This window comes from Ambystoma mexicanum, chromosome 8 (assembly GCF_040938575.1).
Source record: "Ambystoma mexicanum isolate Mex_15411 chromosome 8, UKY_AmexF1_1, whole genome shotgun sequence".
In the NCBI taxonomy this organism is placed as follows: domain Eukaryota; kingdom Metazoa; phylum Chordata; class Amphibia; order Caudata; family Ambystomatidae; genus Ambystoma; species Ambystoma mexicanum.
In genome coordinates this window covers 335,883,292-336,118,681 of record NC_090929.1, presented here as the reverse complement: position 1 = coordinate 336,118,681, position 235,390 = coordinate 335,883,292, and the positions used below count along the sequence as shown (strand labels likewise).

At 46.7% G+C, this 235,390-nt stretch overlaps 2 long non-coding RNA genes across 4 annotated transcripts; one reads left to right on the top strand and one right to left on the bottom strand.

Annotated features, from left to right (window-relative positions):
- Positions 1–38,681: 38,681 nt before the first annotated feature.
- On the bottom strand, positions 38,682–46,291 carry LOC138471907 (uncharacterized). The gene is made up of 4 exons (XR_011268529.1): positions 46,033–46,291; positions 45,758–45,859; positions 42,823–42,849; positions 38,682–38,920 (listed from the first exon to the last, which is right to left on the bottom strand). It is a non-coding gene; the product is annotated as an uncharacterized lncRNA (long non-coding RNA).
- Positions 45,808–170,625, top strand: LOC138471906 (uncharacterized). 3 transcript variants are annotated; one of them, XR_011268527.1, is made up of 6 exons: positions 45,826–45,904; positions 47,977–48,124; positions 70,054–70,120; positions 123,846–123,928; positions 150,202–150,300; positions 165,076–170,625. It is a non-coding gene; the product is annotated as an uncharacterized lncRNA (long non-coding RNA). The 3 variants fall into 3 exon arrangements; XR_011268528.1 differs by lacking the exon at positions 150,202–150,300; XR_011268526.1 differs by lacking the exons at positions 70,054–70,120; positions 123,846–123,928; positions 150,202–150,300 and having other exon boundaries at positions 45,808–45,904.
- Positions 170,626–235,390: the final 64,765 nt, after the last annotated feature.

Sequence of the window (235,390 nt, the reverse complement as noted above, 5' to 3'; positions counted from 1 at the left end):
GACTCACTGCCCCCCCACTGCAAACCCTTTTAACCGCTATTTTTTACCACTACCCGTGGCCCATCAAGGCAAAGACCCTGTGAAACCAGCTTTACCATGACAAATCCACGCAGACCATGAAGAATCCTAAGCCACGACTAGAGGGTATCACTACATATTATCCCCACCAAAAATATCACCGTATATATATATATGGTTGTTTGGAATGGCCATAGGCGATATTTTTGGGGGGGATCATTTTGGGGTTTTTTGGGAGCAGGGGTTGCAGCCGTGTCCCCCGCTCCTTTATAAATAATGCAGGGGTTGCGGGGGTGTCCAACACAGGTTACTTGCCTTGATATCGGCAGAAAAATATGGCGATATTTTTGCGGGGTTATTAACACATGGAACGACTAGAGAAGATGGAGTAATGAGGCTCAAGCCTCATCACTGCAGATGGATAAGGTCTGTCAGCAAGAAGAAGAAAGGAGACCGAAACGTAATTCTACCGCACACTGAGCTGGAGGGGCATGGGCACCTTTGTGCCGAGCACCTTGAGCCGGCACTGCTTTGTGAGTTTATGAAACTGTGTTTAGCCCTCTGGCACGGGCAAATCGCTGATACCCGGGCAAATGTTGTGTAAACAGTAACTCCTGCCAGCCAACTGGTACTCAAGGATAGGTTACGCTCAAGTACACAGAACATACTGGTTGGTTTTCTGGGATTTGACCAGTGGTGTGGCCAGGATTTCTTGCCAGGGTGGGCCTGCACATTATGCACGAGGAACTAATGCAAGGTAAGGGTCCTTGCAACAAATGGCAATGACTATATACATTTTTTCAGGGTATGCCCCCCCCAGAATCAGTCATAGTTTCAAATGTTAGAGGCTATGTTATACTTGTAACTAATTAATCAACACAATTCAGTCACTTTCCAGTTCCATTGTACTAGAACACAATGTGATGTGACCCCAACAAACATCTTCTGAGTTTTACTATTGTACTTTCAGGAGACGCAACAGCAGAAACGGATTGATAAAGGTCCTACCTGTCTGTAGTCATTATTTCAAACAGCCACCATTTTGTAGGTCAAAGAGGCAGGCATGGAAATAAGCTAAATTGTTTTAAAAGAAAGGGGTTATAATTTGTTATTTTGTTTGTTCTTTTGGAAAATTAGATTTCTAGTTGGAGTGTGTTGGGGTTTTGAAACCAGAAGCACCCCTTGCATTGCTAATCACTCAACCATTCACACTTAATGTGAATGTGTGTCATAGTGAATGGAATACATTAAAGACAAAAGTGTGAATATCAGTAGTTACACAACATTTAAGGTTACAAGGTGATTCCATCTGGCATATCATGACACAGTGCATGCTTTAATTTCCACTAATAGTATTCTGGAACTTATTTATTTATTTGCATTTATTTCTGTGCACAAAGCCCTGGGGCATCTAGGCGCTAGTTACAGAAAGTGCATAGTACAAAGGTGAAGTGCAAGAATACACATATGGTTACAGATATAATTGTATCCACAATCTGGCAAAGCCTAAGCTCAAGGTGCAAGGGGCAACATCAAGCAGCATTTGGGACAAATTGGTATGATTAGACAGGCTGGAAAGCCTCAGCTCACGGTACAGGGGTCAACATCGGGCAGCATATGGGACACGTTGGTATGATTTCCCAGACTGGAGAACCTCACCTCATGGTAATAGGGGCAACATCAGGCAACATATGGGACACATTGGAATTATTACACAGACTGGAGAGCCTCACCTCATGGTATGGCGGGCAACATCAGGCAGCATATGGGACAAATTGGTATGTGTAAGCAAACTGGGATGGCAAAAAGAAGTGTGACATAGTCATAGCGGGTAAGGTATAGGTACAGGGCTGCAGGTCAAATCCAGTATAATTTAGGCAGGTAGGTTTCCAGCGTGATTCCCAGCATGATGCTGCAGGTCAAGTCAGGTAAGATATGGGCAAGATAAGAATACATGAATAGGGGGGACGTGGCTTGGTGCTGATGGAGTTGGCGGCTTAGCACGAAGCTCTGGCCCACCATCACACATACCATCCTGCAACACTGTTTTCTGCCTTCCAGCACTACCCCTTTTCCTCACCTTCAAGCAGCTACGGCTGCAGGCTACCTGTTGTTCCATTCTGGCATGCTCCGGTGCTTTGGGAAACTTTCTCTTCGTCCTGCAAGGCCCAGCGGCGGTGAACACAGTCTCCTGCCGTCATCTGTGAGGAGATCCCGGGCTGTGGTGGTGACGTAACTTCCCAAACTGGGCCTATCAAGTTCCTCTCAGTGCCAGCTCATGGAGAAAATGTATTAGTTAACCCTGGAACTTCGAATTTCACAAAATAATTGCAAACAAGATTATAAGGTGAAATAAATTCTTCTACACCCCATAACCTCCATGGTTTATTTTTATTTATTTATTATAATTTTTTGTTTCTACCCTAATTCTCTTCAATTGGAGTCTTTTATTTAATTTAATTTTTTTCTTCTTATTTTTATCTGTGCCGGTGGGATTCCTCTGGGCTCGATATTTCAACATTCTGGGGCTTAATTAGTTAATATGGCCTCCAGCAAAAACAACCAGAAAGTGACAAATGCTTCTAAGGATGCGCAAATCTCCCCTGTAACGCTTAAAAGGCCTTAAAATGATTTGCTGCCACCACCAATTGCACAGGACCCTGCCATTGAGGCCATTCTACAGGAAATAAGATTGCTTAAACCATTTATTGAAACCACCAACCAAAAATTGCAGCAGCTCAATGAAAGGTGGAACGTGTTTGAAAATAGAATGAGTGAGATGGAAAGTAGAATAGGTCTGATGGAAGACATTTCACCCAGGATGTCTCACCTTGAAAAAGCTGTGAAAGACCTTCAAAAGCACAATGAAGAATTGGAAAATAGAAGCAGGTGCAATAACTTGCACGTAACGGGCCTTCCCCGAGATGCAATACTGTTTCTCCAAAATCTATTACCTGCCGTACTTAACATCCCAAAAGAAATATCTCTCAACAGCCAACGCACTCATCGTATTGGCACATCAAGAAACACACAATCTGCACACCGCCCACCACGCACTTTGATCTTTTATCTACTTGAATAAACCCAATTGCAGCTCATTCTTTCAAAGGCCAAAGAGTCAAACACCCTCATCTAGCATGGGAAAAGTATCTTTATTTCTCAAGATGTGGCTAAAAAAACTGCCTAGTGCAGGAAGGAATTCCTCTCCTATTGTCCGGCGTTTAAACAACTCAACGTCTGTTGTAGCCTTTACCATCCCTGCTCCTTTAAAGTTACGTATGATGGTCGCCCTTCCATATTTGACGAACCTTCTGACTTCAAGACATTCATCCATTCCCTCAAGACCGACAACATGGATACGTCGCTCCCTATTAACCCATCTTCTTCTGGGACTTGACTTTTTAAAAATTTACATTTCTGCAGTGTTGCAGCCTCTAACCTGCCCCAATAATGGTGGGCCGGACTCTGTTTGGTATCCCGCTTCTTCGAGGTTTTTTGTTTCTGCCCCTGCTAGCGTCACCTACTCCTTTCTTCTTTTCTCCCTTTTTATTCTCCTGGATGTACTTGATCCTGTCTTCTCTCTCTATACTCCTTATGTCTCAATCTGTCATCTCATTCATAGTTATGCTTTTCTGTTTTATCTCACCTCTCCTGATCAAGTATCCCCTTCCTTCCCCTCCTTCCTTTCGTTTGTTCCTTCTATGTCCACCCTCACTATTTTGGATACACCGCTCACTCAGGTATTTATTTACAGTTGCTATTCTTACTACTGTAGTGTGTACTGCATTCAATGAAACCTTCATCATTTTTGTATTACGGTTCTAACCACGCTGCTTCTGTTAGATGGTTTTTAGATGTGTTTCTTGGAACATTAAGAGATGTAGTAATCCATCAAGAGGCACATAATTATCTCTCATCTCAAAAAACAAAATCCATTGGTTGGGTGTATACAGGAAACACACTTCTCCCTCATAGAAGCCATGAAACTCAAAACCCTTTTGGTCAATGATGTTACCACTAGTTCAGCGGTGGGGAAGAAACATTGTATGGCCATATTAATTAATAAGAAGCTATCATATAAGATTCTTGGTCAAGACGTGGATGCCAAGGGGAGGTGGGTGTGGGTTAAACTATTGGTTGGATCTGATGTCATTACTGTTATGTGTATGTATGGTCCCACCCTGCCTGATCCTGACTTTTGGAATTCTATCAAACAAACCACACTTAGCTCAAATTTCTCCAATCTAATGTTACATGGTGATATGAACCAAGTTCTTGACCCTTTCCTAGATAGAAACTCCAAATGCTCCTTCAAGATTTCTATGTCCCACAAAGCCTTTAAACTTTGCTTGACTGAAACCGGCCTTATTGACACTTGGAGACTGGCCCATCAGCTGACCTAGAGTACACATTTCATTCACATCCACATGATACCCTTTCACGCCTTGATTACATTTTCACTACTAAATCCCATACAAACACTATCACTGACTCCCTTATCTCTAATATTATTATATGTATTCATGCCCCAGTCATAACCACCTTTGATTTCTCTGACATCAGGAAACCATCCTCCAGATGGAAATGTAATAACTGTCTTCTCCAAGACCAACATTTTATTCAGTCTTTCATGGCCTTCCAACAGAACTTTTTTGCAGAAACTCTAGAAGAAGACACCTCCATCTCCACTTTGCGATGCCTTTAAAGCTGCCCTAAGAGGTCACATAATCAATCGCCTTCTCCAGCATGAAAAAGAAGCAATACAAAAAAGACCTTTATTCGCTATACCTTCTGTTCACTATTGCTGAGAAGCAATATTATCGCTCATCCTCAAACACAAACCTTCGCACCATCCAAGCCCTTTGCTTTCAAATTAACAAAATACTCACTGAACAAGCTGCTGGCGCGAATCTTAAAATATAAATCCAAAATCTACCAAACCTCCAATAAAGCTGGCAAAGCTCTTGCCTCCTATCTCAAAGCTAGGATAGAGAAAACTCTAATCTCCCACATTAAAAATCCCTCTGGTGCCATTGTTACTAATCCCTCAGAGATTATTAAAGTCTTCAAAGAATTCTACACTGATTTATGCACTCCGGAATCCTCGGTCCAAGACAACACTCTCAAATCCTTCTTTGATAATATAAACAGACAATCTTATCCATCAACTGATCTGGGTGACCTGGAAGGCGACCTCACCACGCAGGAAGTCATACAGGCCATCAAGGGGTAGGGAAAAGGCAAGGCTCCTGGACCTGACGGTCTTTCCAGTGAATTTTTTAAATTGATTCTCTAGCTTCCTTGTCCCCCAGACTCAAAACCCTTTACTCTTCTTTTATTTCTAAGGGCTCATCGTCTGGAACCTTTTCTGAAGCCCTCCTTATCCTTTTTCCAAAAACCGATAAAGACCTAGATCTTCCAAAAAATTATAAACCCATATCCCTCATTAATGTAGAAAGTAAAATATTTGCCAAAATTATCGCCAATAGAATTGAAACCTACCTTTCCAATCTCATAAAATCCGATCAGGTAGGATGCGTCAAAGGCAGAAACATTTTGGCCAATGCCCGACTCCTAATTAATTCCCTGCATATTATTTCACAGGACAAAAAAGACAAATCGGGTTATGCCACCATTGCCCTAGATGCCGAAAAGGCCTTCGATCAGGTCAACCCAAGTTCTACGATTGCATGGATGTAGTGAGGACTTCATTTCCCTTGTCAAACTTCTGTACTCTGACCCCAAATGTTCGATATGTATAAATGGTCAGTCCTCATCCTTTTTTCTCTTTACGAAGAGGAACTAGACAGGGCTGCCCTCTTTCACCCATTTCATATGTCCTATCCCTGGAACCCCTTTTAGAACTCATCCGATCTGGTGATAATATTCCTGGGATTGCGTCCAGCGCCCATGTAACCAAGATTGCTACATATGTGGATGATATTCTCATTCTTATGAAAAATCCCGCACAACACCTCCACTACTTGCTGGCCAGACTTCAAGATTTCTCATCTGTTTCAGAGTATAAGCTCAATAGAGTCAAATCAGAACATTTACCTTTAAATTCGTACTGCCTCAAACATGAATTAGATGGATTTGGCTTCAAATGGCACAATAACTCCTTCAAATATTTAGGCCTCCGATTTGCTTCGTTGGTTAGCAGCACTATCAAAATAAATTCAGACACGGTACTCAATAGGATTAAAGATTTATCCTCCACTTGGTCCCCTCTTTTAACTATCCTGGGGGGGTAGTTTGGACACTATTGGATTAGATATGATATGATATGATATGGCATTTATAACGCGCCTATACACAAGTGTTTCAAGGCGCAACGAGGCAAGGGAGGGGGAACAGAGGGAAGACAGACAGTGATCCTACTAGGCCAAGTGTCATTCAGATCGTGCAAGTGCATGGGAAGGGGGAAGTGGGAAAGTGCAGGGGGAGGGGACAGTGCAGTACATGGGATAATAGTATAAATAAACAATAAGTAAAAGTACGGCCAGAAGGTGGCAAGTGCAAGGGTAAGTGCAGACATCAGGTGTGAAGTGCTGGTAGTGTGAATGTAGGGATACAAAAACAGTCCCCAAGTGCAGGGGTTGCCAGGAAGGCAGTCCAGGTGTGCGGCTGGTGGGGGAAGGGACTTGGGCCTGAGACCAGAGGGTGGACAGGTAACCAGTGCAGTTTCCGTTTCAGCCAGGAAGTCAGCAGGGGAGAGGAGGAGAAAAGAAGAAGCAAAGAGAAAGGTTTTGAGGTGCTTCCTGAACCGGAGATGATTCTCCTCATGCTTCAGGGAGGCAGGGAGGCTGTTCCAGAGGGAGACCACAGCCAAAAAAGAGATCTACCACCAACTCGTTTCTTGAAGAAGCGACTGACCCTGAGGGAGTTGGAGGCGGATGAGCGAGGAACTTGAGAAGAAAGATATTGAGGCCCCAGAAGATCTTGTGGACAATGCAGAGGGTTTTGAACTTAATCCTCGCAGCCACTGGGAGCCAATTGAGAGCTTTCAGTCCTGGAAAGATACGATCCCTGGGCTTGAGGCCAAGGACAAGTCTCGCAGTCCTGTTCTGGATGAGTTAAGGTGATGTTTTCCCCCATTGTGCTATACTTGTGCTATGCTATCTACAAATGCTCCCAATTCCTCTCCCTGCTACATTTTTCAAATCCATCAACTCAATATTGCTCACTTGCTTATGTGGAAAAGGCAAAAGCAAAGGAATTGCACTCAACAAATTCAAAGCCCCTTATGAAAGTGGTGGCTTCAGATTTCCGGACTTCCAACTTTATCACTACGCTTCCATTCTTAAACCTGCTGCTGGTATCCCCTTCTGATTTTAAAGACCCACCCTCCTGGTTCATAATTGAAAAGCAGTTAGTTTCCCCTCACAATCTTGTCGACATATTTTACCTCACTAATTGCTCTTCCAATACACTCTCCAACCCGATCAAAGATCCAAATCTGCCCTAAGAGCATTCCTCTTCTCCTCCTTCAAAACCACGTCTCAAGAACTTTCCCCTTATTTGTGGCATAACAAGTCTGTCATGATTATTAACAGAACGCTTTATAGAAAATCTTGGCTCTCCAAGGGCATCACGTTTATTTATCAGATTGAACAAGATTACACCATAACGGCATTCCAAGACCTCAAGAATTCATTCAATCTACATAGCTCAGACTTTACCTTTTACAACAAGCTGGCCAATGCCTGTCTGGACGGTCATCTAGCTCACAACAACAAAGGACTTTCACCAGACACCACAAAAATACTTCTCATTACCGCGGTCCCTGACATTCGTGCTGCCAAACTTTACAAACTGTTGACTACGGCTGACACTCCCACAATCAAATGGCTCGTACAATCCCAATCACAGACTGACTGTGGGTTGGTGGTCTTTAATGATCATACTTGATCTCAGCTTTAGTCCAAGATTAGATATATTTCCACCTCTGCCAAAATCACTCAAAACCTCTTTTTCTTCACGCGCAGAGCCTTCATCACCCTTTAAAACTGACTAAAGCTAAAACTCAAACAGATGGCATCTGTTGGTCATGTGGGAATGCACCGGGCTCTTACAAGCAAATGTTTTATGAATGCCCGTTTGTGCTCAGGCTATGGTAAGATATCTGGAAACTCCCAACAGCAATTATTAACATACATGTTCCTCTATCCCTTACACGTGTTCCTGGGTAGCTTCGCTGTCAATGGAGAGGAATCTCTCTCCTCCCCATTCTATATTGGCTCTTTATTGCTATTGCAATCAAACCCATTACCGCTAACTGGAAAAACTTTCAAAACATCTCTGCAAAGGGCTGGTGGAATATTATCTGTCATACACATAGAATTGAACACTGCATGGCTTCCTATCTTGATGATGTCCCCAAACCCAACTTGAAATGGGCTCCCTTTGTTAATTACTTGGTTCATCATAATATGTCTGCACATGGTTCATGAATTCTCTTTTATATCTTTAACACATGAATTTTCTTACCATTGATTATTTCTAGTGCAAGATGCTTAACTGTATGTGAGCAAACATGTAAACTGTATCCTCTCCTCCCCATCCCCTCTTTTCCTTATATATGGTGTTTGTCTCTTGTTCGTCCCCCAGTCTGTCCAAAACTTAATTATCCACTAAAGTTTATGTTAATCACTTGACAGTAATGGATTATTTTATTATTTTCATGCTTGACCCTGTTTATCCAATTCATCTCTTTTTATCCATTCACTACTCTCTGCTTATTAAGATTTTGATATATTGTCTACATTTTTTGTATCAACGTATAACAAACGGGTCCCCTGATCTTTTTCAAGCTTACCAGTGTTTGGTGATTCACTCTTGTATGTTCAATAAAAATGTATTAAACAAAAAAAAAGAATACATGAATGACGCAAAGGCCACAGGACAAATCTGGATGTTACAGGTTAGGTTATATAATCCAGCGCAGAGCTGCAGGTAAATCGGGTGAGTAGTAGGCAGACTCGAGTACAAATACTGCACAGGGCTACGAGACAAGTGAGGTTCACAACAAGTTTCAAGTGCGAAAACACCAAAAGGTACAGAATGGGCGCAGGCGCCGGGTCCAAAGGACAAGTTCGTAGTGTTAGCAAGAAAGTTATTCTGGGTACAGAAAAGAGCAAAAAGGTAACCTACTGGTCAGGCTTATAGTCTTGAGTTGCTTACATTTGATAGAATGGACTTGAGTAAAAGTACAGGAAAAGTAATATGGTGGTCCCAATGACCTGGACCCCTCTGATAACACTATATTTTAAATAATACTTGTAAATATCATTCAACTAAATGGTATTCATTTTATCGACTGCGTAAAGATGCAAAAAAGTCAGGCCGGCCAGAGTTAGTGCTTGTGCATGTTTTCTCCCCGGCCGTACAAGAGTGAAAAGTATGCAAAGTAACTGCTGAATATGAACATGCTAAAGACTTTCTCACATGACATCACTCCTTCATGCACACTGCGGTCTCTTAAAAATATGCAGAATCAGAGCTCTCACATCATATTCTATGAGTCAGCCAATCAGGTGGCTGGGAATACAGGCCGAATCCCACAGTAATTGTCTGTGCTCTCTTGGCCACCCAGGTGCCTTCTCAGGTGTCCCCCATTTGTATCGCTAACCTCACCCCCCATCCCCGCTGCCCCCTGCATGCCACCTCTTCCTGTCCCCATCATCACCTTTCACGGCCCCACAGAATTCTGCAAAACTTCTCTTGCCCCATCCCCACATACCTGTTCTCCCCCCGTTCTGTGTCATCCTAACTGCCATGGAAATATGAAAGGGACGTGCTCCATTTGCTATTTTCCGCAGTGGTTACCATCTTTGTTTATTACTGATGGGTGATTCGGCATGCGTAATATGCGCAGAGCCCATCTCCTATTGAAAAACATCTTTAAAATGATAAGCACGCCAGAGGTAACCCTGGATCGTAATGGCGATAAACCCCACTATGGAAGACTGACAGGGCCAACAACTGTCCTGAGTCCTAGCAAGGCTCTCACTGTGCTTGGGCCTAGCTGGCTCCGGCTTGAGGCCTGTTGGCTTTTTCCACCCCGCATACCAGGTTTTATTTCTATATTCCTGCACATAATATGAATGCGCGCCTCAGCAAGTGGCCTCTCAAGTGGCCTGTTTCGCCTCTGGACCCTGCGTCTGTCCCCAGCGTCTTACAGCTCGGCAATCTCAATTCACTTTGTGCTGTGGATAAGCACCGCTCTGCATTGCAAGGATCACATGACACAGAGACTTGGTCACGCCCACTGAGGGGGAGTATCCATAAAAATACGAGGCCGCGCGCCATCAGCCCACGCGCCTTAGCAAGTGGCCTCTCAAGTGGCCTGTTTCGCCTGTGGACCCTGCGTCTGTCCCCAGCGTCTTACAGCTCGGCAATCTCAATTCACTTTGTGCTGTGGATAAGCAACGCTCTGCATTGCAAGGATCACGTGACACAGAGACTTGGTGACTATATATATATATATATATATATATATATATATGCAGAGGATATTGGATGTATATACACTTGATATAGATGTAATAGTAACATAATATTATCTTGTTACTATAGGTCACACCCACTGAGGGGGAGTATCCATAAAAATATGAGGCCATCAGCACGCGCCCCTCAGCAAGTGGCCTCTCAAGTGGCCTGTTTCGCCTGTTTAGCCTGTTTAGCCTGGGAGTCTGTGGGTCTTGTGGGCTAGGAAAAAAGTTTGCACTTTGTGCGTTTGATTCCCTGCTGTTTGTAAGCACCGTCATAGGTGTTTGCGAAGTTACATAGTCACTGTTTTCTTGAAGTTAAGAAGTACCTAGAAGTTAAAAAAAATGAGTGTAAAGAAATCTGTTATAAGTAAGCAGCAATTGGCTACAGTCCCGCTTACTATACAAATGGTCACTAGGATGAACGTAGCTCGTGCTGCTGCAGCGTGTCATCTAGGCTCATCATATTTGACTGAGGACCTTATTGAATGTGCTAATCAATGCTCATTGGAACAGAGAATGGAAGAGATAGCCCAAGAGGCCGGGTCCAATGTGGAACTGATTGAAAGCTCACAATCATTGTTTGCAGAAGACGGGGAGCTAATTGGGTTAAACCAGATTGTTGACCTAGAAAATAACATGGAAAAAGCGGATAGTGTAAGCAGCGAGCATGCAGACACTCCCGAAGTTTTTCACACTACGGATAGTGCCATGTTGGCAATGACACAGCACTCGGATGAGGATATGTTGGACGAATTGGAGAGTGAGCATTTTGTTGATACCGTACATACATCACAGAACTCAAGTAATGAGCTACAATATTAATACTATCCAAACTGAAATCTCACTTGAATCTATTAAAAGCAATGGTGATGGCATTTATAGCATTACCAGAATGTATTAATGATCTGATGAACAGGTCACGGAACGAGACAATAGAAAATACGCAAGGTTCCGTGACTGCTCATAAAGGAGCACATACCAGGATTAATGTTATCGATAGAGAGTCGAAATACAACAATGAATTGAATAACGAGGTTGTAAAAAAGAATGTGTTGCCTGAAATGTACATTAATGCAATATGCCAGAGACACAAACTAATCGAATTCTGGTAGAAACTGTGGTAAATGCAGAAGCGGATAGTAACAAAAACTGTGACTGTAATAAGTGATGATGATAATTCTATGTTTGTTGAAAAAATCGCTAAAAGGAAAGAGAAAAAACAAAGGAAAAAAGAAGCTAAGATTGCAAAAGCGAGCAAAGTATCCTCAAGAAAATATTTGAGAAATGTAGACATACTTAAGGCATGGCCTGACTGCCAGGTAGCTGACAAAGGCAAGAAAGACCAAGAGCAAAACAAAGCTAGTGATAATACAAACAATGGGATAATCAACGAAATAGAGATTGACAGTAATGTTAGTAATGGTGGCATAGACGGACCTGGTTATAGTGAAGGCTCTTCCATGCTTTCAGAGGTTCTGAAAAATAAAGCAACCTCTGAAAGGGTTGGTAGCAATCTCCGAGCCTTAGGAAGAGGTGTCCACGACATCTTCGACATTTTTAAAAATCCAGATGCTCCATCTAGGCCAAATGCACCCGTATCCATGGCAAACTCTGAGCCTTTAGCCAGTAAGTCACTGCCAAGTCCTACTATTACTACTGTAAAGAGTACACTGCAAGGAACTAATGCGGAAATAGCACCAATAGGTTACCCCATGGAGTCACAGGAATGCAAACAATCAAAAGAACCCATAGATGAGTCCGATAGGGACGTACTGAAAAACACACAATTGAGTAGCGAAGCAATAAGTCTGCTAATTGAAAACCTACTGAAACAAAAGTATAAAGATCCAAATAGCTCGCTGCATGTCTTAAATAAATTGACAAAGGGAAATGTTCAAAGTATTAATAGTGGAAGTATTCCACAATCTGAAGGTAGAGTTATAGATAAGCATTACATAATTGCCCGAGAACAATTGAGAACGATAGAAACACAGGAAAAAACAAATATTGATCTAGAGGCGGCCAACTATGAAGCAAACAAGGCCCCTCAGATAAACAGAGCAGACTTAAGCACGCTCATAGAAGAATTAATATATCAAAAATTCAATTAAACCAAACGCCAATTACCAAAAGCTGAAGGTGTAACGCAAGGCAATGATTTGCAGATGATTCAGACAACCCATCAGTACTTAGATCATAAAAAGGATGGGTGCTTATCCGGTGCTTCGTATGAATCGAATCAATGGAATAAAGAGGCTAAGAGATCAGTTATGCAAAACATAAGAAGTCCAGCATATCCAAATGAACCAAGCCTCATAATTTATTACATGTTTGATGAGGGTGGTCCGCGTTCTCTCAACAGACATTACCTTCTATCCTTATTTTGGGAAATACCCGAATTAAGCTTAATAACAACAACAGATATTCAACTTGCGGATTTCATACACAATGAGAGGTATGACTATGTTAGATTAATCATAACATCTCCACTGGTAAGGGCTCTAATATTAAAGGAGGCGGGTGCCCTACAGCAGAAGAGAGGCTTTGATGTACAAAAATTTCAAGAACTTGCGCAAAGGGACGATGGCTTAAAAAACCAAGAACATAACACTCAAGAATTAATGGGACATAGCACCGATAGATTTGGATCCCAGGTAGCAGCTATTAAGACGCAAGGTCTTAATACATGACGATAGGTCAGTAATAGATGATGCTAGGTCCCATCTGATTGATATGCAGGAATGGAGGTCACTTGCTATGTCATTGCGAGACTCCATAGAGAACCTGAAATCTACGAAAATATCGCTTTGGCAAAGTTATCCCATTTAGTCTAGTTTCCTAGAACACAAGGGGTTACTCACATATTGTTTTGAACAAAAGAATAGTGAGTCTACTTGAAGAATATGACTTTGTGTTACTACAGGAAACATGGGCAACTAGCAACCTGATGTGGGATGGTTATGGAATCATAAACTTGAAAGCGATCAAAGGACCATTGGTCGACCTAGTGGAGGGATGCTTATGGCGTACAGATCGGATGTAAATATGACCATGTTATCTAATCAGCAATTATTGGAATGTGTGATATTTGGTACGTTTAAAATACGAAAAACACTAATAGAAATAGACATCATGATAATAAATATATACTGGAATGCATCCCATGACTCTAACGATCAGCTGGTTGATATACTGGAGTTGTTCAATAACAGAATTACGGCCTGGTTAGAGTAGTACCCTATGGGCGCACTCTTATTAGCGGGAGACTTGAATGCAGACTGCGATATAGGGCACTCAGATATTTCATGGACATTAACATCCTAATTCTACAGCAGCATTTAGTAAACGATATAGAGGTAGTCTATGGATGGAATTTGCATTGAGTTGGGGTTTGCAACCTATGTACAACACAAGTCCTACACGGAAAGCCAGAAGATTAAGTTCAATCTTAGATTACATAATAGTCAGTAACCATTTTTTCTTAGATAGCTGCAATATGAAAGTGCAAAGCTGTAAGGAAAGCGATCATGCAATGATATCAATACAGTTTCCTTGGAATAAACAAAAAGTGATGGAAGAGATATGTGATATACGTGTAGAAATAAATGTAGTAGGTAACAGAGTGAAATGGACACCATATAACCTTGAAAAGGTGCATTCTATGTTAGTACAGGACTACATTTTATAGTATAGAAGAAAACAGTTCAAATTCGCATTTTAATTGGAAGGAAAGGTGTAACACACAAAAGCTATATCATTAAGAAAAATATTTTATTATAAAAAAAAGACATAATTCTCATTAAAACTGTGTTAAATAATACACAGATTAAGGAACAACCCTAAAACCAGGTTATCAAAAAACAGGACGATTACATACACAACATCAATGTAAAAATAAAAAAACACCATACCACATTAACTAAAAAAACAACATTTACCATACAAATATCAGTGAAAAATTAATTTGTTGCAATCTATATATAACCCAACATGTTTCTTTCTGTTGACTCTTAGATGTCTGACATTCATCAGGGGTAGCTCTTCTTAAAATTCTACAGTGATCGTCCCCTCCAGTCCTGGTGGACATGGATCTGAACTTGATTGTTAATGCAATCTATAAAAACATACAACCATATTAAAACATTGTGTGTGCACCAACATTTCCCAAGATTTACCTACTTTTAATGTCATATGTCAACATTACACAAACACGGAAGCCTAAATTAATAAAGCCACCCGTACCTAGTCCCCATTCGGGAACCCTTAGCACCAAAAATCTGCTATAAACATATATACCTTGGGATCTCTGTATTCCAAGAATCCAATGTCGCCAATAATACAGTCACATCCAGCCGGATATCAGCCGCTTATATTAGTAATCCTTTTCAATGAATTTGAGTAAGAACACACTAGAGAAGAAATCATAACGACACACTGTGTCACACTATAATCATACCGGAGTATAAAAAGTCAAAACACCCCCTAAGGAACATGCTTGCACATACCTTGCAAAATGCGGTAGCCAAATGTGTTCCCAAAAGAGAATAAACCTTTGAGGAGAATGATCAGTCATTAACGTGAAACGGCTACTGTGTCAAGTTCTAACTCTTCAAACACAATCTGTGGAGATTAAACACAATAAGAAGTAATCAACTGCTGTGTTCACTAGTGTTCACTAGGGTATTATTTAAACAAACAATGTTCCTGCAGTTCCAAGGCCACGAAAAAAGGCACATAAATGATCTACAAAGTGCGTCCCCAAATAAAGGCATATACGCCAATAGTGAGCCTCAATATACACATCCTAAGCCCGAGCTCAATATGTTATTTAGCCCAACAAAAACGCATCTCCATTTAGCCTAGCATAATAAAATGTTACACACTGCTGAGCCTCCATATAGTGTTTATCCCAAAAAAAGGGTTTACATGCCGCCTGTCAAATGTTGTTAAACTTTGTGCCGCCTCCAAAGTGCAATATCACTCTGTTTGAAAACAACACATGCACGTTATGCTCCACACTCGTGAGCCTCTGAAAACTGTTTAACTCAAAGACTCATCTCCATACTGCATCGCAAGAATTCTTAAAATCAGTGCTGCATCCACTGTCCAGTTTCTACTCAGTTTCAAAAAAGAGCCTGCATGCATGTAACCACGTTACCTAAGAACTACTGCATGCATCCCCAAAACAAACCACAAGTTACAACACCTCATAACGGTAAACGTACCCGTAATGGACCAACAAAAGCCCAAAGTTCTTTTTCAACTGCCGATTGCCGTGGTTCAGGTGCCACCATACAATCCTCTTAACGCCATTGTTGTAAACACACAAAAAACGCCAGGAAAGACTGTCTACAAGTAGCTTTTACCCATAATGCAAATGGCAAGGTAAAACAACACTAAAAAGGGACTCATCGCCAGGAAGAGCTGTCTACAAGTAGCTTTTACCCATAATGCAAATGGCAATGTAAAACAACACTAAAAAGGGACTCATGAAGTAGAAAACGAACTGTGAAAAAGGCACTTAGCACTTCTACATTTTGAAAATTCATGCCAGCCTACAAACTGACTAAAAAAGAAAATAACTTGGGCAAGGAAGAAAACAACCACTAATGGAAAATCCTCTGTCAAGCCAATCACCCACAACAAAGGGCATGGAGAAATACCACACTTAGTCTAAAGAAACGGAGGGGGGGGGTGGGAGTAATCAAAAAATGTTTTTTTGTCCGAGTAATTCAGAAAGACAACTCCTTGGCCTCGCTACACCAATGAGAACAGTAAGACTAGAGCCCCAAACAGGCATGGAACAGGGAACAACATAATTAATCATCTTAACCCAGGTTAGTATAAGGCAAAGAACTGTATATAAATATGCAGTCATCGACATGAGAAACAACAGAGCATGACAGATGTGTACAATGGATACAGCCAATAATGTCCATTATAACTCGCATGATAAGAAGAGCACGGCAAGCTGCACAGGGAGGACTAGGGCACCCAGAAGCATGGGCCCTCATCATTACATAGCCCTAACATTATGCCACTCGACATCTTCATTTAATCCAACCAAATGGCTGTGGCTTTTAAAGATGAGTTTTTGTTCTAATCTATAGAACAATTTCTGATCTATAACTTCTTTGCTGGGTCCATTGACCCGTTTAAGGATCACCCACCTCAAATCTTCGTGTGAATGGCCATTAGCAATGGAATGTTTGACCATGGGTGCCTGTAAAGTCTTGGCCCCGATATAGCTCCTGTGCTCTATCATGCGAGTTTTACATTTACGGTTTGTCTTCCCAATGTAATGCAAACCGCATGGACAAGTTATCATGTAAACCACATTTGTGCTGTTGCAATTACAAAATTCAGTAATGTTCCATCTATTTGCCAGCCCTATGTCTACCTCCTTTGTGGAAAACGTAAGGTTACACATTACACAGTTACCACATGGGTAATTACCAACTACTGGAGGAAAACCCCACAAAGTTGTTTGTTTGACTATTGGTTGTTTTTTGGCCGAAATGTCATTCCTGATGAGAATGTTTCTCAAATTTTGACTTCTTTTGAAAGCCACAAGGGGGGGCACCATTCTCCTTACTATACACTTTCTTCCAGTTCTTGTAGAACATACCTTTGATCTTGTATGACAGGTCAGAAAAGTGTTGACAAACACCAAATTATTTTCTCTCTTGTTTTCCTTTGGAGTCTGTTCTAGCAAGACTTCACGGTTATTATCGTACGCCCGCTTGGCTGATTGTTTAACAAGACTCTCCGGGTACCCTTGTGCAACCAATTTATTGTGGAGAATGTTGGTACTTTCCACGTAATGTTGCTTCAAACTGCTATTATGGTTCAGTCTCAAGAACTGACCAAAAGATAAATTGCGTCTGATGTGTTGTGCATGATGGCTAGAAAAATGTAAAAGTGCATTGCGGTCTGTCGCTTTGCTATAAGGTTTGACTCGCAACACACCTGCTTGATGGAAAATGGTGATATCAAGAAAATTGATTTCAAAATCTTTGATCTCTTGCGCAAATTTCAAAAACCTATTTTGCTGGTTTAGCCAAATCACAAATTCTTCTGCTGTAGCTCTATGCCCTTCCCAAATGATGAAAATATCATCAATATACTGCGACCATTGTCGCAGGTTGTTCTTAAAGGGGTTAGTGTCGGCATAGATGGTCACATTCTCGAACATCTCCACATATAGGTTAGCCAAATTAGGAGCCATGGCCGCCCCCATGGCCGTTCCCTCTACTTGCTGGTAAAAAGTTCCCTCGAACTGGAAAAAATTCATAGTAAGGGCATATTTTGTGCACCATAAAATGAAGCTGTTACTCACAGGCTGATTGTCTTTGCGGCCCAGAAGAGTTTCCTCAATCACCTCAAGGGTGGCATTTTGAGGAATGACTGTGTACAAGGACTGAATATCCAAACAGATTAACAAGTTAGTACCCGGGATGAACCTGGCCCCTTCAATTTTGTTGATGGCATTGGTTGTATCCTTAAAATAGCTTTTCATTTGACGAACAAACGGTCTCAGATAAAAGTCGACAAATTTTGATAATGGCTCCAAAATGTAGTATACTCCCGACACTAACGGACGCCCTGGTGGTCTAGTTAGATGTTTATGAATTTTTTGGCAGAATATAGAAGACCGGTACTCTACCGTTCTTTCTTCTTAAATATTCTGCTTCCTGTTTCCCTATCATGTCATTTTCTAGTGCTGCAGAAACTTTCTCGTCAATGATTCTAACCATTTCCTCTGTAGGATCTCTTTGAAGAACCCGATAACTGTTCCTATCTAGAAGGAGATTGTTACATTCTCTTATGTAATCGGCCCTATTTAGAACCACAATCGCTCCACCTTTATCTGCCTGGCGTATGATGATATTATGGTTATTAGCCAAATTTTGCATGAGAGTTTTTTTGTTCTTTACTGAAATTGGAATTGACTCCTCTATCCATACTTTCCAACTTAGACATTTCTTCGAGGGTCTTTTTTTCAAAAACAATGGACTCATGAGTAAAAGTATGTCCCGGGGCACAAAAAGTGGAGGGATTGCGAAGACTACTGGCATTGCAGCTTTCTGAATATTCTTGATCATCAAAAAATTCTTTGAGGTGCAACTTACACATAAATTGTTGGAATTCCCTTCTAAATTCAAAGGGATCATGATGTTTGGTAATCACATAATTCAAACCTTTGTTTAGAGTTCGCTCTTCCGAAGCAGTTAGCAGGCGAAGCAGGCGAAGGCCAAAGCGAAAGGTAATCACGCACTTTATATAGCTTCAATGGACCTCTCCATGGCTTTTGATAAAGTTGATAGAGGTACTTTATGGAGAACCCTAAACCTTTATGGAGAACCTGGGAATGGATAAATGGCTATTAGAACTTACAATAATGCTATACTCAGACACTGTAATGAGAGTACGTTAAGTAACAGGGGCTCACTTTCAGAACAAATCAAAGCAAATAATGATTTGAGGCAGGGATGCAGGCTAGCAGCCCCTCTTTTTAATCTATACGTATCTCAGATAGGAAATACTGTGGCCTGGTTTCACCAAAGATAGGTAAGACTATTATAAAGTGGATAGCATATGCAGACGACTTTTTTCTGTTTGACAGGATGAAAGTAGGTCTGCAGAGAATGATTAACTCATTTGTAAATTTTATAAATGAGAGAAAACTGGTAGTAAATCCAAATAAAACTGATTTTTCACACCGGTGTGAAACCATTAAAACAAGATTCGTTGATAATGTTTTGTGGTGATGTAAAAATAAAAAATCATTCTGTACTCAAATATTTAGGATATATCTATACCAATGCACACACACTTAGCTACATGATAAAGGAACTTAAAAGAAAGGTCTTGTGTATCGCTAATCAAATGATGATAATTTTAAAAAATGGCAAGTTTACACTAAGCGCATGTATCCTCTTTTATCGCACTAAAGCCATACCAAGATTGACCTATGGCCTCGAACTCTGTCCAAACGATCTGCTACCGTACTTGAAAAAGATTGAAGCTTGCATATGGCGTAAAGTACTAAGACATCTACCAAAATGTTTGCCTATAGAAACAATAAGATATGAGTTAGGCTTAACATCGCTGGAAAGTATTGTATACTGGAAAAATCTTCTATTAATGCGTACATGTCTCATTGATAAAAACAAACACAATGTACCAATGTTTAGGAAATGATTTGGAGGGAATTTTCATGAAAGAACTAAAAAAAATATGTGATAAGAAACTACTTGACTTAGGTCTTACAAACGAGACATTGCTAACAAATCCTCGGAAGGTAAAAGAATTAATAAAAGCCTATGATTGGCTCGAGAACAACGTGGTGATATTAAATTCTGCCCTGTACTATCAAGTGATTTCCTTCTGGAAATGGTACGCAGTGCCGGAGAAATATATAATGAAATATCCCTCTAGATCTTTCCGTAACTCAACAATGAGATTTCGATTTAATGTTCTGAACACCCATGAAATACAGAGTATTAGAGCGAAAAATGATGTGACTCAGAAAACATGTAGACACTGTAACATATTAGGAACAAAAGAAACATTAATACATTTGTTGTTGATCTGTCTTAGATTATTGAAACAACGAATAGAATACTTCTCGAAGTTTGTTAATGATACCTCAAATGTTAACAGGGAATATTTATGGTACGAGATGATGCATGGAAATTCTACGATATTGAAAATATGCATTAATGAATTCTTGAGGATCATATGTGATGTATCCTGAGGTTTGAATTTGCTACAGTTTATTATAATAATGACATAAATTGCTGATTATCGCTGTATATCATTGTAAATGTTGTTTATTTTAATATGTTTTCAAATTATAAGAAAGAAATTATGAATTGTATAAACAATTAGAGTTTTAATCTTGGAATAGATTTTCAGATGTTTTAGGATTCGAATGTACATATAACGATTGCTCCGTATTGACTTAAAAATGGTGTTTTAGAAGTTTGTAAATGATTGATTCTTATGAAACAATTTGTAAAGGTTTGTAAAAAACCCCAAAACAATAAAGATAATAATAATAATAATAATATGAATGCAATACAATGCAATAAACTGCTCCTGCCTTTTAGGTTCACATGTCGGTTGACATAGAACAACTTGAAATCTCTGCAAACTTCCATTTGGCTGTACAATTTTCAGACTTGCACACAACCCAAGAAGTGCATGTGTGATAGTCACCTACATGTAGGCCTTGTTTGACACATGCACGTATCTTGTACTATGCACAATGTGCATAACATCTGTAAATCAGCAAATAAAAGGGTGAAAAGTGCTTTCAAGAGATGCCTAGGCAAAGCCTTCTACTTTGGTCTGAGCTGGGATTATTCATGGGCCTTGTGTTTGTTTTAGAAGAAGGGGCTCCCAGTGATTTCGTTTTAAAGTGAAAGGCGCCACATGGGAAAGACTTTAATACACATTTACAGCTCATGTGCGAACACTATGGATCGAACATCCACCACCTAGAAATCGAACATAGAAATACTGCTCTGCAGGGGGCATGGCTTGCATTCGAGGCCATTAGCATAGCGCTCTAGAGGCTCCCGGGCGAACCTAGTCACCGGCAGCGATTTAATCAGAGTTGCAGTATGCAGTAGCCCAGTAAATGGAGCCCCGGAGCTAGGAAGGGATGGGGAGCAGATGAAAGCGTAAAGGCGGCATATTACCCTTTCAGCCTCGCCGAAGCCCTTGTGTGAGGAGTCCACGAGAGAACCAAGATGGCGGCGGCTGCATCCGGGAGCTCCAGAGAGGGAGAACGCAAGTATCAAGCAGCGGTTTCTGTGGATCCTGAGGAGTAAACTGCACTCTCCGTAGAATGAAGGCACAGCAGCAGGTTACCCTGCGCATCTAGTCACGCTGCAGTCCCCCCGAATAGCGACCTTGGTGTCCAGCATGTCGGATCTGTCTCCCTGAGGGGAAAGAGCGCCCACTTCGGAGTGCAGTGCACCTCATGTTGGTAGAGGCGATCGGGGCTCGGAACATAGTGCCTGAAGAGAGGGGAAGTGGCTCCCTGCCGGGAACCTGTGGCTTTCGGCAGTGGACTATGCTGCAAGCCGTTGTTTAAAATCCCTAGCTGAAGAACGGGGTGCACGGCAGCGCAAAAGGTCATGCAGGCTGAAGGGTACGGCCCGGGGGCACCTAATGTATGGTTTGAGAGCCTGCAGGTCGGAGGCGAACAGCGACGTGCACTGTAGCTGGCTTCACAGTGAAAGTAAAAGCACCGGCACGGGAGCCGTCCCATTCCAGGTGAGCGTTTGGGAGCCCGAAGCGGGTCTTGGTGACATCAGTGTCTACCCCCTATCTGAAGAATTACAAGAAGGGTTCAGGGGCATATTACCGAAAGGAGCTCACTCCCTCGCATCCCCGCTCAACTCTGCTGATTCTCCGGCTGAAAGCAAAAGACTACAGTAATTGGGGGTGAAGCAGCAGCCCAGCCAACAGGGAACTCCACCGCTTTGCCGCATCTCGTCTCACGGGAACTGAGGGGTCCGGCTCGTGATAAACTGGGGTCCCATTCCCGGGTGAGGCCCCGGAGAGCTGGTACTGCGGATTCGGAGGGGTTTGGAGGCAGATAACCGCCCAGAGGCAGCACAGTGAGTCCACACCACAAAGCTGCGTTCTCAAACTAGAGGAGAGAGACTGCACCTCGGCGACCCCCTGGGCACACTGTTTCTTGCTGGGGTGCACTCCAACACACACCGGGGAAACCTGTAGTGGGGTCTCAACCATATGGGGCACGAAACCCATCTGACACTTCTGGGCTCTGAAGCCAAAGGGCCCTTGGAACCACATCCATTCCGGGGACAACCTAATATTCCAGGGTCATCTTGTCCAGGACCAGCCCATCTCTCCTGCAATGCTACACAAAAGGGGGTCCCACTGGTAAAGTGGGTGCAAGATGGCGAAAGGGGGGCAGTCCACTAAGCAATCTGCTATCTCGGCATTACTGTCTCAACCGTCCTCTGAGAAGGGAAAGAAGGGGAACTCACAAGAACTGCAACTGGTGGAACCACAGGGGGCTCTGGAGGGCACTTCACTTGTCCAGCCTGTCACCAAATCGGACCTGCACAAACTACTAGCAGCCATGACTAGAAAGTTTCATAAAGGAACCGAGGAAGTCCTGAACAAAATCTCGACGTTGGACAAGCGTGTGGCGTCAATGGAAAACAGAACAACGGACATGGAAAACACCCTCTGCGAGCAATCATTTGAGGCGGGGGAAACCAGGGACAGAACTGCAGCCCTTGAAGCTAAATGTGAGGCACTAGAAGTGAAGCAAGAGGATGCGGAAAATCGCTCTAGGCGAAATAATATACGCCTGAGGGGGATCCCGGCCTAGGTTTCAGATGCTGACCTGATAGGCTATGTCAGCGACCTGTTCAGGTTCATCATTACGCTACCTGATGAGTCTCCCCTTGAAACAGACAGAGTCCATCGCACAAGAACCTAACAGTCCTTTCCTACTCCCCCAAATGTTCTTGCAAGAAATCACTTTTTCAAAATGAAGGAGGACATCATGAGGGAAGCCAGAAACATCAGACCCATTCAATTTAGGGGATCAACCATTCTGCTGCTCCACGATCTGGCCAATGCCACTCTTCTTAAGCAGAAAGTGCTGAAACATCTAGCGGAATGACTGCGAGATAAGGTCTCATATCATTGGGGCTTCCCAACCGCCATAAACTTCACTTGGGAAGGTAAACAACTTCAGATCCACTTCCCGAAACAGGCAGAGAAATTCCTGGGTGTGGGAGTGGGCAGCGAAGGATCGGATCGGATCGGATAACGAATTGGCTAAGGCCCAGCAATAAAACCAGCTGCAAACACTTGGAGGAGGGTCAACAGGAGGCGCCACATTCGCGGTCCCCCCGGAAAAGTGATAGGAACCCGAACTGAGAGAAGCAACACCCTCACTGTCGGGGGGGTACATGAGATTTCCTCAGTTGGAACTTGGAGGGTCCTCTGGCACACTCTGATATCATTTGGGACCATGCAGGGGTTTAACACCTCATACGCAGGATAAGAGGGACCCAAGATGAATAATGAGACCAGTGCCCGGGAGGGTGATAATAGCTGCATTTGCACTATGACAGGTTCATCTAGTTATACTTTCAAGTTCTGCTGTCCAGTTGGCCATTAATTCTCAGAGGCGGGTTGGAACCGGACACCCCGTTGGTGGAGACGTGTTCCCGTCCATCATTTATGAGAGGGGGGAGGGAAGAAGGGGAGAGGGGGGCTAAAGGGGGCAGCATTGCCCAGAGTAGTTTTTAAGATTTCAGGCATCTTGGGATCACCATGCATGTCTCAACAAATCACTCATAAGAAGGGCATACAAGGTCTGGTCGCAGGGTACAGAAATGGTGGGATCTTTCAATATAGCACTCACTCCACAAGGGAAAATGGGACCTAGCAACGAACAACAAATAAGAATGTTGTTGTGGAATGTTCAGGGTCTTAACTCTCTGGGGAAGAGGAGATCCATAGAGCGCAAGCTGGCATAGCTTAATAGTGACATTGTATGTCTGCAAGAGACCCACCTACTCCAACCCGATAAATATCGGGTTAGATTCCAGAGATTTAAGAAATCGTACTTTGCCACATTGGGGGATGGGGCGGCAGAGGGGGAGTGGCCATTCTTCTCAGTTACAACGTGCCTTTAATGCGCGTTACCATAAAAAGGGACCCCGCAGGTAGATACCTATTGCTTAAGGGCCTGTTCGTTGAGCAGCCACTTACTACAGTATCTTTATACTCGTCGAACAATGAACAGGAAACATTTCTGAGTGACTTCATCCCGATAATCCTAATGTTGTGGAGGGCTTTTTGCTGATTGGGGGGGATTTTAACACAGCCCCTGACCTGAAGGTTGATAAAACTCTTCCTTTCACAAGGGCAGACTTTTCCCAGGCAATCGGCTTGGCCAAATTCCTCAGGGAGATAGAGACCACTGGACATTTGGTGGCTAGCCAAAAAGGGGGACAGGGATTTCACGTTCTACTTTCATGCTCATAGAGGGTTCTCCAGGATTGATCTGCTCCTTATGCCGGGTGCGCTCTTCTCCTGCTTGGAGACAGTGGATATCCAAATGAGGTTTTTATCAGACCATGCCCCTGTCATGGAGGATCTGTGGATACAGGGCTGTCCTCCGCATCCCCAAAGGTTCTGGAAATTGCAGGGTGCCATCCTCCTGGACGCCGTCATTAAAAGGGAGGTAGGGGAGATACTGGTCCACTACTTTAATGAAAATACAACAAAGAAGTGTCCTATAGCCATGATATGGTATGCCATTAAACAGTGGTGCGAGGGGCCTTGATCAGTGCCGGGTCAGAACAGAGGAGAATCTCCCAACTACAAGGCTCTAAACTCGAGGCAGAAGTGGTAAACCTAGAAAGAAAATACAAGAAAAGACAAACCAGGAAAGGAGAGAGACCTTAACAAAGCTAGGATAGCCCTTGAAATGCACTGGGTAGATAAATCAGCAAAGGCCCTGGCATACACAAAGCAGTTTTATTATATTAATTGGAACAAGGCAAACCAGGTCCTGGAACACAAATAATTTTTTTTAAAAAGTCCATAATAGGAATAACATCCTGAAGCTTAAGGGGGAGGACGGCAGTAGGTGCTTTGGGGGATCAGAGAAAAGAGATTTGATCGTTGGGCATCACAGGCAGATCATGGTGGGGGGTCCCTATCAGACAGTGTGGTCAAATAGAATACCTACGGCAGTGAAGTGCGTTCTATCTCCCTCGCCTGGTCTGTTAGCCCCCCTGGAATCTCCGATCTCAACGAAAGAAACTGTTGAAGCAATCAAATCATTGAAGAGTTCGGCCCCGTGCCCCGATAGGCTTACGGCTAAATTCTATAAGACGTATTTGCATATCCTGGTCCCTTAACTGACAGCTTTATTCAACTCGGTCCTTGCCACTGGAGCTGTCACTCCCTTTATGGCCGAGTCTCTAACCATCCTCATCCCCAAACCAGGCAAAGATCCCGAACTCTGCTCATCCTATAGACCCATTACCTTAATGAATAATGATGGGAAACTTTTTTCCAAAATTCTAGCCTCACGATTCAGCAAGATCCTCCGAAAGCTAATAGATCCAGATCAAACGGGCTTTATTCCGGGCAGAAGCGCACATGATAATATTAGGCGCACAATTAACCTGATTGAGTCGGCGACCAGGACCGGGGAAGCCCTGGTGGTGATGTCCTTAGATGCCCATAAGGCGTTTGACTTACTGGACTGGGGCTTTATCAAAGCAACGCTCTCTCACTTTGGGTTTGGTCCCAATTTCGTAACATGGGTAATGGTCAACTACCAAAATCCCTACACCCAGCTGAGAATAAACGGGGCCCGATCGGACAGGATTCATATAAATAGAGGCACCTGGCAAGGGTGTCCTCTGTCCCCTCACATTTTCGCTCTCTCAATGGAGGCGTTTGCCTGTAGGTTACGGAAAAATATGGAGATAAGGGGTCTTACAGTAGGTCAGAGGGAGTACAAAAGGGCTATGTATGCTGACTTCGTGCTCTTGACAATCACGCAGATAGAGAAATCAGCCGAAGCCCGGAGGGAGGAAATTGAGGCCTTCGGGAAGATATCAGGGTTTAGAGTGAACTATGAGAAATCATCTCCTTTAGCGATTAACATTCCACCTAAGCAAAAGGCAGGACTGGCCCCAATAATGCCAATTCCCTTGGCCACCACTAGCATTGGGTATCTAGGAGTGCAGATCCCCTAAAATCTAAACATATTTATCAATGCAATTTCCCTCCATTGTTTAGGGAGTTAGAAAATTACTTAGAGCAATGGGGTAAATAGGAGATTTCCTGCCTGGGGAGAATTGCAGCGATTAAAATGAATATTGTCCCAAGATTGCTGTACCACTGCTCGGCCCTACCAGTAAATATTCCAGAACCAGACCGGAGAAAGTTACAGCGAAAGGTAATGGAAATGTATCTGGGTAGGGAAGAAGCTGCGCATAGGCAAGCAAATGATGATGCGCCCTAGGGTGTTGGGGGACCTGGGGGTCCCAGATCTGGCCAGATATAGTCGTGCGGCACAGCTCTCGCATGCGTTTGCATGGGGACTCCTGTCAAATCAGCCCCACTGGAAGCAGATTGAAGAGACGTGGTACTCTGGCCATCTTGCTTCTCTCCCCCACCTGAGGACTAGCCAGTCGCAGACAGAACTTGGCCCCCTCACATTGACGAAAAATACAGTGGCACATTGGAGGCAGCCAGTGCGCAAATGGGGCCACACGGGCACAACAGGGCCTTTCACGCCGGTTTGAGGGAATCCTGATTTCACGCCTGGCATCCTCCCGGGTAGTTTTGCAAACTGGTGGAGGGGAGGCCTGAATACGCTTGGGGATTTCCTGGTGAAACGAACCCCCCTCATTCATAGAATGCAAGTCCAAGTTCAATGTCTCAGAGTCTGAGCGGTTCAGCTATTCACAAATCAGACACTGGACCTCTAAAAGGGAGAACACTGAGAGAAAGGAGGGAGGGAGGTAAATGCGTTGGAAAAGACCCTCACATCAGCACCTCCGTGGTCGGGTAAAATCTCTTCCATATACCAATTGCTAGACAAGTCTGACCCCGCCAGAAAAGAAAGGTATATGCTTAATTGGGAAAAGAACCTGCAGCGCACAATAGAAGTGGAAGACAGGGGTAAGATTTGGGAAAGACTACACAGTAGCACCCAATGTAGTACAAATAGGCAAGGGGGTTATGAGGTATGCTATAGGTATTACGTCACCCCGGCATTACTAAACAAGAGTAACCCTTCCATTCCTGCGGGCTGCTGGAGGGGATGTACGGACAAAGGAACCCTGTTTCATTTACTATGAACGTGCCCAAAAGTCGTAACGTTTTGAAGGGTAGTATTGGAACATATCAAATTGATCCGAGGGCTTGAGGTCCCTTCGGATCCAGGAGTGTTGCTATTCGGGGACACCAGAGATGGGGCACTTCCAATATCAAGTTCAACAGCTAAACTGACCACACTCCTTCTCACAGCAGCAACAATGTCCATAACCTGCCAATGGAAAAATCCTGAGGGTCCATGCATGTCAATATGGTGGTCAAAATGCTGGGACATGGTGGTATCTGAAAAAATCATGGCCATCCGATTGGGGGAGATCACAACATTTCTGAACATTTGATCGCCCTTCATGAAATATGTAGAGGTTCCCAGCTTTGACCCGTCGTCCTCCTGTGACTCGTTGGTTTGTATAGACTCACCAGAGGTACAAACGGTCTACCTGGTAGTAAGAAGGCTCATCAGCGGCTTCCAGGCCGTCTGGTGTGAGGACAATTACTGTGTTAGAGCCTCTGACTAAGACCCTGCAATATCAAATGCCCGTAATATATTGTTTGTATGTGATTTGTGCATTTTTACAATGCCTTATTGATTTATGCCATGTTTTGCCATTGTATGCAGTGAATATAGTATATCTTTAGGAATTTAAGACAATTTAAGGGATGGTGCATTGCTTAATATTCACTCTTAATAGCTGTTTAAGTTCTGGAAGGTTTGACATCCTAGAACGTTGTGACCAGGGGGGGTTATGGTGCCCCTAAGTATGCAGATTGTTTAGCCATTTGTATGCGCCTGTGGCAAGTCTGATCAACGATTTCAATTAGAATGAAGACCTAAAAAAGGGACCACCTGCATCCAACCATGACTCAACCCCACCTAAAGATTCACGGATAACCGCTATCCTGCAGAGAAGTAGGGATATTAACCTTTAGGCTACTTCCTTACTGGCCTCTAGAGCAGTGTTTCGTCTATTGACAAAAAAGTGATGTGGTTGCAGAACATTGTGACTAGACATGACCAGCCTTCGGTTTCTTTAGAGGCTGGGACTGTTGAATTCCAAGGCGATGCCAGGCTGGCAGGGAAACAGATGAGTCAGGTTGAGCTGCTGCTACGATTCATGGAGAATAATCTCTGTATTTTTGGTTTGCTTTATGACACAGTGGGTCCATCTTCGGATTGCGGCCCCAAAGTCCCATAAACTACCCTCGATACATTACCAAAACTAGGCTTTGGTGTTAAAATTGGTCAGGACATACAGAGAGCACATATCGTGCACAGGATTCGTTCTAAAAAAACGAGAAATCTTGTCCTATCAGAGTCAACTTCTTAATGTATCTGGTCTATGAGAGACGATTCACTGCCTCGATGGAGAACAAGTGTCTATGCAAAGCTATAGAAGTCTCATATGCTTCCTGATGCGATCCTACAGACTACAAGATAATGCAAAGAGCTTAAAGGGAGTGTAGAGAGAGTCCCTGGAATTGCCCTCATGTCCCCTATGCGAATGTCAACCCGCCGAATAAAGAATGAAAGGTGTAACTCGTTGTTCAGTCAGCCGCCAGGTGCTCCGGTATATCAGAGATATGAGAGAGATATTCTCTTAGACAACCCTTCAAACCATATCCAATTGACGGCTTCGAGGAGACAGGTGCCTCATCGATGAATCAAGTTGATTAGTGACAAGGTCCAGCCGTGATGAAGTCACTAGTGACAACATGACATAGCAGCATTAGTCACGAAGAAAATGTGCATTCCTGCACCAATATACGCAGACACACACACGCAGACATGAAGAACATGCTTACACCTTATGTAGCTAGGGGACGACACATGTAGATACTGTCAAAAGCTTTTCTTTTTCTTTAGCCAAATGCAGAAATAAAAGAAAGCCAAACATACATCGACCGGGCTTGCAACCACTTCATCACAACTAATCGTAAGGAGCTATGGGAACATATAAAGAACCTATAGGGCTCTATCTCGACTAACCTCTAAAAAGATATTAGAACACATAGGGAAAGCATATAATGACTGTAGTGCATACACGTGAAACCACAGGCCTCAAATACATGGAGGGAGAGACGCAGTCCGTGCATCACGAACCACAGAGACAGTGATTGCAGTCAAAGACAAGGGTGGGTAGAACATTCTGGATCCCCGACGTAGTGAGCCCCCTGCTAAAATTTAGAATAAAATTCTTATATTTACCGGCAGGAAGGCTCCATTTGTGTTCTCCGCTCATATGACAGAGCAGAGCCGAACAATGGCCATTTACTCATGGTGAGAAAAAGAAGCAGTTCCCAGCAAAACAGACAAGATTGATACATGTGTTGTCCACCAGAACTGCAACCTGCAGGCACTCTCTCAGACTACGTCAATGGGCCAGTGGCAACAATGGGGACACATAGCCTTTCCCTTTTGCCTTGAAAAGGTAGGCCGAGCTCTGTGAACAGAACAGGGTCCCAGGCCTGGAGGGACCCGCCGTAGCCAATCCAGACGTTCAAATCATGGGGTGGTGTAGATTGTTGCACAGGCCAATGATCCTTGTGCAACCCCACAACAATGTAATTGATCGTTTTTGCAGAAGTCTCAGGCGAAGCCACCTGATATGGCAGACCAATGAGGACCAACGTGTATATGGGTTCTATAGGTAGTAGGTCTGAGCTAACCAATTGGGGTTTCCCATAGGTTTTTGGGGATGGTGTTGATGCTTGTGGCATCACCAAGGTACAGAACTGGGTGACACAGGCTCAGAAGCTGTGATGGCCAGGGATTTGTGATTTCCTGTATGATCCCTGTCCATTGGAGAACAATATACAGAAAACTTTGCCCCATGGTTGAGTCTTCCATTATTGCCTGGGGAGGCTCTGACCAGCCCTAGCTACTCTGCTGGTTTGTGATATTATTGATCGGAGCCCCCCAGTCCTCTGGCCTGCTATACAGGAGAAATTAGTATCTTCCAACCTTGGTGTTTTTTCTGTTTTGTTATTTTACTAAGTTTCTCTCTTTCCTATTTTCCCTTTCAGGATCTCATCACCTGCATGTTATTTTTGCATAAAGTTGAAATGCATCTGGCAAATGAAATAAGGTGTATTTTTTTACATAAGCAGATAATATATGTCTTTACAGAACACTTGTGGTACGGAGACAGAACGTTGAGTTTCCTGGGCTGATGGAGTAACTTGTATCTTCACAGACATATTCGGCTGGAGGGTATCTTTGTTAGTTATGAACAATCAGATCAGGTTGGTAAGAAGGAAATTAGATGCTAAATGTTGCTGGCTAATAGCATATCTCAATTACTTTGGACAGCAATTCACATTTGTTGGGCTGTATGTTCTTATTGAGGAGGTCACCTCAATCTTGCAGAAGGTTAGTATGGAGTTGTTGGATGGATTAGGCCTATGTGCATCCGTGGGGACTTCAACATACTACACGATATAAGTAAAGACAAAACCTCAGTTAAGAGGAGGGCAGCAAGTCCCAGACCCGAATAGCATGTACGGGTATGCGCTGGTGGGTATCTGGCATAGTTCACACCCTACAACATTGGGATACTCTTTTTCAAATTCTCACAATTTGTGTTGGTGCGTGTTTGAGCAGGAGGAAGATATCAACATGGGAGATACAACTCAATTTCTGCCAAAATTGAATCTATCCAGATTATTGCAGGAGATCTGACACCTGCTTGGCCCAATAATATAGGACAAGATTAGAACTGCTGTTCAGGAGCAGCAGGTGGGAAAAGCTGCGGGGGAGATGGTCGGTCTCCTTTTGGAGATTTATCAGGGGTTTGTGGGGAGCTATGCAGCAGTATTTTCAAATTGGTTTTAGGAAGTGAAGGCAAATAAACAGGTTCCACCATCTTGGAGGTGGAATAATATAGTGGTATTCTTCAAGAAGCGCACAGATCACTGTCTGGTAAAGTCCCGACACCCAATTTCACTGATGAAGTGTGATAATGAAATATTCACAAAGATTTTGCCCAGTGGGTTGAGAATGGTTGCTGAAGAGGTGGTTGGGTCAGACCAGAATTCATTTGTTTCTGCATTAATGTGGTCGGCAGTCAAGCATACTAATCTAGCCTGTGCAATGCCTGAAATTTCTCCTCATTGGAGTCTGCGACTTGCGTGCATCTTTGTGGATTCTCAAAAAGTATATTCTTGGGTAGGTTGGGGGTTCCTATAGGTATCATTGTCAAGAAAAGGGGTTTTTGTTCACCTGACCTGACTCACCCATGGCTCCTATGACAATCTCCAGCCCACTGTGATGATTGAAGGGCAAGCATTATTGGAATTCAATGTTATGCACAGACCCTGGCAGGGGTACCCCATACCACCCATGTTTATTGCCATTTATATTGACTCCCTGGCACAAATGATGAGGGAGGATGTTGGGATGATTGTTCCTTTTAAAACAAATCCAGGAATGACCATCAGTCCTGCAATGTACCCTGATGATACTGCGGTGTATTCAGCAACATCCTTGGCACTTACCTCAAAACTACTTGTGCTCGATCACTCAGGATTTAGTCGGGTTATCTCCTCAATGAGGAGAAGACTAATCGTCTAATCTTGAACGCTCCAGATGTTGTGGTAGGTGTGACTGAGAAGGCTACCTATCTCAGTGCAGGACTGTGCCCAGATCCCACAAACATTAGTGAGATCTGTTTAAGTCGCATGCCCCAGGTGACCAACAATCGGCTAAAGCGGTGCTTGACTTTGCCAGTAACTATGCTTGGATCAAGATAACCATACTGCCTAAATTCCTACATATTTTCAGGGAACTTTCTGTGACAAGAAGAGTTAAGCAAGTGGATGCTATGGACTTTGCCTTTTTGGAACTGGATACCAACACTGGGGTATTATACAACTTTTAAAGGAATGGAATGAAAGCAGCGTGGAGCTCCACGGCTTTAGTTTAAACAACTGGACTGTGCTTTCGACAATATCTTAGGAAAAGACAAATTCGGACACCGAAGAGATGGAGCGGCAACCGAACAGTCAGATCGCAAGCGATCCAATGTAATGCACAGATCAGTTATGTACATCTTATATGTGTGACAAGTACGTTTGTACATGGAAAGTTACCACCTTGTGATTTTGTCTTAAGTAAAAAAAAACATTTTTAAGTGGTCGCTGCAGAAGGAGAGGAATAAGAGCTTAACTGATTGAGCCATCTTGATGTAGGTGTATACTGAAGAATTAAGTGTAATGGGTAATATTAGGTTTGCTGAACTATTTTATTTTAATAAAGTTAGAGTGAAGGTACTGCGTGTACACATGTGTACTTTGATTGAGATTCAATGTAAAATGCAAATATCAACAATTCCTGCAATTTCCCATATATTGCATAACATATTTCTTCAGATGGTGCAATTTAAGTATGGGAAGGTTTTGGCATTGAGTGTATAGGGTAGAGTTGAGAATCAGCAACATTCTTTGGAATAACCCAAAGTTCAGTATCAGCTTCCAAGCTGAGTTTTTTAAAATAATATGTACAGATGTGAGTCTATTTATCCACCCAATTGGTGCAGAATGTGTGGTCTGGCATAATGCATGATGATTTTAGTGAAACATATGGAAGAGTGTGGAGCAGTTTCTTTTGATCATGGGCAGTTCAATTCATTGGTTGGGGTGAAATGTGACTCTGCGCTTATAAATGGGTACACGGGTTCCCTGGGCTTTGTATGCAGGCACCCATGGTGGAAAGACTCACAGCATCTAAGAGTGCCATGAAAACTACTTAACATGTTATCCACGTTATTTTAATGTTATTTTACACCTGAAAGGTCGAGCCTTGGGTGTCCACCCAGGAAAGGTGTTTAAGTCAGGCCCGGCTCCAGCAGTGGGGCCAGGGGGGCCAGGCCCCCCCAAGGCCACTCCCTGCCCTCCCCTAGAAAGGAGGCCTTCAATGTGGGACCCAAGGGAGTGTGGAATTTGGGGTGTGGGGGGCATTTAGAGTGGTGGAAATGGCAAGAAATTGGTGGGGGATCCCACAAGGGCCGGGTGGGGGCAGTGGTTTGGGGGGACGGTGCCCGAGGAGGCAGGGTTTAGGGGAGCGTAGTTAGCAGTTGACCTCCGATCAAAGGAAATGTCAAAAATAATAGCTTTAAAGAGCGCTATTACTTTCATGCTGCTTCTTTTCTAAACTATATATCAATTCCACTTTAAACCACTTCCATGGCACTGGTGATGAGTTACTTCACTATGCGGAAAAATAGTTTTGACCAGTGTTGCTGAGTAAATATTCTTTAAAATGCACAGTTTGCACCCCATTTTTTTTTAAACTTCCCCTTCTGTACTATTCAAACAGGGTGATTTCTGTTGCTATAAGCAAGGTTTTCTTTTACTTGAACCACACCCGGCACAGCTCCTGCAGCTCCCCTCTGAAAGCAGTTGGGTGGCTGCATCATGTGTGATAGTTTCAATGTTAATAGGGGTATTTATTTATTCATGCAATGTTTGTCGGATACCTGCATATTTATTTATTTATGCAATGTTTGTCGGATACAGGTATTTTACAAACATTACAGAAATAAATAAATAATCTGGGTCCATGTATCCGACAAACATTGCATAAATAAATAAATGAACCGGGTTGTGGCTGAGGACTGTAACTCCCTCTTGTGACCCCTTGCACAGGGTCACCAGAGGAAGTTGTAGTTTGCTCACGGGCGCTTCCTTTTTTTTCCCCCCAGCGCTGGCTCTGGCCGGATCCCAAGATCCAGCTACACATCTGGTGCCGGATCTCGGTTCTGGCGGGAGCCAGCTCAATTGCCAGCAGTGGGCATTTCACTCGAAGGGCCTGATTCACATAAGTGTTTTAAAATGGTGCAATCCCATAGGAAAGCGTTCTGTGAATCAGGCCCTAAATGTACAGCAGGAACCTCTGAGAGATTATCATTCTGAGAGGCTGCACTGCAGGAGGCCCAGCCAGGATTTGTTTGCTTGCCCTGGACAATGATCTATGCCTCACAGACATGAAAGCACAAACAACCAGGGAGATGAAGGGCCATTAAACACCACTGAAGAAGCACACTTACTCAAGCATACTCAATCACACTTACTTAAGCAGGCCTACAACTATTTTCTCAAACCTAAAATCACAAAGTTGGTGTCTGTCATTTAAAGCATGTCTATTTTGTTGTGGGAATATAGCATTTTTTCACATCATGCTTTATTAAATGTTTAACCATATCAAACAATAAATGACACATGGGGGGTCATTATGAGTTGGGCGGTAAGGGATTACCGGCACCGGTAAGGAGACCGGTGCCGGTAATCCCCTACTGCCCAATTCCGAGGTCCCTTAGCGGGAACCGTAAGGGAAGTGTGGTCGGACCACACGTCCTTTACGGGTCCCGCTAAGGGACCAGGGCGCTAATAACAGGCTTGCTAGTCGCGAGCCCATTATTAGCACCCTCACCATTCCTATTGAGCCCTATGGGGGCTCAAATGGAAATGGGGAATGGTTTGTTCAATGGGGGTTTACCGGTCCCTCCGGGGCGGAATGGACTGGACAATGGACTTGAACAAGACCGGACTTGGTCATGGTATGGGAGGCAGCCATGGTGCTAATAGGCTACCACCTATCTCGTAATGACCCCCATGATGTTGCTTTCACACAGATGTCTACAGAAGGTGCATCAATCAACTGGTGTCCTTTACAAATTACATTGAAAATATATATTCTGCTGCAATAACAACTTAAGTATAAGTGAAAAAATAAGGTTGGTAGTAACAAAAAAGTAATACTGGAGCGGAGAGGAGTAAAATCAAAAAGTGAAAAAAACAATGGGGGCCCTGGGAGTCCCTCTGTCGGACATTAGTCCCAGTTACGAGAGACTTACCCGGAGTCTTTAGCTCACTATCTTTCACAGATGAGAAATATCTAAAACATATCAGTCTTTGTCCTGCCCTAGGGCAGTCCAGCACTGAAATACTAAGCAATTCTCCTCTGAACAAGAGTACCAACAGCAATCCCAGACACGTGTTTTGGTCTAGTTGGACCTCATCAGTAGGGTGGAGCTGTGTCTCTCTAAGAATAGTGAGCAAGGGGTCCACGTCTGGATTCCCCTAGTAACTTAGGATGAGACCCAAAGTTACTTAATATGCAAAAAACAAGGGGGGACCTGGGAGTACCTCTGCCGGACATTAGTCCCGGTTATGATAGATTTACCGAGAGTCTTTAGCTCACTATCTTTCACAAAGGAGAAATATCTAAAACATATCAGTCTTTGTCCTGCCCTAGGGCAATCCATCACCGAAATGCTAAGCAATTCTCCTCTGAACAAGAGTACCAGCAGCAGCCCCATGCGTGGACCCTTTTCTCACTATTCTTAGAGAGGCACAGCTCCACCATACTGATGAGGTCCATCCAGACCGAGACACTTGTCTGGGGTTGATGTTGGTACTCTTACCAGATTTCTTTTACATTCTCATTAACTTTTATGCTGGAGTTTGTAGGCTATCATTCAGGATGGGGAAAATAAAGCTACAATCATTGTGGATCATTTTCCAAGTCAAGCGAAGTGGAAAAAGTTGCGCTAAAAGCATTTATCACAACTTTTTGTTCACTGCAGGAATTTGGATGGTGTGGTAGGCGAAGTTGGAGAGCAGATCGAATTTAACAAGTTTGCCTGCTCTTAAAGGTCCCTTTGCCGAATCCGATTGGTTTTCCACCAGAATGTATTTATATGTTGCTGCAAAACCAATGGATTCCTATGGAATCCGCCTAACTTTTTTACACTGGTAAAAGCAGGCAGATTCCAAAAGAAAACATTGTGGATGGCTCCCACAATTAACAATTGTGGGAGGTATTTACACTTTTCCAGACACATAGAGGAAAAGGGAAGATCAAAGGCGATATTTACCAGTGTTTTATGCTTTACTTTACCAGTACTTGGTGGAAACAATTACAATTGCATGGAGGTGTACTTTTGCCAAAAACTAAAAACAGGAGTGGTGCAATTTAGGATTGCAAACAAAATTACTCCCTTACTCTTTTTCATCAACACGTTTCTACAATGATAACCTTGTCAGGTTGGTTTATCATGTGACTTTTTAAAGCACTTGTATAAAATTGAGTATTATTTTAGATATTCAAAACCAAATTTCAACACGTATTTGTACCAACTTGAGCTTGGAGGATGCGTAGTCAACTATCTAAATTTCAATCAAGTTTCAAATTCTGACTTTCCCGCTTAACCAAAGTGTGTGATCCTGGGCAATAATGTAATCATTCAGTTCACAGTATAAGCTATTTCAAAAAAGCCTCACTCGCAGTTTAATAGATGAGCAGCGCATGTGTGAGGACCTGCCAAGAACACACACGCACCATTCTTTGAAAATATCAGGCCACATATATTGAACAAAATTGTGAAATTGAATAGCAAATCAAAGTAAACACATCAAACAAAACGGCATCATGGACAATTGCATATTTTCTAACCAGCATGTAAACAGTATGTACTAGACATTGATGTACAGGGGGGTGGCAGGGAGGAAGCACCTCGCCTCCCTGCCAAGCACAACCGGGAGCGATACCAGGCAGCTGGAAACCCCTTAACCTGCACTGTCTGCCTATTGATCCCAATGCCCCCAACCATAAAAACTCTCTCCTACATGCTACCATTCCCTCGTGCACTCAACTCAATTAAAGTGTTCTTCAAAAATGTAACATAAAAATAAAATGTTTTTCTTCGAAATGTCATTTTGTAAGAAACAAGATGTCCTATTCCTTGCTTCAGTATTCTGGAGAGGGGGGACTGTCTTTTACAACTAGATGGCGGGACAAAAAGCACCTCCTTCTGGGCCTGCTGGGAGTAGCCACAGTGTTTAGGATCGCATTGTTGGGCACGCACCAACTGAAATGGAACAAAAACTGGGGGCCTCGCTGCCCAGTCCTTGCAGAGGAAGAGGCAGCATCACCCTTGATTCTTCGCAGCCAGGCCAAGAAAGACATGGGGGGCTCATTAAGAGTCTGGCGATAACCGTGCTGGTACTACCGGCAGGTTGCTGCCAGACCCTTAATGATAGACCAATGCCAGACTTGCCGGAAAGACTGGGGTATTACAACCCGGGCATTCCGGAAAGTCAGGCGCCGGTAAATTGTAAATCCCCATTCCCATGGAGTCCTGTAAGACTCCATGGGAATGGGGACCAGGGAAGCACTGGCACCGTTGTTAACAGTGCTGGTGCTTCCGTGACGGTCTGCCTACCGTGGCCGATGTGTCCGGCAGGGTCTGCCCTGTCAGACACAGCGGCTCTGGCAGGCAGACTCGTAGTTTGCCAGTCCGGAAACAACAGTGCTGGTAAGCTTACCGGCACCATTATTTCCAGACAGGCAAACTTGTAATGATGACCATGGTGTGGGTTTTTGGGGTAGGTGGGATTGGAGGTAAATGGGAATGGTGGTCAGGGGGACCTGACCTGATGGAAGGTGATTGGGTGTGCAAGGTGAAGGAGAAGTGGATATAATAGAAACGGGAGGAGCAGATGACAAGTGAAGATAGGTAGATTGATGTTGCAACACTATTTTCCTAGTTTCTCTTTTTCTCTGTGCTGTTTTTATAGAGTGGTGCACATTTATTTTTGTCCGGATCTGGGAAGACATTTTCTTCTGGATCACGGATCTGGGAAATCTGGATTAATACCAGCCCTTTCTTTAGAGTACTCAAACGCCCACACAGAATAGAAATTGGGCCCCCCTAATCACAAACCTGGCCCACCCTGATGAACATTCCTAGAGCCGGGCCTGGTTTAAGTGCCTCCAGTTTGGGCAAGTCTCAGAAGATGTAGTTCACATTGAGTATGTCCCTTGCTGAAGACACTGTGGGCGTCGGCTCCTTGATAGAATGTGTGGTTGCCTAGACCAGATAATGCCATTTAATTGTGACAGCCTAATATGTCTGGGTTGCCATTTGTCTGTTCATTTCTTGTTATAAACCTGCATGTGTTGCCTTTGTACTAATTGCACATGCCTGGAAGCATAGACACCTGCATCAGAGAATTGACGGGATTATGGAAATGACGGATGCTTGTTTCTACCATAAATGTATACGTGTTGCTTGCTCAAGGACACAGAAAGCATGTTTCCAAATATGGGGCAGTTCTTGGAATCTAATGGGGGATGCACTTTGATTTGTGTGTATTAAGCTCACTTGAGTAATTCTTGACTATTGAAGTAAAGCACATTTCTGATTCTATGCATTGCACATAGATATGAATTAAGAAGTAAATGAACACACGAGAACATTAAGAACACACAGGAGAAAGCAGATTTGATGCTAGAGTATTTATTGTGAGTATAGTGAAGGCTGATCATCTTTTCAAAGCAGCGAGGGGCTCAGCTCTCTGGCATCCCCGGAGAGCGAGCAGCAGAAGGGGGGGCAGCCTGGGAGAGAATGGCATCTACCGGGGTTGATAGGAGGGAGGTGGGCATGGAGAGTGAACGCGTGAGGAGGTCCTCGAGAGATGGCCCTGGGCAGCCGGATCATCCTTCCAGGTAAATGCAGGTCTTCCTCGCTCTCTTGCGTCCCCTGCAAGAGAAACACACTGAGGTCAAATGTGATGTGGACCAATGTTCTCTCTAATTACTTTTCTCTAAGTGCACGCATGTTTTGCTTAATTACACACGTTAGTTTCCATGTGCACAATTGACTAGCAAGGGAAGCCACTCTGTAAGCGTGCACAGTTAGTGAGCTGTTATCTCTGAAAGTAGTGTGGAAGGAAATGTCCCCATTGCAACCACTACAGTTCTTAAAAATACCAGTATTAAAGGTGCATTTTACACCTCTTTATACAAATATAATGTCTAAAAAAGCTACTTTTCCATAGGGGGTTCCAAGCGAGCTCACAAAGCGGCCCAAGAGTTCAAGACCTGCGGAGCAAAATGGAGCAAAAGTACTCCTGTGCAGAGAAAAATACATGTATGTACTAAAGGAAAGCAACATATGATCAGGATAAATATTGGGTTCATTTGTGGTTATTCATTTGTCAAATGGCAATGATAGACCTGAGTAAAAAGGCAATCAGGTTCTGCTAAGCATTGCAGAAGTGAAACACTCATTGAGATATTTGATAACCACAATAGTTTGTGTGAAAACAAATATTTAAACCTCACCATGTTATTATGGGACAGTTTAAGCACAGTACACACACAACATTATTTTGCAAGGAAAATAGGATTGTCTGAACATCCCTCCTAATATTAAAGGGTAGATTATAAAGAGGCCCAGTAAAATGGCCCAATAACCGGAGATAATGGAACGTAGGAAGATTTCCTATAATGCATTGTAGATACCGGAGTATCTACTGCCCGAATGCTGGCTATGAGTAATGCAGGGAACATGTCCATACCCATAATCCTTTCTATGCCAAGCAAATGATATTGCAACCTCGGTTACCCTTTATAGGGTACAGTTGGGAGCACAAATGTAGCAGAGGTTGAGAATGAAATGTTCCTGACCAAATCATTAGCAGTCTAATTAAATAGGTTTGCACATGACCCTCAAATAATTGAGGTAATGTAAAAAGGGGGAAAAACAGAATAGCAAGAAGAGTTACTATAACATATCTTCTTTAAAAAGAAGATTCTGACGCGGATGCTCTTCTGGGCGACACCCAGAGGGCGGCTGGGCAAGCACCCATGAAGAGAGCTTAGAGGGAGCATAAGTGTGGGGACCAGACCTCTTCATCACTATGCAACTTTAGAGGGATGGCTCACTGAAACCTCGGCACCTCTGCTTCCAGGCACTGCAGAAACCTGCAGCTCATCCCTAAATACTCCACCAAGGACACAGGCGGCCAAGGCGGAGACAGGGCTTATTCGCAGGCAGCCCTACAGAAATGTGTTGCAAATCCAGTGTAGGATCCCTGTCCCCAAAACGCGGCCGCCCTCAGAATCTCTGGGGCTTTTATACAGTTTAAGAAAAGGAACCTGACACGGGAAAGTCAGTATGATACGTTCACTCTGTAACATTAACAATGGTCTTCCTAATGCTGCACCCTGGGTGGCAGAGCTTTACAGGGCCAGCGGAGCTCCATCGGGTGCCCCACAGCCCACCCACGTGACACAGACTACCTCCTTCCCGGGAGATTTCCACTACTCCTAATGATGATAGGGAAACTGCAGACTCAGTAGTCACGTGACCTTTAGTCTAGTACACAGGCAGCTACACCCGGCTTCATGATCCAATGCTGGGCGTGCAGGTGCCTGCGCATCGGGCAAAGGCTTATCTCCATCCTCGCACAGCCTTCTGGGTAGACGGGCGCTTGCCAACTGATCTGCGCCACCACCCATTGACATGGCTCTGCCTCTTAGGGCATTGCCACAGTGATGGTTGCTTTTCTGCACCGTCTGAGTCTCATGTGCCTCCCAGGGCCTAAAGTATAATGCCACCAGCTTGCACAGCACCCATGGGGCCCCACGTGACACCATGCCAGGAGCTGTGGGTATGGGTGAGGTGCTCTTGCAGAAGCCTATGGCATACCAGGCGTGGAAAGCCAGTTGATGAGATCACAGATCAGAAATTAATCTATGTAGCCTACGGATTTCACAAATGGTTCAATCGGGTCAGGGGTGTAGTGCAATGGGGTGCAGGGTGTTGGTGCTGCCAAGAGGCAATGCTGTGTCCTGCCCGTGTTGAAATCGCAGATGTTTCTTGTGGGATTGTGGTGCACTGAAGGAGTTGCTTTGGAGTCCAAGAGCCGGTGGATTCAGCGAGGGGTGTGTTAAGGTCTGCGTGGATTTCAATACTGGGACTACTGGAAGACTTCATGCCAAGCCGGAGATTTCCTGGTTAATTTGTGGGTGGTGTCCCTGCGATGACAGGGGGTGCTGTAGGCCATGCCTGCGGTGCATTGAATTATCTGTGGGTGGTAGAACAGCAACTGCAGGTGGTACTATGGGGCCAAATCTATGCAGTATAGTACTGATAAAGCAGTGTGTGTGGCAGGTCAGGATGATGCTGGACTGCGCAGTGGCGCTAGAAGCGGATAGCAGGGAGCGTGTACAGTCAGGATGCGGGAGAGATGGATGCCAGTCCTGGACTATCAGGGCAGAGTAGATCCGGATCCTGTGCCCTTTGACTGGCACAGCACACGCTGCAGCAGATCAGACGATGTTACATAGACAGCAGCATGTGTTGGAATGGTGGGATGGCAACAGTGAACAGACACGATGTAGGGGCTATGAGCTATGGGTCCGGACCGAGCTGTAGAAGGTAGGGCTGGAATTGCAGCAGGCTGCAGGCCAAGCCTCTGCAGCATGGGGGGGGGTCGCGAGAGGACACGACAGCCCAGGACTGGCAGAGGGGGTGAACTCTGGGTGCTGGCACTCTAGTAGCATTGAGTGCTGCATGTCAGGGTGGAGGTGTGTTGGCTGGAGCTGTGCCTGCTTCCAGATCTGGGATAACAGGTGACTATAGGTCAGGCTTGGACCGGGCCTGAGCTCTGGGGGCTAGTAATGAAATAGCAGAGGGGGCCTCACATCAGCATTGAAGTGCATGCATTGGCACTGGGTGCGACAATGTGTTTTAGGTCAAGATTGCGATGCATTTCTTGATCTGTGATTTGAGGCAACACATCTCTCGGCTTGTATTATTTCCCTCCTGTGTGGGTCCTTTGCACCCGCTGCACTCGCCCCGTGTTGCTGTATTGCAGTGAGTCCCCGGCTCTTGGCATAGGCATATTTACCCACCTTTTATTCTTACCCCTGTCCCTGCCAATTGTTGCATAGTCTCACCCATGCTAATCTTGCCTACCCAAATCAGTTCTGCCTACCAATACCATGCCTGCCTTACGCTGCCAGTTCAGCCACGCCACTTATTTACCCGTGTTAGTTCTCTTTATCCATGTCACTTCCAGTGCAGCCTACTCAGGTAGCGACCTACGAGACCTGTTGGTTCTGTGTGCAGGTCTGGCACCTGCAATGCCGGTTTTGCACCTGCAATGCTGGTTTGGCACCTGCAATGCTGGTTTGGCTCATGCAATGCTGGTTTGGCACCTGCAATACCGGTTCTTCACATACAGTGAACTTCATTCATTACAAGCTTGGCCGAATTGCTTGTGCCAATTCCTCCAACCGTGTTTATCATTACCATCATGCAGTAAATCCACTACCTCACGAGTGGGCGTGCGGCTGTGTTAATACAGTCCCCTTGGGGCTTGGAGGATTTACCGCAAGCGGTAATTTTAAGATGGTAAATCATCTGTTTTTCTGAAGATAATACCCCCAGCCAAGTGCATGAGATATTTCCTCCGAATTTCCCCCAAACTCCAGTAAATACCTCAATTTTTACAGCTACCACCAGACTCGTAATAAGGCCCAATGCCTTTTGCCATCTTGTAGTTATGTTATTGAGCTTTCCAAAATCCGCACTTCACGCGGGGGCTGCTCAGTGAATGCAGAAAAAGCAAAGATTATCAAACATGTACTCACCTAAGCGTTTTCAGGGTATACAGTCCTCTGAAAGTACAAAGAGAGAGAAACAGGGTTATGAAATAGTACATCACTCCCTCCACTGGCACGCTGATTAAATGCTTACACAATGTGGGCAGTGCCTGGGCACCTCCTGCAAGAGCTCTGCCCCTGGGAAGGGCTATATGCTGAGTATAGGCAGAGCCTGTATGTTCAGAATAGTACACAGAGCAGGGCTTCCTGCAGGAGCTATGGGATTTTGCCGGAAGAACAAGGTTGGCCACACTTTTAAGAGGGTGGTTCAGGCGGTCTGGAAGCGGCTCCCATGACGGGGTTGCGTGCTGCCGCCATTTTTTGCGTAGTGCGCAGTGGTCTTTTCACTGTCCTCCTAGAGTCCCTTTTATTGGGTCAGGCCACATGGCAAGGGCGCCTCTGTCACCCATGCCGTGTTTACCTCTGGCATAAATGGGTCGCTCTAATAAGGAAGCAGCCGCATTAGAACAGCGCATTCCCCTAGAATGCTTCGAGGGGGCGTGGCTAGTAAGGCAGGGCCAAGCTATTTCCTCTGACGTCCTGTGTGCACAGCGTGGCGAGATCAGCGGTCCTGTGAGGTTGGCTCGAACTGGGCCATTGGGCAATCTGGCAATCCCGAAATTCAGGCCCAACATGAGAGTGTGGGCCCGTTTTTTTGGTCAAGGTGGACCGTTTTTTTTTTTTTTTGCAAAAGTGGGCCAGATTGATGAGTTACTTCACTGTGCAGCTAGTAGTCTTGACAAATGTAACCAAACACATATTATTTCAATTGCACAATATGCAATTCGTTTCATCAAAAAACGTCACCTTGTGTACTACTTACTATATGTGACCCCCGCCCCCCAGGTACATTACACAAAGAGTATAGAAACGGGCTATGGATAATGTTCATAGGCAGCATACACCAAAACCATGGCTTGTGGGTGTGGCTATGATTAGAAGTCATTCGCAGTGCAGAGCCAATGGCATTTGAGCAGTGACCAGAGAGAACTACTGTTAAGGGTCACGTGCTCAGTCCATAGCCAGCACACCTGTTGCATGCCAAGTAAACAGCCCTCAAAGGGCAAGGCTACGGGACGTGCCATATTGGTAGCATGGGCACGGGTATTCTGCGAGGGTGAAACTTACAGTGTAAGCTTATTCCCTAGTATTCATGACCGTAATGATATCTTTCAAGATGGCAGTAGTGATGTCATCAATGATGGCTGTCCCCCTGACATTAAGGACCTCTTGCCTGATCAGAACTGCTCTTGTACCAGGAAGCGTTTAAACACCAATGCCTGGTTCAACCAGCCAATGAGCCCTTTTGGTATTTTGAGGCTGGAGCATGCTTCCTTCATATGGTGTCGTGAGTCCATGGAACGCGCTTTGTTGTTTTGCTCCTGAGCGTGTGACGACTTATCGTTAAAATAAGAGTCTTCAGTGCCTGAAATGGAAACACAGAAGTGCAGGTACTCACTATCCCAGAGTTTCTCTTTACTGTTGAGAAGTGCAGGTACTCTACAAGTAAAAGTATTAGCCTCTTGCTCAGAAGTGCCAGTACTCGCTATCCCAGAGTACCTCTTTACTTTACTGTTGAGAAGTGGTGGCACTCCACCCTTAACAGTATTGGCCTACTGCCGATAAATGCCGGTACTTACTGTTCAGAAGTGGCGGCACTCCGCCATTAACAGTATTGGCTTCCCACTGAGAAGTGCCAGCACTATGGGCCTCATTCCGAGTACGACGCTAACCAATGGCGCTATTAATGCCTTGGTTGACGCCGTACCCGGAACGGCAGCGCCTTGGTGGATGGCGGAATCACCGCCCCATTCCAAGGTTGGCGGGGCGGTAATTCCCCATTCACCAAGGCTCTTCCCCATTCCCAAATGAGCCCCCATAGGGCTCAATGGGAATGGGGAAGATGCAAATAACGGTGACCGTTCATTACGGTCACCGTTATTGGCTTGGAGGCCCCTTTGCGCCCTCGACTTTAACACCTGCTCAAAGCAGGCGTTAAGGGCGAGGGCGCAGAGGGAACTCGGAGTATGGCGGTAAGGGATTACCGCCACCGGTCTCGTTACCGGTGGCCGCTATCCTTACCGCCATACTCGGAATGAGGCCCTATGTCTCTCAATTAAAAGAAGTGCAGGCACCCAGGACATTTAAAGGTGATTTAATTTTAACAACCATTTGGGAAAGGCCTTTTCGGTACTTAAAACCTATTCTGAAGGTGGCGCATTCTTCCGAAGTCCGTAGGAATGTGCGACTTTCAGAATACATGTGGTGGTTGCTAGGATGGGTTGGAAACCAGCCTAGCAACCACCACATTCGTTGCCTGCCACTGTAGACAGGTATTCTTGTGGCACTCCTCCACTTTTAAATGTGCGTTCAAGTGGCACACATTTAAGGTACCATTTTGGTGCCGTATTGTGGAGGATTTCCACAAGAAGCTGCAGTGCAGGGTGTATATTAACACTTTCATATACATCAAAGTAAGCAGCTTCAACGTTGTATACTTCAATGATGAATCTGCTTACTTTGGTGTACATGAAAGTGTTCATACACACCCGTATGAACGAGTTCATATACACCGCATGGGTGTATATGAACACTTTCATATACATCAAAGTAAGCAGCTTCAACGTTGTATACTGCAACGTTGAAGCTGCTTACTTTGGTGTATGGAAAGTGTTCATATACACCCGTGTTCTCAGCAGTATTTTTGTAAAATAACGAATATGTCGTTATTTTACAAAAACGCTGCCGTGATTTCAGGATTGCGCCCGTTATGCACGTTCACTGCACCAAATTAAGAATAGGGCTCTGAGAAGATTTGGCGGCCTTGCAAAAGGCAGCAATCATCGTATCATGACTGATTGTCCTCAAACCATCAGCAAAATGGCCGCTGGATTGTGTATCAAGGAAACGTGCAGCGTATTACCGTCCTTGGGCATGAGCGCCGCGTGGGCCGGTGTGAGCCCGATGGCCCCGAGCATCATCTGGAAGTGGGCGGCAACATTCATGTATGGTTCCGGGGCTCTGGCTGCAGTCCGGATCGGGAGGAAGGAAGAGGAAGAAGAAAACACTGGTGAGAAGGGCTGCAGTGACAGAGTTTTAGAGAGTCTGATACAGAGGCGAGTGCTATATGTGGCAGAGAATCAAAGGCATAAAGCGACAGAATGATGCATAACATGACCGAGTCACACAGGGCTGTACCGTGAGGAAGCGTGACACAGGGATTGTGAGGGGACAGCGACAATGAGGTATGTGATGCATCAGAGACAAATAGGCGTGTCATGGTGCAGAGACACAGTGATGTATGATGGCACAGAGACAAAGGGGTCTGTGATGGGACAGAGACACAGAAGGTGCATGATGGGAAAGAGTCAAATAGGGCTGTCCGATGAGAAAGCAAGGCACGAGGATGTGTTATGGGACAGAGATAAAGAGGTGTGCGATGGTACAGAGACATAGGGAATATGAAGGAATAGCGACAAAGGTGTTTGATGGGTCAGAGACAAAGAGGCGCGTGATGGTGCAGAGACAGAGTGATGTATGATGGGACAGTGACAAAGGGGTGTGTGATGCGTCAGAGACAAATAGGCGTGTCATGTGCAGGGACACAGTGATGTATGATGGGACAGCGGCAAAGGGGTCTGTGATTGGACAGAGACACAGAAGGTACATGATGGCACAGAGTCACACAGGGCTGTCTGATGAGGAAGCAAGGCACAAGGATGTATGATGGGACAGAGATAAAGAGACGTGTGATGGGACAGAGATAAAGAGGTGGGTGATGGTGCAGAGACAGAGTGGTGTATGATGGGACAGTGACAAAGGGGTGTGTGATGGTGCATAGACACACTGATGTATGGTGGCACAGGGGAAAATAGGTCAGTGATGGGACAGAGATACAGAATGGTGCATGATAGGACAGAGTCACACAGGGCTGTCCGATGAGGAAGCAAGGTATGAGGATGTATGATGGGACAGAGATAAAGAAGCGTGTGATGTGACAGAGATAAAGAGGTGGGTGATGGTGCAGAGACACAGTGATGTATGATGGGACAGCGACAAAGGGGTCTGTGATGGGACAGAGACACGGAATGGTGCATGATGGGACAGAGTGACACAGGGCTGTCTGATGAGGAAGCAAGGCACAAAGATGAATGATGGGACAGAGATAAAGAGGCGTGTGATGGTACAGAGACAAAGAGGCGTGCGGTGGTGCAGAGACACAGTGATGTATGATGGGACGCGACAAAGGGGTCTGTGATGGGACAGAAAGAGAGATGTATGATGTAACAGCAACAAGGGGGTTTGTGGTGTGACAGGGTAATTATGATATATAACACAGGACTGAAAGACAATGGTTGCTTGTGATGAGGAAAAAATGGTGTATGTTTGGATGAATATACAGATGTGTCACGTGACATAGAGACAAGAAGAGCTGCGCATTGGCATGACTGATACATTGGCGTGTGATGAGGATTAGAAACAGTGGTGCAACTTCTTTGATGGGACACATAGCCAGTGGGGTGAGAGGGACAATGGCATAATGGGGCAGAGCCAAAATGGAGGTGTATAACGGAAAGATACCTTCGGGTCACCAGAAAACGGGAAGAAAACACAATGTAGCAGCCATCTTGAACGGCCACCTCGCGTGGTCTGAGGGACTTGACATGTGTGTGATAATTGCAGGGACTCCTCTTTTTCATGGCAGGTCTTCATTACGTGAAACTCTAGAGCTGCCTGATGCATTCTGGGAAGGCCCTAGGGTGCCTACCTTGCCCGGCTCACTGGCATACATACCATACATGGTCTGCATGACGCACGGCTCCCCGTTTGCTTGCTCACTTTTGGAGTACTCGATCATGTATTTTGTGGGGTCTCCTTCCACGAAAATAATTTCCCTCTTTTCAGGAGCTAGAAATAGGAGGACAGCTGCTGAGACAAACTTTCACAAAATCATATCAGTGAAAATATAAAAAAATGTGTACACGTGGATAATCATTTGTGACAGGTCACGCTTGGCAGGCATGGCTGATTGATTCATCAGAATACGGGGCGTGGGGGGTGCAGTGAGTAAATGCGCAGATGAGAGATGGCAGCGCTAGGGTAGTGCCCACGTCTTAGGACTTACAATATCCCGCATTACAGGAAAGTGGACATCAAAAGCGTCCAGACCCTGAACAGCAGAGCATAGAAGCAAATACCAGATGCCGGTTCGGTTGTTGATTCTTATGAAGCAGAAAGATGAGATGCTGCCGTCAAGTTAGTGACCAGGACCATTCATCATAACATGAAGGTGAGCATGAAAATCACAGAGTGAACTTGAAAAGCAGAACACAGGCGCACATCAGAAGATGGTTTGGTCCCTCATTCATCAGCAATTAACGGTGAAGAGCTGAACATTCTTAGGTTTGCTGAACTGCGGTTGGCCTAGGAGCCAAGTGTTCCTTTCCCTAAAACTTTGCCTTGGGTCTGTGCCACAAAAAAGCCCTTTATTTAACTTGTCCTCAGTACTGCCATGAAACTTTGGAAATGTGTCTACCACAGCCATGTCATGCTGTTTCAGCACAGGGCATTGTTCCACCCAGTCAGTAGGGTGCTGTCATTAGAGCCCCAGTTGATTACAGCGCACTCTCTTTCCCGCATTTATCCTCACGTTCGGTCTAGAGAAGAGGTCTGCGACCTCTAGCCGTCCAGATGTTTTGGCTTACGGCTCCTATGATGCCTCTCTATTGACTAAGTAGGCTAGGGCTGATGAGAGTTGTAGTCCAACACATCTGGAGAAACAAAGAATGCAGACCACTGGTCTATAGTTTGGACAAAATATCATGTCGGGTGAAATTCATCCAGGCAGCAAATAGTTGGAGTGCATTTCTCCCAGTACCACCATAGCAGTATTTATTATTTATTTCTTAATTACATATTTTGTTTTGCAGAGGAAAACCTAATATTATACAACATTTTGAACATTTTTTAAAACAAACAGTGTCAATTATTATATTTCCCTCCTCTTTTCCTCATAGTGATTATCTTCTTTGATTGGCTCTCATTAATCCTGGAGAATATTTCTTTCAGAAGCCTGATCAGGGCGAGTGTCACGGAGATCCTTTCTCCCTGAATTAGCGCCATCCACCAATCGTCGGCTGCCATCGATTTACTCTCTTCGATGAATCTGCCTAGGATGTTAGTACTTTTATCTCATATGGCTGGGCAGCATAAAACCAAATGTCTCAAAGATTCCCTTGAGTCTTTATTTAGGCACAGTCTACATGATGTGTCGAAGTCTCTGAGGCCCTATCTGAGTCTCAGAATTTCTTTTGTTAGAAACAGGTTTAAATGTAAGCACATACACTGTGCTCTGAAATGGCGATTAGGAAACTTCTGCAGGTATTTAGGTAGTGTATTAAGTTTCCTATCCTCTTGCAGAGGTGTTCTACAGAGTTGATATGCTTGCCTCTCTTGCTGCGTGTTAATCCAGTCCATTTTATGCAGCTTCCGTTTGGTTCCATATGGATTGCTCATCAAGCCACTCTCTTTTTCTTCCAGATCTACCAAAATTGCCAGGCAGATATTCCTCCATTCATCGAGAGTTCTCCCAAAATTCCTGTGTAGCGCTTTGCTTAACACTGAAAAACCGCACAGAGGATTGGGCAGAATACACTTGTGGTATAGAGAGAGAGAGATTTCCACACCACAGTCGCATATAGCGATGTCAGTCCCAGTGCCATCCTGATTGCGTGTATGGGAGTGCTTGTTGGCAAGCACAGGACCCTCTTACAAAACAGCCCTTCGATCCTTGGCCAGGTCTCAGTTGGCAGTGCGAAAGAAGCTTCAGCTCCGTACGTGAGGATTGGGACTACTTTCATTCGATAGAATGAAATCAAGGGTGTCACTTAGAAGCCACAGAATATGTTAAGGAGGATCTTTCCCTGTGCAGCAATATTTTTGGCTTTATTTCTTAAAATTGTTTCTCTCGGAGCATCTCTGCTGCTGGTCTTCAAACATACGCCCAGATAAGTACTGGAATTTACTTCAGTCACCTTTTCTACACTGATATACCACCAAGTTTTTTCTTTCGCTGCCTGCTGCCATTTTGCTCACTGAATGTCAGGATCCTGGATTTCTTGGGATTAATCCATTTTGTCCCACATAAGCTTGTAGAGCGTTCAACTGACATTATAGACCTTTGGGCATTTGGTCCATTAGTACCACATCGTCCATATAGAGCAGTCTGCCAATGGCTTTATTTGCAAGTTTGGGGGGGCAGCATCTAAGACTGACAATGGCTTCCTTTATTTCTAAAATAAACAGATTAAATAGTTGAGCTGCGAGGGGACACCCTTGCTTGAGGCCCTACCATTTGCAATCGGATCAGATAAGAGTCATCTTCTATCGATGACCCTTAAAGTTGTTCCCCCATAGAGATAATTTAGGGCATCTCTGATATCAGAGGGACAGCCCCATTCCTCCAGTTTCTTCCATAGCTTGGGCCGGCTTATTGAGTCAAAAGCTTGTGCCAAATTGATGAATGCCATATAGGTTTTCGCCCCCTTTTCTCTCTCTGCAAGATCCTTAAGGATATTAATCAGGAACACGTTAAGAGAAGTACTGACAGCCTTAATTAAGCCTGCTTGCCATATGTCCCGATGCCCAGACAAAGCACCCCAACATAACAAGGACTTTAAGATCAGGGATGCAAATGTTTTACCTGCCACATACAGCAGGGCGATAGGCCGGTAGTTCTTAGGCTCTGACCCATCCCCCGTCCTATAGATGGGAACCATCACTGAAGACTTCCAGGATAGCGGGACTCATCTAGAGTTTTTAAAATGGGCAAAGAGGTCATGTAGAAATGTCGCCCTTAGCTCTGGATCTTTTTTAAGCATGGCGTTTGACATCCCATCAGGACCCGCTGCCCTCAAGTTACTGGCTTTCTTTATAAGTTCCAGAATGGCTGTGTAATCCATGGGGAAGCTCCACAGAGTATTGTGCGGTGGTGTATCTCGGTTCAAATCCTCTTTGGAACACTAAAAGAGCAAGGAAAAATGGTCTATCAATTTACTGGCTGCAACCGCATTTATGATTAGTGCATCTTGGGGGTCATGCATTGAGTTGATTATCTGACAAATTTCCCCACTCTTTTTTGATGCAATCTTGATTAACATCACTTCAGAGTCCTGCTGGGACATCATCTTCTTGTGTGAGTGCACCCACTTTCAGTATTGATGCCTACGTTTTTTGATGGTCAAAAGATCTTCCACTGTGCCTTTCTTTTTAAGGCTGCGTACTTTGCAGTTAAGGGTCTTCTTCTTATTGACCAACACTTGATCATAATTATGGCAATGGCGGATGGTATTCTTATTAGCAAAGTTCTTGTGCTCCACAAAATCCTTCAACGTCAAGGTGTAATTAATCGGTTGTTTCACTAAAGACCCACTCTCATGCTCTAGTTGAGATCTTAAATTGCTAGTGAAACAGCAGATTTTTTCTGGGTTAAAGATCAGTCTATTTCTTCGGGGCGCCACTCGCGGCTCTTCTGAGTGGAACTCTCTTTGGCGCATGCTCAGAGGTAAACAGGTGAGTTTTAACAGCTTGTGATCATGATCACTCATAGGGCCTCATTACACGGCAGGCGGTAAGGGTTTACCGGTACCGGTATTTTACCAGTACCGGTAAACCCTTACCGCCTTACTACGAGGTCCCTTTGCGGGTTGGTACATTAACGCCTGCTTTTAGCAGGCATTAAAAAATGAACCCGCAAAGGGACCGGGGTGCTAATTACGGTACTGCAATTTGCGGTACCGTAATTAGCTCCTTCCCCATTCCCATTATGCCCTATGGGGCAGAAATGGGAATGGGGAAGGGCAATGGAGGAAGGAGGAATTACCACCTTCCCAACCTTGGAATAGGGCGGTAATTCCCCTTTCCTCAAAGGCGGTACCGGTAAATTACCGGCATGAACCATCGCGCTAATAGCGCCATGGTTTACCGCCTACCGTGTAATGAGGCCCCTAGCCATGATCTCCCCTTCCAGCCGACTTACTATGGCTTTCATATTCCGAGATATGAATGTGTAATCTAGGATTTGCCCATTCCTTCTTCCTTTTCTGGTGATTTGAGCGGGAATGTCTCCTTCTGTGTACCCATTCATAATGTCAATGTTTCTCGTGGCAAGGATGTGGCGCCACGCTAAACCTCTTTTTATCGCAGGGCCTGCCACTAAGTCTGCACTCTGGATCAGGTCGCAGGTTTGGTCAAAACAATGAATGTTCAAGTCACCGCTGGCGATGAACCAAGGCTCATTCCACCGCTCCAATTGCTGATCCAGTATATCTGTTATAATGGCTGGTAAATTCAGATTTTCAGGCGCTTCAGGGTTCCAATATAGATTGAAGTTTATCAAGGGTCTTTGCCTTGTGGCCTCCCCTTGCCCCACATCTACAGTTATAACCTGAATATAGGGATTGGGATTTTCTGTTGACAATAGTGTGAGGTTGCTTCCATTCTTTATGGCAGTTAAAAGACCTGAGCTTGGCCCGCCTTTTGGTCCTTTTACTGCCAGATTTAAATAGGTGGTGAATCCGTCTAACACAGAAATATGCTGGAGACACGTTTCCTGAAGGCAGATTATATCAAATATCTCGAAATGTAATTCCTCTGAGATAAACATGTGGTCAAAGCCTTGTGTATTCCAGCAGCCAAACAGAAACTCATTGGTGGCAATGTGTACATGGCGATATGATTTACACATTTTGTCCGCCAGGATCCCTGCTAACCATTTCCAATTTTCCTCCTCTCCCCTTTGAGTTTCTGCAGTTGAGCCTGCAATGTGGTCCTTCTCTCTCTCCTATGGCCCTCCACTGTTATTGTCATAGTTGGCATATTGTCTTTATTGAGATCTGGTGGTCTGGTATCCTCTGTCCGTGATTTTTCACTTTTTTCCCAGGTCACACTGTTTTCATTTGAAACTTCCTGAGACAGTACTGATAAATTCTCAATTGTCGTCAGGTCAAAGCCCATCGGTAACAGACATGGGGCTTCATCCAGCAGCAGTTGTTTCACTAACGACGAGGCAAGGTAGGCGGTCACCTTGTCTAATCTATCTTCTTCTGGAAACTCAATTATGTCTAGGTCATAAATTGTCAGTGACCTTAAGCTTGGAACATGGTGGAATAATCATACGATGCTCTCTTGATTTAGTATCAAGCCGTCTTCTAGGTGTAGTATTCTCTTCAATTAGAGGCAATTGCCTGTTTTGGCGAGAACTGAGCAGGGGGCCTGTCTTTGATCTTTGGTCGATCTCTAGTCTTTAGTCACGTTGGTATTTACCTGTGCCATAGTTATACATCTTGTGAGCACCTATTTTCTCCTTTGTTCCATTGTTTTAAAGGGCGGGGATTGGGCTTCACTGGCTATACTTGCATTGGCACTACCCTTGTTCATAGAAGCCTTGTGCCCCATTTTTGAAGGTATATTCAGGACTTGCTCTTCAGGGAGAGCACCCTCTGTAGCCGCCGACTGAGCTTGATTGACTTTCTCATGAAGCTTGATAGATCTATCATCTGTATATCATGGTTTAGTTATCACTTGTAACTCTAATGTGCTGGGATTGGTGTAGCTGGGTCCCTGGACTGAAGTCTTAGTAGAATATATAGGTGTGAATCTCTGGTTCACCCCGACCTCCCCATTACTTGATACCTCTGAGGGGCAAGATGGATATGCTGTCACCACTCTCAAATTCGATATCTGGATTTCTGTAGTCCTGTCTCCAGATTCCTGAGGGGGAGCTTTAAGTACCTCTTTACTTTTAATGCAACCAGACTCGTCCTCCATAGCTTCTCTCTCGTCATTGGAACTGGAGTCCAGATCAATCTGTGATTGGTTGTCCTCCATGTTTAGTGAGTTGTCTTTCACCTCTCCTTCCATCACCGTATACGTAGATAGCTCCAGCAAGTCCTCCATGGCAGTGTCTTCTGATCTTGGGCTTGCCCTCTTCACTAATTGCTGTAAGCCATTAGAAGCCTCGGACATGCCAAATGGGAGCAGTCTAAAAGATTTGTCAACTGTAATGGTGCCTCACGTTTTGAGAGGGTGAGATTTCTAATAAAGGACCGACTTCCATTAGATATTGACTTGGGTGGGGCATTTATATTTTTTTGTTTTTTCTGAGGAATCTCTTTGATCTGAGCTTTCTTTTGATCTGTGGATGTGGTTTTTCTTAGATTCTGTGCTGATTTAGAAGGTGTCCCTCGTTTAGCACAGCTTCCGTCTTGGGTCCTCTTGAAAATATTTAATTTTTTGTTTTCTTTTCGTTATCCTGATTCAGGATTGGGTCTTTCTGTTACTCCCTCATCGGGGAACCAGGGCCAACAGCTACATTCTGGGGGCTATCGCTGTAATCATCTTGTAAAAGGGAAATTGTCGGTCCATCAGCAGCATTCTGTTGCCCTTGAGAGTGACTTGATTCATCCAAGTTACTGGCCATTGCTGAGTTTGATTCTATTGATTGGATCAGCCCGCACTGGGTGGTCCATGACGAGCTTGAAGTAGTTAGGTCTTCCTTATTGGTACTGCCCAGTGGCGCTCTGTCTGGCTTTGAGGGGTTGCTATTTTCAGCTGAATCTGTCGGTTTGGTCGTTGAGGTATTCAATCGACTCTGATTCGTGATTGACGTTTTTTTATTGTTTTTGTCCTTAATGATAGGGACTAGTATGTTGTGCAGTAAATTGGATACTCAGGCCGAACTGTTATTCAGGTGATCCTGGATGCCTGTAATAAAGCCTTCAACGAACAGCATTTTGGAATGCGTCATAGCGATAATTGTAGTTTGGTCTTTCAATTGATTGCCTATGTTTTCGTATAGCTTCATAAAAGGCGCCGTGGTAGTAGATAGGGCCTCAATTGTGTTTGTGTCAAGGCCTTGGTGAACCCGGAAGCTGTCAGGTGTATGAGCCCGAGCTGGATCGATTGCCAGCATTGGCTCAGTAAGGGTGGCACAGTCAATTGTCCTTGGTGGAAAGTTGATCAATTCATCCCGGCTCGAATTGGTCCTTGATCTTTTATTAGACCCATTGGGCTTCGTGTTGTTGCTCAGACTATCTTGGTATTTTGATGCCATGTAATGTTACCGGGATGCGGTTACCTGTGACTGCCTGATGCCGGGCAACTTTGAGCAGGTGAGGCTAAGTCAGCTGCCCATGCCTCTAGGAATTCTTTTATCCCATTGACAATTCTTTGCTAACCTTTCTGCGAGGCACCCATCACACCTGAAGGATTCAAACTCATGATGGTGTCAGCAAATTGGTTTGCCTCTGATGACCCTAAATGGGGAAGGGCCCTTGTGTCACCTTTTATGGTGTTTGTACCCTGGGGTGAGACAGTTCCTTGGTCAATGGACAAAGTACTTTCCAACAGAGCCCTGTCCAAGACCTCACCCCGAATGTCATGTACTTCGCTGTCGCAAATTGACTGAGCCAAAGATCTTTGGTAGCAATTTGCTACTGGTTTCTTCTAGAAGAAGTGTTGGCTTGATAGTAAAGTTGTGGATGTCAAGCCTGACGGCTTCCAGGTTTTTTTTTCTGGCCGATTGATGGAATTTTTCACAGAGTGGTTAATTCGGTTTTTCATAATAGTGCCCTATGTCGGGCCCGTTAGTTGCTTTAGCTTGCCCGAAGATTGGCCCGGCTTGTATTGATATTTCGAAAGTTTCAAGACTGCCAGTCTTTTCTTTTTGAAGGGTCCATAGACTCCGACTGAATGGAGGCAGCCCAAACAGGTTCTCTGCTGTTAGTTCCTTTCTTAGATTAATTAAAGTGCTAGACAGTAGAGAGAGGTGGAGCCGGAGTTATGTTATCAAACTGACTGGTAAAATCGCCTCCTCCATCCAAAGGCCCTCTTACACCACTATCCCTTGGGTCTTGGGTCGAGTCATGTCTGGGCATAGCCTCAAAGTTTGACAAAAGAATCTACACTAGTAGTTGGCGCTTGATATTCACCAAGATGAGAAGCGGTCGTAGATTCCATCATAGCCCCTGGTGGCAGCGGTGGATCCTCTCTGTCAGGTGACATCGTTTTGTGGGCCACAATGTTCCATGAGGCCAATTCAGCAGTAAAGTCGTCTTGATGTACGATATCACTGCTAACAGCGGCGTATTCCTCAACAATGTTGGAAGTGTTTACATTTTAAAGGTAACGTCCAGTGCTGGCCTTAATTTTCACCTGAATATCAAACGGGCAGACCACCTCGCCCAAGGCCGTGAGCCCACCACCAAGCGTCTGACCGCCCACAGTGAGCCCACTGTTCGTAAATGGACATGCATATGCACTCACCTTAGGACTAGAGGATAGTCTACTTCTCCTGCTTCTTGTTGATACCAGACTAGTCAATGATTTCTCTTGCAGAGTCCTTGTTGGTGTAGTGGAATCAGGAGCATGTCCCGCAAATGTCTCAGGTTGACTCAGGGCCTCCAGGACCCTGACTCCCTGTCTAGTCCCGCTCCTACTGCCATCGGTCACCGCCTGGCACTGACTGCACTGACTGCACAGACTGCAACTCTCTGCAAATCTCTGCAACTCTCTGCCACTCTCTCTCACTCTCTGCCATTCTCTGTCACTCTCAGCCAACTCCACGGCCGCTCGGCAGCGGGAGAGGGTTTTTCAAAGCGGGCTATTCCTCAATAGCATAAAGAGTAGAGAGACCAGACTGCTGCATGGACAGCAACTCTCTCCCACTCTCAGCCAACTCTGAGCCAGCTCGGTGGCAGGAGAGGGTTTTTCAAAGCAGGCTCCCCCACAATAGCGAACAGAGTAGACATTCTGGACTGCTGCACGGACTGTAACTCTCTGCCACTCTCATCCATAGCGGTATAAAAGTCCAAGGTAATAGGGAGGAGTGCCCAACTACCCTACGCAGCATTCTAGATACCCAATGACTAAGGAAAGGGAAATTGAGGAGCGAATGAAGCCAGCAAGTAGTACGCATCAGTGCAAGATTGGTTTGCGTTTCACCAGGAGGACAGATGTTCAAATCGAAGTACAGCTGACTCAGCATTTTAGTCTTAAAACTTGGTAAAAACTGATAGCCAATGAACTGTCTTGATGCCAAGAGACCTTTGAGTTTGTAGCATGGAATACATAAATGGTTGATGCTATCAGAACAGATACAGGTCGATCCCTGGGTAGCCTTATGGATCCAGGTTAGTTCTAAAGATTGTGATACAAAGGCCATGAGCTTTAGTTGGTCACTAAGGACAGAAAACAGTGACTGCCCCAAAACTATTTCACTGTATTTCCTTAATTTGGAGGCAGGTTATGGAAAAAAAGGGAGAAAAACGTGAACCAATGGCTACACAAAGATCATTTCACGATTGCTAATACATCTATTCAAGTTCTAGGGCATTATTGAATAAATCAACAATTATCGCATTAAAATGTTACTAAAACATTGTGCCTGATTCAGGGGGAAAGAAATGTGGTCTCAAGATGCTTTAGAAGCATAATGGGGCTGCAACCACCCATGTGTTGTGGTCACATTGAGAATCATGCGCGCTGCAATTTAGGCTGCAGATGGCAGTGAATCACACATCACGCAAAAAATACATCTCGAAAACATATTAGAAACACTCTGGCTAAAAAGGGAAAACTATACAACTTTTTTTCCTTGAATGTGGTGTCAAACTTTGAGGAAAATGAAGAACGTTCAGGAAAAAATGTTAGAAAAGCAAAACCGCTCCAGCAGATTAGCCTGCGCTCTAAACATTACTTGAGGAGAGAGACTTAAGATTGGGCACACCAGTGTGGCCCGCATGGGATTGAACACAAGAGGAAGTTGGTAGATAGACGTAAACAAAATGAAGCTTTATGAAATAAGTCCTGAGAAAACACTAATTGAGAAACTTAAGAGGAACACTCTGTGTGTGTAAATCAACTTGAGTGTTGAGATCTAATAAAAAGAAAACTATAATTGAACATCTCTAAAGAAGAGACAATGCACCTGTTTGGGAGAGGAATGAAGAGCAAGGGAACTGTAGAGAGATAAATTCATAGAATTGTAGATCTTTTTAAATATTCTGAAAAGGATGGTCCTGAAGAAAGGACACCAATGTGCCGAGCCTAAAATGGTCTTACTGAAACACGTGTCAACCAGTTAGGAGAAAAGTCAATTGTAGATATAAAATGGTTATTTTGAATCATGATATACTTAAAAAAAGTTTTAGGGAGATTCCAAGATGGCCACAATCCTCTAAACATTGCGGCCACCAAGCTCCCGACCCCTGAGGCTCTGCAGCCTGCGTATATGTGCTAAGAAGCCCTCCTCAGGTGACAAAAGAGAATGCACCAGCATCCGGAGCATAGCAGGGGCATTGGGGGACCCGTAGCTGCCCTCCGCCGACCCTGATGCTACCTCTCAGAGGAAGACCTGCGGACCTGCGGGCAACGCCGACCCGGGCACAATATACCCAGTCCCGGACTCAGAAGGCCTGCCCTGACCCCACTGGAAGCACCGAGCAGCCCTACTCCAGGGGGGCCTGTCTGGCAGCATTGGGCGACCCAGCCGCCATGGGAGACAAGCAGAGCCGCCTCTCTTCCTGATGACGCCCGCAACATATCTGGGGACCTGCGGGGACCTCGTAGCTGACCCGGGGAGGCGCTGGAGAGCGTTCAACCCGGCGATCCACGCCCATCCCTAAGTGAGGACTCCAGCCATGTGGAAACGCAGGCACGCATCAGGATCGGAGTGGATCCGGAGTTGCCCTTTGTAGCAGACAGAAATCGACACGGGGTGGACCCGGGCACTACCAGCGCCCCCTTATCCTGCGACACCACCAACTTGGGCAAGCAGAGCCATACCGAGGAGCACTCCGCTGGAGGGGACACCAGCGCCGGAGCGCTCACCCAAACGCCACACATCGGAGTGCCTCTGTGGCGAATGACCGCAGCACAAATTCCCACATACTCAAGGTACTCGCAGTGCCCCCTCTTTCATACTGCCCCCATTTTCCCTCTGAAGAGATATCCAGCAGGACACGGCGCCGCTGGGCCCACGAAAGCGGCAGGGTCACCCCCACTCCTCGTTGATGGGACGTCCCACCACCTCCAACGCTCACCAGGGGACATAGCCCGCAGCCCCGCACTTAGGGACCCAGAACCCAAGGCCACAATGAGGGTACACCGAGCAGCTTGGTGAGGATACGATGTGCCCAGCCCCAGTGATCACCGCCAGATCAGGACACCCTACTCCAGCCGTACCCTCCTTCTACCCACCATTCGGGCCCACCAGGATCAGCCAAACCTTTCTGCGCTCCTCTCCCAGCACTCAAGATCCACAAGACTAGCACAGGGGCGCTACGCCCAGGCCCTCTGCTTCAAGGACAAGCGCTGACCCCCTCCTCCCCCGGACATCAGAGCACAGGCCTAGGCACGGAGGGGACGACTCTAACCCGCACCAGCAAGCCAGCAGGGGATTAGAGGGGAACCCGGGTGGCCACCTACACACCCAGGCTGCCACGAGGAGATAACCCTTTCCTCCCCCCTCTCACCCACCCTGCTTGGGAGGTACAGACACCCAAATCCAGGAGGCACTCCTTCCACAAGAAGGACTGACAGTATCAAAAAGCAGCCTCAGAAGAATAGCCTCTCTGAAGTGGACCCCAGTGGCTGACCACCAGACCAAAGCAGACCAAGATACCCGAGGTATGTCTAAAAACAAGGGCAAGCACTCCCACCCACCCCAAGATCTCCCAGGATCAGGAGGAGGCCCAGGGGAGTCGCCCCAACGAGTGGCCTACTGAGGAACCCCCAGCGGACCGAGAAGACTGCGATCAACCAGTCACACAATCTGCCTTGAAACACCTCCTGGCCAACATTGTCGACAAGATCACCACAGCCGGCTAGAAGCAAATGGACATGCTCAGAGAGGACCTAGCGGAAGGTCTCCAGGAAATCAAGAGGGATATCAATAAGATTGAGGAAAGAGCCAACACAAACGAGAGAGCAATCCAGGATTTAGCTGAGGATGCAAGGAAGACGGACTCTCTACTGGACACACTTGCGACAGATACATACAACATAGAGTTCCAGGTGGAGAACTTGCAGAACAGGTCCAAGTGCTCGAACATTCAAATCAAGGGCCTTCCGGAGGACCCTCAAGACCAAGAACTGCACCAAGTGGTAAAGGGAATTTATGCCAATCTCCTGGACTTGGCAGCTCAGGCAGACATAGTGTTCGATAGAATCCACAGAGTGGGCCCCAGAAGATCAGACCCTGGCACCAGACCAAGAGACGTCTTGGCACCCTAAAAGAACAAATACTGTTGAAAGCATGGAAGGCCGGGCGGATGGCGTACAATGCAGCAGAGATAGCACTATATCAGGACTTAGCTCAAGCAACCCTAATCAAAAGAAGAAGGATGGGACCAGTCCTGGCTCACTTAAGAGCCCAGGACATACGATACAGATGGACACATCCATTCGGCCTGACATTTGACTGGAAGGGGAAGTCTCATAAAATCATGTCATGTGAGCATGGAATTGCCTTCTTGGGCCTTGAAGAAGAAGGGCCACCCCTGACCACCCCTGAGCACCACATCCTCTACCCAACGGGCTGAGTGCAAACCATGGGAGTGGTCCACAGTGTGGCCCAAGAAATTGAGGTGGAGTGACGCCCAACCATACCTGCGAGGTCCGCCACCAAGGAAGGAACAGGAGACCCAGGAGTGACTAGAGCTGCCACGATCAACAACTCACAGGGGTGATTCCATGGGATTAGCATGAGAATGCCTGGGGAGGGCATAAGTGAAAGTAAACACGCCTGAAGCCATACGCTGCACCACACAGAGGGGCCTTGGGGCGGGAGGGATGCTCATAACTTGGAATGGGATTAGGCTATCCCGCATTGGACATACTAGGAGGCATTCTACGGAACGACTCTCAATCTGTAGAATCGAGGGGGGCCACCGGCCAGTTGTTCCGGCTCACCGGGGGGAGGTAAGGAGGAGGAAGGGAAGGGAGGGGAGGGGGAAGGTTCACAGAAGATGGCAAGCGTATCAAGGGGCCTAGGGGAGAGGGGGAGCACTCGGGCAGAATACCTGAAGCCACAATCCGAGAGGTCTGCAAAAAAAGAGAGACTCCCTAACCCAACATGCCAACCAGAGGTAAATTGAAGATCCTTTCCCATAGCGTTAATGGCCTCAATTCCCCAGTCAAACCGAAAAAAAAATAGAATTCTATATTAGGCGTGAGCATTCAGATATTGTCACACTGCAAGAGACCCACATTCACACCCTAGACAGAGCAAGGGTTAAAATATGGGGTTACTCTAGATCACTTCAAGCTACACAATCCAACAAAAAGGCGGGGTCCTATTAGCCTTGAAAGATGGATTAGATTTGTATATCACAGGGTAGAACTCAAATGACCAGGGAAGGTATCTGGCGGTATCTGGCGGTATTTTTTAAGGGGAGTGGGGTCGCAACCCTGTATGCTCCAAATACAGCTCAAGTTCCCTTTATTCAAACTACCCTAGACAAACTCGAGAGGTTTGCCAAATTCCTTATTACACTACCCGGCGATTTCAATATCGCTTGCGATCCGACCAAAGACAGGAGCGCCGGGGCAGCGGCCCCACAGGGAAGACCAACACATGAGCTGAGGGATAGAATTAGCAATCTGGCTCTAGTGGATGCTTGGAGGGGAATAGAAGGGGAGAATGAGTGTTACACCTTTTACTCGCATGCCCACCGCTCCCACTCAAGAATCATTACATATGGCTATCGTCAATCCTACTCGGAGAGGCGCTTGACATTACCATCGGCACTACATTACTATCTGATCATGCCCCAATAACCCTAACCATGAAAGCGAATAGAAGACCCTCGGGTCTGTGGAAATGGTGCTACCCGACACCCCTCTTCAATGACCAGCTCCTTATCCGGGAGGTAGGAGGAAGAAATAGAATGCTTTTTCACGAATAACGATGTTGGGGACACGACTCTCCAAATTAGGTGGGATGCCTTTAAAGCTACCTTGAGAGGGACAATAATTGCAATCAAGGCGAGAAGGGACTGGGAAATAAGATTAGACGTGACTCGACTGGAAGAGGAACTCAAAGTGATAGTGGCCAAAATGGGGATCAATCAGACCCTGGCCACCAAAAGAGCGTACAGGGCTGTCTGAGGACAACTAGACATAATCCAGACCCGAGCGGCGGAATGCAACCTGTTACATCTCAGGCAAAAATACTACATCAAAGCCAATAAGGCGGACCGCTTGCTGGCGAGAATGCTTAGAAAGGAACAGAATGTCAAAACAACATTGAAAATTAAGGTGGGGGAAGGGAGTATTAGCGCCAACAATGAAGATATTAAACGGGAGTTAACCAGATTCTACTCCTCTTTGTATGCATCGGATAACCCATTGCATACAAGCCAGCTAGAATACTTTCATAGAGTCAATTTAGCCCACATAATCGAAGAAGAGAACGAAACTCTAGAACGGGACATTACGGAGGACGAAGTCAGGGCCTCAAATAAATCCCTACCTACCCTTAAATCGCCAGGCCTGAATGGGTATGTAGCAGAATTTTATAAAACCCACAAGGAATTGTTAATACCAATCCTAACTGCCCTCTTTAACCAAATAGGTAGGGACAGTGCCATTACGAGATGAATGGAGGAGGCGAAAGTCGTCCTTATCTACCACAAGGGAAAAGATCCCACCGAATGGAGCTCCTACGACCCATAGCCTTGATAAACGTTGTTTCCTAGATACACGCTAAGAGATCTTAGCAACAAGACTCAAACACATAATCCCCAAACTGGTCCACCCGGGCCAATCAGGCTTTGTGAGGGGCCGGCAGACTGGCGACAATGTCAGATGATTGGTGCATCTAATAGAGAAGGCCAATAAAAGAGGAATCCCCACCATCCACATGGCGGTCGACACCGAGAATACTTTTGATCGGGTGGAGTGGGGATTCCTCTTTGCAACTATGCAAAGAATGGGCTTTTGCCCCAAATTCTTGGACAGGGTTAGGGCTAACTACCGCTACCCAATTCTCCGGTTAGCGGTAAACAGACAATTGACGGAACCAGTGACCGTGGAGAGGTGGACTAAACAGGGATGCCTGCTGTCCCCAATCCTTTATGCGCTCCACCTGGAGCCTTTTCTTGAAGCAGTGAGATCCAATCAGAATGTAACGGGAGTCCCTTTCGCTGGGGATATTCATAAAATCACATGGATGACATGATATTGTCCCTGACCCACCCAGATACAGCCCTACCAGCGGGAGAAAGGGAGATAATGCAATTTGGGACCGCAGCGGCCTTAAAATGAATGCCTCCAAGACAGAATTCCTTAATCTTACCATCCCAAGGGAGGCCGCTAAGGCCCTAAAGGGAACCTCCCGCTACAGATGGGTTGGGCACTCTATCACCTACCTGGGTATAAAACTGGCCAAAGCAACTGAACAACTGCACCAGGCTAACTACCCACCTCTATTGGAGGAACTTAAGACCAAGATGATTGACTGGGGTCCCCTAGCTATCTCATGGTTGGGACGCATCAATATTTTAAAAATGGTCGTGCTCCCACAAATGCTGTACTGTTTTGCTGCCCTTCCGGTATATATCCGGCCAGCCTTTTTCAGGGCCCTGAACAGAATGACCAATAGATTTGTGTAGCCAACAAACCCCTGAGAATGGCGGCTAGGCTGATGAGAGCCCCTACAGACTGGGGAGGCATGGGGTACCCTGATTTTAGGGCATACTACAGGCCGCCCAATTAAAGGTTATTTGTGACTGGCAAAAAGATGACCGGGGGAAGATATGGAGGCCTATGAGTAGGGCTGTGCTGGGGGAAGATCTAGAGCAAGTCCTATGGAAGCCCAAGCAGGACAGGCCAAATTAGATGTACAGTAGTGCAATCCTAGAGCTGGTGGGCCGAATATGGGATGGGGCGGTGTGGGCGGCCCATTTTACGACTTACCCCTCGCCCTACACCCCCCCTGTTCAGAAACCCCCAGTTCACCCCGGGGTATAATACAACTGCTTTTGACGCATGGCAACAAGGGGGATGCAGGCTGCTACGGGATGTGTTCAGTGATGGCCAGATGAATAATTTGAACAATGTAAAGCAGATGTCACGCTAGGAGAAAGGGAAAGGTTCAGATACTTCCAATTGAGGCACTGGCTTCACCTTCCCATCATGCTACATGCGGCAAACCGCCAACTAACCCCATTCGAAAGGTATCTCAGCAGGGATCCGGAGGACAGGCACCTGATCACAGCAATATACAAGCACTTGAAGGCAGGAGAGAAACCCCCAGCGAGACCATACATGAGGAGATGGGAGGCAGCCATGGGGTGGCAGTGGAGGAGAAAGATTGGGCCTGGAAATGGACACAGATCCCCAAGTTAATGAGGTCCCTCAAATAAGAGAGATCTGGTTGAAACTGGTAAACCAGTGGCACATGACCCCCTCAAAGCTTCATAGAATTTACCTGGGGGTCTGGTACGTCTGCTGGAGGGAATGCGGAGCGGAGGGCACATGGGAACATGTATGGTGGGAATGCCCAAGAATTGAAAAATACTGGGTGGGAGTCCTAGAAGCAGCCAATCAAGGCCTTGTGCTGATAGGTCTGGTGGGATCATTCGAATCAATCAAAACCAAGGCAGGCCGGAAGCTATATGTGATAATGATGATGGCGGCGGTGTTGGTCTTGGCCCACAAATTGTAGGCAAGGGGCCCCCCTCAGGACCACGAATGGGTAGCAAAAATGTGGAACTTGCTAGCACTGGAGTGCCTCTCGTGGTCTATTCAGGAGGACCACATTATATTTTCCTCAGACTGGTCTTCCCTCTTTGTGTACCTGAAGGACGGGGCAAGGGTGGCATGGTGTCCTCGGGCCATGCGGCTCCTGGGTATAGTAGAACGCCCTGGAGAAGGCGACCTATGAGGGGTCTATAGACTCTCGGCACTCACATCTACCTAACCATCGAACACATTGTTCTCCGCAGAATCTGAACTGCCACCTTGTGGGACTACTCTCGAACCAAGGGGATGGGAAGAGGGAGGAGGGAGGAGAGGGTTCCATTAATGTTCGGAAGTGGTAATGTTTATATAAATGCCAATAAAAAGTTAATTTAAAAAAAAAAGTTTTAGCTTTATAAGAGTGGTGCGGAAGTGGATATTGAAGTAGACTGCAGTGGAGATACAAAGAGAGTAGTAGTTTTTTGATCTTGGCTGGAGGAGGGCCCAGTAGCTGGAGACATGCAGAACCTTCTTTAAAAGACCATAGTACGTGGGGAGTGTGGTACGGAAGTGGAGATTGAAGTGGTCTGGAGTGGTGAGACACGGAGAGCAGTATTTTTTCTACCTCACCTGGAGACAAGCCCAGTAGCTGGAGATGTGCAGCAGCATCTGTAAAACACCATAGTACGGGTGGGGCATGGCACAGAAGGGAATGCTGGAGTGGTCCATCTGGTGGATGTGGTTTTTTGTGGCCTAAAATCCATATGGTGTTTGTTATAAGCTTGGAGGATGCAGTGCTGGTTTAACGTCTGCACATTTTTGGAAGTCCTCAATTGGTGCTGGATTCAGCCTCTTCCTGCTTTTTCTTGAATCGGCAGAGCACTCGTGAAAGGAAGGTGCATTTGGATATTATAATTGATTATTTGACGGGGTCTCACTTGTGTGCAGTAGCACCGCTCAAAGCAAACTGTATGATCTGAGGAAAAAGGATTTACCAGGACCTTCTAGACCGGACATAACTTTAGCTCCCTTGGTATTTTCCAATAAGAGAGATCGCCTGTCTCGGGTGGTTGTTCTGCCTCCCCCCCTCTCCCGTTATTGAACCCTTGTTGGTTGTAGAAGAGAAAGGGCATAGCAGGGTGACAAACGGAGGGAAAAATGATTGGCCACTTTCCCATTGTGGAGAAGAATAAGGGGGGGATTGACTCCACCCCCCTTGAAGGAGGACTTTACTAATTTCCCCAGTCTATTGAAAATCAAATTGTGGGGAAAGGAGACATTTGTGGACATACCGCAGCAAAATTAAACTTAAGTGTCTGGCGTCTAAATGCTCCACCAATACTTGACGAGGAGGACAATTCTTTAATGGATGTTTCAGAACAATCTCAAAGCAAGGGTATATGTGAGGGTGTTGTCTCTATAATCCATGAACAGATCACTCGCCATTGGCCCTCTTGGGCAGATTTTTATAAGGTGATGAATGAATGATATTTTATTTATATCGCGCTCGTACAAAAGTGATGACTTCAATTGAAAATCTGTGTGAAAGTATACGTGGGGAACTGAGAGATCAATCAGGTTTTATTGAGTAATATTTCTCTTCGTATGATTAGCCTGGAGAAAGCTGCTGATAAATTAATGAGTATAGAACAAGAGGGTGTAATTGGTAAGAATAAGATAAGGATTGATGGGGTTTCTGCAACTGCTGATTTAATGGTGACTTATATGTCTGAGAAGGATACTCCTGAAAAGGTTGTGGGTATGGGATCTAAATTGGTGAATTTAAAAGATACACAGAATTTCCAGCAGGAGAAGGGTCAGCGGAAGGGTAAAGCAAAGACAATTATTAATATGAAAGCAGAAATAAGTTGGCTAAAACATCTATAAAGTATCTCTGAATCTCTGATCAGTTGCATTGCATGTGCTAAAAAGTCAATGTGAAAAAAGTAAGGGGAGGGGTCAAGTAAGAGGTTCTGATGGAAATAATAATTACAGTTTTGTTTGTAGTTCTCCTAGGAACAATACACCATCTTTGGAAACTGAGGCATCAGTCATTTCAGTGGATAGTGAGGTGACTAAAGTTATGGGGGGTAATCATCCCTTGAACTCTTTGAGTTTGGGTTTGACAGCAGCCATAAAACATAAAGGAAAGGTACGGGTTATGGAAAAAAAAGTGTAAATAGTGAAGCATAGAAAGGTTCCTTGCTATTTGATATATTTTAATGCCCTATGGAAGGTCTTGCTCACTCTAAGAAGGATAAGGTTACGAGGTGCAAAGAATCTCAACCTACTTTACCAACCAAAGGGGGATTTTTAATTGGAAATGGGGGGAGGTTCATGAATTGCCAGGATAAAGAGGATGGATTAGGGTGGAAGCGTGATGTGCAAGTGCAAACACACACAGAACAAGTTGTAACAATTGAACCCAAGGGGCAGTGTTCCCCATTGAAGGTATTAGGATCTAAGTTGGATGTACAAGTTCAAATGCAATCCCCAAAGGGAATATCTGGAGAGTTCAAGTGTAAAATTGCTTGTATGGAGGAAATCGAGAATATAACTATGGTGAATTTGGAATCAATTGGTGATAAGGGAAGAAAAAGCTTGTTCGAGGGTTTTATGCCGGGGACAGGATGTGTGAGATATAAAAGGAATTACCAGGCTGAGGCTGTCCATGCAATGGTGTCAACATTTGAGCAGCGGGAAGTGAGCAGACAAAAAGTAAGATAGAATGGCCCTTGTAGTCTTTTGTTGGAATATATGTTCGATACAGGGGGAGGAGTACGATGAATAGATCTGTTGTCCTTGCCCCTTTTAATGAAATTCCAGCTCTACTACTAATTACAACAAGGGATATTGAATTTGTGAGATTTGTGAATCAGGCTAAATTAGACTCTGTGAAGTTCAAAATTCCCTCAAGGTTAGTCCTAGACAGTTTGATGAGAGAAGTTCTGAATCTGGAAAAATTGGGGTATCGTGTCTCTTTTTTTTACAGAGGAAAAACTGAGAAGTGATTCAGGAAGTAAGGATAGAAATATAGAAATAGATAAGTCACAAGTGGAGAAAGGAAATGGTTCTGAGGAAGGGGGTATTGGGGATTGGAGATGGTTGGCGCTAACCTCGAGGGAGTCCATTACACAGCTAAAAGAGCTCAAGAAACATCTTTAGTCCCGATCAAAATCTAAAGTTTGTTTCATGGAACTCGAGGGGTCATTTAGCTCTTACGTCGGATTACTCATTGGGACTATTTTTGAGATCTCATTCAATCATGTGTCTTCAAGAGGTTTGGCTAAAATCTGTGACAGTGATAGATGTGGTTTTGTAATTACCTTTCAACCAGCAACTCACGGGAAGATAGGTAGACTGTTAGGGGACTTCATTGTGGCAGTTTGCGGTGATATGGGTTTTAAAGTTTTCAAACAAGTAAATTTGACAGAGGGTTTGCAGATTGTGTGGTTTAAAGAAGATTGAACATGGAGAAACTATTTTCCTCTTGATAGATAACATCTACTGGATGCCATGAAAGAAACACTTTAAGAAAATGTTGCATTTAATACGTGATATTTTTGAGGGATGGTTTTTATCCTGCCCAGGAGGTTTATTAATAGTAGCAGGTAATTTGAACGCAGATTGTGGGGATGGGTTGGGGGTGAACTGAGTGAAGAATGGAAGGCAGGTAGGGAAAGAAGGTAGGAGAAAAACTGTGCAAGGAACACAGTGGCGAATATAAATGGAAGACTGTGGTTTAAGAATGCTAAATAAATCATTGGGTAGTAATTAGTGGGATTTCTCAACTTGCCACCGGTGGTCACATTCTTCAGTGATCGATTATATTTTTGTGAGTGATCCATTAAGTGAAAGTTTTAAAGACTTTAAGATCATTAATAGCAATATGAGTAACCATAGTATGCTGGTAGCAGATATTGAGGAGAATTTAGGGATTTACCCTAAGACTAAAACCGACCTCATTACTAATTAATGAGGGGAAGAAAACATTGAAGTGGCATGATAGGAATATAAATAAATGTAATAGATTAGTTACAGAAGAATTTTAGAAATCTCCTTATGAGTTTAAAATGAAGGTATTCTCTGTGGGAATGATAAAGTGTTCAGTTCAAAAGGCTATCGATTCATTATATAAGGGTCGTTCGAGGGGGTCCTTAAGAGTTAAGCATTTACATAAGTTTGATCCCCATATTCAGTTTGCGAAAAAGGAACCAAGGTAAGCCATTCGTGGGATAAAGAAGTGTAATTTGGTGTTCGAGGAAAAATTTATAAGGATAACGAAAGTAAAGCAAAAACAAAAAAATGTGATTATAGCAAATAGACATTATCACTATCAAAGAGATGGAGAAGTAATGTTGGCGGCTATGAGTGGTAGAAATGTGTCTAATTTTTGGTCCATGATAGATGTCATAGAGTTCAATCAGGAGGGGCTACAATCAAACCCTATAACAGAAGAAGTGTGGGTGCAACACAGTCAGATTTATAGGAAAGGGGGGTCGAAAGGTTCTAACATTTTTATTTGTGAGAAATTGATTTTGGACTTCTCTATGAAAGATATAGAAAGAACGATAAGTAAAGTAAGTGGCTCCAGAGCTGGCTGGAGGTCCAAATCAATTATCAAAAACAGAATCTTCAAGCAAGCCCGTCAGATATGGGCGAATATCCTATTATATTATTTAAATATAGTATGGTAACAAAGATGACCCCGACTTCATGGAAGACAGCTTTTGTGATACCTATTAATAAAAAAGGAGATAAACCATGTCCAAAAGATTATTGTCCAGAGACGTTAATAGGTGCAGATTGTAAAATATTTTCTGCGTTGATACTTGAAAAAATTGAAACATGGTCACTGGAAATTAATATTTTAAGTACATTTCAAATAGGTTTCACGTGACAAATGAATACTGATGGTGATGGTTTTTGATGTCCTGAATGAAGAATTTGGCGTGGGAAACCCAAGACTCACCGATATATATAATCTCAACTGACTTATCTACGGCCTTTGACCTGGTAGATCGAGATCGTTTATGGTTTCATTTGAGTAGATGGGGCCTAACGGATGATCTGCTAAACATTCTGATTCATCAGCATAAAGATACATCAATTCAAGTTACATTGAATAATGAGGATGAAGTGTCAAAACTAATTCCCACACAAAATGGCTTGAGACAAGGGTGCATACTAGCCACTTGTCTTTTTAATCTATATATGGCAGAAACTGGTTTGTACTTTTACTGTTTTTTTATTGTTTTTAGATGAATTTGTTCTTAAACTGTACTGTTTGCATTGTTTGTTCTAAATGTGATATCTTGTATGAAAGTTTATTTTGTTTTTTTAAACTGTAACACACAATACATAAATGAAATGTATACTTGCAAAAGGCTTCATTTGTACCGACGAAAATTGGAGATTTAAGAGTAGCATGGTTAGCATATGCTGATGATTCTATTTTGTTTGATATGCCTCCAATAGGACTACAAAGATTGATTAATGAAGAAAATGGGCTGAAGATCAATCCTAGTAAAACGTGGTGATGAAGGTTTGTAGGAAAAATAAGAGCAACAAGTGTGTTTGGACTATAAAAGAGGAGGTTTTAAGCTACATGGAAATATGGTGTATTTAGGATATCCAATCATGGCACATCCATCAAAGATAATCATTAGGAATTACTTAAAGCATAAAGTTTGATGCTGGCAGGACACATGGCAAAGATTGATGTAAAATGGTAAGTTTTCCCTGTACCCGGCGTTACAGTTTTATTAAGGGAAGGTAGTTCTGAAATTCATTCATGGCTTAGAGTTTTTTCCAATTTGGATTTTAGATTAATTGGACCGCTATGAAGCTATAATGTGCAGAAGACTCCTGTTCTTTATGCCACATTGTGTCTTCATGGAAATTATATGATATGAAATAGGATTACAATCAGTATGTAGTAGAGTGTGGTAGAGACAACTAAATTTATATTTTTAATTCCTAACTTTCCTACAGCACTTACTATATGCAGATTTTGGGAAATTAGGCCTCAATCAGAATATACATTTAGGAGGTTATGTAGAGCATTGTACTAAGCTGTTACGGGACCTTGAAATGACAGAGAGTCTTTTTTTATAACAGGTCCCTGGAAAGTGAAAGAAATTATTAGAAGGAGAGATTGGATTGCTACTAGAGAAAAGGTAGTTTAAGCTTTAGTCATAAAATGTCGGGTACTATGGAAAGTTACCTGGAGCAATTTCCTGATCGTGATTTTGGGAACAAATGTATGCATTATAGATGCAATGTATTGTTAACAAGGGAAATATTATGTATGAGAAAGCAACTTCCAGTGGAACTGGCATTTTGCAGATTTTGTGAAAATGTTTACGAAAAGGAAAATGTATTCCTCTTGCCTGTATCATGTCCTATGTTACTACCTTGGAGAGTGATGTGTTTTAAGAATTTTGTTTTTAAGTAATGTTATGTGGATTTAGATATTTTGTGGCAGAATATGTCTGCCGGGAATTCAATATCTTTGAAAGTGGTGGTAGTGTGATTTTTATTATGAATAATTAAGGTGAAGCTATTTCAATGGTTTTCTTTTTTTTCTCTTCTTTTTCTCACCTACATGAACTTACTAATGTTGGATTTTAATATATAATGTAGAAAATGTATTTTGATGTTTTAACAGCTTTTGTAAAGGTTTATTTTAAACCATATACAATTAAATAAATAAATATAGCATAATAAGTGAAAGATGACACCCCCTCTGCAACCCTTTACTATTATTTTGATATAACCGTATTACCTGATAGTCCTCCACGATAGGGGATACCTCAAATTTTTGTGTGAATTAGTTTGCACCATTCTCACCCATCCATGCACACCTATTTTACATATGCAAAGCGGGTGTCTGAATGCACACCTGCCTTCTGACTATTTTGTCAAGGCTCCTTTTTTCTCTATCTGGCAGCAAATGGCTTCGGGAATTGGGCGCCTGGTATTTAGACATTACAATGAATTAATATACTATCAATAAAACCAATCAGGTTGATTTAAGATTAAAATCATGCAAAACACATCAATTCCATCATCAATTAGCAGCATAAACCTCAATTCATGCACAGAGTAAAACAAAAGGACAACAAAGTGCAGCCAGTGCTTCGTAGCGGCACCACTATTTTGTCTTACCACCGCCAATGCCTGGGCTTCCCTTTTCCAACGTGTAGACAATGCTTTGTAGCTGCCCTATTAACAATGTCCCAACACCGTCGGAGCATAGTTATTCCTGTGCTGTTTTCGGAAAGTAGGTTTCACGCTACTGTTCAAGCCCTAGTTTTATTGAAATATTGTGCAGACAGCCCCTAGACCATGCTTAAAGGCATGCGTTTAGGATTCCGGAGTTCTATATACAGGTACCAAACCAAAAGAAAGTGCACAGGAACATTGAAAGAGACTATATCACGAGTACATGCACTCAACAGGAAATTGATTAAATCTTTCCTTTGCTTCGAGTCTCCCAGACTCTCGATCATTATTAGCCTTTAAATAAGGTTTCATATCATATCATATCATAGAATGCCTGGATTTGATTTCAGGCGGGATGAGCATGTACTACTGGCCAACCCCGGCTTGGTAGTTATTGATTTAGATGCCATGAGTAGGGTCTTCAGAAACCTGTGAACAGTTTTTTTCTAATACTAGTGGTGTTAAAAGCTCCCAAATCACATTACAATAAAGCCTTATACCCACTGATTGCTCTTTGTAAATGTCAGGACCAGGTTTGGGGGTTGACCAAGTAGCTCTTGCAATTTAGCAAATTTGGAATGGTTGAGGTTTCACCCTAAATTAGAAGTGTAATCCAGACGTGGACCCCTTAATCTCTGTGCCCTGGCGAGACACAGCTTCACCTCACTGATGAGGCTCAACAAGAATGAAACATGAGCTTGGGGTATGCTGATGCTGCTCCTGTTCCAGAGCTGAATTGACTAGCATTTTGTTGCTGGACTGCCCTTGTGGGTGGGACCAGAGTGATATGAAAATGGATATTTCTCCTCTGTGAAAGGTACAGTGAGCTAAAATGTGACCATTCTGATTGGGTACCATCCCAGAGAGTAGGTTACTTGGCTGAGATGATTGAAATAATTCACTCCTGTCAGCTTTTAGCCCTTCCCCTACTGAGACCCTCAGGTTGTGATGGCGCATAAGGAGACATTCTAATAATAGCACAGTTTCAAACAAGTTAACTGGGGAACTTGCATCTTTGGACCCATCCTATGAAGCGAAGTACACGAGATGCCAACAGCAATATGAATCTAGACGTTTCCCTCCATCAGTTGCGCACATGCAACCCGCATCGATCGCCCATCACACTTTGACTGTTCACGCAGATGAGCCTCGATGAGAGTGACTGCATCGATTTGAAATAATGGAGGCCCCCTTCAGTTCTTTTGAATTCGCCAGCTATTGCCATTCCTCTAATAAGTATTAGGTTCGAATTATGAAAACTGCCTCTGGAATAGTTGCAACACAAGTCTAAGAAATCTGATGAGAAAACGTCTCAAGTGTGAGCCTGACTCTTCCACGTACATTCACATAATAGAGTAAAAGCTTCGTTATCGGGCACTCTGCAAACTGGCACGCTCGAATGCCAGTAATAGCAACGTTCTGGTTAAGAAAATGCCAGATAACAATGTTTTCAAGCCCGATGCCTGAGATTCCAGGTAATAATACACTACAGGTAAATAAAGCAAAAGGCAATGGAAGCTCCGGCGTGTTTGCTCTGATTTTCATCTCTTCAGGGTACCTGACGTCAGGTTATCATCCATGTTTGATTATCAGGCGCCATTGGCTTCTTGTTGGTGCCGGATCATCAAATGTGAACTTTAATGAGCATTGTGAGCTTCAGCACATCAGCACACGGATTCTACTTTGTCAAACAGAGGCTTCATTTCTCCCCCTGCCACGTTGCCAAGTGAGGGCATTCTTTTTGCAGGCATCTTTTAAGGGCTGTATCGCCTGCCACTCTATAGAGATACGGGCACGATCTTTGTGAGGAGTAGCTCACACTTTGCAGTTCTATATCTTATCCGGAATAAATGTGCACCCCGCAATTTTCACAGCCATCTTGCCTGGGAATGAGTCTAAGAAAGAAGACTCATTTGGGAGTATGAATGCTTGGTTACAAATGTTAGTTGGCGAGTGACCACCATGTGAACGGGAGTCCAGGAGATGCTATTGCGTTTTGGAAAAAGATGATTGGATGTTGGTGTTTGCATCTGTTTCCTAGTTTGGTTTTCTGAAGCCAGTTTGGGCACTTCCAATTGCTGGGTCGAAATGGTATCAATACATTGTGCTTTACTGTAAAAAATGCCACAATTAACATTTGACAATATATTATTGGCAAATGTGTTACTGATTGTTGACTCTATTCCCGAGACATGGAAGGTGTTCAAGGGGGGAGAGGGGAAACCTCTGGGAGGACCCCCAAGTGAGATGGTGGTGGGCACGTGTCCAGGTAAATATTTTCATAAAAGGAGGCTAGAGCTCATTTCTAATCAGGGGGATCATTGGCTTCAGGTAGTGAATGTCCCGGGAGAACCCTGCGGTCCAGTCCATGGGGCAAAGCTGTGAAAGTTGTCACTCATCAAAAGTTGTGACAAGCAAAAATCTGTTTGTTGTCCGCATCTGCTTCAAAGGACGGATCATCTGGTGTCCACGAGGTGATCAGTTTATAAAAGGGTTTGATTGGTCAAACCCATGCCTATCCATTTCGTTCGATGTCAGTAGGGTTCTTCTTCGGGTCAGTTCACCACCTTTGCTCGCAGGGTCAAAGGTGGAAGTGTGTAAGGCAGCAAGAAAGAAGGCATGCTTATGACTGCTGGGCACAGCTTATTATTTGAACAAAGAGTTGGCTATACAGTACCAGAGAGGCCTTCTTTTGGGAGGAGTGGGTTGGAAATCTATAGCTTAGAGCAGGTGTTCACCCCGCTCACTTTAACAAGTGATAAAGGATTCATCATTTCCTTTCAATATCCCTAATATTCCAGCACAGAGTTGTAGGAAAGAAGAACATGCTGTGGACCAGTGCCATGGATGGCTCCACACAGGTCTTGGGGGCATTGATGCTAGACCCACCCATGACAGCCCCCAGCGCCTGCTAACATGTCCAGTAGATGGTTTAAAATGTATACTTACTGCTAATGGTGTAATGGCCAGGGGTGATCATATGGTAGTGCATCTCCCTCGTCATGCATCCATCAGGACTGGAAATGAAGGAAATATTCCCATTAGTTAGCAACAATATTCAGTGGAAGAAGACATTTCCCCTGCTTTCCCTTGCGGGTGAGTGGGCATCACATGCTTTCGTGGCCACCAGGTCCAGCTGATAAGTGTCTACCTGGCCAATACACGTGTGCCTGTGCACTGGTACCTGCTGGCATGCATTACTCACTTGAACGTGTCAATGAATATACATGTCCATGTTCACTATCCTGAGTGGATATGTGTGATGCTCACCAGTGTCAATGGATAATATCTCTTCAATAATCCCAGTGGTATTCTTGCAACTAATCTCAACAGATGCACGTGTCATGTTTAACTGGTCACAAGGGATATGTGTACCGTTGCTCAGTAGACTCAACTGGGACATGTGCACCTACTCAGCAGACGCAGTGGAGAGGACTTTGCCTACTCTCTAGTAGCTGTGAACGAATGTGTACCTTCTCACTAGTCCCAGTAGGTCAGTGAATACCCACTCACCTAGCACAGAGTATAATTGTGCACATGCGCAAAAATTGCAGTGGATCCGTGCACACCTGATCACAGTCTCTGTGGATAAGTGCACATAGTCCCTATTCCCTTTGGGTAGGGTGTGCATGCTTACCAGTCCAAGTCAATACGTGTGTACTTGCTCACCATTACATGTCGATAAGCAACGCCATGCTCACTATTCACAGAGGAAATAGGTGTAGATGGTCCCTGTGGATAAGTCACCAGTCTCTTGATCAGAGTGTTTCAGTAATTTCTGTGGACCTACTCGACCATCCAGTTGGATAAGTGTTTACATGCTCACACACACCAATTATATACATGTATTACCCATGAACCATGAAGTGCATTTAGATACCCGTGCAGGCTCATAAGCACACATTACACATATTGGCCCTCATTACGACCCAGGCGGTAAGTAGTCAACATTACCGGCATGGCGTAATTAACGTTTACGCCCTGGTCCGATGCCGTAAAGTCCGGCACATTCCGACCCATCGCGCACGAGCATTACGCCATGCCGGTAATGTAAGCTACGCCATGCCATAAAAGACCCCAAAACGGCCCCTACTGGCATCGTACGCCGCGCAAGGTGCACTACCGCCATCCATCACAGCGGCGACCGTAATTAGCGGTCATCGCAATTAGCGGTGACCGTAAATAAGCGGAACCGGAAGTAGCGTCATCACGGAGGAACGGGAAAGAGCACGGCGGCCATCTTTAAAAACACAATCCATTGGCATCCTCCCCAACCAGTCTACATCCGACCCTGAGACCTGTCAAAACCCATTACCGATCCATTTTCCCACTACAAAATGCCAAAAGTTGTCAAAAAAGCCTGCGATCGGCAGCGGCAGGACCGCTTCACTCGGGAGGAACTCACTATGCTGGCGGAGACCCTCCAGGAGAATGCGGCGGTGGTCTTCTCCACACAAATGACCAGGCCGGCAATTGCCAAGAAGAAGGCCATATGGGCCCTGGTGGCACAGCGGGTCAGTGCGGTGGGAACCGTACCCCGCAACGCACAGCAGTGTCGAAAGCGGTGGGACGACCTGAGGCTCCGCGTCAGGAGCATCCTCTCCGCAAGCCGCAACCTGGGCCTGGCAACCGGGGGAGGATCGGATTCCCTAATTAAACTCCAGCCATGGGAGGAAATCTGTGCCTCCACAATCGGCATGGAGAGCATAGAAGGGGTAGGAGGGATGGAGAGAGGAGCACCGACATCAGGCGATGCAGGTAGGTGCCTCAAATCAAGCCATGCAATAGTCACTTAAATCCATTCATGTGTAGCACAATGTTGCCCTAGAGTGTAAATGCAACACATCAGCAGGAGACTGCCCACAGCCACATCCGACCTGCACCCTGTACACATGTAGTATGCACACCCTAACTGCAGGCACCCACATACCTCCATGCTAAAGCCACACAAAAAGGAGAGAACCTGCATGCCCCTGCCTCAAATGTCCTGCATCTAGTAACCAAAATGATGTGAGTCATCGCGATTCCAATGTCCGCAGACCCATCAATAACACTCTCCCTCCTTTGCTCCACCACAGGCTCCAATTCCAACCCCGAGGATGAGGACACCCCTGCCACAACACCAGCCAAGAGGGCCAAGACCACTGTGCCAACACCCTCCACCTCAGCTGTAGTGACCAAGACACCACAGCAGCCGAAATCCGTTGCCAGTACACAGGACGGGCCACTGACAGGCACCCCAGCAGGCAGCATGGCAGCAGCAGCAGCACCACCACACATCCCCACAATGTTCGCCACAGAAGACACAGGTTCTGCAGGAAGCAGTACCATAGGCGAAACTGCTGCCATTACAGCATGCTCTGAAAGTGACACAGAGGAGCCCGATGTCGGACCCCCCACTGACCACCAACATTCCCCCTGTCTGTCCCAGAGCGGCGCGTGCTCTCAGAGCTAGCCAACTCCATTCGGGACATGTGTGCACATGAGCAGGCAGGGACCTCCTCCGCTGCCAGTTCCACCCAAAGCAGCCCCATCCGCCGATCGGGAAGGAACCTGCGCAGCACAGGCAGGGGTGCCCCGGGGGCCGGGAGAGGGGGCTTGCAATAGCGGCTGCCCACCGTTATCATGCAACATTAGCCACTTAGTCACAGGGTGTGTTTTGGGGAGTCCAGGGGGGAGGGGGAGGGGGGAGTGGGTGTGTTGGGGTGTTCAGGGGGGAGGGGGGAGTGGGTGTGTTGGGGTGTTCAGGGGGAGGGGGGAGGGGGCAGTGGGTGTGTTGGGGTGTTCAGGGGGGAGGGGGGATGGGGGAGTGGGTGTGTCACAACAATTCACATTTAAAATACACATTTTCCTTTTGCACAAATCAAATGTGTGGACATTGTTCATTGCGTATGTGTGCTTTATTGGTGTACAGTCCACAGTGTGCATGTCCCCGACACACAAAGTGCCCCAAGTGCCGTCTCCATGTCATACACACCAGCCGTGTGTGCTAGAAGCATTGGTTGATGATATTTTGACGCATTTCACGCCCCTCCTGTGCATCACCTCCTCCATGAGGTGCAGCCCCATCTGCACCCTCCTCATCCTCATCGTCAGGTGGTTGCAGTTCTGCGTCAGGGGGCAGGGGCACATTTCGTCTGACGCACATATTGTGTAGCATGACACATGCCATGACGATCTTTGCCCCCTTCTCATGGCGGTACAGGAGTGCCCCACCAGACCTGCTGAGGCAGCGAAACCGTGCCTTCAATAGGCCGAATGCCTGCTCAATGACCACACGGGTATGTGTATGTGCACGGTTGAAGTCCTCCTCGTGCTGGTTCTGTGGGTTCCGGACTGGTGTAAGGAGCCACGTCTTCAGCGGATAGCCTGCATCACCTGTATGTGGGTGAGAATGTATGTGTCAGTCATGACGTCTAATTCGAAACATGATGTGCATCCAACTGTTACTTTGGACCACTTCTAAATGCACTAATTGATTCACACTATGCGACCGGTATATGCTCATGGCTCTCATGGCCTGTTTTGCATGCCATCAACCAATGTATGCGGGGGGGTCAAGTGCCTTGTGAGTGCCCATCCACTGTGTTTGTTCATGCCGTTTGTTTTGGTGGCCTGGCACGTGTCCTGTGATGTCAATGCTCACATCATTGCAACATTGCTGTCGGCCTCATCATGACCCCAGTGAGCAATACTGATGTTTATAGGGACATTTTGGGGGCCCTGCTGTCTGTGTGATGGTGAGTTGATGTTTCTTTCCGTCATGTGCCTCCTTCGTGCGCAGTTATGGGTGACAGGCCTTTCAGTTGATGGTGTTTGGTGACGTGCATGTAGGTGCATTTCGTTGTAGTCAATGTGGTCTGAATTGGTACAATGCACTTGCAGATGGTTGTGTCATGGTTGGGACACAACCTCATTCACATGGTAGGGCTGCATACATCAGGCATTGGGTTTACTGGTGTTGGGTGAAGTTTGTGTTGCTTTAGGGTATGATCTGGCTCCGTTGTCTCTGCTACTCACAGCCAGGTGGAGTATGCATCATTCCCCCCCCTTTCAGCAAGGTGGAGTATGCATCATTCCACCCCCCTTTCAGCCAGGTGGAGTATGCATCATTCCCCCCCTTTCAGCCAGGTGGAGTATGCATCATTCCCCCCCCCCTTTCAGCCAGGTGGAGTATGCATCACCCCCCCTCCTTTCAGCCAGGTGGAGTATGCATCATTCCACCCCCCTTTTAGCCAGGTGGAGTATGCATCATTCCCCCCCCCCTTTCAGCCAGGTGGAGTATGCATTGGTACATCGTTCACCTACCCACTTTACATTTCCATGGTCATGACATTAGACTCACCGAGTAGCCAGGATCTTGGGCCTGCATGTCGCTCCATGTAGCGTGGTATTGTAGAGTTCCTCAGGACTATTGAATCATGGGTTGCTCCGGGGAATTGGGCACAACAATGTGTGATGATCCTGTTGGAGTCACAGACCATTTGCACGTTGATTGAGTGAAATAGTTTACGGTTGCGGTACGGTACCTCCATGGCATGTGAAACCACCAATTCCACATGGGTGCAGTCGATGGCACCAATGCAACCAGGTATGCTGGCTAGTGCATGGAAACCCACTTTGGTGTTTGCAATCTCCTGGGCAGTCCGTGGTAATGAGATGTGGTCGTCTGTGTGCTTGAGGAGGGCATCGAGCACTTGGATCAGTGTACATGAAAATAATGGTTGTGAAAAGCCATGCAAGTGCCCCACTGTGTGCTGGTAGGTGCCTGTGGCCAGGAAGTGGAGTACAGACACTACCTTCAGTACGGGTGGGATGGCGGTTGGTGTTTCTATCATACTGACGATGTTGTTGTGTGTCATGTCTACGATGGCGGTGATGGTGTCCCGGTCCAAACGGTACAGGGTGTGGATCTGCTCAGCAGTGAGGTTGAATGGACTGGCTCTGATGCGTGGGATTGGGGGCTGCCTGCGTGGTGGCACTGGCTGTGCTGGTGGGGCTTGCTGGCCCTGCCTTGCCCTACTTCTCCTCCTGCGTCTCCTCTGTGCTGCCTGTTGTTGTTGTTGTTGTAGCACTTGCATTGCTATCAGGTCCTCCAGCCCCAACATTGCTAGTCCTATTGGTATCATTGTGGAGTGTGACTGGGTGTGGGAAGGGGTGGGGTGTGCTCTTTTTGTACTTCCTGAGTCTGTATTGCCTCCACCTGTGCTGATTCTGTGCACCTGTGGCAGCTGGGTTCACTTTACATGGCCATTTACGGTTGGTTCGCGATGGCGTAATTAGCACCATGGCGGTAAGGTACTTAATGGGCTTTGTGATGGCGTTAGGTGCATGTCCGCTTGGGTCGTGATCCGCTTAGCTTTGCGCCATGCCGGTATTTACGGCGTGGCAGGTCGCGTGTGCGCGACCTTGGTGCAGTTAGCGGGAGCGTTAACTACGATGCCACTAATGGCATCGTAGTTAACGGTCACGGGTCATGATCGGACCTAGCGGAAAACGATGCCGGTAATCATTTACCGGCATCGTTTTTCGCTTACCGCTAGGGTCGTAATTAGGCCCATTCTATTAGGCACAAACCTTGATTAGCACTCCGATACCCGCGCCTGCTGAGAAACATGCATTACACAAACTCCATTACGCACAAACCTTGATCCGCATTCATATACCCGCACCTGCTTACAAACGCGCATTACACATATTCTATTACGCACAAACCTTCATCAGCATTCTGTTACCTGCCCCTGCTCACGAATGCGCATTACACACATTATATTACGCACAAACCTTGATCTGCACTGGGATATCTGTGAATGCTCACACAAAGTCCCTGATTTGGAAGAGGACAAATAAAGGGACAAAGAAAAGTTGAATTTGATGTTCAAAATCAAATATGTCCATTCTAAATGTGTGCACTTTTGAGATATGTGTGAGGGGGGCCATGGCATGACAAAATGCATCTTTGTTTTGTGTGACGAGAACTTTTATTTTCTGCTTGGCGTTTTTTGTGATGCTGGAACATTGTTCTTGTGGTGTTTACTGAATAATCACATTAACCAGCAAATAAGTCACTTCCACGTTTTATTTCTAGTCACTTCCCGCTCTTCATTTCTAGTCACTGCCTGCTCTTTACTTCTAGTCACTTTTCATTCTTTCCTTCTAGTCACTTCCAACTCTTTATTTCTAGTCACTTCCTGCTCCTTACTTCTAGTCACTTCTCACTCTGGATCTAGTCACTTGCCACTCTATACTGCTAGTCAATTCCCACTCTTTACTTCTAGTCACTTCCCACTCTGATTCTAGTCACTTTCCATTCGTTACTTCTAGTCACTTCCCACTCTTTATTTCTAGTCACTTCCCGCTCTTTACTTTTAGCCACTTTCCACTCTAATTATAGTCGCTTGCCACTCTTTACTTCTAGTCACTCCCCACTCTGATTCTAGTGACTTTCCACTCGTTATTTCTAGTCACTTCCCGCTCTTTACTTCTAGGCACTTCCCACTCTTATTCTAGTCACTTGCCACTCTTTACTTCTAGTCGCTTCCCACTCTACTTCTAGCCACTTCCCGCTCTATTTCTAGTCACTTGCCACTCTTTACTTCTAGTCACCTCCCGCTTTTTACTTTTAGCCACTTCCCACTCTTTACTTCAAGCCACTTCCCACTGTTTACCTCCAGTCACATCCCTCTCTTTATTTCTAGTCTCTTCCTGCTCTTTAGTTCTAGCCACTTCCCACTCTAATTCTAGTCACTTGCCACTCTTTACTTCTAGTCGCTTCCCACTCTACTGCTAGCCACTTCCCGCTCTTTACTTCGAGCCACTTCCCGTTCTTTACCTCTAGAAACATCCCTCTCTATCGTTCTAGTCACTTCCCGCTCTATATTTCTATTTCTGTGCTGGTTTAGAATACAATTAAAACATACATCGATCTTGTTTAGGGATAATGCAAATTCTAGTAAATGTGCAGAACCCAAGTTTGTAAACATACTTTTCTCAGCTTATTTGTATATTTTTGTATTTGTTTTATTTATAACGAGCTTAGAGGAAGGCATCTGTACAAGCGTTTGGAGAATTGTAACATTTTAGTAAAAGTATGCAAAATATACTACAAATTCATTAACTCACAGCTTGTTCTAAACTTGCACAGTACGTGTTGCCAACGTCTAACAATTTCTTGAAGAAAGGGACCCACCAGGCCTAACCCCTCAGCCTGACATTTTGAACTATTCCTAGGAAGGACTATTTCTGCATAAACAAGCCAGAGCTGGTTATTTTCTTTCTTATATTTGCAATAGTGGTCGGTTTGCAGGGATTCACCACCCTGACCCCCTATTTGCAGTTGTCACATTCAAGTATTATTAGCACGAAATAAAAAAAAAACAGTGTTACGAAGGAACATGCTGGGGCCCCTTTAAGGGCAACGAGACTGCGACAGGAAAGAGGAGCCAGGGGAGGAGGGGAAGCAGAGGGGACAGGGGATGGATGAGTTAGTTAAAACGAGAGAAATAAAGCAGTTGGAAGCACGCCACTGTTGTCCGTGTCATTCCTGAAAGAATGTTTATTTGGGCCATAACAACTGGTGACGAGGTAAGGCACACGCCCCACCGTCTCAAAGAGGAGGAGACGCGGATAAGGGGGAGGACCGCTGCCCACCTGCAAGCAGCAAAGATAGTGCTGTTGCTGGAGGAGAAGGCCCTCACCAGAGGAACGGAGACCAGCGCGACCAGTGTAGGTGGTCGACATCCGCAACAGAGTCGGCGGTGATGAGGACTGCTGGAGGACCGAACAAAGCTGAAGAAGGCAGCCGATGCGACGGAGCGGAAGATCGACGACGTGAGGACAAAGGGGAGACAGATCGGGCGGCTGTCGACAGCAGAGCAGTGCATCCTGACACCACATGCGCCGCCGGCAGGGAAGACCACCGCTCATGAGTGGAGCGCAATGCTGCTACATACACCCATGGTACGGAGCACCGCAATTGAGTGGAAAGGAGAGCAGGAGGATACATTATCCAATACGGAGGAGGGTGGCTATGGAGGAGGGAAAGATATGCCAGGTCACGTATCACAAATACCATGCGGCCTTGACCCATGAATCCACTAGAACGCGAGGACATCAAACAAGTATCCACCCATATTGGATCGAGACCGCTTGGACAGCCAGCACCCTGTAACAAAAGAACCAGAGGACTCCAATACAAAGCTCCCAGACTCACTGCAACCCGCAGGCACACATGGCAACACGCGCACCAGCCCTCAAGAAAGGACAATGGGCACAAAAGGCTGTGTACCATACACACCACGCAGCCTCAGAGACAAGTGCACATGAGACAGCGCGCCATGCGCACAACGTGGCTTTGCCATACACAAACCAAAGGAAGGAAACAAGCCAACGATTAAAGGCACCCTCACGACGCGCGATCCGGCACATCACGCTACTGAGAAGTACAAGTGCACCGATACCAAGACCATCAACCCACAGGCACCACCTGTGACCCAGCCCAGGGAGAAGAAAGAAGAAAGTACACAAGGGTAGGGAAACCCGCCACAATAAGGAGAGGCAAATTCCACAACATCACATCATCTGAAGAACTGAGCGCGGCCATCCACGCCAGGAAAGAGGATCATGTCACTAGGAGGGGCAGCAGACGCGGCGGCCCAAGTCGCAGCAGGAGGAGCCCCCACAAACCCAGTGACATTTCTACGATGCCCCAACCCCTTCACGCTAGAACCACACGAAGACCAAGGCCAGAGATGGCAAGAATGGATGGAAGAGTTCGAAGAGTTCCTGAGGGCAGTAGGGAACCAAGATGCACCCAACAAAATTGATATCTTTAGAAATCTTGTGGGAAAGGAAATGAAAGGGATCATAAAAACGATCCTGGCCCAGGAGAAGGCGACATACCACCTTCTCACAACAGCAATCAATGGGAAGCTAGTGGTCCTCCCAAATAGAGACTACGAAAGGTATACTATCGACTAGTGCACGCAAGTGTCCCACGAGACGATTGGCCAATTCATACTTCAAATTCAGAGAAAAATAATATATTATGATTTTGCAAACTTTAATGACGATGAAGCCATCAGGCTGAGAGTAATAGAGGGATGCGCATATCCTCACAATTCAGAAAGCACCTGCTCAAGAAGCCACTTCCCCTACAGGAGATAGCGGAACTCGCAAGAGTGTATGAAACAGTGGATGTGCAAGCAGCCAACATAGAGAATCCCAAAAAATCTAACACATTAGCCACTGTCACTACCGCCCCGCAAGGGCAAAACAGATTCCCCATCACAGCACCTCGTCAACAAATGTGGAACACCAACCGTCGGACCCCACCAGAAAGACAATGCCACAGGTGTGGCTTAGAATTTCCCCACAAGAGCCAATGTCCAGCGATTGGACAACTGTGTATGAGGTGTGGCCAGGAGAATCACATCCTAATAATCTGACGGGAGAAAACACCTCTGCTATCCGCATACAGGCCATCTCTACAACCAACTCCCAACAGGAGATATGAACCACTGAGAACGCCCAACCTGCGCCCATACCCAGAGAGGGACATCGGGAGCACGGATCAAGCCAGAAACATGACCGCACACCCTATGAATCCAGGGTTCATAAGGGCCATAGAAAACCTAACATGTCGACCCGCCTCGTAGGGCCCATGAGACACCCGAGTACTTCCTCCATGCGCAAACCAATCAATCAGAGGACCGAAGATGTACACAAGAACATTTCACAGGTGACCCGTACGAAAACCCCCCACTAGAGGAATATCTGTCAACAATTGAGCCATACGAAAGATACAGCAGAGAATATGTCAGACTGATATATAACACCTTAGATGACAGCGCTGCACCCAAAGCGACAGTTCAGATGGGGGAAAAACACACACCATTCATCATTGATACAGGGGCCAATGTGAACGTCATGAACGAAAGAACATACCACACCATGGCAGACGTCTATCCCCTAAAGCCGTCTTGAGCTTGCATCTTCCAGGGGGGAGTGACAGCCCCTCTACTATCGAAAGGACAATTCTGCTGTGATTTAGTACACAGAGGACGTTGTGCACCCGCAACGGTCCATGTCATACACAGCCCCATGACAGGGAGATATCTTCTCAGCTACAAGACGGCAACTGTCCTGGCCCTCATCAACATACAATATGACCAGTCCGAGCTGGTACAAGCCCTCCCGCCAGAGACCCAGGCCCTGTATACGATCGTGCAGTGAGAGTTGGACATTGACAAACATTCATGGGTGTGGGAATGCAAACTCCACATTGACCCTGCTGTGAGACCAGTGTGACAACACCCTCAGAGAATTGGATTCCACTTACAAGCACAGGTGACCCACGAACTATAGCTCCTTCTCGAAAACAACATCATCGAGAGAGTTGACGGACCCACTCCATGGGTATCCCCCCTAGTAGTGGTACCCAAATCCGACAGACGCCTACGCCTTTGCATGGCCATGCAGATCCCCAACACCACAATCCAGAGGGAAAGACACCCAGGACCAAACATTGAGGATATGCTGGTAAGGCTGAACCAGGCTACCCGGTTCTCCAAGCTCAATCTGAAATAAGGGTATCACCAGCGATCGATCCAGCCTCCAGACCCATAACCACCTTCACGACCCACGAAGGGCTGTTCGGTTACAAATGGCTCAATTTTGGGATATCATCGTCGGGCGAGATATTTCAAGAAACAATACGCAGGTTGATCGCCCACGTTACAAATGCCTTCAACTACAGCAATGGCATTTTGTTGTTCAGCGTCACCCAAGAACAGCACAATGGCGCTTTGCGGTAGGTGTGCAACATCTTACACGAGGCTGGTCTCGCCCTCAACAGACCAAAATGCACCGTCAACAATCCAAGCCTATGCATATTCTCTGACCAAGGAATCAGGGCCGACCCCCGACAAGATCAGTGCCATTGGGAACCTGACAGCCGTGAGCAACGTGGCAGAAATACGTTCCTTCCTGGGAATGGCAGGATACAGCGCCCCTTACCTGACACACTATGCAATGCTCACCAACCCGCTCTGACAACTCCTAAAAAAAGACTTCCCCTTTGAATGGGATGAACACTGCCAGAAGGCCTTCGACACTATCAAGCATGAGCTGGCTAGCAACCACCAATTGGCCTACTTCAACCCAACTGGGATACAGAGATCACCGTTGACGCCAGCCCCATGGGGCTAGGGGCCATACGTGCCCAGACAGATCCTACCAATAAAACGGACACAAAGGTAGTTGCCTATGCCAGCAGAGCACTTTTCACGATCGAACAAGCGTACTCCCAGGCGGAACGTGAAGGCTTAGCAGCAGTCTGGGCATGTGAAGAGTTCCACTATTTCATCATTGGACAAACATTCGTCCTCATCACAGACCATCAGGCACTCCTCTCCCTGTTCGGGAACCCCAAGACCAAAATGCCCCCGCACATAGAGCAATGGGGCACCAGGTTTCAAGAGTACGATTATACCATCGTCCATAAACCCGGCGGTGAGGCCAACCCAGCAGACTACCTATCACGACACCCTGGAGGATCAGCGGAGAATGTCATGGAACATGAAGCGGAGGCTTACATTGCTTATTTGTCCCTCAAATCCCTACCTCCCGCCATCACGAACACCCTCTTCGCCTACAGAAGCAAAACAGATCCCACCATCCAAGCGGCGATCCAGCTGACAAAGGCCAACAGGTGGCGTCACCTGACCACGGAACACTTTGCGACAGGGGAGGTGGACAGGGGGGACGTACAGAGGATGGCAAAGATCCACAAAGAACTCGCCATGATTGATCAAGGGACGCTCCTGCAAGGAAATCGCCTAGTGGCCCCCAAGAGCCTAAGGAAAGCCCTCGTAGGGCTTCGGCAACACACACGAAGGCCACAAGGGGATCGCCAACACAAAAAAGATAATACGTAACCAAGTGTGGTTCCCATGTATGGGTACGATAGTTGAGGATACGCTAAGGCACTGAACGCCGTGCCAAGCAACGACAGCAAACGGTCCCCCTAGCCCACTACAAACAGTACCTCTACCGGAAGGACCCTGGCAAAGGGTAGCGCTGGATTTCTATCGACCTCTAAAATAGGGGGGGCATTTACTAGTGGCTATTGACAAATATTCACGCTTCCCTTGGTAAAGCATGTCCAGTCCATGGCATTCCACCAGGTGGTGGGAGTAATAGATGAACTATTTAGTGAATGGGGGGTCCCCAACACAGTCAAAACAGACAACAGCCCACCATTCCAGGGCCAAGACTTTCGGAGGTTCGCTGCACACCTGGGGATTTATGGCACCAAAAAAAGGACATGCCAGAAAGCAGCCGCAGACATAATGCTGATGCCCCAAGCTATATCCCAAATGCTGAGTAGCTACCGGAACACGCCGCATGAAACAACTGTTCGGACACCTACCAAACTCATGATCAAATACAAGCCAAGGACTCGGCTACCACAGTTGGAAGACTACACCCAAGCAGAAGATGCTGAGTACCGGACACGAAAAGCCGAGAAAAGGATGAAAGCCAAAGAGTGGGCAGATCGGAAGAGGAAGGCGGCTGAACCGCAACTCCTGGTCGGCGAAGTCATACTCATCCAGCAGAAGCAACAAAAGAAAACGGATGCGAGATACGGGCTCGAGCCGCTGCTGGTCACAGACATCAAAGGGCCAATGGTCACAGCCTTGGGAGAGCATGGATAATTCACTCGGAATGCCTCCTTCTTCTGCAAGCTGTTCCAAGAGGACTCTGAAGAGGACACCCACATGACGGAAGAAGAAGAGACAGAAATTCAAAGAGAAGACACCGGGACCCTCCCACCCAGAGTGTTAGAAGGAGAGACCCGTGAATCACCAGGCCGCCCCCAGTGAATCATACGGAGACAACCCCGCCTCATCGAACAGATGTAGGCCGCAAACTTCCCTGATAAGTAAGTGGGGGGTGTTATGAAGGAACATGCTGCAGCCCCTTTAAGACTGCGACAGGAAAGAGGAGCCAGGGCAGGAGGGGAAGGTGAAGGGACAGGGGAGGGACGAGTTAGTTAGGATGAGAGAAGTAAAGGAGTTGGAAGAACGCCACCGTTGTCGGTGTCACTCCTGAATGATTGTATATTTAGGCCGTAACACACACCAGCGTGCGTTGCTTTTCAGAATATTTGAACCTGTTAATCATGGCATTGGAGCCTCTATCAACCCCATACTCCCAATTGGACCCCAAGATCGGACCCCACCCCACCATCCAATGTCATTTACACCATAGTGGTGTCAAAAGCAGGGGATGGAAGTGTATATATTTTACACCTTTTATGAGCAGATGGCACAGCCTTGCTGGCCCTGCACACACGCGCATCTTTGCCTACAGTTGCCATAACCTCGCTGGCATTTGCAACCTTTGGGTCTTTGCCCACAGAAGGCCCAACCCCGTTGACCCTCCATGAGTCTGAGTCTCTGCCTGCAGCGGGCACAGCCTCAGTGACCCAGAACGTGTGTTGGCGTTTGCCTGCTACTCTCACCTCTACCTGAACACACACTAACATTTACTTTCAGGGTCAAACTTCTACGATAGACACCGGCCCACTTCTCCCCCGTTGGCATGCTCCCAGAAACCACAAATGCAGCTATTGCCGAGAATGTGCTTACAATTGGCCGCCCATTAGCGCCTGAAAGCAGACCAGAGCCGGTTTATGGGAAAACCAAGCAACGGATTACGGTATAAAATCCCCCGGCCTCTACCCGTTCCACAAGTATCGATTAATGCCCGGCCAAGGCCCGCCCTGCCGATTGCTTTGCCTTGCACTTACCCGAGGGCTCCCATCGTAATGATCAGATCGCCGTTCTCCTGTGGGGTGACCATGAAGGAGGGCATCTTCATCATAGATTTCATCTGCTGAAATTCCTCACAGTCTGATGCAATAGCAGCTCCGAACCACTTATCTGCAAACTGGACGAGAGGACAGGGTCAGTGGATGGGACCATGCAGCACGTGGCGAAAAGAACGCTTCTGGGACTAGCATCTCTGCAGTGGAGCCCACCACCCACAAGGAAGGCGGGAAAACTGACGTATGTTGAGATCATGTGTAACTTCTTATGCCTGGGTAACTGTGCAGTAGTAATTCAGCACTATCCTTGGATGCAGTGGCGTAACACAAAATTTGGGGGGCCCCTGCAAGCCATGCTAAGGGGGCCCCCACCCCAACTCGGCAACAAATCACGGGTCGCGCCACACTTTGGGCCCGGCTAGATAACCACGGTTGCGCAATACGGGTGAACGTGCTGCTGCAGGGTTATGCCGCACACTGCACTATATAAGATATAAAGATATAAATATGTGTTTTAATGAATTATACAGCACACTTTCTGAGAACAATTGGCTAAAAGGCAGAGCATTTGCAATTGTTTTGTAGGGTAACTCCAATCTAAAAATCCAATACATGCAAGTCACCAACAGTGCACAGGAACATTCATGCTTTACTATAATGCTTTGCACCCTTTCAACATACACTTGACACACACCCCCAGCCACACATGCATTTAATTGTACACCCTTTCACCATACACTCACCATACACTCTCACAGGCAGCCACCTATACATTTAAGGCAGCCACCTTTACATTTTAGTGTGCACCCTTTCACCATACACTCACCCAGGCAGCCACCCATACATGTAAGTGTGCACCCTTCCAACCACACAGGCAGTCATCTATACATTGAAGTGTGCACCCTTTCACCATACAGTCGACACGCACACCCAGCCACACATACATTTAATTGTGCACCCTTTCACCATACACTCACACAGGCAGCCACCTATATATTTAAGGGTGCACCCTTTCACCATACACTCACGCAGACAGCCACCTTTACATTTAAGTGTGCACCCTTTCACCATACACTCACCCACGCACATGTCATGGGATTGAGGGGAGCCCTGTTAACTTCAAAAAGAAATGGTTTCCGTTAAGGACCGAACCATAATGGAAATAATTTCTTTACGAAGGCAGAGTGACTTCAAAAATAAACTATTTGTTTTTGAAGTCATAGGGCCTCATTACGACCCAGGCGGAGGACCATGGTGCAATTAGCACTATGGTCCATGCCGGTGTCCGCCATGGCAGAATGGAATTACCACCCCATTCCGAGGTTGGCGGGGCGGTAATTCCCCATGCCGCCATGGCCCTTCCCCATTCCCATTTTTGCCCCATAGGGCTCAATGGGAATGGGGAAGGCGCTAAGTACGGTGCCGCAAATTGCGGCACCGTACTTAGCACCAAGGTCCCTTTGCGGGTCCCTACTTTAACGGCTGGTAAAACCAGGCGTTAAGGTCGGGTCCCACAAAGGGACCTCGTAATTAGGTGCTAATAGGTTAACGGCGCCAAAGCCTTTTACGGCGCCGTTAACCCATTAGCGCCTGGGTCGTAATGAGGCCCTGAGTTCCCCCGCCCCATGACATGGAAGCATCGAGGCTTTGTTTGCAGTAAATGTCAAATAAAAGTTTCACTGTGCATGGCTGGTCTCTAGTTTGGCACACTGCTGCCACCCAAAGCGGGTTGTAGGGATATGCACCATTTTACAGAAAGTGCCATTTCACAGAAAGTGCATTTAAATTTGCTCTCATCAGTTGCCATGGGTCGAGTGCATTTCTCTTAGGTCAAATGGGTGAATCAAGTTACTTGACCTGCAGGTCCAGTGGAATATATATCGTTCAAGGCTACCCTCTCTTTCATGTTGGGGTGTTTTGGAAAAGAAAATGAGTTTAAAGCCAAGTGTGCATTATGTACTTAGGATATTCAAAAATATAACTCTTACCACAGACAATTTGTCAAATTTAAAGATCCGTGGCCGTTCGTATGTTTCTGAAATGCCCTTTGATTGCATGCAATGCAGGAAGCATTCCTCATTGGTTCCACTTGTCCACTTCCCCATGGGGGTCTTTCGAAAAAGAAAATACGTGGACATCACTTCTATTCTTTTTCTAGATTTTGATAATGGGCTTGCTTCATTAAGGCAACTGTAAGGTTTTTGATATGACAATATGTAATGGAAATGATCTCATACAGCAGGAGAGGGAAAGAGGCACATGGAGGGGGCGAAAACTAGATATTCAGAGAAAGAGAGAGACAGAGGGAGAGAGAGGAATAGGGGTTAGAAAGAGAAAGATGGAGAAGGATACAGAAAGAAGAAACAGGCCATACTGTAGAGGGTGCATTGACAATTGGAGACAGAGAGAACAGAGCCTGCAGGATTCCACTAGTAATGGAAGAGCAGGAGAGAGAGAGCGAGAGGCAGAGAGAGCTAGATCAGCCTATGCTAGACCACATCACATTGACACAGAGAAGGAGAGAGTAACAGACTACAGTAACAGTGAGGGTGTTACGCCACACTGACACAGAGAGCATAGAGCGCACCTGGCAATGTGCCTCTTGCTCACATAGAGTATGAGAGAGAGAGAGAGAGAGAGAGAGAGAGAGAGAGAGAGACAGAGACCGTATGAGACTTGATCGCTGTATATTACCCTGGGTACAACTCTTTATCATTAAGTGGTTATTAATCAGAGGTAACAAATGCTAGCCTGTCTCTTCCTACTACGTTGGCCTTTGGTTGGCCTATGCAGTTTTGCTTTGATTTCATGAATTGAGGAGGTGCATTGGAGGGTGGGAAGGTGTTTGTGTTAGTTCCTTGTGGTGGAATATCGAGGGTGGTGTATGCTAGGTTTGAGGTGCAATGCAGTGCATGCCTATTATCAGCAGATATCATAGTGTGGTGCAGGTCGGGTTCTAATTGCCCTGGGAGGGAAGTCACTGGGTTTCACTTTAAGGGCAACGCATGCCAGGATTGCGGTGCAGTGGGGAATGTGTTACATCCTTTTAGTGGAATATCGAAAGTGGCGCGGACTAGTCTTGAAGCACATTTTGAGTGATGCGTAAGGTCATGGGATATCATTGGGTGGTGCTTTGGAAGAGGTGCATACCTTTTGGGATATCATGTGGTGATGCCAGTCAGATGTGATGTGCACTAGAAGTGAACATTGTTGTTCTGTGTGGTGCAGGTTGGTATTGAGGTGCCTTAGAAGTGATGGGTTAGACCCTTTTCTAAGTATGCTGTCTTCATCTGCCCTTTGCTCACATGCCCTGGAAGTGTGGAAGGTTTAAACTGCGGCAGTGGGCGGAGCCTACAACGATTCCTTATCGGAATTCAGGATGAGCATAAACGCCCCAAGCGCTTATTAATGCATGTGTAGCAGATTAACAGGGCAAGGGTGGTCTTACCTGGTCACTTTGGAAGTTGGCCATCACTGGGATCTCCATCGCCTGAGTGTCAAGAAGGCTGGACAGGGCCAGGACAAGGCTCACCCACAGCAGTGACATAGTGGTTTTCTCGTGCTCAGTCTTCTGGGACTCTGGTGACTGCTAGGTTCTCTGACTCGAGCTTGCTGTGTATCTTGAAGCGCAGATGACCAATGGGCAGCTCGCGGGTCATTTATACCCCTCACACCGGGATGTGAAGCCGGAAGGCCATAGGCTGCCAGACCCGTCTTGCATAACACATTGCACCACTGGAGGAACAAGAGACGGGCAGACGGCCTGAGGACCTTTCATGCTGTCAGAAACCCGATGCTGGCTGATAACACTGGCTTAGCTCCTGGCACAATGCACCAATTATTCACAAAAGAATCTCAATTAATGGTGGAGGGTTTCATATGTGGCTTTGCAGACGTTGTGCCGCCAGACTCCTTAGTCCGGAGATCGCCAGATATTGAAACTGCGCCATCATGCAAGTTCTGGGCCTATTTCACGTCCATGAGCTGTCTCCTAATATCCTCGTATCCAAGTGAGAAGTCATGCACGTAGGGCGCGAAAACTGAGGGAAGCACCTACTGCTGTGCGCTGAGGGTTATAGTTCACAACACTGCAGAATGCGCACAAACTGGAGAAAGACGCTGGTGGACCAACGAGTACATCACTGGTGCATCCCCTGAATTCTCATGACGGATGAGGCCCCCCAGGGTCTCCACTCTCGTGCATCCCCATAGATTCTATGTAGTCTCCAGCACTGTCTCTGGCCTCACAATACGATTATGTCCCTGTCTTTGACTGAAGCCTTTTTGAATTCTGTTACTAATTCGTCTCCCAACCATTGAAACCATGACATTCCATGCATCTGCCACCGTTTCTGAGTACAGTGTGCCCAGTTCTGGAGGCAGATTAAGGCATTAGTATTTCTGTAGGAAGTCAGAGGGGGGCTCTGGGCATGGTACACAGTTCACAATATATTTATTGTCAGGCAGCTATAGCCATCCTACAGTTAACAGGAAACATATCATCATAGGAAAAGGGAAGTTTCTATCATATATATATATATATATATATATATATATATATATATACATATATATATATATATATATATATTCACTAACAAAAACATTGTTAAAGGGACGTTATGGTTAAGTTGCACTAGCAGAAACCTATGAAATTCAATGGAAAAAACGTTGTTACAGGGACGTTATGGTTACAGGTAAAAGCAAAAAAAACTGAAATTCGACAGTTATGGTAAGCTAAGCACCCATAACTCGTACCCCCAGTGTGCACTGCAAAGACTAACACCCATGACATCAAAGTTGCCATCACAAATCTCATTCATGACATCACTGATGACATCACATGTGCAATTAGTTTTAATAGGAAGCCTCCACAAGGGATTGTTATTGTAATGGTGGAAGAAAACTATCAAAGATTATTGGAAGAACTATCATGAGAGAAGTAGGTCATGGTGGAATGCATTGCTATACACACCATTGTATTACACACTTCTTCACTGTACATGAAGGAACTCATCTGCGCACATAGCCATTGTCTGCACCATGCCTCAAGGAAGTGTAACCTTCAAAATCTTTCCATGTTACATAGCGAAATCATGAATGCATTCCTTTTGAAGTGTCAGGTACTGTGAAACATGTAAGAAGTAGCTACCATTGCCTTTATAACTACATATTTGCACTACTGCACAGAAACCATAAAGGCACCACAATGCATACAAACATGACCATATACACGGGAATTAAAGTAAGCTAAAACGTAGCAGTATGACCAGAAACTGTTCATAACATAACTGATTATCTTCATGCACAGAAACCAGTGCTGTGTTTAATGTTTTCCTCTTCCCCTATGTGTATATGTATCATATGATGTGAGTGAACCGTAAGGAAAGTAGTGTAAGAACATATGAGAAGGGTGCCGTACACAAATATAGCACCTTTTGAATTGTTTGTCCCTGACTGTTAGTAAGAAAAGCACCTGCCCTACTTATGGTAGTGAACAAAACAGACGGAGCCACACATGTGATGTCATCAGTGATGTCATGAATGAGATTTGTGATGGCATCTTTGTCATGGGTGTTAGTCCTTGCAGTGCACACTGGTGGCACAAGTTATGGTTGCTTAGCTTACCATAACTGTCGATTTTCGTAATTTCTTTGGTTTTACCTGTAACCACAACATCCCTGTGACAACGTTTTTTCCATTGAATTTCATAGGTTTTTGCTAGTGCAACTTAACCATAACGTCCCTTTAACATTCTTTTTGTTAGTGAAATTCATTGGTTTTTAGTAGGGCACTGTAAGCAGAACTTTGCTTTAGCATAGCATTTTCGGCAAAGATAGGTATTTGGTACGGCAACATAACCATAACGTCTCGTTAACAGCAGTTTGTTACTGATTCCTTGGCTGCCCTCATGATAAACATGTAGAAAGGGCAAATTGTCTGGTGTATGTATCCATTTGCGCTACACCTTACTTTTCTGAATAGTGTTGGTGTATCGTACCACTTACAGATGTACATAGTAAATGTTGTTTAGTGTGTCAATAGGCTCTCTTTTTGTGTTAACAGTGCATGATAAATCTGTGCCGCACAATACTGGCTGAGATGACTACAAAGTAGCAATATTGACGTTTCCTAGGAACCCTGTACCTGGCTGGCGTATGTGCAATCACACTGCAATTATCCGTAGGACTCCATTAGTGGCCCCATGTCCGTATCGTCCAATGCACTTTTAAGTAGTTGTGGAAGCGCACGTGTTTCCGTTCCATACCTAGACCCATGCATAGGTCATCCACTGTATGCTGTTAACACTGCCCCTGTCTCCAGCCCTACAGATTCATGCAGTAGGCTACCGCATTGAAAGTGCTACTGCCGACTTCGTTGGTGGCTCCGCACACCTACCAATGTTTGGCTTAAGTACTCCTAACTGTATAACGGCCACTGGTAAACAAGGAACAGCAACCTGCAGTGTCACGTGGGCGTGTTAACTGTTGCATTACTTTGATTTATCTGCTGCTTGTGTTTCCATGACCAGTGAAACAGATACATTGGGCCTCATTAGGAGCTAGGCGGCCGCGGAATGAACAGTGCTGGTAAGGGGCCACCACCGTTCATTCCAGGCCGCCACATTACGAGGTCTACAGTGGGTGGCACTCTGGATGCCTGGCCAGACCAGACGTGCAGAGCGGGACCCGCTAGCAGACCAGGATGCTAACATCGGGCCCGTCATTAACAGGCCCATTGTTAGCATCCTTCCCATTCCCATTGAGCCCTATGGGGACTCAAATGGGAATGGGGATGTACCGGTTCCGGGTCCCGAGAATGGGAATTACCAGGTCTGCTAAAGTTGGCATGGCCTGGTAATTCCCTATTTCTGGAACCCGGACCCGCTACCCGGTTTGGGGGTAACCATGCTGCTAAAAACAGCATGGCTACCTCCAGACTCCTAATGAGGCCCATTGTGTCTGCACTCAGCAGTGTGACGGAAAGTATCAAGAGGTCTCCTGCCAGTCGTACAGTTGAAGAAAACATGTAACTGCACGTGGGACAGTTTGTAGTAAGTCTGCAAAATGGCAAAGCTGGTGCACCTCCCTCACGCACATACTACTGCCTGTAGAGGCAAGTAAGGAAACAGCAGAATATGCAGAGCGCAAACAACCTTAGTGGTGGTTAGAAAAGCGCTGTAGCTGCATAGGTTGCAAAGAATAAATGGCTTCCTGCTGCACATTATGAAGCTGTTTTTGACAGTGTTGTAAACATTCTTCTATTTCACAATGTATGTATATCTGTGAATGCTACCCCTAACACTAATGGCGTAGCATAAAGTGTTTGTACTGCATGTGACGACAACTGAAATGAAAGCACAAGGGACCAGTGGGCAGGCTACCACCCTTCCAACTATTATGTAGGGTACTTTAATGTACATTTGACACATCTACTCCGGGCAACAAGAGGGGCACTCCTGTAGGGCAGAAGAGCTGTAAAACAACATTTGCAAACCATATGCCGCGCTACAGACCCTTAGCAAAGAGCATTGTTTTGTGCATGTACTGCAAAGGGCTACTGTACAGAGGGAGGTACTTGGAAGTGCGTGGGAACGGTCCTTAGAAGAGCATTGCAATGACTAGCACCTATGTAGGTGAGGACCACCCAATAATTCCATCTCCCGGCACGTCCCCTATAGTGTCCAGGCAGGTGCTGCCCCTTCTGTACCGGCCCTTTCCTGCCGTTCCTTCTGGGGCATGTATGAGAACACCATAATAAATTTAAACGAACTGGGAAAGGAAAAAAGCTAAATAAAGAAAGCACCTTTCACAGATCAACAACGGAATTGCCAATGCACGCATGCAGGGCGGGAGGCGTGGCAGTGTGGTAAACGCTGTAGTTCAATCGGTTAGAAAGGGGGTTGCTGTACAAAGAGGCTTCTTTACATGTTGCAGAGCCTTTTCAAGAGAGTCAGTGTGCAACACTTACTACAAAAAAAATCACTACTTTCAAGAAGGGCACCAAGCCAATTTAGATGGGGTGTGCAGAAATCGGGATGGCTGGCATGGTAAAATGAACATTATAGCTGGGGAAAAGTATTCGTGCTGTGAAACGTCATATTCCCATGGGCGAAGTATGCCATTGGAACATGTCGAACAAAGGCACAAATACACGTCTTTGCAATGTACCGCACTGTCTGCATTCACGGACCAAATAGAAAATGATGCTGCCACATCGGTGGCTGCATGATGCGATACAAACTTATGCAAGAGATCGGAAACAAACGCATGAACTAGGCAAGTGCCTCCTTCATCTCAAATGGCACGGAAACTCGTGTAACATGATGAGCAATTTTCCCTTCACAATTAACAACAATAATATCGGCATGATTTTGTGTCACACAGAGAAACCAAAATCAGGCACTTCATTGTAGCTACTCCATAGCACTACACATGCACATGATAGATTGCAAAATGAGTAGCCACTGCACAGTGGTTTCCTTTCACTTTCAGTCAATGTATGTCGGAATCCCCTAAAACCTGCACGCTGCGCCTCGTGAAGCACACAGCCATAGCTGCACCCCCTGCATTTCTGTCAACAAATACACCTTGTAGCACAGTCTGTCCGTACACACCACACCCACAAACTTTATTGCCTAATCCTGTATCTTCTGTAGGCCCATTTCTGTGGCCATCATCTGCAAAAGGGGCGTATGTAACCCGTGCCACCCACTATCGCGATATTCACTGACTTTTCGTGCTGGGCGCGCGCAGGAGTGGGGGAATAACTTTCAACCAGGGGAGCAGATGTCGTTAGTTGTGGTGGTTCTTGCGGTTTTCATAAGTAAATATGTGTTTTCAACGTCAGCTCACATTCTTTCAATAGGATCTTCAGTGCAGTTTGTAGATTGTGAATCAATATTTAATTTCCACTGGTCGACAAAGTCATGCCATTTGTCTTGAAAAGGTGTATGTATCGCGAACCAATGTTCTCATTCTCACAGGAGGGCATCCCAGCAGCATTCAAGAAGTCACACATGCTTCTGTTGATGAGACCCCTTCCGACCTCCGGCTGGTGACAGGAATCAATTGAATACTTCCACACTATTCTCTGGGCTATACATGAGAAAAGCACCTTGGCAGTAGTAAAAATGTGCTGCATTGCTTTCACCATAATCTTCAGTTGACGGAACATACAGGAATAAGGCATGTAACCCAAAAAGAAGGCTCCAAAGTGCACAATCTCAACATGTACAGTTGCTGAAGAGGCCACGTGTCGACATTCTACAAGCAGTTAGCCAAAACAGCACGCTTCGACACTACACCACAAAGCGTCCACTCCCTCCAAACCGAAATTGCCAGGCAAGTCTTCTTGGAGGGCATACACGCACAGATCTTCCACAAAGCCATCACCCACGATGAAAACTGTGCGTCTTGCCATGTGTGCTAAGCCACAGTACACAAAGTAATTGAAAAAGTGAATGCTGCACTTTCCTGTGATGCACACCCAGAGCACCTGATTGACAAAAGGCCATAGTCCCATTCCCATTGGCCACCACGGTGAGAAGTGCAAAACGTGCCCCATGCCTTTCCCCAATGACCGTGAGGGCCACGCCCCAGTAAAGCAGGAGGAGTCCTTCTTCCTATTGGCGGGTTTTCCTGTGACGCACACCCTGAGCACCACCTGATAGGACAATCACTACAGTACCATTTCCATAAGACAGCATGCTGAGAAGCACCAAATGTGACACATGTGGGTCCCCAAGTATGTCGAGGGCCCGGCCTGAGTGAAGCAGGAGTCCCTGTTCCTATTGCTGCACACCCTAAGAATCTGATTGGACAATCCCCACAGTTCCATTTTCGTGGCCACCATCTTCAAAATCCCCGGATGTGGCTTTCGTGCTGCATGCGGGCATAAGAGAATAACTTGCAACAAGGGTAGGGTGATTTCGTGGTAAGGGGCGACTCTTAAAAGAGACTGTTGTTTTTTTTGTTCAGATGCTTCTACAGAAACACCTTTATTTTGTTTTTTATTAGCTTTTGTGTTTTCTTGTGCTCACATTAGTACAGTAAACTCTTCACCGCATCCTGTAGATGAGCAAACAAAACAGCATTGCCAATGGGTGACAACAAAATGCCATTTTCTTGGAAAAACTCTGCATTTCCACAACTAATGAGGTCATTGTAGCAGAAGAAAATTTCACGAGCGGACAAAAAAGTATACATGTTTCTGTTGATGAGACACCTTCCAGCGTCTGGCTCGGAACAACATCCATGAGCAGTGGGCCATACTCTTCGTGGTATTATGGATGAGAAAAGCACCTTGGCGGTGGAAAAAGCGTCCTCACGACATCCAGCCATCTCCTCTGTCTACGGAACAAATATAAGCAAGCCAGGTAACCCATATGCATGCCGCCGTAATGGATGACGGTAACATCTACTACTGGAAAAGTGGCGAGGTCTTTGCAAAGTGCATGCATATCGGCGGAATTGCACTCATACATAGCGTTCCACAATGGGTTCACTCCTTCCAAACCAAAACTGCGGTCAAAGTTTCTTTGCATGGCATAGTTGTGCAGGTCTATGACAAAGGGATCACCTACAGTCAACACAATGCATTTCACCATGTCAGCCACCCTCAGTACGCAGAGTATAATGTACAACAGTTTCACCTCCCCTTCCTGTTAGCCACACCCACACTACCTGATTGTCTAATCCCCACACTGCCATGGAAATTGGGCAAGGTGGTGTAAAGGGCAGATTTTGGCTCATGCGCCTCCCAAAGTAGCGTCAGGGCCGCACCCCTGTAAAGCTGGAGCAGTCCATCTTCCCTTTGCACTATCTTCTCTGCAGCTCTACTTCATTGGGTTACGCATAAATAGGCACACACGCATCCACCAATCGCATCGAAGCCACCATCATCCAACACTGTCACTCCTGTACAACACTTGAAATGTACCGTTACACATTTACAGTAAAAATGTCGTGCCATTCCAAAGCACAATGAAAGTATGCACGATTTCTCCATCCGCATACATCCACATAGCCACCAAGGATGTGGCACGTGTAATCCTGAAAGTACAGCGTAATCGACTACCTTTTCATGATAGTGAGGGGCGGGGGTAAACACTATCAAACTGGGTAGGGGATTCAGTCTTCCATCGTAGATGTATAAAGTTTTTAGTTTCTTTGACATCCATGCAAGCAACTTTTTTTTTTTTGACGTCCGTGCGAGCAACTTTTTTGTATTTTCTCTTTATATGCGTTTCTGTTTGCTTCTCCTCACATTTTTACCACATTCTGGTAAATGCTTCTTGCACAGTGTAAAAGAAAATGGCATTGCCAATGGCGCTCAAATAAATGCCATTTCTACGGAACAACTGCATATTTTGCAACCTCATGATCTCATAGTGGGTGGGAACATGCCAGCAGTCTGCATAAACTCACGCATAATTCTGTTTATAGCACACCTTCCGACCTCTGGCTGGGGACAAATTACACTGTCATGGATCCATACTCCTCTTGGTGTAATGCATGAGAAAACGACCTTGGCAGTAGGAAAAATATGCATCACTGCGGTCAGCAAACTATTCAGGTGACGGATTAATCGTTCACAACATGTAACCCAAATCTTGACTTCCATAGTGCACCACGACAAAGTCAACGTTCGTGATAGACTCCACATATCTGCAAAGGCGAACCATCCCGCAAAAACTGACAGGCCCAGAAAGCGTCCACTCCTTCCGACCTGAAATTACCAGCAACGCCTCTTTGCACACAACACCTGTGCAGATGACACACAAAGGTATCACTGACGATAAACACTGTGCGTCGCTCCATCTCAACCACCCTCACGACACAGTATTGGGACGAAATGGTACTGCCCCTTCCTGAAAACCATGCCCTTGCTAGGACATAAAGACCCTGCATATGGAATCTAAGGCACAATAACCATATACTAGTGACACGATAGACACGAGGTTCGATTTGCCAAGAAATCTGGTTTATTTCAAAGTATGCTCAGTCGGCCGACTGGGGTCTAATGTCTCGCAACGTGTGTACCCAGACCTCGTGAGACACAAGAGAACGCGCAACGCTCAACCAACAATATATATACATAACATGCAATCTTTAGAAGGCAATTCAAACTGCCCATAATGCATCTACAGGGGCCCCCCGAACACCTTTCGATCCCGGCTAATCACCGAACCCTAGCCCATGACACATTATAACAAGTTTCTATTCAGTCTAAATATACTTATTCTAGCAACAGTTGCAGAGACATTTTTTTTGTTATGGAGAACATAAAGCTCTTGTTCAGCAAGGATATCATGTTCGTAAGAGAGACACATTCCTTAGCGGGTTATCTATCTGTTTCTATTTATGAACCAAGGGTCAGACAGTTCTGAGGCAGAAAATACCAGTCTCTGTGGAGGAGTACCGCTAAAAGAATATAAATCATGTTTTAACTGCCTATTGCTACAGCGTTTGTAAGACAGGCCGGCACCTGGGCCGCTGATTAAATGCAGTTTCTGCTCGCCTCCAAGGACTTTGTGAGGGATGAAAACAATGTATTTCTGTATCGTTTGGCATTCCTGTCTGGGTTGATCTTTCAACATGCAGGCTGTGGCCTCGCACCATGTATGAGCTGGAATCATAGAATACATTTGCAAAGCGTTTTGACAGAAAGGAAAAAAGCAAATGGCAGATATTTTCACAAAATGAACGCCCTCTGGTTACATTGACGATTCTGTGTTTGCAATGTTTGTCACATGATGCAATTGGTTTCCGGCCAACATAATATACATACTATACATACTATAGGGTCGTTTCTGGACTAACACCCTAAACTCTTAATTGCTTATTTCCCACAATTCCATTTCTCTTTCCACCCTGCTCATAATGGCATGATGTGCACATGCGCTTTCCCATCTACAAGGAGGGCCATGGCCCAGTAGAGCTCAGATAATATTTCTTCCATTTGCATGGTCACTTTTTGCAACACTCCCCCAATGGGTGCTGTCACATTTTCAAACATGCATGCAGCAATCCCATACAAAACCTCTGCATATTGCACACTGTCATTTCTATACACCACTCCATATTTACCGTTAAACACTCTCAGTACACGTTCCGTGTGATTGCAAACATCTGCTAAAGAATGCACGATTGCAGCATCCACAAAGATCCTAAAATGCACCCAGCACACCTTTGGCCAGGCACACATCATTGCAGCCCTTTCCACACCCACCACAACACTATACATCCAAGCAAGTGGGCACCTTACATTATGCACAAATGTAAAATATGTAGCAGCACTTCTACCCAACTCCCCCACACCATAAAACACCCATTCATGAAAACATGTCACACTTAGCAGAATCCACAAACATAACACAGCCTGCACTACCCCTACGCACTGCCATTCACAAAGTATTGTGTCCCTGGCAACCTATGCACAACAGATTCACAGCATTGGGCCTACTTCAATAAATCTGCACACAGCAGAGTAACCAACCACTTATAAACTGCACTTCAACCATACCCACCTCCATACGCACATTACGTACACACTGCACCCTGTGGCCACACTACACAACCTCTCCTGCACCATTTCCTGCCACACACCAAATACTGTAGCATGTTGCAACTATCACCACAACCATGGAATGCACAACACACGCTTTGCAACTCACTTGTGGTGCTGAAGCACATCGACAATGTGTTCCACACCCATTCTTCAAATATCACCACCCTGTGCCTCATGCACTGTCAAACCTGCATTGCTCCAGTGGGTGTGCTCCTTGCACACATCCCCTGCACCGTAATGCAACCATGCATGTCAGCATGTCACCAACTACCACTATGCACATACGCACCACTGGCACCAGCACTCCTAACCAACCTCCACACTGCAATGAACATGCACAGTGTTACATGCAACAGTTACCATAATGTATAAACATTACACTGTCTCTGGCACCCCTTTCATTCACATACTATTGTCTTACCCACTTCCACTCAGAAAGTATTGTGTCACTGCCAACTTAACCCCAAAATGTTAACAACATTGCCCATACTGCAAGCATTGGGAACACAGCACACTATCCAAGCACATATAAGCTGCCCTTCAACCATACCCTCTACCATACTGACAGTATGCAAACACTGCACCCAGTGCCCACACTGTGTGACTTTTCACTGCAGCATCTCCAACCACAGCGCACCACCATGGAGCTATGCAGCAACAAATTGCAACAGTTACCATAATGTACAAACAAAACACTCTCTCATGCATCCCTGTGCACTTTCAATCACATACCATGGGTGTACCCACTTTCCATTCACAAAGTATTGTGCCACTGCCAACCTACCCACATTCTGTTTGCAACACTGGCGTATAACGGCTGAAATGTGCTCCACAATCATTCCTTACACGTCATCACCCACTGATGCACATTCAAAAATGTATTACTTCCGTGGGTGTCCTCAAGGCCTAGGCTCTTGAGTGCATGGCCTACAGCCTTTGGCCATGCACCCAATAGTCTAGGACTTGAACACACCCACAGCAAAGTAATGCCACCATGCATGTCACCATGTCAGCAACTACGACAATCCACATACACACGTCTGCCACCAGCACTCCTACCAAACCTGTACACCGCTATGGCCCTATGCAGCAACAAATTGCAACAGTTAACATAACGCCCATGTGGGCAGCTAACATTGTAAATAAACGTAACATACATAGATAGCGGCACCTCACCCCAACACCCCCACACCATAAAACACCCATTCATGAAAACAGGTCGCAATTACCAAAATCCACAAACATACCATAGCCTCCACTACCCCACTCACAGCCATTTACAAAGTATTGTGTTACTAACCACAACATTTTCACAACATTGGGCCTACTTCAACAAATCTGCACACAGTATAGGCCTTGAACACACCCACAGCAACGTAATGCCACCATGCATGTCACCATGTCACCAACTACGACCATCCACATACACACCACTGCCACCAGCACTCCTACCCAACCTGCGCACCGCCATGCAGCTATGCAGCAACAAATTGCAACAGTTAACATAATGCACAAACGAAACACTCTCTCCTGCACCCCGGTTCACTTTCATTCACATGCTATGGCGTACCCACTTCCATTCACAAAGTACTGCGTCACTGCCAACGTACCCACATTCTGTTCGCAACACTGGCCCTACTGCAACCAATCTGCACACACCACACTTTGCAAGCACCACCCTCTACCGAATGCAGAGTCAAACATGCATTCCTGCAGTGGGTATGTTGCAGCCCTACCCTCTTGAGTGCATGCCCTACACCCTATGGCCTACGGCATTCGGCCATGCACCCAATAGTCTAATCCTTCCACAGACCCACTGCACCTTCATTCACCCATGCATGCCACCATGTGCCCAATTACTGCAGTCGATCTGCAGCGCACAGCCACCCGTGCTCCCACCCAACCTATGTCATGTGCAATTCACTCCTGTTCTGCAATTGCCCTGCCACCACTCACCACGAAAAGAGGTTGCAGCTAAAACAGGACGCGGCAGAAGCTATGGGGCCATTACGACAGTTGCCTCCAATCACCACACAATATGTCACATGAACCACTTTTCTCTCCCCCACCCGTTCCCTCCCTTATTGATCCACCCTTATTGAGCCAACACATTGCATACGGTACATTCTCCAGACCCTTCCGCTGCTGCACTGTCCTCCGATACACCATGGCGCTTTCCCCAAAAATGTTGATGCACACCACGCTTCCTTCCAGCCAACCTGCATCCAAACTTCACTGACAGCACGCTGTACCGCGAGCCAATGACACTTCTGTCCATGGAGCGAACAGGGAAATGGGTCCGTGAAGCGGTCCCAGATATCACACATTTTTTGGGACGTGCATTTCAGTTCTTTGCAACAAAAGCACTGGTCAGATTTCGACCAAACACACAAAAGCATGCTTTCTGACCCAAGCCCCCGCTCCTGTCGCAAATTTGGTCAAAATCGGTGCAGCCGTTCAGCCTGTAGCCGTGCGCAAAGTTTTTCCCCATTCAGTCTATGGAAAAAATATTTTTTGGGACCCCCCATAACTTTGCCCCTCGCCGCACGAAACCTCACTCAACTTGGCAAAAATATTCAGAGCCGACCATATACTTTTCTTGCAAAGTTTGGTGAGGATTCGTCCAGGGGGAGCAAAGTTTTAAACTGCCGAAAAAGTGCTCTTCCAGTGAGTTTAGCAACTTAACCATAACTACATGCCCGCTGCCGCGGGCCGTGTAATTCACTGGCAAAAAAAGTTGTTAAAGGGATGTTATGGTTAAGTTGCACTAGTAAAAACCTATGTAATTCACTCACAAAAAACATTGCTAAAGGGACGTTGTGGGTAAATTGCACTACTAAAAAGCTGTGACATTCACTGACAAGAAAGTGTTGTTAAAGGGACGATATGTTTCAGTTGCCCTAAGAGAAACCTATCAAATTCAGTGTGACAAGTACTTGAAAGGAACATTACACTTACTTTGCACTAATAACAACCTATTCATATTATGGTTACAAGTAAAGCAAAACAAAAAATGGAAATTCGCCAGTTATGGTAACCTTAGCAACCATAACTCGCACCACCAAAGTGCACTGCTAAGACTAACACCCATGACATCAAACATGACATCACAAACGTCATTGATGACATCACTGATAACATCACACGTCTGGCTCCCTCTTTGTTTGTTCACTGACATATCTAGGCCAAGTGTTTTTCTTCAATGACAGTCAGGAACTAAAAAATAAAAAGGTACTATATTTGTAGACCTATCCCTTTTCATATGTTCTTACACTACTTTCCGTAGGGTTCAGTCACATCATATGATACATATACGTAGCTGGAAGAAAATGTCCCTCATGACGGAATGACTTACGATACTAACCCCATTGGTACTCACAGTAGTGTGAAACGTAAATTATGTAATATATATTGCTTCATGTACACCTAACACATTTTAGTTTAGTTTAGTTTAGTTTATTATTTGTATAGCGCCGCCTGGCACTGGGGCATCCAGGTGCTTGTCATAGTTACAAAGTTGCAAAAACAGTACAAAATAGGCGTTACAGATAGTAAAGACAATGTTCAACAATATATACAGGTGGTTGCATAGAATTGAGTATATGCATTTGTGTGGCTAGATCGTTAGTATTGAGTTTGCATTTTGGGCTTCTTTGGCAAGTAGCCATGTTTTAGCTCTGTGTCTGAAGCGGTGAAAGGAAGGTTCGGATCTGAGATCGGCTGGAAGTGAGTTCCAGAGTTTTGCGGCGAGCACCGTAAAGCTTGTGCCGCCTGCTTTTTGGAGCTTAAATCTGGGGATATTTAAGCATTGTGTTTGGGCTGATCTGGTTGGGCGAGATGGGATGTGAAGCGTGAGGTTTTCAGAGAGATATCTGGGTGCTTGGTTAGATAAGCATTTGTGTGTGAGGGAGAGTGTTTTGTATTGGATTCTCTGGGGGATGGATAGTCAATGAGTGGAACGTCTAACATCAGAGATGTGCTCATGTTTGGGTATGTTCAGTGCTGATCGTAGTGCGTTATTTTGATAACCTGGAGCTTGTTGATGTTCTTTTGGCTGGTACCCAAGTAGAGAGCATTACAAAAGTCTATTTTTGAGAGTACTAGTGCTCTAGCTAGTGTAGTACAGTTGGAGGTCGAGAGGTAGGGTCTGCTGGCATTGATGAGCTTACATGTGTATGCGGTGGCGGAAGAGATGGCGTTGATTTGTCTAGTCAAGGAAAGGGAGGAGTCAAGGTAGATCTCCAGAGTTTTGACACTGTTGGAGACAGAGATGTTTTTGCCATCAATGGTGAATGTCTGGTAAAGTTTGTCGAGGTTGTTGAGTCTGGATTGGGAGCCTAGTAGAAGAAGCTCGGTCTCGTTGTCATTGAGGCAAAGTCTGTGTTTGGCCATCCATTCTTGGATAAATGGAATAAATGTTGTTGAGTACAGTGTTGTCGGTGGCATAGTCTCCTGTTAGTGGGATGAGTATTTGAGTGTCATCTGCGTAATTCGTGTAGATGACACCCAAATGGTTCAGTATGTCGAAAAGGGATTTTCGTGAACACATTGTATAATGTGGGGGAAACACAGGAACCCTGGGGGACGCCGCAAGTGACAGGGTGGTTCAGTGGCGGCCGTGGGAGCAAAGACCCTCATGGATCTATTATTCAGGAAGGAGTGAATCCAGGCATTGGCCTTTTCAGAGAACTTGGCTGCTGAGGTTAGATGTTTGCAGAGAATATCATTGTTTACCAAGTAAAAAGCGGCCGAAAGGTCGAGGAGGATAAGAAGGGCTAATTTGCAATTGTCTTTAAGGTTGTCCATTTGAGATCGATCAAGGCTGTCTCTGTGCCATGTTTGGGTTGGAAACCCGATTGTCTTAGTGCTAGCAAGTTATTTTTCTCTAGTTGGTTCTGAATCAGCAAGTAGGCGGCTCTGTCGAGAATTGTTAGCAGGAAGGGCACAGTAGTAATGGGTCTGTAGTTGGTGGGGACGCTAGGGTCTAGAGTGAGTTTCTTGAGTACAGCTGGAACCCAGGAGTCCTTGAAGTTATTGGGTACCGTACTGGATGTTAAGGATGCATTTATAAGAGAGGTGATGAAAGGGGAAAGATGTATGGCCGTGTCTTTGATGACTGGAGCTGGGCAGATGTCACCTTGACATTTGGAAGGTTTAAGAGAGTTTATTATATCTTCAACCTCCTTGGTAGAGATGGTGGAGAATTCAAATAGGTTGTTATTGTCCGTTCGTGTGGTGTGGGTGGGTGAGGTGGGATTGTTAGTCAAGGTGAGGCTTTCTTTCTTGGACTCAATTTTGGATTGTAGCATAGCAATTTTGCCAAGGAGTGTTTCTTGTATGTTGGTGCACCAAGAGATGTCTTTGGTGCATGTGTCTGGTATGGGGGAAGGGGACTCGAGGTCTCTCAGGATGTTGAAAAGTTCTTTGGTGTTGGATTTGGCTATACTAATTCTCTCTCTCGTTATACATGTTATTTTTTGTTTGGGTGATTGCTGCCTTGTAGATGTTGGAGGCTAAGGAATAGAGTGTTTTATTATTAGCGGAAGGAGACTGTTTCCAGGCAAATTCGGATTGTCGTTTATTTTTACGGAGAGTTTTTAGTTTGGGTGTGAACCAAGAGTTGAGGTGCGCGCGTGGTTTGGATTTCCATAATTTGAGTGGTGCTACAGTGTTAATGGCCTTAAGAATGTTTGTGTTATAAAGGTCTACTAATTATGTGGGGTTGGTGAGGGTAGGTGTGAAGTCGATGATAGGTTGGAGCAAAGGGATGAGTTTCTCGACTGTGATGTTTTTGCTGTTTCTTGTGAATGTGGGTGGAGCGTTAGGAAGGCGTGTAGGTGTTTATTTATCTTTGCTGATGGTGAAGGTGATAAGGTGGTGGTCAGTCCAGGCGCAGGGTGTGTTGGATAGAATGGAGGTGTTGCAGTTGAGGTCTGCTATCCAGTCGAGGGTGCGGCCTTTGTTGTGCGTGGGTTGAGAGATGTGGTGGCTGAGTCCTAATTCTGAGATAGTGTTTGCGACTGTGCTTGCTTTGTCATCTTTCTTGTCATTGTAGCCCAGGTTGAAGTCGCCTAGAATGAGTATCTGTGAATTGGGTTTGGTGTTGTTGGAGAGCAGGACAGCTATGTCATCGTTAAATGAGGATAAGGGGCCTGGCGGTCTGTAGATAAGGTGGATGGTGATAGTGCTTGTGTAGGGTAGGTGTGAAGTCGATGATGGGTTGGAGCAAAGGGATGAGTTTCTCGACGGTGATGTTTTTGCTGTTTCTTGTGAATGTGGGTGGAGCGTTAGGAAGGCGTGTAGGTGTTTATTTATCTTTGCTGATGGTGAAGGCGATAAGGTGGTGGTCAGTCCAGGCGCAGGGTGTGTTGGATAGAATGGAGGTGTTGCAGTTGAGGTCTGCTATCCAGTCGAGGGTGCGGCCTTTGTTGTGCGTGGGTTGAGAGATGTGGTGGGTGAGTCCTAATTCTGAGATAGTGTTTGCGACTGTGCTTGCTTTGTCATCTTTCTTGTCATTGTAGCCCAGGTTGAAGTCACCTAGAATGAGTATCTGTGAATTGGGTTTGGTGTTGTTGGAAAGCAGGAGAGCTATGTCATCGTTAAATGAGGATAAGGGGCCCGGCGATCTGTAGATAAGGTGGATGTTGATAGTGCTTGTGTTAGTTGTGTATAGTTTGATGGCAAGTAATTCAGCAGATGGGAGAGTTTGGTTAGATATGTGTCTTATGTTAAGGGAGCTTCTTGCTATAAAGGCTACTCCTCTGCCTTTGGCTGTTTGTCTATCCATGCGGTAGATGGTATAGTCATTTGGGATGGCTAGCGCTAGTGTGGGACCTGATGCTGTGTGAAGCCAGGTCTCAGTAATAGCTATGAAGTCTAAATCATTTAGCGAGATGATGTCGGCTATGTCTAAGGCATGGGCGACTAATGATCTTGCGTTGATTAGTGCACCTTTGATTGTTTTGGTGGTAGGTTGATGTGGTTTTCTGTTGAGTGTGCGTGGGGAGGAGGCACTAGAATGCAGAGTAGGCTGAGCAGGCGATGCTGTTGTGTATGTGGTGGGAGTGGCTAGTTTGAGTTTGCTTTTACTATTGCTTGGGCCTGTGTTAGGAAGAGGCGAGGTGGTGTGTGTCCTGGATCTGAGGCGGTCGCGTCTCAATATGCCTAAGCTAGGATAGGAGTTCCTAGTGGGATTGTTGTTCAGGATAGGAGTGCAAGGGATAGAGGCACGCATTGCTTTTTGGATAGTACAGGTATCTGCAATGGGGTTGGTTTGATTCTGGAAGGGCTGGAATGGGTTTAGGTTAGGTAAGAATGGGGTGGGGCATGGGATAGGATGGTGTCTAGGACATGCTGGCCTGCTGAGACCATTGGGGTGGGAGAGGAAGTGCGATCCTGTGCATGGTAGGTCGAGAGGTACTAGATAAAAGGGAAACATGATGAAAATAGTCCAGGCTGGCATAGCTATTTGGGTTAGGATTGGCAGTCTGATCGCAGCACCTTTGCCGGTGCTAGCGTTCTAGGTTGGGGCCTGGTGTTTTCTTGCAGCAAAGGTCAGCCTAGTTTTCTTTATTGCTGTGGTAGTTACTTTGAGGAGGTTCCTGAGTAGCCTAAATGACTCGAGGTAGGAGTCCAGCATTCACAATAAGACAATTAAGTAGCTGGGTATGCAGTAGAATTCAAATGCAGGCAGTTTAGACAACTTGGTATGCAGTGGCAATCAGTACAGTAGCAGTCAGCAGCAGGGCAATTGGGTAGCTAGATATGCAATTAGTATAGATGCGAGGCGCCAGGCAGGACACAGTAGGTTACCAGGCTCAGACATGCAGCAAAGCAGCGTGACGTAAGGGGAGCATACTTGTGAGGCAATTCGCTGGGGCGTGACAAGATCATAGAGGATGCTGGCAAGGGGCTGTGCTGCAGCTGGTATGGCATCAAATCCCTCTTGGGCAGAGAGTGTGGATGACGTAAACAAAGCTTGTGGGACGAGTAAGCAGGTATTTCACAGGGCGTTGCAGGTGAGTGTCACAGCGCGTGTATGGGTTGAGCAAGGCCTCATAGCACGTGAGAAGCAGTAAGGCAGGGATGTTGGGCAGTTAGGGTGCAGTCGGGGCAGTTACTGCAGCTAGTTGGCCCTGAGATGGTGAAACAGTTAGTGTAGATTGATGCATATGCGTATAGACAGGGGGATTAATGCATCTACAGAGGTACATGCAAGGCACACAGTGAGCAAGGAACTATTCGATCAATGAGTTTACAACAGAGCAGGTCGGCGCTCAGTGATACAATGTGATTTACAGGCGGGGCAGACAATGGTGAACACCAAAGAGCTTACCAGGCAGAGTTAGAACTGGCTGCAGTGGTCAGAATGTCACGGAATGAAAGCACATAGTTTCGGGCCCTGACCTCTGTACGTCTCTGGAAAGGCTCAGGACAGGAAGCGTTGGTAGCCTGGCCTTTGGAGGCGGCCCGCCTTCTCGCCTGCCGGCTAATCGGCTTGCAGTTTTAAGGATGGCTCCAACCAATCCTTAGGCAACTTCACTGGGGCTTGGCCTCTACAGATGAGGTAGGGCAGCTCCGAAATTACGGGCGGCCATTTTGGAGTGAGGAATACCTCGTGGTTTTCGTGCACACTTGGGCAAGGAAAGCGAGTTCAGCAGCTGTTACGAGCTGTGATGTGGTAGGCAGTTGGATGGCAATGATGTTGGGCAAAAACAGCTTCAAGTTGCGTGGGGAAGTTATGCTACATGCAGCTTCAGCTAATTAAATCTAATTAACGGTAGAGCGGCCACAGGCTTACCGTGTGGAGGGTAGCCCTTCCAAGGGGTCGTCCACTGCTCCTGCAGTGGAATCAGAGCTCCTGCTCGTTCGGCTTTTCTGTAAGAGAACATATTGGAAAGCCAAGCAAGGCAGCACAAGTGGCACCCCTTCCGCAACAGCATACAGGCATAGGAAAGGAAAGACACTCTGTGAATATCAAAATGGACAGCCTGGAAGCCATAATGGAAGAATTGGTGAACAATTGTGCTGCCTTAAAAGATTGCGTTCAAGGGTATATTATGGACAAAATAAAACAGCACTGCCAGACCTGCACGTGTACCCATTCCCCATGTCACAGCCCACCATCCCCTCAAAATCCGTGTGATGGGAGACGTGACAATGATACCTCAATCCCTTCCTCCCCTCATGACCAACTTGTGCAAATCCCCAATTAAAATGCTGTTAGCCCTCCTAGGAATGACTGCAATTAAGCAAAAAGTAGGTGTCCTACGGACACCGCACCTGCAAGGCCTATCTGCAATGACAATGGAGGCATCGTGTGACACCAGCACGACACGCATTTCCGCATGTTGTGCACCACCTATAATTACGTGTGGGAGCGGAACGTTTGTTCATTGTGCAAGTACACGCATGTGTTTCTATTCATCTGTGTCCTAGAAACATCGCAACTGTGCAGCATATGCGAACAAACTTTAATTAGTTTGAGCCGCCCACCCACGTCCTACAGGTGGCTATGCAGATTGAAGAGCTCTCCATGTAACAGTATCAGTTCTGTACAACAGTCCTCTGCATACCCACCACACCCAGAACTGTTATTGCGCAATACCTCAGCCTCCACAGTCCCATTTCCACCCTCCGAATGTGGATTTCGTGCTGAGTGAGGGCGTGGGGGAATATATTGCAACCAGGGAAGGGGAGTTCACTTGTAGTCGCGGCTCTGAAAAGAGCCTTTGTTTTTGTTTTTTGTTTTTAAGGTGCTTCTAGAGAAACACCTTTTTTCAGTTTTTATTTGTTTTTGTGTGTTCTTGTCCTCACATTGTTAGACTAAACTCTTCAAAGCATCCTGTAGATGGGCAAACAAAACAGCATTAACAATGGTTGTCAACGAAATGCCATTTGCATGGAAAAACTCCACATTTCCACAACTAATGAGGTCATTGTTAAAGAAGAACATCCCGCGAGTGGACAAAAAAATCACACATGCTTCTGTTGATGAGACACCTTCCGACATCTGGCTCGATACAACATAGATTGGCATTATTCCATACTCTTCTTGGTCTTATGGATGAGAAAAGCACCTGAGCAGTGGGGAAAAATCCTCTTTACTAGATTCGGCAACGTCTTCAGTCGACGGAACAAACCTAAACAAGTCACGTAACCGAAATGCATGCCCTGTAGTGCACAGCAACAACATCAACACAAGCCGAAGTGGCCAGGCTTCTGCAAAGTGCATGCATATCAACAAAACTGCGTCATAGACAGCGCTCCACAATGCGTCCACTCCTTCCAAACTGAAATTGCCATCAAAGTGTCTTTCCAGGGCATACTTGTGCAGATCTATCTCAAAGGCATCACCCAAAGTCAACACAATGCGTTTCTCCATGTCAGCCAGCCTCACAACGCAGAGTAATGTAAAACAGTATGACCACCCCTTCCTGTGAACCACACCCTCAGTACCGGATTGGATAATCCCCACAGTCCCATTTCCATTGGCCAGCATGGTAGGAAGCGCAGAATGTGGCACGTGTGCTTCCTAAAGTACCGCGAGGGCCATGCCCCAGTAATGCAGGAGCAGTCCTTCTTCCCTTTCCACTATTGTTTGTCCACCACTACATCATTGTGTACGGGTAAATAGTCACACAGTCATCCACCAATGCCATCCAAGTCGTTAGCATCTAACACTGTCAGTTCTGCACAACACGTCATATGTACCGTTACAAATTCAGCCTGCAAGTGTCCTGCCATTGGAAAGCAAGTCCAGTAGAAAGTTCAGTAAAAGACTGCAAGATTTGTGCATCCACATTCATCCACATGAGCACCCATCAACACAAAATGGAGGTATGAATACTTTATCTGCAGTATGTTTACAACTCTGTTATTAGTGCCTCTGCGCACGGTATCTGCCACTGAGCGCCCATTACGTTCTTAAAAAGCATACTGTTTTTTCTCCCATCCCCTACCATCAAGTGGCACTTTGTTTTGCCCACTAATCCATCTCCTACATAAATCGTAAAAATATGGCACCTAAACCAGCAATGAATGTATCTTACCAGCCTAAAGCAAGTTCCCAAAAGGTCACTGTCTGCTCAGCTGTGGTTCTCCTTAAGCTGGACTATTGCAACAGCCTCTTTTTAAATCTGCTTGCTTCTACTCTCTGCCTTCTGCAATTCATCCAGAAGAAGACTGCGCAACTTGTCCTTGGCCTCAAGCCCAGAGATCGTATCTCTCCTGGACTGAAATGTCTGAAATAGCTCCCAGTGACTGCAAGGAATAAGATGAAAACCCTCAGCATTATGCACAAGGCCTTCTGGGCCCTGGGACCTCAATACCTTCAACTCTCCCTTCCTATAAATCTCCCTGCTGGAGCTCTTCCCTCATCCGCTTCCAACTCCCTCAGGGTCAGTCCCTTCTGCAAGCAACCAGTTGGAGGTAGATCTCTTTCTTCGGCTGGGGCCTCCCTCTGCAATAGCCTCCCTACCTCCCTGACACTTGAGGAGAACCATCGCCGGTTCCAGAAACACCTCAAAGCATTTCCCTTTGCATCTGTTTTTTCTCCTCCTCTCCCCGGCTGACTTCCTGGCTGAAACTGTTTCTGCACTGGTTACCTGGCCACTCTCTGATGTTTGGCCCAGGCCACCTCCCCCTACCAGTCACACCCCTGCACTGCCTTTCTGGCAAACCCCGCACTTGGGTACTGTTTCTGTATCCCTAACAGTTCACCACCACCTGATGTCTGCACTTATCCTTGCACTTGGCACAATCTGGGTGTATTTTTACTTATTGTCATTTGTTCTTCTTGCCATGTACTGCACTTTCCCCTCCACCTACCCATGCGGTTGGGTGATCTGAGTGCCACGTGGCCCAGTAGGTTCATTGTCTCTGTCTCCCTCTGTTCCCCCTCCCTTGTCTCGTCGCACCTTGCAAAACTGGTGTATAGGCGCATTATAAATGCCATATCATACAATTTCACATCATATAATATCATACACACATCGCATTTATAACAACAGGATGCCTGCCACTTACCTTATACACGTCACAGGTTTTATTTTTCCCGCACTACCCCACTTACTGCAAACCTTTAAAAAATGATTGCACAAAAGCAGCACTGAATGCATGTTACCAACTTCAAACAAGTACATACAACGCATGCATACAAACAGGATGCCTGCCCCTTACCTTACACTCTTCCACCATAGGATTCTGCACTTCTTTGTATTCTTTGTACAAAGAGACCTTCTGCCACAGTTTTTGCATACACACCACAACCACAAACCTTATTGAGCAATGCCTTAGCCTCCACACTCCCATTTCCATGGCTCCCATCCTGAAATGGCTGGATGTGGCATGTGTAATCCTGAAACTACTGCAGAATCTGCTGAGTTTTCGTGCTAGGAGGCGGGAGTGTGAAACAGTGTAGGGTATTGGGTCTTTAGTGGTCCCTCTGAAAAGTTTTTTTTGTTTGTTCTTTTTGTTTTTTTATATTTTTTTACAAGCTTGCAAAGAACCTTTTTTGTTTTTTCTAATTTGTAGTCCTGAGTCCATGAGTTTCTGTTTGCTTCTCCTCCTTCACTTTTTACCGAATCATGGTCAACACTTCTTGCAGAGTAAAAGAAAATGGTAACGCCAATGGCGTTCAAACAAATGCCATTTGCATGGATGCAGTGTATGTTTTGCAACTTCATGCTCTCATAGTGGGCAGACAACATCCTATTAGTGCACATAAATGCTGACATGCAAACGTCCACACGACATGTAACCGAAATGTAGACCTCCATAATGCACCACAACAACTTGAACAATAATGGTAGAAGCCACATATCTGCAAAGGCGAACCATCCCGCCGAAACTGCACGCATAGAGACTGGCCCACAAAGCGTCCACTCCTTTCAACCCGAAATTAATAGCTACGCCTCTTTGCACAGCATACCTGTGCAGATCTTGTACAAATGTATCACCCACGATCAGCACTGTGCGTCTCTCCATCTCTACCAACCTCATTACACAGAGAGTATTGAGAAAAAGTAGTACCGCCCCTTCCTGTGAACCACACCCTTGACACCTGATTCCACAATCCCCACAGTTCCATTTGCATGCCCACCATGCTCAGAATGGCAGGATGTGTCACGTGCGCTTTCCCAGCTACGAGGGCTACACCCCAGTAAAGCAGGGACAGTCCTTCTCCCCTCTCCGCTGTTCTTCTTCCAGTACTCCCTCATTGAGTACTGAGCCAATCACAGGCCGCGTCCAATGTTCGCCCGCATCACGGCGTACTGCAAGCCAATGAGACTTTTGTCCACGGAGCGAACAGGGAAATGGGTCCACTAAGCGGAGCCAGATATCACACATTTTGTTAGACGTACATTTCAGTTCTTTGCAACAAAAGTACTGATTGGATTTCCACCAAACACACAAAAGCACACTTTCTGAACCAAGTCCCCGCTCCTGCCGCAAATTTGGTTAAAATCCATCCATCGGTTCGGCCTGTAGTCATGTGCAAAGTTTTTCCCCATTCAGACTATGGAAAGAAAATGTGGGACACCCCTATAACTTAGCCCCTCCCCTCCACGAAACCTCGCCCAACTTTCCAAAACAATTCAGCGGGCCCCATATACTTTTGTCAAATTTTGGTGAAGATTTGTCCATGGGGAGGTGCATAGGGGGTATGTTTTCAAAGGTTTGTGTATTGGTTGCCAGTAGTGTAATAGTATTTATAGGACAGTGCAGGTGTTCGATTGCATGGGTGTGTTATGTTGTGGTGGTTGTGACTCCAATCACTGTATACTTACTGTTTGCTTTGTTGAGGCTGTATGCAGTGTTTTGTCCACGCCATGCACCCAAGACTGTAGCCACTGGTCACAACCATTGCAGCATAAAACACCCATGCAAGCAAACTTTTTGGGTTGTGTTGAGTGGTCAGGTGTTTTCTTTCATGGGTGTGTTATGTTGTGGTGTTTGTGACTCCAATCATTGTATACTTACTGTTTGCTTTGTTGAGGTTGTATGCAGTTTTTTCACGGTATGGGAAATTGTAGCAGACATTGTTTTTTCATTCTCTGTGATAAAAGAAAAGATCACGTTAGTTAAGTTAGTTTGTAATGAGTTATTACATTGCATAGCAGACATTTCTGTACTTTGCCGACCCTCATAGTTTGTGTTTTAGAAGCACTATGCTTCAAACCAGTGTACTGTGCAATGTGCCCAGTTCCTGTGTTTGTTCGTAAATTCATTGGGTCTGTGGGAAACAAAAATATGCAGGATAAAAAAAAAACGTTCTACGTTATGGTACAATATTTTTTGGTGGTTGATTTCAGTAGGAGGAATTGAATAGGTGTATGGTTTTTGGTTTGGAAGTGGTGGTACTATTGTTGTAATTAGATACCAGTTGGCGAATTCTAATTGTTTATTTCTTGTTGTATTTTAGCAGTATTCATTTCTCTGTTTGTTTGTTGCAGAATTTTGGGGCAGTTAGATACCTGTTGGTGTATTCAAACTGTTTATTTCTTGTTGCATTTCAGCAGTATTCATTTATTTGTTTGGTTGTTGCAGAATTTTGAGGCAGTTAGATAGCTGTTGGAGTATTCTAACTGTTGATAGTTTTGAAGTTGGTGAGAGTATTTTTATATGTAATAAGTGTTGTAGGGTTTCCTTAGAAAAATTTATATTGCAGTTGTCTGGTTGTAGTAAGATACCGGTTGGTGTATCCTAACTGTTTATAGTTTTTCACTGTTAGATAGCTGTTGTCTTGTTCTATTAGTTTATGGATTTAATGGTTGTTGAGGACATTTTTTAGATGTTTATATACTCAGATTAGTGAATACATTTTGGTCTTAAGAATATTAAGTAAGCATTTACAAGATTTGCTGGTAATCTTTGTTTTAGAGTAATGGAAGTATCATTAAATTCGAACCATCCACATTTCTTTTTTATGTATGCAGTGTAGTGACCTGCATTGGTTGTGGCTCCTGCGTGGTAGATGATGCCTAATGTTGTGAAGGTTTTCTTACCAAGTGATACTTGTCCATGTGTGAATCCAGTCAGCTTGCAATTGTTTTTGGTACCATCTGCATTGTAAATCCAAATTGAAAAGCATTACTATTATGCATTCACTATGTGACTGTATTTTTAAATTGAAACAATTATCGGAATTGCAAGTAGTACATAATCTGCCATGGTTTGCATTTTGTACAAGTTGCTGAAATGGAATGGATTCACAGTTAGGTATGGATACATACACGAAGCGTTCATTAGGGATTTGTTCCTGTGTCACATGGTTGCAGAGAGTCCACGTGTGTTTCAATATGTATGAAATCTGGATGTATGTTTTTGTTTTCCAGTACTTGTAGTATTTGTACTAAGTACATTAGAAATTCTTGTGGATCTTCTTGTGTGTTTATAGTGAATCTGACCATTCCAGCACAGTAGTCCAATTCCTGCCTTATTCCTGAAACACTGTAAGTGTTGTCAGGATTGTTGGTTGTATTTCTGTAAAGGACTAACATTTGCAAACATAATTGATCTGTCCCGATTAAGTAAATGTTTTCAATAATTGGTGGCCATTGGAATAGAATATTGATTGCTACATTTGCATAGCAATTTACACCAGTTGTATTTGAAAATTTCAATGGACCAGACAGTTCGGTGTCTAAGACATTTGTTGGAAGAGTGCGTTGTTTCTTTGAAGAGGTAGTTGGTTTTGTTTGTGCAGTAGGTCCTTCTTTGGTTGTGGTAATTGATGTAGTATTAGCTTCTTTTAATTTATTTGGAGGTATTGTTGTTAGATCCTATCTAATTTGAGTCTGAACTGTTTTTCTTTACAAACTTTTGCTTTTTGAGGAACAGGATAGGTTTTGAAATGGTGTGTGTAGAGTGCACATGGTCTATCGTATTGGAGAATGCAAGGAATATCAGTGTTTACTTTACTTGCATCAAAGTTGACTAGAAATAGTCCTTCAAGTGAATGTAGGCGTGATAGTGCTACATAGCTCATGCCTTCTTTAAACACTGTGCTGCAAATATCTATCAATGCTTGATCTAGGGTAAGACCTTGTGATTTATGAATGGTGACTGCATATGCTAGAGATAGAGAAAATTGTTCTCTACGTACATACATGTATTTGAAAAGAAGGAATCAAGCAGTTGAGCATCCTATCCTTTTAACTTCTGATAGTTTGTCAAAGTGAATATTGACTAACTGAAATTTGTTGTCACGTGGGTATGTTTGAAAGCCAACAACTGTACCAAGTGCTTGATTAACTAGTCCTTGCTCCACGTCAAGGTTATGTTTGAGCATTACTCTACAGTTTAAAGATAATTTTAATATTTTTTCTAAACCAGCTGTGTTTTCTAAGGTATTCAGTTGTGCTGTGGCTTGTTCACACATGGGTAGTGTGATACCGTGCACATCCAGTTTGTCTGTGCAGCAAATATGAACTATTGGTTGCATTTATTTTTTCAACATTGCGTCATTGAATTGTGCACAGCTTGCAAGAGTTGGCATCAAGGACATACAGTTTACATTTTTGTGTGCTAATTGTTCCATGACATCAGTAGCACATGAGTTATGGCCGTATAGGTAATGGATGCATCTGATATTCAAGATTCTCTGTGCTTCTTTAGATAGAACACCAATCTGAATACATTTCAAAATGGTGGCATAGGTGAGGTCTGCAGACTGATGCATGTTTTCAGTTAATTCTATATATTGGAAATGTTGCCAACGATTGACATTTCCTATGCTGCCAAGAGTTTTACGGCATAGTTTGCGCCCTAAGTTTTTAAAAATAGGTTCACCTTTAACTGGTCTGGTGTTAATTGAAGAAGATCTCTGAAAACAATAATGAGTTTTCCTCCAAAGAGCTCTTTGTAGTCTGTTTTGAGGACCTCTTGTAATCTGAGGTGAATCAAAGCCAACATTAGGTTGGAGACCATGCTCACCTCATCTATTAAAAGCATTTTAATTTCTTTCAAAACTCTGCGTAGTTCCATTGCAGCTTCTGGAGAAAGTTTGTAGTACTCTCATTTGTTTTGGTGTTCTACTGGAAGGAGTAGTAATCGGTGTAAAGTGATACCGCCTATGTTGTAGGAAGCTAAACCTGTAGGGGCAGTTACTGCAGCTGACAGTTTGTTGTTTGTCAATTATTGGAGGAACTTGCTGATGATTTTTATTAAGAATGTTTTCCCTGAACAGCTTGACCACTCACATATAGCAGTATAGGTTTCTAGTCTTGGCAGGTACAAGTTTTAGTTTTGTGCTGCATTCCATGTTCAATTTGTTTTGTTATTTCTAGGAAAATGCTACGCTGTTCATTGTTTAATTGTGATTTGAGTATATCAAAGTCTTCTGTAGACTCTTCATACTGGTACATGGTGTTTTCTAGTTCAGTCATTGCTTATTTATCCTCATTTGCTATGAGTGTTTGTCCAAGTGGTTTTTGGCTTCCTGCTAGAGAAGGTTGACTGCTGTCAGGAGTGCCTATATTTAGTTGTGCTTGGAGTTCTTCATCTTGTTGCTGTTCATTGTCTATCATTGTTTTGTACGGTGAAAATATTATGTCTGTTATAGTGTTTGATTTGCTTTGAAAGCATCTTCATAGGAGACATGGGTATCTAATAAATCTTCTTTTCTCCATGGTTTAAAAGGTTGTAATAGAGACATATAATACAGTTCTTTATGTGGAGGAGTTTTTAATGACAATTTCATATGATTAATTAAGCTTTGTTTGGTAAGTTTCACTCGGCTGCATTCACAATTTTTGACTTTGTATCTACCTTTCTTCTCATCTGGTTTAATATTATTTTTGTATGTGAAGTTTTGGGCTACATGGTATAGACACATGGTTTCCAAAGTGGTACTCCTGTTTGGGTAGTATGTGACTAGTAAATAGTTTTTTAAAATGTCTTGGCTGTTGGGATCATTTTTGGCTATTGTTTCTATGTTTTCATATGACTTGAGAACTCTTTTTCTGGATTTAGCAGGACCAAGACTTAGCCATACTATGTTTTCAGATTTTCCATACCAAGCAGTACCGGTTAAACCAGGGGTCTCCAACCTTTACGTTAGCTAGAGCTACTTGTAGTGGAGGCCAACAGTGGAGAGCTACTAGCGGGCGATATTGGGGTGGGGATATTTATAAACCTTTTTTTTTGGCTCCATTATTTCCCCTCTATGAACAGATGGAATAACATATGCCTTCACGAATATATTAAGAACTTCAAAAACCTCTTTGTTGCATTATTTATTTATTAGTAACTGTCTCAAAAAGACAGATATTTGTTGGACTACCTCACAAATATCCTGTAATTTTTGTGCCCCTTCCTTTGCGTTTTATGCAGGCTTTCTACATGCTCGGCACAATATTGTTTTCCAAATGTGCATTTCACACTTACATAAAAAAAAAGTCATTTCCAAATTGAAAAATGTTGCTTGCGTTCACAAGTTTTCTTTGAAATGTTTTTTTTTTGCCAGACACCACACATGCTCTGTTATTTGCCAGTAAGATAGCTCAGCGGGTTGAGAGCTCGCTGCTGCGATCTGAGCGTGATCTGCAGGTCGCAGGTTAAAATCCAGCAAGGCCAACTCAGCCTTTCATCCTTCTGAGGTCGATACATGAGTGCCAATTTCAGTTGGGTGATATTGCATGTAAATATGTGCTCTGTAAAGCGCTTTGGATTAAGGCGCTATATAAATAACACATCATTATCATTATTTGTTTGCCCCTCTGGGCCTCATTCCGAGTACGGCGCTAACCAATGGCGCTATTAACGCCTTGGTTGACGCCGTACCCGGACCGGCAGCGCCTTGGTGGATGGCGGAATCACCGCCCCATTCCAAGGTTGGCGGGGCGGTAATTCCCCATTCACCAAGGCTCTTCCCCATTCCCAAATGAGCCCCCATAGGGCTCAATGGGAATGGGGAAGATGCAAATAACGGTGACCGTTCATTACGGTCACCGTTATTGGCTTGGAGGCCCCTTTGCGCCCTCGACTTTAACACCTGCTCAAAGCAGGCGTTAAGGGCGAGGGCGCAAAGGGAACTCGGAGTATGGCGGTAAGGGATTACCACCACCGGTCTCGTTACCGGTGGCCGCTATCCCTTACCGCCATACTCGGAATGAGGCCCTCTGTGTTTTAGCACAAGTTATATTTATAAAGATGTTATATGCTTGTCAAACTGGTTAATCACAAATAAATGCTTCTGTTATGCTGACAGCAGTTTTTAGGAAATTAAACTGTGGGTTCATGGGTGCCAACTTTTGATTTTCACAGGGGCAGAAATATACCCACCTCAGCCCTGAATATAAGCAAGCAACCACCCCAAACCATACCCTGGCCAAACACATTGCATAGCACTTTTTTTATAATGCATTGCAAAAAGTCATGCGATTAACAACCTTTAGTTTTGAATATATAACATCTCAGCATCGGTCTTTCAACCTGCTGAATTACGCTGGTAGGCTTCTACTGTACAGCGTGTCTATGGATTGCTTAATGTACTAAAAGTGGGTGTACTTGTGTCATGGAAGTGATTTAAAGTGGAAATGTACGGTGTGGAATTTTGAAAGAAACCACCTGAAAGAAATTGCACCATTTTTTAAATATTATTTTGAACATTTCCAGGCGAGCGGCAGTGCTACTGTGATATTTTCATTGCGTGGTCACAATGATCCTGATCCTGCCCCAGCCCCTCCAACATCTCTGGCAAACAAGAGCAGCTTGCTTAAGAAAGACTGTCGTGGTGGCGCACAAGGCCAACTGTGGTACTACAGGCGGCCTGCAAAAGCATAATGTGATACTGACATTTGTCAGTGGATTTACAAGCAGTTCCAAGTGGCACAGTACCCAAGCTCTCTGCCTGCAATTGGGCTGACTAGGGTTCGGATCCTGAACACGGAACATGGGGGCAAAAAGCACCATTAAATAATATAACTTAGGATAAATGTTTATTTTTCGGTATCTTCAGCGCGGGCGACTGAAAAGGCTCAGGCGAGCTACTAGTCGCCCGCGATCGACTGTTTGGCGACCTCTGGGTTAAACGGTATGCAGCTTTGTAGCAGCCACATTCTCTATGGGAGAGCATTTTTATGCCTAAACTCTGCAATTTCTGTGACAGTGTTTTTTCAGATGATATGTCGTCCCAGAGGTCTTTGACCTCTGTTTTTTCTGCATTGGTTAAGTAGGCTGTGACATATCGTGCAACTGCAGTAGAATTGTCTGCAATGTATTGCACATATATATTTGCATTCCATAGGTGGGCAATGATTGCATTGTAATCATTGATGTACTTTGATCCTTCTGTCCTTTTTATGCAGTATGTGTTCTTAGGTGATTTACCTTTGACACTATGGGCCTCACTACGAGTCAGGCGTTAAGGGTTTTATGGCGCCGTAAAACCCTTAACGCCGACCCTAACGCCTGATTACAAGGTCCCTTTGCGGGATGGTGATTTTAACACCTGTTTTTTGCAGGCGTTAAAAACCATGCCGCAAAGGGACCTTGGTGCTAAGTACGGTGCCGCAATTTGCGGCACCGTACTTAGCGCCTTCCCCATTCCCATTATGACCTATGGGGCAAAAATGGGAATGGGGAAGGGCCATGGCGGAAGGGGGAATTACCACTCCGCCAACCTCGGAATGGGGTGGTAATTCCCCATTCCGCCATGGCGGAGTCGGAGAGTTACCGGCATGGACCATGGTGCTATTAGCACCATGGTCCATCCGCCAGGGTCGTAATGAGGCCCTATGTCTAACTGAAGACATGAAGTTGTTCACTTGACCTGTTGTTGAAACTGGTCTAGGGAAACCAAAGCAGCATTTGGTGTAGTATTTCCCTTTGTTTTTATATTTGCGCCAACAATACTTCCCACACTGTGTCTTTGAAATTGTACAATTTGTGCATGTAGGTCAATATTTGTGAAGGGATTTCACACGTGACATATTTCTGAATGAACTGAAAAACAGTGGCATCACTGTCCTGACCAAATTTAGGCGCCTCTTTAATCCTCAAGTGGATGTGTGGTGCTCCTCTGGCTTGGTATTCTTTTCTCCAAAAGAAGTGTTGCACTGCTCTGAGGCAAGGCACTGTTTTATTACAAATGAAGTGTAGTATGGGAATAAAGCAATGATGGAAATATCTTGATACATTTACAGGATCTAGAGAGCAGAGTTCTCCTGATGTTTTTATATCCATATTTGTTTTGTTTTTGTTTGCTATGCTTAGGAAATCATGCAAATCTTCCCATGCATATTCTGCACAATTTAATGTCAATTTAATGTCACAAACCCTGTGGGTGGGCCAAGGTTTCTTATCATACACTGTACTTCTGCGTATCGTCAGAACCAGTATTCTTTTGTACCACGCATGTTTACTAAAAGGTTTGTAATGCTCGACTGTAAAACTTCATCTTTTACTTGCACTTTTTGTAGTAATTGCGTAGCAGACATATTTTGAAAATTGGTTCCTGATTTTAATGTATGTGCAACTCCGTAGCATGGAGTTGCTAGTTCACTTTCAAAGAGAAGATGAAATATGTATTCGACGTTTTGTCTGAATCTTCAGTCTTTAGAACACATTCGTAAAGAGCGGTATTCTGATGCTGTTATTTGTGTGGGTCTTTCATCGTACCTTTCTCCTTTTCCAGTCGGAAAGAGTAGAGGAAAGGCTTGTGCTTCTACACTTTTCTTCCCATATGCTGATTGGAGATCCTTTGGCTTGCCGCATTTGGTAAGTTTCCAGTGCATCATCTATGGTGTCTTTAGAGTATAATCGGTGAATTGTATAATGGTCTAAAATATTGGATTCTGTCATAGGATCTAGAAGTTGAAATTGGCCAGTTTCTGATGAGTCTTGAATTATTTTGGTGTTTCCCTCAGGTTTTCTTCAATGTCTATTTCTTTATAGTATTCAATGCTGTCTTTTAGACAATGCAGGGCTTCTCTAACTTTGTGTAAGTCCACTAGTTGCTGCCAAATTATTTTGTCTTTTGTAGGTACGCCATTTACTAGGATAATCAAAGATTGATCTATTGGCCGTTGCACTCCCAGAGTGTATACTCTGGAAAATAAATTACTTTGCCACAAATGCCTTTTAGTAATTCCGAGGGAGGTAGTTTTGCTGTTTTTGGTTGAAGGCGTATTATTGCTTGAAATTGGTGCACTGCTTGAATTATAATGCTCTCATACAAGTTACTTTGTTGTGGTGGTTTTGGTAGTGGGAATAATTCCAAGTTATTAGTGATAGCACGTGAAGGTGTTTGGTTGTTGTCAAGTTTTGCAGTGCAGTATCTGCAAAGTATTGAGGGGTTAGTAATTTCATATTTGTTTTCTGCTATAAGACAGAGACCAATTGGAACCACTTGGAATCTTCATTGTCTTCTATTTTGTACATTATGTCTACAGTTTTTGTGCTATTTTTTTTATTTAAAAAAAGGCCTGCTGCAACACAAACACACACATGGTTTGGTACTTCAGCAGATGTGCTTTGAAACTTTAGAATTTCTTTTTTGTATGTGTGCAGTAGAAGGTTGCCATCTGTAAAGTTGTTGCTAGTCTGTTCTAAAGATATTGGATTTTGTAAGTGGCTATCACTTCCAAAATATTTTCTCTGGATGTGCCCTATTTCTTCGAGTAGTTCTTTGGCTTTACCATGTAGAAGAATGTAATTTAAATTGGCCAGTGCTAAAGCAAGACTTTTGGCATAGTACAGTTTATGAATGAGATTTCTTACAGTTGAATGGTGTGTTCCTATCATTTTGTTATGGTTGAAGGTGCTTTCGAAAATAAGTCCAGAAATGCAGGCTAATGAATGTCCTTGTAGTCCTGTGTATTTGCGCACTAGGCAGGAGTCCATAGTTTGTAATAGTTGTATTTTCAATTTGTCTTTGCCTTTCACATACTGATTGAGGAACTGGCGTAAAGATGTGAAAGACTTTATGCCTATGTTACACATTGATGTGCACAGGCATTTGTAGACTGGACATATTGGTTCAGTGGAATGGAGAGTTGATGCTAAGTTTGCTGGAGATATTTGTGTGAGCAGCATTTCTTGTTCAATGATGGTATTATTAACCTTTACATACCCTGTCCACTGCTAATGTAAGGCAATTGGGTTTGTTTGCTTTTGTTTGTATGCTTCTTCATTGAAATATGGTTCTGTGCTGGTGGTGACTCCACTCACCTGCACAGATATTTGCGAAGCTATCTTTGTTGATTTTACATTTGTTGAGAAGTCCTTGCTGTAGTTTAGTAGTTAGTTTTCTTAGTGGTTTTATTCTGTTTAAAACTAATATAAATAATGTCCTTTTGAGGAGGACTGCAGTGTCTATGAGAGCTTCCAGGATTAGTTTTCTGCTGTAGGTTTTAAGGGTTGAGCATGATTTCTCTCCTGTTTTTATAAGGTTTCATTAGGACTCTGTGATGGAACACTTTTTTGTAAAATCATTTATTTGGCATGCTTACGTGTGGCTACATCAGGATTTATAGGTGCAGTGTTAGCACTAGTGGTAGCTGCAGTCTTTTCAACAACTGTCTGTTTAGTTTTACATTTTGAAAGAGCAGGCAACATTTCTTTACTGCAAGCTGCTTTAGTTTCGCTTAGTGACTAATAGCTGTTTTGTTTGACATTTTTGTATTAATTCTGCTAGAGGCGGATGCCTATTTTGTACACTTTTATTTTGATTTGCTCTATTTTTGCGTTGCTTTCTATGGAGTTACTTTTTGGAAGCATTCTTTGGTGTCTGTTGGAGAAAAAAAGAAAGTCTGGGTTGTGACGTTGTGCAATGTATGTGTGCATTGTGCATGAGTGTCTGAGTATGATGGTAGGCATGTATGTAGAGGTTTTTGATTGTTGAATGGGCTGTTACTTCAGGTTGGGAAGGCTATTCTCGTATTTGTGTGTTACCATACTGGTGTTGAGATAACACTACAAAGTGTGCACCTGTTGAGGTGCAATTAGTAATACTGAATTTAATGTTGTAGGGTTAATACAATTGTTTGTTCTACAATACTAGAATTTTACAGTGTTTGAGTAACAGTTAGAACATTATGACAGTATTGCACTTACTCTGTTGGATGCAAAGAATAGGTTCCTCTGGGGTTCTGTCTTGTACTTCAGACACTGCTGGTTTTCAGGAGTGTGGTCTTCACTGCAATTGTGAAAGAAGGAAGTTGGATCATATGTGTGTTAATGTCACAGTAATTTCACTTGAAGAATAGATTAGTTACATTTGCAAAAAGAATTCTTTCTAGGAAGAGGTACTGTATGTGTTAAATTGCATAGCTTTGTATATGAATGGGTATTTTTGCAGCATCAGCTTCATTGCTAAGGGGCTTAGTGTAGTATTTATTGGTGTGTCCTATGAGGTGCACTTTTGAAAGTATGTGTTGCTGCTGCACTGTTTAGTGTGGTAGTAGGTTGTTGGAAGTTGTAGTAGGGTGAGAAAAAAGCTTGGAAAAATATACAGATTGAAAGGGAGAATGTTTTGTGTGTGTAATTCCATTATTTTTCTTTCTGTATAGATGTTTCCTACATGAGTGCTGGAAACCCTTCAGTTCTTTGACTTTGTTATCCACATTCCTATCAGCACTGTTCTGAATGTACACTTGTATTTTTTTGCTTTTGCAAGTATGGCGTGAGGCATTCTGTTTGAATAAATGCATTTTTTGTACTTGCAATGCTTTTGTAAAATAAAAGCTGGTCTTCTGTGTTGTGTGCATTGTAGGAATTTATAATAGTGTGTTAAGGGGTAAGTGGTGTGAAATAAGAGAATTATAGGTTGGACATTGCAATGAGTAATATGGGTAAATGAAAATTTGGAATGTAGACAGATTTGTAAGTGAACTTGATTATAGGAGATGGGAGAAATTAGAGTATGCTTTTTTTTTTTACAGATTATGCATGGTGAATGGCATATACCCTGTTCATATGCATTTATAAAAGAGTTGCAAGTTTGCTGTAAACAAAATATTCATATCTGTAGTTTGTATTGATGTATGTAGATGTAGATGAATCTGGAAGGAGAAATCTTGAAGAGATTTACAGTAGCTTTGGCTGTAGGTGCTTTGCAATCACAGGGCACTTGTAGTCACGGTGATGAACAGTTCATCTAAAGTGCTGAATTGTGATGACAGAGTTAGATGTAGAGTTCTTGGATGTAATTGGTGGATGTTTGTGTGACTCCTTATGTGTATCCAATGAGAGAGTGGTGCAGACAGTGATGTGGAAAGGGAAAAAGGGCTACCCTGTGTTGCGGGTTCTGCGGACAGGGTATGCCAAATCCGGGGTTTCTCAGCAAAACCAGCATGGAAAGGGGACTGTGGGGATTAGCCAATCAGGTGTTGAAGTTGTTCTTTACAGGAAGAGAGGCTGTGTGTGTAGTAAAAATGGCAGAGGTGAAGAAAGTGAGGGTGTTGGTAGTTGGAGATCTGTTTGTAAATGGTTTGAAGAGGTATGCTATGTATAAACATAAGGCTGCCAGTTTTGGTTTCGAAGGAGTGTAGGTTTTCTGGTCAACTGTGCCTGGTTCCAATATGCAGGCAGTGGTTGGTGCTTGTAAGAGTTTCTCCATGTGGAACAGTCCAGATGTAGTGGTACTGCATTGGGGTGCTGTCAATTCGGGATACATCAGTGTTCCTAGTTTGTTGAGTGCTCTTGAAAACTTGGTTCAGGCAGTGATGGTGGTTGTTCCAAATGCCAAAGTGATTTTTTCTGAAATGTTGCCTAGGGTAGTATGGGAGAATTGTAATGTTTTTTGTCCACAGCAAAACGGTGCAAGGTGTTTGGTCAACAGAGGGATGTTTTCTTTCTTGTTTAGAAGCGGGATGTTGTCTTGTAACAATGACAACATTGATTTTGTTAATGGTGACTATTTCAAAGCAGATGGCATTTCTTTATCCATATTGGGAAATGCTATGTTATTTCAAAATATAAGGAATGTTTTACAGAGGATAATGTGAAGACATCAGGAAGAAAACAAGTGAAAAAAATAACAAAAGGAAAGTTGCTTTTTATAAGCACTTTAAAAAAAGGCTCTTTTCAGAGCCTCCCTCAAAGGGGAAGTGGGGTACACTATTTAAATTTCCATTCCCCACTCTCAGATTTCTCGATCTGTCCTTGGACACCTCGGCTGTCCGCGGATCGTGGGTGTTACAGGGATTTTGAGGCTGAGAGGCATGCACATGAGACTGTGCAGTTCAAGGGATTGGTCAGTAAGGTTTACTGGGTGTAATGTGTAAGGAGAGACTTTGTCAGAAAATCTGTTTCCTCAGAGGAGAGCAGATAGCTATGGCTGTGTCCTTCAGAAGGCAGATTGTCTGGATTTTGGGGGACTCATGGATACATTGGTTGGAGCTGTATGCAGATCGCTGTGGAGTGGCTGCAGACTTGGATTCCCTCATGTGATTGTGCACTGGAATAGAGTGCGCAGAATAAAGTGGCTAGATTTGGTTCCTCTTTGTGCCACTTTGATGACACACTTTCATCCAGACATTATTATTATTCATTGTGGAGGGAACAGTTTAGGACATGTCTCTGGAATCTCGTTGCAATTTGCAATGACAGAAGGACTTGGAAAGTCATGGACATGTTTCCAAACTCCCAGGTAAGTTTTTCTTGTATTGCGTAGAGACAAATGTGGCTGTGTTCTTCATCATCTGTTCCACAAATGGAGGAAGGGAGGCGCAATGTAAACAGGGCTGTTTGCGCTTTTTTGAGAGATGTTGGTATGTCTTCTTTTCACAATGAAAATATTATGTTTAGCACACACATTTTTCGCAGAGATGAAGTACATCTTACTCAAGCATGGAATCAGATTTTTCTGCGAAATATAGAAAATGCATTGCGACCCATATTATTATAGCAATCCTTTTTCCAGTAGGTGTTGACCACTTGAAGTTTTCAAAACACAAAAAACACCACAAAAGGGCTCTTTTCAGAACTACCACTTCATCCCGGAGAACAGTGCAATGGTTTTGATAGCGCAGTACCCCAAAAATGTGAATGTCCACGGACTGTCCGCTGACTTTTAAAAATGTACAGGGACCTGCAGCATTTCATTGGCACTTCTATTTTTAAACTGTGAAAGGCGGCTCTGAAAAGAGCCTTCTTTTTTGGTTTTTTGTTGTTTAGTATTTTTCTTTTGGTTTTTTTAACAAGACACACAAGGAAAGGAAGGAAGGGGAGGGTAAGGAAGGGGCACCAACCACTGCGATAAGAAAGGGCAGGTGGAGAGAGGAAGATGTTGGGTGAGACTCACAGGGGCACTTTTTCTCATGCTCCCGGACCGAAGCCTTGAAAGCACTCCGAAATTGTTCCCCCATGCAGAGTACAGTGTTGCAGTACATACACAATACAGTGATCGTCGAAAGGTAAGGGTCTTCTGCAGCACGTATGGGCTGCAAGGCTGGTTCAGAGATGCGCTGCCCCACAGGAGTGTTTCTTGTGGTGACATGAGCAGAAATGGAGCTTGCTGTAGAGGAACTCAACCTACTACTTTTATCGTAGGGGACGACCTTCCAAATTGCCCCAGTGTGGAACGATGTAAGCTGTTGCCACATGGAGGTAGTCCTGTAACTGTACAAACCCGGTTTACCATGACTGAGCTCCATCTGCCACTCAGTGCAGTGCACCTTGTGTGCACAAGCTTTGGGTACCCCTTCAAAAGTGGTAAACAGCCTCCACACCTAAGATCCACGGCGGCTGCGAGTACTAGGGACTTCTACTACTTCAACCTCATCATCTTCTTCATCACTTGCTGCATCTTCATGCCTGTTCCCCTCTCTAGGCCCTTGGGAAGGTGGTAGCAGTGGAGGGGGTGGGGGTGGTGCTGAAGCAGAGGCAGTAGCAGCAGGAGCCGCCTGGGATGCCAGCAGGAAGGTTATCAAGAACCAGGAAACAGAAACAGCAGGAACACAACAGCAACCTGCACCAATTGTCCTGTTGAGCTATTAGGAATAGCTGTGAATACAGGAATGACAGCCAATGCCAGTGAATGCCAAAGAAAAGCAGTGATCTGTCTTGGAAATTCAAAAAGCATAATGAGAAGCAACTCTGGTGTGTGGCTTTTTATTGGGGTGCTAGCTAGCATTCCGCGGACAGCCGCGCCGCCGACTGTGGACAATTCGAACATGAAAAAGGGCTCAGAAAGTTCAAAAAAGTATCCAGATCAGTAGGGGCATTGTCTGGGACCTCTACAAGGGTGCGGTTTCATTGAAAAACATCTTGGATTGCTCAAAGAAGTGTTTTTTTAGTGTCCAGGGGCCCGAACAGTGTCCGCAGACAAGGACGCTGCGCTCAGCGTGGGTGCGGTCGCATGATGACGTCACAGAAACGTTCGCGAATGGGGCGGCTGTCCGTAGGACACCAAATGCGCGGGGTCGGTTGTACGCATGTCCACGGGTGTTCTATGGACAGGGTTTGGGTCCCCGAACTAATTAAAAGTGTGACACACATGACGGACAGTTACAGACAGTCGTGATGTTTGTAGGACCCGAGGGTGGGATGCGCATGCGCACAAGTGTCGGCCGGACAGGGTTTGGGTCCCTGAACTAATTAAAGGTGCGTCACACCTTTGCAGGTGGGTTATGTGTTCTAAGGGCACCTCCACTTTGATTGCGAACAATACGAACGGGGGGTGTTCTTAGGAAACCCCATTTTGATGAATTACAGACCAGGTGGACAGATTATGTGTCCTTAGGACACTCCCCTTTTTGTTCATTGCGGGCATCCCGGACAGCCGCGCCGTCCGTGGACACCCTAATGGCCTTTTTTGTACATGTTGGATGGTAGGGGAGGAAGGGTTTGAGGTCTCATCATAACGTTTTTGGTGATGGGGATTTTTTGGGGATGGTTGACTGGGACGTGGAGAAGGGGTACAGGTGCATGTGGGACAGTGATATTTTCTTTTCTCCATGATATGGTTTTCTACAAACTTCTTCAAAATAATGAAATTGGTCATTAATTGATCCATTCTTTGTTCTAATCGCTGTAGATGAATTTCCATAGCGTCTGTTTGTTGTTCCATTAGTACATAACGTACTGTTTCAGTATTATTCTTATTTTCTGTATGTTCTGTTAAAGAAAAAAATGTGTTAGGTACATATAAAATAATGTGTATTAATTGGCTTACTTTGAAAACTGCAGTGTCTATCATTAGTATCAATGTTTTCACTTATTTCATCCCAGGGAACATTTTCTTCAAGCCACTCCAGAGTGCTAGCCATTTCTGTGTAAAAAAAAAGAGACATTATTTTTTAGTGTATCCTACTAAAGAATGTTTATAACTATGGGAATTGATGTGGTGTACTTACCAGTTTGTTTTTCAGTTTTCCGTTATTGCTTTGTATGTGTGGTGTTGATATTTGTTGTACAGTGTCTGTATAAAGTATCAGTGAGGTAATTCTGCTGAAGGCATATGTTATTTTCTTTTGGTATGTTCCATTATGTTTCATATGCTATGTAATTGGACTGTTGGTGTCTTACATATACAGTTTGTACTTCTTATTTATTTTTTAATGTAATTTATTTATATGCTGCTCTTTGAACATGTTCAGTGTGTTTGCTGTATGATACAACAATTTAAGATACTCCCTGAGCTTCTTGACAGTGTTGCTGTTGACCGAGTCCGTCGGCGGGCATTTTCCTGGTCCACGGACATTTCAGCCAATAGCATGGGACAGGGGGTTCAGTATGTTGTATGGTATATTTATATAAACTAAGGGTTATCTAGTAAAAACCTATGAAATTCATCATATCTAAATTCAGTGAACAAAATGTGTTTAAGTGATGTTATGGTTAAGTTAAGCTACTAAAAACTTATGAAATTCAGTGAAAAAACATTGTTAAAGGGACGTTATGGTTACAAGTAAAATCGAAAAACCCCTGAAATTCACCAGTTATGGTAGGCTAAGCAACCAAAACTCGCGCCACCACCGTGCACTGCTAAGACTAACACCCAGGACATCAAAGATGATATCACAAATGTCATTGATGACATCACTGATCCAGGCCGTGGAGGGGAGGATTTGGGAGTGAGTGTAGTAAGAGGGTAGTGAGAGGAAAAGGGATCCTAAAGAGCAGTGTCAAAGTTAGGGAAGGCTTCTTCAGTGGATGCAAAAGGTGACTTCAACATAGGAGGAGAGAAAGTGGCGTAGGTCGGATAGGTAGTCAGGGAGTTTGGAAGAGGAAAACTGGCGCTTAATAATAGTTGTAATATGAGGAGAGAGTGAGAAAGAATCAGAAGTGGAGATTGAGGTAAAGACGATAGAGTGATCGGAGGGAGAAGGCTTGGTGGGGATATGCACAGAGTTGAGAGGAAATGAGAATAAGGTTGAGGGAGTTTCCATTTGAATGGGTGGGCATAGAGTGGACAGAAGAGAGTGAGTTATTAAGTACAATAACAATGAGGTGGCGATCGGGAGGGAGAGTGTCAATTAGATGTGGTCGAAGAATTGACCTCCGTTCGAGAGAGATGATATGTATGCCATAGGGGGCAGCAATTGTGCAGATAGTGGATTCAAATTAGGGTGAATTAGCAGGAGAAAGAGGAGTAGGAGAGATCCGAAGTTTGGAGGACGAAAACAGTTCTATGTAACCCCTGCTGCTAGTGGAGCGGGGAGAGTGAGTGAAGATGTAGGCAGGGTCATGAAGGGCAGCAAGGGTTGCAGACTCAGAGGGAGAGATCCAGGTTTCAGTAAGGGTAATGAGGTCAGAGGAAGGAGAAGGAGAAAGGAAGAAGTCGGAGGTAAAGGAGGTTTAATTGCAGACCGACTCTGCATTCCAAAGAGCAGTAGAAAGAGATTGGGATGAAGAAGCGTCGCAACATTGAGTCTGAGAAATAGAGAGGTGCTGAGGGTGGATGCGGGAAGAGTATGTACATTGAAAGTTAGGGTTGGAGTAGGTTTTGTGAATAGAAGGAGTAGTGGAGTGAGGTGGGCAGTCATAATTTCGACAGTAAAAATGTCGACAGTCAAAATTTCGAAAAATAAATGTCGAAAAAAATAATGTCGACAAACAATAATGTCGACATTTTTTCAATATTTTTTCGAAATTTTCTATTGTATAAAAAAATAAATAATTATATATATATATAACTAAAATGTGTTGAGTATGAGGGGTGAGAGGGTGGTGGGGGTGTGGGGGGTGGCAGGGGGTGTTGGGTGAGGGGGGTTGGGGGGGACACCCCCATAGTAAATGATACTCTTTTTATTTATTTAATTATTGAATAAATAAATAAATAAATAAATAAATAAATAATTACTATGTGTTGAGAATGAGGGGTGAGAGTGTGGTGGGGGGAGGGTGTCAGGGGGGTGTTGGGTGGTGTTGGGTGAGGTGTTGATAGTGCTAATTGACATTTTTTTGTCGACATTTGTTTTTCTAAAAAATGACTTTTTACATTATATGTATAGGATGTCGACATTATTGTTTTCGACATTTTTTTTCGACATTTTTGTTTGTCGACATTTTTTTTCAACATTATGACTATAAACCGTGGAGTGACAAGAGAGGTGGCGTCGAGGAGAAGAGATGATTTAGATGGGTAGAGTGTTGAGTTGGTTCTGAGCAAAGTAGAGTTAACAGAGAGTGTCCAGGAGGGGAGGAAATCACTGATGGGCCCATAGGTCAGCACTCACCCTCTAGAACTTGTAAGACAAGATAGCCGCACCATGTGAGGACAGGGGGTGCAGGATTCACTTACTCCGACACGACTCAATAACGAGGACTCAGTAGTTTGGGAAAGGGAAGTCCGTTTAATGATACATACATCAAACAGGGAAACAGCTGGGAATCAGCTGTAGTGCGATCACCGGTCTCGCTCCGACTTCCCCAAACTTTGGTAGAACAGCAATTCTTATAGGCGGATATCGTCATCACTGACGTCTAATTTCTATAAAAAATCATCATGCAATATAATTGGTGAGGAAAGGTAACTTAAGTATAGGTGCTATATCTGTATATAGAAATAAAGCATGTGGATTGGATAACTCTTATCGGGTAGGCATCTACGCCCATCCCGCTACATCACACGTGATTGACATCACTACAAGTACGTCTCATTGGTTACAGAGTCTATAGGACCCTGGATTACATGGATTGGGTAAATTACACCCCTAAACATAAATCTCCACTTTAATTAGCAGCATGCAGAATAGACACCCAGGTGCCTAGTGCCCCAAGATTCACCCTTCCTCTTTTCCATCAATCAGTGTTTTAGGGCTATGTGTCAATTAGTTGGCTGGGTATGGCCTCGGAACTGTAGCCTCTTATCAGGAAAAGTTATGGCATCATCGGGTTCTGGATGACATCAGGCGGTGGTACCTCTTCGCGCTGGCTGGTCACATGTTGGTTAACCGTGAATCTGCTTCAGTTTCTAGCCTTTTGTGCATTTAATTTTGTGTCAGCCTAGCCACCTGCATGGGCCTCTCTTATCTTGACCTTCACGGACAGGCTGGTATGCTCTGTCGTTGGAGTCTTGTGAGCTCATGCTCTCCTCCCCTTCTCTGGTTGACCTCGATTTCCTAAGCATGAGTCGCTCTTTTCTGAGTTTCGATTCCGCTCATTCTCCTGCTTTTGACTGGGTTTCGAAACTTGGCATGTCAGGCCTCTGGCCACCTGGATACCTTTCTGCTTTTACAAAATGGAGTCGTACTTGTATAATGTGCCTTATTGAGGTAGATATATGATTGGCGCTTGCCGCTCTATCTTCTACTGAGCATTGCAAGCACTATCGATTTCTTAGCATCTTGCGTTTAATGCCTATTTACACACTTTTAACAGGACGGTTGCTTCCATCTTGTCTTGAAGCACCATTTCCTTACGTTTTAACATTGTCTTTTTCTGCGTACATTATATTTATTTTCGTAGCTACTTGCACTGGCGTGCTTGTCTTCAATGGCCACTTTTGCTCTTCCATGAATCTGTTCAGGCCCTTGTGTCATTTCCACTGGCCTTCCATTACGGCTTTTGGGGTCTCTTCGTGGACCGTGTGTAGGTATTCCTCATTTCGTATCAGCGGCTGGTATGGCTGTCTGATAGGGTATTGTGCTGCCCAGGGTTGTCGAGTTATGGTTGCTTCAACCGGTACGGATCTTCTTATGTACACAGGGCAGAGTCCCAGTGCGGCTCTCTGTCGGTTCATTTGCTCCTCATACGTCACATACCTTGGTGAGTACCCTCTTGGTAGTTCGAAATGAGGGGCAGGGGTGCAGGTCATGTCTGGGGCCTCCTTTACACTCCCACCTCTGGTCGGTTTATTGACCACTTCTGCTTCATTCTTCTCCTCTATTTCTTTTGATTCTTCAGTGTTTTGTTCATCATCTTCAGGATTGGTACATGAAGGCGTGAACAAGTGCGTCTTTGGAGTCCATATTTTTATCACGCCTTTCAAACTTTCTGCTGTTTTGACATGTTCATATTGTTCCAGGTCATAAGCTGGCACTGTCCTTTTGAACTGCAGTAGATCCACTTTCCTTCATACCTTCTTCGCTTTTTAGGATATGTGAACTTCGTTCCTTCTGGTACAAATTCGCTGGCCTTCACAAAGTCCATGATTTCTTCATCTGTCAGGTCTCTTGGCTTCCAGCCTGGCTCGACATCGACCATAATTTTCATCCCAATGGCTTTCTTTGCAGTTTTCTGGCATTGTGTGATGATTATCTGGATAACGCAGAATCCTAGCAGTACCATGGCTAGTAGGGCTCCCAGGAACTTGAATATATCAGCCATCCATTGCGGGACCCATGAGAATAGGTTCCCAAACCAGCTGCCATCGTCCACCTCATCAGTTTCATCGATCATCTGGTTTTTTAGAGTTGTCAACATGCCTATGGCCTCTGTTAGGGTTCCGTTTTCTTCATCATGTGATGGTACAAATGTGCAACATGATTCTCCGATTTTTGCACAAACACCTCCATCCATTGCAGTGATCATGTCAAGCACATATCTGTTTTGGAGGGTCATCAGTCTGATTCCTCTCAACTCTTCTTTGATTGTGTTGAATCCTTTTATAGTGGTATTGATGGTCTGCAATAACTCCCATCTGGTTATCTGCAACCATTTAGCATTCACTCCCACTTGGATGTGGGGCAGGAGTAGTGTTGTGAATACTGTTGAGGTGAGGCTTAATAGCCTATGTTTGTACGGGATTGCATGGAATGCCTCTTCTGATTTGGGAGAAAAGTCATTTTCCCTCTTCATCCTGGATACCAGTTCCACAGATCTTCTTCTTCTTAGATGAGCATCTGCTTTCGGGAAACTGCCCAACTTTAGGTCATTCTTAGGGATCACTAGTGCGGGAACGTGGATGTTCACTAGGGTGCATATGCTTCCCCAGTTTTTCGGCAGCCTTATGTATGCATTGGAGCCACACACCCATTAATGGTCCATAATAACTGCGGTTCTTTGGGTCATTCCCAGAGCTTCAAAGATTCGTCAGCAGTTTTGATTCTCTCCCATCTTCCTTGTGCAATTGTTTCTGAAGCATAGTTTTGGGCTCTCCAGTGGCACTATCTGCAGGGGTCCCCCTCTATCTTCGACCCATGTTAGTAACTTTACTAGCTTTGGCCACAGAGGTTTGCATAACCTCTGTGAATTCTCTTTTGCTTCCTTGCAGGCTCCAAGGACCATCCATGCTTGGCAGATTACTACTCCGTCTTCCCATCTGTCTGGGGAGACCACTGACCCCCAGATCTGCATTTGGCCTCTGTTCTTCCAGATTTGAGCCTCTTCTGCAGTCTTCCCTCGAACGTTCAGTCTCGGGTTGACTTCCCATCTTATCCCTGAACCTTTGACGCCAGGGTTCCCGTACCTGATCACATGATTTCTGGTGTGCGCTCGGTTTCTTGTTTTAATGTCCTGGACGTAGCCTTCTTCATCCGGGTAATCCTTTTCGTTGGCCCATATCAACGAGGCGTCTCTTCCCATAAATTGGCCTCTGGTGTTACACATTGCTACGTGTGACATACAGTGTGCTGTAGAGACATCAATTTCTACAGCCACGAAGATCTTGGATTTTCCCATGCTGTATGGTAGTAGAGTACAGACGAAGCATTCACCTTTCGACTGCCTTCACCCTACTTCTTTCATGTGCTGGTACCATATGTTGTTTCCGAGATGGGCTGTGCTGTCCAGGTAGTCATTAAGTTCATTGTTATCTTCATGAGGGCTTCCCTGATTCTCAGCGTTCTTCTGTAGTTTGCTATGACCACGTCTCTGAATGCATCTGTGCTGCTTTTCCACTTCGGGTCTCTCGATGGAGCAGGCTGCCTCGACTGCATCGCTGTGGTAGGAGGAGGATTTGTGCTTCCTTTCCTTCCCTTTTGCAGTCTGCCATACACTTCCCGTAACCACCATTGGTTCACCAACCTCCCAACTTGTGGCTGTGTTGTAGGCCTGCGGCTTGTTCCTTGCGTTGGAGCAGGTGTGCTTGCTGTTATAGTTTCGATAGTTCTATTTTTCAGCTCCTCGTGTAGTTTCTTTGCTTGGACTATGAATGGGAATAAATAATCTATTATCATGTGTGTCTTCTCTGTGAGTTCTTTCGTGGCCACTTCTGTTCTTTTGAGGGATTTTGCTATTTCCTCCATCTTTGGTAATTCACCTGGCTTTTCTTGGTTATCTCCACTATTCCCTGGAATTGAATTTTCGACAGGCAGTCTCTCCTTCTCTGCTGCCTTCGTTGGAGGCCTTGCAGCCATTGACACTTGCCCTTGTCTGTGTGCATCCTGTGTGTGGGTGCGTGCAGTGGACAGTGCAACGTTTTCATTCATTCCGTGCTGACCCTGTGTCCAGCTTTTTCCCCCATTCATTACCTCAAGTGTATACGTATCACTGCTAATTACATTCAATTTTAAATCATTTGCTTCATCATTAGCTTTTCTTGGGACTGGAATCACTATATAGGGTCTGTCTGCTTTTGTGGGGTTCTAACGTTCATTATCCTGTGGGCGTGCTGATAGTGGGACACTACGTGCACCAATAAAGAAAGCAGTTCTGATTTTTAATGACAGCAAGACAATGATGATCACCAAACATATACACATGATAGATTTGTAAGACATCTGGCAGCATTTTCTCCTAGGAAAGCGGGGGCACCTTTCTGTTGGGGGTAAAACCAAGTTACTGTTCTGGGCCCCCATTTTTAATGAGTTCGTAGTCAGTTATTTATTCCTTCTTTTGCTCTGGTCTCGTATTTCGAGAGTTTGTTACTATTAGAGGGACGAGTGCTTCTCCAAATGTCCCCCCTCACGTGAGTGACGACGGTAGTCTCTGGGTCCTCAGTACAATTCCTGTGCTAAACTACGGAAAAGGGTTAGGCTAGCAGTTCTGATACATCACATTTATTCACGCGTATCTAAAATAGGTGAGGTCCCAGTGGATGCCTCGAATTTGCCTTGGTCCTGAGGACATGCTGGTGACAGTTCAATGCGAAAGAAGAAACTGAAGAGACTGCTACAAATTACGCAAAAAATAGGATGCTTGAAAAAATAAAAATAAATAAATAAATAAAAGTGAACGTGTGGCAAAAATCGCACAAATAAGATGTTGCACCAACAGGGACAAAAATAAAAACAGAAGTAACTATATGAAAAAATAGGAAAAATGGGAAGGATGCAGAAAAGGAAAAATAAGATGTCGAAGTTCTTGTGTCTGCTCCTTTCATTTGGTCTCTCGGCGACAAGTTGAAGAACAGTGTCTCTTTTCTCTATCTGCTCCACAGTGAAATGATGATGACAAAATTCTATTTTGGATTTCCCCCTTCTAAGGCTCTCCTCAGCAGTGGATGTCCATAGTTGCTGCTTAGTTGTGCTGCAATAGCCCTCAGGAGCCTGTTTAGTTGCGCGTTTTTTGCTGGATCACTGAGAAAAGTGGGCACATCGATGTTGTTGGCTCTGTCCACTAGTTCTGGAAAGTTTTCAATGAGGTGAAAGAAAACACAATATGCGTATTGGCTGTCTTCTGATGTTAATGACATTTGCTCTGATTCTCTAGCCTCTAGATCACAGGCCTTTCTTGCAGCGTGAGCAGTCTTGCACTTTCCTCGATCTGTCTCTCGGTGAACAGTCTCACTGGAAACTCCTTAGGAATTCTCGCTGGAAATTGGACAGCTCCACTTGGAGCATGATACCATGGAGAAGGGTCCTCATGTGTAGGAAATTGACTGGATCTCTTAGGAAGGTGACAACGTCAACATCAGCAGGCCTTCCCACCATTTCTGGATAGTCCATGACTAGTCTGAGCATAACATTGTGTGCAAGCTGCGTATCCGCAGGAGACAGAGACATCTGCCTTGTGTTGCTGGGGCCCGATCACAAGCCCTTCTTTTGACGTGAACAAGCTTTACACTTTCCTGCTGCGTGGGTTGCAACCAAGTAATTTAATTTGTACCATAGTTGGTTGAGAAATTCATTGTTTCTTGGATCTGTGATAAAGGTTAGTGTATCTGTGGTTCTCCCGAGCACTCCTCTATGATTCGGAAAAATATGGTATAGGTCAGTTCATCGATGATCACTTGAGGTGGGATCATTTGCCCTTTTCACTGTATTGAGGCAGCTCAGTGAAAGCTTCTGTGATGACAGTCAGCATTTGCCAGATTACCTTCTTGTTATCTGGATCTTGAACGAATTCTGTGACACTTGTTTCTCTTCCTATGAGTGACGGATATGATAGCACCACCAATTGAAAGTATGTGAGTACATCCCACTTGAGGCTTCTGCTGGGGGGTAACTTTAGGTATGTAAAGAAAGTCTTGATACTGGTTGCTTCAGGATACTGGGTTATGCTCTCAGAGAATATTTTATTGGCGGTCTATCAGAGTCTTGATTCCTTGTACTACTTGGGCGTGACGTGATTTTAAAATGTTCATTTTGCCACTGTTGTTGTGGCTTTTGGATGTGCTTCTCTTTACCCTACAACAAGGATGCACAGATTGGCTGTTTTTTGTCCTTTATCTCTTTCTCTGGTTTTGAGGAAATGTCTTGTTTTAAAAGCCACAATTCACCCAGCGTTCTTTTGCCTTTATTTTGCTGATCATGCGTCCTCCTTCCTCGTCATGGATCTTGTCTGCACGTGCTGAGGTTCTTCTCCTTTGTCTGTAGATTCTTCAGAGTTAGGTGCAGCAGGAGGGCTCTCTCCTACAAAGGGGTTAATGTCATTTTGGAAGATCCAGGCTTCCCTGCCCTTGAGCTTGACAGCGGACGGGGTGCAGTCCTCTACGATAAAAGGGCCATTAAACCTTGGCTCATCCCACCTTTTTCTGGTAAAGTTTCTTACGAGGGCGCTGTCTCCAGGGAAGACGAGGGGCGCACAATGGCTGTGAGCTGTGCCTGCATCAGCACTATCTGTTGTGGCTTGTGCTGTGCTGTCCCCTTTCCACCGTCGCTGCAGCTGGCCTGAAATGACAAAGGTGCTGGATGTCAAACAGTTCAGATAGGCTTTCATCTCTTCTCCTAGTACCTCCCTAGTTGGCTGGGCATCACATCTTGCTCTGTCTCGGGGCGAAAGAGGGGTCCTCATCCTTCTACCAGTAACTATTTCGTGCGGCGTGAGATGATGGTCAGAGCCTGGCTGGTTCCGAAGAGCATACAATGCCAGTGGTTAACGGTGCAACCATCCCTTCCTTAATGTGAGCTTCAACTTGGCTATCCTTTCCTTAAGCAAGCCGTTGATTTGTTCACATATCCCATTCCCCTCAGGATGATACGCCGACGAGAACTTGTGCTTTATACCAAGCAACAAGCTGATCTGTTTGAAAACTGAATTTACAAAATGGGCCCCATTATCTGATCTCATTACCTCGCACACCCCCCATCTAGGGAACACTTCCCTCACCAGGAACTTTGCGGCAGAGGTTGCATCGGGGTGTGTACAGGAACCTGCTTCTACCCATCTTGAAAAGGGACACACCACCACAATTAAATACCTGTATCCATTACACACCTGGATCATATCGACATAATCGATATGCAGGTGCTGGAAAGGTCCATTTGGTCTGGGGATGATTCCTCTCACTACTTTTAATGTGTGCCCAGACGTGAATTGCTGGCAGAGATTAGCTGTGTCTGCCCCATATTGCTATAGGCCTCTGGAGTGGCTCGTGCTACCATCATTCTTTCATGGGTACGTGCCACCTCCACGGCCATGATTGTTTCATTCTTGGATGCCATGCGTTTGGCTTCCGTGTCCGCTTCATAGTTTCCACGTGACACGACATCTGTCCCCTTGGTATGAGCGGTGAATTTCACGACCACTATGCCCACTGGGAGCTGTAGTGCTTTTATCAGCCTGTCCAATAAGGCTGCGTGTTGCACTGGCGTGCCGTCTGCTCGGAGGTAGCCCCTCCTTTTCCAGCGTGCTAGTCCTGCGTGAACTGTAGACGTCACATAGTCGGAGTCACTTTGCACCGTTACTTCCTGGTCTGCATAATTCTCAATGGCGAGTATCAATGCCAATAGTTCTGCAGCTTGTGCTGACTAGTGAGATGGTATTCGTGCACTAACGGGTACTTGAAACTCTCCATTCGCTATGTGTTTTACCACGGCCACGCCTGTATACCTTTGTCCATCTTCTTGGTCAATTCTCGAAGACCCGTCAATAAAGGCGATCTCTCCACTTGCCAGGGCATTTTCCTTTACCCTGGGGATCCCATCATAGAATTCCTCATAGTTCGCACAGTCGTGCACAGGTTCTCCCTCAGTGACTGGCTCAGCTATGAACGTAGCAGGGTTCACAGTTTTACATCGCACTATTTTGATCGATGGGTTGGAGATAATCACCTCATTGGCGGATGTTCTCTGTGACGTCAAAGTGCCCTTTGGCTTCTCTAGTATAGCGAATAGTGAGTGCTCAACATACAATGTCATGGAGCACCCCATCTCAATGGATGACGCCTTCTCTATGGCGAACGCGGCAGCGGATAGATTTTGTTTGCATGTGAAGTGGCCCTTCATTACCGTGTCCAGATTCCCGCTGTAATATGCTTGGGGCTTGTACCCAAGCGAGGTTCGTTGTGCGAGCAATGCCGTCATAAAATGACCATCAGTATGAGAGAACAGATAGAATTCCTCTGCATAATTAGCAATCCCAAGAACTGGGGCCTTACAAATTGCCCCCTTGAGTTCTGTAAACCCCTTCTCCATTGCTTCATTCCATTCAATTTCTTCTCTTGTTGCCTGGGCCTTTTTAAGGGCCTGTAGCAAGGGCTTGGTATACGAGCTGTAGTCAAAGAACCATGCTCGGACATAATTGCACAGGCCTAAGAAGCTTTGCATTTGTTTCATTTTGCGCGGTTTGGCCGTGTTCATGATGGCTTCAGTCCTTTCTGGGGTTACCTTCTTTCCCTCATGTGAGATCAGTTGCCCTATGTACAACACCTCCTGTTGGCAGTACTGCAACTTTTCCTTGTCAACCTTGTATCCCTTCTCGGCCAGTATAGTCAATAGTTGGACAGAATCGCGCCTGCATTGCTCTTCGGTGGTGCTGCAGATCAGGATAACATCTACATATTGCAAAACAACACTGTCCACCGCAATATTGCCTAGGTCCATTTGCAGGACTCTATTAAAAGTAGACGGGGACTCACAGTACCCCTGTGGCAACCTCATACTTTTCAGGCGCATTTGTCTGAAAGTAAATGATGTCAAGTCTTGTGAGTCATGGTGCAACGGGATTGAGAAGAACGCATTTTTCAAATCGGTCACCGTGAAATATTTTGCCTCGGTGGGTATGTTGCACAGAATTGTGGAGGGGTTCAGGACTAGAGGGAACTCGGCTTCAACAATATTGTTTAATGCTCGTAAATCTTGGATTAAACGCCAAGACCCTCCCTTTGATTTTTTGACAGGGTAAATAACTGTGTTGCAAGGTGATTCTGACGTGATGCCGTGCTCCATCATGGCGGAGATTGTCTTCACGATTCCTTCATCTGCCTCTGTGGACATAGGATATTGCCGTGCTCGTGGTAAAATTGCTCCTGGTTTTAATTTGATTTTCACTTCACCCGCCACTTTCAGGAGACCTACATCATAGGGCCCTGTAGTCCATACTATGGCAGGCACTTGGGCCATGTCATTATCAAAGTATTCTGGACGTATTAGTGCCAACATCATTCTCTGTGGTACGTCCCTCCTGATCATTTTGACCCAGAATATGAGACTCACTTCCACTCTTGTCTCTTCTAAGTCAGGGTGTTCTTCGAACAGATCGTCATCGGTGACGTCAGTCACTTGATACCCTTCTTCAATGGCAATAATCGCACCCCATTGTCTGCCTTCATCGTCATATCCTTCAACCAATACCACTTTTCCTTGTACTGCGGCAGATTTTATCGTTAAGGGAAATATTTGTCCCTCCTCTTCGTGCATCGGTATTCTTGGTCTGAAGATAGGCTGCTCCCACACTGTCTCTCTAGCATGCGCAGTCCACCATAATCCACCATGTTTGCGGGCCGACAGATGTGTGATGCAAGTGACCAGGCCTGCTGCTGCATGGCCCCTGTCACTGGCTGCAGGTCTGCAACCCTGTGTTGGACATCAGCCTCAGAATCTGACACCAACTCATGGGAGGCAGATCTTGCAGCCACAACTACCGCAGATGTGGGGCTCGTGAAGCCTGCTGTACTGCTGTAGATGCAATGGCCCCCTTTCAATCTGGCCATTGCGGCACTCACCTTCTCCTTCAGTGAGTCATCGACATCTGGTTCTGCATGCAAATCTGCAGAGTCAGAAGATTCAGAAGAAGCAGGAAGATGACTGATGATCGCCTGCAGCACCAGTGGGTTTTTAAGGTGAAGGAAACCACAGCCTCCACTGGTGGACAGATCTACCACCACCTCTTCTTCCTCCTCCTCCTTATCTACATCTGCTGCATCATCACCTGAATATAGACAGACAACAACATTTTGAGTCATGTGTATCCTGACAAAAATGCACAAGTGCTTACAGAGTTAATATGGCATACATGTCACAATGTGAGCCGTATGCAGCCAATAGCGGCATAGCTACCGCCAAAGCCGGAATGAGGCCCTATGTGTCAGTCAACCAGTGCTTGGCAAAATTAGCTAATGCGGACTTTGTGAGTGACAGATAAGTCATCCAATCAGAGGAAAGGAGGGCTTATATTAAAGCATTATATCATTGGAAAAAAGCCTATAAAAGCAAGCTGATTGTAGCAGCTATGTGTGCCTTCCAGAATGTCTTTATAAACCTGTATTAAAAATGGCTGTGAAATTGCATCTGTGCATCTGTTCCTACTTTGTCCAGACTCCAGTGCCAGGGTCTACAGATGTCAAAACTGATGAAGTGCAGAGGGTCACCCTTTACATATGGCGACCACACAATGGGACCCTAAAGATCTTTCAGGGACAAGAACCCAGACGTATACTGACAGAGATGGGGAGATGCCTAAGGTGACAGGGTAAGTCTGCAGTGTGCCTCCATTTTGTCAGGGAAAATCTCCCCATGGCTGGCAGCATGATATGATGGCGCACTTTGACATCTGTGGATTATGGTATGTATTAAAAGGGGACAAAGTCAAAGAAGGAAAAACAAACATGTTATTTATATATTAATGGGATTGTGGTAACATAGAAAAGTAACGGGGGTTGTTTAAAATATAGCGAAGAGCGTTTAAAAGAAAACAATTAGCTTTTTGTGAGCCCGGCTTCCTACCTCAAGGCAGGTTTAGAAGGAGTCATTTCAATCCCCAATCAGGGTATAAATAGGCAGCCCATAAACAGGTTTACGATAGGGAATGACTCAAACCCCTATCAGGGTATATTTAGGGGCAGAGATAAAGCAAAGAGCGCTGAGGATTAATGTGACTAGTTTGTCTGTCTGTCTATTATTGTGTCTGTTTTTAAATTAAGGTGTTGAAGAACGACAATGAGTTATACAAAGTGAGATGAAGTCAAGAAATTATATTATTTATTTAGGGGAGGTGATTTTCACCAACCAAGAAACAGACAGAAAGGAGGGAAAAAGGCAGAGTTTTGAGCAAACCATTGATGGGCGCGCTCATATGCGATGTCTGAAATGTTATGGAGAAAAAATCAGAGGAAATAATAAAAATGAAAGTCAAAATTGGAACCATTTTTGAACTCCTTGAGGCGAGTGAGTGGAGGCAGCTAGAGGGTTAAATTATATATAATTGTACAGATAGCATCCTACAGAAGCCAAAAAGTCTTGCACGGTAGAAATCTGCCAAGTATATAATAGAAACGAAGGAAAGATAAGAAATGACATGTAAGAGAAATTAGTCTTGCTTCAGAAAAGGAAATACTCAGTTACAAAGAAGGGATAAATAGGGGTTTTAAATTAAATTGACACTAAAACTGACACCAGATTCCTTTCCTTCTTGGAAAAGTGAAGCTAATGAGATATATGACATGTTTTAAAAGTGAAATTGCACAGAGATATGACCACTTTTGTATGCGATGCGTAGTTGGCAGAAAGCCAGCGCTGACATACACGAGTGAAACATGTTCAAATCCGCACTGTCGGGAGCAGACAAAATGTCTTTTCAAAGCTAGAGATAGCAGTGAAGCAGCCAAAAGGATTGAATAATGGTTGCTGGAAATAAACAGAGCTGTTTTACAGTTAGAAGCAGGGATAGTCCTGTGAGTTAATGCAGCTGAATTAGTTTGCACAGAGTAGCAACAATATGCTGTTGACAAATATTTTTAGCAAAGCCATGGGCAAATTAGGAAAACATATGTATGAGCATTCACATTGTAAACAAGAAAATATATAAAGAGGCATGAAGAGGTGATTGAAGCAAGTAACAATCAGCAAGGATGGAGCTAATATGTGTATAAATGTGTAAGGAACATAGTTAGTGATTTGGATGCGTAAATTGACAAATTAGTAGGCTTTGAGAAATAGCAATTTTTCCTAACATTAGTGCATAAATGTTGAAACCAGGTGCTGAGGGAAGCACTGGTTTGGATTAATATATTGTGGGGTAATTAACCCCCTGCTAGTTTAGTCAAGCAAGGATGTATATTTTGAAGAAATTGTTGATTTTTAACAGGAAAATTGTATGCAGTTGAAATGTATTTTTGAATATACTGTTTAGAATTGGAGGCTGCTCCACAGTTATTGTATATGTTAGAGCTGGGGAGACGCCATTGAGTCACTGTTTAGGGTCACACAAGTCATTTCTCATTTTTAGGGGGTTGGTTGGTCATTTGTTGGGGTTGGTGTTGAATGCCGTCTTTGTTGGGCACACACTAGAGCGCCCCTGATTTGTTGATTTTATGTTGGGCAAGATAGCCATTTTTTCTTGGAGATTGATGGGACATTTTTGAAAGAGTATAGTTCATAAGGCATGCATGGGCCAATTGCACTGCCGAGGAAAAGAGGGAAAATATTATATTAAGCTGTTTTTAGTGCGCTAAGAAAGGAAAGACATATTGCAAATGAAAGCATAGGAGAGTGCTGTGGGTGACCAGAATTATGAGAATATTGGTAAATTGGGGACATAGAGAAGGCATGGGAGATGCACCATAATAATGCAGAGTCATGGAAATGTTATGCTTGTATATTTAAGCATAAGCACCAGGGCTAGAGCAGATTAGACAGGCGTCAAGAGCGAGACAGTGTTTCCCGCACTTTATAATATAAACTACATTATATAGGGGCATTTAGAAAAGAAAAGAAAAGCATATGTCCAAGATCACACACATTCTCAAGCATGGCGCTGAGAGTAAAAATGCAATTATGAGTTCACATTACTGTTAAAAATTATATTAATGCAGTAATGAATGATATTAAGCTAAGCACAGTGAATACATAGGGGACAAGTAAGAATAAATGAAACAAAACCACCTTTTTGGCCTAAAATATTGGGAAGGCATGTAATAATGAAAAATGCGTATTTAGAATGAGGAGGCAGTGGGTAATGAGGGGAAACACTTGCAAAACGCACTAGAACTGAGGTCACCCAATGTGGTCAAGGGGCATGATATATTTAAACAATTGTATTGAGAAAAGATAAGGTCAAAAAAGTATTTTTTATAGAAGCACACACCCTGAGTGGCCTGACATCTAGGAATAAGGAGTCCACTATTTAGTGGTTTTGCAGTGTTTGTTAAATGAAGATGTATTTATGGATAAGTACAAGCAGGCTGAGCACTGATAAAAAAAAGAATGAGGGAGGCTTGCCACAATTATTGAAGCATGATATGGATTATTATTATAGGTGATGAATTGATTTATTGGGGAAAGAAAAAGAGATGATTAAGGTTAGAATCTCTGTCATGATATGCTTACAAGAAGAGGGGGAGTGACACAAGTACACACACATGCAGGCCCACACACGCATGCACACATGCACATGCATACACATATGCATACACACATGCATACATGCATGCACATATACACACACATGCATGCACACATGCATGCACATACACATGCACATGCATACACACTTGCATACACACATGCACACACACATGCATACACACATGCATGCACACACACACACACGTGTACACACACATACATGCACATGCATAAACACATGCACACACATGCACACACGAACATGATAAAGGCACACATACATGCATACACACATGATCTTGGGGAAGTACAGGCAATCAATGAATTGCAGGCTCAATGCACACCATACACACACAGGTAGTCAGAAGAAATAATTCAATACTGTAATAAGAACACACGCACATACATACAGAATGATTTGTTCGCTTTATATTAGGGACACCAGTTAGGGATATTATGTTTTGCTAAAAATATGATGTAAAAGAAGTTAGATTTCCCTTTTAAGGAGGATGAGAATATGCTTGCTTATATTCAGGAGCACTGAACTCTTGAAGCGTGCGAGCCAAGGTGAAAAACAGTGGCAGTATTTTATCATATTTTTTGTCATGGATTGTCTGGGCAGGTACATAGGTGCTTAAGAAGAAAGTAGGAATGGAAGTGAAATTGTGACTTAAGATACAGTTGACTATAGTGCATCACTGTCGGCTGTTGCAGGAGAAAAACAGGAGAAAAATTTAGAAAACTAGAGGAAGTCAAGTTAGTTCTGAAGAAATTGTCAAAATCTGCCATGAAAGCGGCGGTAGTGACAAATCGAAGAAGTGCTGGGAATACAGCAAGCAGTGGGTACCTCACAGCGAATAATCAGCGCCAAATGGATCAAGGAGTGAATGGGTTTGTGCCATAAGGCAAAGGAAGGGGAAATAGAGGATGAGGAGGTTTGCAGAATAACCAAGGCGGTTTTCAGAATATGCAGAATGATAATCAGAATGCGCAAGGACATTTAACCAAGGGGGACTAGTCAGAAGGGCTCCTCCTGTGTACTGGACATATGCGATGACAGGGCATATTGTACCCACATGCGGGAGTCAAGGATATGGACAGTTGTCAAGAGGGGGGACAGCTATCCTCCAGCACATAGCTCACAAGCTAGGGAAGGGTTCGCCCAGGATCAGACATTGTATCAGATGTAAGCACTGAGAGTGTAACAGGTACAGCAGCTAGAGAAAGTGCAATGAGCCCCCATGCACATTCAGCGATATGAAAACACAGGATAGATATTGACACCCAGAATAGGAGGTGTCACTGTGGTAGGAGTAAATCCTTTCACAGTAACAGGGGTATGTATGCACCCACAATAGGACAGCTCACAGGATGACTTGATGTGCTCAAAATTATCAGTGACACTAGGCCCCAAGAGGAGCCAAGGGTTAATGTGATGGTAGGAGGCGAAACCTTTGCTCTATTGGTAGACACTGGGACTGCACGTTCATGTACACAGGAGGAAAAAATATCCAATGGTGAGAATTGCCATAAATGATTAAGGGTTCTTTCGAGCTACAAATTGAGTTCCTTTTTATTGATGAATTACCAGTCTCTATATGAGAGTTTGACATGACTGATCCTTGTTATATTCGCAACACACACTAATTAAATATTTTGGGGAAGGATTGGATGTCGAACCTTAACATGATGATTTTATTTAATGACCAAGGGATAGTGCGTTCCACTCCTGGAATACACTATTCAAACACAGATGAATTTATAGTGGCATTAACAGGGCAAATGGCTCTGCGAGTTGTTTCAGTGGAGCCAGAGGTTTTTCTGATCATGGGGTGAGCATTCTATTACATGACTACCTGGCCTAGTGAAGAGAATGGCGACAATACCTGAAGAATTCTTGTTTAGAACACAGATACCTATGGACAAAGAGGGGGACAGACTATCCTTATAGAATTAAAAGCAGCCATAGTACGAGGGGAAATGGCGATGCTATAAGGAATGGATGATGAAAGTAGACCATGGAGGACAGTAATAGCTCTTGAAGAAGGGTCTATGTTGACTGACGTTGAAGACTAAACAAATGATGAAGTGGTGGTTTTTTAGGAGCATCACACACTGAAAGAGAAAAGGGAAGTCTCACAGCGTATAGCAAACGGTGCAGTAGCGCTCATGTATATTTTCAGGAAGACTTGGAGAGAGTGCCAAATGTCCTGTGGACCACATGCCCTTATGGCATGGGTCTATTGAAACAAATAGGGGAACAAAATAAAAATGTATACACATGAAAGGGATTATAATATGAAACATGAGGGTTTGCTTTGTAATTGGACTAATTAATGTAAGATAATCATAAACAGATAAGGATAAAAGCACAGCAGTAAAAAGTTCAAAATTAAGAGATTGATGACAATTCAGTAGTGAAATAAATAAATAAAAAATGAATGAATGAATATTAAAGCAGCGAAAAGCACAAGTGGATAAGATATCCAGATTTGTTAACAATGAGCACAATGGATGACGCTGGCTACAATTGAATAGTTGAGTGTATTTTAATAAAAAGAAAATATGATTAATGAAAGGCCAAAGGAGTGTGGATGGCCAAGATTGATCTAACAAAAATGGAAAAATCTTTAGTGGAACTGCACGAAAGAACATATGAGAGTAAGTAACTCAAACATTGTTTGTATGTACATGATGATGTCAATTTATGTTTTGTAGATGAAATATATTGTCATTTTTGGAGAACGGGAAGAATATCTACATGGCCTTAGTGGAGAATAGCAATATAATGGAAAGAAACATTATATTATGACAGAGGTAAGTGTTAGTGGACAAATACAGATAGAAGAGGTAAGTATCAGTTGACACAGCAAGTGTGTATTTGTATTTTATGTATATAGCGCGCCAAGCCCTTAGGCATCTGGGTGCATTACTTACAGTTATATAGAATAGATATTTTAAAATTGCACACAAAAAGTATTTACAATTGACATCGGCCAGGTGTTAACATAGAGAGAATACAATTAAGAGGCATACAGTGAAATTCACAAGAAATTACAGGTTGATTTGCAAGTAAAGTAAGACAAAGTGTACAGAAAATACAATACAATTTGCAGGTAAAGGAACATGTACAGGATAATAGCAGTGTGATTCATTTAGTGTGAGCCAGGTTTTTACATTATTTCTGAATATGTGGAAGGAAGGTTCAGCTCTGATGGTTGCAGGTAAGGAGTTCCACATTTTGGCTGCTAATATCGGGAAACTACTGCCTCCTGCCTTTTGGAGCTTGAACCTAGGAATGAAAAGGCAGTTGGATTGTGAGAATCTAAGAGGTTGATCTGAGGATTTTCGTATGAATTTGTCACACAAGTATTTGGGTGCTAGATTGTTAAGACATTTGAAGGTGAGTGATAGAGTATTGAGACTGATTCTTTGGTTAACTGAAAGCCAATGAACGGTATGTCTCATCTCTGAGATATGATGTGATCAAGGGTGGTTAGTCGCTGATCTCAGTGCGTTATTCTGGAAAATGTGTAACTTTTTTAAGTTGTATTGGTTAGTACCTAGAAAGAGGGCATTACAATAGTCTAACTTTGATAGGATTAAAGCCCTGGCTAAGGTCAGGCAGTTGCCTGTAGTCAGAAATGGTCTGCAGACGTTAATTAGCTTGCACATGTATGCAGTGGTGTAGGCAGTCACCTTAATTTGTCCTGTCAGTGAGATGGAAGAATCGATGTAGATGCCTAAGGTTTTTACGTCTCTGGAAACCATGGTATTATTGCCTTCAATATTGAAAGCATTGAATTGTTTGTCCATTCTGTTGAGTCTAGCTTGGGTGCCTACGAGAAGCCGCTCAATCTTGTCATCATTAAGGCATAGTCCATGTTTGGCCATCCAAGATTGGATGATAACGTAAATGTCGTTAAGGCATTTGGAGTCTATTTTGTAGTTGCCAGAAATCGGGATAAGGATTTGGCTGTCATCCGCGCAATTTGTGTAGGAGACACCCAAATGGTCTAAGTCGTCAAACAGGGGCTTGGTGAAAATGTTGTAGAGTTTGGGGGAGACGCATTAACCCTGGGGGACTCGGCAAGAGACAGGGACTGGTATGGCAGAGGTGGTAGAAGCAAATACTCTGGTGGTCCTATTGTTTAAGAAGGACTGAATACAGGTGATGGCTTCATCTGAGAAATGGTCTGCGGATGAGAGGTGATTGCATAGGACTTTGTGGTCCACCAAGTCAAAGGCCGCTGATAGATCTAGTACCAAGAGGAGTGCTAAGTTACCTTTGTCTTTTATGATCTCCATTTGTGTTACTAGGTCGAACAGGGCTGTCTCCGTGCCATATCTGGGTCAGAAACCTGATTGACAGAGCCCTAGTAAGTTTTTGCTTTCCAGGTGATGCTGATTCTGTTGGTAAGCAGCCCCGTCCAGAATTTTAAGGAGGAAGGGCACAGTGGTGATAGGTCTATAATTTGTTGGGTTGTTGGGGTCAAGAGAAGGCTTCTTGAGGAGTGGCAGGACCCAAGCGTCCTTCAGGTTAGTTGGTCTTGTGCTGGTTGCAAAGGATGCATTGATTAATGCTGTGATAAAAGTCGCAAGATCCTTTGCTCTCGCTTTAATAATTGTTGCTGGGAAGGCATCGCCTAAGCATCTAGATGCTTTTAGACTCATGATTATGTCCTCGACATCCTCGGTTGCAAGGGGGGAGAACTTGAACAGGTTATCTTTATCAGGTGAAGGTACTTGAGTTACGAGGGGCGGGGGTGTTGGTGGCCAGATTTGTTTTTTTTGTCTCTATTTTAGCTTGTAGGAGCTCAATTTTGTTGGAGAGAGCTTTCTGAATATTGGTGTACCATGTGATATCTTCTGCAACATCTGGTGCAGGTTACAGGTGGGGTGGTGGGGGATGGTGGGGTGGTGGGGGATTCAAGCTTTCCAAGGATGCTGAATAGTTCTTTTGTATTAGATTTAGCTTTAGAGGATGTTAATGTCACAGTTGATGTCGGTGATTCAATCTAAAAGTCTGCCTTATTGTAAGTAGCAAAGAAAAACTCCAAACACTATTTGACAGGCGCTCCACAATACTTGTTTTATTGTATCTTATTGTTACAGAAAATCTGTAGTAAATGAAAAAGTTTTTGTCCTCTACACGTGTTTCACCACTTTAAATATAGTGGCTCTTCAGGAGGTATATATATATATATATATATATATATATATATATATATATATATATATATATATATATAGTGATCAATGATCTTTCTCAAATGTTCTTGTGGTTTAAAGTTGTTTGTTGAAAGATAGGTTTCCTGTTAGGTTTAGGTAAGTAAGTCTTGTCTAGCTGAAGTATTTATTCCTTAGCTTATTTGAGAAAGATCATTGAGCGCCTGTCAAGTAGTGTTTTGGAGTTTTTCTTTGGTACTTTGTTTCAAGCTCTCTTCAGTCTTGGGAGCTACCAAACACAGACATAGGCAGCACCAACTTAAATATAGAACCCAACTAACCTTACAAACTTCCAATTACTCGCCTGGTCCACTCCATATCAAGGCTGATTTTATTGTAGGTAGGTTTGGAGATGGGTTGAGTAAAGCCTAACTTAGAGATACTGTTGGCGGTGGTTGATGCGTTGGTGTCCTTAGGGTCTTGTAGACCTAGGTTGAGGTCTCCCATAAATATCACTTGAGATTCTGACTTTGAGGTGGCTGTGAGGAGAAGGTTCTATCTTCCTCAAAGGAGGATATGGGACCTGGTTGCCTATACATAAGGTGAATGGTAATGGTTCGTGTAGGTGACATAGGTACCTTGATCAAAAGGAGTTCTCCAGAGGGGAATGTTTGGTTGGGGATAGGTCTCAGTCCTAATGCTGTTTTTGCATTAAAGGCAACATTCCACCGTTAGTGTATGTCTTGCCTAATAATGGGGTAATTGTCCGGGATGGCAAGTGAGAGCAGAGGGCTAGAAGTGCTCTGGAGCCAAGTCTCTGTAATGGCAAAGAAATCTAGGTTGTTTGATGTTATGAGGTTGCAGATGTCAAGAGCATGGCCTGTTAGGGATCTGGCATTAATGAGTCCCCCATTAAGGGAGGTTATGCCCTTAGGAACTGATTTACATGTCAGGATATTGTTGCATGGTGAAGCCGTCTTGTTGGAGATGTTTGCTTGCTTTGGGCATGTAAGTGTAGCTTTAGAAATCATTTTGTTGGTACTCTTAGATGGTGAGTGGTTGACTCTAGGGAGTCTATAATCAAGTCTGGAGTTTCTAGTTTTAGTAGGGCAGGGTTGGTATGGGCGTGGGTCTGGAGGCATATAGTTTGATCCACTGGGTGAGCGTTGGTAGCAGGGCATAGGTTGGAGTGCGTGGGGTAGAGTTGTAGAGTTTAGTGGCTACTCGGTCAGGTTGAGGTAAGAAAGTAGTGGGCATGACGCAGTCCGATAAAGGCACTCTTGCGGCCATGGATTAATTAAGAGTATGTCTACATGGTGAAGTTTGGGCGTTAAGTTGTAGGTGTTTGCTGTAGTCAGATACAGTGGTGCCAGCAATAGGAGCAGACATTGTGCATGGAGTAGGTGCGGTAAGGCAGAGAAGTAAACTTGTGAGACTTAACGTGAACTGGTGCATGGCTAGGTTCTGGTTTATAATGCAGGTTAGGGTGTGATGCTTAAGGGGACAGTTGGCAGGCGCAGTCAATGCAATAGTCAATTAGGCACAGGCTAGATGCGAGCGTCACATGGCAGTAATCAAGTGGTCGCAGGTTAGATACAGTCATCATATGGACAGCACAGACTGGAAGCAGTAATCAAGTGGTCGCAAGTTAGATACAACAATCACATGGGCAGCACAGGCTAGTTTCAATAATTAATTGGGCACGGGCCAGATGTGAGAGTCACAAGGCAGTAATCAAGTGGTCGCAGGTTAGATGCAGTAATCACAAGGGCAGCACAGGCTGGTATCAATAATCAATTGGGCACGGGCCAGATGTGAGAGTCACAAGGCAGTAATTAAGTGGTTGCAGGTTAGATACAATAATCCCATGGGCAGCACAGGCTAGAAGCGATAATCAAGTGGTCACAGGTTAGATAAAACAATCACATGGGCAGCACAGGTAGGTAGCAATAATCGGTTGGGCGCAGGCTTGATGCTGTAGTCAGTCACAGGGCAGTAATCAAGTGGTTGCAGGTTAGATACAATGATCATATGGACAGCTCAGACTAATACCAATAATCAATTGGTTGCAAGTTAGATACAACAATCGCCTAGGCAGCACAGGCAGGTAGTAATAGCCAATTGGGCGCAGGTTAGATGTGAGAGTCACGGGGTAGTAATCAGGTAGACACAAGCTAGGTACAGTAATCACAAGGCACCGTCAGGTTGAAGGAATCAAGTACAGGCTGATGCAAGAGTCTCAAGGCGCAGGCTAGTAGTAGTAATCACCTAGCACAGTTGTGCTGCCAGTATTAGAATGGAGGCATAGTCTCGTGCTGGTATCAGCCAGGCGTGCTGGCACTGCACACGTTGTGTTATTTGGGTAGTTACTGAGTTGAAATTGGGAGGCATGCGATAGAGCATGTGTAGTTAGGTGAGGGTATGCAGGAAATGGGCATAGCATGTGTCAGGGGGAACATAGTACAGTATGAGCAGCCGGGATGGTTGCAGGCAGGGGATATCAACAAGAAACAGCAGGGTGTGCAGGTGCAGCAATGCTGGGTACAATTAGCAAATGCGGCTACATGCGCATGATGGAGGCACAGATGAGGTGTTGCAGCAGATATCAACAAGAAACAGCAGCAAGCGCAGGCACAACAATTCACAGGGTAGTAATCAGGTAGACACAAGCTAGGTACAGTAATCACAAGGCACCGTCAGGTTGAAGGAATCAAGTACAGGCCGATGCGAGAGTCTCATGGCGCAGGCTAGTAGTAGTAATTGCCTAAGCACAGTTGTGCTGCCAGTATTAGAATGGAGGCATAGTCTAATGCTGGTATCAGCCAGGCGTGCTTGCAGTGCACACGTTGTGTTATTTGGGTAGTTACTGAGTTGAGATTGGGAGGCATGCGATAGGGCATGTGTAGTTAGGTGAGGGTATGCAGGAAATGGGCATAGCATGTGTCAGGAGGAACATTGTACTGTCTGAGCAGCCGGGATGGTTTGCAGGCAGGGGATATCAACAAGAAACTACAGGGCGTGCAGGCGCAGCAATGCTGGGTACAATTAGCAAATGCTGCTACGTGCGCCTGATGGGGGCACAGATGAGGTGTTGCAGAAGATATCAACAAGAAACAGCAGCTAGTGCAGGCACAACAATCCTAGGTACAATTAGCAAATGCGGCTACTTGTGCATGATGCAGGGGCGTAGGAGACACATCAAATCTGGGGTGGGGGGACAGGGGACACCTTAGGGACTTTGCTACAGACACAAATCACAGAGTAAAATGATCTGTCAATTTATTTGTAGTGAGTGATGATCACGCACATTTGTTCAAAAAAACACGCTCTGTACGCATGATTAATTCTGTTGCTATTGTTGACATGATATGGCATTTATAACGTGCCAATACACAAGTGTTTCAAGGCACAACGAGGCAAGGGAGGGGGAACAGAGGTAAGACAGACAATAATCACACTAGGCCAGGGGTCATTCAGATTGCGCAAGTGCATGGGAAGGGGGAAATGAGAGAGTGCAGGGGGGAAGGGGGAGTGGACAGTGCAGTACATGGGATAATAGAATAAATAAGCAATAAAATAAAAATACGGCCAGCAGGTGGCAAGTGCAAGGGAAAGTGCAGACATCAGGTGGCAAGTGCTGGTAGTGGGACTGTAGGGATACAGAAACAGTCCCCAAGTGCGGGGGTAGCCAGGAAGGCAGTGCAGGTGTGCGACTAGCGGGGGGGAGGGGACCTGGGCCGGAGATCAGAAGGTCGCCAGATAACCAATGCAGTTTCAGCCATGAAGTCAGCAGGGGAGAGGAGGAGAAAAGGCAGAAGCAAAGAGAAAGGTTTTGAGGTGCTTCCGGAACCGGGGATGATTCTCCTCAAGTTTGTATGTCAACCAGATCCATTATGTATATTGCACACACAAACATTTTTGAGTCTAATGTGTAATGTGAATATTGGCGAGGTGGTTCAAAACAGACACCCAGCTCATCTGTGCAATTTCGGATGCTAGCAATACAAAAGACAGACAAATTAGAGTTTTAATATGATAATGCCCACGCAGAAACACAGGTGTTTTGAGTGCCAAAGGTTAATCACGTTTGCAAGAGCAGTGTGTTTTTAATCAGAGAACATGCAAATTGCACATGGGATAAAGTAAATTGCAGTCACCGACCAAGGAGAGCCTTGACCACATACAGGAACGAAGCTGAAGCTTGAATCAAGGTCAAGAAACATACACTATACTATACTTTTGTGTGTCATTGCAGAGTAACGACTGCTTAAAATGCATGGTCACCCCACTATCTGCTTTAATATTTACAAGCGAATTCGAATGATGGCAGAGAATCTGGCAGAGAGAAACAGAGCACATTGGGGGCGGGGGACAGATCTGTCCTGCCTTGTTTAGTCCAGTCTGCATGAAAACCCAAAACTGTGAGCGGTAATATAGGAAGACAAAGGGAGAGTCTCAACAGGAATGCAGGGTAATCCACAGAGAGTGAATGTTACACAGCATGACAAACTACCTATGTAGCACCCAGAGGCGACTTCCCCACATCAAGGCACTCAGGTGAAAACTGTGCTTGTGAAAGAGGCTACATTGAGAGCACCCAAAGCTGCTTCATGTCATTACAGGAAATAGAAGCGTGTAATTAATGAACTATTGCTTTCAAGCATGCACATATTCCTTCAACAGAGGTGACAAACCCAGCACATGCTGAACCCCAGCAGCAGAGGAATGCCAGCGTTCTAAGGACTGGCTCAGTCTGGGCTGGATGTGGGTAGCATTGCGAGGGCACTCCTAGAATCTTCCATTCAAGCAGGTAATGGTTTAGTGCCACTGTCAGGGATTATTCCACGGAGAAATTCCTTAATACTGTCGAGAAAGTGTGGCATAGCCTGGGAAAGCTTACATGCCACACTGAAACATTGTCTTGTGTAGCGCTGTAAGCTTTGGATTAAGGGTGGCAGTTCTGCCAGGTTGCAGAACACATGTGCCTCTGTTTACTTTCCCCATGTAAGACACTTAAAAAGAGTTTCTAGTCCTAAAATGTATTCTTTTCAACATCCCTCCAGCTAGAAGTTCCCTTCCACCAATGTGCCTTGATTACAAAGGTAGATAACCTCCAATTCTCTCCCAAATTTCCACCATTGGCGATTCCCCTTGATTGGACCCTTGACTAAGTGTCACTACACAGATTTGAGTAAGTTGAGGTTGGGCTGGTTCTATACTACTTGTCCTGTAACACATTCATTCCAGCAGTTAATTAATGTTTTCCTCTTTTCTTCAGATAGGATTTCTTTCTTCAAGAATTGCTCCATTTCCCCGTTTGAGCGGGTCCCATTTACTGGCGAAAAACTCACCTATTACGTACCCAGAAGCATCCGAAATTAACAATATAAATCTCAAGGTTAGACCTAGGGGATTACTCCATTTGCTTTAATTCTTCCTCTAGAGACTTGGTTCTGTCTTGATCTATTTAACTATAAGGGCACCTGTTGGATACCCTCCTATGACACTCGTCTATTTAAATGACTATTGAACAGTTTTTAACCACGTCACACTTCAGATTGTTTTCTGCACTTTAGTGTGCACAAGTAACCCACGCTACCTATGGGAGATTTGTAAAATAATTGACTCTATCTGTGATTGATAAATTGTGAAAGAGTTCTTTTCTGAGGTTATCCCTTATCTAATTATGTGTGGATATGAATAACTATGTCCTATGACTTTTTCTTTGTAAATATTGTATATACATTTTTTGCAGAATTTGAAATTGCCCCTGATGAAGAGTTTTATGACACTCGAAACGCGTTGGGCCCTGTACAGCTTCACCATCATGAATAAAGTGAAGACTTGTTCTTGTGACAGAATTGATTGAATGTTCTTTTTTTCAAAACGATATATATATATATATATATATATATATATATATATATATATATATATATATATATATATCATTAAGACTCACCAAAAACATTGATATTTTAAGTTATGAATTGTTGGTCTGGTATTCCAGACATATGAAAGTGTGCAGGGGACGTGAGTTCCCAAATTGGGAACTTGTTTGTTTTTCTGTATTTCGCACAACCTAGGTGTCAAGGTTGCATCTCTCTCCTCTGCACCTCAAATTGATTTCTGAACTACTTAACTATTCCACATACTTCTATGACTTTACTCAAAAACCCTTTTTTTAAAAAGGGTGCGCTTCCAGTGTCCACATCTCTCTTTGTCCGATTCCCATTGTTGACCATTAATGATTAAAACAAGAGACATGGGCGGTTCTGAGCCTTCGAAGCCTGGACATTTTCTAGGCCCCCTTTATGCATGCACATCAGTTAGGGGCTGGTGGCAGCCTTTTGACAGGTGGTGCATGTGCACACCAAAGAATGTAAGGGGTGCAAACCAGTGGGCTGCTGTGAGATTACCGGCTGACCTCTTTGCTTTGGCAGTTTCACAGGTGTTGAAAAGACACACAGAGTACCTCTTAAGCCAGTGGCCACTGCTAAGCTTTTCGGTAACCATCCGAATACCAGACCTCCTCTAATTCCCGCACTGTGCTGCAGTTTCCCTATTGCGTTTCAGGGTAGCTGCAGGGTGACCGGGTCACCGTGACCTGGTCACCCTGATGGGGCTTGGGGCCAGGGTGGGTTACGGTACGAGTACGACTGTTCTTGTTTCAGGCAGCCGACCCGACCTGTCACCCCACCCATAAGCAGAGGGGCATGAGAACAAGAGGCAGGATAGAAGAAAACTGGGACAGAGAATACGGGAGACACATAGGCAAATGTGGAAGAAATAAAAAGCAGTGTGTATATTTTTAAAGGTGGATCCAAATTAAACACTTGTCCACCTATCCAATGAACAACCACTGACCTCTGCCCACACCCGAATCCTTGTTACAGGCATACCCCTGCCCACACCAGAACCCATGCTACAGGGGTACCTCTGTCCACACCAGAATCCCCGCTGCAGGGCTACCTCTAGCCACAGCAGACAGCCCAGCAAGCAGCAAGTGAGACTGCAACTACTTGAATTTTGTTGGTCGCTGCTGCAAATGCAAATAGAATGTGACCGTCCCTGCCCAGTCTGAGACTCAGCACGCAGCATTGCTGCCTCAGTAAGCCTGCTTGCTCATGCTCCGTGCTCGCTTCGATGACAGTAGTCAGCAGCACTGTGACTGTACTCCGGAGGCTGCGCAGCAGTGTATTGCGGTGGGGCACCTGCAGTTTGTTTCTCGTCCGGGCAGTGCTTAGAGTCATATGCGCAGGCATGTGGCTCGCGTAGTGGCGCGCCACGAGCAGAACTTTCGTCTTTGCATGCAAGTGAAGTTGCAAGCAAAAGGTGTGGTGAGGCCCTGGGCAAAAAAGTGGGTCAGACCCCCTTACCATTTTCTGCACTGGGCCAGCGTGGCAATGCCGCAAACAGGAGACGCGAGAAATCTCCCCTTGCGTTTATGTGGAGGAACCCAAATACAGCAAAGTTAGATTTCTGTACTGAAGAAAGGTTTATGCCAGACTAACTTTTGCATCATATGCATAAAGATATATGGGATGGTATGACGGTGTGTGTTGCGTCATACCAGCATTAAGGAGCATCCTGCCCCTGTGTGCACATTAAAACACACATCATAAACAGGGACAGATAGATGATGTTAAGTGGCAGCTGGAGAATTTCTGAACTGAAGAGGCTTAAATGTTTGCATCAATAATGCGGGATCGACAAAGCACAGTGAGGGAGACCAAACCAAAGAAGGGAAGTTTGAAGGGTGTCTCTCTACCCAGAAAATGTTTGAATCATTGGGTTAAAATGATGCATTTTACAGTACTTTCTTTGCAAAATTGGGTAGATATCCAAACTGTTTGCAATTGGTTTTGTACGGAAGCACATAGGGATTAGCATGGCCATGGGAGGTTTTCTGCACTGTGGAGCCCAGTGTGGGGGCAAGCTGGCTCCCCCACCGCTGGACACATTAGGGCATTTCTTAAAGGGTCTGTGCCTCTGAGAGGTCTGCAGGGTTGGGATAGACTCTGTCAGTCTCACATCAGGCTCTGATTAACCACTCACAGACTCTGCAACAGCCCTATAAGTCTTTCAGAGGTATTGGGCTGTCAATATATGTATTCTTAGGCCAGTGCATGTTCGATTGTTCTCAGAGTGGATAGCAGGGTGAGATGCCTGGGAGGTTTGAAGTAGGCACATTTTACATTTTCAGATTTGCTGCAAAGGTGGAAGGCTACAGCTAATTTCAATATCCGTGTTCTCAATGCAATATGTGGATTCTTCCCTCTGTTTCACAGTGGTAGGAGACACCCCTTATTAGTTTTGATTATTAGGTGGTGCCGAAGCGCCATCTATGAGCCTAATCTATTACACTGGATTACATATAGGAGAGATATAGGATATCAGGAGCAGCACACGGCTTGTGGGTGTTGTTTGGTTATTGACTCACCCATTGACTACCCCATGCTAATAATCCCTATTGCCATACCCACCCACTACCCGCATCTTCCCAACCAAAACATATCCTCATGAGAACTATTTGAGCAATCTCTATCAAACAGTAACACCCAACTTTGTGCAGTAGAGGGCCTTACAGTGTTATTTCTAAGCAGTCTTCTGAGAGTTATTGGCTCAACTCCCCACCTATGCTGATATTAGGGATCTGCTCCCTCTTTTTTCCTCCCCTGTTTGCTTGCATATCTATTGCTGCCAAACTGCCTAACCTCCCCCACCCCAATTCTTTGCTCCCCGATCCGTTGAATCTCTGCTTTCCTCAATGTGTACTTTCTCCTAAGACTTGTAAAGCACTTTGTTGCTTGCCGAAGCACGGTCTGTGCTCAATAAATACCCTAATAATAATAATAGAAATACAAATAATAATTGCAGCTGTAATTGTGCTACTGGTGTAATAGAACATGTCTTAACCAAGTGTGCCTTCAGCCACTTGATTTATAATTCGTGTTTTTGTCCTTGCATCTCTTCCTTGCACTGAAGTCATATGAAAAACAAGCACTCTCAAAGACAACAGTTTTGGATTATGTATAGGTATCGTAGGTGTTTGCCAAGCACTGGTATCATTTGCCCAGGTGTTCACACCATTTTGCAGCCGTTGTCATATCATGGTCAAGTGTCACCATTCAGGCAGTGCATGCCAAATGCCTATGCCATGGCTACACAAAAGCCAAATCTGTTGGCTTTATCAATGCTCGTTTGTAGTGGTTTCATGCAGTACATAACACTCTTACGTGTTATTGTGGGGTCATGCAGAACATATAATTTTTCCATGTTATAGTGCATTCGAAGATGGTAAGTTTATATTTTACCCATTTCAAGTGTGCTTTATAAGAGGAGAAATGCGCCTTAAACCTGAGTGTGGTTTGGAAGGTTGGCAAGAGTGCATCCCACCCTGTTAGAGTTTTGCAAGGTCGGCAACACTGATTCTGACCATGGTGTGGAAGGCAGGCAGCAGGTACGTTTTTTTCAGGTTCTTTAGCTTAATAGGAGTCACTGCTCCTTCTGAAAATGATGTTCCATAATCGATTAGTAAAATCTTTGCCATCCGGATGGTTTATCTTCCCCAGCATGCGCGTGTGTATGTGTGTGTGTGTTTTTGTGTGTGTTATGTGTCACCTCAGTCACAGTATACAAGCTCTCTGAGTCTTTGACTTGCTACCGCCCTAGTTATCAGTGATATGAAGCTGTCAAGCCAAAAGATGGGCCACGGTCCAATAGCGGCTAAGCTCGCTCAGCATTGCCAGAGCTCCATTAGACAGCGTTCCCTGGGCCTCTATAGGCATGGAATGACGGTCAGTCGTTGAATGTGCTGCGAGGACCCCCCAAGTGCGAGTATGGGGTAGTTTGCCCCTCCTGCCCCCCCGCGTGACGGCTCTGTGCCTGGCACTGGCAGCCATTCCTGGCTGAGCCAGGAATTATGTGCAGCAGCAGCAGACAGTGGTTGTGCACTGTCTTTACACAACACGAGATTCTGGGGGGGGGCATATGCCATTATATCCCTCCCACTTAAAATTGTGGGGGGTGTTTGTCCCTCCTGTACCCCCATGTCCTACGCCCATGGCTTGATGAGATGTAATATCAAGATAGAGAAATAGGCATGTCTGAGCATGAGACATGTATGTTAATCCAAATGGGAAAAAAATGAAAGATGTTGGAGAAGGCACAGTTGAAAAGGTACAGCAGGCAAAATAAGTAGTGACAACATGAAGGGAGCACAGCGATAACATTTGTAGTGCTATGTGCAGCATGGGCACAGAGCCCACGAAAGCGATATGGTAGTTGGGCAGGTAGCCTTAAGTCTTAGTAGGCATGAAAAGCTCTTACCGCCACCGTCAGCTCAGGTGCCGTTGTATAAGCTTGAGGAAGGCAATGTCAGAAGGTCTCGGAGAGTCAGAGTGAGTTTGTGTGAACAAACTATTGATCAGTATTAGGAGTAAGAGGACCCTGATGAGTACAGAAGAAAGGCAGTAAGGGACACAGTCTTTCAAATAGATAGCATTTTCCCAAGAAAGGTGCAAACAAGTGAGAGCATAGAAAAGCATATGATATACAAGTATGGCCATATATAATGCTGAAAATGAAGAAGACAGTGGATAGAAGGTGGAGTAAACCTTTTATAATTCTGGTAACAGAGAAATGCTGAATAGGTGCATTTGGCAAGTGCATAAAATTTGGAGGATAGGCAAAACAATGTATGTTATGTTATGTTATGTTATCATATCTTGTAAAGCGCACAGTCACAGTCGCCCGAAGGCATCATGGTGCTAGGAAGAGCAAGAGCATATGCATAGCAGAATCAAAACAAATGTGTTTTCACCTTCTTTCTAAAGTCCAAGTAATTAGGAGTTTTTTTGATGACAAGCGGAAGACTATTCCACAAGGGAGCTGCAGCGACAGAGAAAGCCTGACGACCAACCCGGTTGCGGTTGTGTTTAGGCACTAAGAGCTGTTCCATAGTGGCAGAGCAGAGATTGCAGGCAGGATGGTAGCGGGTGAATTTGGCCTGGAGGTATTCAGCTCCCTGATCATGGAGGGCCCGGTGAACAATACACAAGGCTTTAAACTCCACCCGTTGGGCCACCGGGAGCCAGTGAAGAGACCGAAACACCAAGAGAGATGTGGGTGCCATAAGGACTAATAGTGGCTAACCGGACGGCCATATTTTGGAGCCGTTGCAGCCGATTAATCAGGGTCTTGGGCTGGGCCAAATACAGAGAATTACAGTTGTCTTTTTGTGATAGTACTAAAGCTGCTACCATCGGAGAGCGCAGTGGAGCGGGATCAAAGGCAGTACCTTCATCAGCATTTTAAGTTGGAAGTTACCAGCCTGGCATACAGCAGAGATTTGTTGGTCCATAGACAGTGAGGCCGATAGCACTACACCCAGGTTTTTGACCCTTTTAACCAGGGACGGCAGTGGTCCCAGAGAGGGAGGCCAGAAGGAGGACACCCAAAGTGAGGGATCTCGGGGGTAGCCCATCACCTCAGTCTTATCACCATTCAACTTGAGCCAATTGTGGTTCATCCAGTCTCCAACAGCTGTCAGACACCCCTGCAGGCACAACACCACTTCAGTCTGGTCAAGATCTAATCGGATCAGTAACTGAGTGTCGTCGGCGCACGAGTAGCATCTGACGCCGAAGGAGCGGATGAGACACACAAGAGCCCAGAAAGACAGGCCTGATTGCTACATAGTGACAGATCATTTAAAAAGTGCACCAACAAAATGTTTAACTTTACAGAAGAGCAGCTTGCAGTTCAGTGTGCTGAGAATGCCAAAGAGATGATTTCAGTAACATTATTTTGAGTGAAGGAAGCAAAGGTTTACCATGAGGAAACAATGAATCGCTTTGTCAGCTAAAACATGACTGTGCCTGCATCTTCTTCTTCAGCTATGGATGCACCAAGAAGAAAGAAGGGGAGCGATTGAAGAAAACACCTCCTTTTTCAAACAAAATGTTTTTTGAATTTGTTATGTTGTCTGTCTTGTTGTTTATTATTTTTTATCATAATGAAGGAGACTGCAGGACTATTTGGTTTGAGAATGTCAACCACAGAGGAAATGTTTCCTTTAGTGCACTATGCAGTTGTGGAAAAAGAAAGAAGCCCATGAAAAATAGGGCAATGCAGAAAAAGTAAAAAATGTATATCTTTTATGACCTCAGAACATAGCCAAGTCCCGCTATCAGCCACTATGTATAAAGTATAAAATAACACCAAAATGTGCGAAAAGAGAGAAAAGAACATCCATCCTATTATATTTAAAGAAAAAAGTAGGAAATGCAGTAGAAATTGTTTAGGAGGCAGGAGTGTTTAAAAGAAACATATAGGTATTTTAAGGGTTGGGTTTGAGGAGGCAGTACTGACGATAAATACTTATTTTTCAAAAGAGACTAATTAAGTTTTATATTACAGATGGACGAGAGATACCGACACACCAGGTGATTGTTGGCAACCGGTCCTGCGAGTAGGGAGAAAAGATTGAGGGACCCAGCCAGATGCCTAGTTGCAGTCACTTTGTTTTTGAAAGTTGGTGCCTGTGAGACTCTCCCAACCTTGTGTTCCCCAGAAACAATCGAATGCCCGCCCCTTTTCTGACTTCGATTCAGAAGATTAAGAATTTGATTACTTTATGATGAAATGAACAAAGCGCTAAGGGGCTCTAAAACATGCTGCAAGGCAGCCCAAAATACAAATAAAATGGACTGGTCATCAAGAAGGTCCGTGGATGCGGAATAAGATAAAACAAGATGATTCAGTGGAAGATGTACTGATGGAAGAAAATGTGTATGGGCAGAGATCAGGAAACAAGGAAATGTCGTGGGGTGGGAGGAAGGAAAAAGTGTACCATAAAAGTTGCACATGAATGGAACAGTAAAGAAATGGGCTGGTGGGTTCCCTCAAGGAATGATTTGTCTCGATTCTCGTGGTGGCAAAAAGGAAATCGCCTGTTGTGTACCATATGTCTACATTTAATTAGGAAAAGGGGGTGATATCCAGATAGGAACTAATCAAATTATCTTTTTTCGGATACAAGTATATAAAAGTCAAGAGGGAAAAACGTTGCAATGGTTTTTTAGCAAAAGGAGATGCATATATTTTTTTTAATTAGGAGAGTACAAAATGATTGAAGTCACTGTTGATTCCAGAGAATTATTTTTATGAAACCTCTGATGTTGAGATAAAGCACCACATTGAGGGGGTGACTGGGACAGGGATGCATAGGTACACTGAGTATGGGGGAGGGTGGACAATGGGCGTAGTGGTCGTGTATTGAACAGTGGTCAATAACAAATAACATGATAGGTTGATCAATGGTTCCAGTATTGCAAAAATCAGAATATTATTTATTTTTATTTTTTAAGTTTTATTGGTTTCAAACTAAAAAAAGAAAATACAATTAATAGTACAAGTGAAGCCTTTAACAGTTTTAAAAAGACAAAACCAAGAATCAACCTTCCATCCTTCCCAACTTCCAGCCATACTTGTGGCACTTTCACAATTTCATTTCCAGAAGCCTGATACCCAACTGGGCATGCCCCAGTATTATACTCCCCTTTTCTCTTCTTCTTTTTTTTTGGCCAATCGTTGCATTTATAAAGTGCAACATAGCCAAAGTGGGCCCTTTATGATGACCGATCAGGATCCAGTTCCAGTATTCCTCAGAGCTTAAGTTCACCTCTGATGAGATCCCATATAGTTAGCTCGTTTCAAACTGAGGTTCTCACAGACCATAGCAATATGATAAAGGGATTCTACCTCATCAGTCTTATTACAAAATCGACAGATATTATTTTCAATCCCATTTTGTTAACGCTTATACTGGATTTCTCTTGTTGGCATGATATTCAATCTGCAATGAAGTAAGAGATCCCTATACAATGGCGATGGAAACTTACATAGGTATGATGGAGGATTGTTTAGACTTTTTTTTCTCGATCCACCATTTAAATGTATTTGGCATAATGGGTCTTGCTTCACTGGTCTTTATCCAGTCAGCTCTTTCCAGACGAGACTTTACCTTCATCGGATTCCCCTTTAGCAAGGCAAGATCTACCGCCAATGATTATAATAACTCTAACATAGCTTCATACCAATTGGATAGTAGTTTTTCCTTAGGATCCTTTACTCTAGTATGTCTAGTATGGAATAGGAAATAGCAGGATCTTGCATAACACATTTCCTAAAAAAGAAATGTTCCTTCCACAAAACGATGGATGCCATTGATGATAATCGCAACTCATGGCGAATTTTGGCTGTTGATAAACACCTTGGTAGCCTTAAGATTTTCTGCCAGAAGTGACCTTCCATTTGTGGCCATACTTTTTTATTTAAGTCCAATATAGTCTCAGCCCAATAAGTGAGGACTTGTATGACTTTTTGTTGATAGAAAGTTAAAATCGGTATTATAGAGAAGGCCCCATAGCATCTCTGGATGGCAATTCCTTGATTTGTAAGAGATTGGAGTTTTAGTTTCAGCCAGGATATGTGAGTACTTTCATTAATATTTCTATACATTTTCACACCCAAGTATGTGATGACATCAACGACATCCATACACATGTTACAGACCATCCAAGAGAACACTGTTTTCTTTCTCTTCCTGACAGCCGACATGATAAAAATTTGGGATTTCGCTACGTTCATTTTCATGCCATTGATGGTTAAATAGTTGTTAAAGGCTACTATTCTCCTTTGCAACACAATTTCAGTTTGGTCTAAAAAGACAATATTGTTTGCATACAGTAGCCAAGCTAGCTCACATCCATTCAATTTGGGTGGAAAGGCACGGATGTCGTTTTGAGAGATACCCAGATCTAACAAATAAACGCAGAATAGGATAGGGGTAAGCCCATAGCCCTGTTTCAGACCTCGGAAAGTCCCGATTTTCCTGGACAACCGACCATCAGATCCAAGTCTAATCCGAATAGAGGTGTTAGAGTATAAAGTTTGTATTACCTCTATGATGTCCACTGGACAATCCCATGCTTTAAGTTTTCCCCACAAGTGATTCCGATCGACTCAATCAAATGCTTGATGTAGGTCTAAAAAGGCCATGAACATTTTTTTGAGTTCTTAGCCAGTGTTCTTCGTTTGAGTAAATTCAGGATGAAAAGATTTAAGGAATTTCCTACCCCCTTTAAAAAAGCTGACTGACTGGGATCTAAAATTCCCTTAGCCATCGCCCATTTATTAAGGTCCTGAAGAATTAGGGAGACAAAAAGCTTTCCCAGAGAGTCGAGAAGGGCGATAGAATGATAGTTTTTCATATTCATCCTATCACCCTTCTTAAATATGGGCACCACCCACCCCTCACACCAGGAGCTCGGATCTGGCGATTTAGCATTACCTGGGTAAACAGTGAGAAAGCGAAGCTTGCCCAAGCTTCTGGATTACCTTTCATCTCACCATTAGAAACCCTGTCAGGGCCAGCAGCTCTAGATGAGCTGAACTTCTTAATCATAGTTTCCAAGTCATCCCTATCGAATTCAAATTTCCAGCCATTTGCCCCCCCCACTCTCAAGTTGTGGTGGTCTGGCTACTGGTGCCACGAACAGCTTAATGCAGTGACTCACCCAGCCTTCTTCAGTTACTCCCCCAAATAAATGGTGTCTTTTACTACCACCTCCATTATTAATCAACTCCCATAAATTACGGCAGTTGTTACTACAGATTGAATGGAGCATTTTTTCAGCATCATTTTGCTTAAGTATCTGTCTATGGCTCTTTACCTAATTTTTATACGTTTGGCAACATTTTTTCAGTTGGAACTTTGAGGTTGGGGAGTTTCCACATTTTAATTTCCTCACCTCAGCTCGATAGAGCCGACACTTTTTTACTAGCTCCATATCATACATATTTAAGGGGACTAGGTCAGAACTTCCTTGGCGTCCTATTTTTTTGATAAATCTAGTCATGGTCCATGCAAGTTTATCATCTTTGGCAATTTCCTGATCTAACCATTCTGCCAGTGGCGGTTTATATTCGCAGGGATTTTTAGTCTATTCAGACCTTCATTAATCTCAATGGTAGGCATGATGATGGGATTGACTTGGTCATTAAGGGTCCGGAAGGTTAGCGATAATAAATCATGATCGCTCTGGCAAACAGATATCACCTCAAAATTTGAGATCAACTGCCCAGAGCCAAGGAAACAAAACAAAAATGTATACATGCAGTCTGCGAGCCCTTTCTCCAAGTATTCTCACACGGGCAATCACCCACATACAGGCCATTCACAAGTTCCATATCATGGCCAGTAATCTCATCCATCCATTTATTTGCTATCCCTTGTAAATTCTCATGAAAGATGGGAATGCCCTCTTTTGATAGGAGTCGGAAGTTGAAATCCCCACAAATAAGAATTTCACAGTTACCGCCCTCTATCAAGAATTGATCTACTCTCTCCACAATCATCTTTGATCTACTCTCTACACAATCATCTTTAGCATTCCTCTATATACATTTATCAACAGGAATTTAGATGAACCATTCGTCTGAAGACTTTCCATTTCCAGTATTTGGGTATAGAGGTTGGGGGTAGAATAATGATTCACTTTAATACCACAATCCACCTTCACCAAAGTCAGTGGGCCTGAGTAAGGTCTCCCACACAACCCTTTCAAAGCGGAATTCAGATACACTTTGTATCCGTCGCAGGCAGGTGTATTTCGGAGCCACGTCTCGTGGAGGCATATAATGTTATATTCCCCCCAGTATAAGATCTTTGTCGCTGAAAAGGAACTCGAAACTCTGAGTATTCCAGCAGCCCACTTTTAGCTCCTCCCCTGAAGCATAATCACAAGTCTATACATACCTTTTCACCAAACCTTCCGCAATCCAAGACCAGTCCTTGTGCTCAGTAACAAGTTTCCTCATTTTTGTCGGGTTTGAGTTATCATGCATAGAACAATCTTCATTCCTAATCGTAAAGTTTCCTAGCTGTGACAATTCCTTTCTGTAAATGGGCCGACTTGGTGCTTTTTGGATCAATTCTGAGATTTCCATACTTTTAGGCTGCAGGGAGGTGTTCGAGTGTAATCTAAAATGTTTGCCCTGGGTTCAGATCTTACTTGCAAGTTTGGATGTTGATTGGTTTTGCAGATATTCCTTCAGGTCATACCCCAAAGAAAGTAGTCTTTCCTTGCAGTAGAAATCAGAATTATAGCACTTTTAGTTTTAGGTAAAAGGTGTATGTGAGGTGACACATTTTTGGGGTCAGAATGACTCAGGAAGTAAAGGTCATCTCCAGTAATGCTCACATATTGTGAATATGTAAAAATATAATCTGAAAACTGGATAGAAAAGGAGTTATGCTCTAAAGTAAATAACAACTCACCGTTGGTAGCTGAACATCTAAGCTGAACAGACTGAGATAGATTCTAAAGTGGATGCCAAATGCAAAATGGTGTCTTGGGAGCAGGTGTCAAAAGTTCTGAATCATGCTAATGATCAATATTCTTTGGCAGCAGTTCACTGTGAGATAAAGCACGTCTGGGATGGTATATTTAGAAATGTTGGCAAGGAAAGCAGACAATGATTGATAGTAGATCAGATAAAGGCATATGAAAGCTACACAAAATAGACAGAACAGCTGCTTACTTGGCAACAAATAAGATGAGCTCATGGAGTTTTTCACAGTATGAGCTGCCAAGTAAATTTGGCAGGACCTCGAGAACCAGATAAGAATTGGTTCTTGGCAGGAGTTGAACGATATCTAATTAGGTCCGGCTGGCTACTGAGTAAGATTATCAGTCTATGTGTCAGTTAATTGGTGCTTGTCAAAATGAGCTAATGTGGGCTTGGTGAGTGACAGATAAGCCATCCAATCAGAGGAAAGGAGGGTTTCTATTAAAGCATTATGTCATTGTAAAAAAGCATATAAAAGCAAGCTGATTATAGCAGCTCTATGTGCCTTCCAGAATGTCTTTTTAAACCTGTATTAAATATGGCTGTGAAATTGCATCCGGTTGTCCGTTCCTACTTTATCCAGACTTCAGTGCCAGGGTCCACAGATGTCAAAGGTGGTGAAGTACAGAGGGTCCCCCTTAACAGCATAATCATATTTTCTATTTGAACATGCACATACATGGCATGCAATGCAGGCAGGCACACTCATTCGCATGAATCATCTCTAATATTTCGAATAGGCTGTCTACAGACATATCAATGGGAGAGTACCAGACTAACCACCTTGAAGTGATGTCCCACCATCAGCTGATTTTCCCTATTAATTGACTAGTGTGGGCCCTTGCAATATACAAGTGAAGTTGTCTGAACATGACACCTGCTACACAGGGCAGTAGTCTGTGGGTGCCTGTACCCCAGCAGGCTGATAACAATGCAGTGTGTCATAACAGGCAGCTTTGAAATGCATACTGACAAGGCATTCCGTAAGTGGAGGTGACAGTACATACATGCACCCCAGCTGCAAATGATGTGCATGGATGACATATGCTGCATGTACCTGATGTACAATGCAAAGCGACAGGCCCCATGAATGGGGCAATGATTGATTCATGTTGATGAGGAATGTGTGTCTGGTGGGTGATGTATGCCTGTCAAGGGGGGAATATCATGGAGTCCTGCTATGTGCACATGTCTTTGACATTGCAACCATGCATGCAAGTACTAGCAGAGCTGTGAGGCCCAGTAGACATTGATGTGAACTGTCACACAAACATGTGTGACACATGTGAACCACACAGCAGCCTCCCAGAATGTAGGCCATATCACAGAAGTGAGTACGGTAGCAAACATGCATTGGCCAAGGATGGCTGACAACTGTAGCCAGCTGTACTACAACAAATATATGGGTTGGTCAACCATGATTGTCCACACATATGATGAAACACAAATGCCACTCACCGGATGTGTCCTCATAGATCTCCACGGCTCCCATGCCTTGCACCTGCTCACTGCTGATGAGTTGACTTGCCTCTTCAATTGGGGCCAGCAGCTCCTTTTCTAGTGGCCCCCCTCCAGGGGCCAGTGCAGAGGCTAGGTTGTCACTGGGCTTCTGCTTGGTCCTTTGTGTGAGGTCATTCATCTGCTTCTGGACCTGTTCACCAGTTCGCATCTCCACAGCACATGCATTTATGAGGCCTATGACCAGCTTCCACCGTGCCACTCATTGTGCGGGAGCATTGGTGCTGCCCGCAAACTGGTACATCTCATGATGGTGTTCCATGACACAGTCTACGAGGATCTCAAGCTCAACACTAGTGAAGCACTTCTTCTTCTAGGCTGTGTCTTGGGTGGAGGCCCTTCCTGCTCTGCAGGGCATCCCCTCTTGGATCTAGTGAGCCTAGGTGATGCTGGTTCACTTGTCTGCCTCTGACCATGTCCATGTGCAGGTCCCGGTCACCTGTGGGCTGAGGTACACCATGTCCTCCTGTGGCTTGGACATATGTCTCCTCACCACGTCCCCGTATTCTCCCTTTCCCTTTTGAGGCCTTACCACTCATGGTGCAGATGAAATGGATCAATGGTATGCACACAAATATGTTGTTCTGGGCAATATGAATAAGGGAACAGTCATTGTGCTGTACTCCATAGACGCATGGTCCAGCAAGGTTCCAGTTACCCCAATGCAAAAGAAATATAATATTTGATACGCAGAGGTACCCCAATCAAAAATGTTGCATACGCAGTTGACATAAATGTTAAAAAGAGATGTGCGATACGCAGTTTCACCCCAAGAGCCAAAAACTGTGTACACGATACTCGGAAAGCTTCCAAAATGGACAAAAATACTCACGTGTATGTGCAGAGGCAACCCCTGAAAACAAAAATGCGGTACGCGTTACTTGAAGGAAATGGTTTTCATTGCACCCCCAAATACGTGTCTGTGAAACTCGTCCATCTTCATACCTACGCACAACCAGTGATGTGTGCATAGGCATGCCGCATGCAATGCATAACATGTAAGTTACGCGCTAAGGGCCTTTACTCTGTATTCAGCTGCTTCTCATGCAAGACACAGACGACACCGCTTCTCCTGCCTCCAGTGCCAATTCCACTGCTTCATGCTGCCATGTGCTGCCTCCCACCTTGACATCTGCTGCTGCCTGCCGAGAGTGACTGCCTGCTGCACACCTGCGCCACATTGGAGTGCCTGTTGACCCACCATTGCTTGTGCTCCTGTGTCTGGACCTTTGACACCACATCTGCTGTGTCGGGCTCCCATCTCTCCATTCCAACACCACTGCTCCACAGCCCATTTCCAGGACCCTGTTTGCCCACCCACACTTGCCTCAGGTGTTGCCATGTCTGGGCCATCATCACCAAGCAGCACCTCCACAGCAATGAGGCAGAAGGCTGCCAACTTCACCTCCAAAGAAGTTGGCATTCTGGTTGATCTGGTCCTGGAAAACTATGATGCCCTGTTTAACCCAGCAACGTAGCCGGGGACGGAAGGACGCAGACATATCTGGTTGACAATTATGGCTGCTAACACCATGGAGGGGGTGGCAGACTGTTGCCCGAACAGTGTGTACAAGCTATGGGAGGACCTTAAGTCCTGGACCCACTCAAAGGCAGTAGCAGCCCTTGAGGCGGGTGCCACTGTGGAGGTGCACCGTGCAGGCTGCTACAGGTTTTCCACCCCCAATATGTGGTCCTGGAGAGGTTCTACCCGGAGCTATATTCCCAGATCTGTGAGTGGCAAGAGTGTATGGATGCTGCTGGTGAGTAGCCATGTGGTGCACTGCTCTACAGTGCATATGTGTTGTGCATGGTCCTTCATGATTGCAGTTACTCCCTTCTGTTTGCACCATGTGTGTTTCAGTGATCCACAGCAGTACGCATCCCCCACACAATGCGTGCCATGTGTGCTATCATACATCTGTTGATTGGACGTGCGCTGGTATGTGCACTGTTCATGGTTGTTGACTTGCGCAAACAATGCACATGCAATGTCAGTTGATGGTTAAACATGCTTGGACAGTAAGGGTGCCAGATTCCGATGTTGTGCCCATGTGAGGAGCATGCATGATGGACAATTGTTGTGTGGTACATTACAAAGAGAAGCCATCCACCTTCAATATCTGGAAATGACACGTGTGTATGGATGTTGGTGATTGTCATGTTGGTGCATTGACGTTCAGGGACATTGATGTGTTCTGTCATCCCACTGCATGTGAAGTCTAAGTTTACATGTGATCATGCCTTGTGTATGTGCATGGGGCTACAGCATACTCGTGTGTGCCTCTGCAATTTGTGCATGTATGTGTTGCATGCTTACATGCCAGGCTGTCAGGGAGGCATGTTGCTCGATGTAATTGTTTGGACAGAAGCCCAAGTAGTTGTTTGCAAGACCATGCTGTGTGTAGTACAATCATGACTGTCTACTGAAATCCAGCATTCCACTGGATGTCTTGCTATCAATTTGTTCCTAGCAGTACCCCGGTCCATCTGTGCTTCCATGCATTCTGTGGTTGGCCAACCTATTCGTTGATGCCCTGCCCACCCTTGTGCCACTGTGCCATGACTCCCATGGCAATGCAGCAGGGTGCAGTTGGGTCACTTTGGCATTGACATTGTGCCATGTCATATACAAAAAAGGGTAGCAGGCGCCCCCTCTCTAGAATGAACATGGCATGATAACCTGTTCTGTGGTTTTTTCCACTTTGAGAGTCCGCAGCCATCGCTTTTAGCTCACTGTACCTTTCACAACGCAGGAATACCCATTTGCATATCAGTCTTTGTCCCGCCCACAAGGACAGTCCAGCACCGAAATGCTAGGCAAACCTTGTTTGAACAAGAGTACCAACAGCAACCCCAGGCACTTGTTTCAGTCTTGTTGGGACTCATCAGTGAGGTAGAGCTGTGCCTCCCTGAGCACAGTGAGCAAGGGGTCCATGCCTCTGTCCCCCCAGATAACTTAGGGTGACCAACCCCAAGTTCCTTGCACAATACAAAAAAGGTAGCAGGCGTCCCCTCTTTAGATAGAACATGGCATGATAACCTGTTCTGTGTTTTTTTCCACTTTGAAAGTCTGCAGCCATTGCTTTTAGCTCACTGTACCTTTCACAAAGGAGGAATACCCATTTGCATATCAGTCTTTCTCCCACCTACAAGGGCAGTCCAGCACCGAAATGCCAGGCAATCCTCCTTTGAACAAGCGTACCAACAGCAAACCCAGACACGTGTTTCACCCTTGTTGGGCCTCATCAGTGAGATGGAGCTGTGCCTCTCTGAGCACAGTGAGCAAGAGGTCCACATCTGGATACCCCCGGTAACTTAGGGTGACCAACCCCAATTTATTTGCACAATACAAAAAAGGTAGCAGGTGCCCCTGCTGTAGAAAGAACATGGCATGATAACCTGTTCTGTGGTTTTTTCCACTTTGAGAGTCTGCAGTCATCGCTTTTAGCTCACTCTACCTTTCACAAAGGAGGAATAACATTTGCATATCAGTCTCTGTCCCGCTCACAAGGGCAGTCCAGCACCGAAATGCCATGCAAACATCCTTTGAACAAGCGCACCAACAGCAACCCTAGACATGTGTTTTAGACTTTTTGGGCCTCATCAGTGAGGTGGAGCTGTGCTTCTCTGAGCACAGTGAGCAAGGGGTCCACATGTGGGGTCCCCCAGGTAACTTAGGGTGACCAACCAGAAAAGTTCCTTGCACAATAAAAAAAGGCTAGCAGGTGCCCCTCTCCAGAAAGAATATGGCATGATAACCTGTTCTGTAGTTTTTTCCACTTTGAGAGTGTGCAGCCATCACTTTTAGCTCACTGTACCTTTCACAAAGGAGGAATAACCATTTGCATATCAGTCTTTGCCCCAATCACAAGGGCAGTCCAGCACCGAAATGCCAGGCAAACCTCCTTTGAACAAGAGCACCAACAGCAACCCCAGACACGTGTTTCAGCCTTGCTGGGCCTCATCAGTGAGGTGGAGCTGTGCCTCTCTGAGCACAGTGAGCAAGGGACCCACGTATGGGTTCCCCCAGGTAACTTAGGGTGACCAACCCCAAGTTCCTTGCACAATACAAAAAAGGTAGCAGGCACCCCCTCTCTAGAAAGAACATGTCATGTTTCTTGGTATGTGTATACTGACCAGGGTCTATGTGCAGTGTTATATGTGAAGGTGTCATGACTGTACTCATCATGGACCCTAGACTGGTGTGTCTGTTTTCATGGGAATTACATGGACGTATGTGTGTGTGGCTGTTGCTGGCTGACCCATGGTGACTTTATGTTTCTGTACATTTCGTATATACCACACATGCTTTCAGACTGCTGACTGATGTCAATTTTCTATGTCTGCTTTCCCACAGTTGCTGCAGCTGGCGGAGAGGGCGGAAGCAATGCTGTGAAGCATGGACGCAGGGACCGGGCCACCAGATCAAGGCGCAGACCCCAGCCACTCCCCTGTGACACCTCCTCTTCACTGAGCAATCTTGCCGAGAGAGTGCCTCGACCATCGGGTCGTGGCTGCTGGGGAAAAGTCTCAGGATGTGAAGGGAGCAGGGGACACCTCAGCAGCGGTGGGACAGGGTGATGTCACACATGGCTATCCAGGGGGAAGACACCCTGGAGTCATTCAGGTTGATGGAGGTGGAGATGGAGGAGGTGGCCATTGCAGGCCAGCCCATGGGGTCAGGTACGGGGGCATCAAGGAGGGTGTGCATGCTGCAACACTATCCCAGGGCCATGAGGCTGTGCAGACCACCATGGAGATACCTGCTGTGAGGGGTCAGTAATGGAAGGCGGACAACTGTTTGATGATTTATCAAAACATGCCATTTTATTCTCAAAAGAAGAATGATTCTATTCCTACTCTGCTGAGGATTTCCCTGCCTATCCAAAGCTAAGGGAAAACAGTCTAACACAGGATAACTGTCTCTCACACTAACCAACAAATACATAAAGAAAATATATGGCAATACAACATGACATGAACAATATCCACAGTTTCCGAATAACCTTCTAATATCCTGGGTAAGTTCCCTTGCTCAGGATTCAAAGTTAATTCTGCAAATGTTCAAACAAAGAAAGAAATGTCTCAAATCAGTCGTTGATGTTTCAAAGTCAAAGTAAAAGTTTGTCAACCGAAGTTCCAATGATATCAAATCTCATCTCCTTGATGAAATATGCACTTCCACCAAATAGCACCGATGGTAATCCCAGTCGCCTCTTCAAGAAGATTTGCCACAGTTCAAAATAAATTAAATATACACAACTGTCATTGATACATAGTTCTTGGTTAACAATGAGTATTTCCTTAGTTATAGTTTTAGAATACAAAATGGTATATTTGTCAGGATGACTTCTTCGTGCTGCTCCTTCCACTTCAACACCTTCACTTCCACTTGACTAACCATGAGAACATTCACCTTTGTCTAACAGTACTCCACCTTGTTTAGCTTACTACAATGTTGCATCTACTGACAGCCAGATATACCACCATAGCTTTAGTACTTTGGACTAATACCACAGCTTTAGTGATGTTTACTTCTAGACAGGCTTTAACAAGATATACTTTAAAGTACATCAACATCTTCAAGTAGGCAAGGCCATCTTCCCCTGAATATCTCTCTTAAAAAGGGGCAGCTTTTTTGCCTCGCTTGTTGGCGTGTCACTATAACAACCTGGGTTTGCCTTTAAGACTCACTTCTCTCTGTTTTACACAGTCACTGGCACTACAATTTGTGTCCACTTCGAAATAGTCTTCACAAGCAGCCAGTTTCCCTTCCTTAACTTTACCTGCACCTTTCTGCTAGCTATCAGCCCAAATACCAGTTATCCAGAAGCTTTGGTGCCATTCTCTTAGCTTCAGGCAATGCATACACACTTGTATCTTATGCCAATTGAATTGTTACCAGCTTCACAGTAATATATTGCTTTTTAATTTTGAGAAAGGTTGGTTTCATTGTTAATATGGGGAGACTCTAGTCTTGGGCAATGCTTGTTCTCGTCTTCAATAATATATACACTTTAACTTCTTATATATGAAAGGTAGGCCATGTTAAAGTAAATAATAGAGTTCAGGCTATCTTTAGGAATCACAATTAGGCACACAACCACTCCTTGATGTTGTTTTCAGAGTTTAAAGTTTGGTATTAAATTGTATTCCCATATGAAAGTGAAGGATAGAGTTCAGTCCTCCTTTGGCAATCACAATAAGGCACACGCGACCACTCGATGTAGTTTTCACAAGTTAAGGGTTTCAACAATTGTGTTTCAAGGTTACATTTTCAGTTCGTTCATGGCCAGTACCAGTATAGTCTCCCAGGCCAATCGCTGCAAGGATCTCCTGGTCTTTGCCCATAGTATCTGTGCCCACAGCGGGGGTCTTGTCTTTGCTCCTGGCCCCTTCTGCACCCAGCGACGTCCTGGCGTATTCGTCGAGTGTGGGTTGCTTGCCCTTTGTTCTTAAAGGTTTGTTAGTCATCGTGGTGTGTTAAGGATGTGTGGGCAAGCCCCACCTCTAGTGGCCCTTGGCCTTAGTAAAGAAAGACTGCCTCTTGTATCAGGGCCCGGCTAGGCTGTGTCAGGAGTGACCTTGAGCTGCCTGTTCTGCTCCTGGAGTGGGCTGCGCCCTCCCACGTAATTAGGTAGGTTTATTCAATCCGTGCCCCCCCGTTCGGTTCAAACATAGCCCAGGGGATGTGCCTCTGCACTCTACCCCTGTTACCGCTGTTCGCGGCACCAGTTCATGTGGGGCACTTTGTAATTACTTGGTGGCCTCTATAACCACCTACCTCCAGCAAGCACTGCCCTAGTGTTCCCATAAGCAGCCACAGTTCAGGGCCTGATTGCCAACTCGGTTCTCTCTGAGCTATATGTTGCTTCTGGATGGGCATGTGCCAATTTAGTGTGAGCGGGTCTCACGTCCCGCTTTGTGCTCCTGCCCCTTGGCGAGGTTGTGCCGCCACGGGCCCCCTTCGCCGCTGCACCCAGCAGCTCCTGCAGATGAGGGAGTGCACGGGCTGTCTCTGTTCCTTGGCTCTGATGGGCGATCTGTTGTTCGGGGCGCAGGGTTCCCGTATTCCTCAGCGCGTCTGCATCCTCCGTAAGCGCTTACACTGCTCCTTAGGAGCGTTCATGGAGGTTAGGTCCACCTGCCCCCAGCCAAGTTATTTCTCAGCAGGGCACACTCATCTGCTGTGCCCGCCGCCTGCACATAGTAGGGGGCTCCCGCCGTCTTCATTCCGTTGCACTCCAGATCGGACTGTTTTTCGGTTGCCCGGGGCTCCCAAGAGTCCCGGGCACTTCTCCCCACACTGTCACCCATGTGCCCTACCTTGGATGCGTCCGCTCGGGCACGGGCCGGCAATGGGTCGCTTTCAGTTCATGCGGCCAGACCCGCTTCCACCTTTGCGCCGGGGCTGACCGCGCTTCCCTGCAGCCACCCATGAGGGCGCCCTGAGCCGGGAGCTCGCACGGCCGCTTTCGCTTCCGGCCCTTGGGATCTGCAGATCAATGTCCCGGCGGGTGCCGGGAGGGCTCCGGTGCTCCGCAGTGTGCTTCCAACTGCAGTCGCCTCTACACCGAGGCCATCCCGACTCCGCTAGCCGACTCCTTTGTCAGCTCCTCACGGCTGCCATTTTGGGGGTCTCAGCAACGGAGTCCGTGGGCTCGATGGTGTCCACCGGGCTGTCCCCTGCATTCACACCAGCTCCATATTAGCAGGATACCCCCATGCCACCTTCATAGACGGGCATGCAGATTTTCAGGGCACCAGTGCGTGTATGTGCGCACTTATATTCAGGATCAAATTCCGGAACTCGGGAGCTGTCCCCGAGCTCAACTTCTCACATGGCTCGCGTAGCCACATCCACCGAACTGATAGAATTGGTTGTTACAGAGGAAGACATTGGATTTAAGGCACTTTCTCCAGATTCTTTTACATTATACCTTTGGGAGTAAGGAGGGTGTTTGTCCTTTGATACCTTGAAAGATCTTTCTGTTAATAAGGCTTGCTCAGATTTAACAGAAGGTGTACTCCGGGTCACAGATCTTATTTGTGGGTCAGGGATATTATAATGACAATATGCCATTACTTACCTGTTTTGGCAACCCAGAAAAGCACTTCCTTTCAAAGGACAAATACTGCACCTCATCCCACGAGATCTCCTCACCACCTTGGGCCCTGTCTCCTCCCTGGAGATCCTCCCGCAGTAAGCCGCCCCCCAGGTCAGGATCAGAAGCATGTGCCTTTGCCTGGCCAGCTGGGAAGAGACATTAGGCAGGGCTTCACTGAGGGATCCGTAGGATTTTTCACACAGCACAAAATCCAGTCCCTGGGCCATCGGATGCAGCAGTGACCACCTTCCGGGATGCCGCCACCCAGAGCAGCATCCCCATGCCAGCGGATGCGTCCATCTGGGATCATGTGCTGCCCCTGCTGGCTGGTCTCACGAGGTAGACTGCAGTCATACGTGATGATGCACAGGCTACTCGTAGTCAGCTTGTGCATCATCACAATGAGCTGTGCCACCTTATGGTCTTGCTGGCAACATCACAGTTCTTGGGTGGGCTCTGTGGGCTATTTCCTGTTGTGACCCCCTCCTTCATTTTCTCTCCTTGCACAAGTCATGCTCCAGGTGCCTTCCGGTCCACATTCCAGCATGTCCCCTATGCACCAGTCCCCCCACCGCCGCCTGTCTGTTTGAGCTAATGTCCCTTCCCGAGGTGGGAGTCCCTTCAACATAGGATGAGGTGGTCACTGTGCCTACTGAGCCACCGACACAGGGACCCTCATTACAAGGTGCCGGTAATCCCTTTGCGCCCTACTACGAGGTCCCTTTGCGGGTCCCATTATGGCCGCCTGGTTTTACCAGGCGGCCTTAGCGGGAGCCGCAAAGGGACCAGGGAGCAAATAATGGTACCGCAAATTGCCCTATTGGGGCTCAAATGGGAATGGGGAATGGCTCTGGTGAATGGGGAATTACCGGTCCCGCCGACCTCGAACTGGACCGGTAATTACTCCCTTCACCAGGCCGGAGACGGACCGATTTTGGAGGCAGCCATGAAGCTAATAGCACCATGGCTACCTCCAAACTCGGAATGAGGGGCAGGCAGTGGAGGGTGAGCAGGCACCTCAGAGCAGTGCAGGTGCCCTACATCCCCGATGACAGTAGTCAGGTCGGAGGGTGTACCTACACAGCTTGCACTCTGCACAGCGGCAGCGGTGACAACCATGAGGAAGCAGACTGTCACAGGGAATCCCACCCGAGGAGGCGTGTGACACCTTTGAGGCAGGAGGACCATAAGGGGGCCATGCAGGCTTTGTCATCTGTGTTCGGGCACTACCAGGGGAATCTTGTGGCTGAGAGGCAGGGGCAAGGGAGGCTGCAGTGATGGTGGCCAGGGCTGAGGTGGCACTGCGGCGAGCATAGAGGCGAGCTGCCATTCTGGAGGCAACTTTCATGTCAGCAGAGGCAGAACAACAGCTGGTGGACAACATGCAAGCCCTTTAGTCAACAACGGAATCCCATCTGAGGGAGGAGGATGTTGTTTGCGACTCAGCCCTGGGTGAAGCGATGTCTGAGATTATAGAGGACTAGCCCGCTGCCTTTGTAAATAGTTATTTAGGAGTAGGTTTAATTAGTGACTTTTTTTATTTTTCTTCCCCAGACATTTATGACATTCCTTCCATTTTATCACGTATATAGTTCAATTTTAATGCAGGTTTTACATCACTTCATTCCACGCTTCATGCAGTCTATATGGCTGTCTACGCATTTGATTTTTTTATGTTCTCCCTGGAGGCAACTTTCATGTCAGCAGAGGCAGAACAACAGCTGGTGGACAACATGCAAGCTCTTTAGTCAACAACGGAATCCCATCTGAGGGAGGAGGATGTTGTTTGCGACTCAGCCCTGGGTGAAGCGTTGTCTGAGATTATAGAGGACTAGCCCGCTGCCTTTGTAAATATTTATTTAGGAGTAGGTTTAATTAGTGACTTTTTTATTTTTCTTCCCCAGACATTTATGACATTCCTTCCATTTTATCACGTATATAGTCAATTTTAATGCAGGTTTTACATCACTTCATTCCACGCTTCATGCAGTCTATATGTCTGTCTACGCATTTGATTTTTTTATGTTCTCCCAGTGCATCTGTTCATTGTCGGTCATGTGTATTGTGACCTCACTGTTTGTGTAGTATTGATGCTGGGATGTTTGCTGGGGTGCACATGTGCCTAATATGTGGGTTGTGGCCATCAGACAGCGTGGGGGTGCACTGGATGATTTTCATATTCCATTCCGTGGGCAGGGCCACTGCGTGTTTTGCATCAGAGTGTTGGTGTTGTTGGCATGGAGGCTTCAGTTGTGTGTGTGATGGTGTACATACGGGTATGGTTGTGATGATGTGGGGATGTCTTATGATGGTTTTTGTTGTTTCTCATTGGGGATTGATTGCCACATGTTCATGTGTATTGGCACATGCTCCACATGTTTTCATTGTGTGTCATCTGTATTGCCTCTGACATTTGCTACTGGAGGCGGTGTTTCCTTTGCATTGTTTTCATTTCAGGTCCACTGTTGTTCAGGTGTCCCCTTGGCTCATGCTTGGGATTGTGTATTTTGTGAAGGCATCATGAAGCAAGACACAGACAACAGATTTCAAGTAAAAAAAAAATGATTTATTAAATTAAATGTCAGTATGGTAGAAGGTCTAACTTGCCCTATGCTAAGGTGAGATTTCCCTACCTGAACGAAACTAAGGAAAGACTGAGTCAGAAAGTTCAACTTAAAGGTTTGTCTGTGTCCAAAACCTATCATTGCCCTCACAACTAAAACTAAACAATGTGTAGGGATGTCAATAATATAGGAAATAGTGTTCAACACAAAGTTCTGAGCCTCTTCCAGCTCTTAGCTTACTTTCCCGCTCCCCTTCCCCAAGTTCAAGAAATTTCCACAAAAGTCTCAAGATTACCTTTCTCACGTTCGAACTGTTCGACAAATCCTTGGGGTTCCCTTCGCCAAGTTCAAGTCAGTACAGTTCAAAGGAAAAGAGTCTTGCGCTCCGTTCTCAAGACAGCATTTGCCGTTCATTAGGTCTCGGCGTTCCTTTCCCCAAGACTTCAACGTAATTAACAACTGGTATTTGTTTCAGTCTTTAAAAAATTCAACACAACTCTAGGTCAACCTAACCCTCCTACTGGGGTGCACACCAGTTCACTTATAGTGCTTCTCCTTGGTTTGTTTTACAATATCTTTGGCTTTCACAGTGTAGCACCCACAGGTCTAGGCGCAGTTGTCAGACCACACTGTTCACCCATCACAGGTTGCACAACCAGGATCCCGAGGCTCGTCAGCCCACACAGGTTCTTCTGTACCTGCCCTGTGCACAGATTTACATTCACTTAGCTTCTCTTTGTTGTCCACATGGCTTTATTTGCAGATTTACACTCTTATGGTTTCTCCTGTTTAGCCTCTTGCCTTGCCTTACTGTCTCTATTCTTAAAGTTCACTTTGTGGTGGTCTTTTTCATGCTCGCCTTTCGGTGGCACTCTTTCACACTTGCACTCTTTTCTGTAGGCAGCTGTCACCTGGGCACTTTCCCTTTTGTCTTTCATCAGCTATTTCTATTTGCTTTGTCCATAAAGTTTTATTTCAGTTAAGTATTCAGTATTCTAAATTTCAAGATTTCTTTCAGTTCGGTATTCAATATGCATGATTTAGCTTAGTTGACAGTTGTCATTCAGTTCATTATTCAATATGCGTAATTCGGCTTAGTTGCCAGTTTTCATTCAGTTCAGTATTCAATATGCATAATTCAGTCTAATTTCAAGTTTGTATTCAGTTCGGTTTTCAATATACATAATTCAGCTTAATTTCAAGTTTGCATTCAGTTTGGTATTCAATATGCATAATTCAGCTTAATTTCAAGTTTGTATTCAGTTCAGTATTTCGTTACTTATGTGTGGTCCGTCAGAAGCGCCTGGCTTTCGAGTTGCTTTCCCCGACACTCACCGGTCCTCGGCTTTTCTTTTGGTGGCTCCTGCTTCTTCCTTTCTGCTTCTCAGGCCAGAGGGCCAGCCTCTGCGATCCCCGCTCGCGTGTCGGGTGTTGTCTTGCACATGCTGGAATTCCACTGCTTCTGCACAGACAGAGACAGCGTCCTCTCTTGTTCCTGCTCACTCGTAGCTCAGGCTGCTCATTCTCCCACACTGAGGCTCCCAGACCTGTGGCAGCCTAACAGCCTTCTTGCCTTGTGCTCCACAGGTCCTCTGTGATGTCGGCTGGCGTTCTGGCTCCTTCTCAGGTCCCATCACGGCTGCCTCTTCATGAAAAGGGATCCCAGCTGGTCGCTCCCCACAGGCCTTCCTCATACTCCTCTTGCTGCTCCACTGGTCTCCCTTTATACACCTGCAACCACTTGACAGGTTGCAGGTGTGGATTCTCAATTAGGATTGCCTGACTATTATTAAAGGAACGTGCCTGACGCTCACAGTACTCTGCAGGCATCTTCCTCTTTCCAGAACTAGATTGGTGAAAAGGGTTTGTAGTGTTCATTACTCTGAGTCGCCTCTTCCGCGTCCCAGCACTGTCAGATTTAAAATGAGGGGAGCTGGTTTACAGTAGCCTATAAAGACTGGGCAAGGGTTAGGTTGGTCTTCAGTAGGAAAAGGGATAATGCCATGTCTCAGCTACCCCATCCTTAATCTCTCTCTTTTCCACCCTGTTTCTGATGCTTCTGGGTTGATGATGTCTCTTGTCATTTTCTGGGTCAGTGAAACGAACATAACAATACCCCAAAACTGTCTTTGGAAAGAGAATTCTTTACTACAGGGAAATGAGGAGAACCAGGCTCACCTGAGGATGTCTCGTTCCCAATCCCTAAGGAACCTCCACCCAGGTGATCCTCGCTTCTCCACCCCCAGGGTCAGGATCCAAACATGATGGCCTTTCCCTGGCCATCTGAAAAGGGGATCCAAGGGGAGCATATGTGAGGACGCCCTCAGGTTTCTCACATAGCGCCCACGCTGTAGTGTGTATTTGGCATTGCGGTTGCTGCACTGGGAAGTGGGCTAACTGTGGATGGGTGGCCTGGACACATCACTTTTGCATTTGACATTTCATTGCTGTGTCACTGTGTGTGGCCTGTATTGGAGGGCCTGCTTTGCAAAAAGTTGTTGAAACTCCGAAGGGGGACACCAATACAGGTGGTGAGATACGAGCAGGGCTTTAAGTGGGCTGGGGCCTGCTGGGGCTGGGCCCCGGCAGGCTCCGAAATTTCGTTTTGAGGCAGGGCCCTGCAGGGAACCACTAATCTCCCCTGGCAGCCCCGCCCACAACATGAAAAGGCATTTTTTTCTACAGCCTGAAGCTCTCGCTCGTGTGGGAGAGCTTCAGTCTTCAGAAAAAAATGCCTTTCAGCCACAATGGTGGCGCCGCACCTGCGAGGCATCGCTTTAATCAAGTGATGCACATGGGCCGGCGCCACCATTATGGAGAAAATATGAAGCCGCAGGAAGCAAAGGCCTTGCTTTCTAAATACTGAAGCTTCCGCGGATTCGCAGGAGTTTTACAGGGTAATTCATAGAATTTCGCATAAAAGTGTTGCAAGCGGCTGGCGCAGAGTGTCCGCGTGCGATTGTCTGCGCCAGGCACGTGCGCTAAAACCGATTTCCACGCACAGCGTATTCATGGATTTTAGGCTCCCAAACCAGCCGTGGCACAGAGTATCGCAGCGACCCTGCAGCAGCGCCAGTAACGCCCCCAAGAACGCCCTCGCTCAAGGAAAAGCCATCAAAATCGCTAAATCATCGCAAAGGGCTGCGCTAACCCTGGACCAGTTCACCGGGCTGGCAAACAGCAAACGCCAAGCGGGGAACGTGTATTTCAGTGGTTCGCGGGAAGTTCCACACGTGATTGTCCTGTGTATGTGTGCATCAGGGGTGCGCGGGAAGTTCCACACCAAAATCAGCAGGGTACGTGTATTACAGGGGTGCGCGGGAAGTTCCACACGCGATTTCAGCAGGGTACGTGTATTTCAGAGGTGCGCGGGAAGTTCCACACGCGATTGGCCCCGTGCGAGCAGGGTACGTGTATTCCAGGGGTGCGCGGGAAGTTCCACACGCGATTTCAGCAGGGTACGTGTATTCCAGGGGTGCGCGGGAAGTTCCACACGCGATTCCATCAGGGTACGTGTATTTCAGGGGTGCGCGGGAAGTCCCACACACGATCGGCCCCGTGCGAGCAGGGTACGTGTATTGCAGGGGTGCGCGGGAAGTTCCACACGCGATTTCAGCAGGGTACGTGTATTTCAGGGGTGCGCGGGAAGTTCCACACGCGATTGGCCCCGTGCGAGCAGGGTACGTGTATTTCAGGGGTGCGCGGGAAGTTCCACACACGATTTCAGCAGGGTACGTGTATTTCAGGGGTACGCGGGAAGTTCCACACGCGATTCCATCAGGGTACGTGTATTTCAGAGGTGCGCGGGAAGTCCCACACGCGATTGGCCCCGTGCGAGCAGGTTACGTGTATTTCAGGGGTGCGCGGGAAGTTCCACACGCGATTGGCCCCGTGCAAGCAGGGTACGTGTATTGCAGGAGTGCGCGGGAAGTTCCACACGCGATTTCAGCAGGGTAGTGTATTTCAGGGGTGCGCAGGAAGTTCCACACGCGATTGGCCCCGTGCGAGCAGAGTACGTGTATTCCAGGGGTGCGCGGGAAGTTCCACACGCGATTTCATCAGGGTACGTGTATTTCAGGGGTGCGCGGGAAGTCCCACACGCGATTGGCCCCGTGCGAGCAGGGTACGTGTATTGCAGGGGTGCGCGGGAAGTTCCACATGCGATTTCAGCAGGGTACGTGTATTTCAGGGGTGCGCGGGAAGTTCCACACGCGATTGGCCCCGTGCGAGCAGGGTACGTGTATTCCAGGGGTGCGCGGGAAGTTCCACACGCGATTTCAGCAGGGTATGTGTATTTCAGGGGTGCGCGGGAAGTTCCACACGCGATTCCATCAGGGTACGTGTATTTCAGGGGTGCGCGGGAAGTCCCACACGTGATTGGCCCCGTGCGAGCAGGGTACGTGTATTTCAGGGGTGCACGGGAAGTTCCACACGCGATTGGCCCCGTGCAAGCAGGGTACGTGTATTGCAGGGGTGCGCGGGAAGTTCCACACGCGATTTCAGCAGGGTACGTGTATTTCAGGGGTGCGCGGGAAGTTCCACACATGATTGGCCCCGTGCGAGCAGGGTACGTGTATTCCAGGGGTGCGCGGGAAGTTCCACACGCGATTTCAGCAGGGTACGTGTATTTCAGGGGTGCGCGTGAAGTTCCACACGCGATTCCATCAGGGTACGTGTATTTCAGGGGTGCGCGGGAAGTCCCACACGCGATTGGCCCCGTGCGAGCAGGGTACGTGTATTGCAGGGGTGCGCGGGAAGTTCCACACGCGATTTCAGCAGGGTATGTGTATTTCAGGGGTGCGCGGGAAGTTCCACACGCGATTGGCCCCGTGCGAGCAGGGTACGTGTATTCCAGGGGTGCGCGGGAAGTTCCACACGCAATTTCAGCAGGGTACGTGTATTTCAGGGGTGCGCGGGAAGTTCCACATGCGATTCCATCAGGGTACGTGTATTTCAGGGGTGCGCGGGAAGTCCCACACGCGATTGGCCCCGTGCGAGCAGGGTATGTGTATTTCAGGGGTGCGCGGGAAGTTCCACACGCGATTGGCCCCGTGCAAGCAGGGTACGTGTATTTCAGGCGTGCGCGGGAAGTTCCACACGCGATTTCATCAGGGTACGTGTATTTCAGGGGTGCGCGGGAAGTTCCACACGCGATTGGCCCAGTGCGAGCAGGGTACGTGTATTTCAGGGGTGCGCGGGAAGTTCCACACGCGATTGGGCCAGTGCGAGCAGGGTGCGTGTATTCCATGGGTGCGCGGGAAGTTCCACACGCAATTTCAACAGGGTACGTGTATTTCAGGGGTGCGCGGGAAGTTCCACACGAGATTTCAGCAGGGTATGTGTATTTCAGGGTTTCTGGGGAGTACTACACGTGAATTGGCCGTGTGGGTCCTCCCAGGTGTACGCTCCACAACCTCCACGGCCCCTGCAGGCAGCCCACACCACGGGGGACTACCCTGCACCCCTGCTCATGTCCCGCAGGCAGCCCATCCACCATGGGCATGCCCCCCAGCCAACCCACATGTCACCTTGCACTTCTGATCAACAATGCATGTCTCCCACCACCCCCACCCCCCAGCAGTGCAGGGGCAGCCTCCACCAGGCCCCCACTCATGTCTCCCACCACCCCCATCCCACAGCCACCAGGGGCACCAACCACCAGGCCCCCACCCATGTCTCCCACCACCCCAACCCCCCCAGTCACCAGGGGCACCCTCCACCAGGCCACCACCCATGTCTCCCAGCACCCCCACCCCCCAGCAGTGCAGAGGCAGCCTCCACCAGGCCCCCACTCATGTCTCCCACCACCCCCACCCCCCAGCCACCAGGGGCACCAACCACCAGGCCCCCACCCATGTCTCCCACCACCCCCACCCCCTCAGTCACCAGGGGCACCCTCCACCAGGCCCCCACCCATCTCTCCCACCACCCCCAGCCCCCAGCAGTGGAGGGGCAGCCTCCACCAGGCCCCCACTCATGTCTCCCACCCACCCCCATCCCACAGCCACCAGAGGCAGCCTCCACCAGGCCCCCACTCATGGCCCCTATCACCCCCACCCCCCAGCAGTGCAGGGGCAGCACCACCAGGCCCCCACTCATGTCCAACTCATGTCTCCCACCACCCCCACCCCCGGCAGTGCAGGGGCAGCCTCCACCAGGCCCCCCCTCATGTCTCCCACCCACCCCCATCCCAAAGCCACCAGGGGCAGCCTCCACCAGGCCCCCACCCATGTCTCCCAGCACCCCCACCCCCCAGCACTGTGGGGCACCTGCCAGCAGGCCCCCACCCATGTCCAACTCATGTTCCCCACCACCCCCACCCCCCAGCACTGTGGGGCACCTGCCAGCAGGCCCCCACCCATGTCCAACTCATGTTCCCCACCACCCCCACCCCCCAGCACTGTGGGGCACCTGCCAGCAGGCCCCCACCCATGTCCAACTCATGTTCCCCACCACCCCCACCCCCCAGCACTGTTGGGCACCTGCCAGCAGGCCCCACCCATGTCTCCCACCACCCCCACCCCCCAGCCACCAGGGGCAGCCTACACCAGGACCCCACTCATGTCTCCCACCACCCCCACCCCCCAGCAGTGCAGGGGCACCCTCCACCAGGCCCCCACCCATGTCTACCACCACCCCCATCCCCCAGCCACCAGGGGCAGATTCCACCAGGCCCACACTCATGTCTCCCACCACCCCCACCCCCCAGCAGTCAGGGGCACCCTCCACCAGGCCCCCACTCATGTCCCCTATCACCCCCAACCCCCAGCAGTGCAGGGGCACCCTCCACCAGGCCCCCACTCATGTCTCCCACCATCCCCACCCCCCAGCACTGTGGGGCACCTGCCAGCAGGCCCCCACCCATGTCCAACTCATGTTCCCCACCACCCCCACCCCCCAGCCACCATGGCCAGCCTACACCAGGCCCCCACTCATGTCTCCCACCACCCCCACCCCCCAGCAGTGCAGGGGCACCCTCCACCAGGCCCCCACCCATGTCTACCACCACCCCCATCCCCCAGCCACCAGGGGCAGATTCCACCAGGCCCACACTCATGTCTCCCACCACCCCCACCCCCCAGCAGTCAGGGGCACCCTCCACCAGGCCCCCACTCATGTCCCCTATCACCCCCAACCCCCAGCAGTGCAGGGGCACCCTCCACCAGGCCCCCACTCATGTCTCCCACCACCCCCACCCCCCAGCACTGTGGGGCACCTGCCAGCAGGCCCCCACCCATGTCCAACTCATGTTCCCCACCACCCCCACCCCCCAGCCACCATGGCTAGCCCCCACCAGGCCGCCACTCATGTCCCCTATCACCCCCACCCCCCAGCCACCATGGGCAGCCTCCACCAGGTCCTCACAATCCCCAATCATGTGCGTTATGGTCAGGCTCCACAGCCAAAAAGCCCTACCAAGTAACCCATTCACCCACATGGAAATGGAAATTACATGTTACACCCCCAATGTTCATAAAGCTAATGAACCCATGTCCGTCACACACAATGGTTGCAATTGAATGGGAAAACACCCAACATGACATACATGAAACCAATTAGATGATACCACACAGTGAAGTATGAAAACAAAATTGCATTAAAAAAAAAGAATGCAAAAGAAATGAAACAAACTACAATGGCAATGAAAAAAAGATAAGCTGCATGTCCGTTTAAAAAAATAAAAACACCAAATCCTAATCCAAAAAAATGTTGTCCAAAGTCAAATGAAAAATAAAATCAATCCAATGAAGAACTATGTACAAAACATCCAAGGGTCCATGAGCCCAACTGAACAAAGGAAACCTAGAAAAAACCCTAACTAAAATGAAACTATATACAAAAAGTGGAGCAGTGTCCGTCGACTCCAAATCATAAGAACAAACAAAGGAAACCTAAAACTAAAGAACTATATACAAAGGCGACGGGCAAGTCCAGCGGCTCACTCCGTGGTGTTCCGGGCCAGGGCATCATCGAACTCCTGTTCGATGTCCCGGAGGCGGTCCTGTTCCATGGCCCCGAGGGTCCGCAGGGACGACGCCGTGTCCTCCTCCAACCCCCTGCGGATTGCCTCGAGGCACTCGGCCCGCCTCAGGGCCCTCCGCATGGAGTTCTCCACCCTGACCATTGTGAGCCGCGCCTCTTCCGCCCACCGCCGCTCCGCACCTATCTGCTGGCCCAACCGCTGCCACACAGAAGACACACTCCGTCCTGGGTCAACCTGCCCTCCGGCCGATGCCTGCCCCTCCGATGTTGAAGGCCCCGAGCCTTCATGGCTCCCACCACGTTGCTGCTGCTGCTGTGCCTCTGCCCGTGCACTGCCTCCTGCTGCCTGCACATCCTCCGCCGGCTGGGGTGCAGTTGTTGATGTGGCCACCCCTGCTGGACGTCCGACTCCCGACTGTGGCAGGGATGCCTCCTCCACCAGCCTGGCCGCACCGTCAGCGGCAGCTCCACAGGGCACCCAGGTGACTGATGGGTGGGAAGATGGCACAGAGGACGACTGGCGCATAGGGGGTCCAGTTGACGAGGGGGTCGGAGCAAGCCCCATCAGACGGAGGAATCCGGCCTGGGTGACCTGTCCCAGCAGGCTGACGTGTCAACGAGCCATTCGAGATGACGTGCAGTCTCTCCATGAAAAGACTGCAGGTCACCTCGCATGGCCCGTTGACGCAACGCCACACCAGCCAGGACAGGCTCAGTCCGGACCTGGATAGCCACGTCCGCAGGCAGAGGAAGGCCAGTTGACGTAAGCTCATCCCCTGCCTGAAAACGGGTCTGGACGTAGGCATCCCTGCTGGTGCAAGATGATGCAGGGACAGGATCGGGGACAGGATTGCACACAGGCACCTCCACAGCGGCCTGTGCTGCCTCCTGTCCCTGGTCCTGCACTGCACCACTAGCACCAGTGGGATCCCCACCTCCAGACCCCGTCTCTGGTGCTTGCACGGCCTCCTCCTCCACCAAACCCCCCACCAACCTGGATGACTCCGTGCCATCTTCCCCTGTTGGGCCCTGTGGGGTCCCAGCTGCCCCTTCTGCTGCCGAGGAGTCCAACTCCAACCTCCGCCTCTTGGACCTCCCCCTGGCAGCTGCGGCCTGGGACGCGGCACCGGACTCCTCACTCCCCGACGAGATGACAACACGGGAGGGGAGCCGGGCCTTGCGTCTCCGGCTGGCGGTGGGATCCCCGCCGCTGTGCTCCACAGCACCTTCTCCGCCCTCTTCATCAGTTGACGCTGCAGACAGGGAGAAACAAAACACAGGCATCAGGGCACTGTACAATGGACACATACACACATGACAGTTGCACATGAGTGGCATTGGCAAACCTCAGACATGTCATCACAATCCCCAACACACATGTCATTACAACTTGCACACATGAGCCATACCACAGCCATATAACAACTGCCACCACCATCCCTACACATACAACAGCATGAGCAGCCAAAGGTGAGCCAGACATCACATGCAACACAGGAAGTGCACCACACATGTACACACACCACCACACTTGCATGCATGTGTACACCTCTGCCAAGTGTCGCACTGTTCAGACGGGCATCCATGTCACATCTGCCAATCAGGCTTCCACATACCGCTGTCACATGCATCCATGTTGCATCACTGTTGCACCCTTGTCAAATACACACAGATGCACATGTACACAGTGCTGATACATGCAGCCGAAAACAACATACATGCGTGACATCACGGACATGTCTACTTACATACACATTCATCCAAACATGTGTGCCCACACAACTGCATTTGGCATGCAAGCCTACACACACAAGCACCATCCATGTCTCACACATTACAGCCCTCGCATGTGTCAGCCCCACGGCCCTGTACACCCCCACCCATACTCGACCCCATACAAACAGATGTGCAACCTGCACACTACCGAATAATCACCACACGCACTGCTCACAATCAGGATGCATGTACTCTCACCGCTCGACTCCAGACGGGTCTGCTTCTCTAGGACCTGGACGTGGAGCGCTGGGGATATGTGTTCCAGGACCCTCATCTGTTCTTCCGACAAGTGGCCCCGGAGCCCCTTGGCATCCGCTGCCTTCAAGAGGCGCCGGGCCTTGTTCAGGGTCCTGGACCTGAAGTCCTCCCAGCGCTTCCTGACATGTTGTAAGTCGCGGACTGCCACCCCCTCCGCATTGATGGCAGTCACAATGTCAGTCCAGATCCGAGTCCGTCCTTCCTTGTCGGCGCGGGAACTTCCGAAGAGGGCATCATACTGCCCCAGGACTTGCTCCACCAGGACACCAACTTCGGTGGCACTGAAGCTGGTGCCCCTCTGCCTTTCTGGCCGGGGGTTGTCAGTGGTCCCAGATGGTGTTTGCCTCGACATGACAACCCCAGAGGCAGGAGTGGGTGGGCAACTGGGTCCTGGGGCTGGGCTGTGGAGTGATGGAATCCCAGTCCGGAGTCTTCGGTTCCAGCAGGGGTGGTCACAGCAACAGCACCCCTGGCTGATGTGCAAGCAGCAAATGGCAGTGCACGTGGGCAGCAGGCAGTCAGGCAGCAGCAGATGGCAGGTGGGAGCGTGCTCGGGGCTCTGGGGGGCAGTAGTTCAGCCTTCTGGGCAGGAGCGTGGTCTTCCGTGTGCTTACGCGTGGCCAGCTTGATACGGAGTGATTTGGCACGTGAAAAATCTGCACGTCAGCGTGTAATTCGAGGAAAGGCCCTTAGCGCGTAAGCGCGTCTGCACGCATATGCATTTTCATTGGACAGAAGGCCCCTCAAGCGCAAGCGCCCTTGTGACGTGACAACATGTCAGGAAGCGCTGGGAGGACTTCAGGTCCAGGACCCTGAACAAGGCCCGGCGCCTCTTGAAGGCAGCGGATGCCAAGGGGCGCCGGGGCCACTTGTCGGAAGAACAGATGAGGGTCCTGGAACGCATATCCCCAGCGCTCCACGTCCAGGTCCTAGAGAAGCAGACCCGTCTGGAGTCGAGCGGTGAGTGTACATGCATCCTGATTGTGAGCAGTGCGTGTGGTGATTATTCGGTAGTGTGCAGGTTGCACATCTGTTTGTATGGGGTAGAATATGGGTGGGGGTGTACAGGGCCGTGGGGCTGACACATGCGAGGGCTGCAATGTGTGAGACATGGTGGTGCTTGTGTGTAGGCTTGCATGCCAAATGCAGTTGTGTGGGCACACATGTTTGGATGAATGTGTATGTAAGTAGACATGTCCGTGATGTCACGCATGTATGTTGTTTTCGGCTGCATGTATCAGCACTGTGTACATGTGCATGTGTGTGTATTTGACAAGGGTGCAACAGTGATGCAACATGGATGCATGTGACAGCGGTATGTGGAAGCCTGATTGGCAGATGTGACATGGATGCCCGTCTGAACAGTGCGACACTTGGCAGAGGTGTACACATGCATGCAAGTGTGGTGGTGTGTGTACATGTGTGGTGCACTTCCTGTGTTGCGTGTGATGTCTGGCTCACCTTTGGCTGCTCATGCTGTTGTATGTGTAGGGATGGTGGTGGCAGTTGCGATATGGCTGTGGTATGGCTCATGTGTGCAAGTTGTAATGACATGTGTGTTGGGGATTGTGATGACATGTCTGAGGTTTGCCAATGCCACTCATGTGCAACTGTCATGTGTGTATGTGTCCATTGTACAGTGCCCTGATGCCTGTGTTTTGTTTCTCCCTGTCTGCAGCGTCAACTGATGAAGAGGGCGGAGAAGGTGCTGTGGAGCACAGCGGCGGGGATCCCACCGCCAGCCGGAGACGCAAGGCCCGGCTCCCCTCCCGTGTTGTCATCTCGTCGGCGAGTGAAGAGTCCGGTGCCGCATCCCAGGCCGCAGCTGCCGGGGGGAGGTCCAAGAGGCAGAGGTTGGAGTTGGACTCCTCGGCAGCAGAAGGGGCAGCTGGGACCCCACAGGGCCCAAGAGGGGAAGATGGCACAGAGTCATCCAGGTTGGTGGGGGGTTTGGTGGAGGAGGAGGCCGTGCAAGCACCAGAGACGGGGTCTGGAGGTGGGGATCCCACTGGTGCTAGTGGTGCAGTGCAGGACCAGGGACAGGAGGCAGCACAGGCCGCCGCAGAGGTGCCTGTGTGCAATCCTGTCCCCAATCCTGTCCCTGCATCATCTTGCACCAGCAGGGATGCCTACGTCCAGACCCGTTTTGAGGCAGGGGATGAGCTGACGTCAACTGGCCTTCCTCTGCCTGCGGATGTGGCTATCCAGGTCCGGGTTGAGCCTGTCCTGGCTGGTGTGGTGTTGCGTCAACGGGCCATGCGAGGTGACCTGCAGTCTTTTCATGGAGAGACTGCACGTCATCTCGAATGGCTCGTTGACCACGTCAGCCTGCTGGGACAGGTCACCCAGGCCGGATTCCTCCGCCTGATGGGGCTTGCTCCGACCCCCTCCTCAACTGGACCCCCTACGCGCCAGTCGTCCTCTGTGCCATCTTCCCACCCATCAGTCACCTGGGTGCCCTGTGGAGCTGCCTCTGACGGTGCGGCCAGGCTGGTGGAGGAGGCATCCCTGCCACAGTCGGGAGTCGGACGTCCAGCAGGGGTGGCCACATCAACAACTGCACCCCAGCCGGCGGAGGATGTGCAGGCAGCAGGAGGCAGTGCACGGGCAGAGGCATAGCAGCAGCAGCAACGTGGTGGGAGCCATGAAGGCTCGGGGCCTTCAACATCGGAGGGGCAGGCATCGGCCTGAGGGCAGGTTGACCCAGGACGGGGTGTGTCTTCTGTGTGGCAGCGGTTGGGCCAGCAGATAGGTGCGGAGCGGCGGCGGGCAGAAGAGGCGCGGCTCACAATGGTCAGGGCGGAGAACTCCATGCGGAGGGCCCTATGGCGGGCCGAGTGCCTCGAGGCAATCCGCAGGGGGTTGGAGGAGGACACGGCGTCGTCCCTGCGGACCCTCGGGGCCATGGAACAGGACCGCCTCCGGGACATCGAACAGGAGTTCGATGATGCCCTGGCCCGGAACACCACGGAGTGAGCCGCTGGACTTGCCCGCCGCCTTTGTATATAGTTCTTTAGTTTTAGGTTTCCTTTGTTTGTTCTTATGATTTGGAGTCGACGGACACTGCTCCACTTTTTGTATATAGTTGCATTTTAGTTAGGGTTTTTTGTAGGTTTCCTTTGTTCAGTTGGGCTCATGGACCCTTGGATGTTTTGTACATAGTTCTTCATTGGATTGATTTTATTTTTCATTTGACTTTGGACAACATTTTTTTGGATTAGGATTTGGTGTTTTTATTTTTTTAAACGGACATGCAGCTTATCTTTTTTTCATTGCCATTGTAGTTTGTTTCATTTCTTTTGCATTCTTTTTTTTTAATACAATTTTGCTTTCATACTTCACTGTGTGGTATCATCTCATTGGTTTCATGTATGTCATGTTGGGTGTTTTCCCATTCAATTGCAACCATTGTGTGTGACGGACATGGGTTCATTAGCTTTATGAACATTGGGGGTGTAACATGTAATTTCCATTTCCATGTGGGTGAATGGGTTACTTGGTAGGGCTTTTTGGCTGTGGAGCCTGACCATAACGCACATGATTGGGGATTGTGAGGACCTGGTGGAGGCTGCCCATGGTGGCTGGGGGGTGGGGGTGATAGGGGACATGAGTGGGGGCCGGGTGGGGGCTGGCCATGGTGGCTAGGGGGTGGGGGTGGTGGGAGACATGAGTTGCTCATGAGTGGGGGCCTGGTGGAGGGTGCCCCTGCACTGCTGGGGGGTGGGGGTGGTGGGGAACATGAGTTGGACATGGGTGGGGGCCTGCTGGCAGGTGCCCCACAGTGCTGGGGGTGGGGGTGGTGGGGAACATGAGTTGGACATGGGTGGGGGCCTGCTGGCAGGTGCCCCACAGTGCTGGGGGGTGGGGGTGGTGGGGAACATGAGTTGGACATGGGTGGGGGCCTGATGGCAGGTGCCCCACAGTGCTGGGGGGTGGGGGTGGTGGGGAACATGAGTTGGACATGGGTGGGGGCCTGATGGCAGGTGCCCCACAGTGCTGGGGGGTGGGGGTGGTGGGAAACATGAGTGGGGGCCTGGTGGAGGGTGCCCTGCACTGCTGGGGGGTGGGGGTGATAGGGGACATGGGTGGGGGCCTGGTGGAGGGTGCCCCTGCACTGCCGGGGGTGGTGGTGGTGTGAGACATGAGTGGGGGCCTGGTGGAGGGTGCCCCTGCACTGCTGGGGGGTGGGGGTGATAGGGGACATGGGTGGGGGCCTGGTGGAGGGTGCCCCTGCACTGCTGGGGGGTGGTGGTGGTGGGAGACATGAGTGGGAGCCTGGTGGAGGCTGTCCCTGCACTGCTGGGGGTGGGGGTGGTGGGAGACATGAGTGGGGGCCTGGTGGAGGGTGCCCCTGCACTGCTGGGGGGTGGGGGTGATAGGGGACATGGGTGGGGGCCTGGTGGAGGGTGCCCCTGCACTGCTGGGGGCTGGGGGTGGTGGGAGACATGGGTGGGGCCTGCTGGCAGGTGTCCCACAGTGCTGGGGGGTGGGGGTGGTGGGGAACATGAGTTGGACATGGGTGGGGGCCTGCTGGCAGGTGCCCCACAGTGCTGGGGGGTGGGGGTGGTGGAAGACATGAGTGGGGGCCTGGTGGAGGGTGCCCCTGCACTGCTGGGGGGTGGGGGTGATAGGGGACATGGGTGGGGGCCTGGTGGAGGGTGCCCCTGCACTGCTGGGGGGTGGTGGTGGTGTGAGACATGAGTGGGGGCCTGGTGGAGGGTGCCCCTGCACTGCTGGGGGGTGGGGGTGATAGGGGACATGAGTGGGGGCCTGGTGGAGGGTGAGCCTGACTGCTGGGGGGTGGGGGTGGTGGGAGACATGAGTGGGGGCCTGGTGGAGGCTGCCCCTGGTGGCTGGGGGTGGGGGTGGTGGGAGACATGAGTTGGACATGAGTGGGGGCCTGGTGGTGCTGCCCATGCACTGCTGGGGGGTGGGGGTGATAGGGGCCATGAGTGGGGGCCTGGTGGAGGATGCCCCTGGATGCTGGGGGGTGGGGGTGCAGGGGGACATGAGTGGGGGCCTGGTGGAGGGTGCCCCTGGTGGCTGGGGGGTGGGGGTGGTGGGAGACATGAGTGGGGGCCTGGTGGAGGCTGCCCCTGGTGGCTGGGGGGTGGGGGTGGTGGGAGACATGAGTGGGGGCCTGGTGGAGGGTGCCCCTGCACTGCTGGGGGGTGGGGGTGATAGGGGACATGGGTGGGGGCCTGGTGGAGGGTGCCCCTGCACTGCTGGGGGGTGGTGGTGGTGTGAGACATGAATGGGGGCCTGGTGGAGGGTGCCCCTGCACTGCTGGGGGGTGGGGGTGATAGGGGACATGAGTGGGGGCCTGGTGGAGGGTGCCCCTGACTGCTGGGTGGTGGGGGTGGTGGGAGACATGAGTTGGACATGAGTGGGGGCCTGGTGGTGCTGCCCCTGCACTGCTGGGGGTGGGGGTGATAGGGGCCATGAGTGGGGGCCTGGTGGAGGGTGCCCCTGGATGCTGGGGGGTGGGGTGCAGGGGGACATGAGTGGGGGCCTGGTTGAGGGTGCCCCTGGTGGCTGGGGGGTGGGGGTGGTGGGAGACATGGGTGGGGGTCTGGTGGAGGGTGCCCCTGCACTGCTGGGGGGTGGGGGTGATAGGGGACATGAGTGGGGGCCTGGTGGAGGGTGCCCCTGCACTGCTGGGGGTGGGGGTGATAGGGGACATGGGTGAGGGCCTGGTGGAGGGTGCCCCTGACTGCTGGGGGTGGTGGGAGACTTGAGTGGGGGCCTGGTGGAGGGTGCCCCTGCACTGCTGGGGGGTGGGGTGGTGGGAGACATGAGTTGGACATGAGTGGGGGCCTGGTGGTGCTGCCCATGCACTGCTGGGGGGTGGGGGTGATAGGGGCCATGAGTGGGGGCCTGGTGGAGGATGCCCCTGGATGCTAGGGGGTGGGGGTGCAGGGGGACATGAGTGGGGGCCTGGTGGAGGGTGCCCCTGGTGGCTGGGGGGTGGGGGTGGTGGGAGACATGAGTGGGGGCCTGGTGGAGGCTGCCCCTGGTGGCTGGGGGGTGGGGGTGGTGGGAGACATGAGTGGGGGCCTGGTGGAGGGTGCCCCTGCACTGCTGGGGGTGGGGGTGATAGGGGACATGGGTGGGGGCCTGGTGGAGGGTGCCCCTGCACTGCTGGGGGGTGGTGGTGGTGTGAGACATGAATGGGGGCCTGGTGGAGGGTGCCCCTGCACTGCTGGGGGGTGGGGGTGATAGGGGACATGAGTGGGGGCCTGGTGGAGGGTGCCCCTGACTGCTGGGTGGTGGGGGTGGTGGGAGACATGAGTGGGGGCCTGGTGGAGGGTGCCCCTGGATGCTGGGGGTGCAGGGGGACATGAGTTGGGGCCTGGTGGAGGGTGCCCCTGGATGCTGGGGGGTGGGGGTGGTGGGAGACATGAGTTGGACATGAGTGGGGGCCTGGTGGTGCTGCCCCTGCACTGCTGGGGGGTGGGGGTGATAGGGGCCATGAGTGGGGGCCTGGTGGAGGGTGCCCCTGGATGCTGGGGGGTGGGGTGCAGGGGGACATGAGTGGGGGCCTGGTTGAGGGTGCCCCTGGTGGCTGGGGGGTGGGGGTGGTGGGAGACATGGGTGGGGGTCTGGTGGAGGGTGCCCCTGCACTGCTGGGGGGTGGGGGTGATAGGGGACATGAGTGGGGGCCTGGTGGAGGGTGCCCCTGCACTGCTGGGGGGTGGGGGTGATAGGGGACATGGGTGGGGGCCTGGTGGAGGGTGCCCCTGCACTGCTGGGGGGTGGGGGTGGTGGGAGACATGGGTGGGGGCCTGGTGGAGGCTGCCCCTGGTGGCTGGGGGGTGGGGGTGGGGGTGGGGGTGGTGGGAGACATGAGTGGGGGCCTGGTGGAGGGTGCCCCTGGATGCTGGGGGTGCAGGGGGACAAGAGTGGGGGCCTGGTGGAGGGTGCCCCTGGATGCTGGGGGTGGGGGTGGTGGGAGACATGAGTTGGACATGAGTGGGGGCCTGGTGGTGCTGCCCCTGCACTACTGGGGGGTGGGGGTGATAGGGGCCATGAGTGGGGGCCTGGTGGAGGGTGCCCCTGGATGCTGGGGGGTGGGGGTGCAGGGGGACATGAGTGGGGGCCTGGTGGAGGGTGCCCCTGGTGGCTGGGGGGTGGGGGTGGTGGGAGACATGAGTGGGGGCCTGTTGGAGGCTGCCCCTGGTGGCTGGGGGGTGGGGGTGGTGGGAGACATGAGTGGGGGCCTGGTGGAGGGTGCCCCTGCACTGCTGGGGGGTGGGGGTGATAGGGGACATGGGTGAGGGCCTGGTGGAGGGTGCCCCTGACTGCTGGGGGCTGGGGGTGGTGGGAGACTTGAGTGGGAGCCTGGTGGAGGGTGCCCCTGCACTGCTGGGGGGTGGGGGTGGTGGGAGACATGAGTTGGACATGAGTGGGGGCCTGGTGGTGCTGCCCCTGCACTGCTGGGGGTGGGGGTGATAGGGGCCATGAGTGGGGGCCTGGTGGAGGGTGCCCCTGGATGCTGGGGGTGGGGGTGCAGGGGGACATGAGTGGGTGCCTGATGGAGGATGCCCCTGGTGGCTGGGGGGTGGGGGTGGTGGGAGACATGGGTGGGGGCCTGGTGGAGGGTGCCCCTGGATGCTGGGGGGTGGGGGTGCAGGGGGACATGAGTGGGGGCCTGGTGGAGGGTGCCCCTGGTGGCTGGGGGGTGGGGGTGGTGGGAGACATGAGTGGGGGCCTGGTGGAGGCTGCCCCTGGTGGCTGGGGGGTGGGGGTGGTGGGAGACATGAGTGGGGGCCTGGTGGAGGGTGCCCCTGCACTGCTGAGGGGTGGTGGTGGTGTGAGACATGAATGGGGGCCTGGTGGAGGGTGCCCCTGGATGCTGGGGGGTGGGGGTGATAGGGGACATGGGTGGGGGCCTGGTGGAGGGTGCCCCTGCACTGCTGAGGGGTGGTGGTGGTGTGAGACATGAATGGGGGCCTGGTGGAGGGTGCCCCTGCACTGCTGGGGGGTGGGGGTGATAGGGGACATGAGTAGGGGCCTGGTGGAGGGTGCCCCTGGATGCTGGGGGTGCAGGGGGACATGAGTTGGGGCCTGGTGGAGGGTGCCCCTGGATGCTGGGGGGTGGGGGTAGTGGGAGACATGAGTTGGACATGAGTGGGGGCCTGGTGGTGCTGCCCCTGCACTGCTGGGGGGTGGGGGTGATAGGGGCCATGAGTGGGGGCCTGGTGGAGGGTGCCCCTGGATGCAGGGGGACATGAGTGGGGCCCTGGTGGAGGGTGCCCCTGGTGGCTGGGGGGTGGGGGTGGTGGGAGACATGGGTGGGGGTCTGGTGGAGGGTGCCCCTGCACTGCTGGGGGGTGGGGGTGATAGGGGACATGAGTGGGGCCTGGTGGAGGGTGCCCCTGCACTGCTGGGGGGTGGGGGTGAAAGGGGACATGGGTGGGGGCCTGGTGGAGGGTGCCCCTGCACTGCTGGGGGGTGGGGGTGGTGGGAGACATGGGTGGGGGCCTGGTGGAGGCTGCCCCTGGTGGCTGGGGGGTGGGGGTGGGGGTGGTGGGAGACATGAGTGGGGGCCTGGTGGAGGTTGCCCCTGGATGCTGGGGGTGCAGGGGGACATGAGTGGGGGCCTGGTGGAGGGTGCCCCTGGATGCTGGGGGGTGGGGGTGGTGGGAGACATGAGTTGGACATGAGTGGGGGCCTGGTGGTGCTGTCCCTGCACTACTGCGGGGTGGGGGTGATAGGGGCCATGAGTGGGGGCCTGGTGGAGGGTGCCCCTGGATGCTGGGGGGTGGGGGTGCAGGGGGACATGAGTGGGGGCCTGGTGGAGGGTGCCCCTGGTGGCTGGGGGGTGGGGGTGGTGGGAGACATGAGTGGGGGCCTGGTGGAGGCTGCCCCTGGTGGCTGGGGGGTGGGGGTGGTGGGAGACATGAGTGGGGGCCTGGTGGAGGGTGCCCCTGCACTGCTGGGGGGTGGGGGTGATAGGGGACATGGGTGAGGGCCTGGTGGAGGGTGCCCCTGCACTGCTGGGGGGTGGGGGTGATAGGGGACATGAGTGGGGGCCTGGTGGAGGGTGCCCCTGACTGCTGGGGGTGGTGGGAGACATGAGTGGGGGCCTGGTGGAGGGTGCCCCTGGATGCTGGGGGGTGGGGGTGGTGGGAGACATGAGTTGGACATGAGTGGGGGCCTGGTGGTGCTGCCCCTGCACTGCTGGGGGGTGGGGGTGATAGGGGCCATGAGTGGGGGCCTGGTGGAGGGTGCCCCTGGATGCTGGGGGGTGGGGGTGCAGGGGGACATGAGTGGGTTCCTGGTGGAGGGTGCCCCTGGTGGCTGGGGGGTGGGGGTAGTGGGAGACATGGGTGGGGGCCTGGTGGAGGGTGCCCCTGCAGTGCTGGGGGGTGGGGGTGATAGGGGACATGAGTGGGGGCCTGGTGGAGGGTGCCCCTGCACTGCTGGGGGGTGGGGTGATAGGGGACATGGGTGGGGGCCTGGTGGAGGGTGCCCCTGCACTGCTGGTGGGTGGGGGTGGTGGGAGACATGGGTGGGGGCCTGGTGGCGGCTGCCCCTGGTGGCTGGGGGGTGGGGGTGGTGGGAGACATGAGTGGGGGCCTGGTGGAGGGTGCCCCTGGATGCTGGGGGTGCAGGGGGACATGAGTGGGGGCCTGGTGGAGGGTGCCCCTGGATGCTGGGGGGTGGGGGTGGTGGGAGACATGAGTTGGACATGAGTGGGGGCCTGGTGGTGCTGCCCCTGCACTGCTGGGGGGTGGAGGTTATAGGGGCCATGAGTGGGGGCCTGGTGGATGGTGCCCCTGGATGCTGGGGGGTGGGGGTGATAGGGGACATGAGTGGGGGCCTGGTGGAGGGTGCCCCTGGTGGCTGGGGGGTGGAGGTGGTGGGAGACATGGGTGGGGGCCTGGTGGAGGGTGCCCCTGCACTGCTGGGGGGGTGGGGGTGATAGGGGACATGAGTGGGGGCCTGGTGGAGGCTGCCCCTGCACTGCTGGGGGGTGGGGGTGATGGGAGACATGAGTGGGGGCCTGGTTGAGGGTGCCCTTGCACTGCTGGGGGGTGGGGGTGATAGGGGACATGGGTGGGGGCCTGGTGGATGGTGCCCCTGCACTGCTGGGGGGTGGGGGTGGTGGGAGACATGAGTGGGGGCCTGGTGGAGGGTGCCCCTTGATGCTGGGGGGTGGGGGTGCTGGGTGACATGAGCAGGTGTGCAGGGTAGTCCCCTGTGGTGTGTGCTGCCTGCAGGGGCCGTGGAGGGTGTACAGGGAATACCTGGGAGCACACAGCCAAATCACGTGTAGAATTTCCCGCGTACCCCTGTCATACAAGTGCCCAGCCAAATCGCGTGTGGAACTTCCCGCGCACCCCTGAAATCCACGTACCCTGACAAATTGCGTGTGGAACTTCCCGCGCACCCCTGAAATCCACGTACCCTGACAAATCGCATGTGGAACTTCCCGCGCACCCCTGAAATCCACGTACCCGGCCAAATTGCGTGTGGAACTTCCCGCGCACCCCTGAAATCCACGTACCCTGACAAATCGCGTGTGGAACTTCCCGCGCACCCCTGAAAACCACGTACCCTGACAAATCGCCTGTGGAACTTCCCGCGCACCCCTGAAATCCACGTACCCGGCCAAATCGCGTGTGGAACTTCCTGCGCACCCCTGAAATCCACGTACACGGCCAAATCGCCTGTGGAACTTCCCGCGCACCCCTGAAATCCACATACCCTGACAAATCGCGTGTGGAACTTCCCGCGCACCCCTGAAATCCACGTACCCGGCCAAATCGCATGTGGAACTTCCCGCGCACCCGTGAAATCCACGTACACGGCCAAATCGCGTGTGGAACTTCCCGCGCACCCCTGAAATCCACGTACCCTGTCAAATCGCGTGTGGAACTTCCCGCGCACCCCTGAAATCCACATACCGGGCCAAATCGCGTGTGGAACTTCCCGCGCACCCCTGAAATCCACGTACACGGCCAAATCGCCTGTGGAACTTCCCGCGCACCCCTGAAATCCACATATCCTGACAAATCGCGTGTGGAACTTCCCGCGCACCCCTGAAATCCACGTACCCGGCCAAATCGCATGTGGAACTTCCCGCGCACCCCTGAAATCCACGTACATGGCCAAATCGCGTGTGGAACTTCCCGCGCACCCCTGAAATCCACGTACCCTGTCAAATCGCGTGTGGAACTTCCTGCGCACCCCTGAAATCCACGTACCCGGCCAAATCGCGTGTGAGACTTCCCACGCACCCCGGTAAACACGCACACGTATATTTTTGTCAGCGGGTGTCCGTGTTTGTGGGTACCCCTTTGCACGTCATTTTTCCTGGAGGGCCACAGTATAGGACATTCATCATGGCTGTATATAGGTGCTATTTGTTGGCGCACCTTTTGGCGCACATTTCTTACAGGCGCAGAGACGCTACCGCCTGCTTTCTTGTGGCGGTCGTGTTTGTGCCTGTGCGCTGGTTTGAGCGTGCGCTTTTTTGCCCTATTCTATTCCATGAATACGTTTTGTAGGCGAGCGTGTGGGCGTTCCGCGCACTTGTACCCTGTACTTCCCCCGTGACGCCCACATTTTGGCAAGTTGTTCCCCATTCCGAGGGTTACGCCCCGTGTTCCGCCTACTTTTGTTGCGTGCGCCGCGCTATGTGCGATTTTCGCTGTGGCCTGTGCGATTTTCGCTGTGACCTGGCGCACGCAGTTAGATGGCCTGTGCGCCAACGTGCGCCGCGCACTTTTGTATCGCACATCCGATGGTTTTCTCACGCACGCCCTTCCATGAATCGATGTGCGCTGCTTTTCGTGCGATTTACGCACTTGCACTGCGATTTTCGCTATTCCACTGCGATTCGCACGTTTTGGGCCACTTGCGCCGCGCTAATTATTCCATGAATCGGCCTCCTAGTCTTTAGGAAAAAGGCCTCTGCTTCCAGCGGCCTCACCCTTTCAGCCTTGATGGTGACGCTGCCCCTCCCCAGCTGGCGAGGGGCAGCACCACCATTAAGGCTGAATAGGGAGGCGTTGTCCCCTGCCAGGCAAGCCTATAGAATATAAATGCAGAGATCAGCACCCTCTCCCCCATAGGGGAGAGGGTGCTAATCTCTACAAAAGGCTGCCTGGCAGGGGTGCCAGTAGCTCATTGAGCCGGGGCTCGTCAAGGGGGCGTGGCCTAACGGGCCATCAAGGCCCCCGCTGTTAGGCCACGCCCCCTCAATGAGCCCCGGCGCGATTTGTAATGCCACTTAAGGCACTGGATACGAGTTAGGTCGCCTCTCGCTGTATGCAATGATAACTTGGAAATCCTTATCCTTGTATCGGAAATGTATGGTAGAATCGCCCAGGAGAGGTTTTCAATTGCTGAATGGTGCCTTGAACAACAGTAGTGACGCAATACTTGAAGAAAGAAATGTCAAGCTACAATACTGACTTTAGGCACATCGTAGAAGGCTCTACTCGAAAACCCCATTATGTAAAAACTTAAATATGGAGGAAGGACTGGGCTAAAAAAACTGATGAAAAGCAGAATTTAAGATATATCAAGGTCCTTCACTAGAGTCCCCCCTCGTATAATTTGTTGCCGAAATATTTATCTAAATTTCCAAACAGTTCTTATAGGTAACAATTTTTGAAATGTTGCCTTAATCTTTTTCCAACAAAGGAAATGTTGATTGTTCGAAGGAAATGGAATGGCCCAGATCCATCTTGTAGGTTTTGCAACAAAAGTGATGTTAGAGAGACATTGAGCTTCAGTACGGGGTTGCCAGAAAACTTTCCGGTAGGCGGCAGGTTACCGGCAACCCTGTAATACTGTTTCCTCTGCCTGACTTCCCAGTGCCACTGGAATATTATGGCAGGATGCGGAAACGGTAAATCCCCATTCCGGGAATGGGGACAATGAAGCACCAGCACCATTCCTAACAGTGCCAGTGCTTCAGTGACGACCATGCTGGGAGGGGCCTGAAAACCCAGCAGGTCAGGCCTGCTGGGGGATCCATGGCCGCTACCTGCATTGTTGTAGTATGCCTGTCCGGAAAGGGTGCCGGTACATTGCTACCGGCACCCTTATTTCCAGGCAACGCCATACTTATAGTGAGATCCATTGCGTCATCTTAGGCTAGCTTGCACAGGACTGACTAAAAAAGAAATGGTGTATTTGGGGGGCTTTTTTGAGGAATCAAGATAGGCCACACTAGAGGATTGGTGGGTGCTTTTGGGAGGAGGTGAGAGAGTCTCCATGGTTATTGCTTTGATTTAGTCTTTATAGGCCGTATTTAAAAGTGTGGATTTGGATACCCTGAATTTTTAAATCATAAAAAAATATTTAAAAAAGGAAAAATAAAAAAGGGGTTTGTGTATAGACATTTCAGGGGTCCACAAAGTTGGAGGGTGTAATTGAGGCCCGAGACATTAATGTCTGATAAAATATATATGTATTGATATAAGTATTTTAAAAAGTGCATCTAAATATTTGATGAAAATTATTTCGTGTTTTAATTGAATGCCAATTGTTATTGATGTTATATTGTTTTCATTGGTGGTATGTTTTGGTGAAAGGTCTATATTAGGCCAATACCGCCAAATAAATGTAAACATTTGTTTACGAAAGAGAGTAGGTGCCCGACGCCTCCAACTCTGTCAGTCAGTCGAGGAGAGTGAACGCAGGATAGTTTGGAGTCATGTAGGGTTGCTAGAGTGGCAGTGTCAGATGGAGAAATCCAGGTTTCTTTGATAGCAAGAAGGTCTATAGGAGGAGAGCTGGAGTAAAAGTAGTCAGTGATAAAAGAAATGTTGTTGCATACAGACTGAGCATTCCAGAGTACAATGTTCAGTTGATGAGGTAAGAAAGAGAAGAGAAGTTGAGTCTCACAGGAAGAGAGGCAAGGTGGATAGGTGTTAATTATTCATTTATTTTGGCATTTGTTAAGCGCACCTAACCCAGAGGCATCTAGGCGCTGGTTACATAACATTGATGGTTACAGTAGTTACAAATTGTCTATGGTTACAGTCATTACACATTACATTAGGTTACATAATATGACCGTACATCATATGACTGGTTAGGTTACAGTCTTTGTAGGTTACAAGAAATTACATCAAATGACATGTCTATGTATAAAATTACATAAGGGGATAGCGTAAGCATTGCGATATGGTAGAAAGGGTTACATCGAATGAAGGCATTCATATAGGTGTTGTGCTTCTAATTGCCTTGGCTGAAAAGTCACGTGTTGAGGCCTTTGCAGAAGGACCAGAGGGAGGGATCTGATCCCAGTGCTAAGGGCATGGAATTCAATTGTTTGGCTGCAATCACTGGGAAACTGCATCCTCCTGCTTTTTGGCATCTGTAACGCAGGACTTCGAGAAAGAAGGAGTAAGCAGATCGGGTGGGTCTATTGGACAGGACTTTGGATATTTGATTAGCTAGATAGATTGGGGCACTATTTGACATATATTTATGTGTTAGAGATGTGTTTTGAATGTTATATGTACCGGACCGGGAGCCAGTGGATCTTACGTCTAGCTGTTGAGATGTGATCTTTTTCTGGAATGTTGAGTGCCACTCTTACAGCATTGTTCTGGATGATTTGTAGTTTGTTAATGTTCCGGGAGTTGGATTCTGCAAAGAGGGAATTACAGTAGTCTATCCTAGACAATAAAAGGGCTCTAGCCAAGGTGATGCAGTTGTCTGTGGTCTGCTTGCAGTGATCAGTTTGGCAGTGTAGGCTGCTGCCCACTCGATTGCGTTGACTTGCTTTGTCAAGGTCAGTGATGAGTCAAGATAAACTGCTAACATTTTTACCTCTTTTGCTGTGGTGATAATGTTGCCGTAAATGGTGAATGTTTTGTAGGAATCGAAAGGTTTTTTAGACGAGATTGATTGCCTATGAGGAGTAGTTCCTTTTTCTCGTCATTAAGGCATAGCTTGTTTTGCGCCATCCAGGCTTAGATGGTAAGGTAGATTTCATTCAGGGCATTGGAGTCTATGTTGTAGTTGTCAGTGATAGGAAGGAGTATTTGGGTATCATCCGCGTAGTTAGTGTAAGTGACCCTGAGTTTGTCTCAGAGGTCGAACAGTGGCTTAGTGAAGACGTTGTACAGTGTTGGCAAGACAGAGGATCCTTGGGGGACTCCACAGGTAACTGGGGCGGGAGGGGCTGTTACAGTGGTTGAAAATACTCTCATAGTGCTGTGGGTTGTTTCAAGCCACTAGTCTAGGCCCTGCAACATTACTGTGCATTGCTTGGATCAGGAACATCAGAATGGGCGCTGGAAAGCATGCTGCTTGCTAAAAATCACCCAGAATTGCGCAGAAGAAATCTGAAAAATAGGCCGCCATCCAATTTTGCCTATGTCAGTGGTAACACAGGATACCACTACCAAAACCCATCATTTGGCTATCCACAGAGAAAAATGACTGTAAAAGAAACACAGAGCTGTTTGGAAATCCGTTTTTCTTGGTTGTCAAATTTGCAAAAATCATGGCTCACAAACCACCCAGAAAGATCCAACCTCCTTGTTGGGCGTTGGACATCATACTACTTCAAGAATCCACATAAATACAATGTCCACAGAAGTACACTTATCAGAAGAAAATCCACATTGAAGATTGCTTGCTTGGAAAGAAATCTGTCAAAAATGGGTGCAATACCGTTACTCACCTCTGTCAGAAGCTGGCGATTTCTAAAACCTGTCATGTGTAAAGTTGGACATTGAACTCAAAGTATGTCAAAGAAAGACTTGCTATCAGAAGCCTAAGAGGTGGAGACAATTCAAAACTATATTTTAAAAAGGCTTGAATTAAGAAATTGGTTGATGTATTTGTTAAAAATGTAAGTTATATTTTAAGACAAGACAATTTCAGATATTGTGTTTCAAAGTTAAGGTTTCCCACACTGAGCTTCAAAGACATTCCACACCTTCTCCCTAAACAAAGGAATCTTTTCCCCTGTGCTCTGATGAGTATCTGACAGGCAAGTGTGAAAGGAAATGGGAGGGGCACTCTGGCATGTTGCTCTGGGAAAGAAACAAAGAACTCCCTTGAACTGAATGGGAATGCTAATTCGGGTGTGAACAGAAACCAGCCCTGGCAGGAAGACAAGCCATGTGATTCTCTGACTCAGCCAAGCCTTGGAGGCGGGCCAGACTGAAAATGTGGATTTGAAATTGAAGAAACTGTATGTTTTGGGAAAAGACTTATAAAATATTGTACTGAACTGACAAAAATATGAATCTTAGAGATTATTAAAATGAAAAATTCACTCACAGTTTAAAACTAATCTGGAATCTGTGCGACATTCAGAGACTGAACCACAACATTTTTAATATTGTAGCTATTGTGATTATTCTAGGAACATGAAAAATTACAGGAATATGCCCAGAGGGTAGGTGCATGTATGTATAAAATATTGTACAGATCCGAAAATGTGTAACCAACCAAAAGCGAGAAAAATTGTCATTTATGAACCAAAACGCATAGGAAGATAAGATTTGGACAGAAACGTACCTTAGTCAATCTGTCATGTAATTATGTATTATTAACAAGTTGTGCATATTGAAAATATGTTTTTTGGGAAAAATAGATTTTCTGGGTAAAAGCAAAGGGGAGGTTCTTCCCTAGATTGTAAATGGCAGCCTCACTCTGACACATCATGACACACTGTTCCTTTTTCAAATCAGGGGACAGGGAATTCTCTGACCTATCAGATCCTTAGAGGGTTGGGCATAGACAATCAGCCTCCCCACCCACTTTGGAAAATGGATAAATAGGGACTGCTGAGGACAGGCAAGACACACACATCCACTCATCAACTGACCCATCGGCGAAGCGCTCTGCAGGAAGAACCCATCTCTAGATCCAGACTCCAGAACCAGACTCTAGAACCAGACTCCAGAACCCTGAAGCAGAGGCCTAACCCAAAAAGCTGAACCCTTTTCAGCAGGCCTTTAAAATCTAGCAACCTGATTTTAACCCCTAAACTTCCATGGGGCCTAACCATTCAACAGCCTGGCTGAGCTGTTTTGCTGCTTCTAGCTAAGAACCCTGTGCTAGAACCAAGATCCAGACCCATAGAGCAGAGCTGTACCCAGAACCAACACATCAGATCCAGTCCAAGAGGCTGTGCAGACCAGAGTGCCTTGCTGAGAGCCGAGTTCCGGTGCCCTGATCCTGTCCGGTGGCGAGTGAAGTCCAAACCCTTGACCAGATCTTTGACGGGTACATTTTAAACCAGAGTTGTGAGTATTTAACATAGAACTGTCCATAGTCATCTCTTAGTTTAAAGGAATCCATCCAACCCATTCCAACATAACCAGACTACATTGTAGAAGCTCTTTTGTCCATTCTGAATCCTTTCTCATCCATCTAATCCTGTGAGAATTGTTAGTGTAAGCCAACCTGTCTGTAATTCAAAGCGCAATTTCATTAGAAATATTGACTCCTTTTGAGAAAAATCAACCTCTATTAAAACCTCTGTAACTTTTGAAGCGTACGTGCTAGGAACAAATTTAAATGTAATTTTGAAGCTAACATCCTCAGCTTTCAAACGAACCCAAAACGACATTCCAATTCCTTATAGTTTTTCCGTAATCGCATTTCCCGCACGCGGAAAAGTTTCCGCGAAAATTTGCATTTGGCTCAATTTCATTCCATGTAAAACAGCTATTTCTTGCTTTCAACTCCTGTATCTCGTTTTACATCTGCTAATCATTCTATAATCATTGTTAGTGTCTACCTGAACCAATCCAAAGCCACTCTCACTAGTTCTGAATTCAATTTAGCAAATTAATATAATTTTAGCATTTTTCCCATCCAATTCAATCAAACTTTAAAAGCAATTGACCTGTTTTAAAATCATTACTTTTCTCTCTAAGCTTGCTGGGGGGAATCGGGATTGAAACTGCAATTGTTGATTGTTATTCCTGATACCTGTGTGCCCTCATTCCATCTATTCATATTGAATATTGGGGGGAGTCAGTAACAGGGGGAAAGAGTGATCACATTGTCTTTGGTTGAATTCATATCAAGTTTATTTCTGTGTTGCATTCTTTCCTATCATTGCATTTCCCTGAACCTACACCAAGTTATTCTCTGCTACATTATTCTTCCTATTCCTTCTCCTAATTGATTAAAGAGATTGTTGATATTGTAATATTACCCATTGCTGATCATTGTTCATATTCATAAGTGTGATATTCAGATATTATTCATGTTTATAAAAGTGTGATATATAGATTGTTCAATTCTTCAAATAAATCTTTTAATTTGCAAAACAAACTTATTTCTTGGTTCAGTGAGACCGGGGGGATTCAAAGAGAGGGGCGTTATATAAGGGTACATCATCCAGAATTAAAAGAACTTTTGACATAAAAATATTTAATTAAGGGTTTCCATTGGGCATCCCATACTAGGCATTGATTTAGTTGGAGTGCTGGATTGAAATCACTTACAGATTGGGAGCTCGTAGCGGGATTTCTGGATTAGAACTACCACTTGTGCAGCTTAATACAGTGGGCTAACTGACAGGATACATAAATCCTGTTGGGCTACCACGCTGTGTTACGCTGTAAAAGCACCCCTCAAAAGGGAACGCTCTAAGGAAACGGTCTGTTTTGCAAAAATAAAATAATAAACTTCTGCAAATCAGGAAGGAAATTAATATTTCCGAAATGGCGACATTGGTAGACATCAAGATAGCTAGAGAACACCTTTTACATAAGTTATTTGTGAGAGGTGAGTGGTCTGAGCAGGATCAGAATGTGTGGTTGCAGGCAATCACACAACAGATCACTGCAACAGGGTTAGATCTCTGGAAAGACCAGGGTCCGTTACATGTGGCCCTGAGTGAACTATATATGACCCCTAAGGCCAAGGATGAGCAAAATAAGATTGCCAAGATAGCGGCATATCTATATTTATCTATTGGAGCCATGCAGGATAAATATGCTGAAGGCCAAGATCTGGCAAGTAGGCAACTGATGGCATTAGAAAAGGCCCAATCTGATCTGGACTCTTCTGAGCAGAGGCTGCAGAGGAGCCAGGAGTCAGAAAATGAAAGCAGGCAGTATATAGTTAAAATAAAAGAGGACATGGGTATCCTACAGCAGGAAAAGGCAGACCAGGAAACCAGAATTTGGGCCTTGCAGAAGGTGTACCAGGAAGGTTTGGACTCTCTACTGCAGAGCCAGAAAAAGCTGGAGCAACAACTGGATTTCAACAGGGCATGCACAGAGCAGGTAGCCACCCTGCAAAGACACCTAGATAGAGAGAAGCCAGAGAGCAACAAATTAATTCTGAAAGACCTGGACACCCAGGCAGAGTTTGAAGAAGAGCGCCAAAAAGCTGGTGTCCTTCAAAGACAGAGGGACGACCTGGCGGCACAGAGGCAGGCTCTTGCGCAGGAAAGGGACACCTTAGGCCAGGAAGTCTGTCACTTAAAAGGGAAGCTGAAAGAAAATCACCTGGCCCTCCAGGGACTGGGTGACCTCCAAAAAGAGCATGATAGATTGTTAGAGCACACTAGGAGGGTGGAAGATGCTCTGGCGAGAAAGGAGCAGGCCAGTATAGACAGGACTCCAGAGATAACCCTCCTGCAGCAAAGACTGGCCCAGTACTCAAAGACAAACCAGGAAGCACAGAGAGAAAATGAGGCTCTCTGTCTGAACAATGATAGGCTCCACAGGCAGGTAGCCATGCAAGAGAGACTGATAGAGACTATTAAGGCCTTGATTGAGGAACAGAAAGCTCAGGTTCTTGCATGGCAACAAGGAGCAGGGGCTGATAGAGATGAGGTTCGCTGGGAAAGGGAAACACCTGAGCATAACCTCAGGAACCGTAGGACCAGTGGTCTTAATCTCTCCCAGTTCCTGGACTCTGTCACCCCCATGTCCACTGGCGCACATGAGCCCAGGGCCACAGGGATGGCAGATTACTATCCAGTCAGAAGTATGGGGCTCATAGACCAGTACCTCCCAGATATGGATGGGCGGGCACCTGGGTATGGGTACCCAAGTACAGTCAAATTTAGTGGGGAACTCCAGGAGAGTAGGCCCACTAAGGGCATCCTAAAAACCTCTGCCCAACTAGGACAGTGGGGGGGTACCCATCAAATCCTGGGAGCAAGGAGGAATCAGAAGACTCCTCTGAGCGCCCCAGTACACAGGAGACTAGGTCCCCACGTTCTGCCAGCCATTCCCAGGCTCGCAGAATCCGGAAGAACTTGGAAGATCAGACGGGCACCTCTGGGAGCAGTGCCTCTGAGTCAGAGGATGAATGGACCAGGGTTACCCGAACCAAGAAGGCCAATAAGGCAAAAAGGGCCTTGCTTAAGGACCCCTTAAAACAAATCAAGGCGATAAGGAGCGTCATCACGCCTTATCATAAGAACTCTAAGTATTCTGTTTGGGAACACTTAGAGCTCTTTGAGCAGATGATGGAAACTTTCCATCTGAAAGACAGCAGTAGCTGCATTCAGTATGTGAAATGGATATTTTCAACAGAATACTCCAGTTTCTTTGCGGGGCTGGAGGACCAAAATCATTCTAGATGGTGCACCTATAGGGTGGCCATCTTGAAGCATTTTTCTGTACACAGAAATCCCCAAGAGGCTCGCAAGGCAGCCTACAACTTGCAATGTGGGGTGGATCAGGACCCACAAGAATTTGTGCAGGAGTTAAAGCGTGCCTTTGCACAGACCACAAGAAGGGTGCGCACTGACAGCAAAGAATTTGTTAATACTTTTTTCCATGCTCTACCAAAGTACATCATGATCCAGCTAGTAAGAGATTTTCATGAGAAAAGATCACTAGACTGGGTCATTGAACAGGCCACCCGGATCTATGAGGTGCAAAAGCCCATAGAAAACAAGAATGCTCAGAAAAGCCCCAAACCAACCAACATGCCTGCTGCTGCTAAAGTGGCACAGGTAAAGGTTGCCCCCATTTTGGATTTGGAGATGGGGGTCCTAAAAACCCAACTGCACAGCAGAATAATCCCAAGCCCAGAAGGCTCTCGGGCCAGTCACAGACAGGGAGCCAAGGAGGTAGTCCCACAAATGGGATCCCTCACTCCCCTGACTATATTAGTCCCCGCTACAAGGGAAACAGACCCTTCCTGAATTATGTGTGGACTCCTCCTGCCCAAGGGGGGGGGGGATCTAACCAAGCACCTAACCCAGGGAACTTCCCTCCTCACTTCCCCCAGGAGGGCAGAAATTCCCCAAATCCTGGGCAGAACGTTTTCCCAGGTATCCACAAAACTTCCAACCCCAGAACAATCCATCCTTCTTTCCCCCCTTCCTGAGCCCAGACAACCTAATCCGGGAGAGGGGAGGCCAAGGGTGGAGGGGTACCCAAATCTTCCCAACCCGGGGTATTACCAAAGAAAGGATAGCTACCCTTCCCGGGATCAGCCCAGGGGAGAAATGAGAGCCCCGTATCAGACTGAGCGGGTTTCACAGCTAGAGCGCCAGGTCCAAAACATGGCAAAGGATCTGGGTCACATGTTGAGGGCTCAGCAGAACCCTCGGATGAGCATGCCGATGCAGAATGCCCCAAACTCTGAACCTGGTGCTCCAGAACAATGACGGGGGCAGCACCCCGATAACCCACCGGTTCCCAGGGAGGTGGCACAAGGGGAAGGGGGGTGTAAAGCCTTGGAGGAAGCTTCCTTCCCCACTTGTAAAAAGCCCCTGGAAACCCAGGAAATGGAAACAAAATCTCCTGCCCCTGAAAGTCTGCCACCCAAGGAGCAGAGAGGGGGTAGGAGAAACAAAGAACCCAAACAGACCCATTTTGTGGAGGAGGTACAGATCTTCCAAATTGAAGGAGAGGGGTCCCCAGAGGATCCTGGGGAAAGGATCTTCTCCTTCAGAGATGGGGAAACTCCTCCCAAAGAAAAATGGGTCCCAAAGGATTCAAATCCAGACTGGGTAGATGTGGGGGCTGAGCTAGCGCCGCCCATCATCCAATCCCAGAACCAACAGCATAAAAATCCCCTGGTCCAAACCCATCCTGGTGACTGCCTCCAAAAAGGGGGGTGGGCCAGAACCAGAACCAGGGGAACTCAAAACTTCTCCCATCTCTAGTTGCCACCTTTTTCTTTCAGATTCCCAAGACTCCCCACAGAATTCGGCCCAAATCTCTTCTCTCTCAATGTCCAAAACTAGAAAATGAGCCCTCCAGTTGTCCAAAAATGTGCATTATCTGTGCCCTCTTGCGGAGAAGGAGGGAAGATACTATGCCCCGGTTCAAGTACAGGGGCAAGGTACAATTTTGGCACTGGTGGACACTGGATCCCAAGCTACCCTTCTGTCCAAAAAGGCCTTTGATAAACTGAATTCAGGAAGGGAAGAGAATTACCAAATTCTACTCACCTCCCTTCCTGGACAACTTCAGAACTTTGACGGGAAGGAAATTACCGTCGAGGGGACTGAGGATTTGGACATTAAAATTGGGCAACACAAGGTGAAGCACACGGTCATAGTTGTGACTCCAGAGGGGACCCCTTGTTTACTAGGGAATGACCTCCTGCAAAGGTTGTGACCCATAATAGATTGCGTAAACAAGGTCCTCTGGACCCAGACTAGCCGACCGATAAAATTAAAACAGAGTGTCAACCATGTTAGTTTAAACGGCACATACCACATAGTTGAACAAAAATCTGACCAAGTAGAATTTCACTTCCAGAACAACCAAATTCCAGACGTGACAGTAATAGCAGTAGGACAGCAAACTGGTGATGGGGGGTCCTCTCTATTTCTGAAAATCAACCTTCCTTCCAGTTTAAGGTGGCATTCCACACTGGAAGGAAACATTCTGAAATTCTTTACCAATCCACAATCAGACAGTCCCACTCCTATAGTCCAGAAAGATGTGAAATCAGCTCAGAGCCTGGCTGATATTCAGCAAATTGGAGAGCAGTTGTTCATCCCTGTTCAGTTAAATGAAGGGAAGGACTCTGTTCTCGCCCGAGTGTGTGTGAACAATGGTAGGAGCTTCATCAGCGAAGCCATGTTCCGCCAACTCCCAAAAGATCCAGCCATTCCCACATTCAACCTGATGGACAAATGGGAAATGGATCTGGAAACACCCAATTCCAAACATCTCCTGCCATGCAGGTGTATGCTCAAAATCTCCATAGGCAACAAGAGCATAGTTCATAATTGTTGGGTCGTGCGAGACGTCACTGCCGCCTTTTACTTAGGCAGTGACATTCTCAATCGCTTTTCCCTTAGTTTGGACCTAATAAACTTCAAAGCTTGGTCCCGATTAGCGGATAATCCCATGGGCTTTGATGATCCAGAGAAAGCATTTAGGTCAGCTCAACTGCTGCCTTATGCAGTTGAAATTCAGATTGGAGAGGAAGTCACCATCCCAGAAAGGACCCGACAATTCTCCCTGGAAGTGAAAGTTAAAAGAGGACAGAAATTGAAAAACCCTGATGCGTACATTAATCTAAATGCCTCTCTCCAACAGCAAGGGTTGGGGGTAAACCCAACACCACTAGTCAATATAGAACATGACACCATTCCAATAGAGGTGGATAGCAGTGACTTAAAGAGTATCACTCTAGCCGCAGGCACCATTATTGGAATGGCGGTTGATGATCGACATTTTTCCATTGATTTAGGCAATTAACTGTTAGGACCAATCCCCAAGGACTGTTTTGACAGTGACAGTGATGACAATACAACACCAGACAGGATCTTTATCCGGCATGGGGGGAACTTCTTGGTGTGCACTTCCTGCCACTATGGTAAGGAAGATGTGACCTGTGACTTCAGAAGGGATGAGGTGATTTTCCAGGTCCATGAGGGCTGCCTTTCCCACCTGAAGCCACTAGTCCAAATCAGCACTCTGACCAGGGACTTGTCCACCCAGCTGGAGGAGGCCGCTGAGATAGCAAAACCAGAAGTCTTTCCAGGCTTCAGGTAGATGGTTGAAGAGAGAGTCAACCTAGCTGATGCCTGTGAGACTCTGGAGCAGAAGCAAAAGTTGAAACAAGTTTTCTTCGATTTTCAAGACCTCTTTGCGGTGGACTCATATGACTGTGGTCGCACCGACATCCACACAACAACAATTCCCACGGACCCTGGCATGACTCCAGTGTTTGTGAAGCAATATCGCTTGCCTCTCGCATCAATGGAGTCCCTTACTGAAATAATTAAGAACCTTGAGTCCCGTGGGATAATCCATCCATTCCACAGCACCTTCAATAATCCGGCACTGGGGATATTGAAGCCAAACGGCCAGTGGAGACTCTGTGCCGACCTTAGGGAGCTCAACAAATGGGTCCATACTTCCCGATGGCCTCTTCCCTACATTGACCAAGGGCTGTCCCAGATCCAGGGGTCACAGGTATTCACTGCAATAGACCTGACCAATGGATACTGGACTGTACCTGTCAGTAGGTAGGACCAATACAAGCTGGCCTTTACCTTTCGGGGCAGCAGTACACATGGACCCGGACTCCCTTCGGATACATGAACTCAGGCAATGAGTTCAACATTTTTCTACATAAGGCCATGCCGACCTGGGTGAAAGGGGTAACCTGGCCTATGTAGATGACGTTCTCATCAAAAGCTCAACTGTGGAGGAGCACATAGCGGAGATCCATTCATTTCTGACACAGTTGAGGGCTGCCGGAGCAAAACTTTCCTTTCAAAAGGCACAGTGGTGTAGAACCCATGTAAATTTCTTGGGGCATGAGATTACTCCTCAGGGTCTCTGTCCCCAGGAAAAGAAGGTGGAAGCACTCCAGAAATTAAAAGACCCCATAACCCTCCGGGAACTAAGGAGCCTCCTTGGACTGCCTAACTACAGCAGAAAGTTCATTGAGGGCTACGCAGAGATCACCAGACCCCTGATTCATCTTTTGAAGGGGGGGGTCAAATGGGAGTGGGGTCCAGAACAATCCAAAGCAGTAAGACAACTCAAAAGAAGCCTCTCACAAGCGCCTTGCCTAGCTTACCCTGTCAGAAACAAGGAGTTCTTCTTGGAGACAGGGTTCTCTAATAGATGCTTGACTGCAGTATTATACCAAAAGCATGACAAGGTCAATAAAGTAATCTCCTATGCGAATAAAACTTTATCCTCTGTGGAGAAAAAAATCAACGATTGTGAGAAGGCACTCCTGGCAACGGTGTGGGCATTGAGGAATTACCGCCCGTTTATCAAGGGGGAACACATCATAGTGGAGACTCCACACCAGCCTCTGCGATATCTCCAAAGAAACAGAATCCGGGCCGGAAATGTGAGTAATTCCCGAATTACTTCCTGGATTCTGTCAATGCAAGGCTTTCCTGTAGAGGTCAGATATGGCAAAAACAAGAAGAGTCCCCTCGCGCAAGGTCTGGCTGACTTGCATGATTGTGCCAGAGAAAACTGTCTCGAGGACGAAAGTCTAAAAATCAAAGACAACATGGAGGTATACCTCAATTCCCCACACAAAGTCTTTGAAGAAGACAAGTGTGAGGGAATGCCCACTGTCTATGTGGATGGATGTTCTTAACATGTTGACAACAACGGGGAAAAAGAACTTGTGGTCGGCGTAGGGAATGCATGGGTGAATGAGAACCCAGAACCCTCCGCTGGGTACAAGATTGGTCCCCAAAGTAGTCAAGTGGCAGAGTTGATGGCTGTGCATCAAGCCATCCACACTGCTGTCCAACATCAACTCCACAAACTGGTCATAATCACAGATTTGGATTTGTACGTAACGGGTTCATGGAGCACCTGGTTAATTGAAAGACCAGAGGCATGTTATGTGCTAACAACAAACCATTGAAACATGGGAAATTAATTCAAAATATTGATGATCTGGTCCCCTCAAATGGGATTAACATCTACTGGAAAAAGATCAAGGGTCATTCCAAAGTAGAGGGACCAGACAAAACTGGAAATGACTTAGCTGATCAAAACCGGGGCCATCCAAGGGGATCCAATAGAGATTGAGTCCCTGTTGGGGGAAATCCAGGTCACTGCTATCACTAGGTCCCAGAAAAATGCTCACAGTCATCTCTCAACTGCACAATGGAGTAAGGAGACCCCAGATGCTGATTTGATTACGGCTCAGAAGGGGGATCCAATAATTGGTAAGTTTTATCAACACATTGGGGACCCTGAGAACTTTCCCCTGACGGATACCGATTACATAGGGAAAGAGGACCTCAGAGTTGATGAGATTTCTAAAAATGTTCCGAATCCAAGACGGTTTGTTGGTAAGGAAATCCCCATCTGGCCATGATCAGTGGGTGGTTCCTACCTCATTCCGAAGCCTGATGTTAAGTCACGCCCATGATGCGGCCACAGCCGGTCATAGGGGGTTTCATACAACACTTGAAATCTTACGAGAGGTTGCATACTGGCCACACATGGGGCAGGACCTCGACCAATACTTGAAGGGGTGTCTTGTGTGTGCACAATTTCAGCCAACATCCCTCACACACTGCGCACCTCTCCAAAAGAGGGGGATGACTCTGCCATGGTCAGATTTGCAAGTCGACTTTATCGGGCTCCTCTAGGGGAAACAAGTACATGTTGACCGTGACATGCTTGTTTACTAAATGGGTGGAATATCTCCCAGCCCCAAACTGCAAGGCAGAAACAGCAGCTGCCCTGATGATCAACCACATCTTTTCGCATTTTGGACTACCCCAAAGGATCGAGTCAGACAGAGGTAGCCATTTCACCAGCGAAGTAATGACAAAGATGTGGGAGATACTTGGGGTTAAAAGGAAGCTACACATTGCTTACCGGCCAGCCTCTAGTGGTGCAGTCGAGAGATACAACAAAACAATTGTGAGCATATTAAAAATGTTTGTGGCAGATTTGCCGGCCAAGTTGGGATATTTGATTACCTCTTGTCCTAATGGCCATCAGATCTACCCTTCATCTGAAACCAAAATGTCACCATTTGAGCTGAGGACTGGATGCAGGATGGTGCTTCCCCAGCATCTGCTCTACAGAACCCAAGAGCAGACATTGATCAATGCCTCCACAACTCATGAGTATGTTGAAAATCTAAGAAAACACCTTCAACATGCGTTTGCCTATGCTCAGCGAAATCTAGAATGATCAGCCGACAGCATGAATACCCACTATGGGCCTCATTACACGGAAGGCGGTAATCCAGGGTGCTATTAGCACCCTGGACCATGCCGGTAAATTACCGGCACCGCCTTGGCGGAAAGGGGATTTACCGCCCCATTCCAAGGTTGGAGGGGCGGTAAATACCCTTTCCGCCATTGCCCTTCCCCATTCCCATTTCTGCCCCATAGGGCTCTATGGGAATGGGGAAGGCGCTAATTACGGCACCGCAATTTTGCGGTGCCGTAATTAGCTCCGAGGTCCCTTAGCGGGTTGGTACTTAACGCCTGCAAGAAGCAGGCGTTAATTCCTCCAACCCGCAAAGGGACCTCGTAGTACGGCGGTAAGGGTTAACGGTCACCGTTGCCATTAACGGTGACCGTTAACCCTTACCGCCGTCCGTGTAATGAGGCCCTATGACTTAAAGACGACCAGAAAAGAGTACAATGTAGGAGACCAGGTCTACTTATACAATTTCCAAAGGAACCAGGCCAAACAGCGCAAATCTTTGCCTACCTGGAGGGGTCCTTTTGAAATTGCAGACAAAATCTCACCAGTCGCCTACGAAATCTGCATCCCCAAAGGCAGTTTGGCAAGGGGGGGAAGATAAGTGGGCCCATATTAACCAACTAAAGTGCTGCCATTCTAGGCACACTCTGCAGCAACTGGAGGAGTCTTCTGGAACCCCAGAGGGGGCCACTCCAGATTCATAAAATTCCAACTCTAAAATATTCCATATATAGCCTATAAAATACAATAATAAAAATGTGTCCTGATTATCAAATGTATGTGTCCGCCCCACTACATTAATAGTGGTGAGGAAATGTCTACGAATATGTTTTTGCTTTGTCATCCTAGGATTGATAAACCATGGAGACAGAAACCAAGGAGGACTACCCGGGACCGGGAGCAAAGATCCGAGGGGCCCTGAGTATCGCTCAATACTCACATCAGGACTGGCGAGGAGAACCGATCGATCCACCCCTGATGGAGTAAAAGATGAGGAACTTTTCCATTTGTGGAATCAGAAAAGATGAAACTGATATCCCAGTCTTGCGAATTCCCATTGATGGAAGATCAACGCCAAATCGCAAGAGGGGGCTTGTGGGATGTTTCAACCCACTAGTCCAGGCCCTGCAACATTACTGTGCATTGCTTGCATCAGGAACATCAGAATGGCCGCTGGAAAGCATGCTGCTCGCTAAAAATCATCCAGAATTGCGCAGGAAAAATCTGAAAAATAGGCTGCCATCCACTTTTGCCTATGTCAGTGGTAACACAGGATACCACTACCAAAACCCATCATTTGGCTATCCACAGAGAAAAATGACTGTAAAAGAAACACAGAGCTGTTTGGAAATCGTTTTTCTTGGTTGTCAAATTTGCAAAAATCATGGCACACAAACCACCCAGAAAGTTCCAACCTCCTTGTTGATCGTTGGACATCATACTACTTCAAGAATCCACATAAATACATTGTCCACAGAAGTACACTTATCAGAAGAAAATCCATATTGAAGATTACTTGCTTGGAAAGAAATCTGTCAAAAATGGGTGCAATACCGTTACTCACCTCTGTCAGAAGCTGGCGATTTCTAAAACCTGTCATGTGTTAAGTTGGACATTGAACTCAAAGTATGCCAAAGAAAGACTTGCTATCAAAAGCCTAAGAGGTGGAGACAATTCAAAACTATATTTTAAAAAGGCTTGAATTAAGAAATTGGTTGATGTATTTGTTAAAAATGTAAGTTATATTTAAGACAAGACAATTTCAGACATTGTGTTTCAAAGTTAAGGTTTCCCACACTGAGCTTCAAAGACATTTCACACCTTCTCCCTAAACAAAGAAATCTTTTCCCCTGATGAGTATCTGACTGGCAAGTGTGAAAGGAAATGGGAGGGGCACTCTGGCATGTTGCTCTGGGAAAGAAACAAAGAATTCCCTTGAACTGAATGGGAATGCTAATTCGGGTGTGAACAGAAACCAGCCCTGGCAGGAAGACAAGCCATGTGACTCTCTGACTCAGCCAAGCCTTGGAGGCGGGCCAGACTGAAAATGTGGATTTGAAATTGAAGAAACTGTATGTTTTGGGAAAAGACTTATAAAATATTGTACCAAACTGACAAAAATATGAAATTTAGAGATTATTAAAATGAAGAATTCACTCACAGTTTAAAACTATTCTGGAATCTGTGCGATATTCAGAGACTGAACCACAACATTTTTAATATTGTAGCTATTGTGATTATGCTAGGGACATTAAAAATTACAGGAATATGCCCAGAGGGTATGTGCATGTATGTATAAAAAAAATGTACAGATCCGAAAATGTGTAACCAACCAAAAGCACGAAAAATTGTCATTTATGAACCAAAACTCGTAGGAAGATAAGATTTGGACAGAAATGTACCTTACGGCACTGAGCAGCAGTAATAATCGTTTACTTCCGGGTAACAATTCCTTCCAGGTATTCACTTTTGGGTAATGCATCTCTTCCGGGAATTACTTCTGGATCAAATACCCACTTCCAGCAGACTGTCTTCTGGTCATGCACTTCAGTAACTGTTACTCAGTGTGTACTAATCCGTCGAAACTACCTGACGTGATGTAGATACGTTTTGCTAGGTTGACTCTAAACTATTCTGCAGTCCCTACAAAAGTGTAGTCGACAAATAGCACCGCATCTGAATTTATTGTGCAATTTTCTATGTTGATTAGATTTTATTTGTATACAAATGCTTCCGCTGATACACTTGTGAATACCAGTCCCCTTTCACGTGATCCCCTTCACCTGACAGGGGTGTCTGGTTTTTCACCCGTGTATATGCGGTGTGGATTCACATTGCGGTTTACATTAGAATGTTATTAGCATTTTAATTGTGATGCACTTTATTCTTTAAAAACCCAACTTGTACTATGGGTCAAACACAGATTTAATATGATATTTTATCTATTTGTGAATAAATAATAAAATGTAATAAAAAATTATTTTTAGACATTGCCTTTGGGTTGTCTAATTGATTTGGCTCTGCCTCTCTAGGCATTGGTTCTTTGAAGTCTGTTGCAACACTTATGCATTCATTTGAATTTTGTTCCGCTTGGCATGACCTCGACGAAGGGGACATCCATCTTTTGTTTTCACATTTCTTCCCGAGGTCCTGCAGTGTTGCCTTCTCCTACAGTCCTGGGGAATTTCTGGCAGCTGACTTACAGTGTCATTAGCATTTGCTACCTCAGGCCTGCTGGATCGCCCCGTAACACTGCCACACCTAACAGGTGGCCCGTAGATACCTGAGAGGGTACCCATCTCTTTAGGTCCTACGTCCTGTCTATCACAAACCCAATTCTCATGGACCACCTATTTGTTTCTAAAGGACATGTTCAACCCACTTCTGATAAGTGTCCACCCTGGTCTCCCCATCTACAGCAAATTGACCTTTTTCCTTTACTTATTGTGGATCTGTCTTGCAAACATCCCGGGTCTCAGATAGCAATGAACTTTCACATTGGGCAGCCATTTCTGCATTGCGTCTTCTCTATGGATTGTGTATCCTAGGACCCTGCAATATCCCACTTTACCTGATCGCTGGCCATATTATGTTGTGCTTGCAGCTGGACATGGCCAGCCCATACCATCCCTCCGCGTTGTGGCCATACTAATGGTGAAAGGCGCTATAGAAATGACGCAGTGCATTACATCAACATGCGGGTAGAGAAGAGTATTGGGGTGCTCCTCCTCCTGTGCAGCTGCCCATTTCCCTAACTTCACCATTTGTACAGCTGTAGCCAAATGGGTGATGCCATTCCACGTTGTTCCTTTGTAAGAAATCTTTCCAAATTAACATATGCTATTATTTTATTCATATTTCAAAATGTGTGGGGCGGGGGCTCTTTTGATATTTACTACTAAATCAAACTAAGGCTTTCAAGGCGCGGGACTGCCCAAATCTACTTTGCCTCTATAGTAAGCCCATATATACCCCTTGATAAATGTTTGGAGATGTATATCCAGTTTGCATCTATTGCCCACAATCTATCCCTCTGCCATCAGGGAGCCCATGCTGTTCTGATCTGCAGGTGTGGTAGACTTTATTCAAACAGAACGTGTGGGGTACCATTCCCCTTGTTACCCGTGTTGCCAAGTGCTATTGCCAGAATTTTGAAAGCTTAGCGTAGGTGCTGATAAGCTATTTTAGTGTCTGTACAGGTAGCCCTGCATAGCTACGTGCTATGGTGAACCACTCAGTCTTCTGTAAATTGTTGAAATCTCTAACCGTTATTCTGTTGGGTTTTTAGCCCAAAATGCCCTTTGGGTGGAGGTTCTGCGCTTTAATAAATCTTTAACATAACATTACATAGTAGGTCTTGCTTCTGGTAGCCTGCCTGGCAGCGAAACAGGAAATGCTGTTCTTGCTGATGTCAGAAACCTGCCAATATGGTAGAAAGTGTGGAAAGCACCGCCATTTGTGCTCTCCAACATTCAGGGTCCCTATCCTACTCATTGCATTTCTTCCCACCTGGGAACATCAATTGCTTAATTACACACTGACGCTGTTTATTACCTGACCTGCCCACTGCTATCTTTCCCTTTTATTGTAATACTATGCACCTTTGGAAAAAAACGGGAAAGATTATGTGACTCATTCAATGTCCTGCGAAACTATGGGCATGTACATTCAGCACCTTTTTACGCACATGTCTGTGCAGCCGAGCGGTGCATCAGAAGGTGTACTCCTTGTTTCCAAAGCTTGTATGTTAGGGTGAAACTGTCGTGTTGCCAGCTATTCTGAAATCACACCTGTACCCTTGCATGTATGTCAGCTCTCTGCATGCTCCAAGCACACCACCCTAATTGCCAACAGTCGTTATGATTCAACAATGGCTCGCAGCGGGTGCAAATGTGTGACTCTTTTTTTTTGGTGAACCTTTCCTCAGGACTGCAAGCCTATGATATGATATGGCATTTATAACGCACCTATACACAAGTGTTTCATGGCGCGACGAGGCAAGGGAGGGGAAACAGAGGGAAGACAGACAACAATCCTACTAGATGTTGGGGGTTGGTCGGGGCCCCCATGTGGTCCCGTAAGCCCCCGCACTGCACAGACACACACACACGTCTTTGCAGTTCGGGCTTCCCGGTCGCTCTAATGCGGCCGGGAACGCCCCGTTTATTTATGCAGCACGCGGCGGCGTGCAACGTCACGCCGCCACATGCGTGTTACATCACAGGGCAGCGCCACACTCCTCTTTTTTCGGGAGAACACATAAACACTTTTAACACACACTGCAAACTACACAAACACATAAACTGTTCCACTTCACAACACAACTTGCCCAAACCCCTTTATTGTCAACCACCCGGATCCCCTTACTCAGGTTGATCAACCAACTGTCCCAAAACATAATCGCTGAGGTAAGCGGGTTTCCCTCGCCCAGCCCTCTGGGGGTACCTCCCGCTCACCTCCGGCACGTGAAGTCTTTCAGCAGACGTCTCCCGGGCAGGGGATGCAGGTGTGCTGGAGGGACCTCCTCCGTCCTCTGGTATCTCCATCAAGTCCGGTTCCAGCGGCGGTTCAGTTCTTGAATCACCCAGTTTCTTGAAGAAGCTGACATTCCGGGTGACAGCAGACCTTCCGTCGGATGCTGTTACCATGGATCCCTTTACGGCCACCACATCCAACGGCTCTGGCTCGTAGGGGAGCGAGAGCTTTCCATGAAGTTGGCGATTACGGTTGAGGACTTCATCCCCCGGTTCCAGCCACTGGGGCCGGAGCCCTCTTCGCAGGTTTTCCTGCTCAATCCTTACCCGCCGGTCTACCTCGACCTGTTGACTTTCAATCACCCCGGGATCCTTCTCCCCAACCTCGGGTAGTAGACCTCAGGGGCATCGCTTGAACAGGGCCTCTGCTGGAGCTACCCCTGTGGATACATGTGGGGTGTTGCGGTATACCCTTAGAAACTGATACAGGGCTCGCTGGAGTGGCTGTCCTTGTCTCTGTACGATCCTGAAGGTCTTGTTAAGTGTCCGCATCAGTCTCTCAGCATCTCCGTTTGCCCTGGGCCTCAGTGGGGATACCTTTCGGTGCTGGACCCCACAGCTCTCCATGAGTTCCGCAAACCGCTCACTCTGGAACGGCGATCCGTTGTCTGAGCACAAGGTGTGGGGAAAACCATGAGCTGCGAACACCTTCTCCACAGCCACGACCACATGCTCGAAGGCCACCGATTCGACAAACTCCACCTCTGGATATCGTGAATATTCGTCAACGATTACTAGAAAATGGGTGCCCACAGATGTCGACCCAAAGTCAGCATGGACAACCTCCCACGGCCGCGTGCCCCGGGGCATCGCTTCAATGACGGGCTCTCGCTGTAATGGAGACGCTGCCTGGCACCATATGCAGGCCGCCACAAAGTCATCGACCCTCCACTCCAGTTCAGGAAACCAAACCTTCAGACGCAGCCTTAGTCTTCGCGGCGCCCTGGTGTCCATGGTGAGCCAGGGCGATCACGTCCTTTACCTGGGACTGGGGGACCACGATCCGGTCACCTCGCAGCAGCAGGCCAGACGCTGAGAAGGAGAGTTCTTCCTTGACCTTCCACAGCTGCTCGAGTCCAGTCTTGGCCTCCTGGGTCCGCCCCGACAGGGATTATAGGACAGACTTCCAGGAGCCCTGCCGCATGGAGTGCTGGAGGATCTTGAAGCACTCATCCTCGGCAGCTGTCGCCTCCAGCTCCGAGAGAGGCATGGTGTTCGGCGTGGCCGCCTCCACCACCATTCGGACGTGATCGTCGGCCTCCTCCTCACAGGTGTCATACTCCTCTCCCCCACGCACTCCCGGATGTCGGGAGAGATAGTCCGCTGTGTTGTTGGCCCCTGGCCGATACACCAGCGTCACTCCGTATTCGAGAAGGGCGAGCATCCACCTCTTGTTTGTGGCCAGTGGCTTGGAGGATGACCCTGCCAGAATGGGACCACCGTCACTGGACGCCCCAAGACGTAGAGCCGAAAATGTCTGCAGCCCCAGAGGACCGCCAGTGCCTCACGCTCAATCTGTGAGTATCTTTGTTCAGTTTCAGAGAGCGCTTTGCTGGCATAGGCCACTGGCCGGATGCTCCCGTCCCGGTCTACCTGTGTTAACACGGCCCCTAGACCAATTGGACTGGCGTCGACAACGATCTCTGATGTTAGCGCCGGATCGAAGAACACCATGGTGTCCTCAGCTGTCAGGGCGCTTTTGATGTCTTCAAAGGCCGCCTGCTCGAGCAGGCCCCAGTGTTATGCTCACCTGACTCCCACGGAGGCGCTGGCCTGGTTTGCGCTGCTGTGACCTCTTCTAAGGTGATGCGCAGGGTTCGGAAGACGGACTGGACCGGGCCCCCAAATCTGGCTTGTCTGGCTCGCAGAAGTATCCTTCTTAGGGTACGGAAGGACGAGCTCTCCATCCTGCTTCTGATGCAGGGGCGCGTTGGTATCCAGTTACTTCACTGTATTTTTGGATTGGTGAGAACCAAACTTGCTTGGCTTCCAGGTAAGTTTTTTGATAAGAGGTTCCCCTTGTGTCCATGCATTAATGTACTAATGCTAGTGTCTTTTTCCCCATAGGGGCCGGGGTACGGAATGCCGGGGAACAGGCACCGACCCGAGATGAGAGGTGAAATCCTTGTAGAAATCAGGTAAGTCTTTAATGAGTGTTTTTTGGTAATGTCTTTTCATTCGCTCATTAACGCTGATGTCTCTTTTTCCCCTTAGGGGCCAGGGTCCGGAAATGCCAGGATGCGGCACGGACCCGAAATGAAGAGGGAATGAATCAACAGGTAAGTCTTAACATGGAGATTTAGCTTTCCTTATTCCCTTCTCTCTCTCACCTTTTGTTCTGGTCTTTTTCTCCCTAGGCGCTGGGGCGTGACTGCAAATCCGGATGATCGCTGCTGAACATGGAGGCGCCCTGTAAAGGTGAATGGAATGCGGCGCTGCAGTGATCGACGCGATGAGCTTTTAAATTAAAGTCTTCCTTTTCAGGATTGTCGGCGAGATGTCTCTGGGATGCGGATTTAGCAGGTAAGGACTTTTCCTTCTTCTATTCTCTTCTTCTCTTCCTTTGCAGGTGATCCAGGATGCTGGCAGGCGTGGCAGAAGTCAGGATGCAGGAGCAGACACGGTGAGCGTCCAGCTGCTAGATGCAGAACAACGCGAAGCAGGTGTGGCTGTTCGGGTGGGGTTTAAATAGCCTTGGAAGAAGTTCCAGGTATGTATCCTTCCTCCAATCAGGTATGTATCCTTCCCCGACCACACCCGGATGGTAAATTAGTCCCACAGGTAAAGTAGTTCCTTTCAGGCCTCAAGGAGGCCGGGATCCTGCAGCATGGTCTGCATCAGGTAAGTGCACCCAAGCATTCCCATAATGAGCCTGATGTCTTTTATGAGCATGGCGCCATAGGCGCCAGAACACTGTCCAAAGGGCCCCTATATGGGGTTTCTGGGTCCTTCCTTGGGGACTGGATGTCCGCTTTCGGGGACGCCGGGCTTGAACCGGCTCCCCGAGAGCGGGCATCATGACAGCACTCCCCCCAAGGCCCCTCCCAAGGTTGTTCCCTCCGGGGGTTTTGGTTTGTCTGGGAAGAGTCAGTGGAATTTCCTGACTAATCGAGGTGCATGCACATGGTCGCTGGGTTCCCACGACCTCTCCTGAGGTCTGTACCCCTTCCAATCAATTAGGTAGAACAGTTTTGACCTAAACATTTTTGAATCTAAAATGTTCTTCACTTCGAATTCGGGCTCCCCATCTATTAGAATAGGTTCTGGAGGTTTGAGTAGTCGGGGTCCGGGTACCACTGGTTTCAGAAGTGACACATGGTGAATTCGCATACTAGCTGGTAAATCAAGTTTAACAGCCACTGGGTTAATTATTGCCGTAATAGAATAAGGTCCCAGATATTTTGGGTTAAAGGTTCGAGGCCCTTTGAGTGGTAAATGTCTGGTAGCTAACCACACTTGATCCCCAATCTGATACGGAGGTGCTTCACTCCGATGTAGATCAGCATTCTCCTTGTATTTTCTCTTGGCTTGTTGTAAATGCGTAGTTGCCTCTTTGAAGGCTTGGGTAATTGTAGAATGCAGATGTTCTACTGCAGGCATTCCAAGGTTCTGAGGTGAGTCAAGGTTTGAGTTTCGAGGGTGATGCCCAAACAAAGTATAAAAAGGACTGTGGCCAGTTCCAGAGTGTACCGAATTATTATATGCGTATTCGGCTATCCAAAGAATGTCTTTCCAGTTGCTTTCAGATTGCTGTAACATACACCGTAAGTACTGTTCAAGGGTCTGATTTGTCCTCTCGGTCTGACCGTCGGTCTGAGGGTGGTGACTGGTCGATAATCTTACGTCGATCTGCGCCATTTGACAACATTTGCGCCAGAAGTGGGAAATGAATTGGCTTCCTCGGTCAGAGATTAGTATAGATGGGAATCCATGTAGCCGAACAATATTTTCGAGGAATTCTTTGGCTAGGACAGAAGCTGAAGGTAAACCTTTCAAAGGAATAAAGTGGGCCATTTTGGAAAACAAATCCACAATTACCAGAATAGTATTGTACCCCGAACAAGGAGGCAGGTCCGTAATAAAATCCATTGATAGGGTGTGCCAGGGTGCTGGTGGTATGTCTAGAGGTTGAAGGAGACCGGCTGGTCTTTTCTTTTGACTTTTATTTTGGGCGCAAACACCACAGGACATCACAAAAGATTTAACATCATTTCGCCAAGAGGGCCACCAAAATTGTCGTTTCAGCTTTTCCTCTGTCTTGGCAATACCGGGGTGTCCCTCTATTAATGTATCATGATAACCGGAAATTACTAGTTCGTGTAATTCCTCATGTGGCAGGAATAAGCGTCCTTGGAAATAAGGTAAACCATTATCTATGGTAAAGTCTGATCCCTTTTGTATCCATTCCTGTAAGGTTGTAGGGTCCAGGAGTTGTTTCACTCTGGCTTGAATGTCTTCAAGCGTCTGTAACAAAGTCATGCCTAGAATCCTCTGTTCGGGAATTATTGGTACTGGTTCTGAGTTTGTATCAGATTCTCCCATTCCAATTCAGGATAAGGCGTCTGCTTTGTCATTCTTGCAGCCAGGTCGATAGGCAATCACGAAATCAAATTCAGCAAAAAACAAAGCCCATCGGAGCTGCCGTGATGACTGAGCCTTGGCGGTTTTCAAATACTGTAAATTCCGGTGATCAGTGATCACTGTGATGGTATGTCGAGCGCCAAGCAGATTATGCCACTAGGCTTTAAAAGTGGACTTAATGGCTAACAGTTCTTTGTCCGTGATTGCATAATTAACCTCGGGTGCCGAGAATTTTCTGGACCAAAATGCTACGGTATGCAGTTGGTTGGTTTCGGGATCTCTTTGGGACAGGACAGCTCCCATGGCTAGGCTGGATGCGTCAGTCTCGACGACATAAGGGAGATCTGGACGCGGGTGTTGCAATATAGGTGCGGAGGTAAACTTAGCTTTTAAATCCTGAAAGGCCTGCTCGGCTTCTTCAGACCATTCAAAACATTTATTTTTCCTCAAGAGTGCAGTAATGGGTTGTACCACGCGTGAAAATTCCGGGATAAACCTGCAATAGAAATTGGCAAAGCCGAGCATGCTTTGAACCCCTTTTACAGAGCTAGGTGATGGCCATTTGAGAATGGCATCCACTTTTCTTGAGTCCATTCGGACTCCTTTGGGTGTCAGGATGAAACCTAGAAACTCGACTTCTGTGGTATGGAAAACACATTTCTCCAATTTAGCAAATAGTTTGTGTTGGCGCAGTTTTTCAAGTACTGCCCTGACGTATTTTCTGTGATCAGATTCCGAAGAGGAGTACACCAGAATGTCATCGATATATACGACAACACAAACATCGATGAGTTCCCGAAGGACATCATTCATGAAGTATTGGAAGGCAGCCGGCGCGTTACACAATCCAAAAGGCATCACCTGGTACTCGAATAATCCGTATTTAGTACGGAAGGCAGTTTTCCATTCGTCGCCTTCTTTAACTCATACCAGATGATAAGCCCCCCGGAGATCTAACTTGGTGTATATGCAAGCGTCCTTCACCTGGTCAAGGAGTTCAGGGATCAGAGGCAGAGGATAACTGTTTTTAACCGTTATCTGGTTCAATGCACGGTAATCGATACAAGTTCTATGGTCACCTTCTTTTTTGGGCACGAAGAACAAAGCCGAGGATGCCGGGGACTTTGACGGGCGACTAAAACCATTAGCTAGGTATCGATCCAAATATTGTCTCAAATGCAGATTCTCAGGTTCGGTAACGGCATAAATCCTGCTACAAGTGGGTTGTGCACCGGGCACCAGATCGATTTGGCAATCGTACGATCTGTGAGGAGGTAACGTGTTGGCCTGTTCCTTTTGGAAGACGTCCTGAAAGTCTTGGTATTCCGGAGGTAGTTGCATGGAGGCGGAGGTTACAGATGCTAGATTAATCTTCAGGTTTTCTGGGTAGCAGGTTTGTGTACAATCCGGGAAGGTTATTCTCTTAGCTCGCCCATCAATTCGAGGATTATGTGTCTCTAACCAAGGGATTCCAAGAATAACCTGAAACTGTGGAGCCTTGATTACATCAAACACAACACCCTCCCGATGGCCGTCGGGACCAATAAGAGTCACCTCAGTAGTGGAATGTGTTACCGGTCCAGAGGCAATTTCAGTTCCATCGACTGTGGTGATGACATCTTTGCTGGTTTTAGGACGGAGAGGGAGGTCAATCCTAGAGACCAATTCACGATCCACATAGTTTCCAATAGCCCCACTATCGATGTATGCCTTTATTGCATGCAACCGCTTAGGCTGTTCTGGATCTACGAGAAACATTGGCACAATGAAATGCGAGGTCTGAGAGTTAGTTTTCAAGCTCGGCAAGCGGACCCCTACACTTGTCGGGCGGAGTCGTTTCCCGAAACAGAGTCTTCATGGTTTTTATCAGCGGCTCCTACCGCCTTTCGGGGCGGTTTTGCCGGGCAATCTCGTAGAAAGTGTCCAGAATTCCCACAATAAAGACATAGTTTTAACTGCCGCCTCCTTTCACGTTCCTTTTGAGTTAAGGGTCCTTTAACCCCTCCAATTTGCATAGGCTCAGAGACATCAACTCCCTTGGGATTAGCATGGGTCTTGACCAACACCCGGGTCTCAAACCTGGACCGATCTGCTTTTCTGTTTTGAAGTCTGTGATCCAATTGGACCACTAAGTCTATATACTCTGTGCATTCTTGGGGCGGATTTACAACTTGGGCCAAGACATCTTTAAGTTCTCCGCGAAGGCCTCGATAAAACAACGTGACTCTTTTATCCTCTGGCCATCCCGTTTCCACAATTAGTCTATTAAAGGTTGCAATATAGGATAGGAGGTCCTGATTGCCCTGTCACAGGGATAGAAGTTCGTCATCCAGAGCCTGCCCCTGAGAGTGTCGAGCAAATAACCTTTCCATGCTTGCTTGAAACCTTTGAAAATCACGGAGAATCGGGTCATCTTGAGTAACCAGTGGAACTGACCATTCGGCAGCGCAGCCGCTGAGATATGACAATACAAAGGCTACCTTGGTCTGATCATTAGGGAAGGCCCCAGGTCTGCATAGGAAGTGCAAACGACACTGATTCATGAATACGGCGAATCGTTTGGGGTCCCCAGCAAAGCGTTCGGGTGGGGCCAGCGGCATGGTTCCAGGTCGATTAATCTGCACACGGTTTCTGGAAACCACAGGAGCGGGGTTCCCTCCGGAACCGGGTAGAGGAGTTTGCCCAGCTTGACCTTGCAAAAGCTGTCTGGCCAGGTCATCAGTTCTTTCCTTTGATATTATTAATTCCCTCCTGAGGGCATTAGTCTCTTGACGAGCGGCATGTACTTCGGCCCGTAATTCCCCCAGTAATTGGGCCAACTGATCAGTCTCAGAACTTTCCATAGTGCCTGGGTGGGAATTTGTAGGAAGGCTTTGCGTTCTGTTACGCTCACCTGACTCCCACGGAGGCGCTGGCCTGGTTCGCGCTGCTGTGACCTCTTCTAAGGTGATGCGCAGAGTTCGGAAGACGGACTGGACCGGGCCCCCAAATCTGGCTTGTCTGGCTCGCAGAAGTATCCTTCTTAGGGTCTGGAAGGACGAGCTCTCCATCCTGCTTCTGATGCAGGGGCGCGTTGGTATCCAGTTACTTCACTGGATTTTCAGATTGGTGAGAACCAAACTTGCTTGGCTTCCAGGTAAGTTTTTTGATAAGAGGTTCCCCTTGTGTCCATGCATTAATGTACTAATGCTAGTGTCTTTTTCCCCATAGGGGCCGGGGTACGGAATGCCGGGGAACAGGCACCGACCCGAGATGAGAGGTGAAATCCTTGTAGAAATCAGGTAAGTCTTTAATGAGCGTTTTTTGGTAATGTCTTTTCATTCGCTCATTAACGCTGATGTCTCTTTTCCCCCTTAGGGGCCGGGGTCCGGAAATGCCAGGATGCGGCACGGACCCGAAATGAAGAGGGAATGAATCAACAGGTAAGTCTTAACATGGAGATTTAGCTTTCCTTATTCCCTTCTCTCTCTCACCTTTTGTTCTGGTCTTTTTCTCCCTAGGCGCTGGGGCGTGACTGCGAATCCGGATGATCGCTGCTGAACATGGAGGCGCCCTGTAAAGGTGAGTGGAATGCGGTGCTGCAGCGATCGACGCGATGAGCTTTTAAATTAAAGTCTTCCTTTTCAGGATTGTCGGCGAGATGTCTCCGGGATGCGGATTTAGCAGGTAAGGACTTTTCCTTCTTCTGTTCTCTTCTTCTCTTCCTTTGCAGGTGATCCAGGATGCTGGCAGGCGTGGCAGAGGTCAGGATGCAGGAGCAGACACAGTGAGCGTCCAGCTGCTAGATGCAGAACAACGCGAAGCACGTGTGGCTGTTCGGGTGGGGTTTAAATAGCCTTGGAAGAAGTTCCAGGTATGTATCCTTCCTCCGATCAGGTATGTATCCTTCCCCGACCACGCCCAGATGGTAAATTAGTCTCACAGGTAAAGTAGTTCCTTTCAGACCTCAAGGAGGCCGGGATCCTGCAGCATAGTCTGCATCAGGTAAGTGCACCCAAGCATTCCCATAATGAGCCTGGCGCCTATGGCGCCAGGCGTGATGTCTTTTATGAGCCTGGCGCCATAGGCGCCAGGACACTGTCCAAAGGGCCCCTATATGGGGTTGCTGGGTCCTTCCTTGGGGACTGGATGTCCGCTTTCGGGGACGCCGGGCTTGAACCGGCTCCACGGGAGCGGGCATCATGACACCCAGTGCCAGACTGACTCCTTCTTCGTCAGAGCCCTGAGCGGTTCCGACCTTGAGGCAAGGTTCTGGATGAACCGGCCACAGTATGTCATCATGCCAAGGAAACTCCTTATGTCAGATGCCGACTCTGGAGGTTGTGCCTTCTTAATGTCCTGGACTTTCCTTGGGTCTGGTGACACACCCCCTTCTTTAACAACAAATCCGAATAATTTGATGGAAGGGCGCAGGAACTCACACTTGTCCCTGTGGAGGGTGAGACCTAGCGATTGCAGTCTCTCAAAGGTCTTTCCCAACTTTCTCAGATGGTCCACCTCGGTCTTCGCGAACACCAGAATATCATCGCTGATGTTTATGACACCCTCCAGATCTGCGAGGGCACCCCGAATAATGTTCTGAAAAACCTCTGCAGCCGATGACACTCCAAAGCTGAGTCTCTTGATTTGGTAGAGCCCCCGGTGAGTGGTGAAAGTGGTGATATACCGAGACTCCGGATGGAGAACGACCTGATGGTATCCTGCTCGGAGATCTAATTTGGAAAAGAACCAAGCCCCTTGCACTTCCGCAATAATGTCATCGATGGTGGGGGTGAGATGTCGTTCCCTCTTAATGGCCTTGTTGGGGAGCCTCATATCTACACAGAGGCGGACAGAGTCAGGTTGCCTGGGCTTCCTAGCCACAACAATCGGGGACACCCAGGGAGTGGGGCCCTCCACCGTTTCAATAATGTCCAAATTCACCAGGTTGTCCAGCTCCTTATCCACCTGCTCCCTGAGATGGAACGGTACCCTCCGGTGTTTGAGGGCAACAGGCTGCACAGAATCATCGATGTGCAACCTCACCGGGTCACCAGTCATCCTTCCAATGCCATTGAAGAGGGCGGCATACTTATCGAGCAAGTCATTGATGTCTTCGAGATACACAGAGTCGCGAAGCTGACAATTCCGAGGGCCTCAGCAGCAGCACAGCTTAGCAGAGTGTTGTTGCTCACGGGCGTCGCGTAGAATCAGGCTTTGATCTGCGAGCCCTCATGCTCCACCTTCGCTACGAAGGCACTGTCCAGTGGTATTGGTTCCAGTCCTCCAAACGCAAATATGCGGGCCCTCGGTGTGAGCAGCTTCAGGGGGGAATCAAGGGCATCATAGTGCCCCCTGGCCATCACATTGACCGAGGCTCCCGTGTCCACCAGCACCGGGACCTGCGACTGATTGATCTCAACCACACACCTCGGCTGCCTTCTGTCTTTTCCTTTTAGGACCTCCACACTGGAGACAAAGAAAATGTTCTCTTCATCCTCTCAGCCCTGGTCCACCTGGGCCACATTAGGTGAGCGGTTCTGGCTCGGGACCCAAATTCGAGCCTGTCCTCTCGGGACCAACACGGGCAGGGCAGCCCTGCATACTCTTGAAAAATGGTCAGGCAGGCCACACCTGCCACATGTCTTTCCAGCTGCTGGACACTCCGTCGGGTGAGGGAAGTTGTATCCACACTTCTGGCATGATTCCCCTGCTCTCCCTGCTCTGTCCCGGGGTCCCACCCCAGGTCTTCTCACTCCTCTACCACCACGCCATATAGCACACACCTCCTCCGACTTTACTGAGCGGGACCCCGCCTCCATCTTGGTTGCTCGAGCTTCCGCCACCTCATGGCAGCGGCCCAATTCTAGGATGCGGGGCAGAGTGATACCCGGCTCTCTCTGGAACTGCCTCCTGAGTTTGCCTGA